Genomic DNA, 243,520 nt, shown 5'->3' on the forward strand with positions numbered 1-243,520 from the left:
ACCACAGCGCCACTGGTGCTCATTGCATGCTCCTTTGTGCTGATTCTCTTCCCTCATTGACAGTGAACTGGAAATTCCAATTGTTGCGGGACTCCGACCACCATCATTCCTGACCGTTCGCCATTCTGGCTGGGAGATGATGGGAGTTGGAGTCCCACAGCAGCCAGAGACCCACTGCAGGTTTGTTGCTGTAAAGCTCTTGCGTGCGTGCCCTGATGCACGTCAGAAATCATGCCAGCCAGCAGCATGGAAACGTAGAATTGTGGACTTGGAAGGGATCTAGTCCATGGGTAGGCAAACTAAGGCCCGGGGGCCAGATCTGGCCCAATCACCTTCTAAATCTGGCCCTCGGACGGTCTGGGAATCAGCGTGTTTTTACATGAGTAGAATGTGTGCTTTTATTTAAAATGCATCTCTGGGGTATTTGTGGGGCATAGGGATTTGTTCATTATTTTCCCCCAAAATATAGTTGGCCCTCCGCAAGGTCTGAGGGACAGTGGACCGGCCCCCTGCTGAAAAAGTTTGCTGACCCCTGATCTAGTCCAACCCCCTGCAATGCAGCTGTCCCATGCGGGGATTGAACTTGCAACCTTGTGTTCTCTCGTAGCTCTGCCTGGAGATGCTGGGCTGAACATGGAAGCTTCAGAGGGCCAAACAGATACTCCACCCCAAGGGAGCGCCATTAGAGCTTTCCCAGGGTGAGCTCACCTTCTGTTGCTAAAAGTCCTCACAGTTGACCACAAAGGGGCTTCAGGAACATGACTTGAGATGGTAGTACTGGGGGCAAACTTGTCTTTGCTTCCCCCTTTCCCCCAGTAGAGCGCGTGAGACCGTTGCACGCGAGATCCTGGGTTCGAATCCCCGCTTGGCCGCAGCGAAGCTCACCGACTTCTGGCCTAACCAGACTTCACAGGGTTGTTGTGAGGATAATATTGGGGAGAGAGTCATGTATGCCACCTTGAGAATCTGAAGGGATGCAACCGGAATAAATGGAACAAAAAAATAATGGGATCGGTAAATAATGGGGGATTGATGGCAATAATAAACAAATAAATAAAAATCCCTCTAGCTGCTGTTCACCCCATGAGAAATCAGATGAGCCCGCCCCCCAACTAAACTAAAACAACAACAAAAACACGGTGGGATTGCGGATCTTTATTATTTCTTTATTGCATTTGAGTCCAACATTTTCCTCCAAGGAGCTCAAGGTGACACACATGGTTCTCCCCTTGTTATTTTACTCCCCACAACAACCCTGTGAGGTAGGTTAGGCTAAGAGGAAGTGACTGGCCCAAGGTCACCCCTTGAGCTTTGTGGCTGGGTAGGGATTTGAACCCAGGTCTCCCGGTTCCTAGTCCGACACTCCAACCGCTACACCACGCTGTCTCTTCTCACTGTTAGACCCCAAGTGCTTGGAAGCATCGTAGATATCATAGTTATCTTGTGCCAAATTTGATGAAATGCAAAGCTCTGCAGTAACTGTAGGTCATATGTGAGGAACCGCTGGTCCTCCAGATGCTGCTGGACTCCGACTCCCATCAGCCATACCCACTGGCAATGCTTGATGGGGCTCATGGGAGTTGTAGTTCAGCAGGAACCAAAAGGTTCCCCACGCCTGCTGTAGTTTGAAGAAGCCCATCCGCCTCCCTGCTAAACTCATTCTGGCTTCCTTTCCAGCAATTAAGACTGGTGGGCAGTGGCAGCAGAGTAGGCCAAGTTGAAATGAGAAGTCTTTTGGGTCTTTTACCACACTGATGGGGCTTGAACTTGTTTTTATACGTGGGGAAGTTGATCTGCAGAAAAGGTAAAGGGGAAATTTCCACCTCATAAGGGGAGATCAAGTTTGCTTTACCCCTTACTTCAATAAACAAGGGCTGCTTACCAGGGATGTTGCAGCAGCTTACATTACAAGTTCAGAAGTCAATCTCTACTCCCGTTTTATACGCAAGGGACACAGAGAACGGAAGGGCCGTCGAGTCCAGCATCCTGTCCTCACAGCGGCTGACCAGATGCCTGCGGGAAGCCCAAAAACAGGACCCAAGCCCAAACGAACTGTCCCCATCTGAGCCTTCCAAGAACTGGCATTCAGAAGCATTTAGCTGTGGAGGTAGCCAACCTGGCTAGTAGCCATCGAGAGCCCTCTCCTCCTCCACAAATTTGCCTAATCCTCTTTGAAAGCCATCCGAATTCGTGGCCATCACTGCCTCCAGTGGCAAGGAGTTTCACAGTTTAATCGTGCACTGAGAGATTAAACCACACAGTGTGAGGCCCTTGATCACCCCCTAAGGAAACTCTTGGTGTTTTTGGTCGTTGGGTGGGATGCAACAGCCCTGGGAATCTAAGTATGGGAGAGAGGAGTGCTTACGACGACCTAAGACTGCCCTTCCTCTTCCACACCCCGAAGGACACGCAACCAGCCGCGAGCCGTCTACCGAAAGTCGAAATTTATTGTGAGAAATAAGTGCTAATGATCTGCTCCCGGACATCCACCCCGCGGGGGTCTTGCTCCACCAGGCTGTCGGTTTCCAGGTAGGGAGGCACGGGGACCTCGGTGTCCACCCCTTGTCCGCCATTGATAATGGGCAACTGGCGCCGGAGGGCCATGTTGTGCAGCATGGCGCACACCACAAACACCTTGGCCACCTTCTCTGGGCGAAGCATTAGCCGCCCGCCAGTGGAGTGGAGGCAGCGGAAGCGCATCTTGAGCTGCCCAAAGGCCTGCTCCACCACCATCCGCGTCGTCTCGTGCGTGGCGTTGTAGCGCGCCACGGGCTCCGGGCCGTCGTCGGGGTGCGGCGTCATGAGGAAAGGGCGCAAGGGGTAGCCGCTGTCGCCTGCGGGGGAGAGGAGGGAGCAACGTGAGCGTGAACGGCACAGGAAGAAGAAGAAGAGTTTGGATTTGATATCCCGCTTTATCACTACTTGAAGGAGTCTCAAAGCAGCTAACAATCTCCTTTCCCTTCCTCCCCCATAACAAACACTCTGTGAGGTGAGTGGGGCGGAGAGACTTCAGAGAAGTGTGACTGGCCCAAGGTCACCCAGCAGCTGCATGTGGAGGAGCGGGGAAGCAAACCCGGTTCCCCAGATTACGAGACTACTACTCTTAACCACTACACCACACTGGCTCTCAATTTGAACAAAATATTTCCCATCGCCACACTTCCCCCCTGCTCCCCGGAGGGCATGTTCCTCTGCCACACACAACTGGGCACAGGCCTCCCTCTCTCACACACCCTCACCCATGTTCGATAATAATAATAATAATAATAATAATAATAATAATAATAATAATAATAATAATTTACTTAGACCCTGCCCATCTGGCTGAGTTTCCCCAGCCACTCTGGGTGGTTTCCAACAAAATATTAAAATACAACAGTCTGTCAAACATTAAAAGCTTCCCTAAACAGGACTGCCTTCAGATGTCTTATAAAAGTCTGGTACAGTGGTACCTCGGGTTAAGAACCTGAAGCACCACTTTAGCTAATGGGGCCTCCTGCTGCCGCCGCGCCGCCGGAGCACGATTTCTATTCTCATCCTGAAGCAAAGTTCTTAACCCGAGGTACTATTTCTGGGTTAGCGGAGTCTGTAACCTGAAGCATATGTAACCTGAAGCGTCTGTAACCTGAGGTACCACTGTAGTTGTTTTTCTCTTTGACATCTGCTGGGAGGGCGTTCCACAGGGTGGGCGCCACTACCGAGAAGGCCCTCTGCCTGGTTCCCTGAAGTTTTGCTTCTCGCAATGAGGGAACCGCCAGAAGGCCCTCGGAGCTGGAACCTCAGTGTCCGGGCAGAATGATGGGAGTGGAGACGCTCCTTCAGGTACACTGGGCTGAGGCCGTTTAGGGCTTGAAAGGTCAGCACCAACACTTTGAATTGTGCTCGGAAACGTACCGACCGCTCCCCCACCTCCTCCTCGCCTCGCCAACTGCCCTTCCTGCCTGCCTCTCCCGGCTACCCAGCTCAGACATGTGCAGAAATGGCGCCAAAAGCTGGAAAGCAAGTCGGGAAAAGAGGGTGGCACCCGGCTGGAGAGGAAGGTGCTGTCCAAGCCAGGGAAGGGAGCAGAGGAGAAAGCACGGCGGCAAATTTCAGAAATATTGGGGGAGCTCAGAAGATGGATGAACCTATTTTTGTAGGCCATGACAGCAACAACAGTACTTTATTTGCAAAAAAAATGGCGAAATCAGGAGATACCTACTCAAGAGGAGTGGCTGTAAAAACTGGCAGAATATGCCGAATTGGCAAATTTAACAATGAAAATTAGAGATTGAGAAGAGGCAGACTATAAAGAGGAGTGGAAACCTTTCTTGAGTATTTAAAGAATTATTGGAAACGTGTAAAAAAAAAGAAAGGCAGGTAGGATTTGAATTTGCTGGGAGCCCAACATGGAAAAGATAAGGTAAACAATAATTATATTATGCAGCAAACTTAGAAACTATGGGGAGAACCATGGAGGGGCGGAGGGGAAGTCGAATGTGAAATGGGTGTGTATTTGGAAAGTATGTATTCTTTTGTAAACTTTTGAAATTCAGAAATGAAATTTTAATTAAACCATATCTATCGGGCGAGCTTGGCCTGGCTGTGTGGGGAAGTGGCTGGCCAATAGAGGGAGGAAGACATCAACTTGCAGAAAATATTGGGGGAACTTGCCCCACTAAATATTTTACTGGGGGGGGGGTCCAAAACGACCAGGGCCCCATAGATTTGCTGCCTATGCACATGTTGTGTGGGTGTCTTAGGCAAAACTTTAAAAATGTAGTATAAACACTGACAACTGGGAAACACTAGCCTGCGAGTGCTCCAATTGGAGAACAGCCTTTACCAAAGGTGTCATGGGCTTTGAAGACACTAGAACTCAGGACCTCAGGACGAAAGGGAAAAACATGCTAAGAGGAAGGCATGCTTGGCAAATCCACACCATGATCAACTCCCGCCCGGAAACCTACGTCCCCACTGCGGAAGGACGTGTGGATCCAGAATTAGCCTCCACAGTCACTTACGGACTCACTGTTAAGACTGTGTTCATGGAAGACCAGGGGTGGCCAACTCCCAAGAGACTGCGATCTAATTTAAAATCTGGCAGTGATCTACCCCTGTTTTTTAGGGGTTCTGGTCAAAGTTGTCGATCTTTTTTGGAGGGGTTAGGGACTTTTTTGCAGCTCTTCTGAGGGAGGGAGGAACAGAGAGGGGGCAGAAGGGGGCCAGCGATTGACCGCGATCTACCAAAACCTCGCAGGGATCGACCAATAGATCGCGATCGACGCGTTGGACATCCCTGATGGAAGACAATCTTACTCGGCTACGAGGGATCGCCAAAGAAGACGACAGCGGCACAGGCATCCAGTGTGGGGACAGAGCAGACAGACATGGTTCGTTCACCTCAGAACAGGCCTCCCCGAACACTCAAATACTCACCCAAGAGCCAACCCTTCCCTTCGGGCCACGACTCCAGGAGTCTCTGCAGCTGGGAGAGCTGGAATATCCGAGCGTCGTGGACGCTGCCGGGGAACTTTGCCAGCACGTGGGTGAAACACCCCGAGGCGTCGCAGGTGGCCTGCACATTGAGGCTGTGGAAGTTGTGGCAGTTGCGGTAGAGCGCCGGCATGTCGGCCGGCGCGATGATGGGGACGTGGGTGCAGTCCACGATCCCGATGACGTTGGGGAAGCCGGCGATGTCGAAGAAAGCTTCCCGCGTGCGGCGCAGTTCCGAGTCGGTGGTGGGGAAGGTGATGTGCTCGTGGACGTGGCGGAGCATGGCCTCCAGGAAGGCGTCGAGGCAGCGGCTGACCGACGACTGCGACACGCGCAGGTTGTCGCCCGTCATCCGCTGGAAGGACCCGGTGCCCAGCACCTGCAGCGCGATCAGGACCTTCTGCAAGGTGGGGATGTGCCTGCGGCTGGCCGAGGCGCCGTCCAGGTAAGGGGCCAGGAGGGTGCAGAGGTCCTGGATGGCCTGGCGGTCCAGGCGGAAGCGGGTCAAGCACTCCTCGTCGGACACCTGCAGCTCGTGGGTGCGCATCCGGATGAGGCGGGTTCTCCGGGGTGGCCGCCGGCTGTGGATCTCAAGGTTGGCGGCATAGACAAGGTCCAATAGGCCCTCGTCGTCGGAGCTGCCCTCCTCTGGGTACAGGGGGAGGGGGCCGCCTGCCCGGGGCGCCACTGGCCCAAGGTTGCCTGCGGGCAAAGAGGGGGAGGGGGGAGAGAGAGATCCTGATCACACCAGGGACCAGATTAGGACCTTTTCCATACAGTGGTACCTCGGGTTATGTATTTAATTTGTTCCGGAGGTCTGTTCTTAACCTGAAACTGTTCTTAACCTGAAGCACCATTTTAGCTAATGGAGCCTCCTGCTGCCGCCGTGCCGCTGGAGCACGATTTCTGTTCTTATCCTGAAGCAAAGTTCTTAACCTGAAGCACTATTTCTGGGTTAGTGGAGTGTGTAACCTGAAGCGTATGTAACCTGAAGCGTATGTAACCCGAGGTACCACTGTATGTATATTATATCACTCAGTCTCTCGAAAAAGAAATATAAGAGAAAAATGGCCGAGAGAAACATGGCGAAAACAGGGTATTTATTGGGACAGTGTGGCTTTAGCAGCTGCTGTTAAAGTTGCAAAACAATGAAGCACGGGACGGAGCAATGGAGGATTTCTGAAACAACAACGCGATATTAGCTCCACCCAAGGCATGAAGGAGAACAGCAACAACTGGGAAAAGATAGGCAACATTTTACAAGGACAGGAAGAAACATCACGGACAGAATAATTGCCACACACAGGAAGAACAAGGATATAGATCATGGGTAGGCAAACAAAGGCCTGGGGGCCGAATCCGGCCCAATCGCCTTATAAATCTGGCCCGCAGACGGTCCGGGAATCAGTGTGTTTTTACATGAGTAGAATGTGTGCTTTTATTTAAAATGCATCTCTGGGTTATTTGTGGGGCATAGGAATCCATTCATTTTTTCCCCCTTCCAAAATATAGTCTGGCCCCCCACAAGGTCTGAGGGACAGTGGACTGGCCCCCTGCTGAAAAAGTTTGCTGACCCCTGATATAGATTGAGTTCCTCACTTGTACTTCTATAAATCATTTAATGTGTCAACAGGAATAGAAGTTATTAATATTGCGGTTGTTGTATAAGGGAATATTATCTTGACTGGGATGTAATTGAAATTATTAAGATTCTGGAACGCAGGAATAAATAAAACTATCAAACTGTCAATTTTAGCATGCATGGGTCCCCCTAAATTATGTAATTTGGCATCTGAATGATTGGTATTTTTAATTGCATTATAATTTGGCATTGTTATAATGGGGCTATGATTGGATTATTGTAACTGAAAACTAATAAAAAGAAACATAAGAAAACTTTGGGTGCTAAAATCAGAGTTGGAAGCGACCCTGAGGATCATCTCGTCCAGTGAAATGAACGAATGTGACCAAGTCCAAGCATTTCAAAGGTCTGCTCCCCTCCGGAACACTTAGCTGAACGCCACCCCAGTCTTCAAGGGCCACAGCATTTGAAAAATCTGAACTGTACAGCTGTGTTGGCCATCACCAAAGCTGGTGACGTTCTTCCAAAATTCCACCCTCTCTTGCTCCCGGCCTACTTGATCTCAAAACAACAGACACCATCTCGGCTTCCCTAAATGGATCAGTCCCCAGGATATCCCTCCAGATGTTGCTGGACTCCAATACCCATCAGCCGTAGCCAGCATGGCCTGGTATGATAGGAATTGTAGTACAATAATCTATGGAGGGCACTCCTAGCTAATCCTGGCAGTGGTTCTCTGGGGTTTGAGGCATTTCCCCATCACCTGCTACCCTGAGATTCGTTTTTTAAAAATACGAAATGGCCAGGAGTGATGGCGAGATTTTGCGCAGCATTTTAGGCAGGCGTAGGGGGAACTTTGCTCCTCCAGATGTTGTTGAACGACGGCACTCAACCTACTTGGCGCTTGCTGAGGGCGATGGGGATGGCAGTTCGGCAACATCTGGGGGCCCCAAATGTTCCCCCAGCAGCTTTTAACTCTTAATCTCATGGTTGTGGGTTTGAGCCCCATGTTGGACAAAAGATTCCTGCATTTCAGGGGGTTGGACTAGATGACCCGCAGGGTCCCTTCCACGATTCTCAACTGAGCAGCCAGCCCATTTTGACGGAACGGTGGCAATCTGATAAAAGCATTACGGAGGATGCCAGCCCAATGTTGCTTTGCGCCGGCCCATCCAGCCTGACTGGCAACATCTCAGGCAGGAACAGATTGTTCCCAGACGCATTGCTTGAGATCCATTTAGCAGAAAGTTCCAGCTTGATACAGGCAATAAACTCGCTCAGCCGCCACGTTCTGCTCTAGGGTCCCTGCTGAGAAGTAGCCATTGATCTTAAGCTCTTTAGAAGCTGATAGGGTGGATACGACTCCCTCAAACAAGCAAAAAGGTCTCTAGGGTTTCCTCACCCCCTTAAAGATGAAACAGAGGCCCCCACACGGAATAAAATATGTCAGCCGCCCTGGAGGCATGTTTCTAGAGCAAGGGCAGCTGAAGCATCCCACCTGTTCCAACAGGTGATCTCCCAGGTGCCAAGGATGAAGAACAAAGGAATTTTGCAGGCCTGCCCAATCCCTTTATTCGTGTCTCAAGTGAAGGACTGGGATGGCACAAAAACGTGGAAGGGGCTGCAGATCCTTTGGAGGGTAACATCTCGAGAAAAGCTGGAGGAATGTTAACTATCAGGAGAACTTTTGCAATAAGCTCCGAAACTCCCCAGTGGGGCAAATGTTTGGGGCAGAGAGGACAGTCCTGGATGCCAGGCACTCTGAATTTCGTTGGGGGGTGGAATGAGCCTACGAACCCAAAACAGGTGCAATGACTCAGTAAGCAAATAAGATAACCACGCAAAATGTACTTCTTACCCAAATTGCTGCCCTCTTCCTCATCGGCCTCTTGCTTTGCTTCCCTGAACAGAGGCTTGGGCGCAGAGTCGGAGGAGGTTTGCTCTGGTTCCGGCTCTGGAGAATCTGCGTTGTCCATTTCGAAGAGACCCAGCACCTGAAAAGAGCACCAAAGATCTTGATCAGGTCCGAAATTGTAGGGCTCAGAAAGGCAGGGTAATACGTAAGGGCCAAACGCCACTTAAAGTTATGCTCTGCATTAGTTAGCGCTTGTAAAAGGCAGCTTGCAGCGAACAGTGTCAGAACTGGTTTTAAAACAAAACCAAACCCCACCCTTCTCGCACAAAGCATGCAAGTCCTTCGGGTTGTTACAACAACCCTGTGATGTAGAATAAGCAGGGAGGTGGTCACTGGGTGAATGGGGATTTAATACCTGGGTTTCCCTAGTGCTATTCCACACTGGCTCGGTTACAACAGTTCCCAGGGTGGGGGGAATATTAGTGCAGCTGCAGAGGGAAAACTGCATGGTAAGTTCATGCACCCCCAAAAAACCACCAGTGTAAATAAGTTTTGATGGATGTGAAAATGGAACACTGAATGGCTTGGTTTATGTAAAATATGCAGGGATCCATGGCATGCAATGGGACGCGGGTGGAGCTGTGGGTTAAACCACAGGACTTGCTGATCAGAAGGTTGGCGGTTCGAATCCACGTGACGGGGTGAGCTCCCGTTGCTTGGTCCCTGCTCCTGCCAACCTAGCAGTTCGAAAGCACACCAGTGCAAGTAGATAAATAGGTACCGCTCCGGCGGGAAAATAAACGGCGTTTCCGTGCGCTGCTCTGGTTCACCCGAAGCGGCTTAGTCATGCGGGCCACATGACCTGGAAGCTGTACACCGGCTCCCTCGGCCAGTAAAGCGAGATGAGCACCGCAACCCCAGAGTCAGCCACCACTGGACCTAACGGTCAGGGGTCCCTTTACCTTTACCTTATGGCATGCAAACTGAACCATGGAAAGAGAAGAAGGGAAGTCATTGATATTTTAAGGTTGTTTAAATGAATATTCTAAAATGTAAAACAGAAAAACTTATTAAAAACTATACAAAAAACCAAAACCAAACCAGAGAGAGATAGGGTGGGTGGTCACAGAGAAAGTGAGAGAAAAATGGGATGTCCAAAGAAACACAGAAATGAGATGAGGTGTCACGGGGGGACAGGGTGCGTGAGAGAGACAGGACAGCTTCAGGAGCCAGTCAGCAGTAAATCACGCCATGCAAGTTGGAGTTAACTCTTTATTACCAAAAACAGGATCAGCACAGGAGTGTCAGGCCTAATGAGTAAAGCAACTCATCTCCGGCAGGTGTTGCCCCATGAAGCAGTTGCTGAGATTGAAGGTCCCTGCCTCCTCTCCTCTCCAGGGTTTCCCCCAAGCAATCTGAGACTACACCTGCGTGATGCTTACTTCTCCCTCTGCCCTTTTCATGCCTCTCCTGGTTCTGGGAATCAGAGGGGAGCTTCTGGAAGCAGGAGGGGGAGAGACCTGTGCCTCTTCACCAGCCTGACCCATCTCTGCCTCTTGGCCTTCCTCCTCTCCTGCTTCAGATTCTGGACTTCTCTCTGCCACAGACTCTCCCCGCTCACTAAGCCCTGTTCCGACACTTCCTCTTCCCAGTCTTCTCCCTCTGACCACTCATTGTTGCTCAACGATCACACCCCGGGCTCTGAGACGTCTTCCCCAGCTGATTCTTCCCACCATTCCTCTGCGTCCAACCCGTCGGCGACAGACAGAGAGAGGGTTGAGGTGTCTCAGTGCTGTACAACCAGGCAAATCAAGAAACCCTGCACCATCAACGAACATTGATCTTAATACAGCCAGACCAGGTCTGGACACCTCCAAAGGACTCAAATCAATAATGGTGTCATGTCTAGAGTGAATATGCATGGGTTTACCCTCAAAGTGCCTTGGAAGCTTATCACAGCAGGTCTCTGATTAAGTCTTCCTAGCAGAAAGATGCTAAAAATGTTCTTGTTTCAACTGAGGTTTCACTGAAGTGTTTTGTATTATTAGTTTATTTGAATGGTTTGTTTCTAACGCACTAAACTCTGTATATTGTTTTATGCAATTCCATTATTCACCGCTTAGGGATACTTCTTTTTGAGCCACAGGTATACATATTTAATAAATCTGGACTAGGTCATGGACTGCAAGAAGATCAAACCTATCCATTCTGAAGGAAATCAGCCCTGAGTGCTCACTGGAAGGACAGATCGTGAGGCTGAGGCTCCAATACTTTGGCCACCTCATGAGAAGAGAAGACTCCCTGGAAAAGACCCTGATGTTGGGAAAGATGGAGGGCCCAAGGAGAAGGGGACGACAGAGGACGAGATGGTTGGACAGTGTTCTCGAAGCTACAAACATGAGTCTGACTAAACTGCGGGAGGCAGTGGAAGACAGGCGTGCCTGGCGTGCTCTGGTCCATGGGGTCACGAAGAGTCGGACACGACTAAACGACTAAACAACAACAACAAAGGTCATCTAATTCCCTCTGCCAAAGCCCCACTGCTCAGTGCAGGATCTGCTGGGCAGGATGCAGTCCCAGCAGACTTTGCATATGCCTGGGTTTAGGCTTTCGTAAACAGACACATTCTTAGCAGTATATAGGGAAATTTTAAAAATGCAAGGAATTTTCGAGTGGAAAGCAGCCTTGGAGATAGCCTAACCCAGCCCCTCTTCAGGGCAGGGCTTCTGCAATTACAGTAGGGGCAGGGAAACCCTTTTCAGCCAGAGGGATGCATTGCCCTCTTGCCACATGGAAGGGTTTTTCACACAGGGGGGAAAGTGGGTGGGGCAACCAATGGAAATTTGACGCACTGGCTCTCTTATGGGTGCTTTGTGATACCAGTCCTGCATTTGTAAGAAATCAATCTGTTAGTGTGGAACACTGCGGAACTCCCTGCCTCTTGACAACAGGCAGGTGCCTTTGCTGCAGAGCATAATACTGGTGGTCAACAAAAGAGGTTAAAAGACACTCTCAAGGCAAATCTAAAGAAATGCAGTATGAATACTGACAACTGGGAAACACTGGCCTGTGAGTGCTCCAGTTGGACAACAGCCTTTACCAAAGGTGTCATGGGCTTTGAAGACACTCAAACTCAGGAAGAAAGGCAGAAACATGCTAAGAGGAAGGTATGCTTGGCAAATCCACACCGTGATCAACTCCCGCCCTGAAACCTTTTTCCCCACGGTGGAAGGACATGTGGATCCAGAATTGGCCTCCACAGTCACTTACGGACTCACTGTTAAGGCCGTGTTAATGGAAGACAATCTTACTCGGCTACAAGTGATCGCCAAAGAAGAAGAAAGAAAAAGACCCACTTGAAATGTTTTTGTTTAAACAAGCCTACCCAGATGCTTAGAAAGCTGATGTGAGTTTTAATCTGTTTTTAGTCTGTTATTTTTGTTGTTGCTGTTGTTAATATACCGCCCTACACCTGCAGATCTCAAGGTAGTTCACAGGACAAATTCAGAATATAAAACCACAAAGTACACAATCATAACACCCCTAACACATTTTAAAAGATAAGACTATTGTTAGACTTAAATTACTGTTGTTAATTGTGCTTACCAAAATATCTATCTTTTTTTGTAAACTGCTTTTAGGTTCGTTTGTGGTTCACTGTCAAGCAGTGTATAAATTTTATGAAATAAATAAATAAATTTGGTGTATTTCTTTTTTTAAAAAAAAAAACCCCGCAATAGGCTGGTTTCTACACCCCCCCGTCCTCCATCCAGGCAAAAATGCTCAAGGATGCAGCACAGCATGATCAATGAGGTTGTGGCCTGGGCAGGAGGATTGTGGAGGAGGCAGGTGAAGAAGGGCCTCAGAGGATGACCGCAGAATCCGGGACGGTTTATATGGGGAGAAGCGGTCTTTCAGGTATTGCGTCCCTGAGCAGTTTAAGGCTTTATGGGTCAAAAGCAGCACTTTCAAGTGGGACCGGAAGCTAACTGGCAGCCAGTAGAGGTAAGGTAAAGGACAAGGACCCCTGGACGGTTAAGTCCAGTCAAAGATGACTATGGGGTTGTGGCGCTCATCTCGCTTTCAGGCCGAGGGAGCCAGCGTTTGTCCACAGACAGCTTTCCAAGTTATGTGGCCAGCATGCTTCGGGTGCAACAGATCACTGTGATGGAAACCAGAGCGCACAGAAACACCGTTTACCTTCCCGCTGGAGTGGTACCTATTTATCTACTTGCACTTTTGGAGTACTTTCAAACTGCTAGGTTGGCAGGAGCAGGGACCGAGCAACGGGAGCTCACCCCATCGCAGGGATTCGAACCACCGACCTTCTGATCGGCAAGCCCAAGAGGCTCAGTGGTTTAGACCACAGCGCCACCCACTCTTCCAGCCAAGATCGGTCTTCTCCCCAAATGTTTGCTGCTCCCCAAATGCACATTCACGCATGCGCGCAGATGCCAATCAGGATGAATCTCTGTCTCACCTGCTGCTCCCGCCTCTCCGCCTCCCTCTGCATCTGTAGGAAATCCTCGGCCAAAGCGGCCGCCTGGGAGCACGTCTCCGGTTCGTGTTCCCTCACCCAGCTCTGGAGGTCTGGCGGCAGGATGGCCAGGAACTGCTCCAGGATCAGCAGCTCCAGGATCTGCTCCTTGGTGTGCCTCTCCGGCTTCAGCCACCGGTGGCACAGGTACCAGAGCTGGCTGCACACCTCGCGGGGGCCCTCGGCCTCCTGGTAGCGGAACTGGCGGAAGCGCTGGCGCTTCATCTCCATGCTGGCCGAGTCGTCGCCCAACACCTCCTCCTTCACTTTCACCACCCCGGACTCGCCAATCTCCCCGGAGTCCAGGCTGTTGTGGGCCTCGGGGCCTTCCCCGGCCAGGCCCTGCTGGTGGCGGGACGCCCGTCCGCTCCTGGGCCACGGGCGGGCCGCTGCCGGCCCCTCGAGGGAGGATGGAAAGGCTCGCCTGTCTTCCCACTCTGCTGGCCGGGACGCTGGCGGGTTTCTCCACCCCGAGCGAGGGGAGCGAGTGGCATTGAGGAGGGCTTTCTGATGAGCCGTCCGGCCCCTGGGCAGCCTCTCCTCTTTGTCTCGGGGGCCGCGGGAGGCCTCTCCTTTCCCCCGCCAGCCTTCCTCTGGCTCGGGGTTCTCGTGTTCATCCTCCTCAACCTCCATCTTCTTCCGCCGCCGGGCCACCTGCTCCAGCTCGCCCTGCAAATGGAGGCTCGAAGTCGCGCCCCGCTTGGCTGCCATTTTGAGACAGCCTAACCGCCGGCCTTCTCTGAAAACGCGAAGGGTTTCTCTGGGAGAGGAATGCGTCCGGCCTCCGCCTTCTGACTTACACCTGTGGAAAAACTGGCTGCTGCGATAGGGTCGTCTTTGCCTCAGAAGCAAACGGAGATCAATGTCTGATGGCAGGGCCTTCTACCTGAAGAGCAAGGAAGAAAAACAGAAATTAACAGAGAAAAATTCTCCTCAGCTACAAACAGCCAAGGGATCCCCCAACCTATTGTAGGTGGCATCAACAGAAGTATTTTACACCTTCATTTACAGAGACCAAATTAGCTTTATTTTGATACCAAAATATGCCCAGTTGGTTGAAAAATAAGCAAAACAGGTGTTTTTTTTCTAAACTGATGCATAAATTAAAAAAAAAAATCTCCTGAGCCCAATTTTGGACCAAAAAAATCTTTAAAAATTAATTTGAGGTTATCTACACAGAATTTTTTTTTTTTTTTGAAGAAAATCTGATTTGTGAGAGCACATGGCACCAGGTGATTTGGCGTGGAATGACCCAGTGTCCTGATCAAGGGAAATCATATTCCTGTTGTATTTGATCTTGGTCAGAGCGCACCTGGAGTCCTGTGTCCTGTTCTGGACAACAGAATTTAAGAAAGATATTGACAAGCTGGAAGATGTGCAGAGGAAGACAAGTAAGATGATCAAGGGTCTGGGAACCTAGCCCTATAAGGAATGAATGAGGGAATTTAGCCTAGAAAAGTGGAGACTGAGAGGAGATATGACAGCCATCTTCAAATACCTAAAGGCCTGTCACATGGAAGAGGGAACAAGCTTGTTTTATTCTGCTCCACAGGGTGGGACTCGAATCAATGGATTCAAGTTACAGGAAAGGAGATTCTGACTAAACATCAGGAAGAACTTTCTGACAGGAAGGACTGCTCAACCGCAGAAGTACCGGCACCTACTTTTCTAGAAGAAAAGGACTGCGTGGAATGGACGATGTATTTAAGCAGAGGCTGGACGGATGTCTGCTAAAATGGCAGTCGGGGCAGGAGGAATTTCTCTTTCATTTTAGGCACAGTTGCCTGGGATCTCCTGCTAAAACAATGAGGGGGGAAACCTCCCATTTAGCAGCGCCTTAAGTTAGGGTTGCCATACGTCTGGAATTTCTCGGACATAGCCGGGATTTGGCCTTCGGAAACAGTGTCCGGGCAGAAAATCGCTGGAATGTCCAGGGAAATCCGGATGTATGTCAACACATGTCAGAAGCGTAGATTTTGGCGAATTTCCTTAAAAGCAGCTCAACAACTTTTGTGTTTGGATTTTCACTTTTTGAAATATGGCAACCCTACTTAAATGGTGCTTGGAATCCCAATTTTGGGACTACAAAGCTCCTCGCACATAACGTCATTGTGACTGACTTAGATCACCTTGGGAAATCTTACTTGTGGTCCTGTACCTTTCAAAATATTGCAGGGCAGTGCCCAGAAATCAGGATTATTATTTTTTTGCTATCTGTCTTGTACTGTGGAATTTTATTTACTTATTTCATAAAACTTATGAGCAGCTTGGTTTTACAAGGGGAAAAAACACCTCAAAGCATGAAGAGTATAAAGTAGAGAGAGATCAAGGAATGCTGTTTTCATCGCCATACCAAAAGCAGAAACCATTAATGGCTTCCGATGTCTTGCAAAGACTTCTATTTTTACCTCGGCTTTCCTTGGCCAATAGGATCAGACCCTGTTTAATGTGTTTGAATCTTCTGAATTTCTGCTTTATTTCACATTCTGCATTTTTATTTCACTGTTTTACTGGGTTTAGGTTGCATGCTTAGTTGAATATTTTAACAATATACTGTTTTGACTGTTAAGTCTGTGTACACTTAAACAATATTTTTTAAATATTATATACCCAAGCGATTACTATGCTCGGCTGATGAGAGCCTCTGGCAGATAGCACCCAATCAAGAGGTCCATTCCGCACCTTTCAGTATGGTGGTACCTGCTCTTTGAATGCCCTCCCTTTTAATGTGACAGTCTTTTTGGAGCCTACTGAACACTTCCCTCTTCCAACAAGCCAAAATGGAGATATTTCCCAGGCTCGATCCACACTCTTCATTTAAAGCACTATCATTGCACTTTATTATAATAATAATAATAATAATAATAATAATAATAATAATAATAAATAAATAATAATTTTTTTTTATACCCTGCCTTCCCTGGCCAGAGCCAGGCTCAGGGCAGCTAAAACTGGTAAAATCACAGTAAAAACATAATAGGGAAAAAAACCCAATTTAAAATACAGGTTAAAATGCAATTTTAAATGCAGCCTCATTTTAAAAGTAGCCCATAGATCAAAACCGTAAACAGTCATAGCTTCCCCCAAAGAATCATGGGAACTGTAGTTTCTTTGGGGTGCTGAAGTTGCTAGATCTTTATTCCCTTCACAGAACTACAGTTCCCAGAGCCCTCTCCTAAAACCACCACAATACAAGACAGTATTTGCGGGAAGGGGGGGTCGATCTCAGGGCCAGAGGCCCTGTGTGGCCCTCTAGACCTCTCTACCTGGCCCTTGAGTCGCTCCCAAGGCCACACTCCCTCCGCAGGCATGCCTCAAACCCTCTGCGAGTCTTTTCGCCTGGCTAGAATGCATTCATGAACTCTAATACTTCTTGGTTGTGGGAACTTAAAGTTTACTGCACAAATGTAAAATTTACATTCATTGCTCTGCCCACATTTCCTGCTGGCCCTATCCATGACTGGCTTGTGGCCCCCGGGAGGTCACCCAGAATGGAATGCGGCCCTCAGCTTGAAAAAGGCTTCCTGCCCCCTGGATTATAGTTTAAATCTGACCACAAACAGAAGGGCTCTGAATGCAACAGAGGTTCTAACTGCCAGAGAGCACATTTTTTGCCAGTTTCCAGTGAGAACAGGAAATTGGACTATATGGGCCTTTGGCTATTAGGATGTTTTTACTCATTTATTTGCAAGTTGGGAGAGAGGCCAACATCGCAACACATTAAAATTAGGTTGGTTACCAATAGATTCATTATATTATCACTGATTAATCCATCTATTTCCCCCTTAAACCAACATTCATTTGCATTTGACTTAAAATAGCTTTGACGGGGGTTGGGGGACGCATTTTCTCTGAGATCTCACGCATCTATGGCTATTTGTAACATTTTAGTGCAAGAATTTTTCTACTGTGTCCCGTCTCGAAATCCAAACAATGTGATGAGTGGGGATGTGAAATGTTTTAAGAAATAACAGTGCAATGAAAAGAGTTAACAAACTGAGAAAACTGACAATGTACAAAATAAATAACAGCACAATGAAAAGAGTTAATGAACTGAGAAAACTTTTTAAAAAGTTATCTAGCAGACTAAAATGGACTATCGCAGAAGTCTCATTGAAAAGGCGCTTGTATTCATCCTTGTACCCACTTTCCTGGGAGTAAGCCTATTGAGTTCAGTGGGACTTGCTGCTCTGATAGGACGGCAGCCCATTCATCAGGGAGAGATGGGCTAACCCAAAATCTTAACCCCTGAAACATGCTAGTTTTACTTGCTTTTTTCTTCTTCTTCAGGCAGAGCATTTTTTAAAAAATACCTTGCACAGGATGTTTACAAAAATAAAATAACAACAAGCCCTTTATGGGGGCTGCACTGAGTGCCGAGGGAAACCAAATGAGGTCTGGATCAGAATTTAGATGTCTCTTAACTTGTACATAGACACACACTAAAAAAAAAAGCTATTTCTAACCTTGCACACACACTAAAAAGGTGCAATCGTTTCTTCCAGAGGCTGCAGAGCCTTAAAAGAGGAAGAAGCAGCGATCGGCGTCTCTCTCCCCATCTATATTTTGTGGGGGAGGGAGGGAGCGGGATTATAGGGTCGAGGGATCCTCTCTCTTTCTTTCCGCCTTGTCCTTGGATCTGGGATCAGCTGCAGCTTCTGCCATTGTCCTAGCAGAGAGGCCATGCTTGGAGGGAGGGAGAGAGAGAGGGATCAACCCGCACAAAACCCAGCCTGGGGGGTGGGCGAGAGGGAGGCTCAGGATCCCTCCCCGCTCCTACTTTTATCTGATCAGGAGCTTTTCGGGGAGGGGTTCAACTTTCCCTTTTTTCTTCTTTTTTTGCAAAGCTCGCTGGGCTGACGCTGCTTTTTACTCACCGTGCATGTTCCCGAATGCATTTCTTTCCCGGAGGATCTGCGGTTTTCTATTGCAACGGAACAATTATTATTGTTATTTTTCATGCAAACTCTTCTTTAAATTAAAAAAATAATAATAAATCCAGCCTCTCTTTCTGTATGTGGGCGCCTTTCTCTCCTCCCATCAGAAAAGGGCCTCGGGTATTAAGGGGCTCTTCTAAGCTCAAGTTTCTCGTCCTCTCTGGGACGCTCAGCCCTCTATCGGTTTAACCCGTCCAGCACCTCCTCGTAAGAAAAGGCCAAAAAAAGGGGAAGAAAATAAATTGCAATAGCCAAGGAACCGGGTGGGTTGAACTACTGTTTGCAAAACAAAAAAAAATTTTTTCCTTCCAGTAGCACCTTAAAGACCAACTAAGTTAGTTCTTGGTATGAGCTTTCGTGTGCATGCACACTTCTTCAGATACACAGGATCTTTTTTTTGTTTGCAAGCCACTGATTTGTATTTATTTTCCCCCGCCCACGCAAGGATTAAATCTCCCAAATGCGCTCGGGTGGCGCGCGGATTCTCCCGGATGCGCAATTGCTGCGATTCGTTGCTTTAAAAAGCGGTTTGCAAAAAGAAAAAGAAAAAAAAAGAAGGAAAGGATGGGAAGCCAAGAGAGGGTTAAACGGCAGTGGGTAGGGCAGAAATGTTTTTAAAAAAATAAAAGCAGAAGAAAAGATCTAGTAGGCGGAAGGAGAGGGTTTTAAGGGAGGGATTTAAAAGCCAGACAATGCCTCTCATTGGAAAACAAAGTCGATTCAGTAGAGCTTTCCAAGAAATAAATAAAGGCGCCGCGCTCCCCCTCCAGGAGAGTTCATCGGAGGGGAGGAAAAAGAAAAACACGGAAGAATAAATTTAAGAAATCGCACGCACATTTTGCAACCTGACCCCAGTTACCTGCTTCCAGCGGTTTTTTGGTGGTGTGTTTTTTTGCTTTCCCACCTGAGAACAAAAGAATGATGTGGCTGTTCAGGAGCCCGGCCATAGGAGGAAAAGGAACTGCACTTCTTTAGGGGTCAGGATTGCAAAGGGGGAGGAGAGGGGGAGAGGAGAAGGAGAAGAAGGAGAAGAAAAAAAGCTTCATTCCGGGTAGGAAGGCTGGCTGGCACGCCGCCATCCTGCGGGAGGAGCTGCACCTTTCGAACTGCTGCCTGGCAGAACTTGGTCCTTTGCGCGCGGGGAGGAGAGGGAGGCGGGTAGATCCGCAGGTGGCACAAGGAAGCGTCTCAGAGACTGCAGAAGTTGGGGTGGCTGTGAATGGAGAGGCTAAGAGGAGCCTGGCAGCGGGATCGGGCCAAAGGGTAACTGGATCAGGCCCCCTTAAGTGCAGAAGCTAAAAGCCAGAGCCAAGCACAGCAGAACTCTCCATGCTTGGGATTCCCAGCCACTGGATACATGCTCTCCAACATTTCTCCAATGAAAATAGGGACGTCCTTTCAATAATAATGATAATAATAACAGGAATGATGATGGTGATGTTACTTATTGCCCAAGCCACTCCAAGCAGCTTCCAACCTATATAGAAACATAATAAAACATAAACATTAAAAAAAGCTTTCCTATACAGGGCTACCTTCAGATTTCTCTCTCTCTCAATTTTTATTAAATTTTCTGTTTTACATTTTAGAATATTCATTTAAAATATCAATGACTTGATAAAGTGGTACCTCAGGTTAAGAACAGTTTCAGGTTAAGAACGGACCTCCAGAACAAAATAAGTTCTTAACCTAAGGTACCAATGTACTCTCATTTTCGGGCTCACTCCTCCCTTGTCCCCTAGACAGACGAATGCTAACAACAATTCAACTAGATCAACTAATGGTCTGACTCTATTATTATTATTATTATTATTAGCCCACCCTTCTCCCCTTAAACCGAATTAGTTCATTGAAAGCACTGTCCAAAACTCAAAATAATATACAGTGGTAAAGGTAAAAAGGTACCCCTGACCATTAGGTCCAGTCGTGGCTGACTCTGGGATTGCGGCGCTCATCTCGCTTTGTTGGCCAAGGGAGCCGGCGTAGAGCTTCCGGGTCATGTGGCCAGCATGACTAAGCCGCTTCGGGTGAACCAGAGCAGTGCACGGAAAAATCGTTTACCTTCCTGCCTGAGCGGTACCTATTTATCTACTTGCACTTGTTGCTTACCCCGTCACAGGGATTCGAACCGCCGACCTTCTGATCGGCAAGTCCTAGGCTCTGTGGTTTAACCCACAGCGCCACCCGCATCTCTATATACAGTGGTACCTCGGGTTAAGTAGTTAATTCGTTCTGTAGGTCTGTTCTTAACCTGAAACTGTTCTTAACCTGAAGCACCACTTTAGCTATGGGGCCTCCTGCTGCTGCCGTGCCGCTGCAGCACGATTTCTGTTCTCATCCTGAAGCAAAGTTCTTAACCCAAGGTACTATTTCTGGGTTAGCGGAGTCTGTAACCTGAAGCGTCTGTAACCCGAGGTGCCACTGTTCATGGCTGTCTTTAAAAAAAACCTGTGCAAACACAGAGGTCTAAAATTGTTCACCGCTTCATCCTACAGTTGTCCTAGTTACCAATTAGTTTCCAATCATAATTCAAAATACGGTAGTGTTGCTACCGACCTTGTAAGCCTGAAATGGCTTAGGCCAGCCTTCCTCAAGCTGGTGACTTCCAGATGTTTTTGTCAGGCTCTTGTCACCAAAACACCACAACAGCAGCCCTTACTCAGGAGGATGTAAGAGGAATGGCTTCCTCGGTTTTTGAGCATCTCGGAAGCCGAACGTTTTGGAAGCCAAACACTGAAAACCCGGAATTAATTGCTTCCATATTTAAACGCGCCTCGGAAGTCAAACGGCTTCCGCTGCATGTTTTCCCATTCTTTCAATGGATTTTGCCAACCACCCATTTCTCCTGGGTTTTCGAACATTTCAGAAGTCGAACAGTCTTCCAGAACAGATTACGTTCAAAAACCGAGGTTCCACTGTATGTAATATATATATGAATGACACAGTGGTATACAGATTTTTTGAAATAAATAAATAATAGCTAACACAGTGCCCTCTTTTAGATGTATTTTATTTATTAGTACACATCCCGTCCTTCCTCCCAGAGTTGCTCAGGGAGGCAAACACTTCTGTAATAAAACAGAAAATAAAAAAACATTTTTAAAACTAGTTACAGATAGGTAGCCGTGTTGGTCTGCCATAGTCAAAACAAATTTTTTTTTTCCTTCCAGTAGCACCTTAAAGACCAACTAAGTCAGTTCTTGGTATGAGCTTTCGTGTGCATGCACACTTCTTCAGATACCTGAAGAAGTATCTGAAGAAGTATCTGAAGAAGTACCTTCAGGTATCTGAAGAAGTGTGCATGCACACGAAAGCTCATACCAAGAACTGACTTAGTTGGTCTTTAAGGGGCTACTGGAAGGAAAAAATATTTAAAACTGTTTTTTTTAATTAAAAAAATCTAAAAACGAAACATCTAAAAACAAATTCAAAGCTCCAGCTACACCGTACCATTAAAGCAGCATCACACTGTTTAGTCACGGTTTCTCCAAGAGGAATCCTGGGAACTGTGGTTTGCTGAGGGGGCTGAGAGTTCTTAGGAGTCCCCTTATTCCCCCCACAGAGCTACAATTCCCAGGGTGAGGGGAGAGACTCCATCAGGCAAGGCCTCCTTTCACCTGTCTTGCTCCCCCCTCCAGTCTCTGCTTCTCATTTTGTATTGTATTATGTTGTGTACGGCCTAGGACCTTCGTACCTACGGGACCGCCTCTCCCGGTCTGCCCCACGGAGAGCCTCAAGGTCCATAAATAGCAACACCCTAGAGGTCCCGGGCCCTAAGGAAATTAGATTAGCTGCAACCAGAGCCAGGGCCTTTTCAACACTGGCCCCGGCCTGGTGGAACGCTCTGCCTCATGAGACCAGGGCACTGCAGGATCTGATTTCTTTCCGCAGGGCCTGTAAGACAGAGTTGTTCCGCCTGGCCTTTGGCTTGGAGCCAATTTGATTCCCTCCCCCTCTTTTTTCTTTTTCCTTTCTCCTCCTGTGATGAGGCTGCATTTTTAATATTTTAATGTTGTATTTTAATCTTGTTTTCAAGTTGTATTCATTCAACTTGTTTTTATTATTGCTTGTTAGCCGCCCTGAGCCCGGCCTTGGCTGGGGAGGCCGGGGCATAAATAAAAATTATTACAGTGGTGCCTCACAAGACGAAAATAATCCGTTCCACGAGTCTCTTCGTCTAGCGGTTTTTTCGTCTTGCGAAGCAACCCTATTAGCGGCTTAGCGGATTAGCGCTATTAGCGGTTTAGCGGCTATTAAAGGCTTAGCGGCTTAGCGGCTAAAAGGCTATTAGCGGCTTAGCGGCTTAGAAAAAGGGGGGGAAGCGAAAAAAATCGCAAGACTCGCAAGACGTTTTCGTCTTGCGAAGCAAGTTCATAGGGAAATTCGTCTTGCGAAGCAGCTCAAAAACGGAAAACCCTTTCGTCTAGCGGGTTTTTCGTCTTGCGAGGCATTCGTCTTGCGGGGCACCACTGTATTATTATTAATATTAATATTATTATTACTGTGGCTTGCTGTTGTTTTATTGACTGGAGTTTAGAAATTACTTATTGTAACTGTTAAGAGTGGATTTCTGTTTAATCTTGAAATGCTGATATTTAATATTATTCTGTATTATTTTAATGAATGTTGAATGTTATTTTATTTGCATATTGTATATTGTTTTATGCATATTGTCCTATTTATATGACGTTACCCACTGTGAGCCTGGCTTTGCCCAGAGAGGGCGGGATACAAATAAAATTTAGAAAAAGGAAAAAAAGGTGGTTTAACGCTCAGTCCCTCTTCCCAGGGAAACTCTGTGGCTGCTGGACGAGATGGACCACTGGCCTGATCCTGGTTCTCCTCATATGGACACAGCCTGAGCCTCACCTGGGTTCATTTCTGACACAATGGTTTGTGCAGCCTTTTAAAGTCAGGGTTCAGTTTGTGAAGCTCAAACCTTGAATGGAGCTGGCCAGAGAAAATGCCAATACAAGCTCTTTCATCCAGTGATTCAGCAGAATGCACACCTAAACCTCTCCATCAAGTAAACTCATATAGAATTACAGAGTTGGAAGCATAGCTGTCAACTTTTCCCTTTTCTTGCAAGGAATCCTATTCGGAATAAGGGAATTTCCCTTTAAAAAAGGGAAACGTTGACAGCTATGGTTAGAAGGGCCCCTGCGGATCATCTAGTCCAACCCCCTGCAATGCAAGAATTTGCAGAAGTCCCTTATGGGAATCAAACCTGCATTATCAGCACCACATTTTAGCCGACTGAGCTACCCAGCTCTTCACAGCAGGCGATCCTGGGGGCAAAGCGTTAACACAAAGTGCTACTTCAGAAGAAATTACTCATTGTCCTTGTTGCCAATCTCCAGGCCCGTGAATCTGCTAGTAGCAAAGTGCTTTTCTGAGCCTCTTACTAGCCATGTGCTTGGAAGCAACCAGTTACAGCCCCTTTCTCAGAAGGGGAAAGAACTCAACAACCCACTGTGGTGTTTGCCCATTCCTTTAAAGGCTGTCTGTACAGGGAGAGATAGGGTTAAAAATATAGACCAATAGGTAAGCCGGAGGGAGGCGGAGCCTACCTGTGTATAAAAGGGCTTAGCCCAAGGTTTGAGTTAGTTGTTTTTGGGAGCTGTTGGTGGGTAGTTGGTTGGTTTTAGTGGGTTGGCTGGTTGGGAAAGACAGTTGGAGAAGCAGCTGGCAGGCAGTTGGAAACAGAGAGACAGTTAGGGCAGTGGGTTCTTGAGTGAGGGGAGGTAGAAGAGATAGAGAGAGGAAAATAAGACTAAGAAAGTAAAGAGTAACAACATTTGGAATGCCGGAAAAGTTTGTTTGTGTCTGAAATAAAATACACTCTTCTTTACTAATTGAGAACCTGACTGAGGCTGAAGTGATTTTACCGGGGAGGACCTGGTTGGTGGCAGCGGATTAGTGGTGCACAGGTCAATAGTCCGTGAGACGACCGGGGGCTCCATTCGAATGCCACACACACCAACTTGGGGAAGTAGTTATCACCTTTCTGCTACCCGTAAGCTCTGAACAATACAGTGGTACCTTGGTTTTTGAACGTAATCTGTTCTGGAAGACCGTTCGAGTTCCGAAATGTTCGAAAACCGAGGTGCAAAGGGCGGCCTGCCAATTCAACAGAGAAAATTGTGAAAAACAGATACATGCAGCAGAAGCCGTTTGACTTCCGAGGTGCGTTCGAAAACGGAAGCATTTACTTCTGGGTTTTCAGCGTTCGAAAACCGAAACATTCAGCAATGGAGACGTCCAAAAACCAAGGGTACCACTGTATTAAGATCATAAGCCCACCTCCTGGTGCATATCTACAATTGATCCTCTATTCCCTGATCCTCTATTCCCTTTCCTCTTTTATGAAGAAACCCTTTCTGGGACCCCACATTTAAATTCTTCCCTGATCTCTTTGCTGACCCTAGTAGGGCCAACTTGGCCAGTTAGCCCTGGTGATCATTTGACTGGGGTTTTGTTTTTCCCAAAATGACCCCTGAATTTTTGAATTTTATTGATATTGATGCTGCATTTTATGTTGTGTTTTCTGCTGTTTTTAAGTCGCATTTTAATCAATGTTTTATATTTGCTGTTAGCCGCCCTGAGCCCGGTTTTTAAACCGGGAAGAGCAGGGTATAAATAAAAAAAATAAAATTATTATTTATTTATTGTTATTTCCCGCGTGGGTTCTCTTGTGTGCAAGAAGATCTGAACTCGTAATGAAGCTTTTCCCACAGGCTAAGCACTTAAACGGCTTCTCCCCCGTGTGAGTGCTCTGGTGCTTGCGGAAGTTGGACCTCAGGCTGAACGTCTTTCCACAAACCCCGCAGCTGTACGGTTTCTCGCCGGTGTGGATTCTCTGGTGTCCCCGGAGGAGAGAGCTAGCGGTAAACCTTTTCCTGCACTCAGGACACTTGTACGGCTTCTCCCCCGTGTGAACGCGCCGGTGCGAAATGAGCTGAGAGTTGTGCCCGAAGCTCCTCCCACAATCTGAGCACCGGTACGGCTTTTCCCCCGTGTGGATTCTCTCGTGTCTGATCAGGAACGTGCTCACGCTGAAGGACTTCCCGCAGTCGGAACATTTGAAAGGCAGCTCTCCGCGGTGGCTTTTCAGGTGGTTGGCAAAAGAGGAGTGTTGCCGGAACCGGCGCCCGCAGTCCGAGCATTTGAACGGCTTCTCTCCGGTGTGGGTCTGGTAATGTTTGGTGAGGTCCGAGGACATGGCGAAGCTCTTCCCACAGCACGAACACCGGAACGGCCGTTCTCCTGTGTGGGTCCTCAGGTGGCTGCAGAACGAGGAGCTCTGCCGGAAGCACTTCCCGCACTCTGAGCACTTGTAGGGCTTCTCTCCCATGTGGGTCCGGTAGTGCCGAGTGAGGTCCGAGCTCACGGCGAAGCTTTTCCCGCAGTGCGTGCAGGTGTACGGCTTCTCGCCCGTGTGGGTCCTTGCGTGGGCCACGAGGGTTGACTTCAAACTGAAGCTTTTCCCACACTCCACGCACTTGTAGGGTTTCTCGCCTGTGTGGATCCGCTGATGCGCAGTGAGACCTGTGGGCCGACTGAACCCTCGTCCGCACACGGCACACTTGTGTCGTTTATCGTCTTTGTGGATGTTTTTCTCCAACGCCTCCTTCCTTCTGGCATAAAGGACAGAATCGGCAGCACTCCCTCCCAGGGGATTTCCCCTTCGCCTCTCAGGGCATCCACCTTTTTGGCTTGGAGGCTGCAAACAATCAGGATTTTCCGTCAGATGAGTCTCCTCCTTGTTCTCAGTCACCCGTCCATCACCTGCAGAAACAAAATATTCAGAACTTCCATCAGCTGCAGATGCATTTGGAGTTCCATCTACGGTCAAAAAGGGTATATTGCAGAGCTGGGAAAAGTACAGGGCAGGTGTGATCAGGGAATCGAAGCATTTCCCCTACAAGGATAAACTACAATGTTTGAGGATTTTTTGGTGACAAAGAGGAGATGCATGTTGTTGTTTTTTACAGACAGAAGGCCTACCCCCTCCATAATAATAAAAAACAGTGCTTTCAAGGAATTCAGAAAAACCTCACCTAGGATGCTGGCGCAGCCCTGGTCCTCCGCCTCCTCTTTAGCCTCTGAGCCCACCGGCATCCGTCCAGCCTCCAATGTCATCCCTGCTGCCAGAGTGCAATTCAAAGCCTTGCCTCCCGACAGCAGCAGCCCCTGAAATGGCAAAGAAGCATAACGTATAATGCAGCAAAAGGGTTGGTTCAGCACTAGTACTGCATGTTGGCTGATGTAAAATTCATTATTACTATTATTATTAATAATAATAATAAAAACAAGCATGGACTAACGGAGGAGTGGGGGATCTCTGGCCTCTCCATAGGAATGACCCCCTAATAATAATAATAATAATAATAATAATAATAATAATATTTATATCTTGCCCACCTGGCTGGGTTTCCCCAGCCACTCTGGGTGGCTCCCAACAGAACATTAAAAACACGGTAAAACATCACACATTAAAAACTTCCCTAAACAGGGCTGCTTTCAGATGTCTTCTAAAAGTCAGATAGTTGTTTATTTCCTTGACATCTGGTGGGAGGGCGTTCCACAGGGCAGGCACCACCACCAAGAAGTTCCCTGTAACCTCACTTCTCGCGGGGAGGTAACTGTCAGAAGGCCCTCGGCGCTGGACCTCAGTGTCCGGGCTGAACGATGGGGGTGGAGATGCGCCTTCAGGTATACTGGGCCAAGGCCGTTTCCCTTCCGCCGCTACAATTCCCAGAGTTGTTTAACACTCACCCATCCCACTTCCCAGGAAACACTGGGAATTGTAGCTTTGTGAAGGGAATTGGATATCTTAACGGTTAACCACTCCCAATGAACTACAGCTCCCAGAATTCTTTGGGAGAAATAATGGCTGTTTAAATGGATGCTCTGAAAGTGGACTTCATTGGCTCTGGCTCCTCCTACTGGTGACCTCCCTGCTTTCCACCCTGTCAGTTCCAAAGAGCCCCAGCCCCCAGGGCCCGCAACATTTGGGACATCCTGACGAAGCGCCCTCACATGCTGTTTTGGTTTCTCGGCCTCTCTTTGCCTCACCAGGATGTCCTCGGCCAAAGCCACCGCCTGGGCGCAGGTGTTTGGGCAGCCATCTTTGACCCAGCTCTGCATCTCCGGGGGCAGGATGGCCAGGAACTGCTCCAGGATCAGCAGCTCCAGGATCTTTAGAGGACCTCTCCGGCTTCAGCCAGTGATGGCAAAGATGCCACAAGCAAAGATGCTGCAGGCCTTGCGGGGGCCCTCAGCGTCCTGGTAGTGGAATTCCCTGAAGAGTTTCCACTGCATGTCCAGGGTGGCAGACTCACTTCCTCGGGTCTCATCTCTCGCCTTCCAATAGTCTTCCCCATTTCTGGCGCCCAATCCCCATATTCCTGTGGTAACGCTCCAAGGACGTTTGGTGCGCCTTGGGGCCACTGGTTAGCGTTCGCCACGCAGTCCAAGGAGGCCGGAAAAGCCTTTGTGTTACGCCACAAAGTGGACTCCTGCATTGCTGGGCTTTCCCATCCCAAGTGGAAACATCTCACTGCCTTGAGGAGCTCCTGAGACCCTGAACACGGCAAAGTCCTCTTGTCGCTTGGTTCTTCTTTAAATGGCTCTGGCATCTCCCAGTTTGGAAAATCCAGGTTGTTGCTGGCCTCAAGATCACAAGAAGGTTTTTCCCCCCCTCACGGACTCTGCCCCGAGTTCAAATCCACCTGGGTCTTGATCCTCCATTTTTACCCCGGTCTGCATTCCCTGCTCTAACTCAGCTTGGAAGTGGAGGCCAAGGATTCCTTCGGCCTCCCGACTGACCGCCATTTTGACTCTCAGGGAAACAATGGCCTCACCTCCATGTGGCTACTATTTACCTTGCATTTTTCACCTACTATTTTAACAGGGGAATAATTCCATCTTTTGGCTGCCCTCGAACAAAACAGGGCAATCTATAGAAACACATCGCGTTGCAGGGAACAGAGATGAAACTTGCAAGAAGGCAACTGGTGTCCCTGAGGGAAAAGAAGAGACAGAAAGGCAGAATTTAACAGCACATATGGAAATGTTTCTTCTTGTTTTTCCTTTCAGCATCTCTCTTGGTAAAAACAGCCAATGTTTTCCCCTTTGGGGACTGAACATGGAAGACAGAGCAGGCTTTTTTTCTCCTGTTCCAGAGGGCAGGACGCAAACCAGAGCTGTTTGACAGTGGAACGGACTCCCTTGGGAGGTGGTGGATTCACCTTCCTTGGAGATTTTAAAGCAGAGCTTGGATAGCCATCTGTCATGAATGGGGTTGGACTAGATGACCCTCGGGTCCCTTCCAACTCCCCAGTTCTATGATTCTTTGCCAAATCATATGAACACAGGAAACTACCTTCTACAGAGCCAGATGCAAAAGTTGATTCAATGATAATCATAATCGTGACTTGGGACCACTTTTCCTCTACAGTGGTACCTCGGGTTACAAACACTTTGGGTTACAGACTCCGCTAACCCGGAAGTAGTACCTCGGGTTAAGAACTTTACCTCAGGATGAGAACAGAAATTGCGTGCTGGTGGCGCGGTGGCAGTGGGAGGCCCCGTTAGCTAAAGTGGTACCTCAGGTTAAGAGCGGTTTCAAGTTAAGAATGGACCTGCAGAACGAATTAAGCTTGTACCCAGAGGTACCACTGTATTTGCATCCCCAAGCCTCTCACCCGCCCAAACACCACCCCTTTTTTATTCCCCTCCTTGGTAAGGGGACATAACTCAGTGGTAAGTAAAAGGTAGGGGACACGGGTGGCGCTGTGGGTTAAACCACAGAGCCTAGGGCTTGCCGATCAGAAGGTCGGCGGTTCGAATCCCTGCTACGGGGTGAGCTCCCGTTGCTTGGTCCCTGCTCCTGCCAACCTAGCAGTTCGAAAGCACCTCAAAGTGCAAGTAGATAAATAGGTACCGCTCTGGCGGGAAGGTAAATGGCGTTTCCCTGCGCTGCTCTGGTTCGCCAGAAGTGGCTTAGTCATGCTGGCCACATGACCTGGAAGCTGTACGCCGGCTCCCTTGCCAATAAAGTGAGACGAGCGCCACAACCCCAGAGTCGGCCACGACTGGACCTAATGGTCAGGGGTCCCTTTACCTTAAGTAAAAGGTAAAGGACCCCTGGATGGTTAAGTCCAGTCAAATGTGACTATGTGGTTGTGGCGCTCATCTCGCTTTCAGGCCGAGGGCGTTTGTCCACAAACAGCTTTCTGGGTCCTGCGGCCAGCATGACTAAACCACTTCTGGTTTAGGACCAGGACACTGTGACGGAACACCAGAGCGCACTGAAACGCCATTTACCTTCCCGCCACAGTGGTACCTATTTATCTACTTGCACTGACGTGCTTTCAAACTGCTGGGTTGACAGGAGCTGGGACAGAACAACGGGAGCTCACTCCGTCACGTGGAATCGAACTGCCGACCTTCTGATCCACAAGCCCAAGAAGCTCAGTGGTTTAGACCACAGCACCACCCAAATCCCATACATGACTCAGTGGTAGAGCATCTGCTTTGCATGCAGAAAGTTTCAGGTTCAGCCACACCAAGTGGCTCTGGGAATGCCTCCTGCCCCAAACTCTGGAGACTTTCAGTCAGTCTCTAGTCAACGCTGAGCTAAATGGACCAGGGGTCTGCTTCTGCCTTTCCAGGAGGGGCTGCTTTCTCTGTTCCTGACCTTCTGCACTCACGCGCTCCTCTCTCCAGTCTCCAAACACACCCAGCCCCCAGGTCTGCGAAACCAGACGGAAAGAGGATTTGGTCCCCTCTCTATCCGCCTGCAGCAACCAAAGGACGCGCGGCTAAGAGATGCGCAAAGGCGCTTGAGCCCAAACTCACCCGCCTTGACCCCGTGGCACCCGAAGAGAAATCAAAGCAGGCAGGCAGCAGCCGCATTCACATTTAGAGGAGCAACGCAGGAGAGTCGATCCACGAGGAGGCGGTGCAGGATGGAGCCCCCACCCCCTTCTACCCTTTGCACTGCCGGGGTGGGAAAAGCTGGGCAGGAGCGCACCAAGACGCGCTTCCCACTTCCTCTCCGCATCCTCTCTAGGAGAAGAGTCTCTCTCCAGATTTAACCCCCCAAATAATCCCTCTTCCCTTTCTGCACAAACTGCAGCTATAAAGTTGACGGATTTATGCTGGAATGGCAAAAAAACAAACACAAAACCCTGCAGGAAGAATCAGAAGCCAGGAAGAGGCGCAATTTAATAGAGAACAGGGGAAGGTTATAATGTACAGTATTTGGGAAATGATTGCAAACAATCACAGTCATCAGTAGGCTTGATAGAAAGCCTGTTGTAATAATTCGGAAGTATGGATTGTCGAAGGATTTATAATAATGGAGAAGGAGATGCAGAGGGGAAAGCATCATATGAAGATCCCCAAAAGCGGGGAGGGGACTTTATGTCTCTTGCGTTTTCTGTTCTGTTCTTTCAGTTATTGCGTGTGAAATTGAAAATGCCAAAAATAAACTACACAGGCTGCAGCTATTGCACTGGAAAAGACAAGGGGGGCTTTGAGGCGAGGCAGATTGACGCGTGCCACAGGGATCCTAAGACTAAGATTTTTTTAAATTTGTTTGTTTGTTTATAATTATTTTTTAATTTTTTAAAATAATTGTAATGTGGCCACCACTGCCTTAGCCTTGACCCAGGTACCCTCACCAATAATATCCTTTTTAACTACATATACAAATCCCCTTTCCAACAATATTATTATTATTATTATTATTTTTAAAAACTTATTTTTAAAAACTCTTTTTTAAAGAAAGAAAACACCTCCTGCATTCCCATTTTCACCATCAGCATTTTTTTATTTTATTTTCTAGAGTTCAATAACATGTTCATTTTTTCTAGTCGCTACTTTTCCCATCCCCTTTATTTAAAAAATAAATAAATATTATTTTTAAAGGAACCCACTCTGGATATTTTTTTAAATGAGTTGCTAATTTAGAAATAGTCCTATAAATTTAAAGAAAGAAAAGGAAATCCCCTAGAGAGAGAGAGAGGAAATCTTACGACATTTGGGTCTTTTGCAAGTTTAGAGAACAGATGAGCAAAGGGCGGAAGGTCATGAGAGAGGCGTATAAACGTTAAGAATGGGGTGCAGACAAAGTGAATTTTCCCTCCCTCTCATAATTCTAGAACCTAGAGAAATGCCATGGAGCTCAATGTTGGAACATTCAGCGGAGACAAAAGAATGCAGCACAGTTAAAACTACGGAACTCCCTCCCACTTGAGGCAGCAACAGAAGGCCACCAACGTGGGTAACTTGTAAGAGGATTGGACAAAGGCTGTCCACGGCTACTCCTAGCCGCAATGACTATGGAGCCACATGTTGAAAATCCTGCGTTGCAGAGGGTTGGACTAGATGATCCTTGGATCCCTTCCAACTCTACCATTCTATGATTCTACGACTAGAGGGGTCCCCTTCGGCCTGATCCAGCAGCCAGCCTCTTCTGGTGCTCTTGGATTGAACCTGGGACCTTCTGCAGGGATGGGTTTTGTTCCTTCCTGCACCACTGTCAGTGGTGGGGAGGGCCAGACAACCGTGGGGGGAGCTAGGACCCAGGTACCTACGGGACCGCCTCTCCCGGTATGCCCCATGGAGGACCTCAAGGTCCATATATAGCAACACCCTTGTGGTCCCGGGCCCTAAGGAAGTTAGATTAGCCTCAATCAGAAACAGGACCTTTTCAACACTGGCTCCGGCCTGGTGGAACGCTCTGCCTCATGAGACCAGGGCCCTGCAGGATCTGATTACTTTCCACAGGGCCTGTAAGACAGAGTTGTTCCGCCTGGCCTTTGGCTTGGAATTAAATTGATCCCCTCCCCCTCTTCCTTTTTCCTTTCTCCTTCTGTGATGGAACTCCTATTTGGGGACTTCCCTGGCTTTTTTCTGGCCCATGGAGGACCAGTTTGGATAGTTAGCCTTGGTGAAGACGTGACGTTTTTATCCCCCCCAAAGTTTTTGATTGAGTTTCCGCTGAAATGAGGCTGCATTTTAATGTTGTATTTTAATCTTGTTTTTTATGCTGCATTTCAATCAATTGTTTTTGTATTTGGTGTTAGCCGCCCTGAGCCCGGTCTTGGCTGTGGAGGGCGGGGTATAGATGATGATGATGATTACAAAAGCAAATTTTACCTTTGTGCAGCAGGCTTGTTTCTGCATACAGCCTCCGCTCTCTCCTCTACCTCCCCGTCATGTGGCCCTTAAGCTGAAGAAAGTGTTGGAACTCTTGCCATTAACTTACATAATTTCATAAATCGACATCACGTTGAAGCCCTAGGTCACAAGGGATTCACTTTTAAAGCTTACCCCCAGGACCGAGGAGAGAACAAACGCACCAGGGAAGTTCCTCTGCAGAGAAAAAAAAGCTTTATTGAGATCTGCGCACAGAGGTGGCCAGTGGGATCGTTCCCAAAAGACTGGCCCCCAGATACAAATAAGCAAGCATCTTTATACCTGAGAACCTGCCCATCTCTCTTCAAATTCTCCAATTAGCTGGCAAGATAGTGCTTATTACCTAATATGGCATATGGCTATATGGCTAGCTAAGCCCCCCCCCCCTCTCCCATGTTTGTGTGTTATTCAACTTTTGCATTACTCAAGCAGAAAGCATAAAAAACAGGAAACATGTCTGGCCTCTGATAGCAACAGCAGTTGCGGTTTTAGTCAACTGTCTCCTTTGCAACTGCGCCCGACTGCGGTTTCTGTCAACTGCCTCCCTCGCACCACTAAAAATAAGTTTAGGCACAGATAATATTGATGACCCTGCCTTCTCCCTTCAACGTGTCTGCCTGCCTGGACTCGTGGAGTATTCAGCCGGTTGTTAGGAATCACAGGTGGGCGGAGTGCCGTTGCACTCAGATCCAGCTTGTAATTTCCCACATGCATGTTTGATGTTTTACTGTGTTTGGGGCAACCCAGTCAGATGGATGCCTAATAATAATAATAATAAAAATAAAAATAAATCACTAGCCTGATCCAGCCAGGCTCTTCTCGTGTTCTTATGGATGTTTACACACAAATAAATAAATTAAACACAAAGCAAAAATGCAGGATCTTCCTCATCCACTTATATCTCGGCAGCTGAGCAAAGAAACTGAGAGATAGGCTTCTTTTTTTTTTAAAAAAAAAGAAACTTTTTATTTCACTTATCTACCATGTTTTTATAACGTTTCATAGCATTCTGTGAAGTTCACAGGGCATTCAGGGCAATGAACCAAGTGAATAATAATAATTTAGAAAGACACACACCGGCGGGAGCTGGTCCAGCAACATCTGGAACAGCAAAGGGTCCCCCACACCTGACCATATATTAGCCATTCTTGCCAATTAACTGAAACCTCTACCGAGTCAGATTACTAGTCCACCTAATTTAGTACTGTCAACACTGACTGGCAGCCGGTCTCTGAGGTTATAGACAAGAGAAGAACAGTTTGGATTTGATAGCCTATGAGGGACGTGGGTGGTGCTGTGGGTTAAACCACAGAAGAAGAAGTAGAAGAAGAAGAAGAGGAGGAAGAGGAGGAGTTTGGATTTGATATCCCGCCTTTCACTCCCTTTAAGGAGTCTCAAAGCGGCTCACAATCTCCTTTCCCTTCCTCCCCCACAACAAACACTCTGTGCGGTGAGTGGGGCTGAGAGACTTCAGAGAAGTGTGACTGGCCCAAAGTCACCCAGCAGCTGCATGTGGAGGAGCGGAGACGCAAACCCGGTTCACCAGATTACGAATCTACTGCTCTTAACCACTACACCACACTGGCTTTTTCCAAGTCGGTAGAGGATGAGACTCCTTAATCTCAGGGTCCTGGGTTCCAGCCCCACGATTGGCAAAAGAGTCCTGCATTGCAGGGGGTTGGACGAGATGACCCTTCCAACTCTACAATTCTATGAAAAGGGGCTGTTTAAAGAGGTATGATAGTCGTTGAAGCGTATAGTGCAGATGGGGCCCATAACGCCATTTTAAAGAGCCCTCTTAGGGTGCCCCAATTCCCCTCACAGAGCTGCAATACCCAGCATGGTTTAAGAATCCATCCCTCTTCTCTGGGAACCCTGGGAGTTGTAGCTCAGCATCCTGAAGAAACTACAGCTCCCAGGATGCTTTGGGGGAAGCCATGATCTTTTCATAAGATCATGGTATGCCCCACGGAGGACCTTAAGGTCCATATATAGCAACACCCTAGTGGTCCCGGGCCCTAAGGAAGTTAGATTAGCCTCAACCAGAGCCAGGGCCTTCTCAACACTGGCTCCGGCCTGGTGGAACGCTCTGTCTCATGAGACCAGGGGCCTGCGGGATCTGATTTCTTTCCGCAGGGCCTGTAAGACAGAGTTATTCCACCTGGACTTTGGCTTGAAATCAGTTTGATTCCCTCCCCCTTTCTTTTTCCTTTCTCCTCCTATGAAGAGATTGCACCCTAATGTTTTAATGTTGTATCTTAATCTTTTAAATTGTATTTTAATCAACTTGTTTTTATTATTGGTTGTTAGCCGCCCTGAGCCTGGCCTTGGCTGGGGAGGGCGGGGAATAAATCAATTTTTTTTAAATTATTATTATTATTATTAGGATAGAATGCTGCTTTAACTGTACGGGGCAAACGAGGCCTCAAGGTCCCATCCGGGGATAGAACCTGCAACCTCGGTGTTATCAGCACCACGCTCTAACCAACTGAGCTATCCAGGCAGGAACATAGGAAGCACTGCCTTTTAGTCAGACCCTTCCTCCATCTAGTTCAGCCCCTTTTAAGGAAACTGGCAATGGCTCTCCAGGATTTCAGGCAGGGAAACTCTCCCAAGCCCTACCTGGATTGAACTGAGAACCTTCTGCACGCAAGGCAGGTGTCCCACAGCCCATCCCACTTCTCCTGTAGAGATACGGCCACTGGGTAAATTATTGCAGGTGGCCGCTAGGTTTTCAAGGCTCGGTGAATCGGTGCACACAAATATTCACAAAGCAGGTTGGTGCAATCATTTCAACGGCCAATAATTCTCTTAAGAGTTTGTTCAGAAGACAGTCGCGCGGCTTTGACAAACCTCCTATGTTTGTATTTTGCAATGGGGTCACCTTATGTCTTCCCCCTTCACTCCTATAACGAAACACCTTTCAGTGAAGACATTTTAAAAACAAATAAATTGAATGGATTCTCCTAACGCAGGAGGTCGCCTTGAGAGTAAATTCCTGTCCAGTAATTTTTTAAAAAACTGTGAGAATGATGTTGGACTACAATTCCCATCACCCCCAGCCAGTTTCGCCGAAGGACATCATGGGAATTGTAGTTCAACAACATTTGAGGACCTAAGATTGAAGAACGCTGCTCTAGGGCAGGGAGTAGCAATGTGGTCCCCTCCAGAGGTTGTTAAGTTAGAACTCCAATCCTTTTTTGACTTTGAGCCGTGCTAGCCATGGCTGATGGAAGATGAAATCCAGCCTCTAGAGTGGCCCACAGTGGCTACCCCATGGGTAGGCAAACTAAGGCCCGGGGGCTGGATCCGGCCCAATCGCCTTCTAAATCTGGCCCACGGACAGTCCGGGAATCAGCGTGTTTTTACATGAGTAGAATGTGTGCTTTTATTTAAAATGCATCTCTGGGTTATTTGTGGGGCCTGCCTGGTGTTTTTACAGGAGTAGAATGTGTGCTTTTATTTAAAATGCATCTCTGGGTTATTTGTGGGACATAGGAATTCATTCATTCCCCCCCCCCCAATATAGTCCAACCCCCCACAAGGTCTGAGGGACAGTGGACCGGCCTCCTGCTGAAAAAGTTTGCTGACCCCTGGGCTACCCCTTTCTATAGAGCTGATCAGGCCGCCGGCAGGGTTGCCATATGTCCTCTTTTTCTAGGACATGCCCTCTATTTCATGATGAGAGTTATCATAGGGATCCAGAGTGAAAAGTTGGCAAATGTGTCCTCTTTTTTGCTCTTCAAAATATGACAGCTCTAGGTCCCATATGTGAATATACTGAAAAATAAGACAACTGAATTCAAATTTAATCCCTCCTCCAGCAAGCACACACACACACCCCACCCACAGTAAAAATGCCTAGGATTTCCTTGCGGTGTGTATTTTCTGATGTGCAATAAGGTTTGAGCGCAGCCTGAAGCTTTTCCCACATTCCAAACATTCGTACGGTTTTTCTCCAGTGTGGATTCTCAGGTGTCCTGTAAGGAGTGTGCTGACACCAAAGGTTTTCCCGCATTCGGGGCATTTGTATGGCTTCTCTCCTGTGTGGACTCGCTGGTGTCTGCTGAGCTGCTGGCTCACGGTGAAGCTTTTCCCGCACTCCAGGCATTTGTACGGCTTTTCCCCCGTGTGGACTCTCCGGTGAGTAATAATCTGGGAACTGTTGCAGAAGCGCTTCCCGCAGTCAGGACACTGATACGGTTTCTCCCCCGTGTGCGATATTTCATGCCGGATCAGGTCTGAGCTGACGCTGAAGCTTTTCCCGCAGTCTGAGCACTTGAACGGCCGGTCTCCCGTGTGGATTCTCTGGTGGTTTCTAAGGTGAGAGCTTTGGCGGAACGGCTGCCCGCACTCGGCGCATTTGTACGGTTTCTCCCCCGAGTGAGTCCTCTTGTGCTTAATGAGCTGCGAGCTCACGCTGAAGCTTTTCCCACACTGCTGGCACTCGTACGGCTTCTGCCCATTGTGAGTCCTTTCGTGGGCTATCAGGTTCGACTTCAATGTGAAGGATTTCCCACAGTCAAGACACTCGTACGGCTTCTCTCCCGTGTGGATTCTCTGATGTGCGATCAGGCCGGTGCTGCGGCTGAAGCTCTTTCCACAGACGCCACAAGTCCTTTGCTTCTTGCCTTTGGGAGGGATCTTTGGGAAATCCCCAGGGTTTCTCTCAGGATCATTCACACTGTCTTCCGGGTGGCTTCCCATCTTTTCCTCTGAATAAGGCAGGAAAGCTGTTTTGTTATCCTGACATTGCAAATGAGGGTCTACTTGGGTTGGCCTTTCCCGCTGTGGATTACCCTCCTGCTGATTCAGCCAGCTGTCACCTAAAGGAGAGGAAAGCAACAATAATCTAGAGGAATGGTTTGCGGTGAATTGGTAGGGAGTGGTTTAATGTGGGTTTAGTACAGCTTGATACTACGAGCTTGCTTTGAATTGTTGTTTCACGTCGTAGCTGACATTATAATTGTTGCAAATAAACTTCGTTCTTAGTAAGTGGCAAAAGTAAGCTGTACAGTGGTACCTCTGGATATGTACTTAATTTGTTCCGGAGGTCTGTTCTTAACCTGAAACTGTTCTTAACCTGAAGCACCACTTTAGCTAATGGGGCCTCCCGCTGCCGCTGCACGATTTCTGTTCTCATCCTGAAGCAAAGTTCTTAACCCAAGGTACTATTTCTGGGTTAGCGGAGTCTGTAACCTGAAGCGTATGTAACCTGAAGCGTATGTAAACTGAGGTACCACTGTATTGGTCCATAAGAGAGGGGGGCAAAACCAAAATTTATAGCGGGGGTTGAGGAAATACTTTTATCACAAGGGTGGGGTAAGTTTTGCAGTCCAGGGGCCATATTTCTTTAACGGCTTCAATCTGGGGCCTACAGTTCCCAGTTCCCTGTGACGAGGGATTGATCGGGGAACTACTCTGGGAAATACACAAGATTTCTCCCCATCTTCCTCTCCGCTGAGTTCCACAAGGGGCAAAACTGAGACCACATTCACACCATAGTTTTAAAGTAAAAAGGTAAAAACGGTGAAGGACACCTGGACGGTTAAGTCCAATCAAAGGCGACTTATGGGGTTGCGGTGCTCATCTCGCTTTCAGGCCGAGGGAGCCGGTGTTTGTCCACAGACAGCTTTCCGGGTCATGTGGCCAGCATGACTAAGCCGCTTCTGGTGCAACGGAACACCAGAGCGCATGGAAATGCTGTTTACCTTCCCTCTGCAGACGTACCTATTTATCTACTTGCACTGGCATGCTTTTGAACTTCTAGGTTGGCAGGAGCTGGGACAGAGCAATGGGAGCTCACTCCATCTCGGGGATTCGAACCACCAACTTTCTGACTGGCAAGCCCAAGAGGCTCAGTGGTTTAGACCACAGTGCCCCCCCCCCACAATAGCATTTTAAGCAGACATGGCTTCGTCCAAAGAATTCTGGGAATTGGAGTTTGTTGTGGTTGTGCTGAGTGTTCTAGGGGAGCCCTATTCCCCTCCCAGAGCTACAGTTCCCAGAGTTCCCTGTGAGGAGGGATTGATAGTTATACCACTCTGGGAACTGTAGGTCTGGGAGGGAAATAGGTGCTTCCTAGCAACTGTCGGTACCCTTAACAAACCACAGCTCCCAGAATTCTTTGCGGGGGGGGGGAAGCCATGACAGTTTAAAGAGGTATCACAGTGCTTAAAATGTATGGCCTAGCTCCTTTTAAGCACTGACTGCAATAGGATAAACCGAAGGCAAATCTTAAAAAATTAGAACAGCCTTTACCAAAGGTGTCATGGGCTTTGAAGATGCTCAAACTCAGGACGCAAGGGAGAAACGTGCCAGGAGGAAGGCACGCTTGGCAAACCCTCACCGTGATCAACTCCCGCCTGGAAACCTCTGTCCCCACTGTGGAAGGACGTGTGGATCCAGAATTGGCCTCCACAGTCACTTACGGACTCACTGCTAAGACTGTGTTCATGGAAGACAATCTTACTCGGCTACGAGGGATCCCCAAAGGAGAATAGGACATTTCTTTCAAGCCCCAGTTCAGTTGTCGGGGCTGACCCTGCAGCCTCCGGAGAAAGCGTTTGTAGGTTTGTGCGCCCACAGACATCAGCTGGGCACCTCCTGTTCTAGGGACAGGGAAGATCAGAGCTGAAGTTTAAGAACCCAGGACAGGAAGAAGCCTGTACTCCAGGCAACCAAGGACTTCCGCCTTACCTGAAGAGGACCCACTTCTGCCACTCTCTTCTTTGACTTCCACACACAGCAGCTTCTCTCTGGCCTCAGAAGGAGCTGCGGGATTCATAGGCACTACCTGAAACAACCAGGAGAACACAACCCTGTCAAGGCAGCTGGAAAAAGGCAACAGGGTAAGGTAGGATGCAAAAGTACTGGGCAAAGAGGCAGGAGGTGCCGTAAAGAAGGGTGGACCTTTGGTCCTCCGGTGGGCTACTCAAAAGGAGGGTGCATCTAGTCCATCGTTCTCTTCCCACAGTGACCCATCAGATGCATCTCGGGAAGCCGGCAAACATCAATGCGTTCTTTTGAGAATCCCACAAAGAACAACACATTGTTTGGGAATCCAGCAGGCGACAATGCGGTATTATCACAGAGTTTGAACACCGCTAGGGTCGGCTTAGAAATAAATGCTCTCATATCTGATTCCCAGTAAGTTAGCAAAAATGTATAAGGCAGGTACAAATATCTGCTGGAAATGTAAAGAAAAATACGGTACCTTCTGTCATATGTGGTGGTCTTGTAAGATAATAAAAGCATTATGGGAAATGATATATAATGAGATGAAAAAAATGCTCAAATTAAGTTTTGTAAAAAAAGAACCACAGGCTTTTTTATTAGGATTTATAGGTGCAGACATTCCAAAGGAACAGAATGACTTTTTATGTATGTGATGACAGCCGCACGGAAGAATGGCAAATTAAACGGCTGGACTGTGCCAAAATGGCAAAACTGACTGGAAAGTTCAGCAACCAAGAAGACCAAAACTTAATAAAGAATGGTTGAAATTTGTGATTTACCTTGGAGACCACTATCAGCAGATAAAAACATTAGCAATAAAACTTGTAATTTATGGAAACCATGGAGTAATATAAAATATGGACTGAAAAATATACAGTAGAAAAAGTTAACAATAGGACCCAGTCAGGAGAAGGTGGAAGCCCAGAGATTTGAAGGAATCCTTAACTATGGAGTGGCTGGGGAAGCCCAGCCAGATGGGTGGGGTATAAATAAATTATTATTATTATTATTATTATTATTATTATTATTATTATTAGGATGGGTATAGCTGGATTGTTATATCTTTATACTTGTAAAATCAAATAAAAATTATTTCAAAAAAGAAAAGAAAGAAATGCCCTCACCTCTTTGGGTTTCTCACCCGCTTGCTGCCTCCTCAGGAAACCTTCTGCCAGGGCCACCGCCTGGGCGCAGGTCTCTGGGCCTCCTTCCCGGACCCAGCTCCGCATCTCCGAGGGCAGGACGGCCAGGAACTGCTCCAGGATCACCAGCTCCAGGATCTGCTCCTTGGTGTGCCTCTCTGGCTTCAGCCACCGGTGGCAGAGATACCAGAGCTGGCTGCACACTTCCCGTGGTCCCTCGACCTCCTGGTAGCAGAACCGTCGGAAGTTCAGCCGCTGCGCCTCCAGGGCGACGGTGTCCCTTTCCCGGGGCTCCTCCTTGCCTTGACCAGAATCCAAACCCATGTAGGCCTCTTCGGATGCTCTGCTAAGACCTGTCAGGAGGCTGCTTGCACTGTCTCCTTCAGGGCTGCCCCTGTTGCAGTGTGTTCTTTCTGCGGACAGAGGACAAGGGATGGGGTCTTCCGGAGGGGCAAGTTCTGGCAAGCCTGGGCCTCTCCATCCCATGTTTGGGAACGGCTCCACAACCTCCCGCTGGACCCTTCCAGGCCCCTTATGCAATTTGGGTCCTGCCCCGCCCTGCCTCTTTGCTCGTGTTCCCGGACCTGCGCCCCGATTTGGCAAAGCTTGGATTTCACTCCGGTTCATCTCTCGTTCCGTCTCTCGCGCAAAAATGCAACAGCTGCGCCTCACTCCACCTCGGCTCCTAAATCGTGTCTTCAGTCGCCTGCTTCGCTCGGTTCAGACACTCAATCTGGTGTGAGGTAAGCAGCTCCATTGGCAATGACCCTGTCCTGAATCCAAAAGAGACAAAAGACGGAAGATTATTCCTGAGGAATTTTATTTTTAAGAGCTGTGTTACATTAGGAACATAGAAAGTCAGGCTATCAGACTAACTACCTCAGTGCTGTTTGCACAGACTGGCAGTAGTTCTCTAGGATTTTTTCCCTTTTCTCCCCCAATTTTTTTATTTTACATACAGTGGTACCTCGGGTTACATACGCTTCAGGTTACATACGCTTCAGGTTACAGACTCTGCTAACCCAGAAATTTTACCTCGGGTTAAGAACTTTGCTTCAGGATGAGAACAGAAATCGTGCTCCAGGGGGCACGGTGGCAGCAGGAGGCCCCATTAGCTAAAGTGGTGCTTCAGGTTAAGAACAGTTTCAGGTTAAGAACAGACCTCCAGAACAAATTAAGTACTTAAGCAGAGGTACCACTGTATTAAGAATTACAATCATACCACAACACATTCCAAAACTACAAGATTCTTACGAATCTCTGGGCTTGCCTCCTCCCCCTCTGTGAGTCTCATGGTTAAACCTTTTCTCCTGCATCTTTTATAATAATCCAGATTTTTATATCTCCATTGTTCTTGTTACATTACAAGTGTTATTGCTATCCCACTAACGATTTTAACCGTTTACAGTGGTCTCCAAGGCAAATTATAAATTCCCTCCATTCCTCATTACATTTTTCATCTTCCTTATTTCTGATCTTCCCAGTCATTTTAGCCATTTTGGCATAATCCATCAACTTGATCTGCTATTGCATCTCTGGGCTAGCAGTAGGATTTCTCTTAACCCTGCCTGGAGATGCTGGGAACTGAACCTGTGACCGTCTGCATGCCAAGCAGATGTTCCGGCACTGAGCTGAAAAGGCTTAGCAGGTTCACGCAATTGCATTATAAGCACATACCCCAGACACCTCTTCAACAGCAGATAAAAGCGGTTCTGTTCCGCCACGATTCCGAAGCAATTCATATTTGTGTTCCTCAGTCTGCTTATGGTTTGGATTTGAGCTGCAGAGTTGGTTTCTGGTGGCTCAATTAGTGAATTGTACCTTTCTTGCTAAGGGACGCAGGTAGCGCTGTGGGTTAAACCACAGAGCCTAGGACTTGCCGATCAGAAGGCCGGCGGTTCGAACAGGGTGAGCTCCTGTTGCTCGGTTCCGGCTCCTGCCAACCTAGCAGTTCGAAAGCACATCAAAGTGCAAGTAGATAAATGGCTACCGCTCTGGTGGGAAGGTAAATGGCGTTTCCGTGCGCTGCTCTGGTTCGCCAGAAGCGGCTTAGTCATGCTGGCCACATGACCCGGAAGCTGTACGCCGGCTCCCTTGGCCAATAAAGCGAGATGAGCCCCGCAACCCCAGAGTCGGTCACAACTGGACCTAATGGTCAGGGGTCCCTTTACCCTTTACCTTTCTTGCTATGTGGGTTTTATCTTGTATATCACAAGACAAGTGGAAGGGGATGCGAGAAGTGAGATGACGCTTTGTGTATTATCTGCCTTTCTTGGGGATCAAGAAATAGCAAAATTTTGTCCCTGCTGGGAAAAAGGGAAAGGTTAACAGCTCAGCAAAACACATGATTTGCATGCAGAGGGCCTCCAAGTTCAACCCTCAGCATTTCTAGATAATAATAACAGTATTATTATTATTATTATTATTATTATTATTATTATTAATCTATTATTTGTACCCCGCCCATCTGGCTGGGTTTCCCCAGCCACTCTGGGCGGCTTCCACAAGACCAAAAATACACTAAGATGTCATGCATTAAAAACTTCCCTGTAGGACTAGAAAGGACTCTTGTCTGAAACTCTGGAGAGCTGCTGCCAGTCAGTGTGGACAATACTGAGGTAGGGAAACCAATTACTATGTTTTATATATGTTGGAAGCTGCCTAGAGTGGCTGGGGCAATCCAGTCAGATGGGTGGGGTATAAATAAAATAATAATAATAATAATAATAATAATAATAATAATAATAATGCGCTCGGATCCTACTAGCCCTGAGATGGAAAGAAGACAAAGTCCCTACCAGAGAGGAGTGGCAAGCAAAGCCGACTGGAAAACTCAGGAACCAAGAGGACAAAAACTTTAAAAAGGAACGGGGGGGGGGGGAATTGTAATTTATTTAGGGGACCACGGCAAGCAGATGAAAACATGAGCAGGATTTTACTCTCACTTGCAGTGTAACAAATACCACAGATAGTATGGATTTATATAAAACATAGATTATTAAATAATATGCAGTTGTAAATGTTGACAATAGGACCCATGGAGGGAGGGAAACTCGATTCAGAGTAATCTCTATATATGGATATGCATTTGGATTGTTATAATTTTGTATCTGTAAAATCAAATAAAAATGATTTCAAAATATAGAATGATGATGATGATGATGTTCCTGTATGGGTCAGTATAGAGAGACATGGGCTGCAGTGGGCAGGGAACCTGCTTTGCATGCAGCGCCAATCCCTAAGCAGGGCTGCCCTGAAGCCCCAGGGGGCTGCTGCCTGCCTGTGCAGACAATACGGGGCTGGATGGACCATCAGCCTGACTCCGTACATGTCAAAACCCCCTCGCGGCTTCCAACCCCCCTGAATGCGTTTTCCTTGCCAATTCCTCTTGCCTCCTGGCTCGCCTCCCTCCTTGCCCCAAAACACAGCTTTGCGCTCACCTCACTGACCTTCTGCAGAAAGAAGCCATGGTTTTGCAGCTGAGCGCCCTGGCAGGAAAAGGAAGGGACAGCATTGGCTGGCTGCTCCCTGGGCCTCTCTGCAAAGCACAACTCTATCCGTTTAACCCATTGGGGGCTGTGGGGCAGCTTCCCAACAGAGAGGTGGTATGCGAGCAAACAGGCTGGAATAATAATAATAATAATAATAATAATAATAATAATAATAATAATTTTATTTATATGCCGCCCTCCCTGGCCAAAGCCGGGCTCAGGGCGGCTAACACCAGTAAAATTACAGTAAAAAGATAATAGGGGGGAAAACACAAATTTAAAATACAGGTTAAAATGCAATTTAAAATGCAGCCTCATTTTAAAAGTAAGGTAAAGGTAAAGGGACCCCTGACCATTAGGTCCAGTCGTGACCGGCTCTGGGGTTGCGGCGCTCATCTCGCTTTATTGGCCAAGGGAGCCGACGTACAGCTTCCGGGTCATGTGGCCAGCAGGACTAAGCCGCTTCTGGCGAACCAGAGCAGCGCACGGAAACGCCGTTTACTTTCCCGCTGGAGCGGTACCTATTTATCTACTTGCACTTGGTATGCTTTTGAAGTGCTAGGTTGGCAGGAGCAGGGACCGAGCAACGGGAGCTCACCCAGTCACGGGGATTCGAACCGCCGACCTTCTGATCGTCAAGTGGTTTAACCCACAGCGCCACCCGCATCCCTCATTTTAAAAGTAACCGTCTTATTAAAAGCAGAGTCAGCCAGACAGACCCCTTGGGTCCACCTAGCATTGTCTACACTGACCGACACTGAAGAGAAACCGCACAAGTGCTCCCACTGTGGGAAAAGCTTCAGCCAGAGAACCAATTTGGTGAGTCACCTGTGAATCCACACCGGAGAGCGGCTGTATCAATGCTCCCAGTGCGGGACAGGCTTCCGGTGGCAACTCCATTTGAAGAGGCACCAGAAGATCCACACGGGAGAGAAACCTCACGAATGCCCGGACTGCGGGAAAAGCTTTTCCCGGAGAGATACGTTAGTCAATCACCGGAGGACCCACACAGGGGAGAAGCCGTATGAATGCCCCGATTGCAGGAGAAACTTCAACCACCCGTGCAACTTAATTGAACACCAGAAGACGCACACAGGGGAGAAACCGCACGAATGTCCCAAGTGTGGGAAAAACTTCTCCCGGCGGGATACGCTGATCAAGCATCAGAGAACCCACACAGGGGAGAAGCCTTATGAATGCCCCGAGTGTGGGAAAAGTTTCCACCATCCTTGCAGGTTGATTGACCACCAGAAGATTCACACGGGAGAGAAGCCTCACGAATGCCCTGAGTGCGGGAAGAACTTTTCTCGGCGAGATACGCTGATCAAACACCAAAGGACCCACATGGAGGAGAAACCTTATGAATGCCCTGAGTGTGGGAAAAGCTTCATTCAGAAGAAGGCATTCATCAGACACCAGATAATTCATTTAGGGAATACGTCCAGCTAATATTCTTGAAAAGTGCCACATTCCACAGAAAAAAAAGGGAGAAGTGTTGGTTACATCCTGATTTGCAGTGGAGAAGCCAAACCTTATCTACGTCACAAGACATAGGCGGATGACAACAGAGAAACCTAGGAAAAACAGGCTGAAATAAATAAATTGATTCAGCAGGAAGTTTAAAGTAATATTTGATTAAAAATAGAAATTGGACCCATACTTTCAGTTATCACAAAAATATTTTTAAAAAGGAGGAGAAACAGTTGGCGTCATAGGTATTAATTTAGAAGATATAGATGATCCGATTAGAAAAATAATGTGCACCCTGGTGGTTGATAACAAAATGGATGGTGTTTTGTTGATGAATAGCTATTATTTCTAATAGCAAGACTCCACCCCAGGTTAATTAGTTAAGTCCCCAAATGTTCTAGACTCCATTACGAAACATCTTGGCTTGATGGTGCAGAACGAAGGCCAGGGACCCATCACAAGGGCAGCCACAGACCCACACTGACAACAACAGCTACCAATGACTCACGCTGTATTATACAGATGTGGAAGTGTGAACTCCACAAATGGGAGGAATAGGACTCCACTCTCTTTTTGCATACTTGGCAAAGAAAATAAGGGGATCCTTGTTGGATCAGGCCAAATGTCCATTTAGTCTCTGTTGTAAACAAAATCTGCCCTTTTCCCCTTATGGTGAGGCATCTGATCAAGGCCTGTATTTTTGATCAAGGCTTGTATTTTAAAATGAGCTTAAAAATTCACAAAATGTTTCATGCCAGGCAGGAAACCAGCTGGCAGCTGTTTATCCTCTTAGACAGAGGGCCCCTCTGATTTATAGCCAGTCTTAAAAGGAAATTACAGGCTGAGAGCAAAGGTCACACTGACCCTACATATTACAGAATACAATCAAGCTGTAATAAAACACTAATTAAGAGTTGGTAAATAGTAAGGTTTATTGTTTAACAGAAAATAATACCATGTGTCTCCCATCAGACAAAGAGCCATATTTTCCTAAAGGTTAAAAGGCTAATCAGGAAAGCATCTGGCTGGCGAAAGGGGGGGGGGGTAATCTAAAGAGCTTTTTTTAAGCTGTTCCTTTTAAACTGAGTCTTTTTACTCTGCAAAGGTCTTTTCCTTTTAAAAAGTTATCTATGTTATGTAATGTATGATGTTGTCTGAATGCAGTAGGCAAAGGAAAGTAAGAAATGCTAGATTCTTATGTTAGATTCTTATTTCATTGATGGTGTGTGAAAAGGTGAACTTAAGATCTGTTCAGATAAAAATACACCATCATCTGTTTTAGCCACCATCTGTTTTAGCCATCTGTTCTGTTTTAGAATGAAGGGGGCAAAAGGTGATCTGGTAATTAAGGCTAATGTAAGATATATGGCTACTTGTTTGCCATTTATAGATAGAAGGAAATATAGCTCTTTGTCTCCCATAAAAGGCAATAGGAAATGGGTGTATCTTTTATGATTGGTTCTAGTAAACAGCCAATAGGAATTTCAACCAGGCTGATTGGACAGAGGCAGCCAAAGGAGGAGAAAGGGGGCTGGGCTGAGGAAATATAAGGGCTGACCATCATGGCAGGAAGGCAGGCAGAGCTTTGGTAACCATATACCACTGTGCCTCTCATTTATTTGTCTGACAAATAAATTATTATTTTAATTTATTTATTGCTGCGTGGAATATTTCATTCCAGCTAAGCGTTAACCACAAGCAGGGTGCTACAATGGGGTATCCAAGAGCCCAAATAGAGTCCTTACGTAGGTTCCCTATTGGTAGGAGAAAATAACAGAGGCCAACCAGAGAATATTGAGAAGCAAAGCAGCTAGTAAGTCTGATCTTTAATGATCTGTTGCAACAGGGTCCTCACTCACCACACGCAGGAGGGAGGAGGAACCCTGAACAATGTCGCGCAAGGCCTTATATAGACATTTTAAATTCCCTGCCCTGGAGCTCAAGACCACCCCTCCATACATCATACACACATCACAGAAAAGGTGGTTTACAGCAGAAATCTGAGTGGTTTGTTTACCTCCTGTCTGCCAGAGTTGAGGGTCATCTAGTCCCACCCGCTGCAGTGCAGGAAACTTTTGCCCGTCATGGGGCTCAAACCCACATCCCTGGGGTTAAGAGTCTCGTGCTCTGCCAAATCAGACATCTCAAAAGGAAAACAAGATTGAAGGTAAGGGAACCAGTTTGATGATAATATTATTTATGGGGACTGTTAAAAGTATTACTGTCTCTTTAAGAAGTAAGCTGCAGAGGGATTTCTGGGAAAAGGAAGGAAAATGCAAAGCAAGAGCAACCCATTTTTGTTTTGTTATTTCTGCTGATTTTGACTGGAATGAATCCTCTCAAAGGGCCCTTGGAAAACTGCCCAACCTGCTCTTGGCGGGTTAATGGTTTTTATGTCAGTCACTCTGGTCTGGAGAGAAACTCCTGCTGGGCCTGAGAGGCAGATTTAGTCTCCTCAGGAGATCCTGAGGTGGGTTTTATTTCCCCTCAGACAAAAGAAAGGGAGGAGGGTCTCTCCAGAGAACGAGGCTCCTGAGAACGTGTAGAGTTCGGCTCCTGAGTCAGCGTCAGAAAAAGACACACGTCTCGCTTCATAGTCCAGAGTCACCCGGATCCTCCTGGGCTCCTCACTCAGGGACAAAGGAGAGGGATAAGGGGAGGTGCAGGCCCAGTACTTCCCTCCCGACTTCTCCACAGCCCAGATCCCCCACTCAGGGAATAAGGGGAAGAAGCCCTTTCTCCTCACAGACTTCCTGGCGACCCCCAAAGCCCACCATTCCCCACTTCCCACAGTGACTTCCCATAAATGTCTGCCTGCTGTGAATCCCTCACGTCCCAACACACAAGGCCAGCCACTGAATCTCTCAGGATTGTCAGGCAGGGCTTGAGGTTTGTCTCCCTTTCTCACGCTTTTCTGATCCTCGGACAGGATGAGCCTGGGATGGGCTGTGTCTGGATCCAGAGTGACATTTGCTGTTGGGGAGAAGATGAGGGAAAGAGAAGAATATGCAGAGTCAGCTGAGAGACAGAAACGGACATCCTGATAAATAAATAAAAACACCCAAAAAACCCCAGATTCCCTTTCAGATCAAGGGGATTTCTTTGCATCGCATGCTAGACTGAGACACCTGACTCTCATCAGAATAAATATCTTCCTTGATGGTTTTTAAATCAGTTTCCTTTACTTTCTTATATTCAATGTATATTGTTCCTGCCCTTCTCTAAACCCAGACATTTTCTAAGGGGAAAACAACCCAGGAAACCTTTTACTCAGCTCTTCTGTGTTACGTAAGTGGAAAGAGGAGAATTGGAGGAGGCAGGAGAGGAGAGAAGCTGCTTTCCTCTGATAATATCTGTGGGAAATGGCCTTTGGGGACCTCTGGGTTGAGCTGGGGGAGAAGGACCCCTGTAATAATAATAATAATAATAATAATAATAATAATTAATAATAATAATAATAATATCACATTTGCCTACTGCCCTTCATCTACAGGTCTCAGGGTGGTTCACAGGATAAAAATACAATCAAATACCACATACTGTAGAGGTGCCCCCTCACTTTCGCGTGGGTTATATTCTGGGCCCTTGTGCCCACAAGTGAAAATCACGTTAAGTGGGGAGCCTGTTTATTCCTGCTCTCCATCTCTCTCACCCACTTGGTCTCTCCTTGCCTTCCTCCCAACCATCTTGGAAGTCTAGGGCTTGCTGCCAAGGAAGAGGAGGCAGATGGCAGGGCAATTTTACAAAGGACTCCTTATTCTATGCTTCTCTTTTGGATATAATATATAGCGTAAGACTAGTTCCCTGGGGGGAAAGAGGGATAACTCAAAAGGTTACCAGACAGTCATGATAGGCAAGTGTGGGGTTGCCATATTTTGAAGAGCAAAAAAGAAGACACATTGGCCAACTTCTACTTTCAACTAGAGATTGCTATGACAACTCTCATTTTAAATACCCCTACTATATGTAGGCTATAGAAGCTGTGATATATTGCTAGTAAAGGTAAAGGGTAAAGGGACCCCGACCGTTAGGTCCAGTTGCGGATGACTCTGGGTTGCAGTGCTCATCTCGCTTTACTGGCCGAGGGAGCCGGCGTACAGCTTCCGGGTCATGTGGCCAGCATGACTAAGCCGCTTCTGGCGAACCAGAGCAGCGCATGGAAATGCCATTTACCTTCCCGCTGGAGCGGTACCTATTTATCTACTTGCACTTTCGAACGTGCTTTTGAACTGCTAAGTTGGCAGGAGCAGGGACTGAGCAACGGGAGCTCACCCCATCGCGGGGATTCGAACTGCCAACCTTCTGATCGGCAAGCCCTAGGCTCTGTGGTTTAGACCACAGCGCCACCCGCGTCCCATATTGCTAGGAGGTAAAAGGTAAAAGGTAAAGGTACCCCTGCCCGTACGGGCCAGTCTTGACAGACTCTAGGGTTGTGCGCTCATCTCACTCTAGAGGCCGGGAGCCGGCGCCGTCCAAAGACACTTCCGGGTCACGTGGCCAGCGTAACGAAGCTGTTCTGGCGAGCCTGCACCAGTGCAGCACACGGAAACGCTGTTTACCTTCCTGCTATAAAGCGGTACCTATTTATCTACTTGCACTTAAGGGTGCTTTCGAACTGCTAGGTGGGCAGGAGCTGGGACCGAACGACGGGAGCTCACCCCGCCGCGGGGATTCAAACTGCCAACCATGCGATTGGCAAGTCCTAGGCACTGAGATTTTACCCACAGCGCCACCCACGTCCCTTAAGTTTCAACAAAAAAAGAATAATAATGATACCTATTGCTCCCTTGCTTGCCACATGAAAGTATTTGGGCTCATGTTCACATCTTGGTGAACATAAGTGTGCACAGAACAATTTATTAAACTGTTTAACATCTGCATATGGACTCCCCTGAAGGGCAGGGGGATGTTAACTCTTGCCCTCCTGGACTCCTTCTCCAAGATCTTGTAGCTGAGCCAGCGTCCTTTTAGTTCAGCCACAAGAGAAGGGATTTTGCTAGCTTAAGATGCTGCTCTGTCGCTATTCTCTGCTGCAGGTTAGTTTAGCCAGGTGCCTAAGATCTGAGTCTAACACACTAGAAAACATTTCATGGGTTACTGTAAACCAAAAGAAAAGAAAAGAAAAGAAAGAATATTGTGATATTCTGAGAACTCGACAAGATGGACATTGGACTGACTCTGCAGGATCCTCCTTAAGGGCTTTTGTAAGATATTGTAAGGCTCTAAGGCTTTCCCCTACAAACAAGCAGTATATGGATTTTATGAAAGAAAGCAAAATCTATAAAATCAAGAGTGAAACCAGGATACTAGTCTATAGGCAGGAATGGAACTCAGACTGGTGTGTAGGTTCTTCGCAGGGACAAGCTCTGCCCCCAATCCAAGCCTTCAAACCCCTCCCAGTTCATTCATGGGACAAGGAAAGAACCCAAACACCTCTAGAGGACTGTTTCCCTTAGTGACGCCATTGATGGGGGTCCCAAAGTCTGCAGAACAGACAGTTCAACACCCATGAAATATCAGTCCCCATCCCTCCTGTCAAATTGTTCCTCCCCTGGAAATTTACCTTTCTGAATCTGTTTTCTGTATAACACAGCATCTGAGGAATCAAAAAGATATAAAGCGTAAGGGCAACACTCTTCCACCTGAAATAAATCTCCATACAAAAGTAACACTTCATAATGTAGCATCCTTAAATTGACTCCATTCAGAGCAGGAGAACCTCCAAAAGGACAACCTCAGATTGTGTAGACTGGTAACCAAATGGAAAAGGAGGCTCCATATAATTGAAAAAAGATACGCTCTGGTTCAGGCTTTCTTTACAGCATCCAGCGTCACAATATACATGGGCCATTCTGGGGGACAGGAAATGAAAGCCGGAGCACCAAGAAGGAAGGTATCCTGGGGTTACTCAATTCCATGCAATAAGAGCCTGGCATGTTCAGTTCTGAAGAAGTAACAGAATTCCCAGTGTGAAATCCTGGCAGCCAGTTTTCATTACCTTCCCACTGTTTCATTGCATCCTCCACAAGGTGATTTAGATCGCGGGATACCAAGATCCTGTTCCTCAGTTCTGGAGGGAAAGCCAATGGCTTCTCTGGACTCTCTCTTTTCTCATACCTGGTGAAAAGAAAAACAATGTCAGCCCATTCAAATCCACAATTTCTGTTAAAGGAAAAGAAAGGAATGGAGAGGAGGAAGCTGGCTGTGGAAGCAGCAGAATCATATGGTATCAAGGGGCAGGAATTGTCTGAGGGTGATGAGAGCACAGCACACATTTCCTTTCTCTAGATGTCCCCAGAGAAGGGGTGAGGAAGAAAAAGAGATGCACTTCTGTTGGGAAACAAGAAATGTTCCTTAAAACCTCTACTCTGAACCTGGGAGACACCTTGAATTGAAATACTGCAGCTGGAATATGGTCAAGAAAATAGCCAATTCCTTGTCCTTGGTGAGAAATCACCCCCTCCCAGGGGGCTCTATGGGGCAGGAGTTTGCTTGGGACAGGGTGGGGTGGCCAGCAGAGTGACTGAACTGGTCAGTCTAGGAGGAAACAAGGAAGGCAGATACGTCCAACTCCCAAGAGACTGCGATCTACTCACAGTATAAAAAGACCGATTGTGACCACTATCACAGTGGTCCCACCACTGTCATAGTGGCGGGAATATATGCTCCAAACAGTAAAAAAGATGAATTTTTTAGAAACTTGGAAGAGAGATTATGGGACTATGTGGATGAAAATATAGTGATTATGGGAGATTTAAATGGTGTGACATCAATCAAAATGGATAGAACGCAAAGAGAAAGAATGTCAAGTTCAGGTAGATTACCACTTTCTTTTTTCCATTTAACTGAGAACTTAAACCTATATGATGCCTGGAGAACAAAAAATCCAAGTGTAAAAAACATAACCCATTACTCCGAGGCGAAAAAATATGGGGGACGAATTGATGCAATATTTATAATTTAAAAAGATCAGATTTTGTATTTAATAAAATTATTAAAAAAATTTTAAAAAACCGACTGTGATGTGATCTACCCATTGTCATTGCCAGGAGTTGTTGAGTTTTTAGGGGGGAGGGTTGGCCAAAGTTGTTGACCTTTTGGGGGGGATCTAAAAGGAATACTAAAAGGATCGTGATCGACCTGTTGGACACCCCTGAGCTAAGGCAATAGTTGCTCCCAGGAATGTCACTTGGCCTTGTTGTGTGTGCCAGTAAAACAGCCGTCTCTTAGTGACACTTGAGTATACTCAGAATATTTGTTTCTGGAGTTTGGGGATCTCTTGCTTTGATATATTAGATAACCTCTGCTCTAGAATCAGATGTTTGCAGAAGTTGAGACGGATCTTCCACAGGTGCACAAACAAATCAAATGATTCATCCAAAGGACATTCAGGCCAATACAAAACAAATGATACACATTGCAAAAGTAAAACCAAACCTCACAAAGGAAATGGCGCTAATTCATTGGGGAGAATTGGGGGGCTACAAGTTTCAAAGAGGGGGCTCTACTTTTACCTGTGAGATTCCTCAGGGAGTGATTCCTCCAGTCTCCTCCCTGCAGCCCCTGGAGGGCCATGTCTGAGGTTCTTGCATCTCAGCTTCAAAGAGTGATGCTAATGGAAATGAGCCAGATCCACTTACCTCTGCAAGGTGCTTCTCACATCCTAGAGGGAAAAAGAGAAGGGAATTCACTGCACACCACAGGCCACACTAGGAAGACCCCCTCAGACCCTGGTCCTCGGATGTCAGTCTGCCTGACACATGCCAAGATTTTGGGTAGGGATGGCGGAATCAGCCAGCTTTGGTTTCTCACAGCTTTTATTTTTCCAGTCTGAAATTATGAATTTTTCCAATATCAAGTTCTCCACATTTCCACATTAGTTTACAATTATTGTTTAAAATCCTTATGAAAATCCACCAGCATTTAAGGGAATCTCACATTTATGGATTCAATAGAAGATTTCAACCCATCTCATGTCTTAGATTATAATTTATTAAATCCAGTTTGCATTGCGCAATTCAGACATAAGTAAGCCTACAGGATAATCCTACCAGGGAACTGTCCCAAATTGTCTTTCATAGAAGTCCCCAATTTTCAAATTCTACTTTCCAACTGGAAATAAAAAAAGCACCTGCAGCATAAAATGCCTCCAAAGTGGTAATAAAACAGCTCAGTGTTTCTTTGGGCTCACCCACACTTCTGCTTTTCCTGTGCCCAGAAAACACAGGTCAAAATGGTTTTGCCTTTGCCCTGCCGCTTTCCCTCAGGAAAAACCTGCTCCTTGGTGCAACATCAAAGCAAACGTCAATGCAGAGAAAACCTGGCTGAGGTTTGCTCTAATTCAGCAGTAAACAGTGGGTTTTCCTGGAAGAAAGGGGTGGGACAAGCAGCAGTCTGGATGAGTCCCGCCGTCTTGCTCTTGGGCCGATCTGTATCCATGGGGAAGGGGATCAACCCAGAAGTTGTGGAGGGAACGGGAAGAGAAGCTTGGTCAAAAGACTGGCTCATGTCGGAAGGAGGCCTGAACGCATCCTAGACGAAGACCCCACAGCTGAAAGGCGTTCGGAGACAAATCATCAGCAAAGAGCAGAAGATCAGCTCTTTTCCATCAAGAACACAGATGAATCTCTAGTCTGCATTCAGGTGAGTTCAGCATCCCAGGTCTCTTGGGTCTTCCTGTCCATTACAAACCTGACTAGAGGCTCCATCATCTCAGCCCCTGCACTCCTTGCATACATGAAAGGGGCAGCCTTTTCCTGGAGCAGAGCCTTGGGCTGTTCCTGCCACCATCTTACCTGCAGGAGTTCACTCGCTGGCTGCTGACTCTTCTCCTCCATCTCCTGGATGATCCTCTCAAGAGAGGAGAGTTTCCTGGAGAGTCTGGCCAGCTGCTCATCCCTTCTCCCTGCTATCTCCTTCTCCACCTCTTCCACGTTAGTCAGCAGACGTTTTTCTTGTTCTTCCAGGAACTGGCGCAGTTCTCTGAACTTCTCCGCAGTCTTCAGCCTCTCTGTTTCTGTTAATATCTGCAAGAAAAGAGGAGGTCTGAGTGTGGAAGGTGATCAGCCTTCAAAACATCAGGAAGAGAATTGTGAGAATTCCACAGGGAGGACAATTCTGATTTTTCATAGACATGAAACCTCCAGTGGCTAAAGAAGTAAACATTTATTCTGAGCTCTCCATAGCTGTTTCTGTTGACTTTTATTTCACAGAGAGGTACAGCCTAAAGCAAGGAGCTCCTTTTCTAGCCATGGATGTTCTCTGCATGTTTTGGGGCATGGCATAACTGGAGTTCATCCATGGACATAAAACATCCCTCAGTTTAGACTGGGGCCATTTAGGTGTAGGAAGGCAACAGAAACAGGAGGAGGAGGACAAAGTGCAGAGTTTATCCCCATACTCCACCGTTTTCTTTAAAGGTTCAAAATGGCCCGAGTTTCCTAAAAATGAACAAGAGCAACATTTAGAAAGACAATTCTTTAGTAATATTTATGGTAAATCAGAATCTGGATTGAATTGCTTCTACCCTTTCAGCTCACAAGTCCTCAGGCTTCTCCTTGACTGCTGTTCACAAAATAAATGACAAGGGGAAATAAACTCAATTTAGTGGCATTCAAAGGTGAACAACTATTTTCAAGGGTGACCAAGCCAGGTAATATTCACACAAAAAATATATTTATGGGGGTAAAGTACAGATCAGAATATTTATACAAGGAGGTAGCTACAATAACATCTGATTCGTTTTCAGAATAATACATTAATAAACAGACTGATATGGAAAAAGGAGAAATAGGAAGAAGCTGAAATGGGCAGATTTCCCCATCCCTCCTCAGTCCTGACTCGACTCTTCAAGTGCTTGTTCCCTCCCTAGTAACAACAGAGACACTTACCAGGAGGTCTTTGCTTTCCTTGTCCAGATCTGCTTGATGGGCCAGAATTTCCTCTCTCTCTTTCCTCAGAATCTCCAGGCGGCGACAGATCTCTTCCTAAAGAGAAAAGGAAAAACTCAGGTTTGATTGAGACACACAGAGAGGAGGTGAATAGTGTGCTGGCTTCTTGCGCCCACTGGCCTTGCTATAATAGCAGAGTAGTTTACTGGAGGAAATAAAAGTCCAGAGGTTTTCAACCTTTTTGTTTCCAGGACTCCCTGGACCCGCTACCTTTTTTCTGTGCCAGCCCTGTGGGGCTCAGGGACCCAGTTAGGTCACCCCTTGCTTACAGACTTCCATCTAGTCTTTGCAGATGCTACTCAGGGATATCAAGGGAGATCCCTTTGTCCCCCTGGAAGAGAGAAAGACTTCAACTCCCTCCTCCCAGCCATGCCAGGAGCCCTCAGGCTTCCCCTGGGCTGCTTCTAACGTAATAAACAACCACCAATTCATGCCAATTCATACTTTGGACCTGAGAATTAAAAAGAAAACCTCCCAAGAAGAATCCACAGCTCTTTCTCCACATCAAGAGCCAGGGATCTCCTACCTTGTACTCCTCGGAAGCCTCCTCCAGAGGAATCACTTCGTGATGTTTGTGCTCCTTGGACCTCTCACAAACCACACAGATGGGGGCTTCATCCTCCTTGCAGAAGAACTTCAGGGGTTCCTGGTGCTTCTCGCAGACTCCTCCTTTCCCTCCTTCCTCCTTTCCCTCTTGAAGGCTGAGAGTCTTCGCTATTTCTACCATATTAGCCAGTTGCCTGTTGGAGACGAGGCTCCTTCTCTGGACTCTTTTTCTGCACTGAGGGCAGGAAGCCTCTGCCTCTGATTCCCCCCAGCACTGGATCAGGCAGGATCGGCAGAAGTTGTGCCCACACTCTGGGATGGTCACTGGATCCTTGAAGTAATCCAGGCAGATGGAGCAAGTGGCTTCATCACGGAGATTCTTGACGGGACGCCCAAATGCAGCCATGGCTCCTTCATGCAAAAGACTCGAGTTAAGTTTCACTTACTCTCTTTTCAGGTACTGGGAGTTTCCTTTCCTGGAAATGACTCAGTGACCACGTGATCTTTAAAAATATGTCTCCAGGTCTTTGCAGTTGCTGAATATTTTCTCAAGTAGCAGCAAATGCCGATTCCCAATTTTGATTGCTTCCCATGCTTTTCATTACACCTCCACACAAGCCCACACATACCTAGTAAGTTGTGGTATTCATATTGTAACATTTTCATTCGTAGGCTTCCTTGTCATTTTTGAATTGGTGAAAATCTGCCGCTGCCCTAAATGGATGGGAGTTCTGATTTAGCAAATGGGACTTGATTCCGTGAAGAGAACTCCTAAAAGTCTCGTTGCTATTTTTAACTTAATTCATTTTTAGCATTCTGGCAAAGAGCTTCAGATTGAAAAGGACACTTTCAGCATTGCCAACCTGGAGCCCTCTGTTTGCTTCAGACTACAATTCCCATCATCCCTGGCCAGTACATCTGCAGGTATGGCTAGGAAGGCCCCCTGCCTGGAGACCCTGCAGAGCAGCTGCCAGTCAGTGGAGGCAATATTGGTCTCGATGGACCAATGAGGTGGCCTGGCAGAAGGCACCATCTGTGGTGCGGCAGACAAGTTATGGAGCTCCTTCCCTAGATAGGAATGCCTGGTGCGATCTTGGCTATTATTACTCCACATTGTGAAGTCTTCCTATATTCCTGATAAAGTGTGGTCCCTTGCAATGGCTGAAAAACCTGGAGGAAGAAGAGGATTAGATAAAATTCCTGGAGGATAAGACTTTGGATGCTTATATGATCTGCCTCCATAGTTAGAAGCAGGAATCCTCCTGAATGGCAGTTGCTGGAGACTCTAGAAGGGGAGGCGATCTTGTTCCCAGGTCCTGCTTAGGGGTTTCCCACACGCATAATGCTTAAAATAATAATAATTCACCATCACCTGCAGGTAAAAGGAGAGAGATCAAGACGGAGAAATCCCACCGAGGGGAAGTCCTTTCCTTGGGGAAATATCCCTAAGGAACCTTCCTTTGTTAGCTGAGATTCCAGATCAAAAGCAGGAGGCCAAAGGACACCAGGGAGCAAATGAACACAGCCACCTCCCAGAAGTCCAGTTCCCTTTAGTGAAACCCAATGCACTTTGGAGCAGAAAGCCCTTCTCCTCAAATCATGGGAGGAACGACCAGCACAGTTTGGGGCTGGGGAGGCTGAATGCCGAAGAACATCCCTACGAATGCCCCGTGTGGGGGGAGAGCTTCCAGGGAGGATCCGCCCAGGCTGAACACCAGAGGAGGCACATGGGAGAGGAAGCATACGAATGTTCTGTGGGCGAGAAGCCCTTTCCCCAGCAAGAGGTCTGGAGGAGCCATCAGAGAGGCCTCATGGAAGAGAAGCAATACAAGTGTCGCGAGTGTGAGAAGAGGTTCCGTTGCATCGGAGGATCCATACTGAGCAGAAAGCGCATAAGTGCTCTCACTGTGGGAAACTAGAGAGATACATGATGGAGTCCCCAGATGGACCCACACATGGGGGAAGCCATGCAAATGCCCCGATTGGGGGAGAATTTCTAACCATCTGTGCAACTTAAGAGAACACCAGAAAAAGAGGCCTTTGTGATTTGAGCAGAGAGAAAACGGAGGAAAGAATGCAAACTGCTTGCTCCACTGGATGAGAGAAGCAGCTCCCAGTTGCTTATCCTTTTAAGAAGTTAAACTCAGAGTGCCTAATTCAGATGACTTGGAGGTGAGTCCTAACAGTCCGTGGAAGCAGGTAACTGCATCACTTTTCAGCCAGCCTTGTTGACTTTGGGCGGCAGAGGGGGGAGGCAACCAGGTGCCTAGAAACTTGGGCTTGGGGAGAGCTGGGTTCAAGTCCCTTTTTAGCTTTAGGAATTCAGAATCCCTTGGACCAGTTGCTGTTCCTGATACCAGTCATCCTCACAGAGCTGTTTTGGGGATAAAAAGTGGGGTGAGGGGGGAAGAAGCCATTTCACCAGCACTAGGGACCCACATTGCTAGCACTGTCGGAATATCAAGCCTTATCAAAGGAATTGGCCATTCTCCAGGCACCCGGCTTGAAGTTCCTTGTTGACCTCCCTGTCTGCGACTCCCGGCAAGATAAGGCGAGATCTCAATCGGCGATCCTCCTCAACGTGAGAAGAACACACCACTCCTCCCCTACCATCCCCAGGGAGGGGAGAGAGACAGACAGAAATGTATTTACATGCCTTTATTCCTGTCTTTCCAGCAGTACAGAGAAAACGTGTCTGTACTCTCTCAACACCAACAACAGAGAGAGAAAAACTCCTCCCATGTACTTCCAGTACAGCTCATGTGACACTCTGAGCTAACATCCGGTGCTCAGTACACTGAATAGACTGTCCTTTGTTCCCACGGTACAGTCCCAAAACATCAACATCCTGTTTGGCTTTCCAGCCACCTGGAGCTCGCTGCTGCATTGCTCCTTTTTCGTAACAAGCACCTGCTCACAACACCTTGCCATAATTTAAGCTGGGTTTCCGACAGTCAGCAGTTTGTTTCTCTGCTCCACGGTTTGAAAACTTGCTGGTTGCAGCAATGCTTGATTTAGTGTGAATGTGCTTTCCAAACCACTTTCTTTGACACAGGCATCTGTTTGTGAGGAAATAAGAATGCAGCTTCAGATCAATGAAAAACAAGCTAAAATAGGTGACATAAAAGGAAAGGGGAATGGGGAGGGAGGAAGAAAGGAACAAGCTCAGGTTCCAGTTCTTAAAGTTATAATGACCAGTTGGGGTAGAAACAGTGCAGGGAGCTTGATGGAGTGAATGTTACTCGGTGACAGTTGCTGAAGAGGCCAAGGCAGCTCTGAGGCACAGGGATAGACTAACCCTTTTTGGTTTCTCTCTCTCTCTCTGCTCTGCAACCTCATGCAATATTGGCATTTGCTCAGCTCTATGTATGCCTATTTCCAGCATGGCCTACTTTAAAAAGGGTTCAGTCTAGGCCCTGATGTTTCATCCATTGTGTCCCACTGTGTTGTGCGCCTTCAAACAGCATTCTTGTTGTTGTTGTTGTTTTAAAAAAATAATATTTATTACTTTTAAACAGAAAAAAAGACAGAAAAGAGAGAAAAAAAGAAAATACAATAATACAATACATACACAATACAACACAGAGACAATATAAAACACAACCTTTCTTTCATTCTCTTGTTTCCTCGACCTCCTCTCACCTCCCTTTTTGTATTCCACTTCTACTAGTTGTTTCAGCAAATCCTTTCCATCTTTCTCCATTCTCTATCAGATTATAAATAACATATTTTTCTTTTGTTAACCTTATTTTAACCTTAAAACCAAAATACTCATATGTGCTTAACTCCTTATAACATTTCTGCTAAATCTATAAAATATCCATCCACCGTTTTTCTAGCACTCATTAATTTTGCGATATTTCTATAAATAAACTTTAAATTTTCCAATCTTCTTCCATCAACTCCTCTCCCTGGTTTCGGATTCTGCCAGTCCTTTCCGTCAATTCCATATAGTCCATCAATCTGGAAATCTTATGTCCGAGGCTCTCAAGTCTCTTCCAGGTCCCTTTTGCAGATCTTCTTCATATTCTTTGAGGGAACTGCATCCTAACATTGCTTTTATTTCTTCTGGACAGTTCAGCCAAGTTTCCATAGTTAAAGCTAGGGTCTATACAGTGTTTCAGGGCATATTTCGAAATTCCTCCAAATCCAAAGGCCCCCCCAAACTTCAGTCTCCTCCAAGTCCAAGTCCATATCCCAAAAGTCAACTGATCCCTGGTTAGAGGGATCTTTCCAGCTTTCCTTCTTCAGTCTAAACCGGGATCCGATCCTCAAAGTCTGGCTTTTCCTAGGTTCAATCATAAACGGCCTCAATTTATAGCCCTCAATTTGCTTCTGTAAAACTGAGGGTCCCGCTTGTGTTATTTAGGTTCAAAAACATCAATTTTCTCCTTTTCCTCCACCACTTGTCCTGCCGAAGTAGGTTCCTGTACCAAGTCCTGAATTATTTCTGTGTTGGTACTCACATTTTGACTCAAATCAGTCATTTCCTGTTCGAAATTGTCAATTTTAAAAGTCATGTCATCCGTCTTTTTATGGAGCTCTTCCAGCAAATAGTTTGTCTTATATAATGCAGTCACAATAGCTTCTCCTATCAACATTTTGGACAGTCCAAGGTCACTCTCTGGTTCTCAGGGTCCTTATCTTACAGCTGGAGGCCGCTCAGTTACACTCCTGTGACAATTTCAAAAGCTCCCTCTAGAGGGAAACAGTTTCCACTTGTATCAGTTCTTTCCAGCACTACTCAAGCAGTAAACATAGTTTCAAACATAGTTTCGATTTTCAGTTACTTTTTCCTCCGTTTTAAATGCAGAAGAGGACAGTGGAAACAGTATCTTTCTGTTATTTTAGCTAACTGTCAACTCCGTTCTGTCAATAAACTTTCCCCGAACACCATCCGGCAGCCCGTTCCCAAGTTCGGAGCTGTGGTAATTTGATTTTCCCCTCATTCCTGCAAGCTTGCTAAGTTCAAGATTTCCCCCCTGCTTCTCCAAGGGGGGTTTAGTATATTTAACCGATGGAAATTTAATCCTTTGTCAAAAGCTTTCAAAGACTTTAGCTTGTAACGTCTTTGCTTCAGTCTATTTACAAAAGCGGAAGGCGGACTTCCTGTTTATGACCTTCCCGCTTCGGTGCCGAATTAAGATATTTAGAAATCCAATTTTCCGTTCTACTCACGGGTAGTTGTTTAAAATCCAATTGTCCACAGGAAAAAGTCAGCACTCTCCAGCAACAGCAATGCGGCTTCACTCCGTGAAAAAAGCAGTCGATTCAAAGCACCGCGCCACTCACCCCACGTCGCTCCAGATCCCCAAAACAGGGTTTCCCCGCGAGTAGGGGAGGCACTAAAGGTGCCAGCCGAATCCCAGGTTCACAAGCTTCTCCCGCTTGTGATTTCAATGGGTCTCCACCTTCGCCGTGGCGGTCAGACCCTGTTTTTCACGGAGCAAGTTCCTCCCGATCGGAGGAGCTCCGCCATTGCCGGAGGCGCCAACCCGGAAGTCCCAAACAGCATTCTTGAACATTGCTCCCATTGTTTTTCTGCATTCTGACTGCCAATGCAAGAGAAATGTGTTAGGGACACAGCCAACAACATTTGTGTGTTGGGGGGGGGCGTAGTCCATTCTAGGCAAAATGGCCACTCAAGTCAGCTTCTACTTGGGTTCCCAATGTGGCCTTTGGCCCCTCCCATTTGTAATGAGGGCTGCTTTTTTGACCAAGGGTGGTGTGGAAGGGGCTGCGTGGTGTTGCCTGTCAGCAGTGGGGGTGGGCATTGGGCCAGACCCCCAGCTCAGGGTGCCCGGGGAAAGGGGTGCGTGCCCCCGCCAAGGAGCAGGGGAAGGTGCTGGAGGGGACCAAGGGATAAAACCAAGCCGAAGGTGGAGGGGATTAGGGCTTATCTGCCCCCCCCCAAAGAAAAAAAGGTTTATTCGAGTTGGCGCTCATGCTTGTAAAGATCGGTTGCTGGAGGCTGCAGGGGGAGGCAAGGCTGCTTTTGCTCTCTGGTCCTCCTTGCAGGTTTTGCACAGGCGTCTGGGTGGCCCCTCTTGGGCTCTGGACCAAATGGGCCACTTTTGTGTCCTTCTACGGGGTGAATGGAGGCTCACAGGGAAACATACGACGACACACAAACATCGTTTCCATTATCCTTGCAGGTTGATTGACCACCAGAAGATTCACACGGAGAGAAGCCTCACGAATGGCCTGAGTGCAGGAAGAACCTTTTTGGCGAGATACGCTGATCAAACACCAAAGGACCCACACGGAGGAGAAGCCTTATGAATGTCCTGATTGTGGGAAAAGCTTCATTCAGAAGAAGGCATTCGTCAGGCACCAGGTAATTCATTTAGAGAATATCACCAGCAAATATTCTTGAAAAGTGCCACATTCCACAGAAAAAAGAGGGAGAAGTGTTGGTTACATCCTGATTTGCAGTGGAGAAACCACACCTTATCTATGTCACAAGACATAGGCGGATGACAACAGAGAAACATAGGAAAAACAGGCTGAAATAAATAAATTGATTCAGCAGGAAGTTTAAAGTAATATTTGATTAAAAATAGAAATTGGACCCATATTTTCAGTTATCACAAAAAGATTTTTAAAAAGGAGGAGAAACAGTTGGCATCATAGGTATTAATCTAGAAGATATAGATGATCCGATTAGAAAAATAATGTGCACCCTGGTGGTTGAAAACAAAATGGATGGTGTTTTGTTGATGAATAGCTATTATTTCTTTTAAAGAAGCAAGACTCCACCCCAGGTTAATTAGTTAAGTCCCCAAATGTTCTAGACTCCATTACAAAACATCTTGGCTTGATGGTGCAGAACGAAGGCCAGGGACCCATCACAAGGGCAGCCACAGACCCACACTGACAACAACAGCTCCCAGTGACTCACGCTGTATTATACAGATGTGGAAGTGTGAACTCCACAAATGGGAGGAATAGGACTCCACTCTTTTCGCATACTTGGCAAAGAAAAGAAGGGGATCCTTGTTGGATCAGGCCAAAGGTCCATTTATTCCCAGACGGTGGAAGATTCCAGACTGAGAAAAGAAAGTAAAATCTGGAACTCCCTCACATAAGAGGCAGGGAAGGGCACCAATTTGGCTGGCTTTAGGAGACTTGGAAGACTAGACCTATTCAGGGATGGATACGTGGGGCTTCCACTGTTGGAGGCAGCAGGTGCCTTTGTGTTCCAGTTGTGGGGAATCACCGGGATGGGGGAGAGTAGGGGTGTTGCTCTCAGGTCCTCTTGGGGGCTTCCCACAGAGCATGTGATCAGCCACAGAGAGAAGAGGAATCTGGACTAGATGGGCCTCTGGATTGGCATTGCCTTGTGGTGAAGCCCGTTTAAGATAAGAGGAGACCGTTTTCTGTTTAACTCTTAGGATGCCATCTTGGTTTAGTGATTGTAACATCGTGACTGGTCTGTATCATTTAGCTGCATGTTCCTTGGGCTCTAAATGGGGGTCTTGTTCTGAGTGTGAGTTTTTGGATGTGAATACAGTGGTACCTCGGGTTAAGTACTTAATTTGTTCCGGAGGTCCGTGCTTAACCTGAAACAGTTCTTAACCTGAAGCACCACTTTAGCTAATGGGGCCTGCACGATTTCAGTTCTCCTCCTGAAGCAAAGTTCTTAACCCAAGGTATTATTTCTGAAGCGTATGTAACCCAAGGTACCACTGTATATGAACTTGTCAGACTCCTTATTAATTCCTTTTCACCTAACATAGGAATTAGTTGGGATTTCAGAAAGTTAAACAAATAGTATAAATAAGGTCATGAGCATTACTTCAAAAATGGGGAAGAGCTGCAGCTCAGGGAAACAGTGTTTGCTTGGCATGGAAAAGCTTCCAGCTTCAATCCCTTGCATCTCCCATTTCAGACTGGGAAAGGTGCCGGTCTGAAATCCAGGAAAGCCACAGCCACTCAGTGTAGACACTGCAGAGCAAGATGACACACACACACACACACACACACGCCAGTGCATGGCATCTCCAAGTTTCACTTTCTGTTCCCACAGTTCAGGGAGGCTGGAGCTGAGAGATGTTGTGTTGCGTTTGAGAGGCCTGCTCTTTCCTGATTTGTTATCTGGCTGCCTCAAGAAACCAGCTGTTGTTGTTGTTAATTCAGTAAAGTTCCCTATCGAGGCTTCCTGCCCCAGGAGGGGACAAACTGCCCACCCCCTGCTCTGGTCCCCATGATAAAGGCAGGGAGGCAGAGACACATTATCTCCACATTGCAGATCCTCATAGCAGAGGGGAGTTGGAGTCCAGCATTATCAAGAGGACACCCCATTAGGTGCCCCTGATATACAGAATCCAGCTTGTAAATAAGGAACGTTAATGCATCCACTCGAAACACATTTAACTGGAGGAAATGAGAATGTAGTTTCACAGATCAATGAAAAACAAGCCAAAATAGGTGACATAAAAGGAAAGGGGGATGGGGAGGGAGGAGGAAAGGAACAAGCTCAGGTACTGTAGCAAGGATATAAGGAATACCTGTTGCCCACTCAAAATATGCTCAAGAATCGACAGACACGGCAGTGGAGAAAAAGAAAGTAAAAATTTATTGCTGAGCAATAAAGAGCCAGTGGAATGTTTTCCAGAGCCTGGGCCCAGAGCCCTGGGGGCTTTGGGTTTATATACCTTGTTCCAAATAGCATTAAACATTACATATTCATATATTGCAGCAAAATCAAACTAATGAACAGGGGCGAAGCCCTTCCTATGTCCAAGTAAATAAGGAACGTTAATGCATCCACACGAAACACATAGAACTGGGCAGAAGCCCCACTCAATGCAAGGAGGTTTATTTCTGTCAAAATGTGGAGATGGAGAGGCTGTATTTGTAAAGGGCATTTGAAGCTGATACCCTGGTTCAATTTATTTTTCATTTTCTTCCCATCTAAGGTCTCCAGAGCAAGGAACTATCCTGCCTGACGTGGGTAAAGGGGTTCATTTTTCAGTCATCTATTAATCCAATGATGCATGAATTTTCACAGCTGCATGAGGTCTTGTGGGGAGAGGAAGGTTTCCTAGAATTGCAGAGTTGAGGGTCATCTAGTCCTACCCCCTGCAGTGCAGGAAACTTTTGCCCCTCGTGGGGCTCAAACCCACATCCCTGGGGTTAAGAGTCTCATGCTCTGCCACATCAGACATCTCAAAAGGAAAAGATTGAAGGTAAGGGAGCCCGTTTGAGGGTAAGATTATTTGTTGGGACTGTTAAAAGTGTGACTGTCTCTTTAAGAAGGAAGCAGCAGAGGGAATTCTGGGAAAAGGAAGGAAAATGCAAAGCAAGAGCAACCCATTTTTCTTTTGTTATTTCTGCGGATTTTGACTGGAATGAATCCTCTCAAAGGGCCCTTGGAAAACTGCCCAACCTGCTCTTGGCGGGTAAATGGTTTTTATGTCAGTCCCTCTGGTCTGGAGAGAAACTCCTGCTGGGCCTGAGAGGCAGATTTAGTCTCCTCAGGAGATAATGAGGGGGGTTTTACAATTTCCCCACAGATAAAAGTAAGGGAGGAGGGTCTCTCCAGAGAACGAGGCTCCTGAGAACGTGTAGAGTTCGCCTCCTGAGTCAGCGTCAGAAAAAGACACACGTCCCCCTTCATAGTCCAGAGTCACCCAGATCCTCCTGGGCTCCTCCACTCAGGGACAGAGGAGAGGAAACAGGGGAGGTGCAGGCCCAGTACTTCCCTCCCGACTTCTCCACAGCCCAGATCCCTCTCTCAGGGCTTAAGGGGAAGATGCCCTTTCTCCTCACAGACTTCCTGGCGACCCCCACAACCCACCATCCCCCACTTCCCACAGTGACTTCCCAGAAATGTCTGCCTGCTGTGAATCCCTCACGTCCCAACACACAAGAGTAGTATCTGAATCTCTCAGGATTATCAGGCAGGGCTTGAGGTTTGTCTCCCCATCTCACGCTTTTCCCATCCTTGGACAGGATGAGGCTGGGATGGGCTGTGTCTGGATCCAGAGTGACATTTGCTGTTGGGGAGAAGATGAGGGAAAGATTAGGCAGAGTCAGACAAGAGACAGAAATTGACACCTTGATAAATAAATAAAAACACCCAAAAACCCCAGATTCCCTTTCAGATCAAGGGGTTTCTTTGCATCGCATGCTAGACTGAGACTCCTGACTCTCATCAGAATAAATATCTTCCTTGATGGTTTTTAAATCAGTTTCCTTCACTTTCTTATATCCGATGCATATTGTTCCTGCCCTTCTCTAAACCCAGACATTTTCTAAGGGGAAAAACCACCCAGGAAACCTTTTACTCAGCTCTTCTGTGCTATGTAAGGGGGAAGAGAGGAGAATTGGAGGAGGCAGGAGAGGAGAGAAGCTGCTTTCCTCTGACAAACTCTGTGGGAACTGGCCTTTGGGGAACTCTGGTTGGGGTGCGGGATGAGGACCCCCCTCTTCTAACAATAACAGCAAAAACAAATTATAATCCCCGCGGCGGGGTGAGCTCCCGTCTCTCAGTCCCAGCTCCTGCCCACCTAGCAATTCGAAAGCACCCTTAAGTGCAAGTAGATAAATAGGTACCACTTTATAGCGGGAAGGTAAATGGCGTTTCCGTGCGCTGCGCTGGTGCTGGCTCGCCAGAGCAGCGTCGTCACGCTGGCCACGTGACCCGGAAGTGTCTCCGGACAGTGCTGGCTCCCGGCCTCTTAAGCGAGATGAGCACGCAACCCCAGAGTTGGTCACGACTGGCCCGTACAGGCAGGGGTACGTTTACCTTTACTGCCCTTCATCTACAGGTCTCAGGGTGGTTCACAGGATAAAAATACAATCAAAAACCACATACTGTAGAGGTGCCCCCTCACTTTTGCGTGGGTTATATTCTGGGCCCTTGTGCCCACAAGTGAAAATCGTGTTAAGTGGGGAGCCTGTTTATTCCTGCTCTCCATCTCTCTCACCCACTTGGTCTCTCCTTGCCTTCCTCCCAACCATCTTGGAAGTCTAGGGCTTGCTGCCAAGGAAGAGGAGGCAGATGGCAGGGCAATTTTACAAAGGACTCCTTATTCTATGCTTCTCTTTTGGGTATAATATATACCGTAAGACTAGTTCCCTGGGGGAAGAGGGGGATAACTCAAAAGGTTACCAGACAGTCATGATAGGCAAGTGTGGGGTTGCCATATTTTGAAGAGCAAAAAAGAAGACACATTGGCCAACTTCTACTTTCAACTAGAGATTGCTATGACAACTCTCATTTTAAATACCCCTACTCTATGTAGGCTATAGAAGCTGTGATATATTGCTAGTAAAGGTAAAGGGTAAAGGGACCCCTGACCGTTAGGTCCAGTTGCGGATGACTCTGGGTTGCAGTGCTCATCTCGCTTTATTGGCTGAGGGAGCCGTCGTACAGCTTCCAGGTCATGTGGCCAGCATGACTAAGCCGCTTCTGGTGAACCAGCGCCACCCGCGTCCCATATTGCTAGTAGCATTGTTCTTAAGGTAAAAGGTAAAGGTACCCCTGCCCGTATGGGCCAGTCTTGACAGACTCTAGGGTTGTGCGCTCATCTCACTCTAGAGGCCGGGAGCTGGCGCCGTCCAAAGACACTTCCGGGTCACGTGGCCAGCGTGACGAAGCTGCTCTGGCGAGCCAGCACCAGCGCAGCACACGGAAACGCCGTTTACCTTCCCGCTATAAAGCGGTACCTATTTATCTACTTGCACTTAAGGGTGCTTTCGAACTGCTAGGTGGGCAGGAGCTGGGACCAAACGATGGGAGCTCACCCTGCCGCAGGGATTCAAATCGCCGACCATGCCAGACTTCCGGTCAGCGCCAGCGCTTAATTGATTTAAATACAAAAAGTATAACTGACCTTGGAAATAAAGTGAACTCTAATGCAGAAGCAATTGGGAAACTATTGGAGGAATCATCTACAACACGAAAGATAGCTGAGGAAGCTAAAGAAATTGCAACGGCTGCTGAGGAAAAGTTTCCACCGGTGCTTAAGAAACTAGATGAGCATGATTTGGCACTTTCTATGCAGGATATGCAACGCAAGGAGAGGAACTTAAGGATTAGACTTGTGCCGGAAAAGGAAGGAGATAACTTGGTGGACTTTTTGACAAAAGAATTCTCTGACTTCTGGAAGCAGGAGTTGGACAAGGAAGAATTTAAGATAGAGAGCGCATTTAGACTGGGAACAAGGCAGAGGAAGAACAGACCCAGAGACTGTTTAATAACTTTGAGATCAAAGGAGGAGAGAGATAAAATACTGAACCTGCACTACCAAACAACCCTTCAAATTGAAGACTTTCATATTGAGATTTTTAAAGATATTCCCAAAAACATTCTAGATGCAAGAGGCTTTTACAAGGACTTGGTGATACTGCTGAAAAGGAACTACATACCATTCAGGTGGGAGTTTCCCCAAGGCTTGTCTTTTAAATACAAGGGGAAGAAAAGAAGAATAAAGACAGTGAGTGATAAAGACAAGTTTTTAGGAGAACACGAAGAAGACTTACAGAAGGAGGTGTTTCCGGGACAAGGACATCCTTCAAGCAAGGGACCATTAGATACGGATACGGAATCACCAACTAAAGAGGAACAACAATTGGGAGCGGTAGGAGGAAAGAGTAAATAGCCCCATCATGGCTCTGCAACTTCTAACCTGGAATTGTAATGGACTAAATATCCCCAGAAAAAGGAAAAATATATTTTATGCTTTAAGGAAAGACCAATTGGACTTGATTTGCCTACAAGAGACCCACGTGACAAGAGCACATAGAAAATTATTGATAAATAAAAGATTGGGACAAGAATTTATATCTTCAGATAGAGTAAAAAAGAGAGGAGTGGTGATCTATGCAAAGGAAAGATTGCAACCGAAACAAATCTTTAAAGATGATCAAGGAAGATATTTGGCAATTGAAATTCAATTTCAAGGAGAAAAGTTTTTGATAGTGGGAATCTATGCACCAAATGAGGGGAAAGCTGAATTTTTTAAGAAGTTGCATGAGACTTTGATGGACTACATGGATTACAACTTAATTGTGATGGGAGACATGAATGGAGTAGTTTCAACAAATATGGACAAAGCACAAAGACAGGTAGTTACAAAAGACGGAAGACTGCCAAAAACTTTCTTTGAAATGACTGACAATATGGACTTGATTGACATTTGGAGAACAAAACACCCATTAGAAAGAGAGGGAACCTTCTTTTCTGAAGCCAAAATGACATGGACAAGGATCGACCAAATTTGGGTGACTAGCAGTATGGCGTCGAGTATAAAGAAAGTGGAAATCTGCCCAAAAACTTTCTCCGACCATAACGCAGTAAAGATGGTGATGAAGCAAACAACAACTGGTTCCTTCAGATGGAGAATGAATGACACCTTACTTGGAGATGAGGAGATCTGCAAGAGGGCCCAAAAAACTTTGAAAGATTATTTTGAAATCAACTTGAGGACTAAAGTAGAAAAAAGAATAGTATGGGACGCAAGTAAAGCCGTGATGAGAGGATTTTTGATACAACAAAATACACTAAAGAAAAGAAGGCAAAATGAGAGGAAAGAGAAAATCTTGGAAAAGATAAAAGAAGGGGAAAGGAAACTAAGATCGAAACCAAAATCGCAAGAGATTTTAAGAGAAATTAAATTATATCAAACACAATTTATGGAATTGATGAATCAAGAAATAGAATGGAAAATTAAACAAATGAGACAAAAGACTTTTGAATCTGCAGATAAATGTGGCAAGTTATTGGCTTGGCAAATAAAGAAGAGACAAAAACTCAACACGGTAACAAACTTAGAAGTGGATGGAAAGAACATATTTAACCCAGTGGAGATTAGGAACTGTTTTCAGAGCTACTTTAGACAATTGTATACACAAGGGCCGCAGAAAGAAATGGATATACAACAATTCCTCGAGAAAAATGGGCTGAAAAAGATTTCTCAGGAAAGTAAGACAATTTTGAATCAGGAGATATCAGCACAAGAAATAGAAGGTGCCATCCAAAGTATGACGCTGGGCAAATCTCCCGGACCGGATGGACTGACTTCCAAATATTACAAAGTCTTGAAGGAAGGGTTAATACAACCCTTGAAGGAAGTCTGTAATGAGATTATGGAGGGGAGAAGGGCACCCGACACGTGGAGGGAGGCCTACATTACACTTATACCAAAGACAGAGACTGAAAAGACCCAACTTAAGAACTACCGACCCATCTCGTTACTAAATGTGGATTACAAAATCTTTGCTGATATTTTAGCAAAGAGACTGAAAAGAGTATTGATGGAGGAGATTCACGGGGACCAAGCGGGCTTTCTCCCGAAAAGACATCTGTCGGACAACGTAAGGAATATAATTGACATTTTGGAAAAGTTGGAAGTGAATATAAACACTAAGGCAGTTTTGATATTTGTGGACGCCGAGAAAGCCTTTGACAATATATCTTGGAGTTTTATGCTGAAGAACCTCCGGGGGATGGGGGTAGGCCAAGGGTTTGAAAATGGTATAGGTGCAATATACTCTGAACAGAAAGCAAAATTAATTGTAAATAATGTGGTTACAGAAGAGTTCAAGATTGAAAAAGGGACACGCCAGGGGTGCCCTATCTCCCCACTACTTTTTATATCGGTCCTGGAGGTTTTGCTTAATATGATTAGGAAGGACCTGTTGGTTAAAGGGGTTCAGGTCGGAGCTAAACAATATAAATTGAGAGCATTTGCAGATGACCTGGTACTTACATTACAAGAGCCAGAAGCTAGCACGAAAAGAGTGTTGGAAATAATTCAAGAGTTTGGTCAAGTGGCAGGATTTAAACTGAATAAGTTAAAGACTAAGGTATTGGAGAAAAATCTAACACAGTTTGAAAAAGAAAGGTTTCAGAATGAGACAGGGTTGACTGTGGTTAAAAAAGTGAAATATTTGGGAATAAATATGACAGCAAAGAATGTGAATCTATTTAAAGATAATTATGAAAAAACTTGGACAGAAGTGAAAAAAGATTTGGAGATTTGGTCAAACTTGAAGCTTTCCTTGTTAGGTCGTATTGCAGTTATAAAAATGAATGTATTGCCAAGAATGTTGTTTTTGTTCCAAGCATTACAAATAATGGATAAGACGGATTGTTTCAAGAAGTGGCAAAAAGACATATCTAAGTTTGCCTGGCAGGGCAAGAAGCCCAGAATTAAATTTACTAACGGATTCAAAGGAAAGAGGGGGGTTTGCCCTGCCAGACTTTAAACTGTACTATGAAGCGGCAGCTTTCTGCTGGCTAAGAGATTGGCTACTTCTTGAAAATACAGATATTTTGGATTTGGAAGGTTTTAATAACATTTTTGGGTGGCATGCATACTTGTGGTATGACAAGGTTAAAGCACATAAAGGTTTTAAAAACCATATTGTCAGAAAAGCACTATTAAATGTCTGGATTAGATATAAAGATTTGTTGGAAAATAAAACCCCAAGGTGGCTGTCGCCAATGGAAGCTAAGGCAGTGAAAAAGTTAAATATGGAGTCTAAATGGCCAAGATACTGGGAAATTTTGGAAAAGGAAGGGGATAAACTGAGATTGCAGAGTTTTGAGAAACTAAAAGGGAAGGTGAGAGATTGGTTGCACTATCATCAAATAAATGAAGTGTTTAAAATGGACAGTAAAATTGGCTTCCAGGTGGAAAAATCAAAATTGGAGACTGAACTGTTAGAATCCAGCACTAGAAATTTGTCAAAAATGTATAATTTGCTGCTGAAATGGAATACACAGGATGAAACGGTTAAATCAAGTATGATTAAATGGGCTCAGGACATAGGTCACAACATTATGTTTGCTGACTGGGAGAAGTTGTGGACCACCGGGATGAAATTTACGGCATGTAATGCCTTAAGAGAAAATATTATGAAAATGATTTATAGGTGGTACATAACCCCAGTCAAGCTAGCAAAGATTTACCATGTGCCTGATAATAAATGTTGGAAATGTAAGGAAAAGGAAGGTACATTCTTTCACCTCTGGTGGACGTGCCCGAAGATTAAGGCATTCTGGGAAATGATCTATAATGAACTGAAAAAGGTATTTAAATATACCTTTACTAAGAAACCAGAGGCCTTTCTCTTGGGTATTGTCGGCCAAGGGGTGTTAAAGACGGATATAACCTTTTTTATGTATGCTACAACAGCAGCAAGAATACTTATTGCAAAGTACTGGAAGACACAAGATCTACCCACTCTGGAAGAATGGCAGATGAAGGTGATTGACTACATGGGCCTGGCAGAGATGACGAGCAGAATCCGAAACCAGGGAAGAGAAGCAGCGGAAGAAGAATGGAAAAAATTTAAGGACTATTTAAAGAAATATTACAAAATTAATGAAAGTTGAAATGATGTTGGATTAGAAAATAAATGGTTACTATTAGTAATGGATAAGACAAGGAGAATAAGGAAGATTAAATTAAATTAAAATAAGGGAAGATTTGCTGAATAATTGATTAGAAATTGGAATACAGGAAAGGGAGGCATGAGGAAGTCGGAGAAGAAAGGTATAAGAAATTAAGATCTGAAATTGTACTTGTTTTTTTGTATTTGTTTTTGTTTGTTTGTGTATGTGTTGTGTTTATTGTACTGTAATGTTATGTTTTTGTGGTTATAAAAAATTCTTTAATAAAAACATTATAAAAAAAAAAAACAAATCGCCGACCATGCCATATAGACTTCCGGTCGAGCCACGGACCCGATGCAAGGGCACTCTCTCAGGAGAGAGAAAGTCCGGGTTCTCGAGGGTAAAAGGGGGTGCTACAGGGCACGGTAGCCCCCGAAAACCCCTCTGGAGGGAAACCAGAGGGTCAGGAGCCCAGCGGAGCCATTTGCAGATCACCAGGTCGTCAGGTAACTCCGTAACAGGAGTGAAGAGAACGGCGGGCGGGCAGGCACCAGGGAAGCCATTGTCTCACCCTCGAGAACGCAGCCCCAGGCTTGCAGGGCGAGTGACCGATTCTCAAAAGCTAAGAACCTAAGCCAAATTTGCATTTCGGATTACAATTGGCATAACAAAAGGAAGGCTTAGGGAAAAGAAAGTGGAAAAAGAGATCAGTTTTCGTCTGAAATCGGAGATTGACGCAAGACTACGAGCGGAGCGTGGGCAGGAGGTTAGTAACGCAGCAAGCGGCTGAAACTTCTTCCTCTTAAAAAACTTGCTAAAACTTGCTAAAGTAACATAAACTGTTGCAAAAAGTAACAAAAAGTTGCAAAAGAAGGGAATAACGGAAGAAGGGAGCAGAAGGTTGCTATTTTATGACTTTAAAAGGTCCTCGATATAACTAAGGGTCGGAATGAAGTAAAAAGTAAAGCTTCTCGGCACTTTCACTTTTTTTAAAAAAGCTGTGCAACATCTCCTCTGGACATCTCTTGCTTTCTCTCTTTGGATATATTGGGCATCTATAGGGTATTTTTTCAATACCTCCAGTAAATTGGATCATTCAACTGAACTATTCTCAGTGGATTATAATAGGCAGATTTTATTAGACCTTATTGGAGACAGTTAATATATTAAAATTGGACTTTAGTAATTTGGCCAACATTATTATTGGAAGATTTAATCGCTCATAACAAATTGATTTGGATTTAGCCTAAGTGGTGGCAAGAAGAAAGAAGAAAGAAGGAAAAAGCCCCGGTGCAGATTTAAGGACTAACAGGTGTTCCGCCATACAAGCAGAAACAAATACTGGAAAATTATTTTGGAAAGCTGTTTAAATAAGTTAATTGGCATATAAGTTTAAGTGTGTGAGAACTTAGGAGGGGGATTCTTTTATGTCTTTCTCTCTCTGTATACCATCTGTAGAAAAATGTTTTATTGACAGTATATTTGGTTTGAATATTTTATAATTATTGACTGTATTTTTAGGTGTGTGAACTCTGTTATAATGTCTCATACACAAAAGAAAGGGGGTGATGGGGGAACACCGGCAGAGAGAGATGAGAAGCTCAAAGCAAGAATTGGATCTTAAAGGGGAGATTATGAAAATGTTTGCAGAGGTTAACTCTAATATCAAGCAGAGTGAAAAAAATATAGAAGCGAAATTGGCACAAATGGACTTGAGGATGGGCCAAATGGACAAAAAAATTGATGCTACAGTGAACGAATTGAAAGGGCAGTTGAAAGATGTGAGTAAGAGGACGCAGAATTTGGAAGAGGGAATGAAAAGGACAATAAGGGAGAGGAGGAAGGAAGAAGAGAGAATACGGGCAGGAATGTCAGAAATTAATAAAAATCAAGAGGAAGCCTGGGATGCGATTTCTATGAACGAACTCAGGCAGAGAGAAGTGAACCTTAAACTGAGACTTGTCCCCGAGCAGCAAGGAGAAAATATTAAAGAGAAATTAATAAAAGAAATTGCACAATGGTTGGAGATGGAGATAGAAGAAGTGGAAAAATCGGTGCAAAGTGCATTTCGACTAAAGGCAAGATCAGCAAAGGCAAGGAAGTTCCCAGGAGACTGCCTGATTACATTTAAGGATAGGGAGATGAGAAACCAGATCCTCCAAAAGAACAGAGAGAAGAGATTGAATATAGGAGGGAATTATATAATTATTTTTAAAGACATCCCGATCAGGCTTCTTAAACGGAGAGACCCATATAAACCAACAGTACAGATCCTAAAAAAGAACAACATAGAATTCAGATGGGAATACCCAGAAGGGATTTCCTTTGTCTACAAGAGTAAAAGACATAGACTTACGAGCATGGAAGAACTAGGGGAATTTTTATGAAAATATAAAGAGCTACGAAGTGAGGAAGAAGAAGTAAGAGGAGCAGGACTAGGACTGGAGGCAGCAGGAGGAGTGGATCCGGAGGAGATAGAAAAAGGAAAAAAGAAGGAAGAAGAAGAGGAAGAAGAAACAGAAGTAGACAGATTATAACATTTATAATAAAGAACTTAAAATGGCCAAAATGGGATTGAAAGTATGGACTTGGAATATTAATGGGATTAACGAGGAAAAAAAACGAAATAAAATTGAACAATATTTAAAAAAGAAAAATTTGGATATTATCTGTCTACAAGAACTCACGTGGTGAGAAGACATAGAAAAATTTTAATCAATAGAAGATTGGGAAATGAATTCATATCTTCAGACAAGAGTAAGAAGAGAGGGGTAGTTTTGTACATTAGGAAAAATATCGAAGCTCAACAAATTTTTAAAGATGAAGAAGGCAGAGTTATGGCAGTTCAAATAAAGTGGCAAGGAGAAAAAATAATAATTGTCGGGATCTATGCACCAAATGGAAATAAGTCAGACTTTTACAAAAATTTAGAAGAAAAACTACTAGAATATATGGACCAGAAAATCATAATAATGGGAGACCTGAATGGTGTGGTGTCAATGGAAATGGATAGACTGAAAACAACTGGGATAAGCAAAGATGGAAAACTACCTAAGACTTTCTTTTCAATGATAAAGAATTGTAATTTGATCGATATTTGGAGACTTAGACACCCATTGGAGAAACAATTCACGTTCTACTCAGAACCAAACCAATCATTATCAATAATAGATCAAATTTGGGTCTCTAATGAACTAACTCCAAGAATCGCGGAAGTGGAAATTCAACCAAGAGTAATTTCGGATCATAGTGCAATAAGATTTGAATTAAAGGGCTTTGAAGAAAGATCATTTAGATGGAGATTGAATGATCACCTTTTGGATGATCAGAAAGTAATATAAAATGCCCAGAAGTACTTGTCGGACTATTTCTTGAATAACTGTAATAAGGGAACAAAAATGAACACGGTCTGGGACGCCAGTAAAGCAGTGATGAGAGGATTTTTTATCCAGCAGAATGCTTTGAAAAAAAAAATAGAAGAATAAAAAGGAAATACTAAAACAGATAATGGAGAATGAACAAAAATTGATAAAGAAACTGAACAATGAGAAAATAAGACAGAATATAAAGACCCTACAAACACAATTCGCAATGATGATAAACAAGGAAGTAGAAGGGAATATAAAAAGAATGAGACAAATAAACTTTGAATTCGCGAATAAATCAGGAAAATGGCTGGCGTGGCAGATCAAGAAAAGAAAGGAACAGAATACAGTAAATAAAATCGTTATCGACGGCACTGAAATAGAAAATCCGAAAGATATAAGAAAAGGATTCTTGGAATTTTACAGACAATTGTACAAAAGTAAGGAAAAGAACAATATGAGAAAAATAGACAGATTTTTAAAGGAAAAAGAAGTGCAGAAGATCCCGACTGAGAAAAAAAATTTTTTGAGCACTCCAATTGAAATTGAAGAAATAAAAGAGGCAATAAAGGAATTGAAAAAAGGGAAAGCTCCAGGACCAGATGGATTTACAGCTAGATATTATAAGGAAATGAGAAGCATCCTACTTGTACCATTAAAAGAAGTTATAAATAATATATCACAGAACAGTGAAATCCCGGAAACATGGAAAGAAGCCTTTATCACACTTATACCAAAACAAGATACGGATTTGACACAGGTCAAAAATTATAGGCCTATTTCGTTGTTGAATACTGATTATAAAATCTTTGCGAGTATATTAGCAAAGAGGATGAAGAAAGTATTGAAAGAATTTATACATAAGGATCAAGCGGGTTTTCTTCCTGGCAGACAGATGAAAGATAATATAAGAAATATAATAAATATATTGGAATATCTGAATGCCAGGAATGAAAAACAAGCTATTCTCATCTTTGTGGATGCAGAAAAGGCCTTTGATAACATATCATGGAATTTTATGTTAAAAAATCTAGAATATATGGAAGTGGGTAAATAATTTTATAATGCAATAAAGGCAATCTATACAGAACAGAAAGCGAAGCTGATAGTAAACAACTATACTACAGAAGATATTAAAATAACCAAGGGTACAAGGCAGGGATGCCCATTATCGCCATTACTATTCATCATGGTGCTGGAAGTTTTGTTAAAATCACTAAGAAAAAATGAAGATATAAAAGGAGTGTCTATAGGGAAAAATGAATACAAAGTTAAAGCATTCGCGGATGACTTGGTAATGACGGTAGAAGAACCAGTCGAAAGTGCTAAAAGAATTCTAGAAGAAATAGATCAATTTGGTCGAGTCGCAGGATTCTATCTCAATAAAAAAAGAGACAAAAATCATCGCTAAAAACATGAATCAAGAATTAATTGAGGAAATACAACAAAGGACAGAGATAGAAGTGGTGGATAAAGTGAAGTATTTAGGAATATGGTTAACCCCCAAGAATATTGATTTGTTTCAAAACAACTATTTACCCGTGTGGAACCAAATAAAAAGGGACTTGGAGGTGTGGGGAAGGCTGAAATTGTCCTTTTGGGGGAGAATATCTACGATAAAAATGAGTGTGCTACCAAAGATGTTATTTCTTTTTCAATCACTGCCGATAATCAAAGGGGCATCAATTTTCAGAGAATGGCAAAAAATGATTTCAAGATACATCTGGCAGGGAAAGAAGCCAAGGATTCAGTTTAAGTTACTAACAGATGCGAAAGAAAGAGGTGGCTTCGCCCTGCCAGACTTGAAATTATATTATGAAGCATCATGCCTCTGTTGGATAAAAGAATGGATAAAACTAGTGAATGTAGAGCTGTTAGACTTAGAAGGATTTGATAACAGATTTGGTTGGCATGCTTATTTATGGTATGAGAAGAAAAAAATCCATAAAGGTTTTGAAAACCACATCTTTCGAAGGTCACTAATTGTGGTGTGGGAAAGGTATAAAAACTTGTTGGAACCTAGATTACCACATTGGATTTCACTATTAGAAGTGATGAGTGTGAAAAAAATCAATATAAGGGGGAGGTGGACAACATATGGAGAATTGATAATTAGAGAAGGGGGAAAATGGAAAATGAAAACTTATGAAGAGGTGAAAGAATCTGTTTATGACTGGTTACACTACTATCAGATTAATGAAATGTTTTAAAAAGATTGCAAAATGTGTGGATACAAAGGTAAAGAATCTAAATTTCAAGTGGAGGTACTGAATAATGAGTCTAAAAACCTGTCTAAAATGTATAAAATGTTGCTGGAGTGGCATACAAAAGATGAAGAGGTTAAAGCAGTAATGATACATTGGGCAAGAGATTTTGGTTATAATATTCAGTATGATGACTGGATGAAATTATGGAATGAAAAGCTAAAATTTACAGCATGTACGGCGTTGAAAGAAAATGTAATGAAAATGGCTTACAGGTGGTATATAACGCCAGTCAAACTGGCTAAAATGTACAAAACATGCAATAAGTGTTGGAAATGTAAAGAAAAAGAAGGTACATTCTACCATATGTGGCGGGAGTGTAAAAGGTTAAAAGGCTTTTGGGAAATGATATATAATGAATTTAAAAAGATGTTTAAATATACGTTTGTTAAAAAGCCAGAGGCCTTTCTATTAGGAATGGTAGGAAATGAAATTAACAAAAGGGACTGTAAACTGTTTTTGTATGCAGTGACTGCTGCAAGGATACTCTTGGCCCAAAGATGGAAGCAGGAAGAAATTCCAACAGTAGAAGAATGGAGAAGGAAATTGACTGAATATGCAGAATTGGACAAATTGACTGGGAAGATTCGATATCAGAAAGACCAAAAGTTTATCGAGGACTGGGGAAAATTTACAGAATATCTGAAAAATAGATGTGATGTACAGACAACGCTTGTTGGTTTTAAAGAGACTCTGTAAGATAGTAAGAAATATTGTAAAAAAGAGAGCAAGAGGAAAAGGAGTGTTAAAAGGCAATATTGTGTTTAGAAACGCGTTAACAAAATAGAATTTTTACGAAAGATTGACAGAGAAACTTAGGGAAGTCAAAAACTGAAGAATGTGTGCTAAAATATTTGATGATTGTATAAAATTGTTTGGAAAATTGAATAAAAATTATTTAAAAAAAACAAACCGCCGACCATGTGATCGGCAAGTCCTAGGCGCTGAGGTTTTACCCACATACGCCACCCGCGTCCCTTAAGTTTCAACAAAAAAAGAATAATAATAATACCTATTGCTCCCTTGCTTGCCACATGAAAGTATTTGGGCTCATGTTCACATCTTGGTGAACATAAGTGTGCACAGAACAATTTATTAAACTGTTTAACATCTGCATATGGACTCCCCTGAAGGGCAGGGGGATGTTAACTCTTGCCCTCCCGAACTCCTTCTCCAAGATCTTGTAGCTGAGCCAGCGTCCTTTTAATTCAGCCACAAAAGAAGGGATTTTGCTAGCTTAAGATGCTGCTCTGTCGCGATTCTCTGCTGCAGGTTAGTTTAGCCAGGTGCCTAAGATCTGAGTCTAACACACTAGAAAACATTTCATGGGTTAAAAGGTAAAGGTAAAGGTACCCCTGCCCATACGGGCCAGTCTTGACAGACTCTAGGGTTGTGCGCCCATCTCACTCAAGAGGCCGGGGGCCAGCGCTGTCCGGAGACACTTCCGGGTCACGTGGCCAGCGTGACATCGCTGCTCTGGCAAGCCAGAGCCGCACACGGAAACGCCGTTTACCTTCCCGCTAGTAAGCGGTCCCTATTTATCTACTTGCACCCGGGAGTGCTTTCGAACTGCTAGGTTGGCAGGCGCTGGGACCGAACAACGGGAGCGCACCCCGCCGCAGGGATTCGAACCGCTGACCTTTCGATCGGCAAGCCCTAGGTGCTGAGGCTTTTACCCACAGCGCCACCCGCGTCCCATTTCATGGGTTACTGTAAACCAAAAGAAAAGAAAAGAAAAGAAAAAAGAAAGAATATTGGGATATTCTGAGAACTCGACAAGATGGACATTGGACTGACCCTGCAGGATCCTCCTTAAGGGCTTTTGTAAGATATTGTAAGGCTCTAAGGCTTTCCCCTACAAACAAGCAGTACAGTATATGGATTTTATGAAAGAAAGCAAAATCTATAAAATCAAGGGTGAAACCAGGATACTAGTCTATAGGCAGGAATGGAACTCAGACTGGTGTGTAGGTTGTTTGCAGGGACAAGCTCTGCCCCCAGTCCAAGCCTTCAAACCCCTCCCAGTTCATTCATGGGACAAGGAAAGAACCCAAACACCTCTAGAGGACTGTTTCCCAGAGTGACACCATTGATGGGGGTCCCAAAGTCTGCAGAACAGACAGTTCAACACCCATGAAATATCACTTCCCATCCCTCCTGTCAAATTGTTCCTCCCCTGGAAATTTACCTTTCTGAATCTGTTTTCTGTATAACACAACATCTGAGGAAGCAAAAAGATATAAACTGTAAGGGCAACACTCTTCCACCTGAAATAAATCTCCATACAAAAGTAACACTTCATAATGTAGCATCTTTGAATTGACTCCATTCAGAGCAGGAGAACCTCCAAAAGGACAAACTAAGATTGTGTAGACTGGTAACCAAAAGGAAAAGGAGGCTCCATATAATTGAAAAAAGATACACTCTGGTTCAGGCTTTCTTTACAGCATCCAGCGTCACAATATACATGGGCCATTCTGGGGGACAGGAAATGAAGGCTGGAGCACCAAGAAGGAAGGTATCCTGGGGTTACTCAATTCCATGCAATAAAAGCCTGGCATGTTCAGTGCCTTTGTGTTCCAGTTGTGGGGAATCACCGGGATGGGGGAGAGTAGGGGTGTTGCTCTCAGGTCCTCTTGGGGGCTTCCCACAGAGCATCTGATCAGCCACAGAGAGAAGAGGAATCTGGACTAGATGGGCCTCTGGATTGGCATTGCCTTGTGGTGAAGCCAGTTTAAGATAAGAGGAGGCCGTTTTCTGTTTAACTCTTAGGATGCCATCTTGGTTTAGTGATTGTAACATCGTGACTGGTCTGTATCATTTAGCTGCATGTTCCTTGGGCTCTAAATGGGGACTTGTTCTGAGTGTGAGTTTTTGGATGTGAATACAGTGGTACCTCGGGTTAAGTACTTAATTCGTTCCGGAGGTCCGTGCTTAACCTGAAACAGTTCTTAACCTGAAGCACCACTTTAGCTAATGGGGCCTGCCGCCGCCGCTGCACGATTTCAGTTCTCCTCCTGAAGCAAAGTTCTTAACCCAAGGTATTATTTCTGAAGCGTATGTAACCCAAGGTACCACTATATATGAACTTGTCAGACTCCTTATTAATTCCTTTTCACCTAACATAGGAATTAGTTGGGATTTCAGAAAGTTAAACAAATAGTATAAATAAGGTCATGAGCATTACTTCAAAAATGGGGAAGAGCTGCAGCTCAGGGAAACAGTTTTTGCTTGGCATGGAAAAGCTTCCAGCTTCAATCCCTTGCATCTCCCATTTCAGACTGGGAAAGGTGCCGGTCTGAAATCCAGGAAAGCCACAGCCACTCAGTGTAGACACTGCAGAGCAAGATCACACACACACACACACACACACACACACACACACGCCAGTGCATGGCATCTCCAAGTTTCACTTTCTGTTCCCACAGTTCAGGGAGGCTGGAGCTGAGAGATGTTGTGTTGCGTTTGAGAGGCCTGCTCCTTCCTGATTTGTTATCTGGCTGCCTCAAGAAACCAGCTGTTGTTGTTGTTAATTCAGTAAAGTTCCCTATCGAGGCTTCCTGCCCCAGGAGGGGACAAACAAACTGCCCACCCCCTGCTCTGGTCCCCATGATAAAGGCAGGGAGGCAGAGACACATTATCTCCACATTGCAGATCCTCATAGCAGTAGAAGTGTTGGCCCTCCAAGAAAGCTGAATGTTGGGAGATCCAGGACAGATAAAAGCATTTTGTTGTACATCACATAATTGAGCTATGGAACTCACTGCCACTGGAGGCAGAGATGGCAACCAACTTAGAATCAAGGAATTGCAGAGTTGGAAGGGACCACAAGGGTCACCTAGTTCAGATCTTTGCAAGGCAGGAATCTTTTGCCCAACGTGGTGCTCAAGCCGGTGACCCTTAGATTAAGAGGATCGTGCTCCACCCACTGAGCTGGGGAGAAGACAAGGGGAGAAATTCATGGAGCGCTAGGCTGTGAATGGTTCTTAAGCACAATGGCTCTGCTCTGCTTCCACAGTTCAGAGGCAGCAGGCTTCTAAATCTCAGATGCTAGAAACTGCCAGGGGGAGGGGGAAAGGCTGCTTTTCCTCTCTGGTCCTGCTTGGAGGTTTCCCACAGGCGTCTGGGTGGCCCCTCTTGGGCGCTGGACCAAATGGGACACTTTTTGTGTCCTTCCACGGCGTGAGTGGAGGCTCCCAGGGAACTTATGATGACACACAAATGTTGCCAACATCATGTAGGGGATGGAGGAAGGGGAGGCAGCGCTCAGGCAGATGGGGGAGGAGGTGTATTTATTCTGACATTTGCCACCACCCCTTGGAAAACGCAGGGAAAGGAGAGCAGGCTGCACCAGTCAGTAGTCAGCGTCCCTGATAGTTGTGCCAGAGAGAGTCCTGTCTGATCTTTGAGGGGTCAATTCCACAGGCATTTTTTGTTCTAGCTCTTAGTATCCCAGGAGAGAAATCAGATGCACCTGCTGCCAAAAAGATGTTCCTTGGGGGAGCATTGTGTATTTGGGGTGGGGCTGAGGAACACAGGGAAGTTGCCCTGTGAAATGTATAAGGCAGCATAGCTCATGGGGCCCCTCGTGGGGCTCAAACCCACATCCCTGGGGTTAAGAGTCTCATGCTCTGCCACATCAGACATCTCAAAAGGAAAAGAAGATTGAAGGTAAGGGAGCCTGTTTGAGGATAAGATTATTTGTTGGGACTGTTAAAAGTGTGACTGTCTCTTTAAGAAGGAAGCAGCAGAGGGAATTCTGGGAAAAGGAAGGAAAATGCAAAGCAAGAGCAACCCATTTTTCTTTTGTTATTTCTGCTGATTTTGACTGGAATGAATCCTCTCAAAGGGCCCTTGGAAAACTGCCCAACCTGCTCTTGGCGGGTAAATGGTTTTTATGTCAGTCCCTCTGGTCTGGAGAGAAACTCCTGCTGGGCCTGAGAGGCAGATTTAGTCGCCTCAGGAGATAATGAGGGGGGTTTTATATCCCCCCAGATCAAAGAAAGGGAGGAGGGTCTCTCCAGAGAACGAGGCTCCTGAGAACGTGTAGAGTTCGGCTCCTGAGTCAGCGTCAGAAAAAGACACACGTCCCCCTTCATAGTCCAGAGTCACCCGGATCCTCCTGGGCTCCTCACTCAGGGACAGAGGAGAGGGATCAGGGGAGGTGCAGGCCCAGTACTTCCCTCCCGACTTCTCCACAGCCCAGATCCCCCACTCAGGGAATAAGGGGAAGAAGCCCTTTCTCCTCACAGACTTCCTGGCGACCCCCAAAGCCCACCATTCCCCACTTCCCACAGTGACTTCCCAGAAATGTCTGCCTGCTGTGAATCCCTCACATCCCAACACACAAGAGGAGTATCTGAATCTCTCAGGATTATCAGGCAGGGCTTGAGGTTTGTCTCCCAATCTCATGCTTTTCCCATCCTCCGACAGGATGAGTTCGGGATGGGCTGTGTCTGGATCCAGAGTGACATTTGCTGTTGGGGAGAAGATGAGGGAAAGAGAAGATTAGGCAGAGTCAGCTGAGAGACAAAAATGGACATCCTGATGAATAAATTAAAAAAAAACCCAGATTCCCTTTCAGATCAAGGGGATTTCTTTGCATCGCATGCAAGACTGAGACTCCTCCTTGCAGACTCTCATCAGAATAAATATCTTCCTTGATGGTTTTTAAATCAGTTCCCTTCACTTTCTTATATTCGATGTGTATTATTCCTGCCCTCCTCTCAACCCAGGCATTTTCTAAGGGGAAAAACCACCCAGGAAACCTTTTATTCATCTCTTCTGTGTTATCTAAGGGGAAAGAGAGGAGAATTGGAGGAGGCAGGAGAGGAGAGAAGCTGCTTTCCTCTGACAAACTCTGTGGGAATTGGCCTTTGGGGACCTCTGGGTTGGGGTGGGGGATGAGGACCCCCCTGTTCTAATAATAATAATAATAATAATAATAATAATAATAATAATAATAAATCACATTTGCATACTGCCCTTCATCCATAGGTCAGGGTGGTTCACAGCATAAAACTACAACATAAAAACACATATAGGCCTCCCCTCACTTTCGTGGGGGTCACGTTCTGGGCCCTTGTGCCCACAAGTGAAAATGGCGTTAAGTGGGAAGCCTGTTTATTCCTGCTCTCCATCTCTCTCACCCACTTGGTCTCTCCTTGCCTTCCTCCCAACCATCTTGGAAGTTTAGGGCTTGCCGCCAGGGAAGAGGAGGCAGATGGCAGGGCAATTTTACAAAGGACTCCTTATTCCATGCTTCTCTTTTGGATTTAATATATACCATAAGACTAGTTCCCTGGGGGAAGAGGGGGATAACTCAAAAGGTTACCAGACAGTCATGATAGGCAAGTGTGGGGTTGCCATATTTTGAAGAGCAAATAAGAAGACACATTGGCCAACTTCTACTTTTAAATACAGATTGCTATGACGACTCTCATTTTAAATACCCCTACTCTATGTAGGCTATAGAAGCTGTGATATATTGCTAGTAAAGGTAAAGGGTAAAGGGACCCCTGACTCATCTCACTTTACTGGCCGAAGGAGCCAGCGTACAGCTTCCCGGTCATGTGGCCAGCATGACTAAGCCGCTTCTGGCGAACCAGAGCAGCGCACGGAAATGCCGTTTACCTTCCCACTAGAGCGGTACCTATTTATCTACTTGCACTTTGACGTGCTTTCGAACTGCTAAGTTGGCAGGAGCTGGGACTGAGCAACGGGAGCTCACCCCGTCATGGGGATTTGAACTGCCAACCTTCTGATCGGCAAGCCCTAGGCTCTGTGGTTTAGACCACAGCGCCATCCGCGTCCCATATTGCTAGTATCAATGTTCTTAAGGTAAAAGGTAAAGGTACCCCTACCCGTACAGGCCAGTCTTGACAGACTCTAGGGTTGTGAGCTCATCTCACTCTAGAGGCCGGGAGCCGGCGCCGTCCGAAGACACTTCCGGGTCACGTGGCCAGTGTGACGAAGCTGCTCTGGTGAGCCAGCACCAGCGCAGCACACGGAAACGCCGTTTACCTTCCTGCTATAAAGCGGTACCTATTTATCTACTTGCACTTAAGGGTGCTTTCGAACTGCTAGGTGAACAGGAGCTGGGACCGAACGACGGGAGCTCACCCCGCCGCAGGGATTCGAACCGCCGACCATGCGATCGGCAAGTCCTAGGCGCTGAGGTTTTACCCACAACCCCACCCATGTCCCTTAAGTTTCAACAAAAAAAGAATAATAATAATACCTATTGCTCCCTTGCTTGCCACATGAAAGTATTTGGGCTCATGTTCACATCTTGGTGAACATAAGTGTGCACAGAACAATTTATTAAACTGTTTAACATCTGCATATGGACTCCCCTGAAGGGCAGGGGGATGTTAACTCTTGCCCTCCCGAACTCCTTCTCCAAGATCTTGTAGCTGAGCCAGCGTCCTTTTAGTTCAGCCACAAGAGAAGGGATTTTGCTAGCTTAAGATGCTGCTCTGTCGCGATTCTCTGCTGCAGGTTAGTTTAGCCAGGTGCCTAAGATCTGAGTCTAACACACTAGAAAACATTTCATGGGTTACTGTAAACCAAAAAAGAAAAGAAAAGAAAAGAAAGAATATTGGGATATTCTGAGAACTCGACAAGATGGACATTGGACTGACCCTGCAGGATCCTCCTTAAGGGCTTTTGTAAGATATTGTAAGGCTCTAAGGCTTTCCCCTACAAACAAGCAGTATATGGATTTTATGAAAGAAAGCAAAATCTATAAAATCAAAGGTGAAACCAGGATACTAGTCTATAGGCAGGAATGGAACTCAGACTGGTGTGTAGGTTGTTTGCAGGGACAAGCTCTGCCCCCAGTCCAAGCCTTCAACCTCCTGCCCAGTTCATTCATGGGACAGACAAAGAACCCAAACAGAGGACTGGTACCCAGAGTGAAGCCACTGATGGGGGTCCCAAAGTCTGCAGAACAGACGGTTCAACACCCATGAAATATCAGTCCCCATCCCTCCTGTCAAATTGTTCCTCCCCTGGAAATTTACCTTTCTGAAACTGTTTTCTGAATAACACAGCATCTGAGGAAGCAAAAAGATATAAAGTGTAAGGGCAACACTCTTCCACCTGAAATAAATCTCCATACAAAAGTAACACTTCATAATGTAGCATCTTTGAATTGACTCCATTCAGAGCAGGAGAACCTCCAAAAGGACAACCCCAGATTGTGTAGACTGGTAACCAAAAGGAAAAGGAGGCTCCATATAATTGAAAAAAGATACACTCTGTTTCAGGCTTTCTTTACAGGATACAGCGTCACAATATACATGGGCCATTCTGGGGGACAGGAAATGAAGGCTGGAGCACCAAGAAGGAAGGTATACTGGGGTAATTAAATTCCATGCAGTAAGAGCCTGGCATGTTCAGTTCTGAAGAAATAATAGAATTCCCAGTGTGAAATCCTGCCAGCGAATTTTAATTACCTTCCCATTGTTTCATTGTGTCCTCCACAAGGTGATTTAGATTACAGGATTCCAAGATCCTGTTCCTCAGTTCTGGAGTGAAAGGCAGTGGCTTCTCTGGACTCTCTCTTTTCTCATACCTGGTGAAAAGAAAAACAATGTCAGCCCATTCAAATCCACAATTTCTGTTAAAGGAAAAGAAAGAAATTGAGAGGAGGAAGCTGGCTGTGGAAGCAGCAGAATCATATGGTATCAAGGGGCAGGAACTGTCTGAGGGTGATGACAGCACAGCACACATTTCCTTTCTCTAGATGTCCCCAGAGAAGGGGTGAGGAAGAAAAAGAGATGCACTTCTGTTGGGAAACAAGAAATGTTCCTTAAAACCTCTACTCTGAACCTGAGAGACACCTTGAATTGAAATACTGCAGCTGGAATATGGTCAAGAAAATAGCCAATTCCTGCTCCTTGGTGAGAAATCGCCCCCTCCCAAGGGGTTCTATGGGGCAGGAGTTTGCTTGGGACAGGGTGGGGTGGCTGGCAGAGTGACTGAACTGGTTTGTCTAGAAGGAAACAACTAAGGCAGGCACTTCTAACTCCCAAGAGACTGCGATCTACTCACAGTATAAAAAGACCGATTGTGACCACTATCACAGTGCTCCCACCACTGTCATAGTGGTGGGAATATATGCTCCAAACAGTAAAAAAGATGATTTTTTTAGAAACTTGGAAGAGAGATTATGGGACTATGTGGATGAAAATATAGTGATTATGGGAGATTTAAATGGGGTGACATCGATCAAAATGGATAGAACGCAAAGAGAAAGAATGTCAAGTTCAGGTAGATTACCACTTTCTTTTTTCCATTTAACTGAGAACTTTAACCTATATGATGCCTGGAGAACAGAAAACCCAAGTGTAAAAGACATAACCCATTACTCAGAGGCGAAAAAATCTGGGGGACGAATTGATGCAATATTTATAATTAAAAAAGATCAGGCAGGATTTTTGCCAGCCAGACAAATAAAGGACAATACTAGAATAATAACTCCCAGAAGTGCAAGCTGGATTTCGAAGGGGCAGAGGAACCAGAGACCAAATTGCAAACATGAGCTGGATTATTGAGAAAGCTAGAGAGTTCCAGAAAGACATCTACTTCTGCTTCATTTACTATGCAAAAGCCTTTGACTGTGTCGACCACAGCAAACTATGGCAAGTTCTTAAAGAAATGGGAGTGCCTGATCACCTCATCTGTCTCCATAGAAATCTCTATGTGGTACAAGACGCTACAGTTAGAACTGGATATGGAACAGCTGACTGGTTCAAAATTGGGAAAGGAGTATGGCAAGGCTGTATATTGTCTCCCTGCTTATTTAACTTATATGCAGAATTCATCATGCGAAAGGCTGGACTGGATGAATCCCAAGCCGGAATTAAGATCGCCGGAAGAAATATCAACAACCTCAGATATGCAGATGACATAACCTTGATGGCAGAAAGTGAGGAGAAATTAAAGAACCTTTTATTGAGAGTGAAAGAGGAGAGCGCAAAATATGGTCTGAAGCTCAACATCAAAAAAACGAAGATCATGGCCACTGGTCCCATCACTTCCTGGCAAATAGAAGGGGATGAAATGGAGGCAGTAAGAGATTTTACTTTCTTGGGCTCCATGATCACTGCAGATGGTGACAGCAGTCACGAAATGAAAAGACGCCTGCTCCTTGGAAGAAAGGTGATGGCAAACCTAGACAGCATCTTAAAAAGCAGAGACATCACCTTGCCAACAAAGGTCCGTATAGTTAAAGCCATGGTTTTCCCAGTAGTGATGTATGGAAGTGAGAGCTGGACCATAAAGAAGGCTGATCGCCGAAGAATTGATGCTTTTGAATTATGGTGCTGGAGGAGACTCTTGAGAGTCCCATGGACTGCAAGAAGATCAAATGCATCCATTCTTAAGGAAGTCAGCCCTGAGTGCTCACTGGAAGGACAGATCGTGAAGCTGAGGCTCCAATACTTTGGCCACCTCATGACAAGAGAAGACTCCCTGGAAAAGACACTGATGTTGGGAAAGATGGAGGGCACAAGGAGAAGGGGACGACAGAGGACGAGATGGTTGGACAGTGTTCTCGAAGCTACCAGCATGAGTTTGACCAAACTGCAGGAGGCAGTGGAAGACAGGAGTGCCTGGCGTGCTCTGGTCCAGGGGGTCACGAAGAGTCGGACACGACTAAACGACTAAACAACAACAACAACAACAACAGAATAATTATAGATCTATTAGAATATGCCAACATGAATCCATGTAAACAAATCTCAATGTTACTGGTAGATGCCGAAAAGGCATTTGACAGTGTCTCATGGAAACTTATGATTAAAACCTGTGAAAGTTTAAAACTACGAAAAAGAATTATGAATGGAATTCAAGCAATTTATAAAAAACAAAGAGCTAAATTAATCATAAACAACTAAATCACAGAAGAATTTGACATTGAGAGAGACATGACAGGGATGCCCTTTATCTCCACTTCTATTTATAACAATATTGGGAACTCTACTAATAGCTTTAAGGAAGGATGAAGAAATAAAAGGTATAAGTTTTGACACACAGTGTTATAAAGTAAGAGCGTTCGCAGATGACGTGATTATAACAACAGAAACATCAAAAGAAAGTATTAAAAAAGCACTAGAAAGAATGAAAGAATTTGGCGATGTATCAGGATTTAAATTGAACAAAGACAAATCAAAATTAATAACAAAAATATGGGTGAGAAAGAAAAAAAGGAATTGGAGGAAACAACAGGATTAAAAGTAGAAAATAAAGTGAACTATCTAGGGATATGGATTACAAATAAAAATACAAATTTATTTAAAGATAATTATGTTAAAAAATGGAAAGAAATTAAAGGAAATATGGAAAAATTGAAAAAATTAAAACTATCACTAGGAGGAAGAATATCTATGATTAAAATGGTGATACTTCAAAAAAATTTATTTTTATTCCAGAGGGTTCCAATTATAATAGGAACCAAATACTTTATAAGCTGGCAACGAGATCTTGCAGATTTTATATGGCAGGGGGAAAAAGCAAGAATAAAATCAGAAGTAATGACGGGCCCAAAAGAAAGCGGAGGATTCGCAGTGCCAATTTTAAAAAAGTACTTTGAAGCAGCATGTTGGTGTTGGATAAAAAAATTGATATTACTAAAAGATAATGAGGTCCTGACATTAGAAGGTTGGGACAAAATATATGGCTGGCATGGTTACTTATTCTACAGTAAAAAAGAACATCACAAAAGATTTACAAATCATCTAGTAAGAAAGGCCCTTTTTGATGTTTGGGAAAGAACGAAAGAAAAAATTATCGAGAAAACTCCATAGTGGGTTTCCCCTATAGAGGCAAACACAACATTAAAGAGATTTGGCCAACATATAGAGACCTACTAGAAGATATAGACGCAAACATCAAATTAAAAACCTATGAAGAATCACAAACATTTGGAATAAATTGGCTACAATATTACCAATTGAAAGTAACATACGAAAGGGATATAAAAATGAGGGGATTTGAAAAAAAAAACTTCAAAATTTGAAAAAGAAGTATTGCAAAGTGACCAAAAAATACTTGCAAATATGTATAGATTATTAGGGAAAGTTTCCTTAGAACAAGAGACTAAAGGGGAAAATATGTTAAAATGGGAGCACGATTTGGACTATGAGATTGATTTGGAAAGTTGGAAAACCTTTTGGGAGAAAAATATAAACTTTACAGCATGTGTTCTATTAAGGGAGAATTATAGGAAAATACATCACAGATGGTACCTAACCCCAGATAGACTGTCAAAAATGAATAAAACGAACAACAACAAATGCTGGAGATGTAACAGGACAAAAGGCACGTTATACCACATGTGGTGGACTTGCCCAAAGATTAAAATCTTTTGGGACATGATCCACGACGAGATAAAAAAATTAATAAAGACGTCACATAATAAAAAGGCAGAGGCATATCTACTAGGAATTTTGGATAAAGATATCCCAAAGGATAAAACTAATATATTCTTATACGCGACAACAGCGGCAAGAATTTTGATTGCCAACTATTGGAAAGAGAATAACATTCTAACAAAAAGAGAATGATTGGGGAAACTCGGCGAGTACTTGGAGCTAGCAAAATTGACAGATCTAATAAGGAGAAAACCCAAAATTATGGTCATGAAACAGTGGGAGTGTCTAAATGATTACTTACAAAACCAAGGCTCGGCTAACAAAATCTGGCTGTGTTTAGAATAATCTTGTGAGTAACATAAAAAAATATAAAGTGAGATATTAAGGAGGCCTAAAAGAAAAACATGAAGAACAGAGGCTATGGTGAATAGATTATAAAAAACGCGCAGGGCAAATGGTAGAAGTCTTTTAAAAATATTATAATTAAGATAGATATGGATAAAATGGAATTACATAATTGAACATAAATACAGATTTGTGTATAGTGAATACTTATCTATTTTTAAAATCTTCATTTTGACTTTCTTTTTCTTTTCTTTTTCTCTTATATTTCATCTTTCATTTTTTCGAGAACATTGCTTTACAGATGTGTAAATAACTATATGCATGTGAAGAGGTAAAATATTTGTATTCTTTATATTTTCTAACTTTCCTTTGGTTACATGTATTTTCTTTATTTCTTTGTATATTTTTTTCTATTTTGTATTTAATAAAATTATTAATTTTTTTTTAAAAAGACCGACTGTGATGTGATCTACCCATTGTCATTGCCAGGAGTTGTTGAGTTTTTAGGGGGGAGGGTTGGCCAAAGTTGTTGACCTTTTGGGGGGGATCTAAAAGGAATACTAAAAGGATCGCGATCGACCTGTTGGACACCCCTGAACTAAGGCAATAGTTGCTCCCAGGAATGTCACTTGGCCTTGTTGTGTGTGCCAGTAAAACAGCCGTCTCTTAGTGACACTTGAGTATACTCAGAATATTTGTTTCTGGAGTTTGGGGATCTCTTGCTTTGATATATTAGATAACCTCTGCTCTAGAATCAGATGTTTGCAGAAGTTGAGACGGATCTTCCACAGGTGCAGAAACAAATCAAATGATTCATCCAAAGGACATTCAGGCCAATACAAAACAAATTATACACATTGTAAAAGTAAAACCAAACCTTACAAAGGAAATGGTGCTAATTCATTGGGGAGAATTGGGGGGCTACAAGTTCCAAAGAGGGGGCCCTGCTTTTACCTGTGAGATGCCTCAGGGAGTGATTCCTACAGTCTCCCCCCTGCAGCCCCTGGAGGGCCATGTCTGAGGTTCTGGCATCTCAGCTTCAAAGAGTGATGCTAATGGAAATGAGCCAGATCCACTTACCTCTGCAAGGTCCTTCTCACATCCTAGAGGGAAAAAGAAGGGAATTCACTGCACACTACAGGCCACACTAGGAAGACCCCCTCAGACCCTGCCCCTCGGATGTCAGTCTGCCTGGCACATGCCAAGGTTTTGGGTAGGAATGGCTGAATCAGCCAGTTTTGGTTTCTCACAGCTTTTATTTTTCCATTCTGAAATTATGAATTTTTCTAGTATCAAGTTCTTCACATTTCCGCATCACAGCTGAAGGGCATTCGGAGACAAAGCATCAGCAAAGAGCAGAAGATCACCTCCCGTTCCATCAAGAACACAGACGAATCTCTAGTCTGCATTCAGGTGAGTTCAGCATCCCAGGTCTCTTGGGTCTTCCTGTCCATAACAAACCTGACTAGAGGCTCCATCAACTCAGCCCCTGCACTCCTTGCATACATGAAAGGAGCAGCCTTTTCCTGGAGCCTTGGGCTGTTCCTGCCACCATCTTACCTGCAGGAGTTCACTCGCTGGCTGCTGACGCTTCTCCTCCATCTCCTGGATGATCCTCTCAAGAGAGGAGAGTTTCCTGGAGAGTCTGGCCAGCTGCTCATCCCTTCTCCCTGCAATCTCCTTCTCCACCTCTGCCACATCATTCAGCAGACATTTTTCTTGTTTTTCCAGGAACTGGCGCAATTCTCTTAATTTCGCCACGGCCTTCATCCTCTCCGTTTCTGTTAATTTCTGCAGGAAAAGAGGAGGTCTGAGTGTGGAAGGTCAGCCTTCAAAACATCAGGAAGAGAATAGTGAGAATTCCACAGGGAGGACACTTCTGATTTTTCATAGACATGAAACCTCCAGTGGCTAAAGAAGTAAACCTTTATTTTGAGTGGAGGCCCTCTCCATTGCTGTTTCTGTTGACTTCTATTTTGCAGAGAGGTACAGCCCAAAGCAAGGAGCTTTTTTTCTAGCCACGGATATTCCCTGCATGTTTTCGGGCATGGCATAACCGAGTTCATCCATGGACATAAAACACCCCTCAGTTTAGACTGGGGCCATTTAGGTGTAGGAATGCAGCAGAAACAGAGGAGGACAAAGTGCAGAGTTCATCCCCATAGCTCCCCCGTTTTCTTTAAAGGTTCAAAATGGCCCGAGTTTCCTAAAATTGAACAAGAGCGCACATTTAGAAGGACAATTCTTTAGTAATATTTATGGTAAATCAGGATTTGGATTGAATTGCTTCCACCCTTTCAGCTCACAAGTCCTCAGGCTTCTCCTTGACTGCTATTCACATAATAAATGACAAGGGGAAATAAACTCAATTTAGTGGCATTCAAAGGTGAACTTACCTAATTTGCTATTGCTGAAAAAATATAGAGACCAAAACAGAGCAATCCTTTGAAATTCACACCTCTGATATTTTCAATGTTGACCAATCCAGGTAATATTCACACAAAAAATATATTTATGGGGGTAAAGTACAGATCAGAATATTTATACAAGGAGGTAGCTACAATAACATCTGATTCATTCTCAGAATAATAAATTAATAAACAGACTGATATGGAAAAAGGAGAAATGGGGAGAAGCTGAAATGGGCAGATTTCCCCATCCCTCCTCAGTCCTGACTCAACTCTTCAAGTGCTTGTTCCCTCCCTAGTAATAAGAGTGGCACTTACAAGGAGGTCTTTGCTTTCCTTGTCCAGGGCTGCTAGATAGGCCAGAATTTCCCCTCTCTCTTTCCTCAGAATCTCCAGGTGGCGACAGATCTCTTCCTAAAGAGAAAAGGGAAAACTCAGGTTTGATTGAGACACACAGAGAGGAGGTGAATAGTGTGCTGGCTTCTTGCGCCCACTGGCCTTGCTATAATAGCAAAGTAGTTTTTTCGAGGAAATAAAAGTCCAGAGGTTTTCAACCTTTTTGGGTCCATGGCTCCCTGGACCAGCTCCCTTTTTTCTGTGCCAGCCCTGTGGGGCTCAGGGACCCAGTTAGGTCACCCCTTGCTTACAGACTTCTACCTAGTCTTTGCAGATGCTACTCAGGGATATCAAGGGATTACGATTACGATTACGATATCTTTATTGTCATTGTCCCATGCAGAACAATGAAATTGAAAAACTACATAAAACTACATAAAAACTACATAAAACTACCACAAAACTACATAAAACTACCACAAAACTACATAAAACATTCAAAAACCCCTAAAAACTCTAAAACCCCATTTTAAAATACACTATACTATAGAGACCCCTTATGCTGCGTTTAGAACCAGAATTGCATTGGATAGAACCTGTTTCTCAGGCGGCTAGTCCTGGCCTTTATAACCCTATACCTTCTTCCAGAAGGCAGAAAGAGATCATTTCCGGGGTGCGTACTATCCTGTGCTATCTCTGCCGCTTTCTTATGGCACCTGGTAGCATAGATTTGATCTAAGGTGGGAAGAGTGCACCCAATTATTCTCTCTGCAGTCTTTACAACCCTGGATAGCATTGTTTTTTCCCTGGCTGTGCAGCTCCCAAACCACACACAGAGACCATAAGTTAGCACGCTCTCCACAGTGCAATGGTAAAATGCCATCAACAGGTCCTTTGAGAGATTGTTTTTCCGGAGGATTCTCAGAAAATATAACCTCTGCTGTGCTCTCTTCATCAGGTCTTTGCTGTTCTCTCCCCAGGTTAGGTCGCCTCTCAACTCCATTCAAACGCGGAGACCTGTTCCACGCACTTCCCCTCAATAATGAGTGGCTGAATATTCAATTTACATTTCCTAAAGTCCACAATGATCTCTTTTGTTTTCTTTAAGGAGTAAGTTGTTTTTCCTGCACCACTCCCCCAACTGCTCAACTTCCTTCCTATAGGCCGCCTCCCCCTCTCCAGCCGTGATTAAACCAACCACCGTTGTATCGTCTGCGAACTTAATGATCTTATTACTGGGGTATTTGGGGGCACAGTTAGCTGTATAGAGCATATATAAAAGCGGGCTCAACACGCACCCCTGCGGTGTCCCCGTGTTCGTGATGAGATCCGCAGTGACGTGGGAACCCAACCTGACCCTTTGGGAACAGTTTGATAGAAAATCTAATATCCACCTGCACAAACATGGTGGAAGTCCCAGGTCTAATAATTTGGGCACCAATCTATGTGGAAGAATAGTATTAAATACAGAACTAAAGTCTACAAATAACAGTCTCGCATAGTTCCCTTGCTTCTCCAAATGAGTCAGGACAGCATGTAAAGCCATTGCCACAGCATCCTCTGTGGATCTCTTTGCCTTGTACGCAAACTGGTAAGGGTCACGTCCCACTGGCAGACAAGATAAGATGCGGTTCCTCACCAGTTTTTCGAAACATTTCATTATAATGGGTGTCAATGCCACAGGGCGAAAATCATTCAGACTGTCTTATCTTTGATGTTTTTGGCAGGGGTATAATGGTAGCGGATTCCAGACAGGGTGGAACAGTGGCTTGGGCCAGAGACTGGTTAAAAATCTTCGTAAAGATTCCTGCCAGTTGGTCCGAACAATCTCTTAGCACCCTGTCAGCCACCCCATCCGGGCCCATAGCCTTCCTTGTGTTTACCTCCTTTAATATTCGCCTCACTTCTCCCTCTTCCACCCTGGCAGCATTTGCTGTAGGTAGTGACGCCAATAGCTCTGGCATCCCTGTTGGAGTCACTGTTGGTGTCACCTCAAATTGGGCAAAGAAGGTATTCAACTCTCCCACCAAGGAAGCAGTACTCTCTACCATTGATGAATTCCTTGATTTATAACCAGTCAGATGTTGGACTCCCTGCCACAGTTGTCTAGTATCATGATTTCTCAGATGGTCCTCAATTTTTCTTCTGTACTCCGCTTTTGCTTTCCTGATACCCCTCTTCAAGTTCGCTCTTTCTATACCATACAATACCCAGTCCCCAGTTCTAAAAGCAGAATTTCTGGCCTTCAATAATCTCCTAACCTCTACTGTCATCCAGGGCTTCCTATTCGGATACAATTTAACATACTTTTCCCTGGTGACATTTGGTGTGCAGAATCTAATATAATCCAGGACCGTTGATGTATAAGTTTCTAGATCTTGATGGTCGAAGATATTCCAGTCGGTCTCCTGGAAACAGTCCTGCAGTTGCTGAGAGGCTCCCTCAGGCCACACCGTAACCACCCGTGTTTGTATCTGGCCTTGTTTCCTGAGGGGTGTGTATACTGGTGTCAGAAGCAGGGACACATGATCTGAACCACCGAGGTGTGCCAAGGTCTTGACCTCATATGCCCGTCTAATGTTCGTATACACCTTGTCAAGAGTATTTTCTCCCCTTGTTGCACACTCAATGTCCTGATGGAATTTTGGGAGTACTGCCCTCACATCTGTGTGATTGAAGTCCCCCGCAATAATGTGCACAGCCTCCGGGTATCTGCTCAATTTAGCATTGATGTTCTCCTGCATACTACTCATAGCCCTGCATGCATTTGCAGTTGGTGCTATGTACACTGCTGTTAACACCACTGTTGTAAATTCCCGGGGAAGATAGAAAGGTCTGCATTTAATTGTCAGAAATTCCACATCTGGAGAACAGCAGGTATCCAACTTGAGTCCCTACACCAGTTTTGATTTATAAAAATACACACACACATACACACACACACACCCCTTGTTTCTTGCCAGAATCCTGTGTCCTATCCCACCGGTACATTGTAAAACTTTGTAATTCAACAGCTGTGTCTGGAATAGCTGAATTTAACCATGTCTCTGTGAGTATCAGCACACAACAATTCCGGATGTCTTCCTCCACTCCTACACGAAGCCTCCATTCATCAAGTTTATTTGCCAATGATCAAGGGAGATCCCTTTGTCCCCCTGGCAGAGAGAAAGACTTCAACTCCCTCATCCCAGTCATCCCAGGAGCCCTCAGGCTTCCCCTGGGCTGCTTCTAACGTAATAAAAAACCACCAATTCATGCCAATTCATACTTTGGAGCTGAGAATTAAAAAGGAAACCTCCCAAGAAGAATCCACAGCTATTTCTCCCCCTCAAGATCCAGGGATCTCCTACCTTGTATTCCTCGGAAGCCTCCTCCAGAGGAATCACATCGTGATGTTTGTGCTCCTTGGATCTGTCACACACCAGGCAGATGGGGGCTTCATCCTCCTTGCAAAAGAGCTTCAGGGGCTCCTGGTGCTTCTCGCAGACTCCTCCTTTCCCTCCTTCCTCCTTTCCCTCTTGAAGGCTGAGATTCTCGATTAATTCTACGAAGTTTGCCAGTTGCCGGTTGGGGATGAGGCCCCTTCTCTGGACTGTTTTTCTGCACTGAGGGCAGGAAGCCTCTGCCTCCGATTCCCCCCAGCACTGGATCAGGCAGGATCGGCAGAAGTTGTGCCCACACTCTGGGATGGTCACTGGATCCTTGAAGTAATCCAGGCAGATGGAGCACCTGGCTTCGTCACAAAGATTCTGGATGTGACCCCCAGAAGCAGCCATGGCTCCTTCACGCAAAAGACCCGAGCTAAGTTTCACTTACTCTGTTTTCAGCTACTGGGAGTTTCCTTTCCTGGAAATGACTCAAACTCAGTGACCACGTGATCTTTATGTTTTTTAAAAATATGTCTCCAGGTCTTTGCAGCTGCTGAATATTTTCTCAAGTAGCAGTGAATGTCAATTCCCAATTTTGATTGCTTCCCATGCTTTTGATTACACACACAAACACACAGGTACCTAGTAAGTTGTGGTATTCATACCGTAACATTTTCATTCGTAGGCTTCCTGTCATTTTTGAATTGGAGAAAATCTGCCTCTGCCCTAAATGGATGGGAGTTCTGATTTAGCAAACGGGACTTGATTCCGTGAAGAGAACTCCTAAAAGTCTCGTTGCTAATTTTGACTTAATTTGTTTTTAGCATGCTGGCAAAGAACTTCAGATTGAAACAGACCTGAGGGGACACTAGGGGCGCATCAGAAGATGGCTGACAATAACATCTCTCTGACCCACACAAGGTAATTTGGAGGCTGTGATGGGAGTAAACAGCCTCCCTACCCCCCCCCCGGATTGTGGGGGGGCTGCCCTTGCCTGCTGTGCCCTATACCACCCCCGAATTTGTGGGGATGGGGGCACTAGGCAGAATGCCCTTCTGTGGATATCGGCGCTCCTGGACACTGCCTCTGATCCGCGCCTCTAGCTGCAAGAACTTCAAAAGAAACGATTAGGATGAAGTGAATGCACATATTTCAAGGAAGGAGGGGGAGTAAAGACTGCTAACAGAAGAGATCTCTGATAAACAAGACGAGTCGGAAGAACAAGAATTAACCAGATGAAGATACACCAAGACTCAGTATGGCAAAAGGACTGGATGGGCGAGGGGGAAAAAACTTTCCTTTCTTTCCTCTATGTGATTAAACAAGAATCCCCCCCCCTCACAAGTCAGAAATGTTGTTTGAAGGACTTAAGCTGTGGATTTATGTCTGTGTGGAGATAAACTTTCTAACCAAAGCATGCTTTAAGAAGAGCGTGGAATGTATAAGGGCTTTGGAATGACGCAGTTAAAAATACCGTCGCCATATTGGGAAGTTCTGTCGGAGGACTTAAGTCTGGGAGGAGGAATAGAGAAATAGAGCTGTTTTTATATTGTGGGTGAAACTCCTCAGAGGGACTTAAGAACGACAGTTCTGTGATTAATGATGGAAAGAGCGATGTTATCTATGAAGGCGATGATATATGGAAACCATCTTGATTCGAGGATTGGATGAACGGAAAAATTCACACAGGATTATTATTGGTGTTTATCAGCTTAAGGAGATTATCAGAAGAGATCATAAAGAAAAAAGAGAAAATATACGAACAAGATGAGATGTGGAAACAGCAAGGTAAGACTGGATAGAATTATGAACTTTATTTGGACTGATTTGGACATTAACGCAGTAGCAGGAAGATGATCAGAATCCCCCTTCGGATGTTGAAATATGGGTCCCCTCAACAAAATTTAAAATTCGGCTTTGTAATTCGGAATTTATGTGATGCGATTTGATTGGATTTGATTGGTCGGTTAATAAAAATTATTTTAAAAAAACAACAGATTGAAACAGACCCTTTCAGCATTGCCAGCCTGGGGCCCTCTGTTTGCTTCAGACTACAACTCCCATCATCCTTGGCCAGGACATCTGCAGGCATGGCTAGGAAGGCCCTCTGCCTGGAGACCCTGCAGAGCAGCTGCCAGTCAGTGGAGGCAATATTGACCTCGATGGACCAATGGGCTGGCCTGGCAGAAGGCACCATCTGTGGTGTGGCAGGCAAGTTATGGGGCTCCTTCCCTAGATAGGAATGCCTGGTGCGATCTTAGCTATTGTTATTAATCAATATTACTCCACATTGTGAAGTCTTCCTATATTCCTGATAAAGTGTGGTCCCTTGCAATGGCTGAAAAGCCTGGAGGAAGAGATAAAATTCCTGGAGGATAGGACTTTGGATGGTTATATGCTCTGCCTCAGAGGTTGGAAGCAGTTATGCTCCTGAATAGCGGTTGCTGGAGACTCTAGAAGGGGAGGGGATCTTGTTCCCAGGTCCTGCTTAGGGGTTTCTCACATGCATAATGTTTTAAAAAAAAAAAATCACCATCACCTGCAGGTAAAAGGAGAGAGATCAAAACGGAGAAATCCCACTGAGGGGAAGTTGTTTCCTTGGAGAAATATCCCTAATAAACTTTTCTTTGTTAGCTGAGATTCCAGATGAAAAGCATGAGTCCAAAGGACACCAGGAAGCAAATGAACACAGCCACCACCCCAGTCCAGGTCCCTATAGTGAAAGCCCAATGCACTTTGGAGCAGAAAGCCCTTCTCCTCAAATCATTCATCTTTATTATTTAATAGACCTATATTATGATTTACTAGTGCAATTCCCTATTACCCCCACTTGCTACTATAATGCTATATATAAATATTATTATTATATTAAGTATTTTACTTACAGTTTTTAAAATGTCAACCAGAAGTTACAAAAGTGGAGACCAAAAGAGGAAGGAGAAGCAGAAAGCTGAAGAAGACCTGAGCAAATGACCAAAATTAGATAGCTTCTTTACAAAGACAGATAAAGGTCCTGATGAACCCAAATACTATACCACAGCGAGTCAGTCATGTGATATTCGTCCCATTCCTGATACAGAACCTGGTACATCTGGTTCTATAGAATCTGCTTCAATAACTGAAGCAAGAAATATTCAGATTGACCAACCAGAGATTAGTACAAGTGCAGAAGATTCAACATCAAAATACAAACAGAATGGTGTTGGGCTATGGGGTGATTTAAGCAAAGACGACATTTTATACTGCGTAGAAAAAGGTCCGTCAGAGTGTCAGCACTCAGATGGTTTATTTGAAAAGTCAGAGGTCTTTTGCAAACCAAGACATATTTTTCAAAGAGCTTGTTCTATCCCAAACGACTAATGACAAAAAATACTGGTTAGAGAATGGTTAGTATATTCACCAGAAACTGGTTTTGTGTGCAAGCTCTTTTCAAATTCTTCCACACCATTATCATCAGATGGATTTTCTGATTGGCGCAACACCTATTTAGTTCCAAGTCATGAAAACTCTGAAGACCATAGAACAGCTTCAGTAGCATAGCTTACAAGAAGAAAACGTGGCTCAACAATTGACTGTCAACTAGCAGAACAGATACATAATGAACGGCAGGACTGGAAACATGTTCTTGAATGAGTTCTTGCAGGCATAATAACTCTGGCAGAGCATGGCTCAGAGGAGATGAGGAAAGATTTGGTTCTCCCCAGAAGGACAGATCCTGAAGCTAAGTCTCCAATACTTTGGCCACCTCATGAGAAGAGAAGATTCGCTAGGAAAGACCCTGATGCTGGGAAAGATGGAGGGCACAAGGAGAAGGGGACGACAGAGGACGAGATGGTTGGACAGTGTTCTCGAAGCTACCAGCATGAGTTTGACCAAACTGCGGGAGGCAGTGGAAGACAGGAGTGCCTGGTGTGTTCTGGTCCATGGGGTCACGAAGAGTCAGACACGACTAAACGACTAAACAACAACTTGAACTTATTGCAAAATTTGATCATTTTCTAGCAAACCATATAAAAGAATTTGGAAATGATCAGGTGTCACATCCTACCTTTCTAAATCAGTATGTGATGAATTTATCCAAATGATGGCATTTAAAGTAAGAGGATCAATTTTAGAGGATTTAAAAACTGCAGAGTACTTCAGTTTATCTGTCCTGTCCCATGTTGATCAGCTCACTGTTATTGTAAGGTATGTCTCACCAGATGATGGGCTCCCTATGGAACATTTTCTAACCTTCCTAGAGATAGTTAGCCTGTTAGGATTCTTGCTCCATGTTTGCAATCATGGGATTGTTGTCTATCACATGACGGTGTATGTTTTCATTCCACAGTGGGAAGTGACGGAGACAGGATGTTTTGTACTACTGTGTTCCGTGATGTGGGACTATTGTCCTTTGTTGGCAAACCAAGGCCCGGGGGCCAGATGCACCACCCCCCCAGCTCATAAATCCAGCCCACATCGCAAAGCCGGAACCCGCCATGAAGCCAAGACTCCCGGTGATGGCGACGGAATGAAGAGGCCGAGCGGCGGCAGCTCTTCCACTCAAACACCTGGTTTACCTCAGCGGCGTTTGATTGGCAGGTACGTCCCCGCGCTGTGCTGAGGTAAACCAGATGCAGGGTTGATTGATCACCGGGAGTCTTGGCCTCTTCCCAGGGAGTCATAGCTCTCGGAAGGGAACAGGGGTGCCGCATAACAAACCCAGCACTGATAACGGAAAAATACCAGGGGGAATTTTAGCCAATGCAATTTCTCCCTGCAATCCAAAGACCTGCAGGGACCTCCGGGAATCCTTGAGCAGCCAGTAGGCCTGATCTTTATTGAACAATACCGTTGCAACTGCATCCCCTTGATGCTGCCCAAAAGATAGTTCACCCTGAACAATGGTGTCTTGGGGGTTACCCCCTTCTGCTTTGAGCAGTCCCTTTGTCAGGTGCCTCCTCAAAACATCAGACATTTGTCACAAGGTAAGATGGCAACAACAGGTGACTGCATTTCTTTAAAATTCCAGTTTGTATCTGGACTGGACTTGAATTGACTCTGCCTATGTCTTGTTGCTGTTTCCAAATATATGTAATTGGCTTATTATATATATGCAATTTTAAAGTTGTTTTTATATACACAATCATTTTGTATATGTTTTTGTGGCATATTTAATCAGAAACGCCTTGTGGGAAGAGATCCATTAAAAAAAAAAATCAACTGGCCCTCAGTCCAATTTCATGCGGCCCTCAGCTTCGTTTCATGTTGGTGAGAAGGAGGGGGAGATGGGGTAAAGACAAAGGAGAAAGGGGGGCTTATCCACCAGCACCCTACCCACCCCTTTGACATCAACGCACCTGATACGGAAGGGGGGGGCATGTCTTCTTCACCTTCTTCTTCGCTACAATATATCCATTTATTTCCAATTGTCAATGTCAAAAGGGACTAGAATCTATAAAATTCGTAGAAAATCAACGTGCCAATTTGCTCAATTTCTCTAGGACTCCATGACACCTTCCCTGTCCTCCATAATCCCTCAAGCAAGGTGTCAAGACCCTAATCCTGTCAAATCACTCTGCCAAGCCTTTCCTCCGGGCAATGCCAGGTGGCAGACTTTACATACTTGGACTATTGTCTTCTCATCACCGGTACTCAGGAAGTGCTTATCTGCACATATCTCCATCTCTGCATATTCCCCCTCCCTCCTCTGTATGTTAATCCGGTGTAACCCAACCTCTCTTTAATGTATTCATGATGCAATCTGTGTAACCCAACCTCTCTTTAATGTATTCATGATGTAACTGGGATGTATTTTGCACTGTATTCTGGGACATGGAGGGAAGTTTCAAAAGTTCATGTCACCCCTTTCTCGCTGTTCAATCTCGCCTTGAACCTGTTGCGCAATAAACGTGGATCTTCTGCAGCTTGCTCCTGTCTCCGGCTGAGCTCATTTTCCGCCGCAGGGACCCGCAGACTTAGTCCGATGAGCTGGGTGGCAGAGCAGCCTCGCACCCAGATTTTACTGTAACACACCCACTTTCGATTCTGGACCCACCCACCTCAAGTACATGCCTCCCCCACCCTAAAAGGATGTCCACCACTTAGCTCCCTTCAGATGTGTAAAACCTTGGACCATCAATAAAGGAGCAGCATAAAGCAGGTGTAGGGAACCTTTGGTCCTCCAGATGCTGAACTACAGTTCCCATTGGCCGCAGCCAGCATGGCCAATGGCTGATGGGAGATGTAGTTCAGCAACTGCTGGAGAGCCAAATGTTTGTCCTCCCACCATCTGTGTCAACGATCCTTCTAGACTCCAGGCCTAAATTTGGTGAATGCTGAAGACACACCTTTTTGCCCTGGCTTTTGGCAAAATAAGACCCATCTTATTTTCGTAACTTGTTTTGAATTGTTTTTGATATTGCATTTTAATGGTTGCAACCCTCCCTGGGGCCGTGGTGTGAAGGGCAGGTAATAAATTAATAATAATAATAAAAAATAATAATAATAATAATAATAATTTCAAAAGCCCTATCAGAAGCTAGTTCCCTACACATCCTCATGACTGTCAAAGAAAGGGAGAGAGAAAAGGGGGTGGCAGCAGGAGGGGGGAAATGGCCCCTCGCTTTTGGCCTTGCCCAACACCAGGCCCTTTTGGGGGGGCCTGGACACGAAAAAAGTTGCCACCAGCCCCTGAAGCCCACCACCCAGACAGAAAACACGAGACAGGAAGTTTGGAGTTTATTTATTTGGAAGGAAGGGTTTACCGGACGCCCCTCTTGGGCTCAGTTTGCCTACAGGTCACCTCCTTGGTGGTTTTTCACATTTGCACTACGGGTCAAATGTTAACACGCCGAATATCCACATAAACACCCTTTGCCTCGTAACCACCTTCCAAGCAATATTCCGTTCCTTACTCCGTAGCTCTTCAAAGTTCTTCAAACATCTCCTCGCACAAACCCTCTTTCAGCCTTCCTCAAAAGTTAGAGCGCAACACTAAGAAGCCGCACTACGGGTAAGGAGATCCCGAGGTTCAAACCACATGCTTAGATGTTGCTGAACTACAACTCCCATCACCCCAATGCTTGCTGGGGCTGATGGGAGTTGTAGAGAGCCAGTGCGCTGTAGTGGTTAAGAGCGGTAGTCTCGTAATCTGGGGAACTGGGTTCGCGTCTCCGCTCCTCCACATGCAGCTGCTGGGTGACCTTGGGCCAGTCACACTTAGAATCATAGAATCATAGAGTTGGAAGAGACCACAAGGGCCATCGAGTCCAACCCCCTGCCAAGCAGGAAACACCCATCAGAGCACTCCTGACATATGGTTGTCAAGCCTCTGCTTAAAGACCTCCAAAGAAGGAGACTCCACCACACTCCTTGGCAGCAAATTCCACTGTCGAACAGCTCTTACTGTCAGGAAGTTCTTCCTAATGTTTAGGTGGAATCTTCTTTCTTGTAGTTTGGAACCATTGCTCCATGTCCGCTTCTCTGGAGCAGCAGAAAACAACCTTTCTCCCTCCTCTATGTGACATCCTTTTATATATTTGAACATGGCTATCATATCACCCCTTAACCTCCTCTTCTCCAGGCTAAACATGCCCAGCTCCCTTAGCCGTTCCTCATAAGGAATCGTTTCCAGGCCTTTGACCATATTGGTTGCCCTCCTCTGGACACGTTCCAGTTTGTCAGTGTCCTTCTTGAACTGTGGTGCCCAGAACTGGACACAGTACTCCAGGTGAGGTCTGACCAGAGCAGAATACAGTGGCACTATTACTTCCCTTGATCTAGATGCTATACTCCTATTGATGCAGCCCAGAATTGCATTGGCTTTTTTAGCTGCCGCGTCACACTGTTGGCTCATGTCAAGTTTGTGGTCAACCAAGACTCCTAGATCCTTTTCACATGTAGTGCTCTCAAGCCAGGTGTCACCCATCTTGTATTTGTGCCTCTCATTTTTTTTGCCCAAGTGCAATACTTTACATTTCTCCCTGTTAAAATTCATCTTGTTTGTTTTGGCCCAGTTTTCTAATCTGTCAAGGTCGTTTTGAAGTGTGATCCTGTCCTCTGGGGTGTTAGCCACCCCTCCCAGTTTGGTGTCATCTGCAAATTTGATCAGGATGCCCTTGAGTCCATCATCCAAGTCGTTGATAAAGATGTTGAATAAGACCAGGCCCAAGACAGAACCCTGTGGCACCCCACTAGTCACTCTTCTCCAGGATGAAGAGGAACCATTGATGAGCACCCTTTGGGTTCGGTCAGCCAGCCAGTTACAAATCCACTGAGTGGTAGCATAGTCAAGACCGCATTTTACCAGCTTCTTTACAAGAATATCATGGGGCACCTTGTCAAATGCCTTGCTGAAATCAAGGTAGGCTACATCCACTGCGTTCCCTTCATCTACCAGTCTCTCAGCCCCACTCACCTCACAGAGTGTTTGTTGTGGGGGAGGAAGGGAAAGGAGAATGTTAGCTGCTTTGAGACTCTTGAAGGGGAGTGAAAGGCAGAATATCAAATCCAAACTCTTCTTCTTCTTCAGAAAGATCTAAATGCGCGCCCACCTGTGGTGCTCTTGAGCTGCCCCCACCTCTATCGAGCCAATCTATCTCGTCTTTCCGCTATTGGTTTCGTGCTGACCTACCTTACAGGGTTGTTGTTAAGATAGTCTGGTTCACGTGTCATGCCAAGCCAAACCATGGCTTAGCTCTGCATTTCTCCAACTTGGGTCTCCAGCTGTTTTGGGACTGCGACTCCCATCATCCCTAGCTAGCAGGACCAGCGGTCGGGGATCATGGTAATTGTAGTCCCAAAACAGCTGACTCAAGTTGGGGAAACACTGGATCAGCTTGAATGTGTGGAGAGGAGATTGCGGCCACTTTCCTTATCCTGTTTGCTTGGCTGCTGTTCTAGACTGAACTTAGGTTTTCAAGCAGAGGTTGGATGGCCGTCTGCCATGGATGCTTCAGTTGAGATTCCTGCAACGCAGGGCTGGACTAGAGGACCCTTAGGGTCCCTTCCAGCTATATGATTCGATGATTGTAAGCCGTAGCTTAGCTTAGCACTCCATCCCAACCTGGGCTTGTGGGTCTAGCTTTTCCTAACTACAAGCCGTAAACCACAGGCCAAATCATGGTTAGTCTGAACCAGGGCTAGTTCAACCATGAGACCCTGGTTTGGGGGACATGCCAAGCCAAGCTTAGCTTAGCACAGCTGCAAATTACTGGGCGGGGAGTGAAGCGTCCCTGGGAGCCTGTGTGGCTTGGCTTCGTGCGATGTGCAAACTAGGGTCCTGTATGAGAAGAGCTTTCGACATTTCGAAGTCTTAAATCGATGGGTCAGCAGCCACACGCACCCCATACATTTAAACTGGTAAGATAGCACTTCAAGCAATCCTGGCTTCAAGCAATTCGGGGAGCTGTGGTTTTTTTAAGGATACTGATGAGTTGTTAGTAGACCCTTGGTCCCCCTCAGAGAGTTACAATTCCCTGTGGTTTAACTATTTCTGGGTTAGCGGAGTCTGTAACCTGAAGCGTCTGTAACCTGAAGCGTATGTAACCTGAGGTACCACTGTAGTAACTTGAAGTCTGCTATAAATAATAAACACAGCTATAAGTAACAAGTTACTGGTTCCTGCTTCATCCATCCTGCCTGCAGCTGATTGCTTTCGAGAACTCTGCATATGCTCTGCTAAGGTCTGGCTAAGGTCCTGCAACAGGTCAAAGTTGCAAAACACCAACATAGTCGCCTTTGACTGGACTTAACCATCCAGGGATCCTTTACCTTTTTCTTTTTTTTCAAAGAAGAAGAGCTCACCCCTTTGCTGGGATTCGAACCTTTTTACCTAGCACTGATTCCTCTTTACACAAACTCTCCCCTCTCTTTCTTCCCCTTCCCCTTCCGGCCCTAACTTTTTCTCGCCACGTGGATTTTCAGGTGCGTGATGAGCGTCGAGCGGAGGCGGAAGCGCTTCCCGCACTCGGAGCACTCGTACGGCTTCTCCCCCGTGTGGATCCTCAGGTGCCCGGCCAGGAGGGTGCTGACACCAAAAGTTTTCCCGCACTCCAGGCACTGGTAGGGCTTTTCCCCCGTGTGGACCGCCTGGTGCCGGATGAGCTGCTGGCTGACGGCGAAGCCTTTCCCGCACTCCAGGCACTTGTAGGGTTTTTCCCCGGTGTGGACCCGGCGGTGCGTGATGACCTGTGAGCTGTTGCAGAAGCGCTTCCCGCAGTCCGGGCACTGGTAGGGCTTCTCTCCGGTGTGGGCCCTCTCGTGCCGGATGAGGTCCGAGCTGATGCTGAAGCCCTTGCCGCAGTACGAGCACTTGAAGGGCTTGAGGCCCGTGTGGATCTTCTGGTGGTTCTTGAGGTGCGAGCGCTGGCGGAAGCTCTGCCCGCACTCGGCGCACTGGTAGGGCTTCTCGCCCGAGTGGGTCCTCTCGTGCTCAATGAGCTGCGTGGTCACCGGGAAGCTCTTCCCGCAGGCCTGGCACCGGTAGGGCTTCTCGCCCGTGTGGGTCCTCTGGTGAACCACCAGGGTGGACTTGGAGCGGAAGCTGCGCCCGCAGTGCGGGCACTTGTAGGGCTTCTCGCCCGTGTGCACCCTCTCGTGGGCCAGCAGGCCCGTCCGGCGGCTGAAGCTCTTCCCGCAGACGCCACAGGTCGTCTCCCGCTTGCCTCGGGGAGGTTTCGGATGGTTTGTGGGTTCGCCGAGGTGGGCAGAGGCTTCTCCACAAGTGGCGCTCTCCTGTGGGCCCTTTCCCAACTTCCTCTTGGGTCCAGGCTGCATCGAAGGAGCATCTTCTTCTTCTTCCTCTGTTGTCGGTAGGAAACACCTTCCTTCCCCCTTGTCTGGCAGCTCCACCGGCTCTGCAATTTTCACCTGTGAATCCTCCATTTCTCTCATCTGTCTGTCATCTGGGAGTGAAATAATAATAATAATAATAATAATAATAATAATAATAATAATATTATTATTATATTATTTATACCCCACTCATGTGGCTGGGTTTCCCCAGCCACTCTGGGCGGCTCCCAACAGAATATTAAATATTAAAAACCCTATAAAACATCAAACATTAAAAACTTCCCTAAACAGGGTGGCCTTCAGAGAACTAAGAGAGGTCCATTTGGCAAACTGTTTCCTGCTAGTAGCCTCGTACGTAGGGCTGCTCAGGGATTCTTACAAACACATAAAATCTGGTCCGTTTTTAAACCACGGGTTAAAAACAGTGCAGTTATGAAACGTTTGTGGTGCCATCTTGAATCAAAATGGCAGCCGGTGGTCTGCAAACATAGATAGAAGCCTCCTTCTTGATCTCAGGAACAATCGTGGGTAATTTGGTTGGAAATGTCACGCAATGCTAAATGATACTAAATGATAAAAATAATATTCATATATAATAAAACCGCAAGTACTTAGTATTTTTTATGCCATTTTACACACATTTCGTGTAGCAAGCAAAACTGAATTACATTAATCCCACCAAAATATCTTTTGAAGCCCCAAGTCATGTTACAACTTTTTAGCACCCCTGATTTGGAGGGGGGGGGTTGAAAGCTGGAAAATTCAACGTGCCCTATCAGCACACCTACCCATGCAGCGGCCACCCCTGTTGCCCTCCTGCTTCACCTCTGCACCAGGCTGCTTCTCTCCTGTCTCTGAAGGCGCCTGATCAGCTTCAAGGGGATTCACGGGCATCTCCTGCTGGTAAACCTCCTGGGGAAAAAGAGAAGCGAGGATTTCCATCACAGGGCCAATGAGGACCTGGTGTTCAGAAGCATTGCTGCCTCCTCTATAAATACATCTTTTAAAAACTGATTTTATGGCCCCTCCAGACTGGTGTCTTTGCATTTAAAGCACAGGACTCCCCCCCCCCAGAATTCACCACTCCCTCACAGGACTACAGTTCCCAGCACTCTTGACAAACTACAGCTCCCAGGATTCCTCAAGAGAAGTCCTGTACAGTGGTACCTCGGGTTACAAACGCTTCAGGTTACAGACTCCGCTAACCCAGAAATATTACCTCGGGTTAAGAACTTTGCTTCAGGATGAGAACAGAAATCGCGCGGTGGTGGCACGGCGGCAGCGGGAGGCCCCATTAGCTAAAGTGGTGCTTCAGGTTAAGAACGGACCTCCGGAACGAATTAAGTACTTAACCCAAGGTACCATAGTATTTGAAACAGGAGTCGGATTGGATGAGCTTGAAAGGGATAATAATAATAATAATAATAATAATAATAATAATAATAATAATAATTTATTATTTATACCCCGCCCATCTGGCTGAGTTTCCCCAGCCACTCTGGGCGGCTCCCAATCGAGTGTTGAAAACAATACAGCATTAATATTAATATTAATTTTATTAATTTTTAATATTTTAATATTTTAATATTAAAAACTTCCCTGAACAGGAAAGCCGTTTACGTTCCTGTCACAGCGGTACCTATTTATCTACAGTGGTACATCAGGATAAGTACTTAATTCGTTCCGGAGGTCCGTTCTTAACCTGAAACTGTTCTTAACCGAAGCACCACTTTAGGTAATGGGGCCTCCTGCTGCCGCCGCGCCGCCACAGCACGATTTCTGTTCTCATCCTGAAGCAAAGTTCTTAACCCAAGGTACTATTTCTGGGTTAGCGGAGTCTGTAACCTGAAGCTATATAACCTGAAGCGTATGTAACCCGAGGTACCACTGTACTTGCACTGGCGTGCTTTTGAACTGCTAGCTTGGCAGGAGCTGAGACAGAGCAACGGGAGCTCACCCCATCGCGGGGATTCAAACCGCTAGGTTGGCAGGAGCTTGGGCAAAGCCAGTGCTTTTTTTCTGGGGGGATGCAGAAAATACTCCTAAACTTTTTGTGAATGTAAGTTTAGCCTTATTGAGGGGCAGTATTTCAACATGAGTAGGAAAATGAGAGTACCCCTAAACATTTTTTAGAAAAAAGCATTGGACAGAGCAATGGGAGCTCACCCCATCGCAGGAATTCGAACCACCGACCTTCTGATCGGCAAGCCCAAGAGGCTCAGTAATTTAGACCACAGCGCCACCCGTAAGGCGAAAGATTGTGTGTCACCGCCCTAATACCTTCCAGAGCACAAATCATCATGAATGCAAAAGAAAAAGAGCTACCGTATTTTTTGCCCCATAAGACGCACCTGGCAATAAGGTGCACCTAGTTTTTAGAGGGGGAATGGAAGAAAGAAAATATTCTTTAAAGGGAGCTCTGAGCAGAGACTGCATGCATCCCAGGCTCTGCTCAGCGCTCCCTTTCACGAGCCGCGTGGATCGTGTGTGCGGCGCTTGCAGGCTTTTCCCCAAGGAGGGAGAAGGGCAGTCCATCACTGACAGGTTGCCCTTCTCCCTCCTCGGGGAAAAGCCCCCAAGAGCCGCACACACGCTCCATGCGGCTCTTTAAAGAGAGTGCGGCTCTTGGGGGCTTTTCCAGGAGGTGGGGGAAGGGGCAGAGCACGGCTAAGCCAGAAGCTAGAACAGCAAGAGGGAGCGCAGCGATCCCTCTTGCTGTTCTGGCTTCTGGGATAGCTGCACAGCCTGCATTTGCTCCATAAGACACACACACATTTCCCCTAACTTTTTAGGAGGGGGGAAAGTGCGTCTTACAGAGCGAAAAATACGATACTTCTCCAAGATGCAATTCTATGGGAAGTGATGGATCAATGGAATAAAATACATCTGGGAGCAGCTAACTCTCCTTTGCTCTGTTTCTCCATTTTCTAAAGTCTCGTCCAGGACAGATCTGACCTCACCTGTTCCCCGCAACTCCCAGCTTCCCGTTGTCCCTGCAGGAAGCCTTCGGCCAGGGCCACTGCCCGGGCGCAGCTCTCGGGCCCTCCTCTCTTCACCCAGGTCTGGATCTCCGGCGGCAGGATGGCCAGGAACTGCTCCAGGATCACCAGCTCCAGGATCTGCTCCTTGGTGTGCCTCTCCGGCTTCAGCCACCGGTGGCACAGGTACCAGAGCTGGCTGCACACTTCCCGTGGTCCCTCGACTTCCTGGTAGTGGAACTGGCGGAAGTTCAGCCGCTGCGTCTCCATGGCGATGGCATCCTTTTCCGAGCGATCCCCCCATGGTTCTAAGTAGCCCACCTCAGAGTCCAAGCAGCTGGAGGGCGGTTTGGCTTCCCCACTGTGGCCTGGTAGGAGTTGTGTGGCCTGTTCTCTCCTCGGATCGGCCAGCCCATGCAAGGAAGGCAGGCAAGTCTTTGTGACTTCCCAAGGGGCAGGAAGCAGGAGTGGTGGATTGCCCCATTTGGGTCTTCTGACCGCCTGCTCCCCACTGCAGTTCAGGAGGTCCTCGTTTTTCCCACAAAGGTTGGTGTGGTGGAGTTTGTGAGGCCCTTCCAACCTGGCTGCTGAACCCTGACCTTCTGGGTCCACGGGGGGCAGAGCCACATCCTCCGGCGCAGACTGGAAACGGAGGCCCAGGGTTGCCGACGCTTCCTGTTCCGTAGCCATTTTTGTGTTCGTCCCACCCAAAACCCACCCAGGAAAGATTCAGGCCTCTCTCAGTCCGCTGTCCAAGTCCAAGCCTCCAGTCCTGCTGCAATTTCTCAGTGGAGTATGTCAACGAAACTGCTTCCTCCTGGGGAACGCCGGGCAAGCTCCCCGTTCAGACGAAGCAGAGGACATCTTTGGGAGTTGGTGGTTTTCCAGATGACTGACAGCACAGCATTTTTCTCTAACAACAACAACAACAACAATAATATTCAACAACAACAATAATAATAATATTTTATTTATACCCTGCCCTTCCCAGTTCAGAAAACAGGGCTCAGGGCAGCTAACAACAAACTTAAAACACTTAATCGATGCTACAAAAAACAGCATTAAATACGGTATAAAACGTGAATAACAATAAAATCAAAAATCGATTTAGGGGGGAAATCCGTCCAATAAACATTAGATGATCACCAGGGCTAGCTGGCTAAATTGGTCCTATGTGGGCCAGCGAGGAGACCAGGGGAGAATTAGCTGTGGGATCCCAGAGCGGGGAATCTTCATAAAAAGGGGAGGGGGAGGGAAGGAAGCGGAATAAAAGTTCCTGCTAAGTTCAAATTGAAAGCCAGGCGGAATAGCTCTGTCTTACAGGCCCTGTGGAAGGAAGTTAAATTCTGCAGGGCCCTGGTCTCATGGGACAGAGCATTCCAGCAGGTCGGAGCCATCACTGAGAAGGCCCTGGCCCTGGTGGAGGATAATCTAACTTCCTTAGGGCCTGGGAACTCTAAACTATGATTATTCATGGACCTTAAGGTCCTCTGCGGGGCAGACCAGGAGAGGAGGAAGACAGGAATGTGGAAGGAGAGAAACAGGTAACGCTGCATCAGCAGAAGTAGAGTGTCCAGATCAAGGACAGTAATAGTACCACTCTGTTCTGCCTTAGTCAACACTTGGAATACTGTGTCCAATTCTGGGCACCACAGTTTAAGAACGATATTGAGAAGCTGGAATGTGTGCAGAGGAGGGCAACCAAGATGATCAAGGGTCTGGAAACTAAGCCTTATGAGGAGTGCTTGAAGGAGCTGGGTACATTTAGCATGGAAAAGAGGAGACTGAGAGAAGATATGAGAGCCATCTTCAATTATCTTAAGAGCTGTCACATGGAAGAGAGAGCATGCTTGTTTTCTCCTGCTCTAGATTGTAGGACTCAAGCCAATGGCTTCAGGTTACAAGGAAGGAGATTCCGACTAAACATTTGGAAAAACATTCTGACAGTCAGAGCTGTTTGGCAGTGGAACAGACTCCCACAAGAGGTGGTGGCCTCTCCTTCCTTGGAGGTTTTTAAGCAGAGGTTGGGGGGCCATCTGTCATGGATGCTTTCGCTGAGATTCCTGCAGTGCAGGGGGTTGGAACAGATGACCAATTCAAGATTCTATGATTCTAAGGCTGGAAATGAAATATTTTGGTGCATCTCTGAAACTGAGTGCCCAAGAGATGGCAAAACTTACAGGAAGAATTAGAAACCAGGAAGAGGAGGTCTTTAATAAAGAATGGGGAAAGTTTATACGTAATTTGTTTGAAAAGCTATTGTGAACAACTATATAGCAGGATTGACAGAAAACTTGCAGTAAAAAATTGAACTATGACTTGGCAAAGGATTTATTAAAAATAAGAGTTATGACAGAGATGCAGAGGGGGAAATCTTGACATTAAAATCCACAATTGGGGGGGGGGGAGAAGTCAGAAGGTATGATATATTTATGTATTTAGTTCATTTGCTTATGTAAAATAGAAAATGCAAAAATAAACTTTATACATAAAAGAAAGTGTGTGCCAAAGTGTGAACGTGAGGAGGGGAGCATGATCTGAGGCATGCAATATTTCTCTCCCTGCAATAAAAGCATTCATCTCCCGACTCCTGCATGTCAAAGGTCTGTTCAAAGGAGAAAGCAAGACCCTTCCCCCCCTACCGCTGTGGGTCCCCAGATGTTGTTGGACTACAACTCCCATCATCCCTGAGCTCTGGCCTTGCTAGCTAGGGGTGATGGGAGTTCAACAACATCTGGGGACCCACAGGTTGAGAAAGGCTGGCTTAGTTGGTAACCCTTTTCCCCCTAAAAAAATAAAGGCACAGGAGGCCTGCCCAGAATGATGCATCTTCAGCCTGCCTCAAAGGGACTAGCGCCTTTAACTGATGCCTTTGCTTTGGTCCTCCCCTGCTTCTCCCCTTTGATACCTCTCTCCCTGCGCAAAAGGCTCTCACCTCTGCTGCTCCTTGCAGCCATGCAGAATGTGCAGCTTCCTCTCCATCAGACAGGAAAGGAAAGGAAGGGGCCTTCCCCCCCCAAAAAAACCCCTGTTTGGTCCTCTCTAGCACCCGGAACTCTATTGATCTTAAAGGGGCCGTTCACACGAGCTGTCGCTCCGCTCTAGCACAATGGGTGATGGAGGGAGCGGTGCAATGAGCATAGCTGCCAACTTTTCCCTTTCCTTGCGAGGAACCCTATTCGGAATAAGGGAATTCCCCTTGGAAAAAGGGAAACGTTGACAGCTATGGCAAGGAGGGTGTAAGGACTGGGTGATCCTGTCCCTGATCTCGGCTTTGTTGGGTGCACAGGAACGGGCAGGATTAATTTTTGCTAGGGATCAAGAAATTCATGAGAAAGAAAATGTGTAGAGTAACCATTTAAGTGCAAAAAACCCCCAAAATCTCAGCAACGGCGGTGATGAAACACGGCATCTGAGCACGTGCAGAAAGCCGTGCAATCCAGCGAGGCGACAAAGAAGGCGACCCGGTGCTGAAAGCAGCTGAGATTTACTCCGAGTAAACATGGATGGACAGGACTGGGCTACGTGAGGAATATTGCCAATTGCAGCCTTTTCAAGTTCAAAGCCCCCTGGAAGTATTTTTGTTTTTAAGGGGACTTATATCTGCAAAGGCATAAACATAGGATTGCCCTGTGAGAAAGATATCCGCAGCAGAAGGTAAGCAACAGCAATTATAACAACACTGAATTGATGTAGATGTGAGAGAATATTTTTAGGTATATGTTTTTAAATGTTAATCACTTTGAGACTTTAAAATTTTATTGTTTATTATTAAAATGTATTAGTCACTTGCTAACAAAAGGTATCCAAGCGACTAGCATTTATAAACATATACATGAATACAGTATTCTTCTTCTTCTTATTTATTATTATTATTACTGTATTATTATTATTACCTGTCCTTGGCCAGCAGGTCCCAGAGTGGGTTATAGCAATTTAAAATTCAGAATTTAATCATTTTTATTAATTTTCCAATGAAAAACACCCAATTAACATATCCAATCATAATCCAATTAAAATAAAACACACACACACACACACACACACACACATATATATATATATATATATACACATATATATACACACACACACAACTGGGATTATAATTTGGTCTTTTTTAAAAAATTCAGAATTTAAATGAGCCAAAACAAATTCCAGACTTCCAGGAACAAGGTGGGCTCTTGAGGATAGGGCATATGACATGCTTACCGTATGAGCCAAGCCAAAGGGTTGAACAGATCAATCAGAGCTTCTTAGCAAGGCCAAAAATGAATGCAAATAGGAATATATGCAGCTGTGTGCAACAGCGAGGAAAAGGCCTTTCCTGTTGGGAAGCGGCTGCATTAGCAGAAAGGCAAGAAGGCTGTGAGTTGAGCAAGGCTCCTGTTAGAAGGTGAACTGAAATAGGTATCTGCCACGGCAAGGAAAGTGAGTGGACTACAAATTCTAGCTTGTTGCAATATCTTGCAGTATTCTCAGTTTTTAACCGTGTTGATCCCATTGCCAGGAGGGGCAGGCGAGAGAGGCGGGCAGTCAGGTTGGGTGGGGGTAGAGGTGTCTCAATTATTAGTACGATTTTGATGTTAAAAATAGATGCAGGGGCTCCCTGACGCCAGCTGTCAAATTCTCTCTTCAGAGTGCTCTAGACCACCTGTTTATGGAGCATCCACCCTGCTCAGTTTTGCAGGGAGCTTATTATTAGTAATAATAACATTTGGGCATTCGTTCTGATCTGCTTGCAGGGAGGGTAGCTGGTTCAAAGCAAGTGTCGTGCCATACTTTCCTGTGTGTTTTCCCCATCCCTCACAGCAGAAAAGTCTGGTCTTTTGGAGAAGGGTTTTTTGTTGTGCCGGACCTCCCAGTAAGTTTTGCACAACTGGAATAATAATAATAATAATAATAATAATAATAATAATAATAATATATTTTATTTATACCCTGCCCTTCCCGGTTCAGAAACTGGGCTCAGGGCGGCTAACAACCAATTTAAAACACTTAATTGATGCTACAAAAAACAGCATAAAATACGGTATAAAACGTGAATAACAATAATATCAAAAATCGATTTAGGGGGAAAATTCGTCCTATAAACATTAGATGATCACCAGGGCTAGCTGGCTAAATTAGTCCTATTTGGGCCAGCGAGGAGGCCAGAGGAGAATTAGCTGTGGGATCCCAGAGCGGGTAATCTTCATAAAAAGGGGAGGGGGAGGGAAGGAAGGGAAATAAAAGATCAGTCTAAATTCAGATTGAAAGCCAGGTGGAATAGCTCTGTCTTACAGGCCCTGCGGAAGAAAGTTAAATCCTGCAGGGCCCTGGTCTCATGAGACAGAGCATTCCAGCAGGTCGGAGCCATCACTGAGAAGGCCCTGGCACTGGTGGAGGATAATCTGACTTCCTTACGGCCCGGGAATTGGCTGATATGTGATTGAAATCATCCCGCAAATACAGTAAGCCCACAACTTACACAGGAATTACGTTCCGGGGATTGCGCCTAAAGCCCAAATCGTGTATAGTCAAAACACCTTGGGTTCAATGGCGGATGGAAGTGACAAAACTCGTTTTTACCAGACACCAGTCCCCTTTTAAAAGTTGTTGAGGGGTTTTTGGAGGATTTTACCCCATAAACTGCCGAAGGGGCCGGATTAGGCCCCCGAAACGGACTTTGGACATGTCTGTGGTAGGGCCTTTGGCCAATAAGGGAATCAAAGGTGTGCTAAAGGTGGGAAAGGAGATTGCAGAGGAGCTGAACGGATTATTTGCATCTGTCTTCAGAGCAGAAGACTCGCGAGTAACATAAAAGTAATAAGGTGAAACAGGAGAGATGTGAGCCGGGAAGGGTGACGGAAGGGCCCGGCCAGGCGGCGACTCACCTCGCAGGCGGTGCGCCATCCCTTTGGCCCAGGCGAGGCAGCGGCTGCTCAGCGACCTCCTCGCCCGTCTCCTCGTGAGGGAAACGCAGCGTCGGGGCGCCTCCAGCGGAGCAAGGCCGCTGGCCTTCGCCTTCCCCTCCGCCTTCCTCCTTTGCGCTGCGCCGCTTGTGCCTCCAGTGCCTCCCACTCTCGGCGGGCCCTCCCTGGCGTCGGGCTCCGAGGGCGAAGGCGCCCCTCCTCGGCCCCACTCCACCACGCCCATCTGCAGCACGGGCCCCGCCGCCGCGCTCCCACCAGCCGCTCTGGCCGCTTCGACTGCCTCCTCCTCGGGCTCGAAGCCCGGGTTGTCCCAGCTCCAGGCCTGCCTTGAGCAAGACGAGAGCAGCGGCAACGGCAAGCAAGACGAAGGAGAAGGAGAAGAAGCGCCGAGACGACTTCGCCGCTGCTGCCCGGCGGGTCCCGCAGCCGCCCCAGCTTGAGATGCTCCAGGCCACCGGGAGGGCAAAGTCCCACCATGGCCCCCCGACCCTGGACGATGGCCGCCGCCGCCTCAGAAATTTTCTCTCAGGCCGGCCGAGTAACGGTGCGGGAAGGGAGCGCCTTCACTTTCTCCACCGCCCGCCTTCCAGCCCCCCATCCCCACCCACAGCACGCCGCCTCATGACGAGCCACATGACGAGCTACACGGGCCACATGACGAGGTCTGGCGGGCCGGATTCGGCCCGCGGGCCTTGTGTTTGACACCTGTGGTCTAGAGTGCCCAGATTTAGAAATTCTGCTGCCCCCTGCTTAATAAATAAGGGTTGGTGGAGGAGCAATATTTGGAAGGCCAGAAGTTCCCCTCACGACAAGCGAAGGATGTCAGCTGGACTCTAAATAAGAAATGATGTGGCACAGTGAGGAAATGAAGGTGATTGTATGTTCGGAACAGGAGCAGGAAACCTGATTTTAAGAAATTGTATTAAATTAATTTAAATTGGTTTGATTTGTGAAAATTTGGAAAGTTAATAAACATAATTTGGGGGAAAAGAAGTTCCTCACACCTGCCATAATAAATAGACAATTTTTTGTTAAATAGGCCTTCGGTTGTTGAATAAGCAGCTTTTAGAAACTGCATGTATAGAGCCTTTTTTCTTTCATGTGTTCCCCCTAATTCCATTCTGAGGGCCTTCTTGGTAGTGGCACCCGCCCTGTGGAATGCCCTCCCACCAGATGGCAAGGAAATAAACAACTATCTTGACTTTTAGAAGACATCTGAAGGCAGCCCTGTTTAGGGAAGTTTTTAAATTTTGATCTTTTATTATGTTTTTAATATACTGTTGAAAGCCACCCAGAGTGGCTGGGGAGGCCCAGCCAGATGGGCGGGCCATAAGTAATAAATTATTCTTATTCTTATTATTTTCCTTAGGTAGCTTCCATTCAACCACAAGCCCATTCAACGCAGCAGCTTCAGCTTGCTGAGAGGACTCGACAAGCTCTGCATAACCGCCTTGTTGCAAAACATTGCGGATGGATTGGAAACCAAAGACTAGTTTCGCCTGCTATGCACGCCATGAAGAAAATGGGAAGCAGAGGGTGAAAGGGCAGAGATGGCTTTAGAGGAAGTGGGGACCAGCCCAAGACAAAATGGCTGCCAAGCAGCAAACACCCTTGGGTTCCTCTTCCCAGACTCCTGTAGAGCGAAAGATGGTGCCAAGAAGGAAAATGGAGACTCGAGGCTCAAAGGACTTCAACTCCAAGGAGAGTTTGGAGGAAACGAGCCTTTCTCAGGTCAACGGGGGTGAATTTCGAAACCAAGGGCAGGTCAAAGAGGAGCCGGACGAGGGGTTGGCGCAGCACTGGGAAGCCCAGTGGCAAGAGTTCCTGAAGACGGTGGAGTCGCCTCACTTGCAGTGGGGGAACCCACAGTTGGAGGAAGGGCCCAGCATGGCCATGGGCACCCAAGCACATGTGGCTTCCTCAGAGGGCTCGTCCAGACGAGAAACTCTGATCCCGCCAAGCCTTGACGGGCAGAAGACCTGTGGCTTCTTGGAAGCCGCCGCCATGGCAGATGCTGCACAGGTGAAGGAAGAGAACTTGGACAATATCCCAGACAGCGGGGATGTGCCCCGGCAGTACTTTAGGCAACTGTGCTGCCGGGAAGGGGACAGGCCGCGCATGGTTTGCGCCCGACTGTCCTTCCTTTGCCGTCAGTGGCTGAAGCCGGAAAGGCATTCGAAGGAGCAGATCCTGGACTTGGTGGTCCTGGAGCAGCTCCTGAACATCCTGCCCCCGGAGATGGAGAGCTGGGTCAGGGATCGCGGTGCAAAGACCTGCGCCCAGGCGGTGGCCCTGGCCGAGGACTTCCTGCTGGGGCAGGAAGAGGATGGAAGGTTACAGGAACGAGTGAGTATGTTCGTTAACGTGGTTACCTCAAGGATCTTCTCACCCCTTATATACTCAGTCACAGACCCTCCAAGTGCATAGCTGTCAACGTTTCCCTTTTTTTAAGGGAAATTCCCTTATTTCGATTAGGATTCCTCACAAGAAAAGGGAAAAGTTGACAGCTATGTGGACCAAGTGTCCCTATTTCCCAGGGACAGTCCCGGTTTTACAGAAGCCGTCTCGGAATATCCCACTATTCTTTAGGATGTCTCTATATTCATTGGAGAGATGTTGGAGTTATGCAATCCCTGAGCCCAGGAGATAAGGAATTATACAACCTTTAGAAGACATTTGAAGGCAGCCCTGTATAGGGAAGTTTTTTTATGTTGTATTTTTCATTACATTTTTATTTTTTATTTTATATAATTTTTGTTAGATTTTCTGTTTCACAATTTTAAATACTCATTTAAACGTCCTTACAATAGCAACGACTTCCCTTGTTTTTCCATGGTTCATTTTGCATACCATAAATCCCTGCATATTTTACATAAACAAAGCCATTCAGTATTCCATTTTGACATCCATCAAAACTTATTTACACTGTTGAATTTATCTTAATGCTGCCAGCGTTTTCAGGTGTATGCAATTTCCCCCCATATATTCAATAAACATTTTCCAATCTTCTTTAAACATATGTTCTTCTTGTTCTCTTATTCTATATGTTAAGTCTGCAAGCTGCACGCATTCCATCAGCTTAAGTTGCCATTCTTCTTTAGTTGGGACCCCGCTCATTTTCCATTTTTGGGTTAACAAAACACGGGCCACAGTAGTGGAATGAATAAACAAACAAATAAACAAAACATTACATTTTTATATATGTTGGAAGCCGCCCAGAGTGGCTGGGGCAACCCACTCAGATGGGGGGGCTATTATTATTATTATTATTATTATTATTATTATTATTATTAGCCCCTTGTCCTGATCCTTGTATCCAGCAGTGATCCAGAAACAGGGTCATAGGCTTCAGGCGAACCAGAGCTTTATGGCTGAGTGGAGATTTGAACCCTGGTCTCCCACATCTTGGTCCAACACTCTAACCACTGCACTACACTGCACTGCCTCTCATTGCATGTAAATTTGCTTGGTATATAAGGCAGCATCTTCTCTCTGTTACAGTACAGAGGGCTAGTCAGGAAGGGCGAATCCATGAATTCCCCCCAAGAAGAGCTGTCTCCATCGGACGTGGGCCTCCCGGGGGAGAGCAAGCAGGAGTGCGACAAGGCCAACGAGATAGTCGGTGAGTATTGTTGTTACGTGAGAGTGGAGGAAGTGGGTATCGGATCGCTTTTAGATTGTTTGCTGGTATAACTCTCAAACCACCACGAATAAGGCTTGGTGCTGTAGAATTATTAATAGTCAGAATAATAGTTAATAATTACAGTTGGCTTCACAAGGGCCGGGATGGATCACTTTGGTTCTTGCAAAGATGGATCGGGTCACGGCCTGTTCATTCCAGCATCTTATTAACTACGGCAACCTACCAGTCAGCAAGCGCTCCTTAAGGAGAGATTGTCTCTTGATAATGAGCTCCCATTCAGCTGTCACATGTATTGTGCACAAAGGATCTACAGTCGTATCCTAGAAGTCAAACAGAGTCCATGTCTGCTTTATATACAGTGGTACCTTGGGTTAAGTACTTAATTGGTTCCAGAGGTCCGTACTTAACCTGAAACTGTTCTTAACCTGAAGCACCACTTTAGGTAATGGGGCCTCCTGCTGCCGCCGCGCCGCCAGAGCACGATTTCTGTTCTCATCCTGAAGCAAAGTTCTTAACCCGAGGTACTACTTCTGGGTTAGCGGAGTCTGTAACCTGAAGCGTCTGTAACCCGAGGTACCACTGTACATTATTTACACAATGGGCCCCACGTGATTGGCTAATTCCGGGATTCTCCTGTAGGCCAATCAGGTTGCGGATTCACTTCCACCTGGAGCTGGATTAGGTGGCTCCTGTGGACCAATCAGACTGCTGCATTCTGAATCCTATTGTTCTAGGACCAATCAGACTGCTGCCTTTTGGATCCTATTCAACTCAGTACATAGCAAGGATCACAGAAGGGTCCCTGAGGATCATCTAGTCCAACCCCCTGCAATGCAGGAATCACAGATTGAACCTGCAACCTTGGCATTATCAGCACTGCTCTCTATCCAACTGAGCTATCCAAGATGCTGGACTCAATGGGCCTTTGACCTGATCCCACAAAGCTCTTCTTAAAATATATTTTAAGACTACATAAGCTGTTTTGTTTTCTTTTTGTTAAGTATTGCCCTTCCTGAGCCTGGAGGATATGGGTGAGCTGTCTCTAAATTAAATTAGACTTTTTAAGAACCTTTCCTGTTGTGCGGTTCTTTTTCTTACTTGCAGGAAACGATTGTTCCTCTGCCACAGCAACGCTACATGAAAACGAAGAGGAAAACGGTGTCCTTGGATTTTTCAATCGAGTGGAACCTTCTAGGCCGGCAGCTGGGAAAGGAGAAGCTAGCCTTACCCAGTGCAGGGATCATCACAGTACATTTGAGAGTCTGTCCAGGCCTGAGAGCTGGAAAGGAGACCGCCAAGGGAGTGAAGCAGACCTCCGCAAGAGCTTCAATGAAACCATGGCCTGGCAGGAGACTCCAGCAGGTGAGAGACAAAAGACTTGCAAAATTTGTGGGAAAAAGTTCAGCTGGAGGACTGATCTCATCAAGCACAAGAGGACTCACACGGGAGAAAAACCTTACAAATGTTTGGATTGTGGGAAGTGTTTCAGCCAGATATCGGACCTTAACATCCACAAGAGGATCCATACGGGAGAAAAACCCTTTAAGTGCTCTCACTGTGGGAAAAGTTTCAGCAGGAGCACAAACCTTACTGTTCATGAGAGGATGCACACAGGAGAGAAGCCCTATAAGTGCTCCTACTGCGAGAAAACCTTCTGCGCCGGCTCGCAGCTTATTAGTCATCAGAGAATCCACACAGGAGACAAGCCCTATAAGTGTTTTGAGTGTGGGAGAACCTTTAGTTGGAGTGCCACTTTTCGAAGACACCAGAGAATTCACACGGGTGAGAAACCATATAAGTGCTTGGAATGCGGCAAAAGTTTCAGTTTCAAGTCTGTCCTTATTGCTCACGAGAGAACCCACACGGGAGACAAGCCCCATAAGTGCTCCGAATGTGGGAAAAGCTTTAGTCAGAGGGCTCACCTTAGTAGTCACCAGAGAATCCACACTGGAGAGAAACCATTTCAGTGTTCACAGTGTGGAAAAAGTTTCGGTCTGAGGTCAGTTCTGATTGCCCATGAAAATACCCACGTTTTAGAGAAGCCGCACAAGTGTTCAGACTGCGGGAAAAGTTTCAGCAACAAATCGCAGCTCACGAATCACCAGAGGCTGCACACGGGAGATAAACCTTACAAATGTTTTGTCTGTGGGAAAACATTCAATTTGAGTTCCCTCCTTACTGGACATTTGAGAACCCACACCGGAGAAAAACCGTATAAATGTTCACACTGCGAGAAGTGCTTTGGTGGCAGATCAACTCTTGTGGCGCATGAGAGGACCCACACGGGAGAGAAGCCGCACAGATGCCCGGATTGTGGGAAAACCTTCAGCCAGAAGACTAATCTCAACAGTCATCAGAGAATCCACACTGGAGAGAAGCCTCATAAATGCCTTGACTGCGGGAAGGGCTTCAGTCAGAAATCACACCTCCTTAATCACCAGAGGGACCACATGGGAGAGAAACCATTCAAATGTGCTTGCTGCGGTAAATGCTTTGGCGCCAGGTCCACCCTCGTGGCGCATGAGAGGACCCACACGGGAGAGAAGCCACATGAATGCAAAGACTGCGGTAGGAGCTTCAGTCGGAAAGCGCACCTTGCCAGACATGAGCGAACCCACGATGCTGGCAAAGCATTCTTGGTGCTCAGTCAGTAGGAAGGTTTCTGGGTGGCCAGAGACCATCAGTGAAAGCAAACCCACCCTTGTAAATAAACTATATAATTTTTGCTGCAGGAACAAAGACAAACTTTGTTAACGGCCTCATCCCATCCACATGTAATTTTGGAATAAATCCCAGAGAGATTGGGGGGGGGGGTATTTCCGAGTGACATGCCTAGATTTTACTGCATGCATGATGTCATCATTTCTTGTTTAGGGATTGTTTTGTGCTTTTGGCGGGGGAGGAAGGAGCCGTAACTCAGCAGTAGAGCACTGAGCGTAGTGGTCAGTCCCTGATGTCTCCATTTTAAAGAAAGGATCTGGTAAGCAGGAACCAACTCTGTACAAGAGGGGCCTACAACAAGCATTGCAGTGCGGAAAATGCTCTGCCAAAAGCCAAGCCTCTCCATTCCGTTCCGCCTCTCCAGTTTCCAGGATTTCACTGCTACCAGTCAGCATTCTGTGGCAACTGAGCATGCTCAGTCCTTACTGGGATTTCATTCCACCGCCTCAGTTTCCAGCTTTCCCTCCACCCCACATCCCACAACAGTCTCGACAACATTCCGTGGCCACTGAGCATGCTCAGTCTTTATTGGGATGTTTTGGACGGCTTCCCAACACCCCTTAATATTTTGGTTGGGTTTTTTAAAAAAAACACTACCGTATTTTTCTGTGTGTAAGATGATGTTTTTTTTTCCTTAAAAAAAAAAGGTAGTGGGTGGGTGAGCTTTTGGTGGCGGCAACCCCCCCCAAAAAACCCCCTCAAGAAATATTGATTTATTAATTTTGGGTTTTTAAAAAAAGGGGCCGTCTTATACATGGGGGCATCTTTTACAGTGATCCCTCCCCTAAAAATAAATATATAAAATAAAATAAATGTTGTGGGGTACTCTCATTTTGACTCAAGAAAATCACCATTTTATAAGTTCAGATGGGGGAAATAATTACAGTAAATGGATAAAAGTACAAAGATTCACAAAATGTTTAGGAGAACCAGGCAGAGGGCCTTCTCGATAGTGGCTCCCGCCCTTTGGAACACCCTCCCATCAGATGTCAAAGAAATAAACAACTATATGACATTTAGAAGACATCTGAAGGCAGCCCTGTTTAGGAAAGTTTTTAATGACTGATCTTTTATTGTATTTTTAACCTTCTGTTGGAAGCCGCCCAGAGTGGCTGGGGAAGCCAGCCAGATGGGTGGGGTAGAAATAATAAATTATTATTATTATTATTATTATTATTATTATTATTATTATTGGGGTATGTGTACCCCTGCATACCCCCCACTGGTCTTATACATAGAAAAATAAGGTATTTTGTACTTCTGTAACCCTTGGCGATTACCCAAGTTTGCTGATGGCTCTTCTCTTTGGTGCAAGGCTTTACCTTGAATAAAGAGAGAATGACAAAAGACAATGATAAAGAAAATAGGCCCTTCAGGGCTCTCTCTCTTTCTACGTGTGTGTGTGTGTGTGTGTGTGTGTGTGTGTGTGTCTTCTGAAACCTCTCACTGATTGACACAACAATAGTGCATTAGTGGCAGATTTATAGCGGATCGTCCACACGTCATTCCACTTCATTAGTTGTTCTGTGCTGCTTCCCCAGCGTTACAGCATTAATGCCATCTCTTCGGCTGTATCACAATGTTAACGGAATAAAAGGGAATAAACCAGACTGTTTGTGGTATAAAAAGCAACGGGATTCCATCAGGAAGTGACAGGTCGTGCTGCAATTGGAAATGAGTTTCTGCAACAGTTTATAGTCAAAATGGGGGGAAATGGGCAGTTTTCAGCTATTGCGGTGGAAAGGATCTGCTAATACCTTGGTTCTCAAACTTAATCTGTTCCAGGAGTCCATTCGACTCCTGAAACCGTTCAGAAACCATGGCATAGCTTCTGATTGGCTGCAGGAGCTTCCTGCACTCAAGCGGAAGCCGTGTCGGACGTTTGGCTTCCGAAAAGCATTCGCAAACCGGAACACTTAATTTCAGGTTTGCGGTGTTCGGGAGCCAATTTGTTCGGCCACTAAGCCGTTCGAGAACCAAGGTAAGGCTGTATTACTAACAGCTTGCCAGTGTTTCACCGGGGGGGCCTACGTTTACAATGGAACATGACACAGAACCCACAAGTTGAATAAAAAGTTGTCCTGTCAACCAATTATTATTATTCTGTGGGCATCTGCCCTTATTTAAGTGCATGTAACCCATTAATAAGGGACGCGGGTGGCGCTGTGGGTAAAAGCCTCAGCGCCTAGGGCTTGCCGATCGAAAGGTCGGCGGTTCGAATCCCCGCGGCGGGGTGCGCTCCCGTTGCTTGGTCCCAGCGCCTGCCAACCTAGCAGTTCGAAAGCACCTCCGGGTGCAAGTAGATAAATAGGGACCGCTTACCAGCGGGAAGGTAAACGGCGTTTCCGTATGCATCTCTGGCTCGCCAGAGCAGCAATGTCACGCTGGCCACGTGACCCGGAAGTGTCTCCGGACAGCGCTGGCCCCTGGCCTCTTGAGTGAGATGGGCGCACAACCCCAGAGTCTGTCAAGACTGGCCCGTACGGGCAGGGGTACCTTTACCTTTAACCCATTAATGCTGGTGGTGCTGTGGGTTAAACCACAGAGCCTAAGACTTGCCGATCAGAAGGTCGGCGGTTCGAATCCCCGCGACGGGGTGAGCTCCCGTTGTTCGGTCCAGGCTCCTGCCAACCTAGCAGTTCAAAAGCACGTCAAAGTGCAAGTAGATAAATAGGTACCGCTCTGGCGGGAAGGTAAATGGCATTTCCATGCGCTGCTCTGGTTTGGCTTAGTCATGCTGGCCACATGACCCGGAAGCTGTACACCGGCTCCCTTGGCCAATAAAGCGAGATGAGCGCTGCAACCCCAGAGTTGGCCACGACTGGACCTAATAGTCAGGGGTCCCTTTATCTTTAACTTTATCCCATTAAAATGAAATGGATTTAATGTTTTGACATCGCAACGTTGGTGTCTGTTTATAATGGAACGTAACTTGGCTGCATTTGAGTCGCATGAGCAAAGGACAAATGGGTCCCTGCCCCATTTTTAAGACTCTGGATGTATGTTTGGGGGGATGCAATAAAGAGAAGAGGCTCCATAAGTAGGGGAACCAGTGTGATTTTTATTTCCCGGCAGGGCTCTTCACGGCTATATGGAAGTCACACATTCATTCAACTAAAGCGCTTTTTTTCTCCAGCACGGAAATTAAATTGCAGGAAAGGCTTTGCTTCAAGGTCGAGAAACCTGAGGAATGCAGCTCTCTGGACCTCTCCCCCAGGCCACATTTCCTCGCTGGCTCTGCTCCGCATAGTCCTTGATAATTTCGCCTGACTGGAACGAGTCCTTGAACTCTGAGCGTGCCTCTTGCTTGCATGGAGAGGAGATAGAAGCATGTATGTGAGAGCATGTGCAGAAACTAGCCTAACATTAAAACCCAGCGAGAGCCTGGCTGCAGGATCAGGCCAATAGTCTAGTCCAGCTTCCTTCCCACTTCCCAGTGGCTAATCAGATGCCTCAGTGGGAAGCAAGCACCCCCATCGTTCAGCCCAGACCTGAGGTCCAGCTCCAAGAGCCTTCTGGCAGTTCCCTCACTGCGAGAAGTAAGGTTACAAGGGACGAAGAAGAAGAGTTTGCATTTGATATCCCGCCTTTCACTCCCTTTTAAGGAGTCCCAAAGCGGCTAACAATCTCCTTTCCCTTCCTCCCCCACAACAAAGACTCTGTGAGGTGAGTGGGGCTGAGAGACTTCAGAGAAGTGTGACTGGCCCAAGGTCACCCAGCAGCTGCATGTGGAGGAGCGGAGACGCGAACCCGGTTCCCCAGGTTACGAGACTACCGCTCTTAACCACTACACCACACTGGCTCCAGGCCACACTGGGACCAGGCAGAGGGCCTTCTCGGTAGTGGCGCCTGCCTCGTGGAATGCCATCCCATCAGATGTCAAGGAAATAAAAGGCAGCCCTGTTTAGGGAAGTTTTTAATGGTTGATGTTTTATTGTATTTTTAATATTTTGTGGGGAGCTGCCCAGAGTGGCTGGGGAAACCCAGCCAGATGGGTGGGGTATAAATAAATAGTTGTTGTTGTTTAGTCGTTTAGTTGTGTCCGACTCTTCGTGACCCCCTGGACCAGAGCACGCCAGGCACTCCTGTCTTCCACTGCCTCCTGCGGTTTGGTCAGACTCATGCTGGTAGCTTCGAGAACACTATCCAACCATCTCGTCCTCTGTCGTCCCCTTCTCCTTGTGCCCTCCATCTTTCCCAACATCAGGGTCTTTTCCAGGGAGTCTTCTCTTCTCATTAAGTGGCCAAAGTCTTGGAGCCTCAGCTTCAGGATCTGTCCTTCCAGTGAGCACTCAGGGCTGATTTCCTTCAGAATGGAGAGGTTTGATCTTCTTGCAGTCCATGGGACTCTCAAGAGTCTCCTCCAGCACCATAATTCAAAAGCATATTATTATTAGTATTATTAGTATTACTATTAGGGCCCAGCAAAGGCAAAACCTGCATTCTTGGCTCCATCTGCTTTTGACTTTGGCCCAAGCTCACACTGTCACCTGGCCCCCAGAAGGTTGTTTACAAGAGAATGAGGCGCTTGGGCCGAAAAAGGTTCCTTACCTCTGCATTACTGTATGCTCCAGTGGGACATTGTTGAGAGCATTGCAGAGAATTGTAGAGTTGGAAGGGACCCCTAGAGCCATCTAGTCCTTCACGGCCTAGGACCCTTGTACCTACAGGACTGCCTCTCATGGTATGCCCCATGGAGGACCTTAAGGTCCATAAATAGCAACACCCTAGAGGTCTTGGGCCCTAAGGAAGTTAGATTAGCCTCAACCAGAGCCAGGGCCTTTTCAACACTGGCTCCGGCCTGGTGGAACGCTCTGCCTCATGAGACCAGGGCCCTGCGGGATCTGATTTCTTTCGGCAGGGCCTGTAAGACAGAGTTGTTCCGCCTGGCCTTTGGCTTGGAGTCAGTTTGATTCCCTCCCCCTCTTTCTTTTTCCTTTCTCCTCCTGTGAAGAGGCTGCATCCTAATGTTTTAATGTTGTATTTTAATCTTGTTTTTAAAATTGTATTTTAATCAACTTGTTTTTATTATTGGATGTTAGCCGCCCTGAGCCCGGTCTTGGCTGGGGAGGGCGGGGTATAAATAAAAATTATTATTATTATTATTATTATTATTATTATTATTAGTCCAACCCCCTGCAATGCAGGATTCTCAACTAGAGCATCCGTTTTCCCGCAGATGTGAAATGTGGATGGGGGCACTAGCATTGCAGGAAGGGGTGTTCGCATGTAGAGCCATCTTTTTGGGGTGGCGGGAGAAAGGGGGCCTACTAACACAGCATGTGCCTTTTTGGGGTGGAATCAGGACTTGGTTTTACAACACACACACACCTCAACCTCTGGGAGTGGGGGGACCTTTTTACGCAAATACACAATTTACTGGTTCCGGAGGGAACTGCCAGGTTGGTGGGCTGGGGCAGAGTTTTTTTGGGGAGGGAAGCTGCTCACAGATTTGGAGTGGTTCCTGTCTGCCCCTTATGGGCCTACCTTACCCCACTTGGCCAAATCTCATAGGGACAGCTTTTTATTATTATTGAGACAACAAGAAAAGAAAAAAGAGAAAACACAAATACCAAATTACACACAAGAACAGCAATAAATACTGAATTTTCTTAACAAACAATAAGACATAAATTGGTCTTAACACTAAAGACCCAACCTCCGGCTATTCCATATTTCGATTTTATATAACTTATTGCCAGTACACACTTTTATCATTATTAAACTTTTTCTTAATATATCTTTGTTATGTTCTGAAGTTCTCACCCTGGGGGATACTGTAGATAGTTTTCACTCAGGTCCACATATGCAAATAAGGAATTGAAAGTGATGTTCAGTGATTGGATAGTTACAGAAAGTTGTACTGTTGCATTGTAGTGGAGCTCTATATAAGCAGGCTGGCTGAACCCTTCAGTTCAGTTCTGTTCTGTGCCTGTGAATAAACAAGAGCTGTTTGAAGAATCGCTGTGTCATTTGATATGTACACCCACAACTTAACAATCTTAATTGTTATATCTGCCTTGCAACTATTACTGAAGTTCCATGAATGCTGCAACCGAGTTTAAACTACTATATTTGTATTTCAAATATACTTTGAAAACCTCCCATTTTGAAACAAATCCCTGTTTCGATTTATTCTTTATTTTTTCTGATAGACCATCTAATTCTGCATATTTTGTCAGCTTTTGGATCCAATCTTGTATAGAGGGAATTTCATTACTCTTCCATTTTCTCATTGGAACGGCTTTGCGGTGGCCCCATTGAAATGGGAAAGAACGGGATGGGGTGTGGGGCTGGAGACACGATTGGGGTGAGGGGCATAGCTTTTTTTAAGGGAAATTCCCTTATTCCGAATAGGATTCCTCGCAAGAAAAGAGAAAAGTTGACAGCTATGGCAAGGGGTGCAGGCCAGGTTGGGTGCGGGAGGGTGGAGCACACTTTTGCAGTATTTCAGGTTATTAAAGTACAAGACTGCTAATGTCAAAACACAAAACAAAAGCATCCGTGACAGATGGCCCTCCAACCTCTGCTTAAAAACTTCCAAGGAAAAAGAGTCCATCACCTCCCAAAGGAATCCATTCCACTGTCGGACAGCTCTTACTGTCAGAAAGTTTCCCCCTATGTCGGAATCTCCCTTCTTGTAACTTTAAGCCTTTGGTTTGAGTCCTACCCTCCTGAGCCGGAGAAAACAAGCCTTGAAATTTGCCTTAATAATAAGCAATAAATGGAGGAGGAATACAAGTAACTCAATTTAAACAATTTAATTTAAACTCAGTTTAAACAATTTAAACAGGTATCTGAAGAAGTGTGCATGCACACGAAAGCTCATACCAAGAACTAACTTAGTTGGTCTTTAAGGTGCTACTGGAAAGAAAAAAATTTTTTTGTTTCAATTTAAACAAGTTTAAATATAAATGATGAGCAGCATCCTGCTAGAGTTACACACTTTTACCGTAATTTCCATTTATTTCGCCGGGTGTTTGTGTGTCTCTGCGAGATGAGGCCACAGGCAAATCTCGTTTAACCAATCCTACGGCACCCAGTTAGGAAATCAGATGCCTCAGGGAAGCCTGCAAACCAGGGACCTGTGAATATTTGCAAATTTTGTTTCTGATCATTTCCTTGGTGAAATTTATTCAAATAGCATTTGCCCCACCCACAACCCTCTGGGTTTGTTTATTTCATCCCTTTCCTCCGCCTGCTTGCTTATATATCTTCCTTATATATCTTTTTACAATCCTCCTGAAGACTCCGCGCCTTTTTACGAGGTTTTGGATGAGATAATAATCCGCAGCTTCCATCGCACGCAGCTCTTCATCGCGGCTCGCTAAGGGTTAAGGAGAACGAGCTGCGGCTCCTAGAGAGGCGCCGGAAGAACGTGTCTGTTTGGGGAAAGGGGGCGAGAGAGAAAAAACGCGAAAGTTCCTTCCTGTTTGAATTGCCTTCAGCGGCGGATGAATGGAGGAAGGAGCCGAGCGAGGGAAAGCGGCTTGCGATGTAGAGGCGAGGATGGTGAGTACGCAGCATTGGAGGGAGCCAGCCTTTCTCCTCTCTGGGGGTTCTGCGCTTTCTGACAGCTGGATGGCAGGCAGAAATCCAACAGGGGAAGCTTTTCTCTTCCTCTTTTTCTTCTTCCAACTGCTCCCTTGGCGTTCAAGTTTCTCCCCGCAAAATCAGCCGCTGAAGCCAGGGAATAAAAGGGGAAAGCGCCAAGAACAAAGAAGCCACCAAGGCATTTAAAGACTTAAGCAAAATATTATTAAATAAATTTATTACTTATACCCCGCCCATCTGGCCGGGCCTCCCCAGCCACTCTGGGCGGCTTCCAACAGAATAGGAAAAACACAATCAAATATCAAACATTATAAAACTTCCCTAAAAGAGAACTGCTGTTAAGCAAACGGAGGCGCAAGCAGGGTTGGCCCCGTGCAAACCGAGGAAAGGACTCCCACGCCTTTTTAAATGATGCAGAAGAGGGGGTTTCAGCAGGGTGGAGCTTTGCCCGAAATTTTGTTGCTGTGCACTTACCCTCCAAAATGAAAGGTTGGGCTTCAGTTTGAAGATCTGGTTTTGGGGGGCCCAGCTATTTTTTTCTGTGTCCCCGATTTTGATAGCAGTGGCATGTATGTATGCATGTGTTTTATATACAGTGGTACCTCAGGTTAAGTACTTAATTCGTTCTGGAGGTCCGTTCTTAATCTGAAACTGTTCTTAACCTGAAGCACCACTTTAGCTAATGGGGCCTCCTGCTGCCGCCGCACCGCCAGAGCACGATTTCTGTTCTTATCCTGAAGCAAAGTTCTTAACCCAAGATGCTATTTCTGGGTTAATGGAGTCTGTAACCTGAAGCGTATGTAACCCGAGGTACCACTGTATTGCTCTCTCATGGCCACCAAGCTTTAAAAGGTGATCAGCCACATTCAGGCAAGATAAGGCTACCAGTGGTTGCTGCCACAATGGTGATCCTCGACCTCTGCTGTTAGGAGGCAGCCTGTGCCCCTGAATAACAGCTGCTGGAATTCAGAAGCGTGGAGAGTGTGGCTGTTGCCCTCAGGTCCCACTTGTCGGTTTCCCATTGGGGCATCTGGTTAGCCTCTGTGAAAGCCGGGTGTTGGGCCTGATCCTGCAGGGCTGCTCTTACAGTGTCCACCCATCAGCTGAGGAGTGGGACTATGTCAGGCATCCCCAAACTCGGGTCTCCAGATGTTTTGGGACTACAGTTCCCATCATCCCTAGCTAACAGGACCAGTGGTCAGGGATGCTGGGAATTGTAGTCCCAAAACATCTGGAGGGCCAAGTTTGGGGGTGCCTGGACTATGTGCAAGTGTGGAATATATAACCCAGGATGGTGGCCAGGGGTGAATCAGCCTTTCAAGCCCCCTCCCCAAAGGTCTGCCAAGGTCTTTTTGCAAATTGGCACCAGTTCCCAAAGTCACACCCGCACCATACTCAAAACAAAAAAATTTTTTCCTTCCAGTAGCACCTTAAAGACCAACTAAGTTAGTTCTTGGTATTTCTGTAACCACACCATACTGTTTATCTGGTGAGCCGGTGAGCATCACTGCACACCAGGCCAAATCCTGACCAAAGCACAAACATTCATTGGTTTGATTTTGTTGTAGCAGCCCAGTGGAATAGAGATGTACAGTGGTGCCTCGCAAGATGAAAGTAATTCGTTCTGCGAGTTTTTTCGTCTTGCGAATTTTTCGTCTTGTGAAGCACGGTTTCCCATAGGAGGAGCAACTCATAGCACCACACCGCGTGCTATGAGTTGCTCCTCGAAGTCAAGTCGCAGCTGCACCTCTTCAAGCAATGCACCCTGGGTATTAACGGTTTTAAGAAAAAGGAAACAAACTTGCAAGACGTTTTCGTCTTGCGAAGCAAGCCCATAGGGAAATTTGTCTTGCGAAGCAACTCAAAAAACCAAAAACCCTTTCGTCTTGCGAGGCATTCGTCTTGCGAGGTACCACTGTAGACCTTTTCTGTCTCGGTGAAGTCAGACCACTGCGTTAGCAGTACCAAAGTAACCTCTCCGGGGTTCAAGCCTGGGCAGTGTGTCTGGAGGTCCTGGCTGCCCGGACGACAAGACCCCCCTCAGCCTCGCTGACGTGGTCCAAAGGAAAGCAGAGCAACACATTTGACACCAGCTGGGCTGCAGGAGTTGCAGGACAGAGCTGTGCAGTCATACCTCTTGTTACGTTTGCTTCAGGTTAATTTTTTTCATTACTGGAAAAGGTTACTTCCGGGTTTCGCCGCTTGCACATGCGCAGACACTCAAAATGATGTCACGCGCATGTGCAGAAGCAGCGTATCGCAACATGTGCAGACGCGGGTTGCATTCTGCTCATGTTGCGAACGGGGCTTCGGAACGGATCCCGTTCGCAACCAGAGGTACCACTGTACAAGACACCATTCAACTGTCTTAGGGACTCCACTCCAGATTTGTGTAGGGTTTACTCCTGGGCCTTTTCTTTTCCCGAAGATATCCTTCAAGGCAGTGGGGACTTAGGATCTGAGTTTCCCTTCTCCTAAATGGGCTTCCTTCCTGGTTGGACAATCCCCCTCTGCCCCTCACTTCCCTCTACAGCACGTGCAGAAACTGCCTTTTTGACCATTGGCCCATGATTAGTCTCGTCCGCTCAATCTGCCGGAGCCTGTCTGCACATGCAGGGAAAGTTCCTAACTCACTGAGGGTTTGAGGCCCGTCAGCTGCCCTCACCTGGTTTAGATGGCTATTCGAAGCCGTTCCCTGGGATTGTGGCCGCTGTCGCATGCTGACAGCTTCTAGGAGCCACAGGTGAGAGCTGAGTGCAGGTGGAGACCAGAGGTGCACAAACTGCCCCAGAAGGAGCACAATGTGTCCCTCACCAGAGATATTACACATCTTCTGAAGCTTGCACAACGGGGGGGAAACCCATAGACTATTGAATGTAATACAGGTGGTTCTAAATCGAGGGTGAGGTGATATCAGGCCCTGCTAGGTAAAGGTAAAGGGACCCCTGACCAGTCGTGACCGACTCTGGGGTTGCGGCACTCATCTCACTTTATTGGCCAAGGGAGCCAGTGTACAGCTTCCAGGTCATGTGGCCAGCATGACTAAGCCGCTTCTGGCGAACCAGAGCAGCGCACGGAAACGCCATTTACCTTCCCGCCAGAGCGGTACCTATTTATCTACTTGCACTTTGACGTGCTTTCGAACTGCTAGGTTGGCAGGAGCAGGGACCGGACAATGGGAGCTCACCCCGTCGCGGGGATTCGAACCACCAACCTTCTGATCGGCAAGTCCTAGGCTCTGTGGTTTGCCCCACAGCGCCACCCGCATCCCTCAGGCCCTGCTAGGAAGGTTTAACGTGGGCTTCTCTGTCTGGCCCTTGGCTCTCCCCAGGCCACACTTCTCACTGGCCATGTTCTGAACCTCCCATCTGGAATGTGCCACAAAATTCTGAAAATGCCTCTTGCTTTCCTGGATGGCAGGCGAGCGTGTAGGTGTCAAAATCTCTGGGTTCTTGCATGGCTGGAATGTGCCCTGATCTTCAAAGGAAAGAGTCGCCTCCTTTGCCACACCCATTTTTTTACTTTGGTCACGCCCACTTCTGTCATGGGAGAACCCCTTTCCAGGAAGGCTGCCTGCCTGTCAGAGAATGTGAAACCTCAGTCTGGAGATAATAATAGCAAATAAAAGATGGTTCCCTATTGCTGCTGCTCTAATCCAAGGTTTCCTAGCGCGGCGCTGAGCTGCAATTCTGCCACGTTTCCAAGACATTTGCGCTGTTCTAAACAAGAGTATTGATTTGGCAATGGAGCAAATGAACCAGAGACTGCCCACGGCTCCCAAGGTTCTGGCAAAACGTTTCTATCAACTCTGGCAGGCGTGGAGCAGCAGGAAATTTGTGCAGGCTTTGCCTTGGCTATCCTTTCTCTTTTCCTTGGCATTCAGAAGAGTTTCTGCCTCGCATTGTGGAGACAGAGTTAGTGGCCGTTCATAGCCATACCTTCCATGAACTTGCCTGATTTCCTTTTGTAGCCATAAATCATCATTGGGAGCGGATAACATGGTTTAACTCTATTCTTTTGCCTTTTCTGAATCTCCCAAACTCCTCCTTCGCATGTCTGCAATTTCTAGTGTTATGAGAGAGAGAAATCTCTTTCTATCCACTTTTATAGAATTACAGAATTGGAAGGGACGCCAAGGGCCATCTAGTCCAACCCTCTGCAATGCAGGAATCTCAGCTAAAGCACCCATGACAAATGGCTATTCATCCTCTGCTTAAAAACTTCCAAGGAAGGAGAGTCCACAACCGTGCATAATTTTATACTCCTCTGACATCTCGCATGCCCAGAATCTAATTTGAAGTTTATATAGAGATCTATACATTTATAAGGTTTTTAAAATCCTGCCTTGCCACTTTTTAAAATCAGTATCAGGTGTGAAAGAACCTGTGACCCTCCAGCTGATGCTGAATTCGAACTCCCATCATCCCTAGCTACTGGCCGTGTTTGCCAGGGCTGATAGGATTTAAAGTTCAGCAACATCTGGAGGGCCAAAAGTTCCCCACTCCTGATCTGTGTCCTGTCCAATATCCTCTTTCCTGGCCTACTTCACAGGGTTGTTGCGAGGACAAAATGGAGAGGGGAAGAACCATGTCACTGTCTTGAGCTTTTTGGAAGAAAGGAGGGGTATAAATGAAAGATCATAGCAGTTATTCTCATTTCTGGTTTACTTTTCTCCCATACCAGAGAGAGCCCTTCCTGCTCATCTGGAATGTCTACCTAGCTAAATGTTAGCCAAGAAGAAGCCCCGATTCATCTCTGCTGCCTGTTGAATGGCACCCATCCACCTTAACATGGCAAACTGGATCTAAGGACCAAGACAGAGCCAGAGGCTGGATATTTGTTCTGACTTTCAGTGAGGAAGCGAGAAGTTCTCTGGGATAAAGAGGGAGACTGAACTCGGATGAGGCCATTCTGGGCCCGAGACAAGATGGCCGTCAGGGAAGGGACACAGTCTGGCTTTGGCCTGCGGTTCCATGCAGAGCTTGAGCAAGGAGTCCCCCAGCAGATCAAAATGGAGGAGGAGGATACCTCGGATTCCACCTCGGGGGAAGGGTTGGAAGAAACCCCTTACATCATCCAGGCTGGAAGCATCCGCAAATTCCTGCAGAGGCCTCCCGGAGACCAGGAAACTGGCAACGGGCTGCTTTGGGAAAGCCAGTGGCAGGACTTTCTGAAGACCCTGGAATACCCACCACAGATCCTGGAGGAACCCACCCCGTGGGACAACAGCAAGTCTTTCCTGGCCTCCTTTGAGCAAGTGGCAGAAGCGTGCCGGTGGCCCCGAGATGACTGGATGGTCCATCTTCTGCCAGCCCTCAGCGGGGAAGCTGAGCAGATCTTCAGCAACCTGGACACCAGAGACAGGATTAACTACGACAAGGTCAAGGCGGCCATCTTGCGTGGGGACGCCATCATCAGGGAGAGGCAGCGCCAGAACTTCCGCCGCTTCTGCTACCAGGAGGCCGAGGGGCCAAGAGGCGTTTACGGGCGGCTCCAGCAGCTGTGCGGTCAGTGGCTGAAGGCGGAGAGGCACTCCAAGGAGCAGATCCTGGAGCTGCTGATCCTGGAGCAGTTCCTGAGCATCCTGCCGCCCGAGATGCAGAGCTGGGTTGGGGAACATGGGCCGGAGACCTGCTCCCAGGCGGTGGCCCTGGCCGAGGACTTCCTGCAGAGGGCACATGCTGGAGAGAGTTGGGAAGAGCAGGTGAGAGTCTAGATTTTCCAGCTTGGCCATAAGCTTCTCTCTTCAAGGTTACACCCCTGCTTTCGACAGCAATGCCTGATGAGCTTGTTCAGGTATGATGAAAGCAGACAAATATCCTAGGCAGAGGAGAGGGGGGTTGCATGCTCTGCAACAAAAAGTTGCAGTATGGTTTGTTCCTTGTTCAGGTTTCTAGACGCTCTTTTCCACTGCTTTTTTTTGGGGGGGTGGGCGGTGATTCACTGTATTTACCGTATTTTTCGCTCCATAGGACGCACCGGACCATAGGACACACCAGACCATAGGAGGGGGAGAACAGGAAAAAAAATATTCTCCCCCTCTCTGCTCAGCACCCCTTCAGCGAAGCAGCAGGAGAAACGGAGCCCCTTCCATTTCTCCTCCCGCTTCACTGAAGGGGCGCCGCACAGAGAGGGAAAACTGTGCAGTGCCTCTCCAGTGAAGCGAAGCCTGGAGAGCAAGAGTGATCGGTGTGCTATCTAGGCTTCCTCTCGCTATCTAGGCTTCAGGCAGCTATCCGCAAGCCTTCGGAGCGCAGCGGGAACTCCTGCTGTGCTCTGAAGGCTTACGGATAGCTGCCTGAAGCCCCCGGAGCGCAGTGGGAGTTCCCTGCGCTCTGGGGGCTTCAGGCAGCTTTAGTGAAAGCAACGCGTAGCCTCTGGAGCGCGGAGGGAGCGCTCCCTCTGTGCTTCGGAGGCTTTGCGTTGCTATCGCTGAAGCCAAGGAGCCTGCATTCGCTCCATAGGACGCACACACATTTCCCCTTCATTTTTGGAGGGGGGAAAGTGCGTCCTATAGAGTGAAAAATACGGTATTTATAGATAGACCGCCTTTTCCTCCAAGGAGCTCAAGGTTCTCCCCTCCTTATTTTATCCTCACAAACACCCTGTGAGGGAGGTTAGACTGAGAGACAGGGATTGGCGCCAGGTCGGCCAGTGAGTTGCATGGCTGCATTTGAACCCTGGTCTCTCTCACTGACTACTACACTACACTGGCTCTCCCAGTGTATTTAGAAACCTTTATATGGACAAACCCTGGAATTATGCTCTAAAAGTAAAGAGTCTTGATAAAGTTGTCCATTTAACTCAGTTTGGTTGGCCAGAAAGGCTTAGCCTGTCAGGCATGTGTACCAAAAAATGTCGTAAAAATAAAGACCAAATAAAACCATGAAACACGCACTGGGAAACGACATAAGCACGCTCTTAAGAGTTCAAGGAATTTAAGAGAAGTAAGCAAGTTTGTGGAGTAAAAGATGAGGCATGGGGCATGTGAGGAAGGAAGTGAGCTAATATCCAGGGTTTTTCTTCAGCTGGAACTCAGTTTCGACACCTCTCAGGCGGGAGCCATTGCCGTTCTAAGAGAGTGGTGAGTTCCCGCATCTCTTTCTAGAAAAATAGCACTGGTTAGATCAATATTGGAAGGGATCTTGGCATAAAAATCCTAATAGAGGTTCCATGTTAGTGTGTGAAGGCCATGACTGCTTGAACAAGGCAGGTGTCCTTTTGGCCCCACAGCACCAGCTGAGGAGGAGGCCTCACTCTGCCCAACGGTAGAGCCAATCCCTCCAGGCTACACTTGAAGGGGGATCTTATCTTTCTTTTCTAGGGCAACCCAGTCAGATGGGTGGGGTAAAAGAATATTATTATTATTATTATTATATTTTATTTATTTTATTTTTTATTTGTTTATTTGTTTATTTTATTTATTTCAGGAGTTGGGAACAATTGAAGAGGTCGCTCTGGATTTCTCTGAGGAAGAAGAGACCCCACTGAATGGGGAGCAGAGCCCTGGTTACACAGAGGCTAATAGGGAGGATGACGACAGCGACGCCACCTCACTAGGTGAGGATGACTGTTTATTTTCACTGAAAAACAACACCAGTGGCTTCTCTTCAGCAAACTGAGTCTGGCCAACAGTAAAACCATGGGCTAGGCCCCATCCTAGTCCTCCTCAGAATAGGCCCATTACACTTAATGGGCATGACTGACTTAGGTTCACTAATTGCAGTGGGTCTAAAGGTAAAGGGACCCCTGACCATTAGGTCCAATCGCGGACGACTCTGGGGTTGTGGTGCTCATCTCGCTTTACTGGCCGAGGGAGCCAGCGCACAGCTTCCGGGTCATGTGGCCAGCAGGACTAAGCCACTTCTGGCGAACCAGAGCAGCGCACGGAAACGCCGTTTACCTTCCCGCCGGAGCAGTACCTATTTATCTACTTGCACTTTGACGTGCTTTCGAACTGCTAGGTTGGCAGGAGCAGGAACCGAGCAACGGGAGCTCACCCCGTCGCGGGGATTCGAACCGACGACCTTCTGATTGGCAAGTCCTAGGCTCTCTGGTTTAACCCACAGCGCCACCTGCGTCCCTGCAGTGGGTCTACTCTGTGTCTACTCCTTAAAATGTATAATAACCAATTGCTGTAAAAACGACGGCAGTGGTTGACCATTGCAGTGGTCATGGAAACAAGTAAAACACAAAGAGGTGGCAGTAAGCAAGTGTCAGGATAGGAAGGAGCTATTTCTGCTGCCACCACCACCCACTCCCCATCATTGCGGGGAGTTGGACTAGATGACCCTTGGCTCCCTTCCAACTCTTAAGATTCTATGATTCTGCATCCAGACCTGCTGGATAGCTCAGTTGGTTAGAGCGTGGCCTCAGGTTCAATCCCAAAAAGGAACGGCTGCATATTTCTGCATTTCGGGGGGTTGGACTAGATGATCCTCGGGGTCCCTTCCAACTTTATGATTCCATGAAAACAGCAGTAGCAAGTAACCAAGGACTAGGAAACATGTAAAATAAATTAAACAAAGGAGAATTTAAAAAAAATATCTATGTGACTTTCACAAGGATTTCTCTCCATCTCTGAACGGGCCTTCTCTGCAGTGGCTCCTCGTCTGTGGAACAAAGTTCGCCTTTGTTTGATTTGATTGACCTCCTATGCCCTTTTAAAATGTGGTTTTTTTGGGGGGGGGTGTTGTTATTTTGATTTTTGATTTTGTGGTTTTATATTTTAGTCTGTAAACCGCCCTGAGACCTGCAGGTATACAGCGGTATATAAATTCAATTAATAATAGTAGTAGTTGTAGTAGTAGAATGGTAGAATAGTTCTACCATTGGCCCATCTACCCCAGCATCCTGTTCTCACAATGGCCAACCTTATGACCCAATGAGAAGCCTGCAAACAGGGCCTGTGTGGAACAGCACCTGCCCATTTCCGATTCTTAGCAACTGGTACTCAGAGGGGGAGCATGATCATCTCTGCTAGTAGCTGTTGATAGCCTTATCTTGTGGTTTAGCAGTCAATTCCTCCAACCAGGGAACTCTGGGAATCATAGCTCTTGGGGGGGGTGCAGGGGTGCCTCCTAGCAACTCTCAGCACCCTGAAAAAATTACACCTCCCTGGATTCTCTGTGGGCAGTCGTGACTGTTTAAAGTGGTGTGATACTGCTTTAAATGTGTGGTGCATGTGGGGACTGAGAGAGAGCGAACAAGAGAGAAGGACAAGTATTTGGGCTTGCATTCTTCCTTCTTTCTTTCCCCAGCCACTCTGGGCGGCTCCCAACAGAATATTAAAAACACAATAAAACATCAAACATTAATTACTTCCCTGTACAGGGTTGCCTTCAGATGTCTTCTAAAAGTCAGATAGTTGTTTATTTCCTTGACATCTGATGGGAGGGCATTCACAGGGTGGGTGCCAACACCGAGAAGGCCCTCTGCCTGGTTCCCTATAACCTCACTTCTTGCAGTGAGGGAACCGCCAGAAGGCCCTCGGAGCTGGACCTCAGCATCATGAGATGTTATATTTTTAGCACCCACCTTATTTTTAGCAATTGTCAGTTGCTATAAATTGCTTTTGGTGTTTTGTTTTAACGCTGTAAGCCACTCTGCAACCTTGGGGTGTAAAGGTAAAGGTAAAGGTACCCCTGCCCGTACAGGCCAGTCTTGACAGACTCTAGGGTTGTGCGCTCATCTCACTCTAGAGGCTGGGAGCCGGCACCGTCCGCAGACACTTCCGGGTCACGTGGCCAGTGTGACATAGCTGCTCTGGCGACCTGCAACCTTGGGGTGCTGGGCAGATGATGATGATGATGATGATGATGATGATGATATAGTGGAATGGCTGTATGGATCTTCAGGAGCAGAGGCAGTGTACCTCTAAATGCCAGCTGCTTGGGGTGCTTCCCAGAGGCATCTTATTGGCCAACTACAGGAAACAGGAAGCTGGGCTAGGTGGACCATTGGTCCAGTCCAGCAGGGCACTCATTTGTTTTTTTCTGCCATGTTTAAAATGTCCCCTTTGTTGTGGCAGGTGAAGATTGGGTGAGTGCCACAGAGACGGAGACACCCCAGTCAGAAGGATTTTATCAAGCCTACCCAAACGGGACTCCGAATGGAAGGAGAGAAGAAAGCAAGGCTTCATGTTTTCATGAGCAGGAAGAGCACCGTCCTGAGAGGAAAGAGGAAAATGGCCCACCAGAGAGAGCAGAAACATGTGTGATTTGGGAGGGTGATGAACTCCTTGAGGAAAGCAGGGAAGCACAGGGGATCCACATGCCAAAGAAGAAGGGCATGTTCAAGGTTGATGGATGGCGCTTCAGGCAGAGGACAGACCCTATTAAACGTGAGAGAACCAACACAGTGGAGCAGCCCTACAAATGCTCTGATGGTGGGAAAAGCTTCAAGGTGATCTCTCACTGCATTTCTCGTAAAAGAAGACATGGGGAAAGGAAGCAACACAGGTGCCCGGACTGTGGGAAATCCTTCATTGGCAAAGCACACCTTATCAATCATCAGAGAACCCACACTGGAGAGAAGCCGTTCAAGTGCCTGGCCTGTGGGAAGACTTTTGCCCAGAGTTCCAACCTCAGTGTCCATGAGAGAATCCACACAGGAGTGAAGCCGTTCCAGTGCTCTGACTGTGGGAAAAACTTCTGTTCCAGCGCCAACCTTACCAAACACCAGAGCACCCATGTGAAGGGGGCCCCATATAAATGTTTAGTGTGTGGGAAGAGCTTCAAGGTGCACTCTCACTTTATCACCCACAAAAGAATCCACGCAGGAAGGAAATCGCACACATGCTCAGACTGTGGGAAGAACTTCCCTGCTGCATCACACCTCATAATTCATCGGCGAGTTCATACTGGAGAGAGACCCTATAAATGTGTGGAATGTGGGAAAGCCTTTATTCAGAAGGCTCACCTTAAGGTCCACCAACGAACGCACAAAAGAGGAAAATCATTCCAGTGTTCTGAGTGTGGAGAAAACTTCAGTTCCAGGATCAGCCTTATCCAACATCAAATAATCCACCCTGGAGTGAGCCCCTATAAATGCTATGAATGTGGGAAAACCTTCAGGGTGAATTCCCACCTTATTGCTCACAAGAGGAACCACGCAGCCAAGAAACCCCATAAGTGTTCATACTGTGGGAAATCCTTCTTTACCAAATCGTACTTTATCATCCATCAGAGAATCCACACAGGAGAGAGACCGTTCAAATGCTTGGCCTGCGGGAAAGGTTTTAGCCAGATTTCGCACCTTAATGTTCATAAACGAACCCACATTGGGGTGAAGACATTCCAGTGCTCTGACTGTGGGAAAAGTTTCAGTTCGAGCACAAACCTTATTAAGCATCAGAGCATCCACACAAGAGGAAACCTCTATATATGCTCTGACTGTGGGAAAAGCTTCAAAGGCCATTCCCACCTTATTGCTCACAAGAGAATCCACACAGCCAAGAGGACCCACAAGTGTTCGTACTGCGGGAAGTCCTTCTTTGGCAAATCATACCTCATGACCCACCAGAGAATCCACACGGGAGAGAGGCCATACAAATGTTTGGCCTGTGGGAAAAGCTTCAGGCAGAGCTCCCACCTTACCGCTCATCAAAGGACTCACAAAGGAAAAAAGTCATTATGTTGCTCAGACTGTGGGAAAAGCTTCCGGGTCAGCTCTCACCTTATCGCACACAAGAGGATTCATGAGGCAAAGAAAGCCCATAAGTGTTCCTACTGCAACAAATCCTTCATTTTCAAGTCCTACCTTATCATACACGAGAGAATGCACACGGGAGAGAGACCCTACAAATGTTTGGTTTGTGGCAAAAGCTTCAGTCAGAATTCACACCTTACTGTTCATCAGAGAACTCATGTGGGGAAGAAACCATCCAGGAAAGGCTTTAGGGTGAGCTCCCAGCTTATTGCCCATAAGAGAATCCACACAACAAAGAAGCTGCACAACAACAATAACAACAACAACAATAACAACAACAACAACAACGGGAATAGTACTAAGTGTTTGGATTGTGGGAAATCTTTCATATCCAAATCATATCTGCTCATCCATCAGAGAATACACACAGGAGAGAGACCCTACAAGTGCACGGTCTGTGGGAAATGTTTCAGCCAGAGCTCTCATCTGACAGTCCACCAGAGAACCCACAAGGGAGAGAAGTTGTTCCCATGTTCAGATTGTGAGGAGAAATTCAGTTCCAGGATGAAGCTTCTTAAGCATCAGAGAATCCACATGAAGGGGAATCCATTTAAATGCTTGGACTGTGGGAAATCTTTTGTCACCAAATCGCAGCTTGTGGTACACCAGAGAAGCCACACTGGGGAGAGGCCGTATAAATGTTTGGACTGTGGGAAAGGGTTCAGCCAGAGCTCAAACCTCATTAGGCACCAGAGGATTCATTCGGGGGAGAACCCCTATAAATGCTCAGACTGTGGGAAAAGCTTCTGTTCAGGTGAGAACCTTATTAAGCATCAGAGAATCCACACTTAAGGAAGCAAGATCCTGAATTATGTGCCCATACACTTTGAGAAGGCCATAAAAGTGTATGGACTTAAACAACAGTGGGTTTTATTAGTCAGTAGGTGGTGGCGAGGAAAATATATTTGGCAAAACACCATGCTGCAGACAGCTTTTTTGGTCATTATTCAAAAATTTGCTGTTCACCAGTGAAGCCATGGAGGAATCAGCTGAGGTAAATGCTTTAGACAAAGGGAAGCATCCCTTGTGAGCTCAGATCTTTCTGTCGAGAAGGCGGAACTTGAATCTGCATCAGGTTTTGAACTCAGGACATATGGGATGCGAGGGTGATTCGACAGCTGCATCTTCATCCTCTTCTGGCCAAAATAGGGCATTTTAAGGAAAACTGCCCAAACTTATAAGGATGAGCAACAGTGGGTCAAGTGATGGTGTTTCTAGACAACTCTAAAAGATTCCAGGTCGCCCTCAGTAAGTTGTTCTGCTTGTGACAGATTGCCCTGGCTCATCTTTTGCACCCTCCTTCATCAACCTAACAGGAGCAGAATCAGAATCCTAGACTGGGTGGAGTGGAGTGGGGTCTCATTGAAGCTGCCTTTCAGATTATTTGTCCATCCAGCCCTTTATTTTCTATTCTGATTGGCTTCAGCTTTCCAAGATCTCGGGAGGATAAAGACTTTCCCATCGCTTATGAACAGAAGAACCCAAGAATAGTCACTTGCTACTTGAGGCCATTTTTTAAAACAAAACAAAACAGTGAATTGATCCTGGAGCCATACAAAGCCAGGTTCTGCTCCTGAGCTCCGGAAAATCTTCTACAGCTACTGAAATTTCTACATATGGAACAGTGGTGCAAGAGAAAGACACTGCTTAAGTTTTAAAATATATCTGTGTCAGAAAATCCACATGGGAAAGAAGCCATAGAAACACTCAGATTCATAGCTGTCAACTTTTCCCTTTTCTTGCGAGGAATCCTAGTCGGAATAAGGGATTTCCCTTTAAAAAAGGGAAATGTTGACAGCTATGCTCAGATTGCCACTGAAACTCTTAGTTTGAGTAAACCTTGGAGTAAACCCTGGAATCTGTGCAGGACAGAATGTTTTTATGTTGTATGAGGAACCAGACACCTCTTAAAAAGGAGAGAAATCCAGGCTGCTGACCAATCTAGGGCTTTTAATCTTTTTTTTTTTAAACGATTTTTCATTTTTCAATGTTTTATGGTCTGTTGGCAGAGCGGACTTTCCGTTATCCTAAGGAACAACCAAGTGGTCCCTCTCTGGCTGTGCAACTTGCTGCCAGGAGCAAGTCCCAAGTTACTTCCTTCCAAATGATTGTGAGAACGATGTGGGGAGACCTGTTTGTGTTATGTGGGGGGGATGTGCTTGGCTTTCTGTTCCCACAGCTGATGATGGGAAATCCTGTCTTTCTCGGTCTTTCGCACCATGGCTGGCAGCCACCGTCCAATCTCCTGCACATACTTGCCCAAGGCTAGCAGAGGTTGCCCTGCAGAGAAAAGTGGACTAACCTCACTTGCTGTGAATGTGTGCGTCCAAAATTGCTCAGCTCCCAGCCTATGTGGTGTGCACGTCCCTTCACAGAGCACAGTGCATAAACAACATGATGCATCAAGTGCCTGGACTTGAGCCTTGGTGGGGGGACGGGACCCAAACTGTTGCTCTTTCTCCCCCATATCATTTTTCAGAAAAGGGACAAATTGACACATCAGGGTGTGAGGTCATATCAGCACCATCCAGTCGGGAGCTAGTAATCATGTATGATGTCACATGAGCACTGGCCAGTCAGGAGCAAACCCACCCCCTCCTCTATAGCAGAACATAATAACAGAACAGCCTTGTTTTGTTGTTGGCTTGAGCCTTTGGGGGTAAAGTTCAAACCATTGGGGAGTTACAGCACCCGTGGGAGAGACATGTTTTACTACACAGGTGAAAGTTAGGCTGATGTAGGTGTACCATGGCGTTTCACTGGCTACAGAATTGCTTCTTTTCAGCAAACGACGTGTTTCCAGCAGTGTTTGCAGACCTCGATGTTGCCCAGGTTGTACATTCTGCAAATGCTCCATGGGGGGAAGAAAATAAATCTTTGTGTGGAAATATCTTTTTATTCCTGCTGCATTTCAAATAAACACTTTCCTACAGGATGAGATTTTGCCTGGCCCAGGAAGAGGCAAAAGAGCCCAGAGCTCTTCACTTTGACCAGCTCATTTATCTGAGCACCTTCACAAGCAGAGGCGGATTTAGGGGAGTGTGACTGGTTTGCCCGCACTGGGTGCTGAGCTGGGAGGACGCTGCACGCCCCCCCCAACAAAGACTTATAAGGCAAGAGGCAGGGGCACCAAATTTTGGTATCGCCCAGGGCACTGCTCAAATATGAAAGCCGAGGTCTGCCACTGACACAAGCTGGGAGTGGAACACCAGGGTCAGAAAATAACTCAGAAGCTCAAACATACCAGTCCAACTGCAGAAGCAACATTTTCTTACAGGTCTGTCCCCATCCAGTCGCTTTTCCAGATTTCAGCTGAAGAAGATGTCTTTCTGTCTCCCTCTTAATGTTCATTTACAGTTGACTGATTGATTCATTTGCTATTTGCATTTTTGCCTATCTGTGGAGTTATTTTATCTCTCTCCAACCTCCTCCCTGCCACAGCTGTAACCGGTTTCCTACCACAGGACGGGTAGTTTGAACTCGATTTTTGAAAACGTCCACCTCTATGGCTTACTTTACATTTCCAGAAGGAAAATAAAAAATGAGTTGGTTATCTTCATTTTTAAGACCACACCACAGAGTGCTGTGATGACTACCTTTGTGGACATGAGTCTATTCCCCATTTCTATTTGGTTTTGAAAAAATACCAATTGCTGTGGTTCCCAAACTTTCTGCGCCATATGGACCGCTTGAAAATTGAGGGTCTTGGTGGGCCACTTAATGATTTTGCTGCCTGTTGTAGCAATTGTAACGCACTGTGCTGGATGCTGTGTAATTTTAAAAGGGCATTTCCATTGCTGCTTGGATTTGTTAAATTGTGCGCCTGTTTGCGTCCAATAACATTCAAATGGTATTGCAATAAATTACAATGTGGCAAATAAAAGAAGCAATAGAAATTCATTTAAGAGTCACTATGAAATTAAATGTGGGCATGCCTGAATGAAGCCTGCGGACCACATTTGGGGAACCCCTGATTTATTGAGGTCCTTTGCAGAATAGACCCACACTTAAGTCATGTTTCTTAATTTCAGTGTCTCCACTCTGAGGCGTCATCAAAACGATAAAGCAGTATCATGCCACTCCCAAGATCCTGGGAGCTGTAAAGGGTGGTGAGAGTTGCTTGGGGTTGCCTAATAATAATAATAATAATAATAATAAACAATTTTATTTATATCCCGCCCTCCCCAGCCGAAGCCGGGCTCAGGGCGGCTAACAACAATAAAACAATACAAAAGTACAACACAAACAACACTCTAAAATCATTCATTATAAAATTAATTAAATTCAAGCCACTGGCCACCATATGTCCAGAATCTCCCAGACATACCCAGAATACCACAGCTGGAAGCAGTGTCTGGGTGGAAATTGGTAATAATAATGATGGTGATGATGTCTGGGGAATCTGGACATATGGCAATCCATGTTGGCAGTGTTATTTTTGTCGATTATCCTTATCAAAAAGTTCATTTTTCAGCTTTTGGTGAATTTGCTAAAAAAAAAAAAAGGTCAACAACCTCAACAACTTTTCTGTCCGGATTTTCACTGTTTGAAATGTGGCCACCTTAGAGTTGTTTAGAGACCCTTATTCCCCTCATGGAGCTCTATTTCTCAGAGTGGTCTAACAGGCCGGCCGTCTTCCTAGGGGGCTCTGGGAATGACAAGCGTTGTGGAGGGGGGTGAATAAAAATATGTCCTCCTGTCAGAGAAATCTCTCCTTGCACGTCCCGCTTAAGTTATTCCACCTTCTCCTTTAGCAGAGTTTGTCTTTTCATCCAGTGAGGGGAACGGCTCACTGAATATATATGAAACGAAAAATTTAATAGTGGAGAAATGTAGCATGGTAACATGCTGACTGAGGGAAACGAAGCCCCTTGAGGGAAGTGACAGTTGAACCCCTTTTTTAAAACTGACAGCCTGAAGGGAGGGGCCGTTCTAGAGTGCAGCATGAAAGCCCCGCCCACTAGAGGCCAGGCATTCTGCTAATCAAATTAGGCTTCAGTGTTTTCCCTACAGAGAGCTCTTGTGAGGAGAATAAGAGGCCTCCTAACAACTCTTTAAAAAAATCAAATTTTCAGTTTTACATCTTAAAATAAGCATTTTACATACTGTTAGATATCCCACGACTTCCATCCTTCTCTTTCCTCCGTTCATTGTGTTTATCTTTCATTCCTGCATAATTTGCTGTCGCCGTTTTAGTCTGTTCTCCACTTTTACATCACTCAAACATTAATTACACTGTTGATTTTGTCTTAAGGCTGCCAGCGTTTTCAGCTGTGTACAGTTATTTTCCATATCCTCAATAAATATTTTCCATATGTTCTTCTTGCTGTCTTATTCTATACAGTGGTGCCTCGCAAGACGAAATTAATTCGTTCCGCGAGTTTTTTCTTCTTGCGAGTTTTTCGTCTTGCGAAGCACGGTTTCCCATAGGAATGCATTAAAAATCAATTAATGCGTTCCTATGGAGACCGCTTGCCAGGCTGGCGGTGCGGAGAAGGGTTTTTCTCCCCACCGCAAGCCTTCAGGACAGGTACGGGAACAGAGGGGAAGGCGCGCAGCGCTTCTCTTCTGTTCCCGGGGCTTGCGGTGGGAGGAGGGTTATTCCTCCCCACCGCCAACATTCAGAACAGCATTCTGAATGTTGGCGGTGGGAAGGAAAACCCTCCTCCCACCGCAAGTCTTCAGGACAGCCTTCCGAAGGCTGGCGGCGGGAGAAGGTCTCTCCGCCCCACCGCTGTCCCGGAGATTTCCCTATGGGCTTTCGTCTGTCTTGCGAAGGAAGCCCATAGGGAAATTCGTTTTGCGAAGCGCCTCCAAAACGGAAAACCCTTTCGTCTAGCGGGTTTTTCGTCTTGCGAGGCGTTCGTCTTGCGGGGCACCACTGTATGTTAAACCTGCAAGCTCTGCATATTCTACCATCTTATGTTGCGAGTCCTCTTTGCCTGGGACCTCCCTCACTTTCTGTCTTGGGGCTAACCAAACTCTTGCTGCCGTTGTTGCATACATAAATAAATTTTGTTGACACTAAGGGACTTCAGTCTAAATTTTTCCAAACAAAATGGACTCCGGTCTTTTGGGAAAAGTTATTTTAAACATTTTTTCAACTCATCATAGATCATTTCCCAGTGTTCTTTTAAAGCCTTACTTTGGAATTACCCAGAGGTCCGGCGGTCCGCCAACCCCGTGGCCAGAGGGGGAAAACAATTCCAGAGACTTCTTGGTCAGAGAAAAGAGATTTATTGAGATCTGCGCAGAGGCAGCCAGTGGAGTCCTCTCCAAAGACTGGCTACAACGATACAAGTAAACAAGCATTTTTATACCTGAGAGCATGTCCATCTCCCCAATTCCCTCCAATCAGCTGGCAAGGTTAAGCTTATTTCCTTATATGGCATATGGCTATCTGACTAGCTAAGCCCACCTCCTTCCCCTGTTCGTGTGCTCCTCTCTTGCGTTACTGCAGCAGAGAGCATGTGCAGAAAACAACTGCAGTTTCTGCTTAGCTGAGAAAAAAAAAAGGAAATGGGCCTGGCCTCCCTGCTAGCCGGCAGAAAGAGGAAGTTGGCCGCCTCCCTGCTAGCCGGCAGAAAGAGGAAGTGGGCCTCTTCCCTGCCAGCCGCTGCTCGCTCTCTGCTAGCCGGCAGAAAGAGGAAGTGGGCCTCTTCCCTGCCAGCCGGCAGAAAGAGGAAGTCGGCCTCTTCCAAACTCAGCAAAGCAAGCAATTTATCAGAGCAATTTATCAGAGCAATTTATCAGAGCAATTTACTTTAGAAAACAATTTATCAGAGCAGAGCAATTTACTTAAATATAAAATACAGGGAACTCCCTTCACTTTTACCTTTTTACATTTCCACCACATGTGAAAAAACGTTCCCTTCATTTCTTTACATTTCCGACACATATCCAATTCTGCTTCCTACCAACTCTCACCACCCTTACAAACTGCAGCTCCCAGAATTCTTTGGGGGAAGAAGCCAAAGCCCACACAGAGGCCTGTAAATATGCATGGTGACCCCAGCCAGCATGGCCAATGGTCAGGAATGATGGGAGATGGAGTCCAGCGTCACAGAATTGTAGAGATGAAAGGGACCCTGAGGGTCATCCAGTCTAACCCCCTGCAATGCAGGAATTTGCAGCTGTCTTGTACAGGGATTGAACCTGCAACCTTGGCCTCATCAGCACCACACTCTAACCAACGGAGGTATCTGGAGGGCATCTGGTTCCCCTCCCCTCCTGTACATATGCTAACCTTGGGGAAAGTTGGCGCCATTCCATTTATATTTTAGTCCAGTATATCACAAATTGGGACGCGGGTGGTGCTGTAGGTTAAACCACAGAGCCTAGGTCCTAGGACTTGCTGATCAGAAAGTCGGCAGTTCGAATCCCCACAACGGGGTGAGCTCCCATTGCTCGGTCCCTGTTCCTGCCAGCCTAGCAGTTCGAAAGCACGTCAAGTGCAAGTAGATAAATAGGTACCACTCCAGCGGGAAGGTAAACGGTGTTTCTGTGCGCTGCTCTGGTTCGCCAGAAGCGGCTTCGTCATGCTGGCCACATGACCCGGAAGCTGTACGCTGGCTCCCTCGGCCAATAAAGCGAGATGAGCGCCGCAACCCCAGAGTCGGCCACGACTAATGGCCCTTTACCTTTACCTTTATATAACAGATTGCTTTTATTATAAGACCTCGATATCTCTGAAATGATACCCGTACATTCGGTCAGCAGATTAGTTGCACCTTTCTGAACAGCCTCGGCTGGTTATCTAGAAATACAGTGCAAATGGCTGCCACGACTACACCTTACCTTGCAGGAGGCAGCAGGTACAGTTACTAGTCCCTGAAGCCACAGCAGGCGCTGTGATTCTGTCATGAATTCTACTCAATATTGATCCAGCGCAGAACTCCGACGTATAGTTAGCAGAGTAAAAACTTAAACACCTTGCAAGATTCCCCCAAAATAGGCCAGAGGCAATTGTGTTTCATCCAGCAGAGCTTTTCTGCTACAGAAGGCAAATGAGCATAATGGTCACAAATCCAATATATTCAGGATTGGCCCTGTCCAGAAATCCAGTAGCAGCAGACTTAACTTAAACTTAAAATAACTGACTAAAACCTTAACACTATCTATGTACCAAACACCACACCAGGAGGAAAAGAGACAGAGAAAGTGTGAGACCCAGGCTCTTCTGGCCTTATTATTATAGTCAGCATGACCTTGACAGAAAGAGAAAACAGGACCGATTTAAGCCAGCTGTATTCAGCTTCTCTGAAGGAATAACCTTCTACTTGTTTGTTTCACGCAGACAAGTTTCCAGAACCCTTTTGAACTAATTACAATAGGAAAGATCTCTACACATCAGATCAATACTTTCTGTACTAAGAAATGCAAAGTGACAGATTCTCCAGCGGTTTGAGTTCACCTCCGGAGGCACACTCCATTGTCTTCCTTGGATGTACATACCACTTGCAGCAGCTTCTCCCAAATGATTCTGGGAGCTGTAGTTTTTTAAAGGTGTTGAGAGTTGCGGAGACGACGCCTGTTTTCCCCACAGAGGTACAATTTGCAGAGAGACCCCTGGGAAAGGGATACAGCCTAGGATCCACGTACCTACGGGACTGCCTCTCCTGGTATGCCCTGCGGAGGACCTTAAGATCCACAAATGACAACACCTTGGAGGTCCCAAGTCGCAAGGTGGTTAGATTGGTCTCAACTAGGGCCAGGGCCTTTTCAGTACTGGCCCCGACTTGGTGGAACGCTCTGTCACAAGAGACTAGGGCCCTGCGGGACTTGACATCTTTCCGCAGGGCCTGCAAGACAGAGCTGTTCCGCCTGGCCTTTGGTTTGGTCTGACCCTTATGTTTCCCTCCCCTTATGGTTTTGATCTATGGGCTACTATTAAAATGAGGCTGCATTTTAAACTATATTTTAACCTGTATTTTAAAAAAATATTATTGTAAGTTTACTGGTGTTAGCTGCCATGAGCCCGGCTCTGGCCGGGGAGGGCGGGGTATAAATAAATTATTATTATTATTATTATTATTATTATTATTATTATTAAACCACTCTGGGAACTTCAGCTCCGTGAGGGGAATGAGAGCCTCTGAACAACTTTTAACACCCTTATAGTTCTTGGGATGCTTTTGGTGAAGGTCGTGGACTCTTCTTTCCTTGGAGGTTTTTAAGCAGAGTTTGGAATGGCCATCTGCCAGGGACTCTTTAGCTGCGGTTCCTGCATTGCAGGGGGTCAGACTAGATGACCCCCAGGGTCCCCTTCTGTCTCCACCATTGTATGATTCTAAGCCATACTCTCTGCAGAACTTCAGGCGCATGACAAAGACCTCCTTTCTTCAGCAGGCATTTCTCATTAGATTTTATGGTGAATTTTTATCATTCCCCTTTTTGCAATTTTATTAGAGATGTCGGTGATTACGGTAAGTGGAATAGAGAATAAAGGAATAAATAAATACAATTGTTCACTGCTCATTTCATTTAAAATGAATAATAAATATGAGCTGATAGTGAATGCAATGGGTGTAGCCAGGATTTATTTGGGGGGCAGGCTTTAGGTTGGGGGGGGGGCAGAACCAAGTTATCTGCAACACAATTGGTCAGTTAGTTAAGTATTTTTATTTATTTACGTGCTTTGTGGTGGAGCAGCTGCCCCCTGGCTAGGCCTATGCTGTACACTTGTCTTATACCTGATTTTTGCCAGCCATGCCCTTCCTCCAGGATACTCCATTGCATTTCCCTACCAATGGTCCAAATTCTGCAGACACTGAGCATGCTCAGCCATTTTCACACATACACACCCCTTAGGATTCTCCCTCACCCACCCAGCTGTTTTTATTTTTTCTGCAAACTTTGGTTTCTGCCCAAGCCTGCAGAGATCTCCCTCTTTTTCCAGGAAGCTGGCCTGTTGACTGCATTAAACATTCACATGGCTAACAGCCCAGAGGACAGGATCACACTTCAAAACGACCTTGACAGATTGGAGAACTGGGCCAAAACAAACAAGATGAACTTTAACAGGGAGAAATGTAAAGTATTGCACTTGGGCAAAAAAAATGAGAGGCACAAATACAAGGTGGGTGACACCTGGCTTGAGAGCAGTACATGTGAAAAGGATCTAGGAGTCTTGGTTGACCACAAACTAGACATGAGCCAACAGTGTGACGCGGCAGCTAAAAAAGCCAATGCAATTCTGGGCTGCATCAATAGGAGTATAGCATCTAGATCAAGGGAAGTAATAGTGCCACTGTATTCTGCTCTGGTCAGACCTCACCTGGAGTACTGTGTCCAGTTCTGGGCACCACAGTTCAAGAAGGACACTGACAAACTGGAACGTGTCCAGAGGAGGGCAACCAAAATGGTCAAAGGCCTGGAAACGATGCCTTATGAGGAACGGCTAAGGGAGCTGGGCATGTTTAGCCTGGAGAAGAGGAGGTTAAGGGGTGATATGATAGCCATGTTCAAATATATAAAAGGATGTCACATAGAGGAGGGAGAAAGGTTGTTTTCTGCTGCTCCAGAGAAGCGGACATGGAGCAATGGATCCAAACTGCAGGAAAGAAGATTCCACCTAAACATTAGGAAGAACTTCCTGACAGTAAGAGCTGTTCGACAGTGGAATTTGCTGCCAAGGAGTGTGGTGGAGTCTCCTTCTTTGGAGGTCTTTAAGCAGAGGCTTGACAACCATATGTCAGGAGTGCTCTGATGGTGTTTCCTGCTTGGCAGGGGGTTGGACTCGATGGCCCTTGTGGTCTCTTCCAACTCCATGATTCTATGATTCTATGACATCCAGAGAATGGGTTTAATATTAGCATGAGAGCAGGGGAGGGGAAGTTGCGGCCTTCCAGTTGTTACAACCCCCATCTCATGAGCGATCAAGGTGTTATTGCGCTATAAATGCGTAGTGCGGGTGGGGCCTCTCCTAAAGCTCTTATTTATTCCCTGCACCGTTTTTTCTGCCGGAGGGGCGCTGTAGGGTTAAACCGAGCGAGCTCCTCCGCTTGCCTAGAAAGCCTGAGAAACAGCAACCCCCAGTTTTGTGCAGCTGGCGAAGCCTGAAAGCGGCTTCCTGGTGGGGGCGGGGGAGGAAATGGCCTGTTTGAAGCCTTGCAAGCCGCCCCAGCAGCGATAATCGATAATCTCGCAGCAGCTGCATGTGCAGCAGAAGGAAGCCGAGCCCCTGCTCCCGTAGGAAGGGGGCCAGATCCCCGAAGAGGTGAGCTCTCAAGTGGGTTGCATGCAGCTTCCATTTACAGTGGTACCTCGGGTTACAGACGCTTCAGGTTACATCTTTCGCTAACCCAGAAATAGTACCTCAGGTCAAGAACTTTGCTTCAGGATGAGAACAGCAGCTGGAGGCCCCATTAGCTCAAGTGGTGCTTCAGGTTAAGAACAGTTTCAGGTTAAGAACAGACCTCCAGAACGAATTAAGTACTTAATCCGAGGTACCACTGTATTATGGTGGAGGGGTAGGTGGGCAGAGTTGTATTCATTGCAATTGCAAAAACAAGAGAGGAAGGAATTTAATGAATGCTTGTAGGCGCAAGCGAGGTGAAGAACAGCTGGTGTCAGCCAGCAGTGACGTCCCCTCCCTCTTTCCACCCAAGCCAGAGCAAAATGCTCACGCAAAACCCTTCCCACGTCAGTGAATCCGTAACTTATATACTGCATGTGTCTGTGTGTGTGTGTGTGTGTGTGTGTGTACAGTGGTACCTCGGGTTACATACGCTTCAGGTTACAAACTCCACTAACCCAGAAATAGTGCTTCAGGTTAAGAACTTTGCTTCAGGATAAGAACAGAAATCTTGCTCCGGTGGTGCGGCAGCAGCGGGAGGCCCCATTAGCTAAAGTGGTGCTTCAGGTTAAGAACGGACCTCCAGAACAAATTAAGTACTTAACCCGAGGTACCACTCTGTGTGTGTGTGTGTATTTAACTGCAGTTGTGTTGCGGTTCATCATGAACTGCAAAAGAACATGCTGTATAAGGATCCTGCGCATAGCTGTCAACGTTTCCCCTTTTTTAAGGGAAATTCCCTTATTCCGAATAGGATTCCTTGCAAGAAAGGGGGAAAGTTGACAGCTATGATCCTGCGCCAAATCCGGCTTTTATTGGGTATATCATTTCAAAGTGTGTGTGTGTGAGCACTCCATACCCTCCAACATTTCTGCGATGAAAATAGGGACGTCCTAAGGAAAAGCGAGATATTCTGGGATCAAATCAGAAAGCGGAGCGGCTTCTGTAAATCCAGGACCGTCCCTGGAAAATAGGGACAGTTGGAGGGTCTGGAACTTCCCTCAAAACTAAAACACCAACAAAAACCAGACCCATATGCTTGTTCCCAGGCCGTCCTTCTAGGTCGTGGGTTCTGCCAAGTTCAGTGTCAATCTGGTTTGTCTCTACCATTAAGCAGACAGTTTTCTGCCCTGAGAGTCACTAGCCCACGGCCATTTCCTGCCCTGTTCTCTTTCTATGGAGATAAGGTAATTTCATTGCCAGGACTATAGTTAACTTGGATGCTAAACATGGGCGTAGGCAGGAAAGCAGTCCCCCCCCAATCAAGTAAATAAAAATACTTGAAGTATAAATTGTGGAAAGATTTTGACAGGTTTTCTTGAGTACTTGTGGTCAAAAGAAAGTATTTTTTAAAAAACACGTTCTCAAGACACTTCATTCCGAATCTGATAGTCAGAGCCAGACAGGTAGAGAATGGTGACAGGTGGGTGTCCTGTCCCCCCCCCAAAAAAACATAAATTCTGGCTATGCCCATGATGCCAAACAAAAGCTGTGTGTTTATTTTGAGACGGGGTGTGTCTGGGATCTAGAAATTTTCTAAGCGACGGGGGTGTTCATTTTATCGATTCCAGTCCTGTTAGGTATGCCAGTCTCCTGTAGCAAAAGACAGACAGAAAGACAGACTGACTGATGAAACCTTAATGACTGAACACATTTATTGTGGTTTAAGTTTTTGTCTGCTACTACAGTCCCCATGGGATGCGGGTGGCGCTGTGGGTTAAACCACTGAGCCTAGGGCTTGCCGATCAGAAGGTCGGCAGTTTGAATCCCCGCGATGGGCTGAACTCCCGTTGCTCAGTCCCTGCTCCTGCCAACCTAGCAGTTCAAAAGCACCTCAAAGTGCAAGTAGATAAATAGGTACCGCTCCGACGGGAAGGTAAACGGCGTTTCCGTGCGCTGCTCTGGTTCACCAGAAGCGGCTTAGTCATGCTGGCCACATGACCTGGAAGCTGTACGCCGGCTCCCTCGGCCAGTAAAACAAGATGAGCGCCGCAACCCCAGAGTCAGCCACGACTGGACCTAACGATCAGGGGTCCCTTTACCTTTACAGTCCCCTTCATCAGATGCATTAGGTGTTATGAATGACAGGTGTCGTGGAGTCTATATCTGTGTGTGTGTGTGTGTGTGTGTGTGTGTGTATCTATATATCTATGAATAGCCTTATCCTCCACAAATTATCTAATCCTCTTTTAAAGCCATGCTGAGTTGCCTCCTTTGGGCCCCTCTTTCCCCTGACTACCTATAGCACAATGAGTGCGTGTATTTTTCACTCTATACGATGCACCAGACCATAAGACGCACCTAGTTTTTGGAAGAGGAAAACGGAAAAAAAAATTCTGAATCCCAGAAGCCAGGACAGCAAGCGGGATCGCAGCGCTTTTCCTCCTTGGGGAAAAGCCCACACGCTCCACACGGCTCTTTAATGGGAGCGCTGAGCAGAGCCTCCCGCCTGCATTTGCTCCATAAGACGCACACACATTTCCCCTTACTTTTTAGGAGGGGAAAAGGGCGTCTTATAGAGCGAAATATCGGGTAAATTATGCCAACGTCGGAATTCAAGTGTTTTGCAGTGGGAAATTTGAGTTGCTTGGATGCAGAGTGTTAATATTTTTCATAGAATCGTAGAGTTAGAAGGGACCCGGAGGGTCACCTAGTCCAACCCCCTGCAATGCAGGAATATGCAGCTGATACGTGTATTGAACCTGCAACCTCGGTGTTATCAGCACCATGTTCTACCCAACTGAGCTATCCAGGCTATTAATGGCACATACGTAAGAGTAGAAATTAAATAGAAATTAAATTCAATTTCTTTCAGTATCTCGCTTTCTAGTATTTAGTTCTGTTCTCCACACTTCCACATCAGCTTGCAATTTATATTTTCAAGTCCTTGTGAAAATCAATTCACATTTTACTGCTAGTTACTCCTAATATTGGGACGCGGGTGGCGCTGTGGGTAAAAACCTCAGCGCCTAGGGCTTGCCGATCACATGGTCAGTGGTTCGAATCCCTGCGGCGGGGTGAGCTCCTGTCTTTCGGTCCCAGCTCCTGCCCACCTAGCAGTTCGAAAGCACCCCTAAGTGCAAGTAGATAAATAGGTACTGCTTTATAGTGGGAAGGTAAACGGCGTTTCCGTGTGCTGCGCTGGTGCTGGCTCGCCAGAGCAGCTTCGTCACGCTGGCCACGTGACCCGGAAGTGTCTTTGGACAGCGCTGGCTCCCGGCCTCTTAAGTGAGATGAGCGCACAACCCTAGAGTCGGACACGACTGGCCCGTACGGGCAGGGGTACCTTTACCTTACTCCTAATATGCACAGTTTTGTATGCAGTTTCTCCTAATACAATTCTGTTTTGTTTTCACTAATATACACATTTCAACGCACACTTCACTCTATCCATTTTTGTTCACATTTCATGGCTGAAGGACTGCATTGCAAAAATTAGAGAAGCGCAGATTTCAAAGGATGGCTGTTTCGTTTTGCGTGTTTTTTCCAGAAAATGCCAATTGCGTAAGATCGCCTTTAAATGCAAACTGAATCAAATTTCTTCACCAACTCCACTGAAGAGCCTTGGCTGCATTGCTTACAGGAAGGCAGTGCAAAAGAATAAACTTCCTGCGTTTCATGGACTGGTTAAGATATATTACAAAATCCAGGAAACAGGACAGGACACTGAACTCGGTGTCGTTAATTTGTCTTAGCCACAAGAAAGTATGTGTGTGTTTGTGTGTTTAGTTTTAAAAGCATCAAGCTTCCCACAAGTTCTCTATGGCTCCCTTTTAGGATTTGATTAATCACAAAAATAATGCACACGTTACTGTGATTGACAAAACAGAGTATTTTTAATTTACATGGCAAAAAGTTTCACATTTCTCCTTCGTCAGCTACCTGTTAAAAATAATAATATTCTCTTTCCATCATTCCATCATGTGGTTACAGTGGTGCCCCGCAAGACGAATGCCTCGCAAGACGAAAAACTCGCTAGAGGAAAGGGTTTTTTGTTTTTTGAGCTGCTTTGCAAGATGATTTTCCCTATGGGCTTGCTTCGCAAGACAAAACGTCTTGCGAGTTCTTGCCGAGTATTTTTCCTTTTCCTTAAAGCTGCTAAGCCGCTAAGCCATTAATAGCCGCTAAGCCGCTAATAGCCGCTAAGCCGCTAATAGCCGTGCTTCGCAAGACAAAAAAACCGCAAGACGAAGAGACTCGCGGAACGGATTAATTTCGTCTTGCGAGGCACCACTGTATAGAGCTTTGAGCAGAAACTAGCCTACTGAACAAAAGTAAAATGTGCATATAAGGCCCTCAAAATGAAAGAAATTTCCCACCCCAGACATGGAATATCAGTTTAGCAGGTTAATTTTGGGGTCTCTCTCTCTCTCTCTCTCGCTCTCAAGCCTTCTGTTTTCTGTATGTCTTCCCTGCAGGAGCAAAACCTTGTGTGTGATGCTGACATCCGTATGTCTAAACGCCCTAAATAATTTGTAGCACGATTGGGAAAAGGAAAAAAAAAGGACCCTGGGAGATCAGTTTGAGGAACCGGCGCCGTTTGCCCAATGCTCGCAGCAAGAGAGGGAGGTCTGTGAGCAACACCCGGTGCAGGCCGACGTTGACACAAGCCTGGAAAGGACAAAATGGCTGCCGAGCGGGCGGTGGCGGCCAACCTCCAGATGGCGGGAGACCAAGTGCTGCAGATAAAGATGGAAGAGGAGGATGAGGAAGAGGAAGATGGACCGGCAAAAGGGCCTTGCGTCATCCGGGCCGGGAGCCTGAGGGACATTTTGGGATGGCCAGGGCCGGAGCAGGTCAAGCAGGAGCTGGGCGAAGAGGTGCCTCAGTGCTGGGAAGCCCACGGCCAGGAGCCCCTGAGACTCATCCAGTCGCCTCATTCGGGATGGGGGCCCCCTCAGCAGCCGGAGGAGCTCATCCTGAGGCAACGAGGAGCAAGGAGACAGGAGCAGCAGGTAAAAAGCAGGGAGCCAGGGATTGAACCAAAGTGCTTGCCCACCTGTGAGCAGGTCGGCTGCTTCTGCTTGTTTACAGAGCCCTGACCGACCTGGACCAGAAATGCCTTAAGGACCACTGAACTCCTTAAGGCCCAGCTGGGAGACTTATTGTGGTTCCTCATTGCCCCTGAAGTTTGGTTGCCCTTTACTATGTAGTATGACAGGCTGTGACCTGTGGAACTCCCTGCTGGAATTGTTCCTGCTTTTAGACGTTGCCTGTGTCATTGAGATAAGCTTTTGCAATGTCATTTTTTAAAATAATAATTTTTATTAGTTTTCAGTTATAATCCAATAATAGCCTCATTATAACAGTACAGTGGTACCTCAGGTTACATACGCTTCAGGTTACATACGCTTCAGGTTACAGACTCCGCTAACCCAGAAATAGTGCTTCAAGTTAAGAACTTTGCTTCAGGATGAGAACAGAAATCGCGCAACGGCGGCAGCGGGAGGCCCCATTAGCTAAAGTGGTGCTTCAGGTTAAAAACAGTTTCAGGTTAAGAACGGACCTCCGGAACGAATTAAGTACTTAACCCGAGATACCACTGTAACCAATTACAAGTCGTACCTTGGTTTTCAAACAGCTTAGTTCTCGAACGTTTTGGTTCCCGAACGCCGCAAACCCAGAAGTGACTGTTCCGATTTGTGAACTATTTTTGGAAGCCGAACGTCCGATGGGGCTTCCACAGCTTCCGATTTTCTGCAGGAGCTTCCTGCAGCCAATCAGAAGCCGTGCTTTGGTTTCTGAATGTTTCGGAAGTTGAACGGACTTCCGGAACAGATTCCGTTCGACTTCCAAGGTATGACTGTACTAATACCAATCGTTCAAATACCAAATTATATAATTTGGGTGCCCCCCCACGTGCTAGAATTGATGGTTTATTGATTTCCTTCATTTCTGCGTTCCAAAATCTTACTAATTTCAATTACATTCCGGTCAAAATAATAATCCCTTATACAACAACTGCAATATTAATAACTTCTATTCGTGTTGACACATTAAATTATTTATAGAACTACAAGTGAGGCACTCAAACCATATCCTTGTTCCTCCTGCATGTGGCAATTATTCTGTCCGTGGTGTTTCTTCCTGTCCTTTCAAGATGTTATGTCTATCCTTCCCCAGTTGTTGCTGTTCTCCATCACGCCTTGGGCGGGGCTGATATCCCACTGTTGTTTCAGAGATTTCTCCATAGGGCTTTGCAGTGTCAATTTCTTTTTACTAACCAGCATTCATAGATGTTTTTACTGTTGTATTTATTGAATTTCTTAAATTTAATATACAGCGGTATCTCGGAAGTCAAACGGAATCTGTTCTGGAAGTCCATTTGACTTCCAAAACATTTGGAAACCAAAGCTCAGCTTCTGATTGGCTGCAGGAAGTTCCTGCAGCCTATTGGAAGCCCCGATGGATGTTCTGGTTCCAAAGAACGTTTGCAAACTGGAACACTCACTTCTGGGTTTGCAGCGTTCGGGAGCCAAAACGTCTGAGTACCAAGGTGTTCAGGATTCAAGGTACGACTGTAGTGAAAAACGTGGAATATAAATATTTCAAAAAATGAATCAAAGAATAACAGGGAGGAGGGTTGATGTGTCCTCTGGAGTAGATCTGTCCAGGGGACCAATATTCCACTGATGGAGAGGGGTCCCTCCACATATTGCCCTCCGGCCTGGGGTTCCTGACCCACTGCAGTAAATAGCATGTGTGAACCAACAGCCCTCTGCCTTTGTTCCCAGGTGCCGGTCCTTTTTGACGAGATGGACGTCCATTCCCCGGAGGCCGACCACACCTTGCTGGACAGACGGCGGTATCTCCGCAGGGAGGCCAAGCAGAGGCTGGAGAGGGATACCAGCTCACTCAGTAAGGGCTCGTTCTGCTCCCAAGACACCAGCCGGGGGCATGCGTGTATTCTGTGTGCTGAATTTTGCGTCCTGAAAACCTCTGTCGGTCACCGCCATTACTGCTTTGCCTGATTGCAGCTTGGGGGGGGCGCGGTGCCACATCTATCTGCAGGGCAGGGAAACAGGACCACCGGCAGGCGAGGGAGCAGTTTTTGCATCTTTGCAGGGGGCGGGTGGAGAACTGTGTGCAGCTTTGTATTTGCAATACATGTGCAAATTTCTGAGCTGAAGAAAACACAGAGCGCTGCCTTGTACCGGATCAGACCAGGGATTTACCTAGCTCAGAAATGCATCTACAGTGGTACCTCAGGTTACATACGCTTCAGGTTACATATGCTTCAGTTTACAGACTCCGCTAACCCAGAAATAGTTAAGAACTTTGCTTCAGGATGAGAACAGAAATCGTGCTCCGGCGGCACGGCGGCAGCGGGAGGCCCCATTAGCTAAAGTGATGCTTCAGGTTAAGAATAGTTTTAGGTTAAGCACGGACCTCCGGAACAAATTACAGTGGTACCTTGGGTTAAGAACTTAATTCGTTCCAGAGGTCTGTTCTCAAACTGAAACTGTTCTTAACCTGAGGTACCACTTTAGCTAATGGGGCCTCCCACTGCCGCCAGAGCACGATTTCTGTTCTCATCCTGAAGCAAAGTTCTTAACCTGAGGTAATATTTCTGGGTTAGCGGAGTCTGTAACCTGAAGCGTATGTAATCTGAGGTACCACTGTACACACCAGGCTCGGGGAGCCGTTGTTGATCTGAGGACCGCTTTCCCTCATGAGCTGCCTTCCGAGGGCCACATGACCGGGGGAGGGGCAGAGGCAAAAGTGGGAGAAGAAACAGATGTAATTCTTAACCTTTGTAATGTAGACTTACATTCCAGCAAGGAACATCCTCTAAAAGAGGCGTCCCTCTCTCTACACACACCGTTCTCTCCATCCGGTCAAGTAAAAAGGAGTGATCTCACTCTGAGGCGACATTTGATCCATGCAGAATGACTCCTAAGAGGGCCAGAGCAAGACCACTGAGGGAGCATGCTCTGTGAAGAAGGGGTGTGCCTTAGGGAGGCTCCTGAGGGCCAGGTCAATATGTCTGCAGGGCCACTTTTGGACTCTGTGGGCTTGAGCCTCTGCAACTTTGCCTTAGATCAAAGCAATCCAACATGTGGCCCCTGAAGCCTCATTTGGCGGCCCTCGGCAACATTTGAAGCCCTCAAGCTACCTTGCCAAAGGCAGGTAAGTGAAGGAGGTGTGAGGGCTCTGACAGGGTCCTAGAGTCCTCTTGTCTCCTTCCCAAAGCCTAGCTAGCGCTTTCTCAGTTTATCCAGCTTTGTGAAGGCAGCATGAGGGCTGTGGTGGGGGGCTCACATTTTGGCCTCGGCTCCCTGCCACCATGAGCGACAAGGTAGTTCCGTGTCAAGGTATTCTTGCTTGGTATAGAAAGCTGGACCTCCCTCTGCCTTAAAGGTAAAGGGACCCCTGACCATTAGGTCCAGTTGTGGCCGACTCTGGGGTTGCAGCGCTCATCTCGCTTTACTGGCTGAGGGAGCCGGAGTATGTGGCCAGCATGACTAAGCCGCTTTTGGCAAACCAGAGCAGCGCATGGAAACGCCGTTTAGCTTCCCGCCAGAGTGATACCTATTTATTTACTTGCACTTTGACGTGCTTTCGAACTGCTAGGTGGGCAGGAGCAGGGACCGAGCAACCGGAGCTCACCCCGTTGTGGGGATTTGAACCACCGACCTTCTGATCAGCAAGTCCTAGGCTCTGTGGTTTAACCCACAGCGCCACCCGCACCCCCCCCGCCTTAGCTGAACTAAAATAAAAGAGCAAAGGTTCACCCTTTCCCACTTCCCTCTTGGCAACAGCTGGCTCTGCCGTGCCGATGCCACATTTCCCGAAGATGAGCCGCCGTGGCACCAACTGGTCGTACGCCGAGGTGATTGATCTCCTGGATATCTGGGGGGAGCAGAGGATCCAGCAGGTCCTTCAGAGCAGCCACCGGAACATGGACACGTTCCAGGTCATTGCCAACGAGATGGCCAAGAGAGGCCACGAGCGGACAGCCCAGGAGTGCCGCACCAAGACCAAGACGATGCGCCGGGACTACAAGAAGGTCAAAGAGAACAACTGCTCGGGGACAGGGCGCCTCACCTGCCCCTTTTACGACCAGCTGGAGCAGATTCTGGATTCCGGAGCGCCACAATCCGCGGGGCAGGCCCAGAGTTACGGACACCAGGAGGAGTCAGGGGGAGATGATGGTCCCCTGTGTGGCCTGGAGGACGGGGGGCCCCACGAGTCTGAGGACTACCTCGAGCCCCACGACTTCTTCGACCCCTCTGCCCAGTTCTCCATCGAACTCGTCGATTCTGTGGACTCCACCACAGTGGTGTGCAAAACAGAGGACGACTCTGAGGAGCCAATAAGCACCCCTCGGCCGGCCGCGGGTAAGTGCCCCCATTTTTTGTGGTTATTTATGAAGACGAGAGGTCAGGTTTCACTTCCCTTCTGTCCCCTCCTCCTTCCCTCTCTCTGCACAAAGAGGAATAATTGGGTGTGCAATGTGCTGACACGATAGAAGTGTGTGGATAGAGAGAAGTTTTTCTCCCTCTCTCGTCACACGGGAACCCAGAGGGAAACATCCAGTGAAGCAGAATGCTTGGGGTGCTCAGGAGAGGCAGAAGAAAGTCCTTCTTTAAATAACAATGATAATAATATATTATTTTTATACCCCGCCCATCTGGCTGGGTTTCCCCAGCCACTCTGGGCTGCTCCCAACAGAATATTAAAAACACAACAAAACATCAAACATTAAAAACTTCCCTAAACAGGGCTGCCTTCAGATGTCTTCTAAAAGTCAGATAGTTGTTTATTTCCTTGACATCTGATGAGAGGGCGTTCTACAGGGCGGGCACCACTACCAAGAAGGCCCTCTGCCTGGTTCCACGTAACCTCACTTCTTGCAGGGAGGGCCAGAAAGCCCTCGGAACTGGACCTCAGTGTCTGGTCTGAACAATGGGGTGGAGACGCTCCTTCAGGTATACTGGACCGAGGCCGTTTAGGGCTTTAAAGGTCAGCACCAACACTTTGAATTGTGCTCGGAAACGTATTGGGAGCCAATGTAGGTCTTTCAGGACCGGTGTTATGTGGTCTTGGCAGCTGCTTCCAGTCACCAGTCTAGCTGCCGCATTCTGGATTAGTTGTAGTTTCCAGGTCACCTTCAAAGGTAGCCCCACGTAGAGCAAATTGCAGTAGTCCAAGCGGGAGATAACTAGAGCATGCACCACTCTGGCAAGACAGTCCGTGGGCAGGTAGGTCTCAGCCTGCGTACCAGATGGAGCTGGTAGACAGCTGCCCTGGACACAGAATTGACCTGCGCAACCATGGACAGCTGTGAGTCCAAAATGACTCCCAGGCTGTGCACCTAGTCCTTCAGGGGCATTTTCCCCGTTCAGGACCAGGGAGTCCCCCACACCTGCCCGTCCCCTAAAAACAGTATCCCTGTCGTGTCAGGATTCAGCCTCCATCTGTTAGCCGCCATCCATCCTCCAACTGCCTCCAGTCACTCATACAGGACATTCGCGGCCTTCACTGGTTCTGATTTAAAAGAGACGTAGAGCTGAGTCTCTCACAGTTAAAACTATGGAATTTGCTCCCACGAGAGGCAGCAATGGCCGCCATCTTGGATGGCTTTAAGAGACAAACTCACGAAGGAGAATAAGGCTGGCTGCTACCCCTGATGGCTGTGTTCTGCCACCACTGTCGGAGGCAATGCGTCTCCGAATACTAGTTGCCAGAAACTGCAGAAGGGGAGAGAGAGCACTGCTGCAAACAGGTACTTCTTCTGGACTCCCCATCTTGTCAGCCATGTTAAGAGAAGGCTGCTGGACTGGGTGGGCCATTGACTCTTCTTGTATCCTTATCTCTGGAGTCTTCTTTGTGGTTTCCTTCTGGCCTCCTGTTTTAGTTTTAGCTTATGAGCCAGTTTCCCAGTTTGTACTTTCCTCCTCCTGTGGGAAACCCAGCCTTGAGCTAATTTGAGAGGATGCACAATTTTCATATCAATAAGCTCAGCAAATCCTCTAGCTCTTCCTCCTGCTGTTTGGCCCAGCGCTCCATGCATGACCTGGTTAGCCCAGCGTTGCCATCATCTAAATCCTGCGTTTGGCATATTAAAATTAAATCCAGCCATTCTGCAGCTGCTTGTCTCGGGGAATTATCTCTCTCCCTCCCAGCAGTTGCTCACCGCTGTTTTAAGCCGCCTAAGTTTAGTGGCTGTCGTGGGCTGGCCGGACGCAAAGGAATGGTAGGCGGAACCAGCTGGGGAACCCCCAGGGAAAGAAGGCTCAGAGCCTGGGGTGTAGTGGTGGAGCAACAATGAGTGGTCCGAGGGAGAAGACTGGGAAGAGGAAGTGTCGGAACAGGGCTTAGTGAGCGGGGAGAGTCTGTGGCAGAGAGAAGTCCAGAATCAGGCAGAATCTGAAGCAGGAGAGGAGGAAGGCCAAGAGGCAGAGATGGGTCAGGCTGGTGAAGAGGCACAGGTCTCTCCCCCTCCTGCTTCCAGAAGCTCCCCTCCGATTCCCAGAACCAGGAGAGGCATGAAAAGGGCGGAGGGAGAAGTAAGCGTCACACAGGCGTAGTCTCAGATTGCTTGGGGGAAACCCTGGAGAGGAGGGGAGGCAGGGACCTTCAATCTCAGCAACTGCTTCATGGGGCAACACCTGCCAGAGATGAGTTGCTGTGCTCATTAGGCCTGACACTCCTGTTTTTGCTAATAAAGAGTGAATTCCAACTTGTTTGGTGTGATTTACTGCTGTCCGTGGCCTTTGCTAAGGCTATCAGCAGCCTCAGCATTGCCTCAAAGCAACTCACGCCGTTAAAAAAAAGAAATAACGAAAGCATTATAATCAGACATAAAAACGGCAATAAACAAGAACTAAGATTGTCATCTGACAAAATGCTTAAAAGGATAAGTCCTACCCACGCCGCTTAAAGGGTGAGCGGAACAAAGGCCGCTGACATATCTGACAGGGAAAATAAGAATGCCTTTGCCTGGCGACTAAAAACAGACAGCAGTGGTGCCAGGTGAGCTTCCGTGGGGAGAGCATTCCACAAACGAGGAGCCACCACTGAAAAGGCCGTTCCCATGTCAACACATTCCACACATCCCTCGGTGGCGGGGGAACACACAGAGCCTCGGATGGTGAACGCAAGGTCTGAGTTGGTTCGGGTGGAAAGAGGCGGTATATTGCGATGCAAAATTATATTTAATGCCCTTCCCTTTGTTTTTTAGAAGCCGATCATTTGCTCAACCCCTTGCCACCTGCCCCGCCTAGTCTCCCTGGCAGCCCAGACACCACTGGCTCCACAGCAGGTAAGAGGGAATGCGGAATGAATTTTGTATGCTGAATGGTGATGTTTAATGAATGAATTCAGAGTGCTGAATGAATTCTGCAGAACCTCAGGGAGTTGGATGGGACCTTAGAGTTGCCTGGTCTTTTCCAAGAAGTTGTCGTGTTGACTACATTAAAGATCCACACCCAGAGAGCGGATTTAATATTAGCAGGGTCGGGAAGCTGTGGCCTTCCAGATGTTGTTGGACTACAACTCCCATCATCCCCGGCTTCTGAGGGTGATGTGAATTAGAGCAACATCTGGGAGGGCCACAGGCTCCCCATCCCATCTCCTTCAAGTGATGCTCATAAGCTTGACCGTCCCCTTCCCAGAATCCCTTGCAGCCTTTCAAAATGCCCTCACTCTACTTTTGTGTTTCTCCCCCTCCCCGCTTACCAAATTGCTCCCAGACGTGCACCCGACCCCTTGCCACAGCCCCTTGCCTGGGCCAACGGGCCTCTCGGCCGCTGAACGCCTCGCCAACATCCGGAACCGGCACAAGAAGACCAGGAACGATTTGGCCGCGGAGCTGGCGATGGCCGCGGACCTGCGGATGCAGGCGGCTACCGACAGAATCCTTTCCGCCCTTGACGGCTACGCCAAAGCAGACCTGGAGGACCGCGAGAAGGACAGGGTGGGCACCGAGCAGATCATTGCCATCATGCAACGGCAGACAGAACTTCTGGAGCTGCTCATATGGCAGCGGCAGTCCACTCCGGCGGCCGTGTCCACTGCCCCCTCACGCCAAGCATGGCCGCCACGGACAGCCCAATCCAGCCACCGGCCTGCAGGCCCTTCTTCCTCCCGCCTGGGCGTCCCCAGGCGGCCGTTGACACCCAGGGCCCGTGCCAGGAGAAGGCCTCAGAACTACAGCCCTTGACTCTTGCCTTTGGCAATCCCCTACAAGAGCTTGCGGTTGTCAGCTTGCCGTGTTTCATTCTTTAATTCGGTTAACCTCTTGGGAGTTGTTTTCTCTTCCACACACACACACCATGCTTTCCCATTAGGGTTAAAAAGAGAGCGCTGTCAACAAACCGAAGGCTTCATCCTAACAGCCGTTTGTTCTACCATTGCTGAAAGCTAACGAAAACCCTATTTTAAAAAATAAAGTATTTTCTTTCTTTTTTAATAAACGTCGAGCCCTGGCATCAAATTAAAAAGGAAAGAAAGCAAAAAGTGAACCAGCTGGCTGCTGTTTCTGGTGGGGAAATCCTTAGGTGGTTGTTTTTTCCAGAACTCGAACTTCATCGACGTTCCTTGGCAACCAGATTGGGCCGAGCCAAATTTATAGGCCTGAAGCCATGTAGTAGAAAAAGCGGCTTCAAGAATGGGAAGAGCTGAAGTCTGTCCACATGCACTTTGGGGTTAAGGGGCACTGGTTTATTTACAGCAGGGATCGGGAACTTCTGGCCCTATTGGCTAAATTTGGGCCAGGAAGTTCATTCCTCATAAACAATGGCCGCCTGCCCCACACCTGACATTGTATGTGGGGCAGCTGCCACCGCTACTACGAAGAACCACTTAGGAGTGTAAAATGAAGTCTGAGGGGCTTTAATCAATTGAATGATTAAACTTATGTCCCACTGTTCCTCTACATATTTTCCACTCAACAACCCTGTCAGGTAGGCTAGGCTGAGAGAGAGCGACTGGCCCAAGTGAGCCTCATGGCTGACTAGGGGTTTGAACCCTGGCCTCCCAGGTCCTGGCTCAACCCTCTGACTTCTGGACCAGTGTTTCTCAAACAGTAGGCCTCAGGCCCGCAGCCTTCCACATGCCTCCTCAGTGACGCACCTGGCCCCATAGCCAGCCCACGGCCATTTAGTTTGACAATGCCAGCACCTGCAACTCCTCGCATACTGAGCAGGGGAAAGAAGGGAAAGAAGCGGAGGAATTTTCTGTGGAAAAATAACACGCTGGGGAAATTTATGCTCCGGTGTCCAGTCTCCGCGTGGAGAGATGGCATGAACAGAGACAGTGGAATGGGCAGGGGGCCACAAGGGACATTGGCAGCCACCAACCTGGCTGGCTTTAAAAGGGGGCTAAACAAAACCATGGCTACTGGCCACAAAGGCTATGCTCTGCCTCAACAGTTAAGAGGCAACATACACTTCTGAATATCAGTTGCTGGAAAGTACTGATCCACTCAGGTCCCGCTTAATAATAAACAACTATCTGACTTTTAGAAGACATCTGAAGGCAGCCCTGTTTAGGGAGGTTTTTAATGTTTGATGGTTTATCGCTTTTTTATTATTAATAATATTCTGCTGAGAGCTACCCAGAGTGGCTGGGGAAACCCAGCCAGATGGGCGGGGTATAAATAAATAAATAAATTATTATTATTATTATTATTATTATTATTATTATTATTTTATTTTGTTTATTGACTTCCCACTGGGGAAGCTGTACTAGACAGCTCCCTGGCCTGATCCACTTCTTATGTTCTTAAAATGTAGATGCAATAATGTGGGAAGGTTGGGGAAGCGCTGCAGAACAAACTGGTAAAGGATGATGTGTGGACAGTCCAGTATAAATCCTTGCCAATTGCACTATTATTGGCAGGCTGCAGAACTCATGTTGAATGTGTCGGGTTGCAGAACGTCCCTGTGATAAAAGAGCAGTCTGTGTGGAATCTAGGTTTCTCATAATGCTCAACTGAAATTTCCTCGCTGGTAAGATCTAACCCTGCGTCTGGGGCCATCAGAGATCAACCTTCGCCCTCTTCTGTCTTAGTTTTTATTGCCTTACAAGTCACCAACAGCTGAGCACCAACATGCCATACACAGTCCTTTATATCTTTAGTTTCCCCCCTCCAACCCACCCCTAAGATCCCCAAATCCTACAATATTGCCCATTGGGAATATCGGGGTGGTGGTACAAGGAAAAGGGAATTCTATTTGGGAGAATGCAGATTCGAATTCTCGAGAGTAAATATAAACCAGAGGCAGAAAATCACAGGTTCAAAATCCCTAGCATCTTCCAGGGAGATAGGAGGAGAAGCCCCTACTGAAACTTCTCAGAGAGCGGCTGCCAGTCAGTGTAGACAGTCTTGAGCTAAGTAGACCAATGGTCTGACCCGGGATGCGGCCGCTTCCGCTATCCTAATGAAGGTGAACATTGGGAGGTTCAGGAGAGACAAAAAGAGGTACTTGGTCACACAGCACAGAGTTCAGCTATGACATCTGCTCCCATAGGAGGCCAGATCTGGACGGCTTTAAAATGGGGCGAGACAAATTCATGGAGGACATGTCTAGAGGCTGTCTCTGAACGGCAGCCGGTGGAATGAGTGCTGCTGAAACGGGACCGAGACCCCTTGCCCGTCGGATTTCCTGTGGTACCTCGGTTTTCAAACGTAATCCGTTTTGGAAGACAGTTCAAGTTCTGAAACGTTTAAAAGCCGAAAACTCAATAGCCGACAGCTAGGCCTCAGGATGGGACCTCAGATAGGGACGCAGGTGGCGCTGTGGGTTAAACCGCAGAGCCTAGGACTTGCTGATCAGAAGGTTGGTGGTTCGAATCTCTGCAACGGGGTGAGCTCCTGTTGCTCGGTCCCTGCTCCTGCCCACCTAGCAGTTCAAAAGCATGTCAAAGTGCAAGTAGATAAATAGGTACCACTCCGGCGGGAAGGTAAACGGCGTTTCCATGCAACTGGTTCTCCAGAAGCGGCTTCGTCATGCTGGCCACATGACCCGGAAGCTGGACGCCGGCTCCCTCGACCAATAAAGCGAGATGAGCGCCACAACCCCATAGTCGGCCACGACTGGACCTAATGGTCAGGGGTCCCTTTATCTTTACCTTTTTAGGCCTCAGGATTTTGCACTTAGTGGAAGCTGCATGGCATGTTCGACTTCCGAGGCGTGTTAGAAAACCCCAAGCATTTACTTCTGGGTTTGCGGCGTTCGAAAACCAAATGTTTGTCGACGGAGACGTTAAAAAACCGAGGCCCCGATGGATTTCCGGCGGCCCTCCCAGAGGACCCTATGCTTTCTCCCCGCTGTGGGTCCTCGCGTGCGCCATCAGGTTTGAGCTGGAGCTGAAGCTCTTCCCGCAGTCCACGCACAGGTAGGGCTTCTCCCCCGTGTGGATCCTCTGGTGGCCAATGAGGTGCGACTTCTGGCTGAAGCTCTTGCCGCAGTCGGAGCACTTGAAGGGCCGCACGCCGGTGTGCGTCCTCTCGTGCGTGTTGAGGTTGGAGCTGACGCTGAAGCCTTTGCCACAGTGCAGGCAGACGTAGGGCTTCTCGCCCGTGTGGGTCCTCTGGTGACTGGTGAGGTGCTGCTTCTGGCTGAAGCTCTTCCCGCAGTCGGCGCACTTGTACGGCTTGTGCCCCGTGTGGATCCTCTCGTGCGCCACCAGGTCGGAGTTCATGCAGAAGCTCTTCCCGCACACCAAGCACTTGAAGAGCTTCTCCCCCGTGTGGATCCTCTGGTGCCGGTTCAGGTGCGACCTCCCGCTGAAGGTTTTCCCGCAGTCCAGGCACTTGTGCGCCTTCTCGCTGCAGTGCATCCTCTGGTGCCCGTGGAGGTGCGAGCTGCGGCTGAAGATCTTCCCGCACTCGCCGCACGTGAAAGGTTTCTCTCCCGCGTGGGCCCGCCGACGGGCGGCGAGCTGCGAGCTCTGGCCGAAGCTCCTCTCGCAATACAAGCACTGGTAGGGCTTCTCGCCCGCGTGCCGGGTCAGATCCGAGTGGGCGCCGAAGCTTTTCCCGCAGCGCAAGCACTCGAGGGGCTCGCCCCCGACGTGGCTTCGCAGGTGGCTGGCGAAGGAGTGGTTGCTGCGGAAGCTCTTCCCGCATTTGAAGCACTCGTACGGCTTCCCCCCGGAGTGGCTCCGCAAGTGCCAGGCAAAATGGAAGCTCGTGTCAAAGCTTTCCCCGCAGTGCAGGCAGGGATAGGACTTCTCTCCTGCGTGCGCCGTCCTCTCATGGACAACCAGCCCAGATCTCGGCGCAAAGGTTTTCGAGCACTCCGCGCAACTGTGCGGTTTCTCTCCCACGTGGATCCTCGGGTGGCAAATGTGACCAAGGGTCTTCTCGGCCAGAATGCTTGAACGTTCTTCTTCGGGCTGGAGGATCTCCTCCTCTTCACTACCGCCAAGATCCTCGTCACCTCCCCAAGGAGGAAGGGAGCTGCCTGGTCGTTTTCCAGGGTGGGTCTTACGCTCTGAGTCGGGCTGATGAGCAGAAATGCCTCCATTCTCCTCGCACCAGGAAAGTCTTTCTCTGGACAAACCCTGCGGTTCCATTTGCTCAGGGGCCCCCAGACACGGCTTCTCTTCCTTCTCTTCTTCCTCATCGTCGTGAGCCCAATCGAAACCAGCTGAAACACATAAAACAGGCAAATAATAATAATAATAATAATAATAATAATAATAATAATAATATTATTATTTATACCCCGCCCATCTGGCTGGGTTTCCCCAGCCACTCTGGGCGGCTCTCAACAGGACACTAAAATACAATAACCTATTAAACATTAAAACCTTCCCTAAATAGCGCTGCCTTCAGTTGTTTTCTAAAAGTCTGGTAGCTGTTTTTCTCTTTGACATCTGGTGGGAGGGTGTTCCACAGGGCGGGTGCCACTACTGAGAAGGCCCTCTGCCTGGTTCCCTGTAGCTTTGCTTCTCGCAGTGAGGGAACCACCAGAAGGCCCTCGGAGCTGGACCTCAGTGTCCGGGCAGAACGATGGGGGTGGAGACGCTCCTTCAGGTATACTGGACTGAGGCCGTTATTATTATCATTATTATCATCATTATTATCATTATTAATTGGGCTTATATACAGCTCTGTACCTGGAGGTCTCAGGGCAGTTCACAGAAAAGATCACAACATATAAGATCAGAATAAAAACAACAACCCAATAATGCACCCCACCCCCCGAAAAGAGCCACATTTTAAAAGGGTATAGGATGTCAAACAGATCAACCAAAGGCCTGGTTAAAAAGGAATGTTTTTTGCCTGGTGCCTAAAGGTGTATAATGAAGGCGCCAGGTGAACGTTCCTGGGGACAGCATTCCACAGATGGGGAGCCACTGCAGAGAAGGCCCTGTTCTCGCGTTGCCACCGTCTGGACCTCTCGAGGAGGAGGCACACAAAGAAGGGCCTCAGAAGATGATCTCAGGGTCTGGGTAGGTTCATATGGAAAGAGGTGGTCCTTGAGGTATTGCGGTCCTGAGCCGTTTAAGGCTTTATAGGTCAAAAGCAGCACTTTGAATTGGGCCCGGAAACTAATTGGTAGCCAGTGCAGTCGGACCAGGATTGGTGTAATATGCTCAAACCTAATGTTAGGGCATGACCCCAAATTATTTGCAAGTACAGTCGTACCTCAGGTTAAGTACTTAATTCATTCCGGAGGTCCGTTCTTAACCTGAAACTGTTCTTAACCTGAAGCACCACTTTAGCTAATGGGGCCTCCCGCTGCCGCTGCACCGCTGGAGCACAATTTCTGTTCTCATCCTGAAGCAAAGTTCTTAACCCAAGGTACTATTTCTGGGTTAGCGGAGTCTGTAACCTGAAACATATGTAACCTGAAGGGTCTCTAACCCAAGGTACCACTGTATAAAACAAACAACAAAATCCTGCATCGTTCTTCCCGATGAAGAATGGCAGATGAAGGTGATGGACTACATGGAACTGGTGGAAATGACTGGCAGAATCCGAGACCAGGGAGAAGAGTTGGTGGAGGAAGATTGGAAGAAATTTAAGGACTATTTACAGAAACATTGTAAAATTAATGAATGTTAGAAGGGTGTTGGAATGATGTTATGTGGTTTTAGCAGAAATGTTATAAAGGATTAAGAAAAACTGACTGTTAATTGGTGAAAGGAGGGAAAGTAAAGTTACATTATATTAAGATAAATTACAGGACAAAAATATGAAAAGATGGAAAGGATTTGCTGAAACAGATAATCGAAATAGAATACAAAAAAGGGAGGTGTGAGGAGGTTAAGGAAATAAGTTAATGAAAGATAAGGTTTGGGAAGATTCGTTGTATTTTTCTTTGTTTTTTTTTAATGGATTTTATTTTTCTGTTTTTTTCTTTCTTTTTCTTATTCTTGTTTTTTCCTTATTGTGATGTGTTGTATTGTTTTTGTTTAAAATGGTGTTTTTTACTTTTTCTTTTTGTAACCTTTCAAACTTCAATAAATATTATTTTTTAAAAAAAATCCTGCATCGAGCGCAAATGAAACCCATACTTCCTTATGGACTAGCCATTTGCCGTTGTTATTTATTTTAAACAAAAAGGGGAAAAACAACACACATTTTTCAGGTTCACAAATTCTGCACCTCTTTTGGCCCTATACAGCTCAGCGCTGCAGTTCTTCAAGATGGCCTCTCCCTATACTGTATGAACCAGCCCAGACCTGGCAGTCTTCATCAGAGGCCCTTCTCTTTGGGACACCCAAAAGAGGCCACACAATAACAAGGTTTTTGGGGGCAACCTGCTTGGATACCGCAATGTCATTAGAAACAGCAAAGGAGATTGTGGCAAATATAAACACAATAAAAGCCAAGTATGAAATGTAAAGCCACTGTTATGGAAATGATTCTTCTTCTTAACCATCTGCATTAGTCTAGCAATATTTTTAAAAAAACAACTGTCAAGAAACATTTAGCAGGTAATGAAGATGCCTACAGAATTTCTGTTGGATTCAGAATAGCTGAACAAATACCACCGAAGGTTGGTATTTGATGTCCCCCCCAAAAAATTTCACAGTCGAGCTTGGTCTTAAAGATTCAGGTATCCTGGGCACAAGTTTTTCAGGGATTTGTAAATGAATACAAGGATCTTCAACCTGGCTCAATAGCTGGTAGGCAACGGATGCAGATGTTTTAACAGTGGTATCACATATTTCTTGGCCATCTGGTTCTTCCTCCCCACTCAGCAGCAGTCTAGTCACCACATTCTGCGTTAGCTGGAGTTTCCAGACCAGGCCCACTTGGCAAAACCAGGCCCAGATTGCGAAACTGCTCTAGGAACGGGGAAGGGAAATGGGTTTGAGACGTCACAGGTGCCAGCCAATCCATGCTATGCACAGCCCACTTCTACTATAATACATAATATTTTTTTCCATACCCCGCCCTTCCCGGTTCAAAAACCAGGCTCAGGGCGGCTAACAGCAAATTTAAAACCCTTAATTATAAAAGCAGCATAAAATACAGTATAAAAACATGAATAACAATAAAATTCAAAAATCAAAAATCAATTTAGGGGAAATAAGCATTAGATAATCCCCAGGGCTAGCTGGCTGAATTGGTCCTACTTGGGCCAGTGAGGAGACCAGGGAAGAATTAGCTGTGAGGTCTCAGAGCGGGTGATCTTCATAAAAGAGGAGGGAAGAGAAGGGAAATAAAAGATCAGGCTGAATTCAAATTAAAGGCCAGGCGGAATAGCTCTGTCTTACAGGCCTGATGAAAGGAGGTTAAATCCTGAAGGGCCCTAGTCTTATGGGACAGAGCATTCCACCAGGTCGGAGCCATCACTGAAAAGGCCCTGGCCCTGGTGGAGGATAATCTAACTTCCTTAGGGCCCGGGACCTGTAAACTATGGTTATTCAGGGACCTTAAGGTCCTCTGCGGGGCAGACCAGGAGAGGCGGTCCCATAGATATGAGGGCCCTAAGCCATGCTCAACAGTGTTTGAAAAGAGTGGCATATCCAGAGCCGCCCCACCACTCAGGCTATGCCAGAAGAGGGACAACACAAAGGAATCCTCACCCCCAGTTTCGGTGCCTTCGTCGTCCTCCTCCTCCTCCTCCTGCTTAGGTTCCCTGAAAAGCTGTTTTGCTTCAATACCCAACGGAGCTCCATCTGATTCCGGGAGACTGGCAGACACCTGATGAAGCAGCACCTGAAAGCAGGCGGATTTAAGTCAGAATCCAAAGCCGGGCATTGGTCCATCTAGTTCAGTACTGCCTGCACTGACTGGCAGCAGCTCTCCAGGGTTTCACATGGCCTCTCTCCCAGCCTTACCTGAAAATGTTGGGACTGAATGGAAACTGTGTCCATGCAAAACAGGTGCTCTACTGCTGAGCTGTGGGCTCCCCTGCAAAGGACTAGGAACGGGCGAAGCTGTGTCATACCAAGGGAGACCATCTAACACAGTGTTGTCTACACTGACTGGCAACAATTCTCCACCGTTTCAGGCAGGGGACATTACCTGAAGGCTTAGGATTGAACCTGGGACCTTCTGCACGCAAATTACCGTACTTTTCGCTCTATAGGACGCACCAGACAATAAGACGCACAAGGGGGGTGGAATTCTGAATCCCAGAAGCCAGAACAGCAAGAGGGATCTGGCTTCTGGGATAGCCTCTTGCTGTTCTGGCTTCTGGGATAGCCGCTGAAGCCTCTCCCGGGCAGCGGGATGAAGGTTCCCCCTGCCCAGAAGATGCTGCGCGCGGGTAAGCTGCCCTCTGTACCTTCCCGCAAGAACCGCGCGCTCTTTGAAGGGAGCGCAGTTCTTGGGGGCTTTTCTGGGAGGTGGGGGAAGGGACAGTCGCACACTCTGTCCCTCCCCCCCCCCACTTCCTGCAAGAGCCGCACGAAGCCTCCGCAGGACAGCGGGAAGCCTTCGTCCCGCTGCCCTGCAGAGGCTTCGCGGGGGCTATCCAAAAGCCAGAATAGCTAGAGGGAGCGATGCCTGGTCTAGCTTCGTGCGAAGCCTCTGCGGGGCACGGGGAGCCTTCACCCTGCTGCCCTGCGGAGGCTTTGCAAGGTAAGCCCGAAGCTAGAACAGCAAGACGGAGCAGTGCACAGCGCTCCCTCTCCCTGTTCTGGCTTCTGGCTTAGCCGCACAGCCTGCATTTGCTCCATAAGACGCACACACATTTCCCCTTACTTTTTAGGAGGGAAAAAGTGCGTCTTATAGAGCGAAAAATACAATAGATGCCCTACCACCACGCTAAGGTATCACTGGTGTCTCCCTCCCTCCTGATCTCGTCCTCACCTCTTTTCCTTGTCTTTCTTCCGCCTCTTCCCGCCTCAGGAGGAAATCCTCAGCCAGGGCCACCGCCTGGGAGCAGGTCTCTGGTGTGCCTTCCCTGACCCAGCTCTGGATCTCCAGAGGCAGGATGGCCAGGAACTGCTCCAAGATCAGCAGCTCCAGGATCTGCCCTTTGGTGTTCCTCTCCGGCTTCAGCCAGTGCCGGCAAAGTTCCCAGAGTTGCCGGCACGCCTCCCTCGGCCCCTCGGCCTCCCGGTAGAGGAAGGCCCGGAAACACTGGCGATAGGCCTCAGCCTCCAGGGCATCCGACTCGCAAAAGGCCTCTTCCTTCACTGGCGCCTGTTCTCCATTGCGGCTCTCGTAGGCTTGCAGAGATGCTGTGTCAACATCTAGTACAACAAAGAGAGAAGTATTTACAAGTTGTACCTTAGTTTTCGAACAGCTTATGTCAGGGGACTGCCATCGGAGCAGGGGAGGGAAGCAGGGGGGCCGTTGGGATACAGAGAGCCTCCAAAACTCCTGAGGGGCAGTTCCTCTTCCAGCGGTGGGGAAAGCCACACCTCCAGTGGAGAAGAGAGGGAAGGGGCCAGCCGAGCGAGGAAAGGGCTCAAGGATGCTGCTGAGAGCCCCAGCGCCTCACCTAGCCAGGCTGGCCAGGAGGGATGCATGCCCCTTCCGTAGCCCAGCTTGCATAGAGGAGTGAAACGCAAGGAGGGGAGGAGGAGGTTTGGGGTGCCTAAGTTCTTATGTTGGGAGAGAAACCGGAAGGGGCCACTCCCAGATTCTGCAAGTGACTAAGACGGACATGAACTTTGTGGATCTGCACTGTAAATAGTTTGCACAATAAAACCTGTAAAAGACAGGTCAGAGTCCTGCCTGGTTACTCACGAGCAACCACCACCAGCATCTGACAGCTTAGTTCTCAAACGTTTTGGCTCCCGAACGCCGCAACCCTGGAAGTGACGGTTCCAGTTTGCAAACTATTTTTGGGAGCCAAACGTCCGACGGGGCTTCTGATTGGCTGCAGGAGCTTCTGTTCGACTTCCAAGGTACGGCGGTATTTGTTAGCTGTTATTCTAGCCCCAATAAGTAGACGCGTACGGCAGACACTCGTTTATCCGAAAACCTGTCAAAATGGAAGTTTCCGGAAAGGGCAGAGAGCGGGGACCCATCGTATCTTGACAATAATGCTGCTCCACAGAACAGTGGCATCCACGCTAAAAGCCCCGCATCATGGTGGAAAAGCTTTCTGAGACCTTTGGGTGTTGAAGGGGAAGCTGCCCCACAGATCACAGTGATCTGCTTTGTAGATAAAACAGCAGTGCAGAGGTGGGGCAGGGGGCTGGACTAGATGACCCCTGGGGTCCCTTCCAACTCTACAATAACACCGGTCTTGAAAGACCTACACTGACTCCCAGTACATTTCCGAGCACAATTCAAAGTTTTGGTGCTGACCTTTAAAGCCCTAAACGGCCTCGGTCCAGTATACCTGAAGGAGCGTCTCCACCCCCATCGCTCTGCCCGGACACTGAGGTCCAGCTCCGAGGGCCTTCTGGCGGTTCCCTCATTGCGAGAAGCAAAGCTACAGGGAAGCAGGCAGAGGGCCTTCTCGGTAGTGGCACCTTCCCTGTGGAACGCCCTCCCACCAGATGTCAAAGAGAAGAACATTTTTAGAAGACATCTGAAGGTAGCCCTGTTTAGGGAAGCTTTTAATGTTTAATAGGTTATTGTATATTAGTGTTCTGTTGGAGAAATAACCTCAGAATTTGCAGAATTCTACTCCAACCTATACACCTCCCATAACTCACCAGAGAAGGAAATCAGAACATTTCTAGCAGGACTGACCATGCCTACCCTAACTGATGAGGAACAGGAATTCATGGACAGCCCTATCACCCCAGAGGAAATAGATGCGGTCCTCAAAAACCTGAAACCCCACAAAGCCCCAGGCCCAGATGGCTTCACAGCAGAATTCTATAGGAAATTCAAAGAACCCTTGATGCCCTACATGACCTGCCTATTCAACGACACCATAAAAGGGGGCCCCATCCCCAAAACCTGGACCCACTCCAAAATAAGTCTCCATCCCAAAACCACTAAAAGATAGCCTTAAAGTAGAATCATACCGCCCAATCTCATTAATAAACCAAGACTACAAGATATTCACATCAATCTTGGCCAACCGCCTAAAAATCTTCCTACACAAGTTAATAGCCCCAGACCAGACTGGCTTTGTCCCTGGCCGCAATATAACAGACCCCATCAGGAAACTACGGAACCTGATTGAACACAGCAAGGCAACCAAACTCCCATTGACAATTATGTCCCTAGACATCCTCAAAGCCTTTGATTGCTTGGAGTGGAAATACATATTAGCAGTACTAACTAACATGAAATTTGGCCCCAACTTCCTACAAATCCTCAAACAAATATACTCCCAAGCCTCAGCAAAATGCAGAACTAACAATATGTATTCTAATACTATAGGTATCCAAAGAGGCACGAAACAAGGATGCCCACTGTCTCCCTTCTTATTTATCCTGGCTCTGGAACCCCTAGCAATCCGCATCCGAGCAGCCACAGACATCAAGGGAGTGGAAATAAAAGGCAGAACCTATAAATTAGGGCTCTTTGCAGATGACCTAATGGTCACAACACCAAACCCCATAAGCACAGCAACCTCCCTAATCAGAGAACTCAACACATTTGCAATGGTGTCGGGCCTACAGGTAAATTTTACAAAGTCAGAAGCTATGTGCTTCAACACCCCTCCTCACACCCAAAAAGAACTCATGAAGGTCACCAAAATAAAACTTTGCCACACCAAGTTCAGATACCTAGGGGTACAAATAACCAGAAACCTCAATAAATTGTACCTCTACAACTACAAGCCCCTGTGGCGACAAATTAACAAAGACCTAAAGAGATGGAATAACATGAATTTCACTCTCTCAGACAAAATAGCCATGATCAAAATGATCACACTCCCAAAACTAACCTACCTATTCCAAACCCTCCCAACCTGGATCCCCTCAACCCAACTTCGTAGTTGGCAGAGAAAACTACACTCTTTCATCTTCTCACATAAAAAACCAAGAATAAGCCCCAAATACCTGCACCTCCCCACCTCAGAAGGAGGATGGGGAATCCCCAACATAGAAGCATATTACAATGCCAACCAAATACGCCATATAATCCCATATATACTAGAAGATGAGACAAAACAATGGGTACACCTAGAGAGGGACACAATTGAAAACACCTGCACCACAACATACCCACTCCTCCCAAACAAACTAAAGAAAATTCCCACAACACTTAACAGGTACACACAGACCATGCTCAAAGCATGGAAAACACAAATAGGCAAACTATCCCCAACCCCATCCCCACTAATCCCCCTGGCGTACCACCCATTATTCCACCATGCAGCACAAAACCTCCAGATAAAAACCTGGCGAACCAAAGGCTTATATCGCCTAATAGACTTTTATAAAAATAACAAACCCTTGTCAACACAAGAAATACAAGACAAACTAGAAGACACCCAAATGACCTGGTTAACACAACACCAACTACATGCCCTCTTAAACAACCCAACAGTAAAATCAGCAGCAACTAGGCCCCTGACAACCTTCGAAAACCTCCTCCTAACAACAAAGGGAAACGGTAAAGGGACGGTATCCGCAATATACAAAATACTACTCCAAAACCCCGCAAATCCCCTAGACGCAATCAAAAAACAATGGGAGAATGACATAGGCTATGAGATTAACCCCACGCAATGGACCAGAATGTGGTCTAAACCCCCCTTTAAATCCATATCAACGAAAAGAAAAGAACTCACACTGAAACTCACCTACAGGTGGTACCTAACACCAAGGAAACTAGCGCTAATACACCCAGGAACCTCACCAAAATGCTGGAGAGGGTGCACCTCCACAGGCACATACCTCCACATGTGGTGGGAGTGTCCCAAAATTCAACTATTCTGGACAACAGCCATACAAGAAATATGTAAAATAACTAAGCAAGTAATAGACATCACCCCAGAATTGGCCCTACTAAACATCTTCCAAGACAACAATGCCCACTTACACCACAAAGAACTCATAATCCACCTGCTCTCAGCAGCCAGAAACACCATAACCAGACACTGGAGAGACCTGTCAGGAGTAAGCATGGACCAATGGTACCAAATAGTATGGGAAACAGCCCTATTAGAAAAATTAACTAATAAACTGAAACTGACACGGGGACAAACAGAAGAAGACGCCTTCACCCCGGTATGGCTCCCCTTTATCACATACACAACCCAACAGGACAATGACAATAATCCACCAACAGCATACAAATCAATATGGCTAACCTGATCCAAAACACCCACCCACCTCACTCACACACGATAACAACGATCACCACAGCCAATCACAAGCAAACAATCACAACCTAGGCCAACCCCAACCTCTCTCACCACCAAAGGAACACAAGTGAACAACACAAGCAACGCTGACACCAAACTCTACATACATTAAACATAATAGAAACACCGCCACCCGACCCCACCCCCATCCATCTTCCCTCTCTCCACCCCCCCTTTCTTTTTTCTTTCTTTTTTCTTCTCCCCCTAATGCCTCAACAAATGAAACGGATTTGTAAAAATGTTACATGGAAGAAGAAGAAAAAAATATGAGGGACTACACTTCTGTAAAACAAGAAAATCCTTAATAAAAAAAATATTAGTGTTCTGTTGGAAGCCGCCCAGAGTGGCTGGGGAAACCCAGCCTAGGTGGGGTATAAATAATAAATTATTATTATTATTATTAAACTGGGCACTTACCGGTAGTATACATCTGCTCGGAATCCCCTTTGAGGCCTGGAGCGCACACAGCCCGTTGCTTTTTCCCAGCCCCCTCAATGGGAGCGTCCGCCTCGTCCCACGGCGCGTCCAGGTTTCCGAGCCTCCCGTCAGAGATCTGCACAACCGTCAAGAACTCGGGCGACCCCCAACCTTCGTCGGGCTCCTGCTTCACCCGGCACTGTATCCCCGCGGACTGGAGCAGGAAGCTCTGAGAGGACGGCTCCATCATGCTCAACGGCCCTTTCGTCCTGCCAACAAATCAAGAACAGGGCTGTGATGACGAAGGAAACATTCCATAATTTGAGAAAGTAGAAAGCTTTGAATCCAAGCTTTGTTTTCCAAAACGTTCAGATTTCTGAGAATGCGTAAGTGACAAGCCTACAGCACAATCCTATGCATGTCCGGCCTGAGATGTATAAAATTATGATGCGCTGTGTGGAGGTTTCTCCCCTCTCTTGGAGAACAATGGAACCCAACGGGATCAACCGATGAAGCTGAATGGTGAGAAATTCAGGACGAAAAGGAAAGACTTGGAGATGTTTAATGTTTGATGTTTTATTGTGTTTCTAATTTTCTGTTGGGAGCCACCCAGAGTGGCAGGGTATAAATAATAAATTGTTGTTGTTGTTACCATTCCTGTATTGCATAGGGTTGGATTTGATGATTCTTAGGCTCCCTTCCAACTCTACTATTATATGATTCTATGACATCTTCAAGGGACGCGGGTGGCACTGTGGGTTAAACCACAGAGCCTAGGACTTGCAGATCAGAAGGTCGGGGGTTCGAATCCCCGCGACGGGGTGAGCTCCTGTTGCTCGGTCCCTGCTCCTGCCAACCTAGCAGTTCGAAAGCACGTCAAAGTGCAAGTAGATAAATAGGTACCACTCCGGCAGGAAGGTAAACGGCGTTTCCGTGCACTGCTCTGGTTCGCCAGAAGCGGCTCAGTCATGCTGGCCACATGACCCGGAAGCTGTACACCGGCTCCCTTAGCCAGTAAAGCGAGAAGAGCGCTGCAACCCCAGAGTCGTCCGCGACTGGACCTAATGGTCAGGGGTTCCTTTACCTTTTTTACCTTTATGACATCTTTACCAAGGAAGTATGCCTACTAGTCAGAATGGCAACGCTGACCCTCCACTCTGAGAGGGAGTAATTGCTTCTGAATAATGGCTCCTGGGAATTTCGGGCAGGAAGAGCTGTGCCGTTGCATTCAGGTCCTCCTTGTTTCCTCCAAGGACTCATCCACACCTCCGCTTGTGCCTAAAAACCATGAGACTGATAATTGCCAGTGGGGGGAACCCTTTAGAACTGCAGTTGGAAGGAACCCCCAAGGGTCATCTAGTCCAACCCTCTGCAATGCAGGAATCTTTTGCCCAACGTGGGACTCGAACCCATGACCCTGAGATTAAGTTTCCTGTAACAACCACAACAACAAGTTATTTATACCCCACCCATCTGGCTGGGTTTCCCCAGCAACTCTGGGCTGCTCCCAACAGAATATTAAAAACACGACACAACATCAAACATTAAGAACTTCCCTAAACAGGGCTGCCTTCAGATGTCTTCTAAAAGTCAGATAGTTGTTTTATTTCCTTGACATCTGATGGGAGGGCGTCCCTCAGGGCAGATGCTAATACCGAGAAGGCCCTCTGCCTGGTTCCCTGTAACCTCACTTCTCGCACAGAGGGAACTGCCAGAAGGCCCTCAGAGCTGGACCTCAGTGTCTGGGCTGAACAATGGGGGTATACTGGGCCGAGGCCATTTAGGGCAGGGGTCAGCAAACTTTTTCAGCAGGGGGCCGGTCCACTGTCCCTCAGACCTTGTGAGGGGCCGGACTATATTTTGGAAAAAAAATAATGAACGAATTCCTATGCCCCTCAAATAACCCAGAGATGCATTTTAAATAAAAGGACACATTCTACTCATGTAAAAACATGCTGATGGTTTAGGTCATTAAAGGTCAGCACCAACACTTTGAATTGGGCTCAGAAACGGACTGGGAGCCAATGTAGGTCTTTTAGGACCAGTGTTATATGGTCTCGGCGGCCGCCCCCAGTCACCAGTCTGGCTGCCGCATTCTGGATTAGTTGTAGTTTCCGGGTCACCTTCAAAGGTAGCCCCACGTAGAGCGCATTGCAGTAGTCCAAGGGGGAGATAACTAGAGCATGCACCACTCTGGCGAGACAGTCTGCGGGCAGATAGGGTCTCATCCTGTGTACCAGATGGAGCTGGTAAACAGCTGCCCAGGACACAAATTTGACCATGGACAGCTGTGAGTCCAAAATGACTCCCAGGCTGCGCACCCAGTCCTTCAGGGGCACAGTTACCCCATTCAGGGCCAGTTAGCCCCCCATACCTGCCTGCCCCCTGTCCCCCCAAATAGTACGACTGAGCTTTCCTCACTGAGCTATCCTCATACTTCCACCCTTCCTCCACCTTCTTCATCATTTTAGACTCGCTCACACATTAAAGGCCGGTACATGTTGCCTCTACACGTTTAAGTGTTTGCATGTAAGAGATCACACATGTCAATATGTACACTTTAACTGCACTGGTTGCACATACATGTGGATATGTGGACAATATCTGCCATTGGTGTAAACAAGTGCACAGATAGTACACTGCTTTAATGTAATGTGTGAACGTTATAAACTTGCATCGCCTAAGAAGCCCCAGGTTGCATCTTGCAAAGAATTTATAACTGGCTTTTCAAACTTTCATTCATTTCTTTAAATACAGGGTTCTAAAACGCCAATCGGAACATTTTAAAATACACGTGCAAAACAATCGGCGAGAAATAATCAAATTGATCCGAAACCCAGCACAGCGTTTCAGGACAAGGAGAGAGCGGATTTTCAAAAGATGGAATGCAAAACGTCAGAACTGATGGGAGGGCAACTAGGGGAATTCAATCCAGGCTGCTCGTTCAAAAAAATCAAAAGGTCTGCAAGGCTGTTCTGGAAGCTAGGGAGAATGCAGATCTTCCTCATAAATAACAATACTAATAGTAAATTATCCGGGGGCCCCAACCCAACACCTCCAGCCTTGCAAATCGCTCATCAGCTCCTGCGAAATGCAAAATATAGGTCTATAGATATGTGCATAGCTACCTGCCTCTCTCACCGCCTCTGCTGTTCCTGAGTCGCTATTTGGAAAAAGGAAATCCAAAATACATGCAAATACGCCCCCCTCCCCAATGCACACACACAAAAAGAAGGCTGGGCAGGAAGTAACAGCCTGCTCTGTATGAGAGCCCCCACTCCTTCCCCAATTTCTGGGCCTCTCTAGGACTCTCAGCTCGGATGTTTAACCCTTCCATTCCTGCTGGACGCGCCGATCCGTGCTGAGCTGCTCAGAGATTGCCACCTTTCCTGTTTCCCCCTTCTGACAGGGCTCCTGTGCCTTCGGCAGCAGAGTTGCCAGCTTGCTCGCCGCCCCCTGCTCCTGTGCATTTAGCAGGTGAGCTGGAGCCAGGTGACAACAGGGTGGCCCAATTTCCTTTCCTTCTCCCCCTGCTCCTTGGCAGATGGGAAGGTTGCCAAATGTTTTTCCCTGTTCCTGTGCATTCAGCAGCTGCCTCGCGTTCGATTATTGCGATCCTTGTTGTTTGGTTAAAATAACAGAAACAATTTATTTATACCCCGCCCATCTGGCCGGGTTTCCCCAGCCACTCTGGGCAGCTTCCAATAAAATATTAAAATACCGTAATACATCAAACATTAAAAGCTTCCCCAAATAGGGCTGCCTTCAGATGTCTTCTAAAAGTCTGGTAGTTGTTTATTTCCTTGACATCTGATGGGAGAACGTTCCACAGGGCAGGTGCCACCACCAAGAAGGCCCTCTGCCTGGTTCCCTGTAACTTGGCTTCTTGCAGCGAGGGAACCGCCAGAAGGCCCTCAACGCTGGAGCTTGATCTCATCTCCATCCTTCTTCCCCACAGAACGTCTCAGCCTCAAGTACATGCAACTGTCATGCTCTACTCCTACACCACTGCCTTCTTGTTCCTAGGACAAGCGTGCTGTATCTCTGCGGCCCCATATGCCATATTCATTCCGCCATACCCACTGAGGGGTGGGTGATGGCTGCCCTGTCACCTGAGCCATTAAGAGTGTTCATGAACATTCCATGATGTCAGAGCAGGGCAGCCAATGGGTGCACCCATCTCACAAGCTGACAAGTGATGATGCATTCCTACTCAGTTTTTGTTGGCATCTGTCTGTCTCAAGAGACAATGCAGTGTGAATCAGGGGGGGTGTGTGTGTGAAGTCAAACCACTGCAATAGCAGCGGCAAAGTGAGGTCCTGGGCTGGCCAGGCAACAGGACCCCCCTCTCAGCCTTACTGATGTGGTCCAAACGAAAGCAGAGCAGTAAGTTTGGCACCAGCTTGGCTGCAGGAGTTGCTGGAAGGCAGCGTACAAGGTGCCACCCAACCGCCTTAGGGACTCAACTCTGGATTTGTGTAGGGTTATATAATAATAAGAAAAGGGACGCGGGTGGCGCTGTGGGTGCTCTGATTCACCAGAAGCGACTTAGTCATGCTGGCCACATGACCTGGAAGCTGGACGTCGGCTCCCTCGGCCAATAAAGCGAGATGAGCGCCGCAACCCCAGAGTCAGCCACGACTGGACCTAATGGTCAGGGGTCCCTTTACCTTTATAAAAATAATAATAATAATAATAATAATAATAATAATAATAATAATAATTTATTACTTATACCCTGCCCATCTGGCTGGGTTTCCTCAGCCACTCTTGAGCCTTTCTTCTCCTGAAGATATCCCGCAAGGCAGTGGAGGTTTAGGACCAGAGTTTTCCTTCTAGATGAGCTACCTTCTCCAGGTTGATCAGCCTCAACTTCTCCTCACTTCCCTCTGCAGCACTTGAAGAAACCTCCTTCTTGACCTTCGGACTCACTCCTGGTCTCTCAGTTCAATCTGCCTTGAAGGGGAAGCTTCCAGCTCCCTGAGGGTCTGAGACTCATTGGCTAGTTTCCCAGGGTGTGGCTGCTGTTGCATGCTGACAACTTCTAGGAACCAACAGGTGAGGGCTCAGTGCTTGACAAACTATCTTAGAAGGAGCAGAGTGGTAAAAGAGACTTGACCTCCTTGACTCTGGCTATGATCCTATGGCCACTTACCTGGGAATAGGCCAGACTGAACTCAGTGGGACTTATTTCTGAGTAAACAAATATAGGATTTCACTGTTAATATCCTGTGCAAAGACTTTTTTCAACTTATACTTTAAAAGGAGACATGATCTCCAGTTTTCTTCTCCAGTCCATGGGAGGACTTCAGATTACAGTGGTGCCTCAGGTTACATACGCTTCAGGTTACAGACTCCGCTAACCCAGAAATAGTGCTTCAGGTTAAGAACTTTGCTTCAGGTTGAGAACAGAAATCGTGCTCCAGCAGCGCGGCAGCAGCGGGAGGCCCCATTAGCTAAAGTGGTGCTTCAGGTTAAGAACAGTTTCAGGTTAAGAACAGACCTCTGGAACGAATTAAGTACTTAACCTGAGGTACCACTGTACTCTGAATGTGATCAGCAGGCATCAACACTTTTATTGCTTCAGGGATTTATGCAGTGCAATCCTATGCATGCCTACTCAGAAGTAAATCCAGAGTAAAACTTTAATCTCTCTCACCTTCCCATTACATATTACGATCCCTTTTTACAATTTAAAACACGCACACAAAAATTGCTGGAAGTCTGGGCACTCCTCTTGTGCACAATGTCTTCATGAAGTTAAACCAAGAAATTCTCAAGGCAAACACAAAGCAATGGAAACAAAAACCACTTTAAGCTTCCTGGGTAAAAACAGACAAAGTCTGCAGAGAAGCCCCTTGTCCATTTCATCTCAGCAGCAATTCCAGCAGAAGCCTCAAGGCAAAGTCTCAAGATTTATTGTTGTTAAACCACTGAGCCTCTAAACCACTGAGCCTCTTGGGCTTGCTGACTGGAAGGTCAACGGTTCGAGTCCCTGTGATGGAGGGAGCTCCCGTTGCTCTGTCCCAGCTCCTGCCAGCCTAGCAGTTCAAAAGCACGCCAGAGCAAGTAGATAAATAGGTACCGCTCCGGCGGGAAGGTAAACAGCGTTTCCATGTGGTCTGGCTTCCATCAGGTTTCCCGTTGCGCGAGAAGCGATTTAGTCATGCTGGCCAATGACCCAGAAAGCTGTCTGTGGACCAACGCTGGCTCCCTCGGCCTGAAAGCGAGCTGAGCGCCGCAACCCCATAGTCGCCTTTGACTGGACCAGGGGTCCTTTACCTTTTTAAAATGCATGCCTACCAATTTATGTAATATATTACTGAAGTCCAGAATGGACCACCTTCCTTCCTTTAAAGCAGGGAGGAGCTGATGCTGCTAAACTAAAACTCTGATTGGTTCTTGCAAGGGTGCCCACTGGCCAGGGCTGATGGGAGATGTCATCAGCAACATCTGCAATAGCCAGAGACTGTCCACATTTGCCTTAAAGCATAAATCGCCGCCCTATCCGAAAACACTGCAGTTCTATCCATTTTGGGGGATAATCATAAGAATGGATCACTCTGCTTTTATTCCTAGATTTCCCCCTTTCAACAAGCCTTACAGGTCGGTATTTTTTACCCCAGTCTGTTTGTGTGTTAGATGCGATAATGTTTTTATGTATAATAATGGTTTTTCCAATAGATTTCATGCATTGTATTGTGAAATCACTTTGAGATGCTTCACAGAAAATGAGTCATAAATGAAATAAATAATAATAATAATAATAATAATAATACAACCCAGGTGATAATGACTACGTCTGGAACAGATCTTTAGACAAATTTTACTGAATAAACATGTTCAGAACATGTTAGCTATGGAGGAGAGGGGGAAAGAAGAATAAATTGCCACCTAAGGAATATCATGCAAGACATAACAGGAGCAAAGCAACATATTTTTTAAAACAGACATACAGGAAAGGGTTCTTAAGAGGAACTCAGACAAAGTTTGTTAGGAAGGAAGCTTAATCTTAAACAATATTATTAAGTTTCTGCCTTTCAGGCCTTCAAAACACTTCCTGATAACTTAGGAGTAAGTACTTCAAAAAGAACAAAATAAAACCCTACATTATTTAAATACTTAGAGTATTAGCCATTTTTCATCCCTATATGCTGCTGATAGATAGATCTGAGTAGCAAACCTTGCGTGATTTTTAAGACACGCCCCTGTAGGATTGAGAGTGCAAGGTCTCCTGCCAGTCTCTGGGCGGAGAGAGAGATTATCAGCAGAAGCTGAGCTCGGTTACCAAGGCATAGAAGCAGCCAGACCACAGCAGATCCTGGAATGTGGTGCCGGCCAAGTGCCCAAAAGGAAAATGCCAAAAAGATTAGTGTTTTTTAAAAAAACAAAAAAGGGAATATAATTATTTCAAATCATGCAATTAGCAATTCATGATATAATCAGCACATAACAACATGGTTTTCAAAAAAATAAAAAATGGAGAAGTTGTCATTTTAAAAGTTTCCTGTGGATCCCAGCTTGAGCAGGCAGAAGAGCGAAACATGCAGTTTTTAAAAAACGTTTCCCACGAACCCCCCTACCCCGGGGCAGGGGGAAGAAAGAGGGGAAGGAGTTTTTTTGGGGGGGTCTCATGAACCCCAAGGGGAGGAGAAAAATTAAGAAGCTGGCATGAGATGTAATGATGGCTGTCCAAATCGAGAAGGAGAGAAACCTAAATTCTTGGGACTGCAAAGGAAGAGAAGAAAAAGGCAAGGCAGAGTGTCAAAGTACATCAACGGGCAGGGTGATACATTGCACGGATTAGTACATTCTTAGAAGAAAGAGATCTCTTCCCCGGCGCTCCTCTATTCGTTTCTAACTTCCTGCTCGCTGTGGGTTTTCTCGCGAGGAAGAACTTCGGGATCCCCACCGGCCGCACTTTTCTCACCCTTCTCTCCCGCATGGACCATGTGATGCCTGTGCAGTTCCGACTTGGACCTGAAGTTTTTCCCACAGTCCGCGCACAGAAACGGCTTGGCCCCCGTGTGGGTTCTCTGATGAGAGATAAGGTTGGAGTTCCGGTTGAAGCTCTTCCCGCAATCCAGGCAGACGTAGGGCTTCTCGCCCGTGTGGATCTTCTGGTGCCTGGTGAGGCTGGTGCTGTCGCAGAAGCTTTTCCCGCAGTCCGAGCAGATGTACGGGGTTCCCCCCGTGTGGACTCTCTGATGACGGATAAGGCTCATGTTGGAATAGTAGCTCTTCCCGCACTCGGCGCACTCAAAAGGCTTCACCCCGGAGTGCGTCTTCTGGTGCGTGATGAGGTTCGAGCTCCACCGGAAGCCTTTCCCGCACTCGAGGCACGTGTAGGGCATTTCCCCCGTGTGGATTCTCTGATGAAGAGTGAGATCCGCCTTCCGGCAGAAGTTCTTCCCACAGTCGGCGCAGTTGTACGGCTTCTCACCCGTGTGGATCCTCTGGTGGATCCTCAGCTCTGACCTCTCGCAGAAGCCGACGCCGCACTCCAAGCACTTGTACGGCTTCTCTCCCTTGTGGATGATGGAGTGCCGGACCAGGTGAGACTTGACCCGGAAGCTCTTCCCGCAGTCCAGGCACTGGTAGGCCTTCTCCCCAGCGTGGATCCTCTGGTGGATCGTCAGGCCCGAGCTCTGGCAGAAACACTTGCCGCAGTCCAAGCACTTGTACGGCTTCTCCCCTGTGTGGATCCTCTGGTGCCGGACGAGGCTGGTGCTGTAATTGAAGCTCTTCCCGCAGTCCAGGCACTTGTAAGGCATGTCGCCCGTGTGCGTCACCTTGAACTCGATGATGCTCGAGCTGTCCGGGAAGCCGCTGGCGTCCCCTCCGCCGGTGTCCTCGTTCTTCACCGTGCGGATCCTCGGCTGGTTCACGGTTTCATCGAGCGTCTCGTCCCTCTCCTGAGGAGAAACGAGCTTCGCCCCTGGGGAACTTCCTCGATGCTCCTTGGGCCCCGGCCAACTTCCAGAGGCCTCTTCGGGCTTAACGCACCGGGGCTCCCCCTCCTCTTCCAGGCTGTCCATCACAACCCCGCTTGTTTCGTCTTCGTCATCGGAACGCTCTGGCCGATCTCGTTCTTCGTTGGGGGTCATCGGCTCCTCGCCTGTGAGGCAGACAGAAAGAAGAAGGATTTGGATTTGATATCCTGCTTTATCAATACCCGAAGAAGTCTCAAAGTGGCTAACAATCTCCTTTTCCTTCCTCCCCCACAACAAACACTCTGTGAGGTGAGTGAGGCTGAGAGACTTCAGAGAAGTGTAAGTAGCCTAAGGTCACCCAGCAGCTGCATGTGGAGGAGCGGAGACGCGAACCCGGTTCAACAAATTACGAGTCCACCGCTCTTAACCACTACACCACACAGGAGAGAAGAATTTGAAAGCCTGCTTAGGGTTCAAGATGAGCTACGGCCATCATCATACAATGACCGCCTATGAAACGCGCCTTTTCAAGGCAGAGCCTCTCTGTGTGAGTGGTAGTAACCGTTGCCAGATTAAGGCCAGGAAGATCTGCGTTCAAATCCAGACATGCAGCTCCCTGGGCCAGTTGCTGCCTCTCTGTCTGAGCTACGTCACAGGGTTCTTGAGGGGATGGAAGAGGAAGGGGTGGTAAGAAAAGAACCGTGTGTGTGCTGCTTTTATTTATTTGCTGCATTTATATCCTGTGTTTCACCCTGAGGAGATAATGAACATGCCTCTTACCTTAAACAAACTCTGCGAGAGGTGTGAGCTTGCTTTTGCCAGGTAATCTAATTTAAAATAGGTCTACAATTTTTTAATGTATATTTATTAAAGATTTTCTTGATTTACAAAGGTATGTGCAATGTCTCTCTCTCATTCCCCCCCCCCCACATAACACTTTTTTTAAAAATCAGTTTTCCAACAAGACATTTTGACTCCCAAACTTTGAGGAGGGAGTCTTTCTCCTGTTGCTGTTGCTAAATCCTTGTGAGTCAGAAATGCTTCGGTCTTCAGGTGAACAACCAAGAAATAATCACAATCCACTTTCTGCCCCATCTCTGGCATACAGAGACTGAGGACCCTGCCTCATTGGAAGAAACCTTAGGCCAGTCCACCTAGGCCTCATCTAGAATCATAGCATCATAGAGTTGGAAGAGACCACAAGGGCCATCGAGTCCAACCCCCTGCCAAGCAGGAAACACCATCAGAGCACTCCTGACATATGGTTGTCAAGCCTCTGCTTAAAGACCTCCAAAGAAGGAGACTCCACCACACTCCTTGGCAGCAAATTCCACTGTCGAACAGCTCTTACTGTCAGGAAGTTCTTCCTAATGTTTAGGTGGAATCTTCTTTCCTGCAGTTTGGATCCATTGCTCCGTGTCCGCTTCTCTGGAGCAGCAGAAAACAACCTTTCTCCCTCCTCTATGTGGCATCCTTTTATATATTTGAACATGGCTATCATATCACCCCTTAACCTCCTTTTCTCCAGGCTAAACATGCCCAGCTCCCTTAGCTGTTCCTCATAAGGCATCGTTTCCAGGCCTTTGACCATTTTGGTTGCCCTCCTCTGGACACGTTCCAGTTTGTCAGTGTCCTTCTTGAACTGTGGCGCCCAGACCTGGACACAGTACTCCAGGTGAGGTCTGACCAGAGCAGAATACAGTGGCACTATTACTTCCCTTGATCTAGATGCTATACTCCTATTGATGCAGCCCAGAATTGCATTGGCTTTTTTAGCTGCCGCGTCACACTGTTGGCTCATGTCAAGTTTGTGGTCAACCAAGACTCCTAGATCCTTTTCACATGTAGTGCTCTCAAGCCAGGTGTCACCCATCTTGTATTTGTGCCTCTCATTTTTTTTGCCCAAGTGCAATACTTTACATTTCTCCCTGTTAAAATTCATCTTGTTTGTTTTGGCCCAGTTCTCTAATCTGTCAAGGTCGTTTTGAAGTGTGATCCTGTCCTCTGGGGTGTTAGCCACCCCTCCCAGTTTGGTGTCATCTGCAAATTTGATCAGGATGCCCTTGAGTCCATCATCCAAGTCGTTGATAAAGATGTTGAATAAGACCGGGCCCAAGACAGAACCCTGTGGCACCTCACTAGTCACTCTTCTCCAGGATGAAGAGGAACCATTGATGAGCACCCTTTGAATCTAGGCTTCAAAGCATCCGAAACCCTGCTAATCCTTACCCAGCGAGCTGGCAGCAACCGTGTCACCCTCCCCAAACGCCCGGTTCGGGTCGCAGTCCAGCAGAGCCTCTTCTGCCGCAGCAAAATCCAGGCCTCTCTCTTTTGCTGGCACCTGAAACAGAAACAAAGATCCCATCTGGCACAGAGGGACAGAGAGCAGGAGAGGGCAGGACTAAGGTGTCAGTTTGCATTTCTTAGTACAGAAAGTATTGATCTGATGTATAGAGATCTTTCCTATTCTGCATAGTTCCATCTGTGATGGAACTCCTATTTGGGGACTTCCCTGGCTTTTTTCTGGCCCACGTAGGAGCAGTCTGGATAGTTAGCCTTGGTAAAGACTTGATGTTTCATCCCAAAAAAAGTTTTTGAGTTTCTGCAGAAATGAGGCTGCATTTTAATGTATTTTAATCTTGTTTTTTAAGTTGTACTTCAATCAATTGTTTTATATCTGGTGTTAGCCGCCCTGAGCCCAGTCTTGGCTGGGGAGGGCGGGGTATAAATAATTTTTATTATTATTATTACAGTTCAAGAGGGACCTTGAAGGTTTCTTCTCTGCGTGAAAGAAAAAAGCAGAAGGTTAATGATGTTTGGGTTATTCCTTTCCTTCAGAGAAGCTGAGTACAGCTGGCTTAAACTGGTCCTGTTATCTCTTTCTGTCAAGGTCATGCTGGCTATAATAATAAGGCCAGAAGAGCCTGGGTCTCACACTTTCTCTTCCTGTCTCTTTTCCTCCTGGTGTGGTGTTTGGTACATAGATAGTGTTAAGCCTTTAGTCTTATTATAAGTTATTGTAAGTTTCAGTTAACTCTGCTGCTACTGGATTTCTTATGGACAGTGCCAATCCTGAATGCATTGAATTTGTGACCATTATGCTCATTTGCCTTCAGGAGCAGTAAAGCTCTACTGGATGAAATATCCATTTCCTTTGGTTTATTTTTTGGGAATCCCACAACGTGTTTAAGTTTTTACTCTGCTAACTACCGTATTTTTCGCCCTATAGGACGCACCGTCCCATAAGGCGCACCTAGATTTTTGGGGGGAAATAAAGGGAAAAAATTATTTCCCCCCCCCAGGCGCGGGGCTGGGGCAGGGGAGGCCCGAGCTTCCCCCGACCCCAGTCCCCAAACAGGCAGCTCTCTGCAAGCCGTGGGAGCCCAGCGCTGGCTCCTGCTGCTTGCGGAGAGGTCCGCGAAGCCTGGGCGCGCTGAGCTCAGCGCGCGCAGGCTTCGGCATGCAGGCAACTCTCCGCAAGCAGCGGGAGCGCTCCCGCTGCTTGCGGAGAGGTCCGCGAAGCCTGCATTTGCTCCATAGGACGCACACACATTTCCCCTTTATTTTTGGAGGGGGAAAAGTGCGTCCTATAGGGCGAAAAATACGGTATACACTAGAATCTGCTCTGGATCAATATTGAGTAGAATTTCAATGGCATAGGGAACCTGAATTCTCATCAAATTTCATACAGGTGAGGTGGGAAGGGGACAGTAGCTAGCGCAGAGAATAACCAACAAGTGGAGATGGCAGATTTGGGCCAAAAGTTAGGAGAACATGTAAAGGGAAGTCCATCTGCAAGCAGCGCATGGTTAAACTATAAGGTGTGTCCCCAAAAGAGGCAGTGATGGCCACCAACTTTGAGGCCTTTAAGAGGATTAGAAAATGTTGTGAAGAGGGCTATCAATGGCTATTGGCCACAATGGCTATGTTCTATTAATTTTATTAATTGTAATGCCACGTCCCTGCTTTACAGAATCTCCTGTAAAGCAGCAGATCTCCAGTACAGTGGTACCTCGGGTTAAGAACTTAATTCGTTCTGGAGGTCTGTTCTTAACCTGAAACTGTTCTTAACCTGAAGCACCACTTTAGCTAATGGGGCCTCCAGCTGCCGCCGCGCCGCCAGAGCAAGATTTCTGTTCTCATCCTGAAGCAAAGTTCTTAACCCAAGGTACTATTTCTGGGTTAGCGGAGTCTGTAACCTGAAGCGTATGTAACCTGAAGCGTATGTAACCCGAGGTACCACTGTATATAGCCAGTGTTGATGGTGGCTCAGCTCCAAAACGGAGTCTGGTCCAAAGAAAGTATCTAGAATTCTTCTGAACAATGCAGGAAAACCCCCTCACCAAAGTGCACCTTTGTTCCAATGCAAGAATGTTAAAATGAAGTTGAAATAGATACAACTACCAATACATTATTATTGTTGTTGTTGTTGTTATCTATTAGATTTGTATATCGCCCTTCACCCACAGATCTCAGACCGGTTCATGACATAAAACGACAATACAACAAACATAAAATACATAATAAAAATAAGAACAACAACAAACCAATCATCCCCCCCCCACAGCACATTTAAAAGAATGTCAATCAGCCAAATGCCTGGTTGAAGAGGAACATTTTTGCCTGGCGCCTAAAGGTGTACAGTTATACCTCGGGTAACAGATACTTCAGGTTGCGTTTTTTTAGGTTGCAGACCGCCAAAACCCGGAAGTACCAGAACAGGTTACTTCCGGGTTTCGGCGGTCACGCATGCGTAGAAGCGCTAAATCGCACTTTGCGCATAAGCGCCAAATCGCAACCCGCGCATGCACAGACGCAGGTTGCGAACGCTGCGGGTTGCGAACGTGCATCCCACACAGATCACGTTCGCAACCCAAGCATCCACTGTATAATGAAGACGCCAGGCAAACTTCCCTGGGGAGAGCATTCCACAGACGGGGAGCCAATGCAGAAAAGGCCCTGTTCTCGCATTGCCACCCTCCGGACCTCTCGTGGGTCAGAGGCAGTATATGCCTCTGAATACCGGCTGTTGCGGAGATTGCTGATGAGCAGAGGCGAAGTGTGCTCATGTCCCACTTGTGGGGACCAGATCCCCTGCTGGGATCCTGCTGGGGATCTGGTCGGCCAATATGAGAAGAGGATGCTGGACTAGATGGGTCATTGGCTTGATGCAGCTGCCAGACTCTTCGTATGCTGGCTAGGGAGCACATATTTTTCGCTCTATAAGACACACTTTTTCCCTCCTAAAAAGTAAGGGGAAATTTGTGTGCGTCTTATGGAGCGAGTGCAGGCTGCGCAGCTATACCAGAAGCCAGAACACCAAGAGGGATTGCTGCGCAGCGATCCCTCTTGCTGTTCTGGCTTCTGGGATTGAGAATCCCCCCCCCCCCTTGTTTTCTCCAAAAACTAGGTGCGTCTTATTGTCTGGTGCGTCTCATAGAGCGAAAAATACGGTGCTTAAATACTGAGCTATCTAGGGAATACAGTGGTACCTCGGGTTACATACGCTTCAGGTTACATACGCTTGAGGTTACAGACTCCGATAACCCAGAAATAGTGCTTCAGGTTAAGAACTTTGCTTCAGGATGAGAACAGAAATTGTGCTCTGGCGGCGCGGCGGCAGCAGCAGGAGGCCCCATTAGCTAAAGTGGTGCTTCAGGTTAAGAACTGTTTCAGGTTAAGAACGGACCCCCGGAATGAATTAAGTACTTAACCTGAGGTACTTAAATAAATAAATAAGAAACAAAAGACGAAATGGATCACCCCTCCCCCCCAAAAAATAAAATGTTATGCAGTGCTGCATAAAACTCGTATGCATCCATGCCCAAACAATGCGCCTCACCCCACCTGCTCCTCCAGCTGTTCGGGCTTCCTCTTCCTCTCCCGAAACCCCTCCGCCAGGGCCACCGCCTGGGCACAGCTCTTTGGGCAGCCCTCCATGACCCAGCTCTGCACCTCCGGCGGCAGGACGGCCAGGAACTGCTCCAGGATCACCAGCTCCAGGATCTGCTCCTTGGTGTGCCTCTCCGGCTTCAGCCACCGGCAGCAGAGGAACCAGAGGCGGCTGCAGGCCTCTTGGGGCCCCTCCGCCTCCCGGTAGCAAAACTGCCGGAAGCGCTGGCGCTGGATCTCCGAAATGACCGCGTCCTCGTCCGGGGCCCCTTCTTCCTGCAGGGGCCCAGAGGGATCCACGCTCGGCGGGTCCTCGTGGGACTCCCTGCCAAGGCCAGGCTGGGTTTCGGTCTCCCACTCTTCTGTGGGGCATCTGGTGGCTTCCGTCTCCAGTTTGATGGAAGGTGGCAAAGTCGGGAAATTCTTCTGGTGTGGAGAGTCCAATCTCTGCGGGCTCCTCTCATCGGAGCTCTGGGAGTCTGCTGCCCTTGGCAGCTCCCGCCACTGTGACTCCACAAACAGCCCTGGTTTGTGTTTAACCCGCTGGCCTGGCAAACTCGGCAAATAATCCCTGACATTGACGGCCTGGGTGACACCGGGACCATCATTTCCTTCTGCCCACGCCATGGGGTCTGCTGCGCCAGCCTCCTCCTCCTCCCTCTCTTCCATTTCCTCCTCCGTCACCGATGGCACAGTCCGATCCAGCTTGGCTGGGAACGTGGCACCCAAATCTGGCAGCGCTCCCTGATCAGCAGACATTGCGGCAACTTCGCTCCTGCAGGGCAGGCTCCCAAGGTCTCTCCACCTCTCTCCAGATTTTAATTGGGGATCGCTGAGTGTCTAGAAACGAGAGCAAATCATGTTCCAAAGAAGCTGTTTCCTGGAGGAAAGACACAGAAACAAAACAACATAAGGAGAGACCTGTTGGATCAGGGCAAAGGCCCGTCTAGTCTTGCATTCCTGGAGTGGCCAAACTGAAGTCTCTTAGGCAGGGTTCAAAATCCCCCAGATGCCAGGCTCAATTACGGGTCCAATTACGACCACGTGGAGATTTCTGGATGACAGGCTGGCGACTGACATCTCCATCTGGCTATAATAATAATAATAATAATAATAATAATAATAATAATAATAACAACTCTGGGCGGCTTTCAACAGAACACTAATAAACAAAATAAAACCTTCAGTGAAGGAATATATGAAAAAATATGGTTCCGGAACTGGAATATTAATAGATAACGTGTAAAACGTGCAGGGGTAAGCAAGGAAATAATAAAAGAATCAGCTGAACAAGGATTAAATTATAACAACACAACAAGACAGAAGAAGAATAAGATGGGGAAAAGAGATCACACATGGGTGAAGGGAAATTTGAAATATTTTTTATAATATAAAAGCTTTAATATAAGATCTCTAACTGTTATATTTGTATACAGCAAAGAGAAGTTTAGAGTAATTAGGTATATTTTAATTTAGTTAATTATGTAATAGATTTCTGTTAGAAAATGAATATGGATGTTGAATTTGATGTTTGAAATTTTTCTTTTTTCGGTTTTGGAAATAAAAATAAAAAATAAAATAAAACTTCAAACATTAAAAACTTCCCTAAACATGGCTGCCTTCAGATGTCTTCTAAAAGTCGGACAGCTGTTTATTTCCTTGACATCTGATGGGAGGGCATTCCACAGAGCGGGTGCCACCACTGAGAAGGCCCTCTGCCTGGTGAGCAGAAGAGCTCGTTTATATCCCACCCTTTTCTCCAGGGAGCTCTTGGGTCACCCTGCTCCTCAATTAATCCCTACAACAAGCGTGTGAGGTAGGTTAAGAGGCTGTGACTGACTCCCAGGTCATGCAGCGAGCTTCATGACCAAGTGGGGATTTGAACCCTGATCTCCCACATCCTAGTCCGACACTCTACTCACTACACCACCATGGCTTCCAAGAGTGCTTCTGCTGTGGAGCAGCTCTATAAATTAAGTAGGTAAATAAATATGGCGAAAGCAAAATGTCACTTAGAGCAGGATCTGAAATATTTTCCTTGAAGCTTGAATTTGTTTTATTCTGGATTGTTTTAGTTGATTAGTTGCAGTTTCCAGTTCAATCGGTATTCAGATGCATATACAGTACTGCCTTCAACTGTCAAGGTAAAACGTAGCCATTGAGGCTAGCGGTCACAGATCGCGTTCTCTTTGAAACCCAAACTGGGAGACACGTGAACTAGAGTGAGAGAGATCAACATGTTCATTTGACGGCCTGCTCTCTTTCAATCCCATTCAAAGCAGTTGTCCTAAGAGGAGGCAGAAAAACTTGTATTCGGCCTCCGGAGCAGAGACTCTCTTCCGATCCAGGTATAGACAGTACTGAACTAGATGACCAACGGTCTGGCTTTGTGTAAAGTAGCTTCATTTTAACTTTATTATTCAGGTCAAAGTCTTGGTCAAGAACCTCACCCATCCAACAAATGACAACAAAATTGGGGAAGTCAGTTTGTTACTGTAACGTTTTATACACCTTTAGGTGCCAGGGGAAAAGGTTCCTCTTCAACCGGGCCTTTGGCTGATTGACATCCCTTTGAAATGTGTTGAGGGAGGGGGCGGTTAGTGGTATGTTTTCGTTCTTATTATGTATTTTGTATTTTTTATGTTGTAATTTGATGTCACAAATCTCCCCGAGATATACGGGTGAAGGGCAGTATACAAATTTTTAATAATAACGACACTGATAATAACAATAATATATTCTTGCATTGAATCAAAGCTGCACTTTGGGGTTTTTTTCTGTGTTGTTCAGAAGAATTCTACATCTTTTCTCTTACCAGACTCAGTTTTTGAGCTGAGGCACCATCAACCATGGCTATTTACTGGAGATCTACTGCCTTTCGGGGGGAGATTCCATAAAGCACTCCTGGACTAGAATTCCCACCATCCCCTGACCTTTGGCCACAATTGATTAGATTATTCATTCACATTTCAATCAGGTGATGGGAAAGAACCTTTGCTAGAGACCTTGGAGGACCACTACAGATTGGAGCAGACAATTCTGGGCTAGACAAACCTCTTAATGGGGAACTTTATGGGACTCCCAGATGCTGCTGGATTCATGATTTATCATCCCTCTTGATTTAACTTTCTACATATCATTTGGAATAATGTGGGTTGGTTTTTTTTAAGATGGGAAGACCAGGGTGGGATACATCCATGGCTGCCATATACTGAGTTAGGATGGAATCATCAAATATCTAAAGGGCTCTCACATGGAAGACGCAGCAACCAATGGATTCACATTACAAGATCGGTGATTCTGACCGTGAAGCAGACTCCCTCTGGAGATGGTGGACTCTTGGAGGTTTTAAAGCAGACGTTTGGATGGCCATTGGTCATGTATAATCTAGTTGAGATTCCTGCATTGCTTTGTTTGTTTGTTTGTTTTATTAGATTTATCTACTGCCCATCACAAGATCTCTGAACAGTTCACAAGCTAAAAACACAAGGTAAAAGTACAAACAAAAAGTTAAAATAAAAACTAAATAATAATCCCCCCTCCTATAAACACATTTAAAAGAGTGTAGAATGTTAATCAGCCAAAGGCCTGGTTGAAGAGCAACGTTTTGGCCTGGTGCCTAAAGATTAATAATAATAATAATAATAATAATAATAATAATAATAATAATTTATTATTTGTACCCTGCCCATCTGGCTGGGTTTCTCCAGCCACTCTGGGCAGCTTCCAAGAAAGATTAAAAATACATTAAAATGTCACACATTAAAAACTTCCCTGAACAGGGCTGCCTTCAGATGTCTTCTGAATGTCAGGTAGTTGTTTATCTATTTGACATCTGGTGGGAGGGCATTCCACAGGGCGGGTGCCACTACGGAGAAGGCCCTCTGCCTGGTTCCCTGTAACTTGGCTTCTCGCAATGAGGGAACCACTAGAAGGCCCTTGGCGCTGGACCTCAGCGTCCGGGCAGAATGATGGGGATGGAGATGCTCCTTCAGGTATACTGGGACAAGGCCGTTTAGGGCTTTAAAGGTCAACACCAACACTTTGAATTGTGCTCAAAAACATATAATGAAGGTGCCAGGCAAGCCTCCCTGGGGAAAGCATTCCACAAATGGGGAGCCACTGCAGAGAAGGTCCTGTTCTCGTGTTGTCATCCGCTGGACCTCTTGCGGAGGAGGCACAGGAGGAAGGGCCTCAGTGAATGATTTCAGTGTCTGGTTAGTTCATATGGAGAGAGGCAGTCCTTGAGGTACTGCAGTGCCAACGGCATAGCTAGCCGCCTGGGGTGGCCTGTGGGGTGGGCAGGGCACACCAGAATCCCAGCGCCTGAGCCCCGAGCACTCGAGCACTCAGAGCCTGCAGGGAGTCCCGTCTACCACAGGCATAGGCAAACTCCCATGATCCCTAGCTAACAGGACCAGTGGTCAGGGATGATGGGAACTGTAGTCCCAAAACATCTGGAGGGCCAAGTTTGCCTATCTACCACCTCCTCTGGCCCTTTTGGGCACCGCGGAGCCTTCAGGTGCCCAATCCATGGTGTTATTCCCAGAAGAGATGCATGGCTGGGCTACGCCTCTGGCAGTACTGAGGAACAGATGACCCCTTGGGTCCCTTCCAACGCTACAATTCTATTATTCTACCTAGCTCAGCACTGTCTGCACTGACTGGCAGCAGTCAGCCCTACATGAAAATGTCGGGGGCTGAATCTGGGACCACCTTCTGCACGCCTTCTGCTTCTCCCTCACATTTGAGATGACTTCATCCCGTTCCTGGATAGGAACGCAGGGCGCCGCCTTGCACAGAGTCAAACCGTGGGGATCCATGCAGCTCAGCGCTGCCCACACTGGCCGGCAGCGCCTCTCCAGGAGTTTCAAGCAGGGGGCGTTCCCAGCCCGAAATGAGGATGTCGGGATTTGAACCCGGGACCCTCTGCGTGCAGAGCTGGTGTCTCTGGGCCCGCGGGGCGCAGCTGCAGGACCTCCCTAGAGGGGGAGAGGAGGGCGAGAACTCCCTTGGGGGCTGCGCCGCTTTCACCCCTCCTGCACCCCCCTCCCCCCAAGCAGCCCCGCCCTTCCCGGCCCTGCCATTGCATCTCCGCGCGCGCCCCCGGCCCGCTGCGCATCCCCGCTTCGAACCTTCCCTTGCCATACCACGCGGCCTCCATTCATCTCCTGCTGTGCAGCTGCTCCGAGCATTCCAACCGGAAGGAACTCTCGTGTCCCCCCCCCTTCTTCTTCTCCTCCCCTGGAGTCTCCCTCCCACTCCCGTTCCCACAAAGCGCGGCTTCGAAGTTCGCTTCGCCTCTCTAGGAGTTTCGTTCGACGGCGCTCGGCTGCCTTAACCCTTCGAATACCCACACGGGAAATAAGAAGAGACGTGAGGGGTTTCGGAAACTAATAACATAGGAGTGGTTGGTTGGTTTGTTTTCCCCGCAGGCAGGGGAGCAGAGAAGCCGTCGCTCATTATTAGTGGCCCGGTGGATGCTGAGAATATGAGCAACTGTTTTGGTGGTTTGTTTTAAAAAAGTTTTAAGATCTTTCTTTGCTCTTGTAACTGCGCAAAAGCGTTACAGCATTTTTTTCTCACAAATACAAAGCATCTTAAAAAGCAGAGAGATCACCTTGCCAACAAAGGTTCGTATAGTTAAAGCTATGGTTTTCCCAGTAGTGATGTATGGAAGTGAGAGCTGGACCATAAAGAAGGCTGATCGCCAAATAATGGATGCTTTTGAATTATGGTGCTGGAGGAGACTCTTGAGAGTCCCATGGACTGCAAGAAGATCAAACCTCTCCATTCTGAAGGAAATCAGCCCTGAGTGCTCACAGGAAGGACAGATCGTGAAGCTAAGTCTCCAATACTTTGGCTACCTCATGAGAAGAGAAGACTCCCTGGAAAAGACCCTGATGTTGGGAAAGAACGAGGGCACAAGGAGAAGGGGAAGACAGAGGACGAGATGGTTGGACAGTGTTCTCGAAGCTACCAGCATGAGTCTGACCAAACCGCAGGAGGCAGTGGAAGACAGAAGTGCCTGGCGTGATCTGGTCCATGGGGTCACGAAGAGTCGGACACGACTAAACGATTAAACAACAACAAAAAAGTAATAATAATAATAATAATAATAATAATAATAAAGTAATAATAAAAAAGTAAAGTAGTAATAATAAATGATGGCATTATAATTTGGTAGGAATAAGCTGGAAACTTTTGCAAGCAAAAGTAGATTCTCTTTCTACACACACACACACACACACACACACTCCTATTGCATCACCAGTGGCCACTGGTAGTCCTCTCCTCCACAAAGTTGTCTAGTGCTCTTTTAAAGTCATCCAAGCTGGTGGCCAGAAACATTTATTCATTTACTTATAAAAAATATTTATATATCTCCTGCACATAAAATACCAAGGAAGTACACTACAAAAAACAGCATAAAACAACACAAATTAATCACAAAAAGGACCAAATCATCTAAAAATCAAAATGGAAATTATAAACAATGGGAGAGGCCCCTCAGCATCAATAAAGTCTGTAGGTTGCCTTTTCTGTTGGAAAAGTAGCCCTCAGCATGGAGATCTGGTTGAGGAAACCTGATTTAAATAAATAATCTGCAAAAAAATAAATAAATCTCATGGCAAGCTTGTGGGGTGCCGAGACAGAGAACGAGACTCCTAGTCCCAGATCTCCTCTTCCTCACACCTTTGTCTTCTTTTTCTTGTTTATATAATTTTTATTTGGTTTCACAAACATAAAGTTATAACAATCCAAATTACATTATTATTAATTATTATTATTATTATTATTATTATTATTATTATTATTATTATTTATACCCCGCCCATCTGGCTGGATTTCCCCAGCCACTCTGGGCGGCTTCCAACAAAATATTAAAAATACAACAAAACATCAAACATTTAAAATCTTCCCTAAACAGGGCCTTCAGGTGTCTTCTAAAAGTCAGATAGAGATCCATATTTAGAGATTTCTCCAAATCTCTGGACTTCCCACCTTCCTCTCCATGGGTCCTATTGCACACCCTCTCAACTGCAGATGATTTCATAATCCATATTTTGTTTCTCTCCATATTGTCCATAATATCCGCTACATTGTAAGTGTTGTAGTCTTCCTTTTTCTTTCAAGTTTTGCAGGCAGGCAGGCAAGGGTTCAAGTTACAGGTAGGTAGCCGTGTTGGTCTGCCGTAGTAGTCAAAACAAAATTTTAAAAAAAAATCCTTCCAGTAGCACCTTAGAAACCAACTAAGTTTGTTCTTGAACTTTCGTCCAAAAACAAACTTTGTTGTTGTTGTTGTTTAGTCGTGTCCGACTCTTCGTGACCCCATGGACCAGAGCACGCCAGGCACTCCTGTCTTCCACTGCCTCCCGCAGTTTGGTCAGACTCATGCTGGTAGCTCCGAGAACACTGTCCAACCATCTCGTCCTCTGTCGTCCCCTTCTCCTTGTGCCCTCCATCTTTCCCAACATCAGGGTCTTTTCCAGGGAGTCTTCTCTTCTCATGAGGTGGCCAAAGTATTGGAGCCTCAGCTTCACGATCTGTCCTTCCAGTGAGCACTCAGGGCTGATTTCCTTAAGAATGGATACGTTTGATCTTCTTGCAGTCCATGGGACTCTCAAGAGTCTCCTCCAGCACCATAATTCAGAAGCATCCATTCTTCAGCGATCAGCCTTCTTTATGGACCAGCTCTCACTTCCATACATCACTACTGGGAAAACCATGGCTTTAACTATACAGACCTTTGTCAGCAAGGTGATGTCTCTGCTTTTTAAGATGCTGTCTAGGTTTGTCATTGCTTTTCTCCCAAGGAGCAGGCGTCTTTTAATTTCGTGGCTGCTGTCACCATCGGCAGTGATCGTGGAGCCCAAGAAAGTAAAATCTCTCACTGCCTCCATTTCTTCCCCTTCTCTTTGCCAGGAGGTGATGGGACCAGTGGCCATGATCTTCATTTTTTTGATGTTGAGCTTCAGACCATATTTTGCGCTCTCCTCTTTCACCCTCATTAAAAGGTTATTTAATTCCTCCTCACTTTCTGCCATCAAGGTTGTGTCATCTGCCTATCTGAGGTTGTTGATATTTCTTCCAGCAATCTTAATTGGGATTCATCCAGCCCAGCCTTTCGCATGATGAATTCTGCATATGTTAAATAAGCAGGGAGACAATATACAGCCTTGCCGTACTCCTTTCCCAATTTTGAACCAATCAGTTGTTCCATATCCAGTTCTAACTTTAGCTTCTTGTCCCACATAGAGATTTCTCAGGAGACAGATGAGGTGATCAGGCACTCCCATTTCTTAGTTGGTCTCTAAGGTGCTACTGGAAGGGGTTAAAGTGACAGAGCTGGGAGGCCTAGAGAGGCTTGGAGGAAAGCACGCCACACACAAATACACACAGAGAGATTTCATAAATACGTATTTGAAGGAGGCTGCTGGCAGAGTGTAAATACCGGTGCCCTTTCCTGTTCTGCCATTGGGCGGAGCTGCTCCCCCTGGACCCTGGTTCTGACCCAGAGGACTAGCTGCTTGCAGGAGGGGCAGCCGTATTGAAGGGCAGGAGCAGATCTCAAAGGAGCGGTGAGTTAAATGCATGGAGAGGGGGGGTTGTTGTTCAGCTCTTGCAAGCAAATGGCGGGCCCTAGGGGCCCCCGATGGCCCTGCCTTACTGCATGCAACCCCTCTTGCTCCCAGTTTGTTTAGAAACGGGGTGGAGGCCGTTTCAGGCTGAGCGCATACTGCATCTGAAACCCTCCCCCCCATAATTCTCAAAGAATTCTGGGCACTGTAGTCTCTTAAAGGTTGCTGGGAAGTTGGAACTCTGCAGGGAGTAAACTCAATTTATTTGGTTTTTCAAATTAAAATTTTACATATTTTACATATTTTTCAATTCAAAATCCTTTATTAGGCATATCACACCTCACATTAACAAACAAACATCATATACAGACTGTATAAAATACGGGCTCAGCGAACACAATTTCTCCCAGTCCTATTCTTAACTCCAAAAAATAAATCAATGTACATAAATAATATAATACAACACAGCAACATCACCTACCATTAAAAACCACTAAGTCTCTTTATCATGGCCCATTCTTTCTTCATGGACAGCACTTAAAAATTCAGCCGTTATTAAAGTAATTTGATCATCGCTGTCCGCCAGCAGGTCCTGAACAGTTGGTTGTGTAAAAAACTGTCTATTAAATTTTAGGGCCTCAAATAATTGTCTTCTGGCATAGCTGCCAAAATCACAGGAAAAGAATATATGCTCCAGAGTATCGGGTTCCTGTTTTCTGCATTTGCAGAGACGCTCTGATTCTGGGATAGCTAAGTATCTTCCTCTCACTACCGCCGAGGGAAACATGTTAAATCTGGCCAACATAAACAGCCTACACGATTCATGTTTCTTCAGATTTGTCATGTATCCCTTTTGGAAATCTCTACACAAAGGGAGATTTAGGTGGATAGGAGAGCAGGTGCTGTGCTTTGCAACCTCAAGCATGGCGAGAACACTTTTTTCTGTGAGGGTCTTCCTGAGGGTCTTCCAGAGATATATCAAAACATAAATAATAAAAACAAGATTCCTAGGAATCTCCTGGACTTCCATCCTCCCCTTTGTGGGTTCTATTGTTAATCATTTCCTCCCATCTTTTATGGGTATCTTTTATGATACTCCAGAATCTCAACCTGTGGGCCCCCAGATGTTGTTGGACTACAACTCCCATCATCCCTGAGCTCTGGGCCTTGCTAGCTAGGGATGATGGGAGTTGTAGTCCAACAATATCTGGAGACCCACAGGTTGAGAACTGCTGCTCCAGATCCTTTGCCTCTTCCATTATGTCCAGAATTCAATCTTAAACTACAAGCGATATTCCAATCCTACTAACAATTTTATCTGTTTGCAATGGTCTTTAAGATAAGTTATAAATTTTCCCCATTCCTTATTAAAATTTTGGTCTTCCTGATTTCTGACTCTTCCGGTCATTTTCGGCATTTCTGCATAGTCTATTAACTTCTCAGGTAGGGACTGTGGCAATCACACAGGGTCCCCGGATGTTTCACCGTCTATTGATCCCTGTGCCACCACTTTATTTCTCGCTGCCACCACCCAGGCCCTACCTGGTACAATCCTGAGTCCAGTCAGGGTTAAATTGGAACATAAACTTCTGTTTATTTATTGCAGTTTAACAAGCGTGTGGTTTCATAAACGGTATCGGTCAATTGCAATCATGGGGTGCCTATCCAGACCTATAACTTCCGCTACCTGCTCTCACTCACTAAACCACCTCTCAGATATTTACTTGTCTTCCTAGCCCCTAACTGTTCCTGACTCAGCTTATTTCGCTACACTAACTCAACCTACCCACAGACTCTATCCCAATTCACTCCCACTCCAACCAACCACCCAACTCCCAACAAACTCCTCCCTTCACCCCTCCCAGAGCTGGTTTTATAGTCCCTCTGACTCCACCCCCTGGGTCCTGATTGGGTAACCTGTTTAACTATTTCACCTCCAGCACTCTCATATGTTAACGTCACAGGGACCTTATCTTCTTTCCATCTCTGGGGGCAGCACCAAAGTGATCTCATTGGGGCGCAAGCCTGGGCAGTGTGTCTGGAGATCCTGGGCTGCCCAGATGACAAGACCCTCCTCTCGGTCTCACTGATGGGGTGCAAAGGAAAGCAGAGCAAGGCGTTTGGCACCAATGCTAGCCCCGCTCAGAATAGGGCCGCTGAACTCAGTAGAAACGAATAGCTTCAGTTCACCAATCTCTATGGTTCTACTCTGAACATGGAACGTAAGAGCCTGCCGCATCATGCCTATGGCCCATCTAGTCCAGCATTCTGTTCTTGCAGTGGCCAAACAGACGTTTGTTGGGAACCCGCAAGGAGGACCTGAGCACAAGAGGCCTCTCCCATCTTAAGGTTTCCAACAACTGTCGTTCAGGATCATCTCTGCCTCCGAAGCAGAAGTCAAATAAGTTGGAGTTCTTGTTATTAAATATACCAAGAAAAAAGCACACCAAGAACTCTGGCCAATACAGTGGTACCTCAGGTTACATACGCTTCAGGTTACAGACTCTGCTAACCCAGAAATAGTGCTTCAGGTTAAGAACTTTGCTTCAGGATGAGAACAGAAATCGTGCTCCAGCGGTGCGGCAGCAGCAGGAGGCCCCATTAGCTAAAGTGGTGCTTCAGGTTAAGAACAGTTTCAGGTTAAGAACGGACCTCTGGAACGAATTAAGTACTTAACCTGAGGTACCACTGTATAAGTTTCAAAAGTGGGAGTGGTCCCTACTCGCAAATCAATAGTCAATTGTAACAAAAACTAATCCATTCAAAAGTATGTATTCTGACAAGGATTACAAACTCAAATAGAGATTACAAACTCAAACAGAGATCTCAAACTCATAAGGACATGTATAACACAATAATTTGTTACAGTATTAAAGGTAAGAGTTTATGAGTAGAGATAAGTTCATGTTAGTCCATAGTAAGATTTGACGTGAAGATCTTAGTTTCAATCCTTGAGCAGAAGTCAGAAGTCAATTATGGACCAGAAACCAGGACAGGGCCCTGTTTCGATGTATTCACCTTCATCAGCTGGAAGTATCAAACATTACATGAAAATACATTTAAATTCCAAATTATCATAAATTATAAAACAGTATTATGCAGCATTTGGTTCCTCACCTAATTTTTAAGGGGTCGTGAAATTTTGAAGAATTCGTATAAATATATCCTGTTCCGAAGCAGAAGTCAGCATGGAAGGTGGTTTCCTTGCCTTCGTTAGAAGTTGTTAAATGGAGGCTGGATGGCTGCCTATCAGGGAGGTCGTTGCAGCGGTTTTCCTACACTAGCCGGGTGATGGCGGTTGTTCTCCATCTGTGGATGTTTTATCCTGGAATATTTCATCTGTCCTGCCTCTGATATATTTTCCGGGGGCCCCCCCTCAATATTTTACCCCTGTAATCTACTCCCAAGAGTTTTGGCTGAAGATCAGCCAATAAAATAATATAGGTCTCTGTGAACATTCTGTGACATCATTGCAACCTAGCCAATGAGGAGGGGTGGACAGGGGAAGGAACAGCAAGGATGACCTTCAGGTTACTGTTTCAGGAGCTGCACTCGTCCTCGGAGAAGCTGCCCTGCATTTCAACCTGAGTTCCTTTGGGATCTCCACAAGAGCAGAGAACCCCACGCAAGGGAGTCATGCAAGAGGACCATGAGGAGACCACCGTTCTGGATCCCCAACTGCGTGTCTTTCACGATGGAAGAGGTACGCAATAAAGCAAAATATGAATAAGTGCTGTGCTGCAGCAGGCCAAAGGTCTGTCTCCAGCAGGGGTGGGGGGCGAGCTCTAACCAGAGGAAAAGGGATCCCTCCATAAGCCACTTGGGCAGGTGGGTGGGGCCACCCACCTGTCAATCACCTGGCATCATACTACACCAGGTCATTGAGAGCTATTTATTGGTTTGTTTATTTAAGGGACACAGATGGCGCTGTGGGTTAAACCACAGAGCCTAGGACTTGCCGATCAGAAGGTCGGCAGTTCGAATCCCTGCAACAGAGTGAGCTGCCGTTGCTCGGTCCCTGCTCCTGCCAACCTAGCAGTTCGAAAGCACGTCAAAGTTCAAGTAGATAAATAGATACCACTCTGGCGGGAAAGTAAACGGTGTTTCCGTACGCTGCTCTGGTTCGCCAGAAGCGGCTTAGTCATGCTGGCCACATGACCCGGAAGCTGTACGCTGGCTCCCTCGGCCAATAAAGCGAAATGAGTGCTGCAACCCCAGAGTCGGCCACGACTGGACCTTATGGTCAGGGGTCCCTTTACATTTACCTTTACGTTCGAAAACTGAGGTACCACTGTATCACAAGGACAAATTGAACACCATCACAGTTCTCTCCTTCTTCCAGCAGGCAGTGACTCTCTCTGCAAGCGGAAGGCGCAGACATTTCCCACGGAGTGTCCCACAGGATTGGAGGAGCCCACATTTGTACGGGGCGAAGAGAGCCCTCCCCAGGGCGTTACGGAAGGAGGGGTTTTTCATCTTCACCGGGGACTGGAGACACAGCTGAGTAGCTGCCCTTCAGAGGGAGAAAGAAACTCTGTTCCTTTCTGGGGTGCCTACGAAGGACTTGGTGGATCTACAGTACAACAGAGAGTCCCCCCAGGAGAGATCCAGGAGGACAGCGAAGGCCACAGCTGGAGGCCAGACTTTGTGATCAGCAGGAGGAGCTGTAAGAAACGGGACAAGCCTTACAAATGCTCCGAGTGCGGGAAGAGCTTCAGTGTGAGCTCCGACATTATCCGCCACCAGAGAATCCACACGGGGGAGAAGCCATACAAGTGCCTGACCTGCGGGAAAGGCTTCAACCAGAACTCCCACCTGACGGCGCACCAGAGAACCCACACCGGGGAGAAGCCGTACAAGTGCTGGGAGTGCGGGAAAAGCTTCAGCCTGAGCTCAGACTTCACCAGGCACCAGAGGATCCACACGGGGGCCAAGCCGTACAGATGCTCCGAGTGCGGGAAGGGCTTCATCCAGAAGTCACACTACATCACACACACAAGGAGCCACACGGGCGAGAACCCGTTCCAGTGCCCCGAGTGCGGGAAAGGCTTCACGTCCAGCACGCTGCTCATCAGACACCAGAGAATCCACACGGGCGAGAAGCCGTTCAAGTGCTCTCACTGCGAGAAGAGGTTCTGTGCCAGCTCGAACCTCGTGACCCACATGCGGACCCACACCGGGGAGAAGCCGTTCCCGTGCCGCGAGTGCGGGAAGAGCTTCAGCCAGAAATCCACGCTGATCGCTCACGAGAGGACGCACACGGGCGAGAAGCCCTACAAGTGCTGGTGCGGGAAAATGTTCAGCAAGAGCTCAGACATCCTGGCGCATGAGAGGACCCACACGGGAGAGAAGCCTTACGCCTGCCCAAGCTGCGGGAAGCACTTCAGGATGAGCTCGCACCTCGTAAGGCACCAGCGCGTCCACACCGGGGAGAAGCCGTACCAATGCTCCGAGTGCGGGAGGAGCTTCAGCGCCAGCTCGCACCTTATCAGACATCAGAAAATCCACCTGAAAGCCAAGTGACAAACAATGGAACTCAGGAGCAAGAGTCTTAATAGCACAAGGATGGAAGACTGAGGAAATCCCGACTAAAGAATTGTGGCAAGAGAAACTGATGGCCTATGCAGAACTGGCAAAATTGACACATAAACTACGGGACAAGGATAAAAGGTAAAGGTAAAGGGACCCCTGACCATTAGATCCAGTTGTGGCTGACTCTGGGGTTGTAGCGCTCATCTCGCTTTATGGGCCAAGGGAGCAGGCGTACAGCTTCTGGGTCATGTGGCCAGCATGACTAAGCCGCTTCTGGCGAACCAGAGCAGCGCACGGAAACGGCGTTTACCTTCCCGCCGGAGCGGTACCCATTTATCTACTTGCACTTTGATGTGCTTTCGAACTGCTAGGTGGGCAGGAGCAGGGACCGAGCAACGGGAGCTCACCCCGTCGCAGGGATTCGAACCGCCGACCTTCTGATCGGCAAGTCCTAGGCTCTGTGGTTTAACCCACAGCGCCACCCGCATCCCTTTAAAGAGGAATTGGACTTTAAAGAGAAATGGGAACCTTTTACAAAGTACCAAAAGTCGCAACAAAGTGAATTGGACTCCTTGGCAGGCTTTGAATAAACACACAATTTTTTTTATTGATAATCACTAGTTAGATAAATTAAGGACTTATACAGTTCTGTAACATGCAGAGAATGGCATTTGTGGAGAAACCAGAGATTGGAACGGAGGGAAGTTGGAAGGGCGGGGAGGGCGGGTTGTTTATGGGAGGGAGGGGGGAGGGGGAAAATGAGGAAAAAATTAAGGATGATATGTTTTAAGATAATATGTTTTGTTGAATTACCTAATAAATTTTAAAAAAACAAAAACAAAACAAAAAACAATGGAACGCAGGATTGCGGCGGGGACAAAATCCCACCACTGACACAAGACATGGTGCAATTTCTTAGATGCTGGGCTCCTTGAAACCAGAAGGACTTACTTCTTAGTTAATGTGTTTTTGATTGCTTTACACTGAGCTATCGTGGGCTGGTGTCAATAAGATGAGGCGGTTACATCAAGCCGGGGAAGAGTGCCAGTCAGGAATCTGTCCTCATTGTGCGCAAGGGAGATGCAAAATGATGTCGTGCTCCAGCCCCCAACCCATAAGCCCTATTCTGTAACTGGTTGGCCTCTTCCGGAAATGGTAGCAGAGCCATTCTCAGACAGCTCGGCTGAGCACTTACTTTCTTTGAAGGCTTCCTAGAGCGTTTTTCTTTAAGGAGGCGGCACCTTGCTCAAGATGACATCATCACAGAGTAGCCACTCTAGAAAGCCTGCATGGAACACTCTGTGCTCTTCAGTGGGACAGCAGGGAGAGTCTGCAGCTTCTTACAGCTTGACTCCGCAGGTAGTGAAGAAGAATTAAAAACATGCTAAGCTAAGATAGTGGGCGCGGGTGGCGCTGTGGGTTAAACCACAGAGCCTAGGAGTTGCCGATCAGAAGGTTGGCAGTTCGAATCCCTGCGACGAGGTGAGCTCCCGTTGCTCGGTCCCAGCTCCTGCCAACCTAGCAGTTCGGAAGCATGTCAAAGTGCAAGTAGATAAATAGATACCGCTCTGGCGGGAAGGTAAACAGCGTTTCCGTGCGCTGCTCTGGTTCGCCAGAAGCGGCTTAGTCATGCTGGCCACATGACCCAGAAGCTGTACTCCCTTGGCCAGTAATGCGAGATGAGCGCCGCAACCCCAGAGTCGGCCATGACTGGACCTAATGGTCAGGGGTCCCTTTACCTTAAGCTTTTTATTTTTTAAAGGCAAAATTACGCCACCCGATTGGCACTCAAAATCAGCCCCCTTGCCTCAAGGAAGGGCCGTAGCTCAGTGACAGAACATCTGCTTTGAATGCAGAAGGTGGGAAAGATTCTCTCCCCGAAACCCTGGAGAGTCGCTGCCAGTCTGTGTTGACAACACTGAGCTAGATGGACTCTCCTTCCTTGGAGGTTCTTTAAGCAGAGGTCGGATGGAGCGCCGCAACACCAGTCACCTTTGACTGGACTTAACCATTTTTTCCTCCTAGTTAACATTCCTGCATTGCAGGGGGTTGGACTAGATGACCCTCGGGGTCCCTTCCAACAGTTCTGTGTTTCTAATGGTCTCGACTCAGTATGTTCCTCACGGCAAGGCCACCTCTATCCTTAAGGCTCTTGGAGAAGGCAAGACTTTTTGACAGTGTTCACATTTCAAGCATCTATTTTCTTTCTTGGGCAAAGGCAAATGGAGGGGAGGGGGGAAATCAACCCTGCCGAAAGCAGGATTTAACCCCCCTGCCCCATCAAGGGGGATTGAATGTTGCTGGGTAGGCTGCAGTCACCAGTTCCCTGCAGGGAACCCGAAGAATTAACAAGGAGGGTTAAATCCTGCAGTTTTAATTTGACTCCTCCAACTTCAACAGGAGGGTAGAAACTGCCTACTGACCTATCATCTGGAACCATGATTGTATCAAATGATTGACAAGTGGGTGGTCCTACCTACCTGTCAAATGGGGGGGGAGGGTTAGGAGAAAGATCAGGCCTGCAGTCCCTCACTTCCTACTGTCGGGAACCCAGTTGGTTTAGTTCCTCCCGCCCCAGGTAAGGTCTGCAGTGGACAAGGTATCTCATCAATGCAATATTTTAAATAATTGAATAGTGCATAGGGTGTTTTGTCGAGGGTCAAGCTTGAAGTCCACCCTGAAGCAGTCGGAGATGGGCCTCAAGTGTGTGTGGTCAGAGGATGGGTGTCCTTTGGGGGCATATCCTCTGAGCCCCGTTTTCTCTCCCCACCCCCTGCCAGCATGAAATCAAGCAAGATTATTTGTGGGTACATTATTTGTTCTTTTTTGAAAGTTACCTTTACAAAATTCTTTCCCCCCCCCCTCACTAAAAACACAACTATACACATGCAAATATTTGTTTTTCCCTCCACATCCCACGCTAACAAGACTGAATAATCAAGTTACATATTATTAAGTCTCTGCTTGGCGCTCTGTAACTTTCCATTTGCCTGTCAGTATTGACAACGGTGCTATTCAATAATTGAAGGCAATCTAGTTTGCAGTGCAGCCAATTCCTTTGTGGGTTAATGGGCAGCCGTTGTAAGATTTGGGTTGTAGGAAAAAGGATGAAGGCATCTGTCTGTATGTCTATGTATGTATGTATGTATGTATGTATGTATGTATGTATTTCCTTTTGGCCTGGTGTTTCAGTTAAATGCTGATCCCAGCCTTGGTTTTATGGGTCCTCGCCTGGTCACCTTAAGCAACTTGGAATTTCACCCAGGTGAGCGAGGAGACTGTCCAAAGAGGACGCCGTGTTTGGTCCTCCTCCAGTAGCACATTGTTCTTCTTTGCACAGCAGGCGAATGACTCTCGCTTCCCGCTTTGCAGAGGGTTGGACTAGATGTCCCTTCCAACTGCAGCTCTGTGAATCAGGGACTATACTGCAGACTGTTGGCAAAGGGACCCTATGCCTTTGCCGCTGGAAGAACACAAGTACTGATTGCCTGTTCATTCCTGGGCCCAATTCAAAGATGCTCACTTTAAAGCCCTAAATGCCGGAGGCCCCCAATATCTGAGAGTGCCTCCTTCCCGAAACCTTATCGGGTTTTAAGATCAGCAGAGAGGACCTTGAGGTAGTTTTGCCTCTGTCAAAAGTTCAGGGATGGTGGCAGCCCAGCAGAGGGCATTTTTTGTGGCAGCCCCCAAGTTGTGGAATTCCCTCCTAGCAGAAGTGTGCATGGCACCTTCATTGCAGCTTTTGGTGAATGAATATACTCTTTTTTCCTGGACTATGACACTTAGGGGTGTGTGGGCTGGGTGATACACCGTCAAAAACCAGTTTGGAGTCCATATCGTGATATCAGTTTAATAGACTTTGACCTGGCAATATATTCAAGCCAGCAGAGGCAGTCCCTGCTCTTAGTCCAGAGGAATTTGGCCACCGTCCAGGTGCCCGGCTTGAATCCTTGTGACCTCCTGTCTGCGACTCCCGGCAAGATCAAGGGAGGTCTCTTCGGCGATCCTTTTCAAACGTGAAAAGAACACACCACTCCTCCCCCTCCACCATTCCCGGGGGGGGGGGGAGAGACAGACAGAAATATATCTACATGTCTTTATTCCTGTCTTTCAGCAGTACAGAGAAACACGTCTGTACACTCTGATTCCAACTGCAGAGAGAGAATAAACTCCACCCATGTACTTCCAGTACAGGGTCATGCGTCACTCTGAGCTAACATCCGGCGCTCAGAGCAGTGAATAGACTGTCCCTGGTTCCCACGGTACAATCCAATAACATCCACATCCTGTTTACCATTCCAGCCACCTGGTGCTTGCTTCTGCATTGCTCCTTTTTCGTAACAGGCTGGGTGATACACCGTCAAAAACCAGTTTGGAGTCCATATCGTGATATCAGTTTAATAGACTTTGACCTGGCAATATATTTTGAATCGAGATATGTGTTAGGGCTGGGCGATATAACCTCCAAAACCGGTTTGGAGTCCATATCGTGATATTGGTTTCATAGTTTTTTACCTGGCAATATATTGCAAACCATGGCGTGCTCTGCAAAAATTACAATGTGGGAAAACTGTGAAGCCAGCCACTGCTTCCCCATAGCTCCATCCTTATTCCAGACATTGTGATATATCAGAATATCATGATGTTTAGCTGGTGATATATCACAAAGTTGAAAGCCAGATATAGCCATAGCTGTCAACTTTCAGATTTGAAAATAAGGGATCAGCAGCCTCAAAAATAAGGGATCAGCAGCCTCACCTGTCCCGGGGACAGTCTATGGGATATCTAACAATCCAGGATAGCAGCAGGAAGCAGCCGGAAACGGCACTGGAATAAGGGAATTTCCCACAAAAAGGGGAAGGTTGACAGCTATAGATATAGCCCAGCCCTACTATTTGCTGCTACATAGTTCCAGACATTGTGATAGATCGGTATATCGCGATGCTGAAAAGCAGGTATCGACCCAAACCAAGTGTGAGGGCCCACCCTATTCCTGCAGTGGTGATATGTTTTAACTATAATACGGAATTTAAAATTGTAATCTCCCCTGGGACCTGCTGGCGAAGAAGAGTGGGGAATAAATGTCACACCAGATGGATGCCCCAGCAGGAAACCTGCCCCCCCAGTGAGTGCAATTTCCCCCATTCTGACAGGGGAAAGGGGATATTGCGGAGCTGGGGGAAATGGCAAAAAGGGCAGCCAGAATGATTCAGGGAGGTTAGTCCTTCCCCAGCTTTGGGAAGGAGGTGGGAGGCTTCTAGGACCCTGGCCCTTCAAATAACCAGCTTTGGGAAGGCAACATGAGGGCTGGTGTGGCTGTGGGTGTGCAAACCCTGTTGTGTTCAGTGCAGCTTCCAGCCAAGTGGGTTTCGCAGGAGCGGGGGGCCGAAGGCAGTCAATGGGCCAGATCCTTCTCTTTTTCCCCACAGGCCATGTAGACAGGTGGACAGGCCAATCCTCTCATAGCACCTTGACACCAGGTGACCCATTTTTGCACAGCACAATGTACTATGCGCTCTATGTGGGGCTACCTTTGAAGGTGACCCGGAAACTACAACTAATCTAGAATGTGGCAGCTAGACTGGTGACTGGGAGCAGCTGCCGAGACCACATAACACAGGTCTTGAAAGACCTACATTGGCTCCCAGTATGTTTCCGAGCACAATTCAAAGTGTTGGTGCTGACCTTTAAAGCCCTAAACGGCCTCGGTCCTGTATACCTGAAGGAGCGTCTCCACCTCCATCGTTCTGCCCAGACACTGAGGTCCAGCGCCGAGGGCCTTCTGGCAGTTACCTCGCTACGAGAAGCCAAGTTACAGGGAACCAGGCAGAGGGCCTTCTCGGTAGTGGCACCCACCCTGTGGAACGCCCTCCCACCAGATGTCAAAGAGAAAAATAACTACCAAACTTTTAGAAGACATCTGAAGGCAGCCCTCTTTAGGGAAGCTTTTAATGTTTAATAGGTTATTGTATTTTAGTGTTTTGTTGGAAGCAGCCCAGAGTGGCTGGGGAAACCCAGCCAGATGGGCGGGGTATAAATAATAATTTATTATTATTATTATTATTATTATTATTATTATTATTACTAAAGCCTCAACTCTCTGCTGCTTTATGCAAGGGCCACGTCTTAACCTTCTCCACACTTGGCGTCACGCATTACATACAGGGAGCAGGCGAGCATGGCTTGGCCAGACTGGGAGGCCTGGTGGCCACAGTGGCTCAGAGTGCCTTCCATCAGCTTCGGCTGGTGGCCCAGCTACGCCCCTATCTGGACAAGGATAGCCTAACTACCATTGTCTATGCTCTGGTAACTTCAAGGTTAGATTACTGCAATGTGTTATACGTAGGGCTGCCTCTGAAGACAGTTCAGAAACTTCAGCTAGTGCAGAATTCAGCGGCCAGGTTCCTCACCAGAGCAAGACGCTTTGAGCATATTACATCATTCCTGGTCTGACTGCATTGGCAATCAATTAGTTTCTGGGCCCAATTCAAAGTGCTGGTTTTGACCTATAAAGCCTTAAACGGCTCAGGACTGCAATACCTCTTTCCATATGAACCTACCCAGACCCTGAGATCATCTTCTGAGGCCCTCCTTCGTGTGTCACCTACTCGAGAGGTTTGGAGGGTTGCAACATGAGAACGGGGCCTTCTCTGCAGTGGCTCCCCATCTGTGGAATGGTCTCCCCAGGAAAGTTCGCCTGGCACCTTCACTGTACACCTTTAGGTGCCAGGCAAAAACGTTCCTCTTTAACCAGGCCTTTGGTTGATCTGATTTATATCCTATGCCCTTTTAAAATGTGCTTTTTTGTGGGTGGGTGGGGGGCTACTGGGTTGTTGTTTTTATTTTTATTGTGTATTCTGTGGTTTTATTTCTTGATTTTCTTCTGTGAACCGCCCTGAGACCCACAGGTATAGGGCGGTATATAAATTCTAATAATAAGCGAACCTTCCCCCTCCGCAAGGGGACTGTTGGCGAACATTCCATAACATCAGGACAGTGCTTGGAAGCAACTCTCTTATTTCTCCTTGCGGCAAATAAAGCCAACCCTCATGTGAATGTCTACTTCGTTCAGGATTTATTTTGCAGCTACCGCCACCAAGACGGGATGGGCGGTTGGTCACAGGAAGGCATTCTACCTACCCCACCTTGCAAAAAATCCACGCCTTTCCGCAAAGTCCCATTTCCAAAGGACACATCTCCCCACCCCCATGAAAGATTCCTTGCTCAGACCATAAGAAGTTCAGCACAAGCAACATGAGTAGGAGTTACCCCTTTCATGGAATCTGATCGGTGCCTGGGGCACTTTCCCAGAATTCCAGTGGCTCTTTAGTCTGTTTTGGACATGGGGTGAAGGGGGGAAAGAGAGCCAGTGCTGTGGATCCCACTCAAGCCCCACTCGCTCAACCCCCTCTTTTGGCTTCCAAGACACCTCCAAATATCATGTGTACGTATATCAACTTTCAAACCTATCTTGGCACAGATGAGGACTAGAAACTTATTTTGATTTTTTTAAAAAGTCAAACTCATCAACAGGAGGCGGAATTCTTTGTCAGATCCCAATTTCGGCACATACATTGAGCAAAAGTTAGTAGTCCACAAACACAAAGTAATAAGTATACTCGGGAGACGGGCTAAGTTAGTCACTTGTGGAAAATGGCAGCGGAAAGCTGTTTTCGTAAAACGTCCATGCTAGTCGCTCAGGGCGCATTAAGAATTGGTACCAAGTGAACGGGCTTTTACAAACAAGGCGGACTGTAAGCCAGCGGTGCTGTCAGGGCAGAGCTTGAGAGCAGAGGTCCAGGGCCTACTCGGCAGAAGGAGCAGAGGAGAAGGCCTTCAAACACAGCAGGACTGGCTCGCCACCTTTTGAAGTAATGCACTTTGCCATTTACAAAACAAAAACCGGAAAGTCCCATCGTGTCAAATTACCTCGCGCTATAAGTAGCCCCACTCGGTATGGAGAAGGACACACATATGCCCCACCCTCACGTCCTTCTGCGTAGCGATCCTTTGAGCCGCTTCCGCCGCTTCCTCCTTCGCGGGAAGTCCGATTTCAGCCGGGCCGAAGCCTTTCCCGCCCTCTAAGTGCTGCGGGTACAGTTTCTGCCTCGTGTGCCGCCTCTCGTGGGTGCTGCAGTGAGACCTCTGGCTGAAGCCCTTGCCGCAGTCCAGGCACTTGAAGGGCTTCTCCCCCGTGTGGGTCCTCCGGTGGCGGACCAGATCCGAGCGGTGGCGGAACGTCTTCCCGCAGTCCGAGCAGTTGTACGGCCTCTCCTTGGCGTGCATCCGCTGGTGCCGGCCTAGAAGCGAGGGCTCGCTGAACTTCCGCCCGCAATCCGGACAGCGGTAGGGCTTGTCGCTGGCCGTGTGGGTCCTCTTGTGCACCACCAGGTTCGAGCTGTCGCTGAACCCTTTGCCGCAGTACGAGCACTTGTAGGGCTTCTCGCCCGTGTGGGTCCTCCGGTGGCGGACCAGGTACGAGTTCTGGCAGAAGCTCTTGCCGCAGTCCAAGCACTGGTACAGCTTCTTCTCTGAGTGGATTCTCCGGTGTGCGATGAGGTTGGAGCGGTCGCTGAAGCTTCTCCCGCAGTGGAGGCACTGGAAGGGTTTTTCCCCTGTGTGGGTTCTCCGGTGTTTAAGAAGGTCAGAGCTCCGGCCAAACGCTTTCCCGCACTCGGTGCACACTTTCCTCCTCCGGTCCTTGTGGGTCCTCTCTTGAGCTGCCAGGTCGCCGAGTTTCGGGACAACTCCCGGACAGGCCACCGGTTTGCACTCCCCGTCTCCCAAGGGGACGTCGTGTGGATTCTCTGATTTGTGTTGGTTTTCAAAGGAGCCCAACTGCTCAGGACATAGGAAAGGGTTCTCTCCGTACGACCCGGAAGGCCCAGTTTTCTCGGAACATCTCATCCGAGGTTTCTCTTCTTCATTCTCGCTCGCCCACCCATCGCCTGCTGGGAATTAAGAGAAGGGAGAGACACATTGGTCATTCCTTGCAAATAAGAGAACTGAATGATGAACTGATTTCTTTATAGAACGCAAGGAGAGACTGGGCTGCTGGGCCAAGCCAATGACCCATCTCATCCAGCATAAATGTTCACAGATGCCAGGACAGATAAAATAACTTCTCCACGCGGCACACAGTTCATCTTTGGAACTTGGTTTCACAGGAGGAAGTGGTGACCACCAACTCAGATGACTTTAGAAGAGGCCTGGTCCTGAACGGAGTAACTGTGCCCTGAAGGACCAGGTGCGCAGTCTAGGAGTGATTTTGGACTCCCAGCCATCCATGGATGTGCATGTCATGGACGGGCAGCTGTCTACCAGCTCCCTCTGGTATGCCGGCTAAGACCATACCTGCCCGCACACTGTCTCTCTGGAGTGATGCATGCGCTGCAATGTGCTCTATGTGGGGCTACCTTTGAAGGTGACCCGGCAACTGCAACTAATCCAGAATGCGGCAGCTAGACTGGTGACAGGGAGTGGCCGCCAAGACCATATACTGTAACAGCAGTCCTTGAAAGACCTACATTGGCTCCCGCTACATTTCTGAGCACAATTCAAAATGTTGGTGCTCAGTTTTAAAGCCTTTAACGGCCTTGGCCCAGTATACCTGAAGGAGCGTCTTCATTTTTGAAAGGTTCAGCCCGCCATCTTGATTCAATATGGCATCCAGTGGTATCCATACACAACACCCTGCTCTTTTTCAAAATTTCGGGTATTTTGTGCAAAATTTGGCTGTGATATCCAAATGTGTCCAGATCAGTAGAGGATAAACAACTTTCCAAAATATATAGTAGAAATAAAATATCTTTTATTTCTCTCCACCCCCATCGTCCAGCCTGGACACTGAGGTCCAACTCTGAGGGCCTTCTGGCAGTTCCCTCCCTGCAAGAAGTGAGGTTACAGGGAACCAGGCAGAGGGCCTTCTCAGCAGTGGTGCCCGACCTGTGAAACTGGGCAAAGGCCTAGGCCGTGTTTTGTCAGAGTACCCTGTTATATTTATTTATGATAGCTCTGATATGCTGTGGGGGTTTTTAACCTCAGGCGATGAAAAACTAACACCCTGCAGGGGTTCCCAAGAAGAGTAAAATACAATAAAAACAAGAGAATATAATAAAACAGTTAGAATGTGATCAGGAAAAGAGAAATACCATTGCAAATTAAAAGCAAGGCATTTTATTTTTTTAAAAGGCTTCATAACTCACCAAAAGAGCAGGGGTGGGAAATGTGGCCCTCTGTGCACCTTTAACTGGCCCTCGGAACCTTCCTGAGGCCACACCCCCTGCACAGGGATGAGGAATACTTACCCATTGAGCTGCCATCGCTGTCCTGCTTTGCCTCCCTGTACAGCTGCCACAGTCCAACATCTGATGGAGCCTGCTCCGCCTTGGGCATTTCCTGAAAAGGCTTTGAGATCTAGAACCACAAGGGAGAACATAGAAGGTTTGTGGGAGACGCAAGGCAGACTAAAGGAAAGGTTTCTTCACACAAGAGAGCAGAGTTAAACTGCGGAACTCCCTGCCACAAGGAGGAGCGGCCACCAACTTGGCCGGCATTAAAATAGGATTCTAAAACAAATTCTTCACATGTTGAATGTGTAATTCCCAGGAAATCATTTCTGGTGATGGTGTGTGTGTGTCTACATCCTAACACATACATAGCACTGAAAGGTAAGTCAGGTCACATGCAGTCCATATGAGATTTTAACATAACATTTAGTGAATTTTCTGATATTGACCATCCTTTTGAAGCAGAAGGCAGTGCATCTGTAGAAAGGAGTGACTGAAGGTTTGGGTTGCTGCAACTCTAATAAATTCTTGACCTCTGTTGGGCCCTGTTCCTGCAGGAAGACACACGTTTGTATTTCAGGCAGATGCTCCTAATCCAGGACTAATTCCTGATGCGGATGCTGTAGGAGTCACAGTTGTGTTAATCACCTGCACCTAAAGAGGTCAAGAATTTATTAGAGTTGGCTATTATGTGAACAATGAATACACTGAAACAGAACTGAGAAAAAATCCTCTGGTAAAACCAGATTTTTCTAAGCTCCAGAGGAATATTTTGGCATCTAACGCCAGGGTCACAAGATTCCACATTAATTGGGACGACAACACTGAAAAACTGACAGATGCAGAGAGCAGCAACCCAAACCTTCAGTCGCTCCTTTCTACAGACACACTGCCTTCTGCTTCAAAAAGGATAGTCAACATCTGAAAATTCGCTAAATGTTATGTTAGCATCTCATATGGACTGCATGTGACCTGACTTACCTTTCAGCGCTATGTACCAGAGATTCCGGCGTATTAGGCGACTGGGCGTATAAGACGATTTAGGGTCGATTTATATGCCTAGTCTTATACGTGGCAGCTTCGCTGGGCAGCGGGCTCCCCACCAGGAGGAAGCTCCTTGGTGAAGCTGCCCAGCGATGCTAAGCCGGCTTCGCTGGGTGGCTTTCTCCCGGCGCGGAGCCCGTCGCCCAATGCCACTGCCCAGCGAACCTATTCCCAGCGTATAAGACGGCCCCCGAATTTTTGGAGGATTTTCCGAGGTTAAAAAGTCGTCTTATACACTGGAAAAGGTCCATATAGTTAAAGCTATGGTTTTCCCAGTAGTGATGTATGGAAGTGAGAGCTGGACCATAAAGAAGGCTGATCGCCGAAGAATGGATGCTTCTGAATTATGGTGCTGGAGGAGACTCTTGAGAGTCCCATGGACTGCAAGAAGATCAAACCTCTCCATTCTGAAGGAAATCAGCCCTGAGTGCTCACTGGAAGGACAGATCGTGAAGCTGAGGCTCCAGTACTTTGGCCACCTCGTGAGAAGAGAAGACTCCCTGGAAAAGACCCTGATGTTGGGAAAGATGGAGGGCACAAGGAGAAGGGGGCGACAGAGGACGAGATGGTTGGACAGTGTTCTCAAAGGAGGCAGTGGAAGACAGGAGTGCCTGGCGTGCTCTGGTCCAGTGGGTCACGAAGAGTCGGACACGACTAAACGACTAAACAACAAATACGCTGGAATTTACGGTATGTGTTAGGATGTAGACAGACTTAAAATAGGATTCGGCAGATTGAGAGGGGAGACGGTTGTTGATGGCTACTGTGAGCCACAATGCCTATGCTCTCCCCGCTGCGGTTAGGGGCCCTGCTTCTGCCACCCTCCAAAGTCCTGAGGGGCGGAGAGCTGCCTCACCTGCTGCTCCCACCTCTTGGGCTCCCGGGGCCTCCTCAGGAAGCCCTCGGCCAGGGCCACCGCCTGGGCGCAGGTCTCCGGCCCCCATTCCCTCACCCAGCTCTGGATCTCGGGCGGCAGGATGGTCAGGAACTGCTCCAGGATCAGCAGCTCCAGGATCTGCTCCTTGGTGTGCCGCTCGGGCTCCAGCCACTGGCGACACAGTTCCCGCAGCCGGACGCAGACCTCGCGAGGCCCCTCAGCCTCCCGGTAGCCAAACTGCCGGAAGCGCCGGCGCTGGGACTCGGCGCTGACCAGGCCCGGCCTCGAGCTCTCAGCCTTCAACTTCCCGCTGGCGCCGTCGCCCCTCTCTCTGCCTTCCGGAGGGTGTTGGGGGGCTGGCTGCGGCTCTCCTGAGAAGGGCCGGGCCGCCCAGTCCCCTCGGGGCCACATCCAGGCGTCGGCGGCTCCCTCAAAGGCCTTGCTGCTCTCCTCCCACGCCGCGGGCAGCTGCGGGTTGCCCCAGCCTGGGTGCGGGGACTGAACCGCCTTCAGGAACTCCTGCCAGGGACCGTCCCAGCCCTGCGGGATCCCGTCGCCCGGCTCCTGCTTCACTTGCTGCGAGGCCGGCCAACGCAGGAGCTCCGCCGCCATGCTGGCCGGAACTGTTTTCCTGGCTCTTTTGTTGACGTCCTTGTCGGGTTTGGGGCCTGCTGCGTCGTCTTCCTCCTCGCCTGTTCTCTCTCCGGGCCGAGGCCCTTGCTCAAGCACTGGCTGGTAGGGAAGGGCTAAGGACATGGCGGTGCCACTTCCCACAGTGGCCATCTTCTCCCTCTCTCGGCCTAGAAATGTTAAGAATGCAACAAAATCACCTCTCCAGATCAGGCCTAGCTGAGCCTGGTTCTCGGTTTCCTACCGTGGGCAGCCTGACTACCTCAGAAGGCAGCAGGCTCTCTTTAAAGCAGGGGTTGGAGGGCCATTTGTCAGGGGTCCTTTAGCTGTGGTTCCTGCGTTGCTGGGGGTTTGGCTAGATGACCATTGGGGTCCCTTTAACTCAACAGTAAAAAGCCGAATGGAGCTGGACATAGGAAGCTGCTTTATATACAATTGCACTATGGCAGCAGCTCTCCCTTGTTTCAGGTGAGGCCTTCCCAGCCATACTTGGACATGCCAGAGATTTAACCTGGAACCTTCTGCAAGCAAGGCAGAATCTCTAACCGCTCCTCCTTCTCCAGCATCTATGAATAATAAAAGTACAGAGTTGGAGAGGGTCCAGAGTCATTAGTCCAACCCCTTGCAATGGATGCAATTCCAGACACAGAGACTTTCCTGTTAGATTATCACGGCTACTGGCGATCTAAAACCCTGTCCACCTTGAAAAACAGATTTAATTTAAGGAAGAGCTTTGAGTTGCTAACTAATATTATTGACACTTATTCATCGCCTTCTGAACCACCCTCTCTCATGGTGATTTATATACAGTGGTACCTCAGGTTACATACGCTTCAAGTTTCATACATTTCAGGTTACAGACTCCGCTAACCCTGAAATATTACCTCGGGTTAAGAACTTTGCTTCAGGATGAGAACAGAAATTGTGCAGCCACAGCACAGCGTCAGCAGGAGGCCCCATTAGCTAAAGTGGTGCTTCAGGTTAAGAATAGTTTCAGGTTAAGAACAGACCTCCAGAACGAATTACCGTATTTTTTGCACCATAACACTCACTTTTTTCCTCCTAGAAAGTAAGGGGAAATGTCTGTGCGTGTTATGGAGGAAATGCCTACGGGTGGCATGCCTACGGATTTTCCTCCTCTAAAAACTACGTGCGTGTTATGGTCGGGTGCGTGTTATAGAGCAAAAAATACGGTAAGTTCTTAACCCGAGGTACCACAGTATAAGGCAATTAAAACCAGTTAAAAACAGACGAAGGTAACAAATAGGTTTATAACAAGACTAAAATCCCTAGCAAAGAAGACACTTGTGGTAAACACTCCATTATCCAGCTGGGAAAACCTGTTGGAATAAAAATGTCTTCCACGGTTCCCCAAAGTGCAGATTGACAGGGATGCTATTCCACAGAACAGGGGCAGCCACACTACAGGCCCTGCTCTGAGCTTAAGTACAGTGGGCTTCTGAGATCTTTGGAACTTGCAGTATTTTTTCCTCCAGACGGCAGCAATGTGCTGGGTACAGAAGGGATAAGGCGGTCTCTTAAGTTGTGGTACATGGAAACCGCAAGGAAGCTACCAGCATTTCTATTCTCTGGCAATGCTCTTGTGCTACTAACAGCCTCACACAGGGTGGGTTCAACAGGTGCAGCTCCCCAGCCAGATCACTGGGCAATCAGATGTAAAAGTGACTGTGGGTTCCCTGTTGCAGTTATGCAGAAGGGGCAGACCGGAACCAGCACAGCTTGCGGAAGGGCAGTGCTTGGCATGTGACCTATGGGTCTCCGGCACACTCCGACTGAGTGTGCAGCACCGGCATTAAATGTTATCTTATGATGCCTCCTGTTTCCCTGCTCACTGCAGTCAATACCAAGCTATTTCTTTTTATTGATTTATTAAATTTGTCAGTCGCTTTATCTTGCCCAGGACAACCCAAAGCAACTTAAACACTGATTGAAATGGGAGCTGCAAGGACCAATGGCCTGATTCAGAAAAAGGGCAGCTTCCTCTCTTCCTCAAGGTTAACCGCAGCCATCAAATATATAAAAAAGCAAAACGTAAAAGTCAACAGCAATCGAACCCTCAAAACAAAACTGATCCAACTAAAAGGGGAAGGGAGTAAACAGCTCAGAGGCAGGACAGCTGTTCTGCATGCAGAAGGTCCCAGGTAGGGCTGGGAGAGGGTGTTCCCTGCCTGAGACCCCGGAATGCATCAAACTAAGCTCTACTCATAACAGATCCACTCAAATGAATGAACCTAGATTAGTCATGTCTGTTCACTTTAGTGGATCTGCCTTGAGCAAGACTAGAAATGGCACCATGGGAGAGCTGCTGCCAGTCAGTGTAGGCAAGCCTAAGGTAGCTGGAGAGACTTGGTATAAGGCAGCTTCCTTTGTTCCTTTGCAACTTGTCCCCAAGGAACTAGAAACAAAATTAAACAAACTTGTAAAAAAAATCCCCTCTTCTGCACAACGGCTAAAAGACCCAGGAATCTCCCTTTCCTTGAGAAGGTACCTTCTAGGGAGTCAGACCACTGGCCCATCAAGCTAAATGCTGTCTACACTGACTGGCAGCAGCTCTGGGGGGTTTGGGGGCAAGGGGCAACCCTACCGGGAGATGCTGGGGCCTGAACCTGGCACCTCCTGCATGCAGTACAGATGCTCTACCCCTGAGCTATGCCCCTTTCGGTGAGAACTAGTAACATCTCCACGCTTCACCTGCTGAACATCTGCCTGCTGCGCTAAAAAAAGAAGAACACACAGAAACCTGATTTGGGAACCTGCGAGAGGAAAATGAGCAGCCAGAGATGGGTGCAAGGTTAGCGACAGAAACAGCCCACAAATCCTAACCTGCAAAGGCATATATGCATTTTCAACCCCCACCCCACTGCAGGATCCCTCCGCCCCCCCCCCGGGGACCCCTCCCCCCATCTCCCCGCTCCCATTTTCCCAATCTCAAGGCTTTGCTTCTCCTCCTCCTCCTCGCCCGCCCGTCTGCCTTTTGTCCTTCAATGCAGAAGCCCCAGCTTAAGGCTCACCCTTGGAAGGCAGCACCCCCTCCCCCACGTGGGAGGCAGGAGGCGGGGCAGGAAGGAAGCCAGGAAGCCAGGAAGAAAGAACCCTTCTCTATGGATCTCCTTCACTTCCTGCTCCCGTGTTTTCCCGCGACTTGTCTAGGCCCACGCAGCTCTTTGGCCACATTAACTCTTTCAGCACCGCGTCACCGCAGGCACTTGGCCTCACCAGTCTTCTCAGAGGGGCGGCGAGCGATGCATGCCCAAAATGAAAAAAAAAGGTTCCATTTTTATATGAAAATGTTGCAATTGACTTTGAACTCATCCTTCCTGAGAGAGATGAATAACAAACTTACCCGCCCGACTGATATGTTTTGGATATTGTATGCACTGCAGGGATGTTGATTTATTGGTTTTTGGTTTTAGATCATCACCTGCTTTTATCTACTATTTATTTCTTTTATCAGCTGCTTGTGATGTGTCAGTTTGTTGCTTTGACGTGTATAACCGTGTTTGGACACCTGTAATGCTCCCCCCCCTTTTGTGTTTTAATAATAATAATAATAATAAATCGACCTAAAACAAACAGGCAGTTGGAAGAAACACCAGGGTTCATCTTGTGGGATGTAAAGCTGCAGTCAAGTGCAACATTCTGACAGAGGACTAAGGGACTCCATGTTCTAACTGGTTGCTGTGAATACCAGTTTGTCGGTTACTGGTAGTTTTGAAAGGTAACTGCTCAGCCGCAGGACCAGCTTCCCTCTGGTATAGTTTATTTGCTTGTTATGAGACCTTAGCCTGCCTTCAGGTACAGTTCTATAAACCGGAATGAATCCGAGACTAAAATAGTTTCATGTTAACATGAATCAGATTTGTGTGTGTACAGTGGTACCTCGGGTTACATACGCTTCAGGTTACAGGCTCCGCTAACCCAGAAATAGTACCTCGGGTTAAGAATTTTGCTTCAGAATGAGAACAGAAATCGCACGGCGGCAGCGGGAGGCCCTATTAGCTAAAGTGGTACCTCCGGTTAAGAACAGTTTCAGGTTAAGAACGGACCTCAGGAACGAATTAAGTTCTTAACCCGAGGTACTATTTCTGGGTTAGCGGAGTCTGTAACCTGAAGCGTATGTAAGCTGAAGCGTCTGTAACCCGAGGTACCACTGTATTCTTTAAGAGGGATTCAAAGGGATTTTTAACTAGGAAGGCATCTTTATCAGTAGATCTCAGATGAGTCAGATCGCTGCGTAAACTTATAAAGGGGATTGTTTAACTCTGCTAAAGGAAACCTTCCCACAATTGTATGCACTGCAGGGATATTGATTTATTGGTTTTTGGTTTTAAATCACCACCTGCTTTTATCTTCTATTTATTTCTTTTTTAAAAGTTGTATCAGCTGCTTGTGATGTGTCAGTTTGTTGCTTTGATGTGTATAACATTGACAGCTGTATTGCTTTCCCCCCTTTTTTGTTTTAATTTTTTTTTTAAAAAAAAGATTGACCTAAAAGAAATGGGAAAGTTGGGACCCCAGAGATCATCCAGCCCAACCCACTGCAATGCAGGAATCTCAGCTAAAGCATCCATGACAGATGGCCACCCAACCTCCAAGGAAGGAGAGCCCACCACCTCCCAAAGGAGTCCTTTTCACTGCTGAGCAGCTCTGTCAGAAAGTTTTTCTCAGTGTCCATCGACTCTGCACGGGGTGGGGGCTTCAGATCAGCCATGATGAAGCTCACTGGGTGAGCACCGGCTCTCTGCCTAACCTACCTTGCAGGGTTCTTGGGGGGGGGGGGTTGCATAGCTGTCAATTTTTTAAAAAATATTTTTTATTAAGGATTTTCTTGTTTTACAGAAGTGTAGTGCCTCGTATTTTTCTTCTTCTTCCATGTAACATTTTTACAAATCCGTTTCATTTGTTGAGGCATTAGGGGGAGAAGAAAAAAGAAAGAAAAAAGAAAGGGGGGTGGAGAGAGGGAAGATGGATGGGGGTGGGGTCGGGTGGCGGTGTTTCTATTACGTTTAATGTATGTAGAGTTTGGTGTCAGCGTTGCTTGTGTTGTTCACTTGTGTTCCTTTGGTGGTGAGAGAGGTTGGGGTTGGCCTAGGGTGTGATTGTTTGCTTGTGATTGGCTGTGGTGATCTTTGTTTTCGTGTGTGAGTGAGGTGGGTGGGTGTTTTGGATCAGGTTAGCCATATTGATTTGTATGCTGTTGGTGGATTATTGTCATTGTCCTGTTGGGTTGTGTATGTGATAAAGGGGAGCCATACCGGGGTGAAGGCGTCTTCTTCTGTTTGTCCCCGTGTCAGTTTCAGTTTATTAGTTAATTTTTCTAGTAGGGCTGTTTCCCATACTATTTGGTACCATTGGTCCATGCTTACTCCTGACAGGTCTCTCCAGTGTCTGGTTATGGTGTTTCTGGCTGCTGAAAGTAGGTGGGTTATGAGTTCTTTGTGGTGTAAATGGGCGTTGTTGTCTTGGAAGATGTTTAGTAGGGCCAATTCTGGGGTGATATCTAATACTTGTTTAGTTATTTTACATATTTCTCGTATGGCTGTTGCCCAGAATAGTTGGATTTTGGGACACTCCCACCACATGTGGAGGTATGTGCCTGTGGAGGTGCACCCTCTCCAGCATTTTGGTGAGGTTCCTGGGTGTATTAGCGCTAGTTTCCTTGGTGTTAGGTACCACCTGTAGGTGAGTTTCAGTGTGAGTTCTTTTCTTTTCGTTGATATGGATTTAAAGGGGGGTTTAGACCACATTCTGGTCCATTGAGTGGGGTTAATCTCATAGCCTATGTCATTCTCCCATTGTTTTTTGATTGCGTCTAGGGGATTTGCGGGGTTTTGGAGTAGTATTTTGTATATTGCGGATACCGTCCCTTTACTGTTTCCCTTTGTTGTTAGGAGGAGGTTTTCGAAGGTTGTCAGGGGCCTAGTTGCTGCTGATTTTACTGTTGGGTTGTTTAAGAGGGGGTGGAGTTGGTGTTGTGTTAACCAGGTCATTTGGGTGTCTTCTAGTTTGTCTTGTATTTCTTGTGTTGACAAGGGTTTGTTATTTTTATAAAAGTCTATTAGGCGATATAAGCCTTTGGTTATAGCTGTCAATTTTCAGATATGAAAATAAAGGCTCGGCAGCCTCGAAAATAAGGGATCAGCAGCGTCACCTGTCCCGGAGACAGTCTACAGGATATCTAACAATACTGGATAGCAGTGGGAAACAGCGCTGGAATAAGGGAATTTCCCACAAATAAAAGGGAAGGTTGACAGCTATGGGGGTGGAATGAGGAGGGAGAGAACTGCGTACGCTATGTTGAGCTCCATTGCAGGAAAAAAAGGGGGGGAATATAAATGCAATAAATAAAACATCTTGACCGAAGCGCTACCAAGGGATGGATTTCGAGAACCTGCGAGTCGGAATGGGGCGGGGGGGGGGTCCTTCTCTGCAAACAAAAAAAAGGTTGCAAAAAAGTGCTGTTGGGGACAATCAACTTTGCACGGCTCCAGCCAGCAGAGGGCAGGTGGGGAAACCGGCCGATCGCGCGGGGAAAATTGCACTTTGCACTTTCCCAGGAATCCTACCACGGCTCCTCCTCTTCCTCCCTCCCTTCCTTCTTCCTTCCCTCCATTTCTCCCTCTCTCTCCCTCCCTGTTTCTTTCTCTTCTTATGTAAGATCCATGTGGTTCAGCGCCTAGGCTTGCAATCTGAAGTCGTCCTTGCAAGTATAAATAAACCGTAAGTCAGGAGACTCTTCTCCCCGCCCCTCCCCCGGTTTTCCAATAGGGCGCGTTTTATTTGCTATTTCAAGCAATGCTAGTTGATGCGCAGGTGAGAAAGAACTGGGGAACTGGGTGGATGCCGCTTCCAAGTTTTTAACACTTGCAAAGCAGCAGCCAACTAAGGAAAAACCCAAGAATATTGAGTCAGACCACGGTTCACCTCGCTCAGCATTGCCTGCGCAGACTGGCAGCGGTTCTCCAAGGTATCTGGTATCTCCAGTTAGGGCTAAGACACTCATCCTGGAGAGCTGCTGTCGGTCAGTGTGGACAATATTGAGCTAGGTGGACCAGTTGCCTCGCTCAATAAAGCTGTCTCTATTTCCAGAGGAGTTGTATAATGCTCCAACCATGCAAGGTTGACGCCCACTGTGTGTGTGTGTGTGTGTGTGTGTGTGTGTGTGTTTGTGTGTTTGCATTCCTTTCATTAGCTAAGCCAGGAGCTCCTGGTCCCAGTCAGTGAAGCTCTTCCTTAGAGCAAAATTGCCCTTGTATGTTTGCAGCCGACTCCCATCACCTTTGCCAGAGACACACCAAGACTCAGATCCTGGACCTGGCGATCCTGGAGCAGTTCCTGGCTCTCCTCCCCCCCGGAGATGGAGAACTGGGTGATGGGATGCAGAAAGGAGACCAGTTCCCTGGCCAAAGGTTTCCACCTGAGCCGGGCAGAGGACATGAAGCAGGAGGAGGAACAGCAGGTGAGAGATGGCTTCATCCAGGTGCTTACGCTTTAGGTCAGTGGTTTTGAATACAGTGGTACCTTGGTTCTCAAACGCCTTGGTACTCAAACAACTTGGAACCCAAACACTGCAAACCCGGAAGTAAGCGTTCCAGTTTGCGAACTTTTTTCGGAAGCTGAACATGCTCCATTTTGAATGCCATACTTCCGTTTTGAGTGTTACGCTGAGGTCTGTCTGTTTTTGCTTTTTAATTTGCGTTTTTGATTTTGTGGCTCTTTTTTTGTGACTGTGTGGAACCCAGTTCAGCTACTGATTGATAGTGTGACTGCAGTACATAGTTTATTGCTTTCATTTTATGGATCAATGGTCTCGTTAGATAGTAAAATTCAAGTTAAATTGCTATTTTAGGGGTTGTTTTTAAAGGTCTAGAACGGATTAATCCATTTTGCATTACTTTCTATGGGAAAGCGTGTGGGGAGGTTTACTTTAGCAGAGTTAAACAATCCCCTTTTTAAGTTTATGCAGCGATCAGCTTGTTGCTGACTCATCTGAGTTCTACTAACCTTCCTGGTTAAAAATCTCTTTGAATCCCTCTTAAAGAATACACACACAAATCTGATTCATGTTAATACAGTCATACCTCGTGTTACGTCCACTTCATGTTACGTTCTTTCAGGTTACGTACCGGAAAGGGTTACTTCTGGGTTTCGCTGCTCGCGCATGCGCAGACGCGCAAAATGACATCATGCGCAGAAGCAGCAAATCGCAACCTGCACAGGCGCGCCGCTGCGGGTTGCGTTCTTTTCAAGTTGCGAACTGGCCTCTGGAACAAATCCCATTCACAACCAGAGGTACCACTGTATAAAACTATTTTACTGTCAGATTCATTCCGGTTTATAGAACTGTACCTGAAGGCAGGCTTAGGTTACATAACAAGCAAATAAACGATACCAGAGGGAAGTTGGTCCTGAGGTGACTGCAACTGAGCAGTTACCTTTCAAAACTACCAGCAACCGACAAACTGGTACTCACAGCAACCAGGTAGAACATGGAGGCCCTTAGTCCTCTGTCGGAATGTTGCACTTGACTGCAGCTTTACATCCCACAAAGCACACCTTGGTTTTGGAATGCATTGGTTTTGGAAAGGACTTCCGGAACGGATTAAGTTTGACAACCAAGGTACAGTGGTACCTCTGGATGTGAACGGAATATTCTAGAAAGAACTTGAGGATTGGTCTAGGAAAGGTTGCTAGGCAACAGAAAAATCTCCCCAGCAACGGGTGCCTTTATTAAGGGCATGTGGTCAATAAAGGTCAGTCAGTGTGTAAATGAACAGAAGTGCAAATGAGTCAGCAATTGAGTTTCTGGCCAGATGGCTAGAGGAGAAGGAATTGTGTTGTTTTATTTGACCAATGTAATTTTTTTTGGTAAATAATAAAGATTCTCTGTAGAAAGAAACTCTGCGCTAAGCCTTAAAAGAATAAAACCCAAGAGTAGGTGCAGAGCATACCCATCAGGGCTAGAGGCCTTCAATGGCTCTCTCCTCCAATAATTTGTCTAATCCTCTTTTAAAGCCGTCAGAGTTGGTGGCCATCACTGCCTCCTTAGTGGGGGTGGTGTGACCCCCCAGTGGGCGGAGCCAGAGGCAGAAAGTGGGTGGAGCAATGAATGTGACTCTTTCAAGCTGTGTAAGCAAGAGACATGCTCACATTTCAAGTGGTACGTTCCAACCGGGGGAAAGCCCTTGAGGAGGTGTGGCCTTAGAGGGGGGATCAGAAGGCCAGACAGAGAGGTCTGGAGGTCCACATTTGGCCTGAGGTGCCCCCTGCTGTTGCAAAGGTTTAAAATGCCCTCCAACCTTCTTTTGTCTCCCTTGCAGATGGCGAAAATAACAGAACCACAGAATTACAGAACTGGAGAATTAGAAGGGGCATCTAGTCAGACGCCCTGCGATGCAGGAATCGCAGTCCTGGTCTTGTGGCCGCCAACCCCGGACGAGAGCCCCTGCTCCGTTGCAAAAATGATGGTGACGTTTTCTTCCAGACCGTCTCCTTCTCTGCGTGGAGCAGAAACTGTTTCTGGAGAGCTGCTGAATCGGGTGCAGGAAGAAGGAATGGAGAGCTGTGCAGGATCTGGCCCTTCCCCTCGGCTTCTGGTACAGTTGCCCGATGTGCAGGCTTTGAATGCTCTGCATCACGCATAGGCAACCTCAGCCCTCCAGATGTTTTGGGACTACAACTCCCATCATCCCTAGCTAACAAGACCAGTGGTCAGGGATGATGGGAATTGTAGTCCCAAAACATCTGGAGGGCCGAGGTTGCCTGTGCCTGCTCTGCATCGTTTCTGTTTTCTTTTTGCAACTCTAATATGTTCTTCGTTAGCTGCAGAAGAACTTTGGAAGAGCCTGGCTGAAAGATCAGGCCAATGGCGAGCCAGATGCCACGGTGCAAGCAAGACATGAGCTCAAAAGCCTCGCTCTCCCCACTTGTGATTCCCAGCACCTGGTATTCAGTCCCATTGACATCTTTAGGATTTCCTTTCAGTAAGAACATACAAAGAGCTGACTGGATCAAGCCAAGAGCCCATCTAGTCCAGCATCCTGTTCTCACAGTGGCAGCTTCCGAGCACAATACAAAGTGTTGGTGCTGACTTTTAAAGCCCTAAACGGCCTTGGCCCAGTATACCTGAAGGAGCGTCTCCTCCCCCATCGTTCAGCCCAGACACTGAGGTCCAGCGTTGAGGGTCTTCTGGCAGTTCCCTCACTGCAAGAAGTGAGGTTACGGGGAACCAGGCAGAGGGCCTTCTCAGTAGTGGCACCTGTCCTGTAGAATGCTCTCCCATCAGATGTCAAGGAAATAAACAACTATCTGACTTTTAGAAGACATCTGAAAGCAGCCCTGTTTAGGGAAGCTTTTAATGGTTGATGTTTTATTCTATTTTCAATATCTGTTGGGAGCCACCCAGAGAGGCTGGGTGGACTCAGCCACATGGGCAGGGTATTATTATTATTATTATTATTATTATTATTATTATTATTATTAACCAGATGCCCCAATGCAGGAAATGAGCACAACAGTGCTGCTCTCCTTACCCTTCCCAAAAAGTGGTATTCAGAGTGTCTTTGAAAAGCTTTCTTAACTACCAATGATGCTTTGAAAGAGGATTAAAGAAATTCAGGGAGGATGAGGCCATTGGCGGCAACGAACCCTGACGGTTGTGCTCTGTCTCTGTGGACCGAGGCAATAATGCTTCTGAATACCAGTTGGTGAAAACCACAGGAGAGGAGAAGGCTCTTCTGCTCAGGTGCTGCTTGAGGGTTTCGTACAGATTTATGTCTTGCCAAATGCAAGGTGGTTCTTTTAAAATGAGATCCGGAAGCAATATGGAATACACAAGTGAATGAGAAGATTAAATATTTCACTCTGAAACAGCAAACAATGTATACAGACCAAGCAAACACTTCAATCTGCCACTTGGAAGCCCTCAAGAAGCCTCAGTTTGCACAGATCTGCAGCCGATCAGTCCGTGCACGAGCTTCATAGAAACCTAGCCCAGACCATCTGATTTTATAGATAGCCTGTGTGGCGACTGGCTACATGCAGATCATCCATTAGCCATCCCCTCCCAATACCTCACTTTCTTAAATAGCAATGTCCAACATCAAAGAAGGTACCCAGCATTATCCTCCCAACTTATTATGGCAGCTGTGTGTGGGGCTTTTACCTCCTCCCAACATTTTCAGAACATTAAAGACTCTTCTCACACCATCAAAAATCTTAAGAAGAGTGAGGGAGGGAGAAGGAATGGAGGCAGGAAGGGTAACCGTGTCAGATCACTAACTCCTTGATACATTCAAAATAAATAAATAAATTGTCCAGTAGAACCTTAGAGACCAACTAAGTTTGTTCTGGGTATAAGCTTTCGTGTGCATGCACACTTCTTCAGATTCTTCACAAAAGTTTACACCCAGAACAATCTTAGTTGGTCTATGGTGCTACTGGACATTTTTAATTTTTATTTATTTATTTCAACTGTGTCAGACCAACACAGCTACCTACCTGATCCTCAATACATTTTTGTCTTCCAAGTGCATTTCCCATACAGTATGTAGGTAGCCATTGTGAAAACGGGGAGCTGGAGTAGATGGGCTATTGGCCTGATCCAGCAAAGCTCTTGACATGTTCTCCAGCAAGGGTGACTGCTTTTCCAGGGAGAAACTGACCTTGTCTAGTAGCCACAACAGCTATGTTCCACCTCCACGATCAAAGGCACCATAACTCAGAAGTAACATTCGCTGGGGAGCAAGAGAGGCATCTTGTGCTCAGGTCCTGCATCCTACTGGGGCTTCTGGCTCTTCAGACATCCTTTGGCTTCCGCAGGGGAATCTGCAGTCACCTCGCCTTAACTTCCTCTTTGGATTGCTAAATTACCTGTGAGATAAAGCTCTTCCCCTTTTTGTGCTTTCAGGGCCCGGTGACCTTTGAGGATGTGACCGTGCATTTCACAGAGGAGGAGTGGGCCCTTCTGGATCTGGGCCAGAGGGCCTTGCACAGAGAAGTCATGGAAGAGAATTACAGGAATCTGGCCTCTCTGGGTTAGTAATCCTCCTTCTCTTAGCCTGAGGTTCCCCAATCACCCAGGACAGCATCATAAGATCATAGCACGAGGTCTCAGTTGTTGTCCCTGCTGCTTTTGAGCTCTGCTGAAAGAGGCACTAAGGATGAAATGTGTGACCTGATACATACCGAGGGCTTTGTTGTTGTTTAGTCATGTCCGACTCTTCGTGGCCCCCTGGACCAGAGCACGCCAGGCACTCCTGTCTTCCACTGCCTCCCGCAGTTTGGTCAAACTCATGCTGGTAGCTTCGAGAACACTGTCCCACCATCTCGTCCTCTGTCGTCCCCTTCTCCTTGTGCCCTCCATCTTTCCCAACATCAGGGTCTTTTCCAGGGAGTCTTCTCTTCTCATGAGGTGGCCAAAGTATTGGAGCCTCAGCTTCACAATCTGTCCTTCCAGCGAGCACTCAGGGCTGATTTCCTTAAGAATGGATACGTTTGATCTTCTTGCAGTCCATGGGACTCTCAAGAGTCTCCTCCAGCACCATAATTCAAAAACATCAATTCTTCAGCGATCAGCTTTCTTTATGGTCCAGCTCTCACTTCCATACATCACTACTGGGAAAACCATAGCTTTAACTATACGGACCTTTGTTGGCAATATGCTTTTTAAGATGCTGTCTAGGTTTGTCATTGCTTTTCTCCCAAGAAGCAGGCGTCTTTTAATTTCCGAGGGCTAGATACAACTAAATAGTTATGCTAGTGGGATGTAAAATGAACCCCACAAGTGCCGTGGGTCTATTTTTCTCCTCTCTTCTGCTTGTGTGCCCCTCCAAATCAGTTCTGGCAAGTTGGGAGAACCTCAGGCACAACTCGAGGGGATTAGGAGAGGTAAGATTTTGTTGCTTGGCAAGTGTGATGTCAAATTTGCTCTGGGCTTCCAGAGCTCTATAAATACACAACCTTTAATTTTGAGGGTCTGATCTACAAAGCAAATTTATCTGATCTACCAAGACGCCACTGATTTTGGCAGCAGATGCAAAGAGATGAAGGATGGGGGCAGCCCAGTGCTCTGATGAGGATGAAACCCTTCTCCTTCCTGCTTCTCAGAGTGATCTGAGAACTCCTAGCCCAGCTGATATGCACAGTTCAGGTGTGAGGTGTGTGTCCTGTGTGTGTACATGCAAGGGTGTATGTGTGAGAAAGACAATGTGGAGTGGCCATGCTCACCTTTGGCCACACCTACCGTATTTTTCACTCTATAGGACGCACCCGACCATAAGACGCACCTAGTTTTAGATGGGGAGAACAAGAAGAAAAAAATCTCTCCCTCTCTGCGCAGCGCCCCTTCAGTGAAGTGGCAGGAGAAGCGGAGCCCCTTCCATTTCTCCTCCCGCTTCGCTGAAGGGGCGCTGCGCAGAGAGGGAAAGCTGTGCAGCGCCTCTCCAGCGAAGCGAAGCCAGGAGAGCAAGAGGGATCGGTGCGCTCCGTAGGCTTCGCCTTGGTTTCGCTGAAGCCATGGAGCCTGCATTCGCTCCATAAGACGCACACACATTTCCCCTTAATTTTTGGAGGTGGAAAAGTGCGTCTTACAGAGCGAAAAATACGGTACCTTCAGCATGCAGCCCGCAGAAGCATTGATCAAGGGTGAACGCGGCCCAGTCTTAGTGCCCATCAACAGTGACTGCCCCCTGACTATCCTTCCCCTTCTGCTTTTCACACAAACATTAATTGGGATTGTTCTCGAACTTTGGTGTCCGTTCTTCCCTGATCAGGTCTCCCTTTGTATTCCTGCAGGTGATGGGAGGGAGAGCAGTGAAGAGAATGAACCCCAGGGAATTAAAACTGAAGCAGAAGAGAATTTGAGGAAGGACACTGTTGTTCCAGACGGTGCTGGCTTCAATGAAACTCTGATGCTGGAAAAACATCATACAGGCAAGAAACAGGAAAACGCCTCTTCTTGTGTAAGAAACCCAGCTAGAATATTGAATCCCAGCACCCTTGGAAGAAAACATAATGGGGATAAACTGTTTCAATGTTCAGAGTGTGAAAGGAGCTTCAAGTACAAGTCACTTCTTCATCTACATGAAAGAATCCACACAGAAGGGAAACCACATAAATGTTCAGAGAACAGAAAGAGTGTCCGTCTGAGCTCCAAGCTTCCTGCTCATCAACAAATCCACACTGACGGGGAACCATATAAGTGCGCAGTGTGTGGAAATAACTTCGCTGATAGCAATAAACTGTCTAAACATGAAAGAATCCACACAGAAGGGAAACCACATAAATGTTCAGAGTGTGGAAAGTGTTTCCGACAGACCTACAACCTTTTTAATCATCAAAGAATCCACACTGGAGAAAAACCATATAAATGCTCAGAGTGTGGAAAGAGCTTCACAGACCGTAGTGGCCTTACTCGTCATCAGAGAACCCACACAGGAGAGAAACCACATAAATGTTCCAATTGTGGAAAGTGCTTCAGCCGCTACAGTCACCTTCTTAGTCATCAAAGAATCCACACAGGGGAGAAACCGTATAAATGCTTGGAGTGTGGAAAGGGCTTTGCTCAGAGCTCTGCGCTTCTTTCTCACCGAAAAGTCCACTCAGGAGAGAGACCGTTTAAATGTTCTGAGTGCGAAAAGTGTTTCCGTCTGAGCTCCAAACTTCTTGATCATCAGAAAATCCACACTGGAGAAAAACTATATAAGTGCTCAGTGTGTAAAAGCAGCTTTGCGTACAAGAGACATCTTTCTTTACATGCAAGAATTCACACAGGATAAACTATATAAATGCTTAGAGTGTGGAAAGAGCTTCACTTAGAGCTGTGTGCTGTTAAATAAAGAATCCATTCTGGAGGGAAACAGTATAAATGCTCAGTGTGTGGAAAAAGCTTAAGAGATCATAGTAACCATTCTCGTCATCAGAGAAGCCACATAGAAGCCACATAAATGTTCCAACTGTGGAAAGTGCTTCAGCTGGAATAGTGACCTTCTTAATTATCAGACACTCCATACATGTGAGTTTGGGAAAAGCTTCAGTTTTAGCCAAACCCTTGCTTTACATACAGGGGAGAAAGCATTTTCATGTTCAGTGTGGGGAAAGTACTTCGACCATAAGTTACTAACTACCAAAAGGCCCATACAGGTGAGAAGCTGTATAAATGTTCAGAGTGTGGAAAGAGCTCAGCCAAAGCAAGAGCCTCTTTAACCATAAAATAATCCATTTTGCAGAGAAAGAATATCATTATTTGGGATGTGTAAAGGGCTGAAAAATACGTCTTAGTATGGAATGTGAGTGGCACTGTGATCTAAACCACTGAGCCACTTGAGCTTGCAGATCATAAGATTGGCGGTTCGAATCCTCACAATGGGGGTGAGCTCCTGTTGCTCTATCCTAGCTCCTGCCAACCTAGCAGTTTGAAAGCATACCAGTGCGAGTAAATAAATAGGTACCACTGTGGTGGGAAGGTAAATGGTGTTTCCAGGCGCTCTGGCAATCATCACGGTGTTGTGTTGTGCCAGAAATGGTTTTGTCATGCTGGCCTCATGATGCAGAAAATCTGTCTGCAGACAAACGCTTGCTCCCTCGGCCTGAAAGCAGAGATGAGCGCTGCACCCTCATAGTAGAATTTGACTGGACTTATCCATCCAGGGGTCCTTTAGTGTACATCAGAAACCCCATACAGGAGTGAAATCATATAAAAGTCCATTGAATGGAAAGAGCTTCAGCCACGTTGGTGGCTTTAGTTTCCATCAGTGAGTCCACACCGGAAAAGAACTATATACAGTGGTACCTTGATTCTCGAATGGCTTGGGTCCCAAACAAATCTGCTTCTGAACGTTGCAAAGTAGGTGTTGTGGTTTGCGAATGTTTTTCGGAAGCCGAACGTCTGACGTGGCTTCCATGGCTTATTGAGTGCAGGAAGCTCCTGCAGCCAATCAGAAGCCGTGCCTTGGTTTTTGAACAGTTTTGGGAGTTGAATGGACTCCTGGAACGGATTAAGTTCGACAACCAAGGTACCACCGTAGTTGCCATGGAAAGAGTTTTCAGGTGAGCAGAGTGGTTGCGTATCACCACCAAATCCTCACAAGGGAATAAGTCATTTAAATCCTCAGTCAGATGTGGTATCTGTCACAAGGACAGCAATTATACAGGAAAGACCATAGTCTCTTTTGCACATAACGCCAAAGCGTGGTTAACAGAAGAAGAGCTTGCTGGATCAGGAAAACTGGTCCTCTCCACTCTTGTGGTTTCCTGCAAGTAAGGACAGAACATTGCTCACAGCACAGCCTCCATCCTCCTCCATTGATGGACTTACCCTCCTTTAATTTCTCTAAACCTCTCTTAAAGCCATCCAAGTTGGTGGCCGTTGCTGTTTCCTGCTGGAGTGAGTTCCACAGTTTATCTATGTAAAATAAGTACTTTCCTTTCTTTACCTGTCCTGAATTTTCCAGCTTCATTGGATATCCACAAGATTTCGTGTTGTGTGAGAGGGATAAAAACTTTCCTCTGTCGACTTTCTTCCTGCCATGTATAGTGTTGCAAACGTCTGTCATATCATCTCTTGCTCGCTTTTTTCTATAAATGATGTTTTATTAAACAATGGCTTAGTGATATCTGTGAAACTAACCCAGCAGTTTAACTATGGTCTGTTAAATATTATTAAAAGACACTTGTTAACAAAGTTTGTAATCCTCATTTGACATTAGCCAGGGTTTTGTGTTATATGTGAATGCAGGGATTTACTGCTAAAAGCTACAGAGCCATGAATGAAGAGGGGCCAACAATGGAAATGGTTCTCAAGATTTGGCTGCTCTGATGTTAAGTGACCATCTGCCCAGTGCCTCGGCTTCATCTATGGCTTCTTAACTATGGTTCGCCTTAGTTATGTGAGAGCCAAGCCACTGAATCCTAGGAATGTTGGCAGCATGGAATGATCGTGTCAAAAGATTCACACCGAAGCAACATCCTATAAATAACTAAGACAAGAAGTGTGCATGCACACGAAAGCTCATACCAAGAACTAACTTAGTTGGTCTTTAAGGTGCTACTGGAAGGAAAAAAAATTTTTGTTAAGACCAGAGTGTTTTTGAGCAATTGAACACTAGTCCAGGATTTCAAAGTGATGTCTGGGAGGAATTTCCAGATCTTCGGTAATCAAACTGAAAAATTATGTGTTGTTTGGCATTTTTGTAAAAAAAAGCTAAAATTTGGGGGTTTGGTTTTTTAAAAACAAAGTTTGATAATATTTGGGTCTTCCTAGCAATAGGTTATGGGGGTCAGCAATAGGTTATGGGGGTCAGCAATAAAGATAAGCAACGTTCGTGCGTGTGCGGAGGCTGCAGCCAAAGGCCAGCTGATGAGACGCTGGGAAGTCAAACTGCAGGCAGAATCGGCTGAGGAGCAGCCAAAGGCCAGCTAAGGAGTAACCGGAGGCCAGCCGGGAGGGGCTCGCTGGGAAGGATCTGCCGGACCGGGAGGTGCTACTGTATCGTGAGTAGGCCGGGCCCCGGGGAGAGATGGCAGACAGCCATGAATCGTACTCCGTCCCTTTTGAGAGGCTGGACGGCAAGAACTGGGAAGAGTGGAGTAGGAAGCTAAAGGCCTGGCTACAAGCCAAGGGTCTGTGGGAGGCGGTGCTACAGGCCCCATTGCCCCAGCCAGGAGCCGGAGCAACGGCAGCGGAAGTCGCAGAAGCCCATGCCTCGCGCAGAAGGAACCAGAAGGCCCTGGGAGCTATAGTGCTCAGCCTGGAGGGTTCACAACTGCCATTGGTTGAGGGGCTTGAGACTGCTGTAGAGGCCTACCGTGCGCTGGAGAGAGTGCACCACAGAACAACAGCTGGGGCAAAGATACACACCACCAGGCGCTTGTTTGAGATGAAGCTGCGTCCTGGGGTCAGCGTCAGGAAGCATGTAACTGAGATGCTTTCTGTGTTCAACCAGCTGAGATTGCTGCAGGTGAACTTCTCAGAGGGGCTGAAAGTTTATATCTTGCTCAGCTCTCTGGACAAGAGTTATGACAATTTGTGTCTAACTCTGGAGTCAATGGATCCGCAACAGCTGACGCTGGAATATGTGACCGGCCGTCTGGGGGATGAAGAAGAACGGCGTATCAGAGAGGGCAAGGCTGGCTCGGGCGGCTCCTCCAGCAGCAGGGGGGCCAGACCAGCGGAGTGCTCTGTTCAGGCTTTTTCCGTTCGCCGCTGCTTTGTTTGTAACTCCCCGGACCACTTGTGTCGCAGCTGCCCACAGAGAGCAAAGGAGCCAAGGCAGGATGCGCCCAAGGTCGTTTCCCATGGGAACCAGCCCGGGAGAAGAGGCCAGCGTGGAAAGTCCCAGGGTCGGCCGGAAGGGGAGGAGAGCGTTTATCAACTATCTGCTTCGATGGCGGTTTTGGACAATAACACCACCTACAGCGATAGCTCCAAGGTCGGGGGCAGCAGGAAGTCAGTTGCAAAGGCAACAAAGAAGGACAACTCCGGAGGGGGGAGAGTGCTTCGTTGGGTTGTTGACTCAGCTGCGAATGCCCATTTGGTAACAGCGCCACCTGATGGACAAATGTGGAACTGCAAGGCTGTTTCAACTGAGAAAACAGTTAGATTTGCTACAGGTTCACAGGGCCGTGTAACCCATGTTTCTAACATGTTTGTCTCTTTTTTACAGGCTGAATTGAAGGTTTATGTTCTCCCTGAGATAAAACATTGCCTGCTGTCTGTACCTTCTCTTTTACAGGAGGGATATTCTGTGAGTTTTGAAAAAGATGTTTGCACAATTTCCAGAGGTGGAAAGCAACTGGTACATGTTGAGAAAAATCAGAACAACCTCTTTGTTCTGGAAACTCCACTGGAGGAAAAGGGAGGGGGGAACTCTCATGTGTCGTGTGCTTGCGTGTGGCACAAGAGAATGTCACATGGGTCCTGTGAGGACGTCCAGATGTTATCAGAGTGCACCAAAGGGTGCAAGGTAAAAGAATGTGGTAAACCTTTGAATTGCAAGGCTTGCAGAAAAGCCAGAAACAAGGGATTTAGCCATCCCAGGGTGGAGAGAGTGACCACAAGGCCTTTTGAGCTTGTGCATGCAGACCTTTTAGGTATGCCACAGCCAAGTCTGGGCAAGGCCAAGTGGCTGATGGTGCTGACAGATGATTTTACTAGGAACTCCTGGGCTTTCACGCTGAAAGCTAAGGAGGAGGCAGCGCAACTGATCAAAGATTGGGTTGCTGAGGTGGAACTAAGGTTCTCCACCAAGGTGCAAGGTTTCCAGTTTGACCGTGGTTCTGAGGTCACTGGGTCTGCTCTAAAGGGTTTCTTTCGCCAGAGGGGGATACGTCACAAGGTGACTTCTCCTCAGGAGAGTGGCGTGGCAGAGCTGAGGAGTAAAGCTCTGGTTCGAGCATCCGAAATTCTACTGGATGACTCTGGTTTGCCTCACAGTTTTTGGGGGGAGGCGGTAAAAACGGCCAATTTCTCGATGAACAGGTGCTACAATGCAGTGGTAGGTGACACCCCATATTTCTTGCTCAACGGACAGAAGCCACAGGTGCATTTCTTCCGTTCGTTTGGTTGCAGGGCCATGGTGCCTGTACCAAAGTGGTTGCAGCAAGAAGGTGGTCCAAAGTACCAGGAAATGGTCTTCTGTGGGTATGAACCTGCGACAAAAGGGTGGAGATTCGCATATCCAGAAGGTGATCAGACCAAGCTTCTGGTCAGTAAACAGGCTGAGTTCTTTGAGCAGGATGGTTGGGCAAGGCGCAAAGTGCGCTCTGACGTTCACTCAGATTGTCTGTACGACTCTGAGGAGGAAAGAGAGCCAGAGCCTGAACCTGCTGGTGGAGACCAGGTCCCTGAACAGAGTAGGGCGTCTCCACAGGTTGTTAAGGGAGTGTCCAAGAGTGAGCCCTCATCTCCTGTGCGCATAATGGAGAGAGCTCACAGACGTGTCAAGTCAGAGGGGGAGTCTTCTGATGAGGAAGACGCACACGCAGGCCCCAGTGGGTCAGGAGAAGCACCCCAGTTTGTGCCCAGGCGGTCTTCGTGGGCTACAAAGGGAATTCCACCTGAGAGGTTTCAGGTCACAAATGCGTGGGTTGGTTTCGCACAGTGCGAACCTGAGGTTTGTGAGGTTCAACAGGTGCCTAACAACGATGCCAGGAAGGGGCGGAAGGCAATGGGGAAGGTGTTGAACACTCAGAAGTCCCCTCAGAACGTGATTCGAGAGGGGGTGTTAGGAGAGGCTCAGAACTTACAGGGTTAAGAGTTCTGAGTGATGACGCCTCACATTCTGAGGGCGGGCATAGAACACTGACGCAAGTGGGAGTGTTCTGTATCTCTGAGAGAGAGAGAGAAACGCAGTCTGCGTGTTTGCTCTAAGGAGAAAGGAGCAACATGGGCGAACTCTCGCCAGGCAGGAGATTTATAGCTATTGTGTTTTGCTAAGGAATAAAGACTTTAAGATAAGGAGAGCTGCGTGTCAGCCTGAGTTATTACCACACGAAGAACGTTCAAGCTTCTGTTCCGCTGTGTTTTACGCTCTGCTGCGTCAAAGGTCCCGGGGGGAAGACCAGAGCTGCGCATGAGGAAGTGTGCCGGACCCCCCTGGACGTAATTGACCCCGAATAAAACTCAGCAACTTTTACTTTTTGAAATACGGCAATTCTAACACTAGTAAGCAGCAGAGGGAACATCAGGGTGGTGGACCATAGTCAGCCTGTGGCAGAAACACATGCCAATTGTCAATTTCAGCCGTATCCCCTTACATCTCCCCTTACATTTGAAATATATTTTAAAAACCAGGTATTCACGAAGAAAGGGGCATGGATAGCAAACGGGTTCAGAAGTGGCAACAGCATAATTAAAGTTTGGGGAGAGAGGAAGTCAATATGTTTATAAGGTTGGAAGTTTAAATAATTAAGCTAATTGGTGTTGTTTATCTGTTATATTCTTTGTTTTTACTTTCTTTTTTCTTTTGTTTTTTGGTTGTGCAACGTTTGTTGCAGTATGTGTTATATTTGTATAAATAAAAATTATTGGGGGGGGGGAATAAATAAAGTTTGGGGAGCGATAGACAGAATAGCTCATCTCTTCTTTCATATTGACGGTGACTTCCTCCAAGGAAATGTTTCAGCAGTGACGAATTAAACCATGTGGAGGCCCTTAGGCAGCTGAAATCTCGGGGAGGAGCCTCGCAAATTATCTCCTAATAACCTTTTTTATTTTACCAATCAACTATTTTAAAAAACCAAATCAATATTACTTGGATCCGTTGTCATACGGCCTCTAAAAGGTCTGGGGCCTGTAGGCTGGGGCCTGCT

At 47.0% G+C, this 243,520-nt stretch overlaps 13 protein-coding genes, 2 long non-coding RNA genes and 1 pseudogene across 30 annotated transcripts; 8 read left to right on the forward strand and 8 right to left on the reverse strand.

Annotated features, from left to right (window-relative positions):
- Positions 1-1,135: 1,135 nt before the first annotated feature.
- Positions 1,136-19,350, reverse strand: LOC128409212 (uncharacterized). Of its 6 annotated transcripts, XM_053379494.1 has the most exons (6): positions 18,327-18,644; positions 15,110-15,243; positions 13,393-14,331; positions 8,916-9,051; positions 5,419-6,177; positions 1,136-2,834 (listed from the first exon to the last, which is right to left on the reverse strand). In XM_053379494.1, exons 3-6 carry the CDS (start codon positions 14,158-14,160, stop codon positions 2,446-2,448), a joined length of 2,052 nt encoding a protein of 683 aa, XP_053235469.1. In that variant the 5' UTR covers positions 14,161-14,331; positions 15,110-15,243; positions 18,327-18,644; the 3' UTR covers positions 1,136-2,445. The 6 variants fall into 6 exon arrangements, with proteins under 6 accessions (XP_053235469.1, XP_053235467.1, XP_053235464.1 ...); XM_053379492.1 differs by lacking the exons at positions 15,110-15,243; positions 18,327-18,644 and adding an exon at positions 19,246-19,350 and having other exon boundaries at positions 13,393-14,335; XM_053379489.1 differs by lacking the exon at positions 15,110-15,243 and having other exon boundaries at positions 18,327-18,645.
- Positions 19,351-23,681: 4,331 nt separating this feature from the next.
- Positions 23,682-26,689, reverse strand: LOC128409278 (zinc finger protein 501-like). The gene is made up of 2 exons (XM_053379622.1): positions 26,447-26,689; positions 23,682-26,174 (listed from the first exon to the last, which is right to left on the reverse strand). The coding sequence occupies exons 1-2, from the start codon at positions 26,526-26,528 to the stop codon at positions 25,048-25,050; spliced, it is 1,209 nt and encodes a 402-aa protein (XP_053235597.1). The 5' UTR covers positions 26,529-26,689; the 3' UTR covers positions 23,682-25,047.
- Positions 26,690-36,444: 9,755 nt separating this feature from the next.
- LOC128409232 (zinc finger protein 660-like) lies at positions 36,445-44,073 on the reverse strand. 2 transcript variants are annotated; one of them, XM_053379539.1, is made up of 4 exons: positions 43,918-44,073; positions 40,460-41,250; positions 39,312-39,393; positions 36,445-37,423 (listed from the first exon to the last, which is right to left on the reverse strand). In XM_053379539.1, the coding sequence occupies exons 2-4, from the start codon at positions 41,102-41,104 to the stop codon at positions 36,459-36,461; spliced, it is 1,692 nt and encodes a 563-aa protein (XP_053235514.1). In that variant the 5' UTR covers positions 41,105-41,250; positions 43,918-44,073; the 3' UTR covers positions 36,445-36,458. The 2 variants fall into 2 exon arrangements, with proteins under 2 accessions (XP_053235514.1, XP_053235513.1); XM_053379538.1 differs by having other exon boundaries at positions 39,297-39,393; positions 43,918-44,072.
- LOC128408802 (zinc finger protein 883-like) lies at positions 43,649-45,982 on the forward strand. The gene is made up of 2 exons (XM_053378823.1): positions 43,649-43,652; positions 44,816-45,982. Exons 1-2 carry the CDS (start codon positions 43,649-43,651, stop codon positions 45,415-45,417), a joined length of 606 nt encoding a protein of 201 aa, XP_053234798.1. The 3' UTR covers positions 45,418-45,982.
- A 1,770-nt stretch (positions 45,983-47,752) lies between these two features.
- On the reverse strand, positions 47,753-56,396 carry LOC128409266 (zinc finger protein RFP-like). 2 transcript variants are annotated; one of them, XM_053379601.1, is made up of 7 exons: positions 55,915-56,396; positions 55,329-55,424; positions 54,234-54,464; positions 53,079-53,101; positions 51,437-51,555; positions 51,002-51,034; positions 47,753-48,411 (listed from the first exon to the last, which is right to left on the reverse strand). In XM_053379601.1, exons 1-7 carry the CDS (start codon positions 56,338-56,340, stop codon positions 47,894-47,896), a joined length of 1,446 nt encoding a protein of 481 aa, XP_053235576.1. In that variant the 5' UTR covers positions 56,341-56,396; the 3' UTR covers positions 47,753-47,893. The 2 variants fall into 2 exon arrangements, with proteins under 2 accessions (XP_053235576.1, XP_053235577.1); XM_053379602.1 differs by lacking the exon at positions 51,002-51,034.
- An 8,093-nt stretch (positions 56,397-64,489) lies between these two features.
- Positions 64,490-97,209, reverse strand: LOC128409259 (zinc finger protein RFP-like; annotated as a pseudogene).
- Positions 97,210-103,848: 6,639 nt separating this feature from the next.
- On the forward strand, positions 103,849-147,363 carry LOC128409316 (uncharacterized). Its single transcript, XR_008329217.1, has 2 exons — positions 103,849-104,434; positions 147,040-147,363. It is a non-coding gene; the product is annotated as an uncharacterized LOC128409316 (long non-coding RNA).
- Positions 105,326-113,526, reverse strand: LOC128409230 (zinc finger protein 397-like). Its single transcript, XM_053379533.1, has 4 exons — positions 113,441-113,526; positions 110,488-111,418; positions 108,316-108,439; positions 105,326-107,637 (listed from the first exon to the last, which is right to left on the reverse strand). The coding sequence occupies exons 2-4, from the start codon at positions 111,193-111,195 to the stop codon at positions 106,628-106,630; spliced, it is 1,842 nt and encodes a 613-aa protein (XP_053235508.1). The 5' UTR covers positions 111,196-111,418; positions 113,441-113,526; the 3' UTR covers positions 105,326-106,627.
- Positions 113,580-123,353, forward strand: LOC128409207 (zinc finger protein 345-like). The gene is made up of 4 exons (XM_053379473.1): positions 113,580-114,162; positions 117,790-118,766; positions 119,922-120,042; positions 121,168-123,353. The coding sequence occupies exons 2-4, from the start codon at positions 118,008-118,010 to the stop codon at positions 122,715-122,717; spliced, it is 2,430 nt and encodes an 809-aa protein (XP_053235448.1). The 5' UTR covers positions 113,580-114,162; positions 117,790-118,007; the 3' UTR covers positions 122,718-123,353.
- LOC128409198 (zinc finger protein 585B-like) lies at positions 135,169-143,580 on the forward strand. The gene is made up of 3 exons (XM_053379440.1): positions 135,169-136,042; positions 137,769-137,898; positions 140,369-143,580. The coding sequence occupies exons 1-3, from the start codon at positions 135,239-135,241 to the stop codon at positions 142,837-142,839; spliced, it is 3,405 nt and encodes a 1,134-aa protein (XP_053235415.1). The 5' UTR covers positions 135,169-135,238; the 3' UTR covers positions 142,840-143,580.
- A 5,692-nt stretch (positions 147,364-153,055) lies between the features above and the next one.
- Positions 153,056-166,812, forward strand: LOC128409244 (uncharacterized). Of its 2 annotated transcripts, none has more exons than XM_053379562.1 (6): positions 153,056-153,265; positions 157,732-158,298; positions 160,078-160,201; positions 162,106-162,684; positions 165,531-165,611; positions 166,042-166,812. In XM_053379562.1, exons 2-6 carry the CDS (start codon positions 157,969-157,971, stop codon positions 166,509-166,511), a joined length of 1,584 nt encoding a protein of 527 aa, XP_053235537.1. In that variant the 5' UTR covers positions 153,056-153,265; positions 157,732-157,968; the 3' UTR covers positions 166,512-166,812. The 2 variants fall into 2 exon arrangements, with proteins under 2 accessions (XP_053235537.1, XP_053235538.1); XM_053379563.1 differs by having other exon boundaries at positions 157,762-158,298.
- A 2,611-nt stretch (positions 166,813-169,423) lies between these two features.
- LOC128408803 (uncharacterized) lies at positions 169,424-200,503 on the reverse strand. The gene is made up of 8 exons (XM_053378824.1): positions 200,387-200,503; positions 195,192-196,116; positions 191,574-191,685; positions 188,266-189,529; positions 180,412-180,680; positions 175,575-175,960; positions 174,344-174,476; positions 169,424-170,946 (listed from the first exon to the last, which is right to left on the reverse strand). Exons 2-8 carry the CDS (start codon positions 195,993-195,995, stop codon positions 169,607-169,609), a joined length of 4,308 nt encoding a protein of 1,435 aa, XP_053234799.1. The 5' UTR covers positions 195,996-196,116; positions 200,387-200,503; the 3' UTR covers positions 169,424-169,606.
- Positions 200,504-207,421: 6,918 nt separating this feature from the next.
- Positions 207,422-209,501, forward strand: LOC128409274 (zinc finger protein 135-like). Its single transcript, XM_053379618.1, has 2 exons — positions 207,422-207,521; positions 208,161-209,501. The coding sequence occupies exons 1-2, from the start codon at positions 207,455-207,457 to the stop codon at positions 209,339-209,341; spliced, it is 1,248 nt and encodes a 415-aa protein (XP_053235593.1). The 5' UTR covers positions 207,422-207,454; the 3' UTR covers positions 209,342-209,501.
- Positions 209,502-216,410: 6,909 nt separating this feature from the next.
- On the reverse strand, positions 216,411-225,355 carry LOC128409223 (zinc finger and SCAN domain-containing protein 31-like). 4 transcript variants are annotated; one of them, XM_053379514.1, is made up of 4 exons: positions 225,223-225,355; positions 221,540-222,360; positions 219,658-219,766; positions 216,411-218,301 (listed from the first exon to the last, which is right to left on the reverse strand). In XM_053379514.1, the coding sequence occupies exons 2-4, from the start codon at positions 222,341-222,343 to the stop codon at positions 217,286-217,288; spliced, it is 1,929 nt and encodes a 642-aa protein (XP_053235489.1). In that variant the 5' UTR covers positions 222,344-222,360; positions 225,223-225,355; the 3' UTR covers positions 216,411-217,285. The 4 variants fall into 4 exon arrangements, with proteins under 4 accessions (XP_053235489.1, XP_053235490.1, XP_053235488.1 ...); XM_053379515.1 differs by lacking the exon at positions 225,223-225,355 and adding an exon at positions 224,796-225,077; XM_053379513.1 differs by lacking the exon at positions 225,223-225,355 and adding an exon at positions 223,075-223,211 and having other exon boundaries at positions 216,411-218,298.
- On the forward strand, positions 223,180-224,666 carry LOC128409317 (uncharacterized). The gene is made up of 2 exons (XR_008329218.1): positions 223,180-223,217; positions 223,389-224,666. It is a non-coding gene; the product is annotated as an uncharacterized LOC128409317 (long non-coding RNA).
- A 3,304-nt stretch (positions 225,356-228,659) lies between the features above and the next one.
- Positions 228,660-238,892, forward strand: LOC128409254 (zinc finger protein 501-like). 5 transcript variants are annotated; one of them, XM_053379582.1, is made up of 4 exons: positions 228,660-228,931; positions 231,532-231,807; positions 234,120-234,246; positions 236,006-238,892. In XM_053379582.1, the coding sequence occupies exons 2-4, from the start codon at positions 231,532-231,534 to the stop codon at positions 236,986-236,988; spliced, it is 1,386 nt and encodes a 461-aa protein (XP_053235557.1). In that variant the 5' UTR covers positions 228,660-228,931; the 3' UTR covers positions 236,989-238,892. The 5 variants fall into 5 exon arrangements, with proteins under 5 accessions (XP_053235557.1, XP_053235555.1, XP_053235558.1 ...); XM_053379580.1 differs by lacking the exon at positions 228,660-228,931 and adding an exon at positions 229,500-229,670; XM_053379583.1 differs by lacking the exon at positions 228,660-228,931 and adding an exon at positions 229,500-229,670 and having other exon boundaries at positions 231,532-231,678.
- Positions 238,893-243,520: the final 4,628 nt, after the last annotated feature.

Source organism: Podarcis raffonei, chromosome 2, assembly GCF_027172205.1.
Source record: "Podarcis raffonei isolate rPodRaf1 chromosome 2, rPodRaf1.pri, whole genome shotgun sequence".
NCBI lineage: Eukaryota > Metazoa > Chordata > Lepidosauria > Squamata > Lacertidae > Podarcis > Podarcis raffonei.

Bases quoted from the DNA above. Each gene is read 5' to 3' on its own strand.
- LOC128409212 (XM_053379489.1), bottom strand. From the start codon at position 18,410: ATGAAAAATAACAATAATAATTGTTCCGTTGCAATAGAAAACCGCAGA. The intron at 14,332-18,326 runs GTGAGTAAAAAG...CTCTTCAGGTAG, and splicing joins TGCATTCGGGAACATGCACG to AAGGCCCTGCCATCAGACAT. The intron at 2,835-5,418 runs GTGAGTATTTGA...TCTCCCCCGCAG, and splicing joins AGGGAAGGGTTGGCTCTTGG to GCGACAGCGGCTACCCCTTG.
- LOC128409278 (XM_053379622.1), bottom strand. From the start codon at position 26,528: ATGACATTGGAGGCTGGACGGATGCCGGTGGGCTCAGAGGCTAAAGAG. The intron at 26,175-26,446 runs GTGAGGTTTTTC...TTGTTTCTGCAG, and splicing joins GGGCTGCGCCAGCATCCTAG to GTGATGGACGGGTGACTGAG.
- LOC128409232 (XM_053379538.1), bottom strand. From the start codon at position 41,104: ATGAACCGGAGTGAAATCCAAGCTTTGCCAAATCGGGGCGCAGGTCCG. The intron at 39,394-40,459 runs GTGAGGGCATTT...TGGTTGTTTCAG, and splicing joins CGGGTGAGAAACCCAAAGAG to GTAGTGCCTATGAATCCCGC. The intron at 37,424-39,296 runs GTAAGGCGGAAG...CCTCTCCTTTAG, and splicing joins CAGAAGTGGGTCCTCTTCAG to GTGACAGCTGGCTGAATCAG.
- LOC128409266 (XM_053379601.1), bottom strand. From the start codon at position 56,340: ATGGCTGCATTTGGGCGTCCCGTCAAGAATCTCCGTGATGAAGCCACT. The intron at 53,102-54,233 runs GTAAGATGGTGG...TTTTCCCTCTAG, and splicing joins CAGCGAGTGAACTCCTGCAG to GATGTGAGAAGCACCTTGCA. The intron at 48,412-51,001 runs GTAAATTTCCAG...TCTCCCCAACAG, and splicing joins CAGAAAACAGATTCAGAAAG to CAAATGTCACTCTGGATCCA.
- LOC128409230 (XM_053379533.1), bottom strand. From the start codon at position 111,195: ATGGCTACGGAACAGGAAGCGTCGGCAACCCTGGGCCTCCGTTTCCAG. The intron at 108,440-110,487 runs GTGAGGTCAGAT...CTTTTTCCCCAG, and splicing joins CTGGGAGTTGCGGGGAACAG to GAGGTTTACCAGCAGGAGAT. The intron at 107,638-108,315 runs GTAGGTGTGCTG...TTTCACTCCCAG, and splicing joins CAGGGGTGGCCGCTGCATGG to ATGACAGACAGATGAGAGAA.
- LOC128409207 (XM_053379473.1), top strand. From the start codon at position 118,008: ATGGCTGCCAAGCAGCAAACACCCTTGGGTTCCTCTTCCCAGACTCCT. The intron at 118,767-119,921 runs GTGAGTATGTTC...TCTCTGTTACAG, and splicing joins ATGGAAGGTTACAGGAACGA to TACAGAGGGCTAGTCAGGAA. The intron at 120,043-121,167 runs GTGAGTATTGTT...TCTTACTTGCAG, and splicing joins CAAGGCCAACGAGATAGTCG to GAAACGATTGTTCCTCTGCC.
- LOC128409198 (XM_053379440.1), top strand. From the start codon at position 135,239: ATGAGGCCATTCTGGGCCCGAGACAAGATGGCCGTCAGGGAAGGGACA. The intron at 136,043-137,768 runs GTGAGAGTCTAG...TATTTATTTCAG, and splicing joins GAGAGAGTTGGGAAGAGCAG to GAGTTGGGAACAATTGAAGA. The intron at 137,899-140,368 runs GTGAGGATGACT...TTGTTGTGGCAG, and splicing joins CAGCGACGCCACCTCACTAG to GTGAAGATTGGGTGAGTGCC.
- LOC128409244 (XM_053379562.1), top strand. From the start codon at position 157,969: ATGGCTGCCGAGCGGGCGGTGGCGGCCAACCTCCAGATGGCGGGAGAC. The intron at 158,299-160,077 runs GTAAAAAGCAGG...CTTTGTTCCCAG, and splicing joins CAAGGAGACAGGAGCAGCAG to GTGCCGGTCCTTTTTGACGA. The intron at 162,685-165,530 runs GTAAGTGCCCCC...TTTGTTTTTTAG, and splicing joins CACCCCTCGGCCGGCCGCGG to AAGCCGATCATTTGCTCAAC.
- LOC128408803 (XM_053378824.1), bottom strand. From the start codon at position 195,995: ATGTCTGCTGATCAGGGAGCGCTGCCAGATTTGGGTGCCACGTTCCCA. The intron at 180,681-188,265 runs CGAATAGAGGAG...ATTTGTTGGCAG, and splicing joins AGCGAGCAGGAAGTTAGAAA to GACGAAAGGGCCGTTGAGCA. The intron at 174,477-175,574 runs GTGAGGACGAGA...GCCTGCTTTCAG, and splicing joins AAGAAAGACAAGGAAAAGAG to GTGCTGCTTCATCAGGTGTC.
- LOC128409274 (XM_053379618.1), top strand. From the start codon at position 207,455: ATGCAAGAGGACCATGAGGAGACCACCGTTCTGGATCCCCAACTGCGT. The intron at 207,522-208,160 runs GTACGCAATAAA...TCCTTCTTCCAG, and splicing joins TGTCTTTCACGATGGAAGAG to CAGGCAGTGACTCTCTCTGC.
- LOC128409223 (XM_053379511.1), bottom strand. From the start codon at position 223,150: ATGGGGCCTCCTGCTGACGCTGTGCTGTGGCTGCACAATTTCTGTTCT. The intron at 219,767-221,539 runs GTGAGGCAGCTC...TTGTGGTTCTAG, and splicing joins CCAAGAGGTGGGAGCAGCAG to ATCTCAAAGCCTTTTCAGGA. The intron at 218,302-219,657 runs GTAAGTATTCCT...CTTAATTCCCAG, and splicing joins CAGCGATGGCAGCTCAATGG to CAGGCGATGGGTGGGCGAGC.
- LOC128409254 (XM_053379580.1), top strand. From the start codon at position 229,569: ATGGAGAACTGGGTGATGGGATGCAGAAAGGAGACCAGTTCCCTGGCC. The intron at 229,671-231,531 runs GTGAGAGATGGC...TCTCCCTTGCAG, and splicing joins AGCAGGAGGAGGAACAGCAG to ATGGCGAAAATAACAGAACC. The intron at 234,247-236,005 runs GTTAGTAATCCT...GTATTCCTGCAG, and splicing joins CAGGAATCTGGCCTCTCTGG to GTGATGGGAGGGAGAGCAGT.